At 46.5% G+C, this 288,358-nt stretch overlaps 2 protein-coding genes across 3 annotated transcripts; one reads left to right on the top strand and one right to left on the bottom strand.

Moving 5' to 3' along the window:
- Nucleotides 1–64,029: 64,029 nt before the first annotated feature.
- Nucleotides 64,030–161,623, bottom strand: LOC147125082 (lectin-like). 2 transcript variants are annotated; one of them, XM_085997137.1, is made up of 5 exons: nt 161,534–161,623; nt 90,794–90,930; nt 86,495–86,635; nt 86,271–86,376; nt 64,030–66,000 (listed from the first exon to the last, which is right to left on the bottom strand). In XM_085997137.1, exons 1-5 carry the CDS (start codon nt 161,595–161,597, stop codon nt 65,921–65,923), a joined length of 528 nt encoding a protein of 175 aa, XP_085853263.1. In that variant the 5' UTR covers nt 161,598–161,623; the 3' UTR covers nt 64,030–65,920. The 2 variants fall into 2 exon arrangements, with proteins under 2 accessions (XP_085853263.1, XP_085853255.1); XM_085997129.1 differs by lacking the exon at nt 64,030–66,000 and adding an exon at nt 66,019–69,653.
- Nucleotides 161,624–162,040: 417 nt separating this feature from the next.
- On the top strand, nt 162,041–213,694 carry LOC147125083 (uncharacterized). The gene is made up of 7 exons (XM_085997116.1): nt 162,041–162,172; nt 179,048–179,222; nt 183,531–183,674; nt 191,211–191,336; nt 194,031–194,276; nt 195,389–195,514; nt 209,994–213,694. Exons 1-7 carry the CDS (start codon nt 162,054–162,056, stop codon nt 210,246–210,248), a joined length of 1,191 nt encoding a protein of 396 aa, XP_085853242.1. The 5' UTR covers nt 162,041–162,053; the 3' UTR covers nt 210,249–213,694.
- Nucleotides 213,695–288,358: the final 74,664 nt, after the last annotated feature.

Here is a 288,358-nt window from a genome sequence, read left to right on the forward strand (position 1 = left end):
GCATGCTTTGGTTACAGCACAATGCTTTCAATTATGGATGTGGGCAGCATCAGCATAAGGCAACTGTACCTTTAAGAGAGAACTACTTTTACAGCTCCTGTATACTGTAGTACCGGCAGTGACCACACCTGTATATAAGCCTTGAGCAGGCATCTGTACTGTTAGTCTTTAGACTACCCTCATCCAGTAAACACCTGTTGATTGTTGATCTGCAGTCTCCGTCTATTTATTGAAAACACCATACCTTAAGATTCACGGATTCAACAGTGGCGACAAGGTCGATTCGAATCTACCTGCAACTCTGCATTTCCTCCCAAGGATTCGCTCCGGGAGGACAGTGGAAGAAAGTCGAGGCCAGAAGCACGGGCGTCGACCACGAGCAACCGCCCAGTCATCCGGCAGAGAGTGAACATCGCAGGGGAGGCTGTTGAGAGCTGGGGTTGGTTCTCCAGCCACGACGATCCAGCAACAGGCTGGCAACAGGTACAGTGCAGACCCTTCCCAGACAGCGGCGGCTGGAGCCGACTGACGGCACAGAAAAGGCCGAGCAGCGTCGACGGGGTAAGAGAGAGGGTAAAGCGCACAGGGCGCAGCCGGGGGTTGAAGACCGAGCGGCGTCGATGGAAAACAAAAAGAGAGAGAGGGTAAAGCACAGCCGGGGTTCAGGACCGAGCGGCGGCAATGACAGAGGCACACAGGAGAACGCGCAGAATGCAGCCAGGGCTCAAGGGCTGAGCAGCGTCCGCGGGGAAAGAAAGGAAGCGCGGGAGACACTATTTGAGCCGTGGAGAAGAAGGGAGAGCGTGGGAGACGCCATTTTTTAAGCCGCAGCGGAGAAGAAGGGCGAGTGCGGGAAGAAAGGAAAGCGCGGGAGACGCCATTTTAGCCAGTCTAACCACACCCAGGGATGCCGAAGAGTGGCAGTGTCACAGCGTTCGACAATGAAGTCGAAGATTGGGCGACATATGTGGAATGCATTGAGGTGTACTGCAAGGCGAATGAAGTGCCAGATGCCAGGAAAGCACTGGTTTTGTTGAATTCCATGGGTGCAAGAACGTATGGCTTAATGCAAAACCTAGAAACCCCAGAGAAGCCAGTGGATAAGGATTTCGAAAGCATAGTGGAAATCCTAGAGGAACACTTAAACCCCACACTGCTGCTGATAGCAGAAAGATTTAAGTTCCACAAAAGGAACCAGCATAAAGACAAAAGTAATGCTGAGTATTTAACTGAACTGCGCAAGCTATCGAAACACTGCCAGTTTGGAATGGGAATGCAGATACGTTAAGGGACAAGTTTGTGTGTGGGCCTCAAAGTGAAGGAACCCAGAAACGGCTTCTATCAGAAAAGGATCTTACACTGGACAAGGCTTTTAGCATGGCAGTATCACATGAAGCAGCCGCACGGGGCGCTGCAGAGATACAACGGAGACCGCAAGAATATGGCACAAATGAAATGTCATATGGAGCAGGGAAGTGTTATCGCTGCGGCAGAACAACACACGACCAGAAGGATTGTTCGTTCAAGGACCAAGTGTGCAGACAGTGTGGAATAGCAGGACACATAGCAAGAGTCTGCAGGTCAGGGAAGAAAACCAGCAGCAAGAAATCTCCACAGGAGAAGTACAAAAAGGTACATAAGGTGACGGACAGTAGTTCAGATGAACAGAAAAGTGATACAGACTCCGGAAGCAAGGAGCTGGGTTGTCTGAAACTACATAAGGTAATCAAAATGGAGGATCACCAGACTATCTGGGTCACGCTCAATATAGACGGAATCCAAGTGAAAATGGAATTGGACACAGGATCAGCCCTAACAGTCATAAACCGAAGGGACTACAAGCGGCTATTCTCACATATACCCTTGAAAGCTACAGAGATTGTCTTGAAGACGTACATGGGGCAAAAAGTCTACCCCAAAGGAAAAATAAGGGTGAACGTGATATACAACGGCTAGGAAATACCAAAAAGGGACCTATATGTATTGCCAGATGGAGGACCACCACGACTAGGACGTGAATGGATCTGGAAGATACAATTAGATTGGCATTCCATACAGGCACTGAAGGTTGAGGCCAAAAAGGATGACGACGTCACACCTGGACGACTGTCAAAAATGCTAACTGACACACAAGAAGTGTTCCAGGAGGGGCTCGGAACACTAAAAGGCATAACAGCGATGATTAAAATAGAGGAAAATGCAAGCCCAAAGTTTTTTAAGGCTAGACCGGTGCCTTATGCGATCCGCCCAACCGTCGAAGCAGAGCTGGAAGGTTTGGAACGCTCAGGAGGACTGTCCAAAGTGGACTGGAGTGAGTGGGCTACACCCATCGTTCCTGTAACGAAGAGGTCGTTGAGTAATACGCCTGGGGAACCAAAGAAGGTTCGCATCTGTGGGGACTTTAAGGTGACAGTGAACCCAATCCTTCACACGGTACAATATCCGCTTCCGCGGATTGAAGATATTTTCGCCTCGCTATCTGGAGGAAAACGCTTCACTAAGATTGATCTGGCCCAGGCGTACCTGCAAATGGAGGTAGAAGAAGCCTCGAAACAATACCTCACGATCAACACTCATAAAGGTCTCTACCAAAACAACCGGCTGGTGTTCGGGGTAGCATCGGCTCCGGCTGTTTGGCAAAGGGCAATGGATCGAGTTCTGCAAGGGATTCCAGGGACCCAGAGTTATTTGGACGACATCCTGGTCACGGGCGAAAATGACAGTGATCACCTCGCCAACCTGGAGAAGGTGCTCACTAGATTGAAGGAATATGGGCTACGAGCTAATCGCCACATGTGTGAGTTTTTCCAGAAGCAGATCTCGTATTGTGGCCACGTTATTGATAAAGAGGGGTTACATAAGTCCCCTGAAAAGATTGAGGCAGTAGCCAAGGCTCCAGCACCGGAAAATGTGTCACAACTGAGGTCGTTCCTCGGGCTGGTGAACTACTACCATAAGTTCTTACCAAATTTGTCTACAGTATTACACCCTCTGAACACCCTACTGCAAACGGGGGTACCATGGAAGTGGAATGACGAATGTAAACGAGCTTTCCAGAAGTGCAAAGAATTGATCACATCAAAAGAGGTGTTGGCCCATTTCAACCCAGCACTACCAATTCGGTTGGCGTGTGATGCATCACCCTATGGTATTGGAGCGGTGCTGTCGCACAAATTCCCAGACGGGATGGAGAGGCCAGTAGCCTTTGCGTCTCAGTCACTAACCTCAGCCAAGCGCAACTACGCCCAGATTGACAGGGAGGCCCTCAGCCTAGTATGGGGAGTAAAAAATTCAACCACTGTCTGCATGGGCAGAAGTTCACCTTGCTGATTGACCACCAACCACTTGTCTCCATCTTTCCAAAGAAAGGCGTTCCGGTGATGACTGCACAACGGCTACAAAGATGGTCCCTTTTTCTAGGGGCAAACCAATATGAAATAGAGTATAAGGGCACAAAACAGCATGGAAATGCTGATGGGCTATCACGCCTGCCACTGCCTACTGCGGAGGAAGCACCAGCAGTGGACCCTGTCGAAATATTTTATTCGTCGATAATTGAACGCTTGCCAGTAACTAACGCGGATATAGAGAAGGAGACCCGAAATGATCCGATGCTGTCTCAGGTATATGATTTGACGGTGAAGGGATGGCCAATACATGGCGACTCACTGTTGCCAGCATTCTCATCCAGAAGAGAACAGCTGTCAGTATGCCAGGGGACAGTGATGTGTGGATCCCGAGTGGTAATTCCACCTTAGTTAAGGGAGAGAGTGCTCAATGAGCTTCACGAAGGCTATCTGGGAGGGGTGAAAATGAAAAGCCTTGCTAGGGCTTATGTGTGGTGGCCGGGGATCGATCAACAAATTGAGGACCTAACAAAGAGCTGCTCAGGATGCCAGAAGGTCCAAAATGCACCACCACATGCCCCTCTACACCCATGGGAGTGGCCCTCCTCTCCATGGCAACGGGTGCATATTGATTTTGCTGGTCCATTCATGGACTCAATGTTCTTAATAGCAGTGGATGTGCACTCGAAATGGCCTGAGGTGATCAAAATATCCTCCACCACTACGGAGAAAACGATTGCAGTCCTACGGACCATATTTGCCAGGAACGGCTTGCTAGAGCAGATTTGCTCTGATAACGGACCACAGTTTGTGTCCAAAGAGTTTCTGAAATTTATGAGAAGGAATGGGGTAAGGCATTACACATCCACACTGTATCATCCAGCCACAAACGGATTGGCTGAGAGGTTCGTACAAACCTTTAAAAAGGCAGTAAGGGCCATGTGCGATGATGACATTCCACTACAGCATAAGGTGGACAATTTCCTGTTAGCCTACAGAAATGCGACACATGCAGTTACCAACCAGACCCCGGCCATGATGTTCTTTAACAGAAGGTTGAGATCTCGTCTGGCTTTGCTCAGACCAAATGTGCGAAGAAATGTTGAGAATAAGCAATTCCAGCACATCAATGAGAAGCCGACAAGGAGCTTCAATGTAGGACAACCAGTCTTGGCCCGCGACTACCGAACAGAGAAATGGCAACCCGGAACGATATGCACACGGCAGGGGCCACTAATGTACACAGTGGATTTCGGGCAGAACATTGTGAGATGCCATGTCGACCAGATCCTCGCGTCACAGGAACGAGTCAACCCCATGTCTCGCGTACCTGGGGATGAACCCGACATACCGGTAGCATCTACCCCAGAAACAGTAGCAGCGGAAACTGATGAACTAACCGACGACAGGGGGCCAGAATCGCCTCCGCACCAAGAACAAGACACTCAGGAAAGGCGCTATCCAGAAAGGATCAGGAAGCCGCCCCAAAGACTGAGGGCTAGATTTTCAGTATAGACAGTTTCGGGGCGCTAACCTTAGCGCCCGCCCGAAGTTAGCGCCCGCCCCAAAGTAGCGCCCCGTTGCCAAAAATTCAGTGGCTTCGCCCTAAGAGGTTGGTGGAGCGCTAAAAGAGGCGTTCCACTACTATCTTTAGGCGCTAAGCCGGCGGTGCAGAGCGCAACGCCCGAGCTCGGGCGCAGCGCACGGCAGACACTCTGGTGCCAGTGAGCTCTTAAAGGGGAAGGGTGCATGTGGAGGAGGAGGAGGAGGAGGAGGAGGAGGAGGAGGAGGAGTAGGAGGAGGAGGAGGAGGAGGAGGAGGAGGTGGTGGTGGTGCCCGGAAACATAAATACACCGTTCACAACAACACACTGGATCCTTCCACACAACACATGCAGACTGCCGTTTATAGTGCATGAGGAGTGCCCTTTAATTTGCGCTCCCCAGGGTGTGTTGCGTTCCATTTTACAAACGCTCTGGACGCCAGCCGCACAATGGGGCGGTCCGACTGAAGTTTGGATTCGGGGCGGCCAAAGGGCGTTGCACGAGGATGTGATGTCATTTTCTGCGCGCGCATCCGGGCGGCCGCTAAACTTTGCGCCGGCGCTAACGGGCAACTTAATTTGGGGCGGGGCGCAAACTGCGCTGCACCCGGGCGCTACACACATAGCGCCCGAAAATCACTTCTCTTAAGGCGCTAACTGCTGGCGCAAGCAACTGAAAATCTAGCCCTGAATCTATAAATGGACTATTTCAGTTAATGTGCATGTTAAAGTGTTAACTGTTATTTGAATGTTATGGTACTGTTAATCTAAAAGGGGAGGAATTGTAGTGTATGTACCTTTAAGAGAGAACTACTTTTACAGCTCCTGTATACTGTAGTACCGGCAGTGACCACACCTGTATATACGCCTTGAGCAGGCATCAGTACTGTTAGTCTTTAGACTACCCTCATCCAGTAAACACCTGTTGATTGTTGATCTGCAGTCTCCGTCTATTTATTGAAGAACACCATACCTTAAGATTCACGGATTCAACAGAAACCAACAACTCTTTGGTTGTGCTAAAGGGCTTAAGAAAAAAAGAACTTGCATTCATCGGTCTTTCACATTCGCAGGATACCCCAAAGTACTTCACTGCCATAAATTACTTTTCAAGTTTAGTCACTATTTTTGATGCAGATAAACATAAAGGCCTAGAAATTCGGTGGGCTGCACCACCAGTTAGCGCCTAAAGAGGGCACTCAGTGGCTTTAGCGCCACTGGCCGCGCCTCCCGCGATATTTAGCTGAGGCGCTAATGGCGGCGTTAACCTGTTGCGCTGCGCCACCTCCGATGACGTCATCGGTGTGCGCAGCATCCCGCTACCGCACCGATCTCGATATTTGGCAGCGACCACCTCTGTAGCGCCGTTTGCAAATGGCGCCCGGTTCACGGGGCCTTCCTGTGGCGGCAGTGGCGCAAATTAAGGTGGAGGTGCGGGGCGGCCGTTTTTTCCGGTGGCCGCCTGCCAGCACCTCCGTCCCCGGCCTCCTGATCGCCCCCCGCGGCATTGCCGGCTGTTTTCCGAGAGCCCGGCACTTCTCCTCGGTGCCGGGCTCTTTTGCCGGCACTCGCAATCTCCGATCACGCTGGTGCAGGCCCCTCTCCCTTAAGAATTGGAGGAAGGCCTGCAGTACCGCAGCATGCCGTGCCGCAGCGTGTGGCGATGCGGCATGTTGCGCTGCAATATTCAGTTTCAGCGCCCTAAGAGGGACGCGGAGCACCTCGAGCCTCGCCCCGTGTCCCTCTTGGGGCGCTCAAGCTGAATTTCCGGTGGTCGCTGTTACGTCCGTGAATAATTGAGACACGGACAGCAGGAGTGAACAAAATAAGTCTTTACTGGTGGAAGTCCATAGTGAAACTAAAAACACAGAGGCTCACTAGCGCCTTTTATACAGGGGTGGTCACTGCCGGTACTGCAGTCTGAGACCAGTTATTCTCTTAAAGGTACATACACAACAATTCCTCCCCTTTTAGATAAACAGTACATAACATTCATTTAACAACTAAATGATAACTAATTACAATCACAATTACTGTTGCTAGATACATTGGTTAAGTTTAAGCAATTATAAGTTCAGTCTTTGAGGAGGCTTCCTGATTCTGTCTGGATAACGCCTCTTTGGGGTATCAGGTTCTTCTGGCAATGTTGAGTCGGGATCAATGTCGTTGTTTGGTTCATCTGCTTCCAATATTACCGGTTCTGCGGTAGCTGCAATTGGAACGTCGATTTCATTACCAGGTGTATCAGATCGTGGTGTGGAGTTGACGTTTTCCAGTGACTCTAGAATCTGGTCAGCATGGCGTCTTACAATGCTCTCCCCAACGTCCACGGTATACATGAGAGGTCCTTGTCGTGTACAAATCGTTCCTGGCTGCCATTTCTCAGTGCGGTAGTCCCAGGCCAAAACTGGTTGACCTATCTTAAAACTCCTGGTCGGCCTTTCATTCATATTCTGAAACTGCCTGTTCTCCACATCTCTTCGGATGTTTGGCTTAACCAAATCCAAGCATCATCGTAGTCTTCGATTGAAGAACATCATGGCTGGAGTTTGGTTGGTAACCGCATGTGTCGCATTCCGGTAGGCAAACAAGAAGTTGTCCACCATGTGTTGTAGGGGTATATCTTCATTACACATTGCCTTGATAGCCTTCTTGAATGTTTGGACAAACCTCTCGGCCAATCCATTAGTGGCTGGATGATATGGGGCATGATGTGCCTTCAATAACCACAAAACTAGAAGTTATAGACTTTAACAAGTTGGCTTTTAATCACTAAGATCAGAGCTAACATCTCAACACACCGACTGGCTCACAGGAATGAGTCATACAGATCCTGAGATCTTTAAGTAAGAGAAGTCAGGGGCGGAGCCAAGAGCCAAGACTTGGAAACTTCCAGGTTAGTCAGGAAAGAGGAAGTGAAACTATACACCGTGTGGGGGAGGGTAATATACATGAGTGCAAAATGAATACAGGCAAGACAAACAGGTTTCATTACAGGGCAGATGTGTAATGCTTAACACCATTGTTCTTTAAGAACCTCCGGAACTTTTCAGACACAAACTGTGGTCCATTGTCAGAGCAAATCTGTTCAGGCAGCCCATTCCTGGAGAATATGGTTCGTAAAACTGTGATAGTTTTTTTCCGTGGTGGATGAGGACATTTTTATTACCTCTGGCCACTTTGAATGTGCATCCACCGCAATTAAAAACATCGAGTCCATGAAGGGACCAGCAAAATCAATGTGCACCCTTTGCCATGGAGATGAGGGCCACTCCCATGGATGCAGAGGAGCTTGTGGTGGGGCGTTTTGGACCTTCTGGCATCCTGCACAGCTCTTGGTCATCTCTTTGATTTCTCTATCGATTCCCGGCCACCACACAAACGCTCTGGCTAAGTTCTTCATTTTTACCCCACCCAGATGACCCTCATGAACTTCATTGAGCACTCTATCCATCAACTTAGATGGAATTACTACTCTGGATCCACACATCAAGGTTCCTCTGCACACTGACAGCTGTTCTCTTCTCGGCGAGAATGCTGGCAGCAGTGGTTCGCCATGTGCTGGCCATCCCTTCACCGTTAAATCATTGACCCGTGATAATGTCGGGTCATTCCGTGTTTCCTTTTCTATGTTTGCATTCGTCACAGGGAGACATTCGACTATGGTCGAGTGGAATAACTCCATTGGATCCACTGCAAGGTCTTCTTCCTCCACCGTCAGCAATGGTAGACGTGACAATCCATCAGCATTTCCATGCTGTTTAGTTCCTTTGTACTCGATGTCATATTGGTGTGCCCCTAGGAAAAGGGACCATCTCTGCAGCCGTTGTGCTGTCATTATTGGTACGCCCTTCTGAGGGTTGAAAATGGAGACAAGAGGTTGATGATCGGTTAGTAGAGTAAATTTTTGACCGTGCAGGTAGTGATTGAACTTCTTCACCCCCCACACCAGGCTGAGGGCCTCTCTGTCAATCTGGGCGTAGTTACGCTCGGCAGAAGTTAACGAGCGTGACGCAAAAGCTATCGGCCTCTCTAAACCATCAAGGAATCTATGTGACAGTACCGCCCCAATGCCGTAGGGAGACGCATCACACGCCAGCCTGATTGGCAGTGCTGGGTTGTAGTGAGCCAAAACTTCCCTTGAAGTGATTAAGTCCTTACTCTTCTGAAAAGCACGCTTACAATCATCGCTCCATTTCCATGCTACCCCCATTCGTAGCAGGGCGTTCAGTGGGTGCAGAATTGTCGACAAATTCGGCAAAAACTTATGATAGTAATTCACCAATCCGAGGAATGACCTCAGTTGCGACACATTTTCAGGCGCTGGGGCCTTAACAACCACTTCAATTTTGTCAGGGGACTTATGTAACCCCTCTTCATCAATCACGTGGCCACAATACGATATCTGTTTCTTAAAAAATTCGCACTTGGGGCGGTTGGCTCGCAGCCCATGTTCCCGTAGTCTAGTGAGCACCTGTTCTAGGTTGTTAAGGTGTTCACTGTCATCTTCACCTGTTACAAGGATGTCGTCCAAGTAACACTGAGTCCCCGGAATCCCTTGCAGGACTTGTTCCATCGCTCTTTGCCATATCGCCGGAGCCGATGCTACTCCGAATACCAATCGATGATACTGGTAAAGACCTTTGTGAGTGTTTATCGTGAGATACTTCCTAGAGGACTCTTCAACCTCCATCTGCAAATATGCTTGTGCTAGGTCAATTTTTGTAAAACGCTTCCCTCCAGACAGTGAGGCGAAGATGTCTTCTATCCTTGGAAGAGGATATTGTACTGTGTGAAGGACTGGGTTCACCGTCACCTTGAAATCCCCACAGATGCGAATCTTCCTTGGCTCCCCGGACTTATTGCTTAACGTTTTCTTCATGACAGGAAGGATGGGTGTCGCCCACTCGCTCCAGTCGACCTTAGACAACATGCTTGCCTTCTCCAGATTCTCCAGCTCTGCCTCGACGGCTGGGCGACTTGCATATGGTACCGGTCTTGCTTTGAAAAACTTGGGAACTGCATTCTCTTCTATTTTTATCGAGGCGGTTACGCCTTTAAGCGTGCCCAGTTCTTGTTGAAATACCTCTTTGGCGTTAGCTAAGATTGTTGACAATCGTCCAGGAGTGACGTCTTCATCTTTTTTACCGTCCACCGTCATTGCATGAATGGAATGCCAATCTAAGTTTATCTTCCTGATCCATTCCCGTCCCAATAACGGTGGTCCACCATTTGGCAGTATGTAGAGATACAATTTCCATATTTTCTTGCCATTGTATTCGACAGGCACCCTTATTTTTCCTCTGGGGTATACTTTTTGCCCCGTATACGTCGTCAAGACGATGGATGTCTCTCTCAAGGGTATGTGTGAAAATAGCCGCTCGTCGTCTCATCGATTCATGACGGTTAGCGCTGATCCTGTATCCAATTCCATTTTAACTTGGGACCCTGCTATCGTGAGGGTGACCCAAATGGTTCGGTGATCCTCTTTTGCGATTACATTGTGAAGTTTGAGACAGCTTAGTCTCCTGTTCCCGGATTCACTATCGCTCATCTGGTCTTCGGAACTACTGTCCGTCATCTTTTGTACTTTCTTGTACGGTTCCTTAGTAGCCTTTTTGTTGTTGCTGGTCTTCTTCCCAGACCTGCAAACTCGTGCAATGTGTCCCATCTTCCCGCATTGCCTGCATATTTTGTCTTTGGACCAGCAGTCCTTCTGGTCATGGTTAGTTCTGCCGCAGCGATAACATTTTGCAAATCCCCGTGTCATTTCGTGGGTGCCGTATTCCTGTGTTTTTTGTTGAATTTCTGCAGCTCCCCTGGCTGCTGCTTCATACGATACTGTCACGCTGAAAGCCTTATCTAGCGTCAGCTCTTTCTCTGAGAGTAACTTCTTCTGTGTTCCTTCACTCAGGAGTCCACAGACAAATTTGTCCCGTAGGGTATCTGCCAGTCCTGCTCCGAACTGGCAGTGCTTTGATAGCTTGCGTAGTTCCGTAAGATACTCAGCATTGCTCTCATCTTTGTGCTGAGTTCTCCTGTGGAATTTAAATCTTTCTGCTATCAACAGCGGTGCAGGGTTTAAGTGTTCCTGTAGGACAGCAACAATTTCGTTAAAACTCTTCGCCTTCGGTTTGGCTGGAGTAATCAGGTCCCGCAATAGGCCGTACGTTCTAGCGCCCATTAAGTTTAGCAATATCGATGCCTTTTTCCCCTCCGCTATTTCGTTTGCCTCGAAATATACCTCGACTCTTTCCACATACGTGGTCCAGTCCTCTATTGTATTATCAAAAGCAGTGATACAGCCAGTCTTTGGCATCTTGCAAATCTAAAATAGCACCTCCCGCGCTTTGCCTTCTTCCCCGATTTAACAAAATGGCGCCTCCCGCGCTTTGCCTTCTTCCCCGCTGTTGTTAGCGCTGCTTTCCACAGTTTCTTGCGTGTTTAATATTGATTTTTTTTCTTTTATTATTTTCCCGCTGTGGAGCGGACCCTCTGGGACACTTCCCTCCCTCTTCTTAGGTCCGAACGCTGCCCGGCTTCGAAGCCCCGGCCGCGCCCTGTGTGCTCCACCCTCTCTCTCTCTCTTTGCTTCCCGACTCGCTGCCCGGCCCCGTTGAAAAGCCACCCGATCGAGCTCTAGCCCGCCGCAGCCCAGGAAGGATCAGTGCACTACCTGCCACCAGCCCGATTAGCTGGGAAATCACAGACCGAGGAACCAAGCCTGGCTCTGGACAGTCTCTCCTGCAAGTTTTCAATCCGACGATTTGGAGGGCGGCTGCCCACGGTCGACGCCCGTTTCTCGAGTTTCTCTGGATTTTATTTATTTATTTATTTATTTATTTTTTCTTTCTTCTGGCTTCGACCTTCAATAACGTCGTCTGAGGTGCTGCCGAGTTGCAGGTAAGTTCGTTTCTTACTCGTCGCCAGTGTTGCGTCCGTGAATAATTGAGACACGGACAGCAGGAGTGAACAAAATAAGTTTTTACTGGTGGAAGTCCATAGTGAAACTAAAAACACAGAGGCTCACTAGCGCCTTTTATACAGGGGTGGTCACTGCCGGTACTGCAGTCTGAGACCAGTTATTCTCTTAAAGGTACATACACAACAGCCGCTACTGCTCCAAACGCTGCGCTAAATCCGGCGCCCAGGCGAGCTTGGCACCCCGTTTGTGGCTCCACCCAATTTCCCCCCCAAAACATTACAAAAGAAGCTAAGATATTTACTTTTCTCAATCCTTTGCAGATCCAATTATATGCTAATTGCAAAGCCTTAACATCTCTACTCACAAAAATAAGGAACAGCTTTCTGGAATGCATATAGCACAATTACCAGCTCAATTACAGGAATTGAATGTATGTATTGTCCCACCGGCAGGACAGACCCACCAGGGGTGGTGACACAATGGTATACAGTCAGGAGGGTGTGGCCCTGGGAGTCCTCAACATTGACTCCGGACCCCATGAAGTCTCATGGCATCAGGTCAAGCATGGACAAGGAAACCTCCTGCTGATTACCATCTACCGCCCTCCCTCAGCTGATAAATCAGTGCTCCTCCATGTTGAACACCACTTGGAAGAAGCACTGAGAGTAGCAAGGTCACAGAATATACTCTGGGTGGGGGACTTCAATGTTCACCACCAAGAGTGGCTAGGTAGCACCACTACTGACTGAGCTGGCTGAGTCCTGAAGGACATAGCTGCCTGCGACAAGTGATGAGAGAACCAACGTGAGGAAAAAACCTACTTGACCTTCTCCTCACCAATCTACCCCTCGCAGATGCATCTGTCCATGACAGTATTGGTAGCAGTGACCACTGCATAGTCATTGTGGAGACGAAGTCCCATCTTCACACTGAGGACACTCTCCATCGTGTTGTGTGGCACTACCACCATGCTAAATGGGATAGATTCAGAACAGACCTAGCAGTTCAAAACTGGGCATCCATGAGGTGCTGTGGGCCATCAGCAGCAGCCAAATTGTATTCCACCACAATCTGTAACCTCATGGCCTGGCATATCCCTCACTCTACCATTACCATCAAGCCAGAGGACCAACCCTGGTTCAATAAGGAGTGTAGAAGAGCATGTCAGGAGCAGCAACAGGCGTACCTAAAAATGAGGTGCCAACCTGGGGAAGCTGCAACACAGGACTACATGCATGATAAAGAGCGGAAGCAGCATGCTATAGACAGGGCTAAGCAACCCCACAATCAAGGGATCAGATGAAAGCTCTGCAGTCCTGCCACATCCAGTCGTGAATGGTGGTGGACCATTAAACAACTAACGGGAGAAGGAGGCTCCATGAATATCCCCATCGTCAATGATGGTGGAGCCCAGCACGTGAGTGCAAAAGACAAGGCTGAAGCATTTGTAACCATTTTCAGCCAGAAGTGTTGAGTGGATGATCCATATCGGCCTACTCCTGAGGTCCCCACCATCACAGAAGCCAGTCTTCAGCCAATTCAATTAACTCCACGTGATATCAAGAAATGGCTGAGTGCACTGGATACAGCAAAGGCTATGGGCCCGGCTATCGTGCTGAAGACTTATGCTCCAGAACTAGCCGCGCCTCTAGCCAAGCTGTTCCAGTACAGCTACAACATTGGCATCTATCCGACAATGTGGAAAACTGCCCAGGTATGTCCTGTCCACAAAAAGCAGGACAAATCCAATCCGGCCAATTACCACCCCATCAGTCTACTCTCAATCATCAGCAAAGTGATGGAAGGTGTCATCGACAGTGCTATCAAGCGGCACTTACTCACCAAGAACCTGCTCACTGATGCCCAGTTTGGGTTCTGCCAAGACCACTCGGCTCCCGACCTCATTACAGCCTTGGTCCAAAGGAGCTGAATTCCAGAGGTGAGGTGAGACTGACTACCCTTGACATCAAGGCAACGTTTGACCAAGTGTGGCATCAAGGATCCCTAGTAAAACTGAAGTCAATGGGAATTGGGGGTAAAACTCTCCACTGGCTGGGGTCATACCTAGCACAAAGGAAGATGGTTGTGGTGATTGAAGGTCAATCATCACAGCCCCAGGACATCGCTGCAGGAATTCCTCAGGGCAGTGTCCTAGGCCCAACCATCTTCAGCTGCTTCATCAATGACCTTCCCTCAAACATAAGGTCAGAAATGGAGATGTTCACTGATGGCTGCACAGTGCTCAGTGCCATTCACAGCTCTTCAGATAATGAAGCGGTCCATGCCTGCATGCAACAAGACCTGGAGAACCTTCAAGCTTGGGCTGATAAGTGGCAGGTAACATTCACGCCGCAGAAGTGCCAGGCAATGACTATCTCCAACAAGTGAGAGTCTAACCACCGCCACTTGACATTCAACGGCATTACCATTGCTGAATCCCCCACCATCAACATCCTAGGGGTCACCATTGACCAGAAACTTAACTGGACCAGCCACATAAATACTGTGGCAACAAGAGCAGGTCAGAGGCTAGGTATTCTGTGGTGAGTGTCTCACCTCCTGACTCCCCTAAGCCTTTCCACCATCTACAAGGCACAAGTAAGGAGTGTGATGGAATACTCTCCACTTGCCTGGATGAGTGCAGCTCCAACAACACTCAAGAAGCTCAACACCATCCAGGACAAAGCAGCCCGCTTGATTGGCACCCCATCCACCACCTTAAACATTCACTCCCTCCACCACCGGCGTACTGTGGCTGCAGTGTGTACCATCTACAAGATGCACTGCAGCAACTCGCCAAGGCTTCTTCGGCAGCACCTCCCAAACCCGCGACCTCTTCCACCTAGAAGGACAAGGGCAGCAGGCGCATGGGAACACCATCACCTCCAAGTTCCCCTCCAAGTCACACACCCTCCTGACTTAGAAGTATATCACCAATCCTTGATCATCGCTGGGTCAAAATCCTGGAACTCCCTACCTAACAACACTGTGGGAGTACCCTCACCACACGGATTCCAGCGGTTCAAGAAGGCGGCTCACTACCACCTTCTCAAGGTCAATTAGGGATGGGCAATAAATGCTAGCCTTGCCAGCAATGCCCAAATCCCATAAATGAACAAAAAAAACAATTGAATGACGATGTTAAGTATTAAACACGATCACAGAACATTGTTGTTGACTCTCCCCAAATGCCCTCTTCCATTTGTAGACAATATGCAACAGGATGTTGCATAGACGGTTGCTGTGATTGCTACTGATTTGGATGTCATTTCAAAGGAGGATTTTTAAGTTGCTTATGATCTTTGTCCTTTACTTACAAAATTGTGCTTACAGATGCTGAAGAAGTGGCCAGTTAGCCACAGGGGAAGGATTTAGAACAGTTGTTCATGATTAAGTTATAGTTCTGGCTGATAACATTTGGTACAGAAATGATCAGTCATTGGTGCCTATGATCAGAGACTATTGATCTTGCTCCTGAGAGTTACCAAGTCATTATAAAAGCAAAAGAAAAAGCATTACCTATACTAGTGGATTTGAATGCATTCTCTAGTAGGAGCTGTTATCAAAGACTACGGCCGGAATCTTTACCGGAGCGTCGGGGTGGGCTGCGTAGCGGGTTGCTATTCCGAACTTTTAAACAGCGCATTCTGCACTGCGCATTTAACTCAATTACACCAAATGAAACAGTCATGCGGGTTTCTCGGCCCAATTAAATGAGGTGGGTCTGCTGACGTCACTGATGACTAATTTTCAGCTTGGATATTTAAAGCAGCCTTGCACACATCCCAGTTGAAGGAATAAGGTGATTGGGAGAGGCAGAAGTCGGCAAGATGATGGCGGGTTCCCGACGGCTGTCAATTTCTGCACTTTTAACCGCCGACCTGCCCCCAAACCCGCATGCTCTCCAATGTGAAAATTACTTGTGGACAGAATGATAAAACTACTATTATTTATATGAAACTATTTCTGCCTGTTCCTCTGGTGGAAACTGTGTGGGACAATTAAGACAGTAGACTTGTCATTATACAATTATACTGATACTTTGATGGAGTAAATAACCCAAAGTTGTTTTTGTTTCACACGTGGACACAAGCAATTGTTAGCACTTTTTTTCTTAACAAACTGATTTTGGAGAATGGAACTCATTCACTTCCTAGGAGTTTGCTGAATTCATGTGACAGATTGGAAACAATAATTTACCCCCATCAGTATATTATCTTTGTGTAAGTGGGGAACTGGAACATTTCTATCATGTTTTGAAGGACTGTTCACTGTCCATTTCCTTTGAAGAATCACTGTAGAGCCTTCCGTTCCTAAATTGTTGATGGACTCTGTTATAAATCTCATCATTCAAGAAACTACTCGTGAAATAACGCTGGACGGCCAGCTGGTGGCGCCGTCCAAGGAGTATAAATACTCGGGCGTTGGCCCCAGCTTGCCACAGACATTTTGTAAGACAAGGAACTAGTGAAGTACAACTAGACCTCCATGTTCTGAAACAAGTTGATTAAAGCCTTGCTTTATGCTCAAACCAAGTGCGTAGTGAGTTTTATTACATCAGACTCTTCATACAGCAAGCCTTCCTCCATCATGGCTGCTCCCTCAAAGGCAAAAGCCATATTGAGTTAAACATTATTAAGCTGCCCAGTAGATATTAGAGTGACATGTAGGCGATAACAAAATGAAAGAGGAAAAGGCAAAGCAAACACCGAACAATGTAGTAATTTAAAATGGCACCCTTGGTTTCTTTTATAGAAGAGGAACCAAGAGTTCCTTTATATGAAAAACTAAAAAAAATTAAATGCAAGCAGTTAAAGCCTAGAATGTTCTCTTTTGCATGAAAAGGATGATGATAGAACAACCTGGATTGTTACACTTCTTTGCTTTGGTGGAGATAATGGGAAAGAATTCCCAATTGATAGAAATGTTAATACCAGAGCAAACAGGTATGTGGGGACCAGGAAGTGGCCCATTAGAGAAATTTGCCTGCTCCCTGCTGATCGAGCGAGATGTGCTATTTTCCAGTAACTGAATTAGAGTAGGTGACAGCTTAATTTAAATGCTCAATTCTATGTAAATTCTCTTGAGCATCCCTGATTTTAATTGCTCAACCACTGGTGACTATGCCTTCAGCTGCCTAAACTCTGGAATTCCCTCCTTAGACCTCTCCGCCTCTCTACTTCTTTTTCCTCCTTTAAGACTCTCCGTTAAACCTACCTCTTTGACCAAGATTTTCATTACCTGTCCTAATATCTCCTTATGGGGCTTGGTGTCAAATTTAGTGTTATGACACTCCTGTGAAGCACCTTGGGACGTTTTACTATGTTAAAGGCACTATATAAATATAAGTTGTTGTTGTAGATGGCATTATTTTGAATCCTCACACAAAATTCCATTTTTCACACGGTGGAGACTGGGCGGATAGGCAGTTAAAATGACCCGAGTCACTTACCCGCTCGGAAGCTGCCAGGATCCCACCCTCCATGATTCAACCTGCTCTCCTCAGCAGGCGGAAAGGACACCTGTCCAAAGATGGCAGGGTCCTTCTTTACATATGGATGTCAGGTCCCAATGATATAATTGGGATGCAACTGCAATTTTAACTCAGGCCTGCAGCTTCTGTTAGTGCGACTAAATCTATATCATCCTGTGAGATCATTCCTACTAATTCCCCCCCCCCCCAGTTACTTTCCTACACTCTGTGTATTTTATTATTCTTTCTTTGTATTTAAAGCTATACCTTTTTCCTTGATTTTTTTTGTCCAAGCTAACACGTAATTCCTTTATCTCAGTCTTTTTCCTACTTATAAATGGTTGATTTGATTTTCCTCCGCCAGTCTTTTTATTCCTTTATTCCTTCTGCATACTATCCTTTTTGCTGAATGCTTTTATTATTTGGATATTTCCCTCATCTATTTCTACCTTCTCTATTTGCGCTTTCAGCTTGATTTTGTTTTCCCTGCTCCCCTTCCTTCCTAGTTTAAATGATTCTTCATTTGTTTATTGATCCATAAAGATAAAATCAGTTAAAAAAATACTGTCAGCTCCTTAGGGAGCCTTTTGGTGTCAAAATAATATTAATCAATCCCCTCAGTATTCTATCTCAGCTTGCCAATCTGGTCATTTTTAGCTGTGATCGTAATTGACCTTCATACCTACACTAGTCACAGACGGTCTGACGGTACAATGACTACATGTTTAATTATGTTCAGTGAGCAGGTTCAGTGCATTTTTGCTCAACCATCTCTCTGCTCAGGTAGTATCAGCAGAATGGTATGTTCTAGAATTAACAATTCATAAACTGAATGATAGAAACAAAGAGAACATTTGTGGAAACCAGTAATGTGCAAACCTTTAGTGTCCTCTCTCCCAGCTCACTGAAGCTCATCCAAGTCAGAACATGGTGTTCTCACTCCCTTCCTTTTCACATATTAGTACTAGTTGATTGCAAAATAGTTTCCTTAATGGGTAGATCCCATTGGCATGCACTAAACATGACCTGTTTTTAAACTAGTAACATCTGTAATGAAGGCTAATATTCAGATGGGAAATATTTTACTGAGGCTTTCAGCTACATCGCTGATAAAATTTATTGCCTTTCTACCTTCCTCCTTGGCAGGTTTTACATTCAGATAATCACATTGTTTACTGGTGGGGTAATATTACAGAATATTAATAGGTTGCCATTTTAATTCTTCTGTAGTTTTCTCAGGAAAGTTTACAGATTAAGGGGTAGAAATTCGGTATCGCCCCGTTTGGGGCGCAATTATCGGCCGGGCGCAAAGTTTAGCGCCTGGCGCTAATTATCGCCTCCGACTGCAAACTTGGCTTCTATCGCTCCTGGAGGTGATTGGAGTGTGAAATCAGGTTGTAGTGGCGCTTCTTAGTTTCCAAACAGGCAGGCCACTGGGCTGTGGGGCTTTTAACATCGAGTAGACGCGTGTCGAAATAAAACGTTCCCAAACGTAGCTTTGTCTTTTAAATGGTTTACTATAACACTTAACAAACAGAATTACAAAGCAAACACGTATAAACGAACACGGTCAAAAACTGTACTGCTCCAAACCTCACAGCTTCTGCCTCTTTCACCACGTGCAGTTTAAAACTGTAAGATGGCTGCACCCATGTGTGGCTTAGGGACTGTTCCATTGTGGCAAGAATGAAGGGGGTGTCGGACTATACTACTGGAGCAAGAAAATAGGGGGTTTCTTAATACAATAAGTCGTTCAGGTAAATTAACTGTATTATGCCATTTAGCCACTATTTTAAAGTATTTTCTTAAGCTTTTATGGCTCTTACATTCCGGCCCCTAATTGACTAGGCACATGAAGCATATCAATTACTCAAACATTAAGAGTCATAAACTAATGAGTTCAACATATTTACAATACGAGTGTCCACTTTTTTCTTTCGTTCAGGAGCTTTTCACGCTGCTTCTTGTAGCAGGCAGAGCTTTGTGATCGGTCTCTCCAGGGTACTGGTCTTGGTTTGCAAACAGACGCGACGAACGACGCCTCTGGAGTCTGGCATGGTCTTAATTATTTTTCCCATCAACCAAGAATTTCTAGGGGCTGAATCATCCACAATTAAGACAATGTCTCCGACGATGAAGTTCCTCTTTATTTTGGACCATTTTTGACGCTCCTGTAGCAGAGGTAAGTATTCTCTTGTCCATCTGGTCCAGAAGAGGTCTGACATATACTGAACTTGCCTCCACTTCCGACGGGCATACAGATCTTCCTTTTTGAAGACTCCCGGGGGCATGGCTGGCTGTGTTTTCAACAACAACAGGTGGTTCGGAGTCAGGGCTTCGAGGTCATTGGGATCATCTGATGTCTTAGTTATCGGTCGGTCATTAATGATGGCTTCGACCTCGCACAGAACGGTTTGGAGTCCCTCGTCGTCCAGCGCTTGCTGCTTCAGTACAGAACTGAGTAGTTTTCTTACGGTGCGTATCTGTCTTTCCCAGACACCTCCGTGGTGGGATGCAGCCGGAGGATTGAAGATCCACTTAATTCCTGTTTGCATCATGGCTTCCTGTATTTTAAGCTGATTCCAACCTTCAATAGCTTCCCGTAGTTCTCTCTCCGCTCCGACGAAATTAGTGCCATTATCAGAACGCATAATGGACACCTGTCCTCTTCTACAGACAAAGCGCCGCAAGGCGTTAATACAGGAATCAGTGTCAAGCGTGTGTGCCACCTCAATATGAACTGCTCTGATGGTCAAACAAGTGAAAAGCACACCATATCTCTTGACAAGGCTCCGTCCTCGCTTTACCTCGAAAGGCCCGAAATAGTCCACCCCTACGTTTGTAAATGGGGGCTTGTCTGGTAACAAACGGTCTTCAGGCAGGTCTGCCATTTTCTGCTCCCCAGCTCTAGCGTGTAACCGTCTGCAAACAATACATTCAGAGAGTATTTTTCTTATTACGGAATTAGCTCCTAGAATCCAGTATCTTTGTCTTAGCTTCGCAAGCACGTGATTCCTCCCACTGTGTCCAATACTCTGGTGTATATGCTGAAGAATGAGAGTAGCAACCCGGAGGTCCTTAGAAAGGATAGCAGGATGCTTGGCCTCCTCTGGCATAGCAGATTTGTTTAGTCTCCCTCCCACCCTCAGTACTCCATCTTGCAGCGTAGGGTCCAGCTTGTAGATATGACTACCTTTCTTGATTGGAATATTTTGCTGTAGAGCTTCGGTTTCTTCTGGGTATCTTTGTCTTTGACTGAAGCAAACTATCTCCTTCTCAGCCTTGGCCAAATCCTCCACGGTCAATGAATTCTTGCTCAATGTGGTCTTGTGCTGATGCATATACTGCTGTAGAAGCATTCTCTGCTTATCAGGGTTACTTTCAGACTGACTGATAGTGGCTCGGTACTCTTTTCTCTTACCGCGCAGGTGTAGCAGCAACTCTTTCAACCTTAGAAACCATGCAACTGCTTTCCTCAACTGGTGCCATCCTGAGAAATGGTTAACAAGCTTGTTCACTGTGTCAAAGTTCTCTTTCGTAGTTATGAAATTTACTGTGACTGATCTCTTGACTTCGACGTCATCTTCAGTAATCTGACTTGGCATATCTGGTCTTTCTGGCCATGATCTCTCTGTTTCCAGCAGATAACTTGGGCCTTGTATCCAAGTTTCGCTCCTCATGAAGTTTTCAGCCTTCAATCCCCGTGAGGCTTGATCTGCTGGGTTTAATGAGGTGTTTACATACCTCCATTGAGATGGTTGTGTAGCTTCTCTAATGGATGAGATTCTGTTTGCTACGAAGGTCTTGAAGCGTATCTTCTCATTCTCTATATACTTCAGCACCGTCGTGCTATCCGTCCAGAAGACAGATTCTTCTAATGGGAGCTGTAACTCTTTACGCATCACCTGGTCAACTTTAACTGCAACAACCGCTGCCGTCAATTCCAGTCTCGGGATGGTGACCTGCTTCAGCGGAGCCACCCTGGATTTTCCCATGAGGAAGGCACAATGTTTCTGGCCCTGTTGATTTGTCAGCAAGAGGTAGGTAGCCGTGCCATAGCCGTCCTCACTGGCGTCCGAGAAATGATGTAGTTGAGCCGTCTTTGTAACTCCAAGACTCGCGGGCCTGATGCATCTACTGACGTTGAAGCTAGAAAGTTGTTGCAAATCTGTCAGCCATCTGTGCCATCTCTGAGCTTGACCTTCTGGGATATCTTCATCCCATCCTCTCTTGTCTCTACACAGCTCTCGTAGCATCAGCTTCACCGGCAGAATGAGTGGTGCCAGGAATCCGAGAGGGTCGTAGATGGAACTGACCACGGAGAGAATCCCTCGTCTTGTGGATGGTCTTTCGTTCACCATTATCCTGAAGTTGAACGTGTCTGACTCGATGCACCATTGTACACCAAGAGCTCTCTCGATAGGAGGGACATCGTGGTTCAGGTCCAGATCTTTGACTTCAGTGGCTCTTTCCTTTTCTGGGATAGAAGCTAGAACTGCTCTGCTGTTGCTTATCCACTTAGTCAGATGGAATCCTCCATTCGAACACAGAGTTCTAAGGTCTCTTGACAGTGCGATGGCATCGTCTTCTGTTGACACGGACTTCAGACAGTCATCGACATAAAAGTTTCTGAAGATTGTCTCCACAGCCTCTGATGGTGCTTTGCCCTTGCCATCTTCTGCAGTTTTTCTGAGAGCGTAGCTTGCACAGCTGGGAGATGATGTGGCTCCAAACAGGTGTACGGCCATTCTACATTCCACCATCGCTTCACTAACGTCGCCATCTGGCCACCAAAGGAAACGCAGAAGATCAGCATCTTCGTCAGGGATTCTGACTTGGTAGAACATTGATTCTATGTCTGCCATCATGGCAACGAGCTCTTGTCTAAACCTAGTCAAGACGCCAATGAGGGTATTAGTAAGATCAGGACCTTGAAGCAGCTGGTCATTCAATGAAGTTCCTCTGAATGAGGCGGCGCAGTCAAACACTACACGGATCTTTTTTTTCTTTGGGTGATACACCCCGTGATGAGGAATGTACCAGACCCTTCCATCGTCTCTGTTCAACTGTTCTTCGGGCACTTTTACAGCATAGCCTTTCGCTATGATGTTTCTCATGAAGTCTTTGTAGTCTTCGTGAAAGTCGGGGTTCTTGTTCAGCTTTCTCTTTAGACTGATGGCGCGTTGCTCTGCTATGCAGCGATTGTTCGGCATCTTCGCGGTCTGTCTTCTCAGTGGCAAACCAATGTGATAGTGGCCATCAATGAACTGTGTAGACCTTGTCACCAAACCCATGAACTGATGGTCTTCTTGTGACATCTCTGTCTTTTCCTCACAGCTGCGTTCTGAGAAGTCTGCGTTGAACTGCTGTATCAACAGCTCTTCAATGCTTGCGATAGAGATGCGATTAACTGTGACGTTTTGTCGTTCCTCCTTGTTCGACTTGTGGCCATCATCTCTCCTTACCGGTCCATTGATTACCCATCCAAGGGCTGTCCTGACGGCGTAGGGTCCGTCATCCTTGCTGTTTATCACCTGCCATGGCTCCATAGTTTTGTAGGCATTGGTTCCAATTAATAGGCCAATTTCTGCTTCAATGTATGAGAGACGCACCTTTTCTAGGTAGGGCCATCTATCCACATCCTTCTGCAGGGCTAGGTTCCCTATTCTAACAGGAATCTCCCTCTGTGTGAAAACATTAGGCAGGTCTATGAAGTCCTTCTCTTCAAGTCCACACACTTCTAGGTCTGACAGGATATAGCTTTGCATTGACTTCTCATGACCCATGGTGCGTAATAGGATTTCTGTTCTTCTGCCTCTAACGTTCAGCTGTCGCATGAGTGATTCTGTGCAGAACGTTGCTGAACTACCTGGATCCATGAAGGCGTAAGTCTCCACAACCTTCTCACTCCTCTTAGACTTGATCCTTACTGGTACGATGGCAAGAATACAGTCACTGTCACCGGCCCCAGTGAGTCCACAAGTCTCTGGTTCTAGCGACACCAGAGCACTTGAAACAACCTTCTCGTCGGTATTGTTTTCTTCACTCTTCTTAGAGACTTGTTCTTCTTTATGGATATGCAGCAGACTGGGATGTTTCCGAGTGCACTCTCTGCATGTTGTTCTTTGCTTACAGTTTCTACTCAGGTGCCCCTGAGAGAGACATCCAAAACATAGGCCGTTGTACTTCAGGAATTCGATTCTGTCCTTATGTGGCTGTGCTTTGATGTTGCTGCAGAAATCCAATGTATGATTCTTCTGGCAGAATAAGCATGGCTTCTGAAAGGCATTAGCAGGCGTCACTGTGCTGCTCTTTTTGGGAGATGAGTTCTGGGGCCTTTCTTCCTCGGCCTGAGTGACGATAGTTGCAAAGCTGCTTCCCCTGGAACCATCTTTCCTGAGAGTCTTTGATTCAGCAGGCTTGGCTTTCACTCTTCCATCGGTGGTCGGGCTGACATCCTGGATGTTTCCAAACAATGGGTCCCTAGCAATTTTAGCCTGTTTGTCTATGAAATTCACTAAGTCTGCAAACCTGGCTCTACTTTTCCGTCTCTCCATTATCTCAAAGGCTGTTCTTCTCCATTGTTCTCTCATCCTGTAAGGAAGCTTAGAGATGACGATTCTCATAGTCGTAGGATTGTCCATCTCTTCCATGAATTCAACATCCTCCATGGTGTTGCGACATCCTATGAGGAAGAGAACATATGCGTTCAATGCCTCTCCGTCTTCCGATCTGATCTGTGGCCACTTGGTAGCCTTTTCGATATATGCAGTGGCTATCTTCAGCTCGTTACCATAGTGCTCCTGCAGCAACTTCCTGGCTTCTATGTATCCCCGGTCCGGTCTCATGTGTTCACAGCTTCTGACCAGGTCTTGTGGTTTACCACTGGTGTACTGTCCCAGGTAGTACAACTTATCACTGCTGCTCTCTGTCTTGGAGTCAATGGCTTGTTCAAAGGATCTGATGAAGGGCTTATACTTGAGTGGGTCGCCTTGGAACACTGGTATGTCTCTTTGAGGGAGTCGAAACAGATTCTGTTGTTTTACAAGCATCTCTGTAATTTCGTTCTGACGTTGCATCACTCGGTATAGGCTTCTCCCTGTGTCTTCAGGCCTCTGGTGGTCATCAGCAGGGTCTAGTCTAGACCGTCTGACGTCTGGGGTAGCATCACGTGCTCCTGTTAGTGGAGAGGCCACTCTTCCATGCTGTAATGCCGGGGAATTGCTTTCGGGCTCTGTTGTAACTCTTGAAGGTGCCCTGGATCCAACTCTATGTGGCAACGTTGACTGGCAGTGGCTCCCGCCGTCCCGTGAGCCTTCATAATCTTCGTACGCACTCAACCTGGCATCTGAGACCTCGATAGCTGTTTTCATCTCCAGCCATTCTTTCTTTGCCTGCACCTGGGCCCGCTGGGCCTGCACTTGGGCCTGTTGGGCCTGCACTTGGGCCTGCAGTTGGGCCTGTTGGGCCTGCAGTTGAGCCTGCAGTTGGGCCTGTTGGGCCTGCAGTTGGGCCTCTTGGACCTGCAGTTGGACCTCTTCCCGTTCAAGAGCTTGCTTCTCATCTAAAGATGCTGCGCGCGCCATCAACGCCGCCCGTTCAGCCTCCGCTCTCATGCGTCGCGCCGAGCTTGTGGTAGAAGCGACTGACCTGCGTCCAGAAACAGAGCTACCTTCTTTTCGATTTTTGCTCGGTCTCGCGGAAGTCTCTGAAATGCTATCGTCTGGTCCGACTCCATCGTCAACCTTATCTTTCTCTGCTGTATCAGCACCTTGATGAATTTTTAACATCCACTGCTCCGTGGCCTTGATATAGTCCTTAATGCTGGTTGATTTAAGATCAAACCAGTCGTGCTGATCAGTGTTTCCCTCTTCTTCAGACAGAAGTGCTAATACATCTTCATTGAGTATATTAAATTCTTCATGCAGCTTGGAGAAATCGTAATACATCATGTCTTCAGCTTTCTTAATATTAGCATTATCTTCCATGAGACGATCAATTATCTTCATTTTTCCAGTTATCTGAACTAATTTAGCCTTCCTTGCACCTATGCTTCTATGTAACTTCTCTTCCCTTGCCTTTGGGGTGAGCTTTATTTCCCTCTTTTGGCCAGCAATCCTTCTGGCTGGGGGAAGCTCCTGGCTCCTTAAGGCCTCGGCCATTTTACCCGCAGCTCTTATTTAGCTTCTCAACAGAATGAACAAAGCAAGTAACAGTCACTGTACCTTCGCTTTCTTAAATTGTCGTCTGGCTCCGTGACCATTCATGTATACGTTCGCCGACGATTCCGTCCCTTCCTTCTTAGGGAGCTAGTTTTTGACTAATGTAGTGGCGCTTCTTAGTTTCCAAACAGGCAGGCCACTGGGCTGTGGGGCTTTTAACATCGAGTAGACGCGTGTCGAAATAAAACGTTCCCAAACGTAGCTTTGTCTTTTAAATGGTTTACTATAACACTTAACAAACAGAATTACAAAGCAAACACGTATAAACGAACACGGTCAAAAACTGTACTGCTCCAAACCTCACAGCTTCTGCCTCTTTCACCACGTGCAGTTTAAAACTGTAAGATGGCTGCACCCATGTGTGGCTTAGGGACTGTTCCATTGTGGCAAGAATGAAAGGGGTGTCGGACTATACTACTGGAGCAAGAAAATAGGGGGTTTCTTAATACAATAAGTCGTTCAGGTAAATTAACTGTATTATGCCATTTAGCCACTATTTTAAAGTATTTTCTTAAGCTTTTATGGCTCTTACACAGGTGCTACACATCTTTCTTAAGGTGCTAATGCTGAGGAGCGAGGCGCTACCTCAGAGCGCTGGCGAAGTCCATATGATGTCTGTCAACAATGGAACACAGACACATTGGCGCCGGCCAGTTCTTAAAGGGGAGGGTTGTTCTTGCTCCCCATCCACACCCTGCTCATTGCAGCCTTGAATCTTGACCTGGAGAGACCTGTACATCAAATCTGCTGGAAAGAACAATGGAGAGGCCCAGGGAAAGAGCTCAGAGTGCAGCCCCCATAGTCTCTTCCAAATCGATGCAAGGAAGATCAAATCAAAATGAACCTGCAAAGTGCTGCTCAGTACCCAAAACTCCTCAACACAGCATTGAATATCTCCAGAAGTCTCTCTCTCTCACTTAGAGTGCATAGTGCAAAACTGTCACCGACAAAAAAAGGCAGGAAGCGGTCACCTTTTAAACAGTGCTCCCGCAGTCCCTTCCCGACTGCAAAACGTTCCCCTCAATGGAATGAAACTGAAATGAATTCCAGTAGAATCTGCTGAAGAGATATATGGAGAAGATTTCCTCTGGTTACTGTGATAGTGCCATCTTCAATGGGCCAGAAATTCGTGACCAAAGGCGTGAGTACGGTCGGGGTACTCACGCATCTGGTCGTTGGAAATGCCGGCGTTCAGCATGAACAGCGCATGCGGGGAACGCCGGCACTTCCAGACCTCGGAACAAAGGGGTTCATAGGCACAGCGCGTGCGACTGCACAGGCAGCGCTTGCGCAGTGAACTTCGTAGATTTCATTCATGGATTCAGTGAGGGTAAGTCCTTACAAGTTACACTTGAAAAAAGCAGGTGTAAAGTTGTTCCAAGGCTGCGGAGGAAGATATATTTTATCGTGGAGCTTCTGAAAGGCAATATTTTTGTTTGGGAAAGGGAGGGAAGTTATTTTAAGAAATTTTAAGTAAGTTTTAAAGTTTAAATTTTTGTTTTTAAACGGGTTTTCAGAACGGTAGGTAGAAGGAGCAATTGTGGCTGTGTGAATGGAATGTGAGAATGAGTGTTCTAAAATGAGTAATGTAACATTTCCAGCACTTTTAAGAAAGAAACTTTTCATCAGTAATAAGTAATTATGTATGTATGTCCGCATATATTCCTTTACGTATATGTATGTATGTTTTATATTCCTTTACTAATGTGTATGAATGTATGTTTTTAATTATGATTTTCCAATAAGTTACTTTCGCTGAAAGTCATAATTAAATAATACATTCATACACATAAGTAAAGGAATATATACATAACACGCAAAGGAGTATATACAGACATACATACTTTCAGAAGCTCCACGATAAGAAATATCTTCCTCCGCAGCCTCTGGAGCAACTGTACCCATGCTTTTTTCATGTGTAAGTTGTAAGGACTTGACCTCACTGAAATCATGAATGAAAGCGGCGAATTTTACTGCGCACGCGTTTTGCCTCTGAACCCCTTCATTCAGAGGACAGGAAATGCCGGTTTTCCCCGCATGCGCTGTGCATGCTGAAAACCGGCATTTCCTCCGGCCAGACGCGTAAGTACCCCGACCGTACTCGCGCATTTGGAAGGGAATTACTGGGCCAACATTTTACATGTAAAAAAAATGAAAAATTTAACAATTGCACGATTTGCCCCCTCGCATCTGCGACTGAGGGTCCAAGGAGGTGCATTGCGCAAGAGGTCATCGTCGTACATATCCTCACACTGTTCCCTTTCGGGAACTGTATGAAGTGGTGGAAGGATTTATGGCCGTGATTAATGCTCATTCTGTGACCGTAACCATCTTTGAACCAGCCATTAGGGTGGTTAGTCCTATGGCGTGAGGGTTTTACGGGCTCCCACAACCCATCTGAGGGGGGGGGGAGGCCACCCACACCCACGCACGCAAGTATCCCGCTGGATGTCCACCCAGAATTTATAGTTGGAGCTCCGACTCCACTTGCCGGGACTGTCTGGAGTGGGGTTCGAAACCCTACTCCTTCTGGCCCAGCGGCGGGGATGCTTACTGCTACGCAAAAGGCCCACTCCGCACAAAAGGTGACATCCATACGTTTCCTGCGCCTTTTCCCTCCCCGTGACTGGAGCCCTATGCTGCCACTTGAAAGACCAAGCTATCATCTGCCCTTTTTGCGGCGCCTTTGACTTCTCATTACCAATGATGAGCAGGCGCTGCGCCTCCACCTCCTTGAGGAGATTGCTGAGGTCATCATCAGTTCAATTGTGAGTTCTTTTAATGCCGTGAATTGTGCTCATTCCAGCCATTTCACGTTGCTAATCGGATTGGGCCTTTGGCATAGCGGTAGGATCCCCGCCGCTGGGCCAGATCAGGGTAGGGTTTCGAACCCCGCTCCAGACAGTCCCGGCAAGTGGAGTCGGAGCTCCAGCTCTAAATTCTGGGTTGACATCCAGTGGGATATTTGCGTCCGTGGGTGTGGGTGGCCCCCCCTCCTTGTATAGCTTGTGGGAGCCCGTAAAACCCTCCCGCCATAGGACTAACTGCCCTAATGGCTGATTCAAAGATGGTTACGGTCACGGAATGAGCGTTAATCATGGCCATAAATCCTTCCACCACTTCATACAGTTCCCCAAAGGGAACAGTGTGAAGACACGTATGACGACGACATTGCTAAATAAATACATGGAATTAAAAAAATTCTTTTAGGGCTTTTAAAAGTCTTTAAATTGCTTTAATTCTGTATAAAACTACTTCAGATTCTTCAAAATAATGTAAACGTTTTTAAAATTTTATAAAAGTTCACAAAACATTCATAAAATAGCAGATAACTTACTTTCCCTGCAGCTGTGTAATTACAAAGTCCTCTGCAGCTGCTTGGAGAGATTGGGGGCGTGTCCTACTACAATGAGACCTTAAGGGGCGTGTCTCACTTGCACTGCACGCTCCAGGCTTTGCGCTGGCTGCACTCCTGCGCGGCGTGACGTCATACGCTGCCCGGGATTCTTCTTTTTGAAACACCAATTCCAGGCGTCCCTGGAGGTGATCGGCAGGAGCGTCGGGTAAGTGCATATACGGGGCTTGCACGCGCGGCAAGCCCCGTTCACGAATTTCTGGCCCATAATAGTGGGAAGATTTCCTCTGCTAGATTCTTTTAGAACACACTTATGATTTCTAGAAACAGATGGCATTGAAAATCTTCCCCACTATACTTACAATGTCATTAAAGCATACTGACCAGAGGAAATTTCCCTCACTACATTTAAGTTTGCAATGCTGAATCTTATGAGTAATTTGTAATATTTTTGATTTTTATCCTTCTTCAATTCTGTGATTGAAGAACACATGAAACAAAAAAATGAATACCTTACTGCAACCACAAGTGAATTTCAAATATAGATTCACAACAGTCACATGGGCGAGTGAAGTGCTTCACAGTAAGCGCTGTGTTATGACATTAAGGGCACTGCTTCTCACTGAGACCCAGGAGGGGACCACCCGGCTTCATTTTCAGTAATGGAAGGGAATGAAGGGGTATTAGACTAGTAATTATTATTGTGAATGTTAGGGGACAGATTTTTTTCTTTCCTGCTAGATTATTGCTGTTTCATGAACCCTACAGCATTAGATTGGCGTCCATCACTAAGGCTGCCTTACTTCCACCTCGCCTCTGACTTTACCTTACTCACACTGTCACTGATACCCTTATCTGTGCTTGTTACCTCCAGGCTCAACTGCTCCAAAGCTTTCATTGTTAACCTCCTAAGCTCCACTCTACATAAATTCTAATTTGTGCAAAACTCCATGCCCATATCCTATCCTGCACTAAGTCCTGCTCACCCATATCCCCTGTCCTTGCCTGTCTCCATTGGTTCCCCATCAATTAATTCAAAATCAGTGTACTCTTCCTTTAAGCACCAAGCAATCAAAATAATGAAAATGTACAGTGACTTTAAATATCTATATATAGATAACCTGAACAATATTTTGTGTTGCCTTTTTATTAAATTTAGCAAGTGCTGATTACATAAGAGAAATTAACTAAATTAATTACCATGTCCAGCTTGTTGGCCGCGATTTTGCCAGTGCTCAACCGACGGGATGGGTGGCGGGTCAGCTATGAAATTTAAAATGATTGACAGCAAATCTTTACACAAGTCTCCATCCAGTCTGACCTCATTACTTCTCCCACCATTGACAGATCGCTTCTGTCATTTCAAGTTCACCTGCCATTTATCCCATCAGCATGGGTACAGTTTATACACTCTTACCTTGGTCCTCAGAATTTGACCACAATCAGCCCCAACACCAGCAGCACCAACAACAACACCAACCTTCTCCACAATCACCTGATGCTACACAGGACACAAAGCATCAGCACCCGACCACATTGCTGCCCAGGACGTCAGGGATGGCCTCACCATGGCCAGATTTACTTCATTTGACACTGCACACCCTGGTTGCCACATGATGTGCCAGGTTGGCACCACCCCACACCAGCACCATAAAGCATCCCTACAATGCCCAAGCTATTCCTTTCACACTCGTCAATATTGCGGGGGGCGGGTACAGTTATATCTCACCATTCACTGCAATTCACTAAGCTACTTCCAAAGGTGCACACCAATCTGTCCAAGAAAGCAAAGTGTTGAAAATAAAGATTTCAATGTTTGACAGCACATTAAGAGAAACTTCACATGAACATTGGCTAAAACACACAAGTGCCTACCCTTGTGTGTTGTTAGTTGGTATGATTGGACTAGGATGAGGGTGAGTGTGAGGGGTGGCTAGTGAGATGGGGAAGTGATAATGTAGATAGGGAGGGATGGGTGGAGGTGCAAGGTAAGTTGGTGTGAGTAAGGATGTGCAGGAGTAGGGTAGGGAAGGCAGAGCGATGGGGATGTGAAGAGTGGCACAGCAGGTTGAGTGTGGCTTTGCAGTAATGTTTTGTGATCTACTGAGATCATTGAAAGGTTTGCGCCACTGCAGCCTGGTCCTTCTGACGAGATTCCTGCTTGTTTCCTCCTGTGCAATGTGGAAACAGGCTGCATTGGTCTCCTGGGGAGGTCTCTTCCGCCTATTGGAAGGGAGGAGAACCTCCCTGCATGCTGTGACTCCCTCCATAAGCATATCGAGGGAGTCATGGGAGAGCCTGGGTGCAGCTGTGCACCACTGTGCAGTGCTTGTCAGTGTTTGCAGCACCTCAATGCTGTAGAACACTGACAGCACAACTGTCAAAGTAAATTTGCACATGGTCCCTTTATGGAAACCAGCTGATGACGTGTCATCAAATGTTATCATCAGACCCGTTTCCTTCAATTGGCTGGGAAACTCGCTGGGTGGACTTAACAAGCCCAATCAGGGGAAAGTCATGTCGGAGGCTGGGATGGAGCCAGCAGCAAGGCCACCGACGTTGCCTGCCACAGATCCACCGAGGTAGGAAAAATCGTGGCTGTAGTGTCAAGAAGCTAAATAAACTTTAACAATTGAAGCTGAATCATCCTATATTAATGATTGCATCTCAACTGACATTCATTCAACTCCCTTGCGCTACCTGGCTCAACAACATCCCTAAGCTACAATCCCTAATAATGTCATTCACACTTATTGGGGCAGTAATTCCTCCCCAAACGCGTGAGTACGGAAGGGGTACTCACGCGTCTGGCTGGAGGAAATGCCGGTTTTCAGCATGCACAGCACATGCGCTGAAAACCGGCATTTCCTCTCCTCTAACCCAAGAGGTGAAGAGGCTAGCACGTGCGCTGTAGGGGGCAGTGCGTGCGTCTTGGATTTCCTCTGTTTTGGGGGATTTGCGCATGTGTAAAGGCCTCCGGTCTTTATGCTTGTAAAAAGCACACGTAAGTATTTATTTTTACAGGTAAGTGGTGTATTAGTGCAATTTAGAATTTTTTTTTCCACAGGTTTATTATTTTAAAGAATCTACAATAAGGTAAGTTTAGTTTTTATTAAAAATTTATTTTTTTCAAAAAAAAAAAATTATTGTTTAAATTATTTTTTTTAACTTATTTATACTTAATTTAATGATTGGGATGTTTTTTTTAAATTTTATTTAAAGTTTAAGTAGTGTTTTGGGGTGCAGTACTTTTCATGAGTTTGACAGTTCTTACTCTCAAATTTATTGGCTGAACAGTGCTCACCTGATCCCAGCCGGCACATCGCACTAACTACGCCGCTGGGTCAGGTTAGCACAGCGCGCCGACATCAGAACCGGGCCACTGACAGGAAATCCACTGCGGGCCAGGTTTCAGATGTCGGCGCACCGGGTAAGTGCACATCGGGGGCTTGCACGCGCGGCAAGCCCCCGACACCAAGTTCTGGGCCAATATGTAAAGTATTTTTTAAACACCACCAACACCCAAAGAAACAAGTTTTATGTTAATTCCTTGCAATTGCCTCATTTTCCTCTTCTCTCCTGAAAATGCTAACTCACAGTTTCAGGTGCATCTGTAGCCCCAGCAAGAGCTACTGGATAGCACTCATGGGACAGGAGCCATGGCTGATTTCACCCCCCACCCCCAGCCCACAGGCACTGAGGCCAACTGTAGTATCACAATTGGGAACAACTAACGTAGCACAGAGCAGGAATTGAACTTGTAGCATTCTGGTCTGTATAGCTTAGTACTTCAAATATTCCGATGTAACTTTGCAATAAAATGTTTCTCCCAGATCTCTAATTGCAAAAGTTATGTGAACACAAGTTAATTTCTCACTGACATTCTTTTACTTTAGCAAGTTCACTGCATATAGTTTGTTTATAACAGGCATATTCTGTTCTAGTTTGTGAACTTGTACATATTTGCCAATCCAGAACAGTAATTTTTAATTACTAGTACTTTAAGACAAAATAAGTTTATTTTTGGTCTGTTTCATATTTTATGTAAGAAATCACACAACACCAGGTTATAGTCCAACAGCTTTATTTGAAATCACAAGCTTTCGGAGCGCTGCTCCTTCGTCAGGTGAAGTGGAGAGATGCATAAAAACACAGCTTATATAGTCAGAGAATAATGTCAGATGTTTACAGGTAATCTTTCTAACTGCCATTTATCACACCTCGGCAGAGAGATAATCACAGCAATCAAAGGTGTAAATGGTGTCCAAACAGGTCAGTCAGGAAAACATTACATCAAAGAACAATGATGTGGGGTCACAAGGGGTCAAATGTTGCAGATGCTGGGGTCTGTATGAAAAACAAAAAAACAGACAAAAAACATTTTTTTTGCTGGAAATCACAGCAGGTCCGGCCGCATCTGTGTGGAGAGAACAAGCCAACGACGACTCGAGTCTGGATGACCCTACGTCAGGTGGGGTTACATGTAGCGTGACATGAATCCAAGATCCCGGTTCAGGCCGTCCTCATGGGTGTGGAACTTGGCTATCAGTTTCTGCTCGATGATTTTGCGTTGTCGTGTGTCTCGAAGGCCGCCTTGGAGAATGCTTACCCGAAGATCGGAGGCTGAATGTCCTTGACTGCTGAAGTGTTCCCCAACTGGGTGGGAACACACCTGCCTGGTGAATGTTGCGCAGTGTCCGTTCATCCGTTGTCGCAGTGTCTGCATGGTCTCGCTGATGTACCATGCTCCGGGGCATCCTTTCCTGCAACGTATGAGGTAGACAACGTTGGCCGAGTCACATGAGGATGTACCATGTACCTGGTGGGTGGTGTCCTCAGGTGTGATGATGGTATCTGTGTTGATGATCTGGCATGTCTTGCAGAGGTTGCCGTGGCAGGGTTGTGTGGTGTCGTGGTCGCTGTTCTCCTGAAAGCTGGGTAATTTGCTGTGAACGATGGTCTGTTTGAGGTTAGGCGGCTGTTTGAAGGCGAGTAGTGGAGGCGTGGGGATGGCCTTAGCGAGGTGTTCATCGTCATCGATGACATGTTGAAGGCTGCAAAGAACATGGCGTAGTTTCTCCGCTCCGGGGAAGTACTGGACGACGTACAGTTGTGTCCCGTGTTTGTCTTCTGAGGAGGTCTATGCGATTTTGCGCTGTGGCCCGTCGGAACTGTTGATCGACGAGTCGAGCGTCATATCCCGTTCTTACGAGGGCGTCTTTCAGCGTTTGTAGGTGTCCATCGCGTTCCTCCTCGTCTGAGCAGATCCTGTGTATTCGCAGGGCTTGTCCATAGGGGATGGCTTCTTTAACATGGTTAGGGTGGAATCTGGAGAAGTGGAGCATCATGAGGTTGTCCGTGGGCTTGCGGTAGAGTGAAGTGCTGAGGTGTCCGTCTTTGATGGAGATTCATGTGTCCAAGAATGAAACCAATTCTGAGGAATAGTCCATGGTGAGTTTGATGGTGAGATGGAACTTATTAATGTTATCGTGTAGTCTTTTCAGTGATTCTTCGCCGTGGGTCCATAGGAAGAAAATGTCGTCGATGTATCTGGTGTATAGTGTTGGCTGGAGGTCCTGTGCAGCGAAGAAGTCTGCTCGAACTTGTGCATGAAGTTGTTGGCGTACTGGGTGCGAATTTGGTCCCCATGGCTGTTCCGTGTGTTTGGGTAAAGAACTGGTTGTCGAAGGTGAAGAGATTGTGGTCAAGGATGAAGCGGATGAGTTGTAGGATGGCGTCTGGAGATTGGCTGTTGTTGGTGTTGAGTACTGAGGCTGTCGCAGCAATGCCGTCATCGTGGGGGATACTGGTGTAGAGTGCCGAGGCGTCCATCGTGGCGAGGAGTGTTCCTGGTTCGACTGGTCCGTGGGTGCTGAGTTTCTGTAAGAAGTCTGTAGTGTCACGACAGAAGCTGGGGGTTCCCTGTACAATGGGTTTCAGGATGCCCTCGACGTATCCAGAGAGGTTCTCACACAGGGTTCCGTTGCCTGATATGATAGGGCGTCTGGGTGTGTTGGCTTTGTGTATCTTTGGGAGGCAGTAGATGTCTCCCACGCGGGGAGTACGTTGGACGAGAGTGTGTAGGATGCTTTGAAGGTCTGGATCGAAGGTCTTGATCAGTCTGTTGAGTTGGTGGGTGTGTTCTTTGGTCGGATCTGCGGGTAACTGTCTGTAGTGTTCCTGGTTGTCCAGTTGTCGGTATGCTTCTTTGCAATAGCCCATTCTGTTCTGTATGATGATGGCTCCTCCTTTGTCTGCTGGTTTGATGACGATGTTGCGGTTGGTCTTGAGAGCATGGATGGCGTTGCGTTGTGCTCGGGTGACATTTTGGACTGTCTTGTGAGTGCAGCTGATGAATCTGGCATTGATGCATCTCCTGACAGCTTGAGCATACATGTCAAGCTGAGGGCAGCGACCCTCCGGAGGGGTCCAATTTGACTCTTTCTTCTTCGGTTGCTGCACTGCGGATCCCTCTGTCTGCTGGTCCGGATCATTGATTGTCTCATTGGGTTCGCTGCTGACATCTTGGGATTTGTGGAAGAATTCCCGGAGCCTCATTCTCCTGATGAATTCCTCTGTGTCTGCCGCGGACCGATGGGGTCCATTTTGGTGGTGGGGCAGAAATTGAGCCCTCGGCTGAGAACTTCAATTTCATCTGGTTGAAGGGTGTGGTCGGACAGGTTGACGATGGACTTCCCTGTGGTTGCTTAGTTGCTGCTGCTGGTGATGCCGAGTTTCTCAAGCTTCCTGTTCTTGGTGTGCATGTAGACAGCGTAGTTCCGTTGCCTCGTCTGTTTGGCGGTATCTCGTAGCTGGTCTGCTGTGTCCTGAGCACAAGCTGAGAACATGGACTCCATCTCGGTTTCGAGGTTGCGGCGTCTGCTGTAGAGCTGGTGTACGAGATGGTTGAGGAGTGTGCGAGAGGTACGACGGCAGAGTCTCTCAGCGTAGTCTGTGTTGTAGGTCGACTTGAGTGGGTTCGTGATCTGTAGTCCTTTCGGGATCTTGTCTGCTTTCTTGCATCTCTGTGGAAACTTGATGTCTGTGTCAATATGCGCGATCTTCTTGGAGACCCTCTCCACTTTGAGCCGGCAGTTTGTGGTGTCGATAGTAGACATGGTGTGGAGATGCCGGTGTTGGACTGGGGTGGACAAATGTAAGAAATCACACAACACCAGGTTATAGTCCAACAGCTTTATTTGAAATCACAAGCTTTCGGAGCGCTGCTCCTTCATCAGGTGAAGTGGAGAGATGCATAAAAACACAGCTTATATAGTCAGAGAATAATGTCAGATGTTTACAGGTAATCTTTCTAACTGCCATTTATCATACCTCGGCAGAGAGATAATCACAGCAATCAAAGGTGTAAATGGTGTCCAAACAGGTCAGTCAGGAAAACATTACATCAAAGAACAATGATGTGGGGTCACAAGGGGTCAAATGTTGCAGATGCTGGGGTCTGTATGAAAAACAAAAAAACAGTCAAAAAATTTTTTTTTGCTGGAAATCACAGCAGGTCCGGCCGCATCTGTGTGGAGAGAACAAGCCAACGACGACTCGAGCCTGGATGACCCTACGTCAGGTGGGGTTACATGTAGCGTGACATGAATCCAAGATCCCGGTTCAGGTCGTCCTCATGGGTGCGGAACTTGGCTATCAGTTTCTGCTCGATGATTTTGCGTTGTCGTGTGTCTTGAAGGCCGCCTTGGAGAATGCTTACCCGAAGATCGGAGGCTGAATGTCCTTGACTGCTGAAGTGTTCCCCGACTGGGAGGGAACACTCCTGCCTGGCGATTGTTGCATGGTGTCCGTTCATCCGTTGTCGCAGTGTCTGCATGGTCTCGCTGATGTACCATGCTCCGGGGCATCCTTTCCTGCAACGTATGAGGTAGACAACGTTGGCCGAGTCACATGAGTATATGTACTATATAAGCTGTGTTTTTATGCATCTCCCCACTTCACCTGACGAAGGAGCAGCGCTCCGAAAGCTTGTGATTTCAAATAAAGCTGTTGGACTATAACCTGGTATTGTGTGATTTCTTACATTTGTCCACCCCAGTCCAACACCGGCATCTCCACACCATGGCTCATATTTTATGTGAAAACAATCCTTTTATTTTGAGGAAAATCAGCTTTAACAGTCGGTCAAATATATCATGTTACCCTAATCTATTGTCTGTGCGACAATCTAAATAAGTTACTGCTTCAAACATGTGCTGTCTTGCTCGAATCACTGTGCTGAAGGATTTTCATGTAAACATGAGCAGACTCGAGAGAACCTGTTAGAATGATTAACCTCTGTTTTTGAAAGAAACCTGTTTGAAACATGTGAATAGAGATCTCATATTTTTAAACTTAGAAACCTAGGATAAAGGCCAAGGTCTATAGACACGACTACAATGGGAAAGAGCAGGAGAGAAAAGTTAAATAAAAAAGTAAAGTAGTAGTTAGGTAATGCCAAGTTTCTGTTTTAGAAGCTTGTAAGTTGTAAGAGGATCTCTGATGAGTTATTTTTTTCTGGTAACCCGCTGTCTAACATATTCCGGGGCTAGTTCACTGTAGCCAATAATCTGTGTAAATAAGAATAATGGTTCTAAAATACAACACAAAAGGAATTTACATAAACTCATCAAGCAGTGTGTTACCAAAGGTTATTAAACCTACTGGTTGGTAATTGATGACATTTGTTCAGTATTTGTAATTGTTTAACTTTGTCAGTGGAAGGAAAGAACACTGTCACTTTATAAAAGTTACATTTTATGAATTTTCTAAGTTAAAGAGTAATTGACATTGCTAGCACCCCTTAAAAAAGCTAAAATACCTGGAAGAATTATTAACTTTAATATTCTTCTGTTTATTTTGGCCATTCTGATTTTCTTTTGAATACATATGTTCAAGCAGTGAATGTCAATAGCACCATTGCAATAACTACTTGGAGGAGCTACTGAGCCTGTGTGAGAGACTTGGATTAATAAACACAATTAAAAGTGATGCATCATTGGATTAAAGAGAGACTATCTTCATGAAAAAGTGTTTAACAAAAAGTTATTTTGAGATGTCTGTCTTGTATTATAGTAGGAATACGCAAATCTGAAAAACCATAAAAAATGAACAATATGGACATGAATAAATGACATCACAGAACAGTAGAACTGCACAGATAACATTTTATTAATAATAATAATTTTATAACAGTGTTTCAAATTTTGTTTTAAATAATTTTACCAATATATCATAATGGTGCTAGCAAAGAATAATGGAGAATTCTTAAACGTGAGATAGGTTTTATAAAATAGAATTTTTTTGTAATATGAATTTTGTTAGAAAAGTACAATGGGACCCTGATTATCTGCCATAAGGGAGGGATTACCTGGTGGTTAATTGAAAGTGGCATTTAATCAAAAGCCCCAAAACTTTGTCATCACACATGGCATCGAATGAAGACAAATACAATACAAATAACACAAGAGACTTTATGCCCTTTATTAACCAATAAAAGGAGATAAAATGTAAATAACAAAAAAGCTATGCCATAGGGAGTTGTCTCCATCAAGACTTTCTCCTGGGAAGGATATGGCAGATATTTGGGATAACAGATAACAGAGATTCCACAGTCATAAAATACAGAAAGTCAAAATGATACAATTTGTAAAATCAGGCATGTGTTAATAACTTTTGTAAAATGAAATTCTTTAATTTGTTTTCTGGCTTAATGCATTTTTAATTGTTTTCTTATTTTACTTTGGTGACTGTTTTGCCTCACACTCTGAAATGTGGATATTACATTGTTTTATTCCACTGGCATTCCTTTGTATGTAGATGGTGGAAATAGTGTAATATTTTTATGTATTACACCTGCAGTAGGCTTAATACATGACCTAGAAATTCAGTCGTGCAGCGCCTGTTTTTTTGGGCACTAAAAGACTTCCTAAGCCTGCAATATGGCAGGTAGGAAGCGCACGCTCATTACGAACTGGAAGTGTGCCATATTGGTCAAGGTCAAAAAATTCATCTGCGGTTCCCACGCCTGAAACAGGCCTGAGGCCCTTTGCATATCCAAATAAGGAGCCTGTTAGAAGCTCCCAATGTAAGATTGGATTGCCCTGAGGCAGCTGGCGCCAGTTGCAATCAGAAAAATTAGGTCTACATGTGAGCTAACAGGTGGTCTGTTAGACCGCAAACAACAAGTTAAGTTTTTAAAATACATTTACCTGAATGTGGAGCCGGGTGGAGCAGGAGTGCTCCGATCGATGCTCCCCCTCCCTCGATCGCTGCTGTTCCCTCCCCCAATCGCCACTGCTCCCTCCCCACCGACTCGGTCGCACTCCTTCTTCTCTTACCTGAGGGCTGCTGCGGTGCCAGCAGCAGCTCACTCTTCAACCACACTTTGCCGGCACGCTGCCTGCTACTCTCCACAGCTCGCCGGCTCAATTGAAGTGAGGCCCGAGGCCTTATAGCGGGCCTCGTCATTCAGGTGCAGGAATCGTTCCCTGCGCTGCCCACGCACCCAAAAATGGCCGTGCCCGATTTTCTAGGCCAGTTAGTCTAATAATGTGAATTTCTAACTTATTTTAAAGTTTAACCATATGTGATAATTATAAGGTTAGAATCATAACGCTATGAAGTCAATGGAAAGTAAACTTGGGTAATGTGTAAAATAGGAAGCAAATCCGATCCCTTCAGTTAGGTTAAAATTATCCCCTTTCTGAAGGCTTTTAAAGTCCTCCTTTTGTGTCCTCGGCAAATTTCAAGATCATGTTCCCTATATCCAAGCCCAATCACCTATATATGCGGAGAACAAAATCAAAGCAAGCACTGAGCCCTGGACATCCAACCCTTCTCCAGCTCAAGTAATACCCATTTACCCTAATATTTTGGCTACGATTTTATGAACCTCGGCGGGTTTGTGACGGGCAACGTCGGTGGCGGGTCCCGACCCCGCAGCTGGCTCCATCCCAGCCTCTGAAATGAATTTCCCCTGATTAGGCTTGGTAAGCCCGCCCAGCGCGTTTGCCAGCCAATTAGAAGAAGCGAGTCTGGTGATGATGCGTCATCAGCCGGTTAAAGAGACCATAGCAAAATTTATTTTGACCTTTGTGCTGTCAGTGTTCTACAGCATTGAGGTGCTGCAAACACTGACAATCACTGCACAGAGGTGCAGGGCTGCACCCAGGCTCTCCCATGACTCCCTCCATATGGAGTATGGAGGGAGTCACTGCACACAGGGAGGTCCTCTTTCCTTCCCAAGGGTGGAAGAGACCTCCCCAGGAGATCAACACAGCCTGGTTGCATATTGCACAGGAGGGCACAAGCAGGGATGTGGCCAGGAGGACCTGTGTGCAATGCCGCAAATGTTTCAATGATCTCAGTAGATCACAAAACTTTAATACCAAGCCACACTCAACTTCATCCTGCTGTGCCTTTCATCACATCCCCACCCTACTCCAGCACATCCTTACATCAACTTACCTTGCACCTCCACCCATCCCTCTCTAGCTACATTATCACATCCCCATCTCACTAGCCACCCCTCACACTCACCCTCATCCTAGTCCAATCATACCAACTCACAACACACAAGGGTAGGCACATGAGTGTTTTATCCAATGTTCATGCAAAGTTCCTGTTAATGTGCTGTCAAACACTGAAATGTTTATTTTCAACACTTTGTGTTCTTAGACAGATTTGTGGGCACCTTTGGAAGTGGCTTAGTGAATTGCAGTGAATGGTGAGACATAACGGTACCCCCTGCAATGGTGATGAGTGTGAAAGGGGTGGCTTGGCCATTGTAGGGATGCTTTATGGTGTTGGTGTGGGTGGTGCCAACCTGGCGCATCATGTGACAGTCAGGGTGTACACCGTCAAGTGAAGCAAATCTGGCCATGGTGAGGCCATCCCTGGCTTCCCGGGCAGCAATGTGGTCAAGTGCTGATGCCCTGTGCAACATCAGTTGATTGTGGAGAAGGTTGGTGTTGTTGTTGGTGCTGCTGGTGTGCCTGGTGCTGCTGGTGTTGGGGCTGATCGTGGTGGGATTCTGAGGACAAAGGTGAGAGAGTTTCAAGGGCACCCATGCTGATGGAATAGATGGCAGGTGAAGTAGAGGTGACAGAAGCGATCTGTCAATGGTGGGAGAGGTAATGAGGTCAGACTGGATGGAGACACGTGTAAAGACTTGCAGCATCCTGAATCTGCAGTGGAAATGTAGTTTAGAGTGGCTAGTGGTTAAGGGAACATTTCTCAATCAGTTGAGAGCTTTGACTTGACATTTGAAGCTGTCAACTCATCAGCTGATTCAATGGCCACTGACCTTCTGCCTCAGCTTCACAGATGAGGTCTAGGCACAGCGAGAAATTGGTTGGCGACCTGTCAAATCCAAAAAGCTGGGGAAGAAAAACATTGTTAAGTGGATGTAAAAAAGCCACTAATTTTAATTGCCTCCCCCTGCCGCTGCCTGTCAGGGCTGCTCAGTGCTGACAGGCCCGACATTTGGTAAAGGTGCGTGGTGGTGGGTTCACAGCAGGGCCCGACCCGCTGGGGGAAAAACAATTTCCCACCCGACTTCTTTCAATAGCCTAAGTTGCACGGCAGCAGGACTTGATGACTCATCCACTTTGAGTTCTGCTAATGTTCTTAGAATTGGTTCCTTTCCCACAGTTATCTTTAATAATTGTTCCATATCCTTCACTGGTACACTACCACCTACATTAAATTTCCATCATCATTTGTAAAAATTGATGAAAAATATTTAACATCATCCTTCTCAATTAGACTCCCACCTTCATCCGAGTTTTCCTATCCTCTCTTTAACCATTTTTTTTTCTTTTTATATGCCAAAAAACCCCATACTACTTCCTCTTACATTATCTGCTGCAATTTTTTTCATATTCCCTTTTAGCCCTTATCATCTCCCTACTGGACTTTGTATATTTCTCATCATGTTCTTTAGTATTGTTAGCCCTAACATTTAAGTTTCAGTTTAGTTTTAATCTCTCTATTTATCCATGGATTTCTATATATTGATGCAGCCCCTTTTCACCTCATAGGAAGAAACGTTGAACATCTGTTGGCAACCTTTTTGGCTCAGTTAATTTAGGCCAGATTCCCTTTTATATCATGAATTTTCCAGTCCAGCATTCTTATCTTTGACTCTTCGCTATCTTTTTCTGTTCTTACATTAACCTAACTATGATGTGACCACTATTTCTCAATTATTCTCTTACTCCCACATTAGTTATTTTACTTCATTTTTGAGAATTAAATTTTCCCATGTTGAAACATACTAATTTAGGAAGCAATCCTGGATACATTCTAAAAAGTGTTTCCCACTTTGACCACATGTACTAACTTTATTACAGTCTATCTTGGGATACTTAAAATCACCAAGTATTATTGTCTCGTTTTTACATACAGTATCTCTGAACAGTTTGCAGATCATCCTTTCTATCTCGATGCCACTGTTTAGTGGCTTGTAACGCACACCGAGAATTGTATCATTTCTCTTCCTATTTTTTAACTATCCATTTAGATTCTGTCTTAACGCAACTCCGAGACATTTATGTTCTAGTGCTGTGATAGAATCCATCACTGTCATTGCCACTTATCTCCTGTTTCCCCTCCCTGTCTCTCCTGAAAATATTATAACAAGCAATATTAAGTTCCCAGTCTTATCCAAACTTAAGCCACGTCTCTGTTATAGCCATTATATCATATTCCTCCATATTTGTTAACGCTTACACCTCTCCAATTTTATGTTCCATGCTGTGGTCATTCACACACATACCACTCAATGCTGACTCCAATTCTTTGGTTGATGCTGCACAATGTGGCCAATTGCTGCTTGAGTACAGAGATTCTCTGCTCCAGAGACTGAATTTTCTGACACTTAGGGCTAATTTGCTGCCTCTGAACAAACTGAGGATCTATGATGGCCCACATATTGCACTACACACATCACGAGGGATCCCTGCACTGCTATACCTTTGTGTCTGACTTGGAAAAATGCAAATGGTGTTAGCCGTAACCCTCACTAGCACCAAACTCTCACAAGAACAAAACACCTCTTACTCACCTCACACAAATATTCATTTAGGAAAAAGAAAAAATAATCCTGTCAAACAGCACCTCAAGATTAAACTCCCTTGAAAGCTGAACACTTGCTGAGGCTCAACTGCACACTCTGGCCTCTTACAGTCCACTGGCTCTCTTGCAGCTTGAGATTGTCCAACCACTACTCAGATCAAATTGATACTGTTTCAATTTACACAGCAGTTCCACTGCCGCAGAAAAAACTGCCAATCAAAAGCCAACTAATCACACCTCTTTGGAAAGCACTTATTTACCTATTACCATCTCAAACCAGCTTACAGTTAAAGCATGAATTAAACAACTTTGAACTGCTCCTAGTACTGAACAGTTAAAATGAAGTACATAAAAATAAATTTAAATTTAAAATGCAGTAGAAGATAGAAATGAAAATTTCAGTACTTATGTCCCTGTCACTCCCGCTGAAGCTAAATTCCACAAACTTCTGGCCTCCCACACTCCTCCAGCTTCTTGCAATGCTAACCTCTTTTATTTCTCCCTTCCAGCTCCTGAATGTGCTGACTTATACTGGAGCCCTCCAGAATCTCACCCAAATTTTTCATGTGTGGGTTTGGATGACAACAACAACAACTTGCATTTATATAGCACAGTAAAAATGTTCAACGGTGCTTCATGTAGTGTATGTACCTTTAAGGGGAGAACTACTTTTTACAGCTCCTGTATATTGTAGTATCGGCAGTGACCACACCTGTATATAAACCCTGAGTAGGGATCTGTACACTTAGTTTTAGAGTAACCCTCATCCAGTAAACACCTGTTGATTGTTCCCTGCAGTCTCTTGTCTAGTTATTGAAGGACCCACAACATCAAGATACACGGATCTAACACTTCACAAGAGCGTTATCTGACAAAATTTGACACCAAGCCACATAAAGTAATATTAGGACAGATGACCAAAACTTGGTCAAAGAAGTAGCTTATACGGAGCGACTTAAAGGAGGAGAGAGAAGTGGAGAGTCGAAGAGGTTTAGGGAGGGAATTCCAAAACTTACGGCCTAGACAGCTGAAGGCCTAGACAACTGAAGGACAGTGACTGTCAGCAGACTATGCAACCATGGGGATAAATATCACAGCAGAGCTGGATCCTGTCCTCACCTGATACCCACATGTGCACACTTTCCAGTCGGAGTTACTCAATAGTAATCAGGAACAAATAAATGCTGATTTTTTTTTCTCCTCTGCTTATCCTAGATCTGCTGAGGCCAATTGTAGCAGCCCTACCACAACCCCAGCGGAGATCAACTCACTTAGCACAGGCTGGAAACCAAGCCCAGGTCTGGTTTGTATGGCTTGGGACTGCATCGTACAGTACATTTATCCATCGAGCCATCTAGGAGATCAACCACAGTTTTCATTAAAATTAAGATAAAAATAAATAACTTGTCGGACCACACCCAATCAGCAACGCACTTGTGTCACAGCATCTTTGCGGTCTCCTTTTTCTTGCAAGACATTTATCATGGTGTCACCACCCTGCTAAATTCCCTGAGGTTAAAATCGAAGGTGATTGCTCAGAATATAATGTCTAATTAAAACTTGCATTGTGCAGAGGAGTCTGAACTTTGTCATCACTTTGCTTGTTTTCAGTAATTATGTTTAAGATGTGTTTTAAGATGACATCTTTTCTTGCCCCACCCATATCTCATTTGCATAACGTCTTCACGAATTAGAAACATAGGCCTAGAAATTCAGTTGGCTGCGCCAGCCGTTAGCGCCTTAGGAGGAGTAGATCTCGAGCGCTAGGCGCTTAGCGCCTGGGCGCAGCGCGATCTGCGCCTCGCCCCAACTTCAGTAGACATTTAGCGCCGGCGCAAAGTCATTGCGCGCGCTCATCTGCGCGCGCAGATCATGACGTCATTTCGTCATGCAACGCCCTTTGTGCGCCCGGAACCGGAACTTCACTCGCACCACACCATTGTGCGCCTGGCGGCCCGAACGACTGTGAAGTGGAACGGTACACAGCCGAGGCGGGCCGTGGGGAGCACAAATTAAAGGGCACTCCTCCGTTTTGCAACACTCCTTCTTTGGGAGGAGGAGGAGGAGGAGAAGGAGGGAGGAGGAGGAGGAGGAGGGAGGAGGAGGAGGAGGAGGAGGAGGAGGAACAACAAAGTGATGGAGAGAAGCCCTCCCCAAAAACACAAATACACTAGTCTCGGCCTGTCAAAAAAACAAATCCACCCTCCCCCTTTAAGAGCTCACCGGAGCCAGAGTGTCTGCCGGCAATCAGCAGCTCGCCGCACCTGCCCTGCGCCCAACTTCCGCTGTTAGCGCCCCGGGCTGCCGGTTTAGCACCTAATGATAGTCGTGCATCGCCTGTTTTAGCGCAGCAGCAACCTCTTAGGGCGATGCAACTGAATATCGGCGAAGTGGCCTCGACTTTGCGCCGGGCGCAAACTTTAGCGGCCGCCCGACTTTACTGTCCCAAAAGTGGCTATAATGAATTTCTAGCCCATAGAAACATAGAAGATAGGAGCAGGAGTAGGCCATTCGGCCCCTTGAGCCTGCTCCGCCATTCAATGAGATCATGGCTGATCATCCAAATTCAGTACCCTGTCCCTGCCTTCTCCCCATATCCCTTGATCCCTTTAGCCTTAAGAAATATATCCAACTCTTTCTTGAATATACTTAATGAACTGACCTCCACCGCCCTCTGTGGCAGAGAATTCCACAGGTTCACCACTCTCTGGGTGAAGAAATTCCTCCTCATTTCAGTCCTAAATGGTTTACCCCTTATCCTTAGACTATGACCCCTGGTTCTGGACTCCCCGGCCATCAGAAACATCCTTCCTGCATCTAGTCTGTCCAGGCCTGACAGAATTTTATAGGTTTCGATGAGATCCCCTCTCAATCTTCTAAACTCCAGTGAGTATAAGCCCAATCGACACAATCTCTCCTCATACGTCATTCCTGCCATCCCAGGTATCAGCCTGGTGAATCTTCGCTGCACTCCTTCCATGGCAAGAACGTCCTTCCTCAGGTAAGGCGACCAAAACTGCACACAATACTCAAGGTGTGGTCTCACCAAGGCCCTGTACAACTGCAGCAAGACATCCTTGTTCTTGTACTCGAACCCTCTTGCTACGAAGGCCAACACACCATTTGCCTTCTTAACCGCCTGCTGCACCTGCATGCTTACCTTCAGCGACTGGTGCACAAGAACACCCAGGTCTCTTTGCACTTCCCCTTCTCCCAATCTATTGCCATTCAAATAATAATCTGCCTTCCTGTTTTTGCCACCAAAGTGGATAACCTCACATTTATCCACATTATACTGCATTTGCCATGTTTCTGCCCAATCACCCAACCTGTCCAAATCGTACTGGAGTTTCACGACATTCTCCTCACAGCATACCCTCCCACCCAGCTTTGTGTCGTCTGCAAATTTGGAGATATTACATCCAATTCCCTCGTCCAGATCATTAATATATATTGTGAACAGCTGGGGTCCTAGGACCGATCCTTGCGGTACCCCACTAGTCACTGCCTGCCACTCGGAAAATGACCCGTTTATTCCAACTCTTTGCTTTCTGTCCACCAACCAGTTCTCTATCCAAGTCAATACCTTGTCCCCAATCCCATGTGCCTTAATTTTGCACGCTAATCTCTTATGCGGGACCTTATCGAAAGCCTTCTGAAAGTCCAAATACACCACATCCACTGGTTCTCCCTTATCTATTTTACCAGTTACATCCTCAAAAAATTCCAGTAGATTAGTCAAGCATGATTTACCTTTTGTTAATCCATGTTGACTTTGTCCGATCCAGTCACTGCTTTCCAAGTGCTCTGCTATTACATCTTTTATAATGGACTCTAGCATTTTCCCCACTACCGATGTCAAGCTTACCGGTCTATAATTCCCCGCCTTTTCTCTACCACCTTTTTTGAATAGTGGGGTAACATTAGCTACCCGCCAATCCATGGGTACCGATCCAGAGTCTATCGAGTTCTGGAAGATGACCAGCAATGCATCTACTATTTCTAGGGCCACTTCCTTAAGTACCCTGGGATGTAGGTTATCAGGCCCTGGGGATTTATCGGCCTTCAGTCCTGTGGTGTATGTAACCTGTTCCACCTTAAGAGAACTACCTTAAGAGATGTACTACTTTCTCTTGGCTGCTGTATACTGTAATACCGGTGGTGACCACACCGGTATATAAGTGTTGTGTAGGGATTTGCTGGGCAGTTCAACCCTGACCTCCGAATAGTAAAGACCTGTTAAAAGTTATTCTTGTGGTCTGTGTCCAGTGATTTATAATAAGCATAACTTGGACACACAGACTTAACAGTGGCGACGAGTCCGATCTTACCCTGCGGCAGTTTTACATCCAAGGCAGCTTCGTCCTCAGAACGGGCGTCGAGAAGAGGCATCCGCCCTCATCATCCTGCTGAGCACCATCGCACGGGAGGCATCGAGAACCCGGGTTAAAAATAAAAAAAATTCTGACCACGAAGCCCTCCATCAGCGACAGGCAGTGATCATCCCTTCTACCATGGTGGTGGGTAAGCCAATCAGCGACACGAGCAGAAAGTCGGCCGCATTGACTGTGGAGTGGGGGAGGGAAAACGGAGGAAAAAGGGCGGAGAACTCGACCAGGGCCGGTGAAAAGGGCCGGGCTGCAATCGAGGCCGAGAGGCGCAGCGACTGGGGCAGCTTAAGGCACGAGAGCCGCGGAGAACTCAAACGTAGCCAGTGTAAAGGACCGGGCTGCATGCGGGGCTGAGAGGCGCAACAGCAGGGGAAGCGTGAATGCCCACGGGAACCGCGGGGGAGTAAAAGCAGCGTTGGGGAATTGAGAACCGCTGGGGAGGCGAGAACGGCAGCAGCACGGCAATCGCCATTGCAGCCAGCGGGGGAAGAAGGCAAATGTGGGAATCCGCCATTGTAGTCGGCGGGGGAAGAAGACGAGCGCGGGAAAGACCGCCAAGCGCGGGAAACCGCCATTTTAGTAGGCGGGGGAAGAAGACAAGCGCGGAAAGCTGCCATTTTGAGAAAAAGAAAAATTTAAAAAACTTGCAAGGATGCCTAAACATGGGAACATTAATACCTTTGATAGCGATATCGAAGATTGGACCACGTATGTAGAACGCATGGAAGTTTATTGTAAAGCAAATAAGGTACCAGATGATGAGAAAGCACTAACCTTATTAAGCTCAATGGGTGCGAAGACATACGAGCTATTGAAGCACCTTCTATCACCAGATAAACCGGCGGATCAGACTTTCGCGAATATTGTTACTGTCCTGAAAAATCATTTAAACCCCACGCCGCTGATGATAGCGGAACGATTTAAATTTTACAGAAGAACGCAGCTGAAAGACGAAAGCAACGCTGAATTTTTAATTGAACTGCGTAAGCTATCAAAGTACTGTCAGTTTGGAACAGGACTAGCAGATGCGCTGAGAGATAAATTTGTGTGTGGATTGTTAAAAGAAGGAACAAAAAAGCGACTGCTTGAGGAGAATGATCTTACGCTTGATAAAGCTGTCACTATTGCAGCATCGCACGAAGCCGCAGCGAGAGGCACTGCGGAAATGCAGCTACGGTCACCGGAACTCAGCACCAATCAAATGGTCTTGGGTACAGTAAAATGTTATCGTTGTGGAAAGACAACGCATGATCAGAACCAGTGCTGGTTCAAAAATCAGGAATGCAGAAAATGTGGCAGGCTTGGTCATATAGCTAAAGTATGCCGGTCAGGAAAGAAGACCAGCAACAAAAAGTCACCGCAGGAAAAGTACAGAAAGGTACACAAGGTGACAGAGAACAAGGGTCGAACCCATGGTTATGGCAGAGACAACCGTGGAAGAAGTTAGTGAACCTGAAGCATCTACCTCAGAAGTGAATGTACCTGATGATGATGTCCAATCCATAAGAGACCAACTAGATGAGTCACCCCAGCAACGAGAATCAGAGACCCCTGAAAGGCGTTATCCAACTCGAATCAGGAGGCCTCCTCAGAGACTGAATCTTTGAACTGTTTTGCATGAAGTTGTATATATATATGTTATTATGTTGTGTTAAATGGGGATATAACTGTTAAGCTAAAAAGGGAGGATTGTGGTGTATGTAACCTGTTCCACCTTAAGAGAACTACCTTAAGAGATGTACTACTTTCTCTTGGCTGCTGTATACTGTAATACCGGTGGTGACCACACCGGTATATAAGTGTTGTGTAGGGATTTGCTGGGCAGTTCAGCCCTGACCTCCGAATAGTAAAGACCTGTTAAAAGTTATTCTTGTGGTCTGTGTCCAGTGATTTATAATAAGCATAACTGGGACACACAGACTTAACAAGTCCCATCAATTTTCCTAACACCATTTCCCTACAAATACTGATTTCTTTCAGTTCCACACTTTCATCAGACCCTATGTTCCCCAGCATCTCTGGGAGGTTATTTGTGTCCTCCTTTGTGAAGACAGAATTGGAGCAGACAAAGCAAAATTGATACTAATAAAGTGTGATGGTTTGAGAGCGTTGTCAGTCACCACTGTGGTTTCATTCACTCCAACCCTTTGTGTGGTCCCTGAATTGTGGAGATAAAATAATTTCCCCACACAGAAGGTATTGAGATTACTGAATAATTAATTGCATGTTTTGTAGGCTAAAGTACCATCATGAATTGAAAAGAAAAGAAAGATTTGCATTGAGATCTGACGTTATCATGACTCAAACTTTGTCGAGCACTTCACCTAAAATGAATTGCTTCAAAATGGGAATATGGCAATCAGTTTGCACATAGCAAGAATCCACAAACCACAATCAGGTGAATGATCAGGCAATCCATTTTTGCTGGTGGTGGTTGAGGAAGGAATGTGGCCAGGACTTTGACAATTCCTCGCTGTTCTTCAAATATCTTCATATCATCTTTGATATTGGCCTGCACAGCCAGACAGGACCTCGGGGTGATTTTGCCAATGGGGACGTGACGGAGGCGGGACTGCTGCTCGTCAGGTTTTAGTCCCGCCTCCATTGACGTGCGGCCAACCCACGCTATTTTCCCTTGATTGACCTTGTTAAGCCTGCCCAGTGGGCTTAGCAGGCCAATTAAGGAAAGGCCGGTTACTGGTGACGTCAGCAAGTGATGTTTCTTCTGTCAAGAGCTTTTGACAGATGAATTGTCATCGTTTGAGAGCTGTGTGAAGCTGTCAAACACTGACAATCTGTCTTCTAAGTTGAGACCTGGGACACAGGCTCAGTTAGAGATTTCTCCTGAGCAGAAAGCAGGAGGCTGATGCATTTGAGAATGCTGCGGCCATTCTGCTTTCTCTGCCAGTGAGATGAGGGACTCCCGAGACCTGAAGGGTTGAAGCCTGGAGGAAGAAGCAAAGGTAAGTAAAGCTTTTAAAATACTTACCTCACACACTTACCTCTGCACACATGCTCCCATCACTCACCTGCACACTGGACATCCCGGCCCCTCCAACCCCCGCAGACACACGGCTCGCCTCGCTGACCCTGGTGAGGTTTGGCGCCATCGGGAAGCCCACACTTTAGGGTTCGAAATAGGGATTATCCAAAAAACTGCCTGTAACTACCTATTAACAGGCAGTTAATTAGCACTAATCCCCTTCCCGCCTTCGAGGAGGTGGCTCTCAGCACGGGTCGGGTACCTGCTTCCTGGGAAGATGGCACGGAGGTACCCGCCCCCAGAATTTGCCATTTTCCCGGCAGTCCCGCCTCCATACCTGCCTCCCCAGGGCTGGCAAAATCGCCCCCTTAGTTTCACAACATTTCCACAAATTGGAGCAGATAAAGCAAAATTGATACTAATAAAGTGTGATGGTTCTCAGCTTCTTCGTTTCACATCTCAGCTGAAGGATGCACCTCCAACATGTTGCACATGCTGAGTACTACACTGGAGTGTCAGCCAAAATCATAAACTCCAGTCCTGGCCTTGGGCTTGAACTCACACGTTTCTAACTCAGAGCCAAGAATGCTACCAAATGAGTCAAGATCACACTTAAGCTCATAATCCAAGTATTACAAACAGAATATCTTATGGAGCCAATTATGATTCAATCTTTATTTTCCACTTGTAAAGTTCACAAAAAATCACCCAGGCTTTCTCACAGGTCTCCAGCTAACTTGCTTGAATTATTGATCTGATGTCAAGAACCAACACCAATAACTTAATTTGATTTTGCATTCAGATATCTAAATAATAATTAATTTTCTTGTCATGAATTTCAAAAATATCAACAACTTCTGGCTTCTTTAACATACCAAAACATGTCAAGGTGCTTCATAGTGAGGGTTGGCGTGAGCTGGAGTAGGGAAAAGAATTAGGAGAAATGGCTGAGAGGTGTAGCAAGGTGAGAATTCCACAAGGTGGGGTGGGGGGAGACAAAAGGCTCTGCCATTGATGGCAGGGTGGGGGGGGGGCGTGGGGGGCTGGTTGTGGGGGAAGAAATACTGGATCGGAGTCAGATGAGCAAAGCGTGCTAGCTAAGGTTTAGGACTGCAGGAGGTTGAAGACATCGGGTGAAATGGACGGTAAATGTGGACACGACTTTTGAACTCAAAGTGCTGGGGCAAAGGGAGCAAGTGGAGGTCAGTGAAGACTGGAGCAGCAGAATGTGATGCAGGAGAGGACGTATCTGGCGGAGTCCTGCATGAGTTGGCATTTATGTAAAATGGAGTTTGTAAGTCTGGCGAGGAAGGCATTAGAAAAGTTGAGTTTGGAGGTGACCAAGGCATAAATGAAAGCTTCCATGGCAGTAAGAAAGTTTTATTTTGATCTTATCTGGTTCTTTACTTTGATTCATCAGGTTTCTGCGGCTGTAGAGTTTCTCTGTGCTTGTACCTTATTTGGGTGATAGATTTATTTGAAAAGCTGCCACATCACTGCTGGCTTTAACTGGAAACAGGCAGTTTGGAATGTGTATCTCTGCTAGGCAGTCACAGGTACCGTAATATTGTTTTTTATGTACTTATTTGCTCAACTTTGAACACATGCATAAACCACACTCTCCCTGGTTAAAAATGCCTTGAAATTTCTCTTGTTGTTACTGTGTACAAGTTGTCAGTGGATCAAAATTACAACAGCAATAAAGCAAAAGGAATGAGTTCACTCACATATAGTGTGACATGGACCGCGTTAATTTTTGTACTTTTATGTAAATGAAACAATCCAAGACTTTAAAAAGTTACTATTTTCTTCCCTCATATACCTTGCCCAGCTGGCTGCTCTTCATGCGTGAGATTGAACTGTTGAGTGTCTACAGGCTATTCACCCATAGCATTGCAGCCATGTCTGATTCGTTTCTCAATCAAAATTCACAACTGGACATATTCTGGCAGGAGTCACCAGATAGCATACAGGAATGGGTACCCTGGCTGATTTTCCTTCTCCCTAGTCTAGAGGTACCAAGGTCAGTGCAGCACCTTTATAATGCTGCTGCCCAGCTGAGATTACCTAACGCAGGACTGCCTGGAAGTCCAACATGCAAAATTACCACACCAAGCAACGCACCAAACAACTGGGTCAAAACTTTAAAATAAACCTGAGTTTATTTCAGTCCTTGTAAAGTGGTAACATGGCAACAACTTGTTAAGATTGTTAGTCATAGTATTGGCAGCTAAAATATTAGATTACACTCTTCATTGGGCCTATAGCTTTGAAATATGGGACAAAGTTAACAACTGTATCATCAAAAGTTATCCTTAACTGGTGAATCAGCCAGCTCTGTATTATTAACAGATATTTTTTGAACATATGCAATATAACATATATATCTATATCTTTTCTTATATACATAAATAAATCGGTACTTCTGTCCTTCTGTCCTTCTGTCTGTCTGTCATCGCCTGTGCGTCTGTCGGGCTATGCGCTCGAAAGTTACAGGGCGTACCTACGCGCGCGTTACCTCCAAAGAAAGCTTACGCTTCCGAGACGGTTTTAAGCGTATTTACTTTTCGGTTGGACGAAAATTGTTCGCGCCTTATGCAAAAAACCTTCAAAATTAAACTCATTATCTGCTAGCATTGATTGACTGATGTCAAGGTTCCACCAATCCTGTTCCGTCACGATTGACCAATCCTACAGTACGGTCCCCTGATGGTTGGCCAATCGGTGTGTGTGTGGGCGGGACTATTCGTTTTCATCTCGGGGATGTGGCAGCCATTGTTTCACTACCAGCTCTGTTCAGCTTCCAGCTCAAATGACTTCAGCTTCCAGCTAAAACTACTTTGAAAGTTAGTATCTCTTTTAAAAATAACATAAGATTTACCAAAAACGTTTTATAAGTACTTTCACTTTCATTTTTCAAGCTTTTAAAAGGTAGACAGACAGGGACACAGACAGGGCCCTAGACAGGGACACAGACAGGGCCCTAAAGCCTGCCACTCGATTTAAAATGTTGCCCAGCACCAGATTCACAAAGGGACACAGACAGGGCCCCAAAGCCTGGCACTCGATTTAAACCGCCTGCCCCAAAACAGCCCTGGCAACGCCGGGCTCTCCAGCTAGTATAAATATATATATATATACAGATATATATTCCACTTGAATCCCTGGCCCAAGACTGCACAAAGTGGAGGAGAAGCATCCGGGAAGGCGCCGAACACCTTGAGTCTCTTTGCCGGGAGCAAGCGGAAGCCAAGCGTAGGCAGCGCAAGGAGCGCACGTCAACCCAAGCACCCCACCCACCCGCCCCTTCAACCACTGTATGCCCCACCTGTGACAGAGACGGTAGGTCCTGCATTGGACTCATCAGTCACCTGCAAATTCATTTTTAAGTCATCCTCGGTTCCGAGGGACTGCCTAAGAAGAAGAGATACTCCATTAAATTTGTAACTACACTACCTAAAAGGAAGAGGAGGAGATGGTGTCTAAAGGAGTAGAGAAGGAAAACAGCAAACTTCTCTTAAGGTCACAAAACATGGTCATTTCTACTTTAAATGGACCTAATTAGTCAACAAGCAGCTCCACAGGCTTTTAGACCAGGAAAAGAATAAACGTTAAGCATTGTACAAGGGAACTGAAGAAGGGCAAACAGATCTGAAAGAGAAAATTATAGGCTACCAGAATAGCAAACAGGAGAGGGTGTCCTGGCTGATTTTTCCTTTCCCTAATCTAGGGTAACCAAGGTCAATCAAAGAACCATCCACAAACCACTACCTTGTCCTTTTGGTTGCTATGTAACTTTCAGAAACTCAACCTCAAACCTGTTAAATCCATGAATCTTGATGTATGGTGTCCTTCAAGAGACTGCAGAGGAACAATCAACAGGTGTTTACTGGATGAGGGTTACTCTAAAAACTAACAGTACAGATCCCTACTCAGGGTTTATATACAGGTGTGGTCACTGCCGGTACTACAGTATACAGGAGCTGTAAAAAGTAGTTCTCCCCTTAAAGGTACATACACAACAAAACAGAAGCTACTAACACCCCACTGCTGTAAGCAAAAGGTTTCAATTTATCAGATTGTCTTATTAAGGTATCTACAACTGGGCCTGATTGTCCTCAAACAGTAACCAAATGTCACTCAAGTATGTGCCAATAATTATCAAATGCCTTTTTTAAAATACTCGTTCATGCGATGTGGGTGTCACTAGCAAAGCCAGCATTTATTGCCCAACCCTAGTTGCCCTTGAGAAGGTAGTGGTGAGCCACCTTCTTGAACCGCTGCAGTCTGTGTGGTGAAGGTACTCCTACAGTGCTGTTAGAGAGGGAGTTCCAGGATTTTGACCCAACGACGATGAAGGAACGGCGATACACTTCCAAGTCAGGATGGTGTGTGACTTGGAGGGGAACTTGCAGGTGATGGTGTTCCCATGCGTCTGCTGCCCTTGTCCTTCTAGGTGGAAGAGGTCATGGGTATGGGAGATGCTGCCGAAGAAGCCTTGGCGAGTTGCTGCAGTGCATCTTGTAGATGGTACACACTGCAGCCACGGTACGCCGGTGGTGGAGGGAGTGAATGTTTAAGGTGGTGGATGGGGGGCAATCAAGTGGGTTGCTTTGTCTTGGATGATGTCGAGCTTCTTGAGTGTTGTTGGAGCTGCACTCATCCAGGCAAGCGGAGAGTATTCCATCACACTCCTGACTTGTGCCTTGTAGCTGGTGGAAAGGCTTTGGGGAGTTAGGAGGTAAGACACTCGCTGCAGAATACCCAGCCTCTGACCTGCTGTTGTTGCCACAGTATTTATGTGGCTAGTCCAGTTAAGTTTCTGGTCAATGGTGACCCCCAGGATGTTGATGGTGGGGGATTCAGCGATGGTAATGCCATTGAATGTCAAGGGGCGGTGGTTAGACGCTTGGTTGTTGGAGATAGTCATTGCCTGGCACTTGTGTGGCGCGAATGTTACTTGCCACTTATCAGCCCAAGCCTGAATGTCGTCCACGTCTTGTTGCATACAGGCATGGACTGCTTCATTATCTGAGGAGTTGTGAATGGCACTGGCCACTGTGCAGTCATCAGCGAACATCCCCACTTCTGACCTTATGATGGAGGGAAGGTCATTGATGAAGCAGCCAAAGATGATTGGGCCTAGGACACTGCCCTGAGGAACTCCTGTAGAGATGTCCTGGGGCTGTGATGATAGATCTCCAACACTACAACCATTTTCCTTTGTGCTAGGTATGACTCCAGCCAGTGGAGAGTTTCCCCCTCGATTCCCATTGACTTCAGTTTTACTCGGGCTCCTTGATGCCTTATTTGGTCAAATGCTGCCTTGGTGTCAAGGGCAGTCACTCTCACCTCACCTCTGGAATTCAGCTCCTTTGTCCATGTTTGGACCAAGGCTGTAATGAGGTCTGGAGCCGAGTGGTCCTGGCAGAATCCAAACTGGGCATCAGTGAGCAGGTTATTGGTGAGTAAGTGCTGCTTGATAGCGCTGTCGACGACACCTTCCATCACTTTGCTGATGATTGAGAGTAGACTGATGGGGCGGTAATTGGCTGGATTGGATTTGTCCTGCTTTTTGTAGACAGGGCATACCTGGGCAGTTTTCCACATTGTTGGATAGATGCCAGTGTTGTAGCTGTACTGGAACAGCTTGGCTAGAGTCGCAGCAGGATCTGGAGCTCAAGTCTTCAGCACGATAGCCGGCATGTTGTGGGGGCCCACAGCCTCTGCTGTATCCAGTGCGCTCAACCGTTTCTTGATATTACATGGAGTGAATCGAATTGGCTGAAGACTGGCTTCTGCGGTGGTGGTGACCTCAGGAGGAGGCCGATATAGATCATCCACTCAGCACTTCTGGCTGAAGATGGTTTCAAACGCTTCAGCTTTGTCTTTTGCACTCACACGCTGGGCTCTGCCATCATTGAGGATGGGGATATTCACGGAGCCTCCTCTTCCCGTTAGTTGTTTAATGGTCCACCACCATTCACGACTGGATGTGGCAGGACTGCAAAGCTTTGATCTGATGCATTGATTGTGGGATTGCTTAGCTCTGTCTAAAGCATGCTGCTTTCACTTTTTAGCATGCATGTAGTCATGTGTTGCAGCTTCCCCAGGTTGGCACCTCATTTTTAGGTACACCTGGTGCTGCTCCTGGCATGCTCTTGTACACTCCTTATTGAACCAGGGTTAGTCCTGCGGCTTGATGGTTTTGGTAGAGTGAGGGATAAGATGGGCCATGAGGTTACTGCTGCTGCTGTTGGCCCACAGCGCCTCATGGATGCCAAGTTTTTGAGCTGCTAGATCTGTTCTGACTAAAATAAAGCAGAGTAAGACTGGGACGGAAGTCATACCTAGCACCAGTGGGCCTTGACTCCAGATTCAAGCTGTATTTACATTATAACTGGCTGTAGCTGCTTCTCACCAACGATACAGTTGTGGTGCGAATTAACCTTTAAATTACAAGAAGGTTTTGATCTTTAATTCCTAATCAGTGATTTTGGAAAGGGTTTTGTGCTGAAACCAGTAGCAACACAGCAGATTCAACAGTAACTGATATCACAGTGACACCTACTGGAAAAAAGATGAAACAAGCCAATGCATCGTGAATTACATCAATTAGCACTTAAAAATAGCTGCTACTGCACTCTAATTAGGGCCACTCAATGCAGTACTAAATATCTAGCCCAAGTGGTCAAAATTCATGTATGAACCTGGACAGTAAAGGTTTGATTTTCCTCAATTGGTGGGCTAGCGGCAGAGCAGGAATACTGCCCACCCACCTGACTCCGCCAGTTTTCCTCTCAAGGCCCTCAATGTCAATGTAGGTAATAATGCTCCTCGTTGGTTTAACACCACCCACAGGGAGGAAAATAGAGTGCTTGTGCAGCCTTTGAAAATCTGCAATCAGTTAAAAGGAGACATCAGTGCTTGAGCAGTAGGAAGCACAAGGGCAAGTACGCAGCAGCATGGAGGGGAAGTCAACAGCCAGAAGAGTTCCCAGATTCTCAAATGTATCTTTGGAGGTATTATTGGCTGAACACAGGGCCAGAAGACGTCAACTGTTGTGCATTGAGTGTAGGAAACTCCATTGGAGGGTGGTTCCAGCTGTTTGGTGCAACATCCACCACAACAAGAAGCACACCATGCAGGAAGAGTTTCAATGACCTCACAAGGGTGGCCAAGGTAAAACAAGGCATTGTTGCCAATCCATACCCTCTATCACTTACTCCTTTACCTATTATACTCTTTTTCTGTAGGAGATGGCAAGGTTGGAGGTAAGATCACAAGAGAAGGTTGGTAAAAGCTCATCATAGGCAGTGACAGCATTATGTACTTTCTCAAAATATTGCAATGCACTTACATGTAGCTGCTATTTCTTCAAGAGAGAATATCACTAGGAATGTAGTTAAAGAAACTCTTCTGTCTTTCAGTTCATAGACGGTCTCTTGCAGGAAGAGAATGACCACTCCTATGACTATCCAGGTACTTCCAGATCAGAATCTACTAGCACATCCAATGGATCAACTTCTGCCAATTCATCACCAACACCATCATGGCATCTTAACTGCACAAGCACCAGCAGAGAGACAGCTACTCAGGAGGACATGATCACCCTCAGTTGAGGAGCTAAGGGACTCAGATCTCAGAGGCTGAGTCTTCAAATAAGCTACGATTAAGAAGCATAGATCTCATGTGGAGTCAATGGAGAAGGTTTCCATGCATATAGCTGAGATTATGGATAAGTGGAAGATGTCCACTACCCACATCTGCAGCATATTCTTCTTCTTAGGCAGTCCCTCGGAACTGAGGATGACTTGCTTCCACACTAAAAATGAGTTCTCAGGTGACTGATGAGTCCAATGCAGGACCTACAGTCTCTGTCACAGGTGGGGCAGATGGTGGTTGAAGGGGTGGGTCAGTGGGGTGCTTGGGTTGACGTGCACTCCTTCCGCTGTTTGTGCTTGGCTTCTGCTTGCTCCTGGCGAAGACTCGAGGTGTTTGGCACCTTCCTGGATGCTTCTCCTCCACTTTGTGCGGTCTTGGGCCAGGGATTCCCAGGTGTCAGTGGGGATGTTGCACTTTTTCAAAGAGGCTTTGAGGGTGTCCTTGAGGCATTTCCTCTACCCACCTGGGGCTCTCTTGCTGTGTCGGTGCTCCGAGTAAAGCGCTTGTTTTGGGATATTGCAGGGTGTCTCATACCCTGCAATATAGTCTGGAGACAGTGACAATCTGGAAGATTTCTGCCGCACCCAGACACCAGGAAGAGCTTCGAAGCAATGGAAGCTTCAACAGGACCGTTATGAATTTTGGTCTGCTACAGATACCTATTTCACTGGTGTCAGTTACTCCTTTGTGTGGTCTGGTTAGCTGCTTCTTACGAAAGTTGACTCCTAGGGCTGGATTTTAATTCAAGGGCGGGTTGGTGTCGTGAAATCCGCATTTCGTGTTATCCACACGAATATAAATCGATGTGGGAGGTTGATGCTATTTTAACTTAATTGTCCAATTGAGTTCCAGCGTGTGGGAACCCTTGGCAAATGAGTTTCTCCAGTCTGAAAGTCGCCTCCGATGATGTCATCATTGCTGCTGCATTTAAGGTCTGCAAGAAGCCTTGCTTCTTCTGCAGACTGCCAACCTTTTGGCATTTGCTGATACACTGAACTGGAAGCAGAATGGCCAGAGAAAGACCAAGGTCTGCACCCCGTTTTGACGATGTTGCCCTGCAGGCTTTAGTGGAGGGAGCAAGAGCTCACAAGGAGGTGCTCTTCCCTTCATCAGGGAGGAAGAAGCCTCCCCAGCAGACAAAGGCTGCGTGGCTGCAAGTGGCAGAGGAGGTCAACTCCTTATCAGCTACCCGCAGAACCTGGATACAGTGCAGGAAGAGATTTCATGACCTTCAACGCACTGGAAAAGTGAGTATGAATTTCGCATCACTCTCAATCTGATCCCCATTGCCTTTCCTCTTCAGCACTCAGCTTTAGCAATCTCTTCCTCCACATCCCACTTGACACTGACATCCATGCACCCTTACCCCTTCCCTCTCTCTCTATGGTCACATTCACCTAACTATTCAACTATGCAGCCCTCACACTCCCTATCACTCTGATGCTATGAAAACAACTGACAACACACAGGGAGGGCTCTTGGTCTTGCCACCTCACTCCATCTTTGTCTCCTTCTAAGCATCTATGCTATGGATTCTCTACGCTCACTCCTTCATTCTCACTCAACCTCCACTTGTCTCCCTCATTGCAGGAAAAGAGAGCTCACAATAAAAGAGAATGAGTGAGGACAGGAGGAGGGCCACCATCATAGCCCACCTCACCCCCTGGGAGGAGGCGGTCCTGGAGATTGTAGGAGTGGAGGACGACGCACATGTGGGAGATGGACAGACGGGTGCATCACACCAAGCTGGTGAGAGAATAGGTTTCCATCTCTCTCATTGACGCATGAGTCACTGATAATGTTTCAGAAGCTCTAACAGATGGACTAATGATCATCTGCAATATGCAACGTGCATGTAACCTTGGCATCATATCTCTGACTCTTTCCTTTACTCCCCCACAGGACCATCGCAAGCACCTGTCCCCACTAGCCAGGAGGAACAGGCTGGGCCTCCAGACTCCTCAGAGGAAGCTGCAACCTCTGAGGGCGCAGCGTCAGCAGAATTCAGCGCACCCAGCACCAGCGCAGACACTCACACCTCGGTGGGACCTTCGGGACATAGAGTAGTGTTGTCACCTGGTGTATCACAGCTCACAAGTGAGCATCAGCAGATTGTGGAGACAGGGATAGCAGTGGAGAGTCCTAGTCAGAGGGCGCAGGACTCTGCCAGCTCGGCTCAGCTGCCTGTCGACCCTCTGCCTCTGGGTCCACCCATGGTATCAGCAGTGATGGCACTCCAGGAAAAGATGCAGGAGTCTCTGGCAGGTTTTGTCTCGAGGGTCGCTGTGATTGTGCAGTGAATGGAGGAGTCCATAGTGAACATGAGCAGAGCCTTTGTGGAGTCATTGGCGCATGAACACATCACCACGGAAAGGATGGCAACCTCCGTGGAAATGATGGCTACAGTAGACAAGAGGATGGCTACGGCCATGGAGGAGCTAAATCGCCAGAGTGTTGAAAACATGGTGAGTGTCCAGAATAGACTGACATCTCTGGAGGAGCGATGGGCAGCTATTGAACAGAGAAACCAAACCTTCATGGCAGTCCCTCTGAGTAGGACTGCCAGTGCAGATACGGGTCCCCATTGCCCCCCTGATGTGCAGCAAGGTGCTCTCAAGCCACTTGCAAGCGCTGAGGGGGACCTGACCCATGAGAGGGAAGTTGGTGGCAGACATCAAGTGGGGGCTCCTCTCCAAGCGCTCACACTTCCATGCCACTGCAGAGCCCTCAGTCAGAGCCCCACCAGAGCCCACACCCAACTGAGATCAGCATCTCAACCCCTGCACAGCTGCAGGAGCAGCAGACTTTTGCCGAGCCCTCACAGGTTCGCCACCCCAGAGGACACCCACCAAAGGTGTTGAGACAGGAGCAGCAAGAAACTGAGCAAGGGGCCTCCACATCTGCTGAAGCCACAGGGGAAGCACCACGTAGGAGCACGCGTAAGAGAAAGATACTGCACAAATAGTCACAAGGGTAGTCACTTGGGTGAAATTTGATGTTTTATGTGTAAAAGCCATCATATGAATCATGTACATAAAAAATCTGATGGTTACTGCTGTAGTTGCGGCATGTGTCATTTCGCGAATGGGACTTCCACATTGAGGGCTTAGGATTACTTGCAATTGTCAGTATGGTGGTCAAATTGCTAGGAATCAGCTGGTTCGTGACCATTGTCGATGCTCAGGTAAGAAGATGCGAGGCAAAAGTGCTTGAGTGGCTAGGCTAAGCAAATCTGGCCAAGATGAGTGCGTTCCTTGCATCCCGGGCAGCTATATTCACGTGTACTGCTGCCGCTGGTTGATGGGCCTCTGTAGGATGTTCATTTTCGCCCTCCTCCTCCTCATCTGAGGAGGATATGTGAGGAGCCACTTGGTCCTCAGCAATCTGCAAGCCACGATGTTGTGCCATGTTGTGAATTGCACAGCAAACCACGACAATTCTGGAGACCCTGGCTGCTGAGTACTGCAGGGCTCTACCTGATCTATCCAGGCATCTGAAGCGCATCTTCAGCAAACCGATGGTTTGCTCGATTATGGCTCTGGTGGACGTGTGACTGGAGTTGTAGCTCTCCTCAGATTCGTTGGATGGTCTCCTCAATGGTGTCATTAGCCACGTCCTCAGGGGATAGCCCTTGTTTCCAAGTAACCATCCGTTAAGTTGGTCTGGCGGACTGAATAGCAGAGGCACACTAGACTGGCGCAGTATGAAGGAGTCATGGCAACTGCCAGGGTGCTTGGCACAAACATGCAAAATGTTCTTCTTGTGGTCACACACCAGCTGGACGTTAAGGGAGTGGAAGCCCTTGCGGTTGACAAAAATACCTGGATTGTGATGGGGTGCCTTACGGGCCACATGTGTGCAGTCAACGATGCCCTGCACTCTTGAAAAGCCTGCCAGATGAGCTAATCCAACTGCACGCACTGTGACACTTGCTCGATCCTTGGTGAAATGGATGTGATTGTGCGCGAGGGCAAAGAGGGCATTGGTTACCTGCGTGATGCAAGTGTGTGCGGCCGCCTGGGAGAAGCCATTGATGTCTGCTGCTGATCCCTGGAATGAGCCTGAGGCAAAAAAGTTGAGTGCGGTGGTGACTTTGACGGCCACTGGTAAGGGTTGTCCACCTGGTCCTCGCGGCCCAATGAAAATCCTGCCCCTACTGTCCTACATCTACTAGTGTGGTAGTGGGACCCAGTACTGTAGCAATGAAACATCCTTGTGTTCTGGATTAGATCTCCCTGTCCTATGCATGTGTGCTCCTTTAATATCTCCAAAGGTGGACGAGTTAAGATTAGGTGAGACGATATTCAGTTTGATTCATAAGCTACTTTATTCCATAGTAGAAAAAATTTACAGAAGACTGAGTATGATGAGAGACACTTAGTACAATTAGTATAACTCCTGTTCACATACTATTACAAAAATAATGAAAATCTGAGATAACCCACTTCAATGTGTTGTCTAAATCAACTTAAAGCAGTCTGTCTGCACTCTAGCCTTGAGCCCAAGGCAAAGATACTCTCCTCTTTACAGCATTTCTGCTGCATGAAACTCTTTCTGATGTTTGTGTGATGATTTTCAGAAGCCTCTCTCCTTGACCCACAGAGGTTAAAAGAGTTTGTTAACACCAAGATGCTAGGTGTCATCCTGATTCCAGAGTGACGGGAAATTGTTAATGAGTCGGCCATTGTTTGAGATCTGTGCAAAAGAACTGTCCATCCTCCATTTTAAATCCCTCTAATGTGCCGATACATTCACAGCTCCGCATGGAACCATCCATAAATGCAAACACCTTTCAGGCAGCTTTTGCTCAGAACATATTTCAAAATTCTTTGGGTAAAAAGTTGGTAGCGCCCCCTGTGGGCACTACCTTTGTCAGGGTGCTAATTTTAGCGCCCCGAAAAAGTTAGCGCTCCCATGGCCGATTTTCCCAGGTAGCGCCCCAAGAGGGAGGAGGGGCGCTACTGAAAGCACCCCGCGTCCCTCTTGGGGCGCTGCGCCGCGGTACTGCAGGCCTTCCTCCCCTTCTTAAAGGGGAGGGGGGCCTGGCGCAGGAGCGCAGCCGGCACCCTGCGGGGGAGCTTCACGGGGGCCGGGGACAGCAACGGGGGCAGGTGCTGGCAGGCAGCCAGCAACAAAAATGGCCGCCCATCACCTCCCTTTTAACTAGCGCCGCCTGGGCTGCAGGTAGGCCCCCCTGACCCCGTTGGACATAGCGAATGCCAGTAAGTCGGGAGGTGCCACCCAATATAACAGCCGGGGTGCGAGCGGGGTGCACGAGCGGGGCGCGAGCGGGGTGCTGCGCACGGCGATGATGTCGTCTTCGGCGGCCCAGCGCTAACGGTTAGCGCCGCCACTAACCTGCCACTGAATTTCGCGGGAGGCATTAGCGGCGCCACGCCCAGGCGCTAGTTGATTTGCACCCCGTTAGCGCCCTCTTAGGGTGTTTTCGACCGGTGCTGCTGCAGGGGGCAGAAGTCAATTTCGGGTCCGGGGCGCTACGCATGGCGATGACGTCACAATCTCAGGGCAAAGGAGATCGGGGCGCAACGCCAATGTGGCGGGAGTCGATGCCAGCACCATGCTCGGTTGCAAAGTCATTTACGCCCTGTTAATGTCCCTATACTTTTTACAGTGCTGACTAAAACTAGCAGCAGAAATCCTGGCAGCAGACTTGCATTTTTATAGCTCCTTTCACGACCAAAGCACTTTACAGTCAATGAAGTACTAAATAGTTTGATATGCGGGCAAAACAACACAAATCTTCAGCACCCAACAAATAAAATGGCCTCCTCCAAGCAGCAACTACCTCAGAATATGTTACTGGTTAAGGTAAAGACCTAGGAGCAGAGGAAGCTCCCAGCTCAGACTGTAGATGAAAACATCATGGGGGCAAAAGGCATAAAAGTAATAAATGCCTCAAAAATATAGGAGAAAAATAAAAAATCGGGTGTGATCCTGGTGCAGCCCTCGCTGCAGGCGCCTAATGATACAGGCGGCAGAACCATAACAAATCGGTCCGTCGACCTCATTAGAATAGTTCTGCGGGCATCATTTGCAGCACCAGAGGAAGTTCGCTAGTCATAGGGGGAGTGTCCGAGAGTGGGGGGGAAGGCAATCGAGAGGTGAGTGAGTGGTGGTCGGCAGCGGCTTGTGATTATAATGATATACTGTGATTATATAATGATATGATAGTGGCTCCATAACAAGGTAAGTAAAAACCGTTAAACTTGCCTTTTGAGTGGCAGCCTCCAGCAGTTCCTTTAATGACCATTGGTTTGGCTACTGAGCACCTGAAGAAACTGACCACAGCATGCATGGCGGAGACCAATTTGGGAAAGGGGTCTCGAACAGATGTTAGGCCCCTGATATGCCTATTCAGCAGCCCTAACCAATATGGTGGTGATGTGCCAAATAACTGCCCGAATCCGTGAAGTTAAAGCTTAAGACTGAAGCCTTTTATTAAGTAAGAATCATGGCAGAGTTAACAGAGTTCATCATCGACCGAGCCCTTGGTAGAACATACCAGAAGAGGGGCGGGGCCAGGGAGGAGCATTAGTGGTTCCCCCCGGTGGAACATTCCAGACATTACAAGTACAAGTACAAATATCAGAACACAGTTATTTCATCACAGGTGGGCAGCACACTTCTGGCGCAGAATTAGCGCATGCACATCACCTACCATATTAGACCCTTAGGCACCCATTTTACACCTGTAAAACGGACACATTTTACAGTCCGCCCGGTTTTCTTTTTAATTTGGTAAAGGAAATCGGGTGGAGTGTAAATCAGTCTGTCAATTCGCTATCGCCTGTTTTACGCTATCGCCCATGTCGAATTTCACCCCTCATTAAACTAATTTGTGAATGCAATGCTTGCATGGTTTGGGCTGACTGGTTAACAGTCATTTGTTCATTCAAAGTGCAGTTCTTTGCACTTTAAACACTAAAGAAAAGTTACATTCTTAGGGTAAACACCAAATCGCCAGGTAAGAGAAAGAAGTCGAACAAAGAATGATACTCTCTATAACTAAGGTCAATTAACATTGACTGGAAAGTAAATCAGAAAAAATGTTCACCTTAAATAGATATAAATGATTTATTTGAAATACACAGTATATTGACAACTGTAGGCAATAATGAAATAGGTTGATGCTAAAATTGGCTGCTGAGCATTTGGCTCTCAGGTCATTCTCTTCTATTCCAACACAAGGTTTATTAACACCTATTTTTTGATATTGGTCAGAGCAATACCCCACATTAAACATTTCTAGAACAAAAATTGACTGCAGTATACATCTGTAAAACTGATTAAACATAGCAAATTTTTACCTGAACGTACAGCAAGTGAAATTCTACCTTTTCCTTTTTTCTTCCATGACCACATAAGGAGAGCTACCAGATCCCAGCCCTGAGTCCAAAAAGTAATGCTCCTGGTTTATCACTGTCCTCAATAAACCAAGAGAGTGGAGCCTTTCATTTATCGATTATAGGTAACTTGTTCCAGCATTGTGCAAATCTCTCAGGCCACCATCTGCTGACAGGACTTGCATCTGAGCGCCATTTTGTTCTCAGTAACCTTGATCTGATGAAGCGCTCTGTGTCATGCTTGTGTATTCATCGATCTCCATTTCAACACATCACCTGCTGGACCGTACACTATAGCCTGATTAAAATAGATTGAATAACTGATTTTTTAAAAATTGAGAAAAAAAGATAAGGGAGAAGGAAGGGGGGCCATGGCTGAGGTAATCAGGCATGAACATTGGGAGAAGCAGGTTGGATGTGTTAAATGGCCTTTATTCATTCCAGGTTTTTAAACATGTTTTTATAAGCTAATATTAAATGAGAAGTGTTCTTCAATGAAGATCTTAGGAGGTTTTGACTACATTTTGGAAGTATCAGGATCAGCATGTTTCACTGAGCTGACTCATCTTGCATCTAATTATATTCTGAGAGGTACATGCAGATGAATGGATGTAGGCTAATGTCACAGCTGTCATCACTCCAAAAGCCAGAATCTGAAATATAAACATTAAATCAGAAAAAAATTAAAACATCTCCAATATATTCATTTTAGTCTTCCTGTGTTAAGTCTATATATTTACTTTAGTCTTAATCACACATATGTTAATACCACATTATATCAATGAACCATATTTTCATGCTTCTTAAGAGATTATCACAATGGAAACTAAGACTAAGACCTAGAAATTTAGTTGCGTAGTGCCCATTGTTTGGTTGCTGAGGGGGCCAAATTGGGTCCAAAATTGGGTCCGAGCAGCAAGCACACACTTCTGGTGCGGGCGGTAGGGAGGCCTTTAGGAGTGTGCACTGGAAGTATGGTAAAGAGGCAGACTGTGACGTCAATCAGTGTCCAACGCTGGTTTGACGCCGACAGTACCATTTTCGTCGTCATCGCTAGAACTAATTCTCTGTGTTAAGCTCACACAACTGAACATGCACTCAGCAGCAGGAAGGACCCCCCAACCAGTGCTATTTAAAGGGATCATCAACAATTTCTGGTATAACAACAGAAGACGCTGGAAGAACTCAGCAGGCCAGGCAACATCTGTGGAGAGAGAAACAGAGTCAACGTTTCAGGTTGAAACCCTTCTTCAGAACTGAGAAAAAAAGGCAGGAAATGAAACAGATTAAAAGGCAGTTTGTGGGCTGGGAAATGGGGGAGGGGATGAAAGAAGAGACATTAAGGGATGTTCAAGGTGAGACGTGATGGTAATAGGACAGGTAAAGAAACAAACAATGGCTCTAGATGAAGTGTGAAATGCGCTGGCAGAGTGAAAGACAACTGCCATGTGGGAGAGAGAAAAAAAGGAAAAGGCACAAACCAAAAGTGTGGATAACAAATATGAAAATATAATAGGGGCCGAGGTTATGATCTGAAATTGTTGAACCCGGAAGGCTGTAAAGTGTCTAATCGGAAGATGAGGTGCTGTTCCTCGAGCTTACGCTGAGCTTCCGTGGAACAATGCAAGAGGCCGCAGACGGTGAGGTCTGAGAGGGAATGGAATTGAAATGACAGGAGATCGGAAGCTCGGGGTCACCCTTACGGACTGAACAGAGGTGTTCCGCTTTTCCGGTATCTTGCTTTTTGATTTCTACTGGCTCTGTGTAAGGTTATGGAACTATTTGGAGCCTTCTAGAGTTATTTAAAGTTGGTGAGGTGACAGGGAGTGGTACTGCAAGTGGAGAATGCCTTGGTTCTGATTTCAAGGGTTCTGGTCAGACCACTTGTTCCCAGTCATGGATGCTCTAGTTGTCAGCCTCCTTTACCTGCAGCATGACAGGGAGATGGAGCAGAGGCAGAAAAGAAGAGGACAAGCTGCTCGCAGAGAGAGGAGGAGCAGGGGGAGAAGAGCTCTCAGCAGGAGGCCTTACCCACCTAGGGTCTTCCGAGAGCAATTCTTTTACCTCAACCTGCCCAGGAGCAGTGTTTGAGGCATCTGCGCTTTACAAATGAGGTGCTCACAAAACTCTGCCACCTCTTGCAACCAGACCTGCAGCCTCAGTCCAGGGCAAAGTCAGTGCTGCCAGTAGCTGTAAAGGTGACCGTGGACCTGAATTTCTTCGCGCGGGATCTTTCCAGGCTGGAGCAGGTTGATATCTGTAACATCTCACAGTTTGCTGTCAGTGCTGCATAAGAGATATGGCAGATGCTCTTTATGCCAGGAGAAGGGACTTTATTGTCTTCTCTCTGACCAGAGAGAAGCAGGAGGAGTGTGCATGTGGCTTTGCCAGGATAACGGGCTTCCCCATGGTGCAGGGCGCCATCGACTGCTGCACGTGGCTTTGCAGGCACCATATCTAAATGCTGAGTTGTACTGCAACCACAAATGTTACCACTCACTGAATGTGCAGTTGGTGTGCGACTATGCTCAGCACATCATGATGGTGAATGCCCAGTATCCTGGCAGCAGTCATGATGCTTTTATTCTGCGCCAGTCCGCTGTTCCCTCAGTCTTTGAGCCACCAAAACAAACCAGAGGGTGGCCACTGGGTGAGGAGGGCTATCCCTTTATCACCTGGCTCATGACTCCACTCCGCTACGCAACCACACGTGGCCAGCATGCATAAAACGAGAGCCATGCTGCCATACAAAACATCACAGAGCAGACCATCGGGGTGCTGAAGCAATGGTTCTGCTTCGTGATGGTCTGCTGTATCCTCCACAATCTGGCCATCATGAGGGCACAGCCCTTGCCAGGGCTGTGGCCACCAGCTCAGGAGCAGTAGCGGGAGCAGGAGGAAGAGGAGGAGGAGGAAGAGGAGGAGGAGTAAACAGAGGAGGATGAGGAGGAAGCAGAAGGAAGGACGCAACCCAGACAGACCCATTCTGGCCGGGATATCCAGGATCGAGACATCCGCCTATGGTACAAGTGAACGCAACCCCAATTCCCCATCCAACATTAGTCCCACACCTTCCCTTCCCTCGGTTAATGGCCATCACGTCATCCTCTTGGCCACAATGCTGAAATAAAAGCCACTACAAAGCAAACATTCCAGTTGAACTTTATACATCTATCCATCCAGTATTACATCAAAAAATCAACTAATCACCTTAGCGCATTCCTTTAGTGATTGTCTTTCATGTGCCTTTGCCTATCTTAGTGCTTCTACGCGGTGTTACCCCAGTGGCTGCAGCATGGCTGGTGGAAGGCTGCTGACTTTCAGTGGGGGAGACTACAGATGACCTAGCAGGACGACTTCGAGGAGCTCTGGGCCTAGTAGGCTTGGCTTCAGACAGAACCACCTCAGCATTCGCGGCAGCAATCTCGGCTGGCTGGTTGACAGGGAACAGCAAGGGTACTGGCGGAGTAGCAGTGGTGGGAGGACAAATGCTATCATTCTGAGAGAGGACAGCAGGGTCGGCCACCATGGATTCATTGCCACGCCCCCGGGGCACCGCCTCAGCAATTCTAGTAATCTGCTGGAGTACAGACTGCTGAACTGCTGTAACACCCTGCAAGCCTCTTTCAACACTGGTAAACCCAGCCATGATGGCAGCAGTCTGTGCTTGCGTGGCAGCAAGCTGCGCTTGCATAGCTTCAGTCTGAGCTTCCACTGCAGCACCCAGGCATTGAGTGGCTTCTGCTTCTGCTGCAATGGAAGCTGAGACATTGGCCATCAGATGCTGCATCATGGTTGAGTTCACAAGTGCATTAATGGATCTGCCCATCGCTTCCACACTGGAAAGGATGGGCTTCAAGCTCTGCGCAAAGCCCTGTGCAAGGCTGGAGCTGGACTCCTCTATGCTCCTTGACATTGCATTCAGGCTTTCTGGCAGGCCTGCCAATGCCAATGGGTATGCCAAGCATTTCATTGTGCATACCCATCAGCGTTCTTCTGTAGGCCGCCCATTGAAGTCTTCATCTGAGTCCTGTGCAGCAGAGAACTTTTGTGCGACCTCGCCCTCTGGGGAGCTGGAACCTGAGCTACCCTTTCCCCCTGCCCTGGCTGCAGGCCACTCATACCCAGTGTCTCACCATGTGCAGATCCCATATCTAACTTATCCTCTAAAGTACGCAGAGTGTCAGTATCGGAGCTGGTGGCTAGGAGTGTGAAATCGAGTAAGGGTGTTTCTTTTTCTTCTTCTTCACTCTCCCCTGCCTCATCATGTTGACCCACTGGCTGGGCAGACTTGGTTCTTGGGAGTCTGAAATGAGAAAGGCACAAGAGTAGGGTTGTGGTGAGGAGAGGGGGGGGGGAAAGCAAGAGTTGTATGCTTACACCATGTGCAGATGTAAATTAGTAGAGACTGTGGGATGAGGGAGAAGTGGGATGTGAGAAGGAGGATAAATTATGAGGATACCGGCATCCTATTCTTTCAGCCCCGCCAGTGGCCAAGGGCTCAGTCATGCCCCTCCCAAGAATGGCCAGCACCGTCTCCTCCAAGAGGGTGAGGTGATGCAGGCGAGCCACCTTTTCCTACAAGAGAATGGGAAGTGTGTCAGTGAGTGTGGTGCAATGTGTTTGGGTGATGTGCCTGTCAGTGTGCTCAAGCTGTCAGATGTGGGTGTGAGGCTTGCAGCAGTGGTAAGTGTGTGGGTGAGGTGAAGCTTTGAATATGAGGTGCGAGTCATGTTTAGTAGAGATTGTTGGTGGTGAGTGATGGGGGTCTGGTGCATTGAGCATTGTGTGAGGCTAGTGGTGCAGATGGTGGCATATGCCATTTGAAGATGAATTCACTGACCTTGACCACTCATGTAAGATCATTAAACTTCTTCCTGCACTGAGTCCAGGTCCTCCGGGCTAAACTGTTAACATTTACCACAGTGGCTATCTGCTCCCAATGCAGTCTAGTCTGTTGCCTGGACAGTCTCCTGGCCCCCCCGTGGAAAGAGAACTTCTCTCCTGGATTTGACCTCCTGGATCAAGGTCTCTAGTGCTGCATCTGAGAACCTTGGAGTCCTTTCTCTAGCCTGTTGAGCCATTATTCAGTCTTCTTCTTTCTAACCCTAGCCCCCACAACCAGTTCCAGCAGCTGCTGCAGGCAGAATGCACCTCCACTTTAAGAGGTGCAGACTGCCTTTAAGAAGTGGAGGTTTTAATTGGAGCTAGCCTCGCACGAACTTGGACCCACTGCTGAGCGTTCAGCCACTCGCCAGCACATTCAGCGCTGGACTGAAAGCTACAATGATGTAAATTAGCAGGCAGCACGATGTTTGTGTGCTGCCTGCAGTCCCCCGAACGGGTGCGGGTTGATCACGCATCGCAATCCCTGCGCCCATTTTCGGGCCTTATCCAATTTCTAGTCCTATAGGTTCAGTCTACACACAACTATAAAGCTCATGGTCTTATTCACTCCTATTCCATATTCAGCAGGTTAGGGAAGGCTGCTGTAACTAAAGTTGGGAATAACCCGTGAACCTCTGACCTTAATTTTAGTTGACTTGCTTGAAATAGTTACACTTCCAGTCTCAGAGCTGGCAAATTAAAGTAAGTTCCTCATAGCATTATGTATAAAATATAGGCATTTTGGGAGATTGACTTGTCCCTAGTTTACAATAAAGATTTGTAATGATTTCTTTCAAAATCACAATCAAGCACTTTAAGAAAAAGATGTGCCGGCAGCTCTCTGGACCAAATGGTATGTTTAATGGAACTCTGCCATTTTAATAGTCGTTATTTTAATTAGTGATTATTGATATGTGATATTAATAGAATATGTTATGGTGACTTAAGCCACAAGTCAACCTCACTTGTGGATTATAAATCAGATTTCATGCTTAGCCGTGATGATTTATGTTCGGGCTGCATTCATTTCTTTTCCCTCTCTTGCTAAATTAGGCACAAGTTTCATTGCCAAGCATAACCCCTTTAATCTTTTAGAAAGTATAGATGGAGTGGAAAACATGCGACCTGGAATGTCCTGGAAAATTTTGGCACAAGTGTGGTGATATGACATTTCTTTCTAAGGAAATTTGCATGTATCTGATTTATGTCAGCTTTGGATTGAAACATCGCTACGGATGGACTTTGTTGATTGTTTGCGTCGCTTCCAAGATACGTCAGTTGAAACCCTCTGCCACTCATTTACATAGTTCCACCCCCTGCAAAAGATCAACTTATGTGAGTTTCCTGGATTTACACGAATAATGCGTTAGCGTAGATTTACGCTGAAAAGGTTAGTCGCAAAAAGTTATCTGATATCGATATAACTGAGTTTTTTGAAATTGGTAGCAATTTTCTTCACGATTTTCTTCCAATCTTTTGTACTGACACCCACACTACTTAAACAAAGTGCTATCAGTCTCAGTGTACCCGAAATTTTTCAGAACCCCTGCGTAAGTGCACTACAGGAATTTCAGAGCCATCACTTTTAAAACAATTTCTTACTTAACATGGTTCAGCATCACAATTTGTTTTAAAAGGTATGTAAATTGTTGGAGGAAGGACAATCTGAGAGAGGTGAGCAGTTCCACAGATTTGAAATCCTGGAAATTAATCATTGTAGTAAGGAATGGTGCAATGTCTCTTGATTTCAAGACTGGAAGTATCTCGTATTTGGTGTATTTTGAGCTTAAGCGGTACAAAGGAAGAAAGTTAAAAGGGATAATAACCATAGGGGTGACATAGGGCTGAATTTTGCCGACACTCAGAGGACGGGATCGGAGGCGGGTCTGCTGTCAAAATAAAAAAGATTGACAGCGGGGTGGTACCCGCTATAAACCCGACTCCTTGTGCGTTTCACTCGTGCCGGCTCTGCCTGCGGTTTGCAGGCCTGGCACTAAGCGGCGGGTCAGGCAATTGAGATACTTAAGAAGCTGCTTAAACGTATTTAAGCAGCATTTTACCAGGTCCTAATGATTTTCCATGTTTTTTACGAGGTTCCCAGCGCTCAGGGATCACGTCAGGTGTGTCGGGTTCTCAATGACTCTGCATTGCTGTGAATAGTTGACAGCTGCAAAAATGGTATTAAAGCTACGATTTCACAGCTGTTCAATTTCCAATCTTAGAAACTGGAGCCTTCAGGATTTGGAATACACTTTTCAGCTTTATGGAGGTTTGAAGTATTTGAAGCAAACTCTCTATCCAGTGTCACCTCTTTGGAGCAACCTCTTACACCGTTGACAGATCGCGTCTGTCATCTCAACCTCACCTGCCATCTATTCCATCAGTATCGGTGCCCTTGAAAAAATTTCAACTTGGTCCTCAGAATCTGACCACGATCAGCCCCAACACCAGCATCACCAGGCACACCAGCAGCACCAAAAACAGCACCAACCTTCTTCACAATCACCTGATGCTGTACAGGACATACAGCATCAGCACCCGACCACATGGCCTCACCATGGCCAGATTTACTTCACTTAATGCTGTACACCCTGGCTGCCTCATGATGTGCCAGGTTGGCACCACCCCACACCAACGCCATAAAGCATCGCTACAATGCCCAAGCCATTCCTTTCACACTCATCAGCATTGCGGGGGGGTTACCGTTATGCCTCACCATTCACTGCAACTCACTAAGCCACTTCCAAAGGTGCACACAGATCTGTCCAAGTTTTCAAAGTGTTGAAAATAAAGATTTAAATGTTTGACAAAACATTAACAGAAACTTCATATGAACATTGGCAATAACACCCAACTGCCTACCCTTGTGTGTTGTTAGTTGGTATGATTGCACTAGGATGAGGGTGAGTGTGAGGAGTGGCTAGTGAGATGGGGAAGTGATAATGTAGATAGAGAGGGATGGGTGGAGGTGCAAGGTAAGTTGGTGTGAGTAAGGATGTGCAGAAGTCAGGTAGGGAAGGCAGAGTGATGGGGATGTGATGATTGGCACATCAGGATGAGGTTGAGTGTGGTTTTGCAGTAACATTTTGTGATCTACTGAGATCATTGAAAGCTTTGTGCCATTGCAGCCTGACGACATCCCTGCTTGTGTCCTCCTGTGCAGGCTGCGTTGGTCTCCTGGGGAAGTCTCTTCTGCCCATTGGAGCCTGGATGCAGCCTTGCACTTTTGTGCAGTGCTTGTCAGTGTTTGCAGCACCTCAAATGCTTCAGGACATTGACAACACAATTGTCAAAATGAATGTGGACATGGTCCCTTTAAGGAAACCGGCTGATGACATGTCATCAGATGATGTCATCAGATCGGCTTCCTTTTAATTGGCTGGGAACCTCGCAGGGCGGGCTTAACAAGCCCAATCATGGTAAAATCATGTCGGAGGCCCGGATCGACACAGCTGTGGGGTCGGGACTCGCCATGGACATCGCCTGTCCCGGACCCACCGAGGTTAGTAAAATCCAGCCCATAGAGTGAAGGAAGGAAGGTGGCAATGGAGTTAGAGTTTGGAGACTACTGGTGAGAAAAGAAATGTCTTTCAGGAGAAAAACATTTCCTTGTATGCTGTCAAAGTGTGTGAGAGAGATGTTGGCCAGATGTGGGGGCAGCATTCAAATTTTGGTTGATCTTTGCCTTTTAAGTATTTACCATTTGTAAAGGGAAAAGGAAGTGTATGGTGTGAAAGAGTATACCAAGGGGTGGATTCTCCTCTAGAGCAGGCAGTTGACCGGTACAACATGCTGGCCAACTGATCCGTAGTCCTGCCAGGAGGCCCGATCCACTCTGAGGACTGGACCTCGTTTGCACTGGGCAGCCCGGCCAGGCTACAGCCAGAGGAAGATATGTCCCATGGGGGGACCCCCAGTCTCTGGGGGAATTGGAGCTGGAGCAGAAGTAGCCCAGGTTTAGTTTGTGGGACGGCAATGGGGTGGTAAGTTCTCACACACCATTTACAGGTCACTACCACCCAGTTTCAGCTGGGCAGCCGGCCTGAAAATTTAACCCTAAGGTTCTTGGCAGCATATCAGAGTTCCGTTTGAGATCAAAAAAGATAGCAAGGCCAGTTGAGTCAACAGCTGAGCATACTGGATACAGCAAAGGCTGTGGGCCCCGACAACATCCCGGCTGTCGTGCTGAAGATTTGTGCTCCAGAACTAGTCGTGCCTCTAGCCAAGCTGTTCCAGTACAGCTACAACACTAGCATCTATCTGACAAAGTGGAAAATTGCTCAGGTATGTCCTGTCCACAAAAAGCAGGACAAATCCAATCCGGCCAATTACCACCCCAACATTCTACTCTCAATCATCAGCAAAGTGATGGAAGGTGTCGTCGACAGTGCTATCAAGTGGCATTTACTCACCAATAATCTGCTCACCGATGCCCAGTTTGGGTTCCGCCAAGACCACTTGGCTCCTGACCTCATTACAGCCTTGGTCCAAACATGGGCAAAAGAGCTGAATTCCAGAGGTGAAGTGAGAGTGACAGCCCTTGACGTCAAGGCAGCATCTGACTAAGTGTGGCATCAAGGAGCCCTAGTAAGATTGAAGTCAATGGGAATCGGGGGGAAAACTCTCCACTGGCTGGAATCATACCTAGCACAAAGTAAGATGGTTGTGATTGTTGGAAATCAAACATCTCAGCCTCAGGACAATGCTGCAGGAGTTCCTCAGGGCAGTGTCCTAGGCCCAACCATCTTCAACTGTTTTATCAATGACCTTCCTTCCATCATAAGGGCAGAAGTGGGGATGTTCGGTGATGATTGCACACTGTTCAGCACCATTCGCAATTCCTCAGATAATGAAGCAGTCCGTGCCCGCATGCAGCAAGACCTGGATAACATTCAGGCTTAAGCTGATAAGTTGCAAGTAACATTCGCGCCTCACAAGTGCCAGGCAATGACTATGTCCAACAAGAGAAAGTCTAACTACCTCCACTTCACATTTAATGGCATTACCATTTTCGAATCCCCCACCATCAATATCCTGGAGGTCACCATTGACCAGAAACTTAACTGGGCCAGCCACATAACTACTGTGGCAACAAGAGCAGGTCAGAGGCTGGGTATTCTGCGGTGAGTGACTCACCTCCTGACTCCCTAAAGCCCTTCCACCAGGAGTGTAATGAAATGCTTGTGGCGGAGGCCACAAAGGGACAATAACACAATGTGTACCCAATGCTGTTATATGTACCTAACACAATTCACTTTGTATAGCAATGCTGTGGTATGTACATGCTGGGTTGGGTTATTGGTGCAGGGCCCCTTTAAGAGTGTCGGGCCCTTTAAGAGTGTCGGGTTACGTGATGACTCATCAGCCCCTGCGTGTAACCCTGCACGGGGCTGAGGTTTTTTCAGTCCATGTGGAGATGTGATAAAAGCAGGACATGTTTTGTCCTTTACCTGAAGAAAGTCTCAGCCTGTTGATTTCTGTCGATCCCAACATTGGTGACCCCGCTGCTCCTTCGGACGATTCCAAAGGCCTCTTCTGAAATGGCGACGAACGCCGTTTCTATCAAACTTCCCGAGTTTTGGGAACAACAGGCTGCCGCTTGGTTCGCCCAGGCCGAAGCTCAATTTGCAATCCGGAACATCACCGCAGACGACACGAGGTACTACTATGTCGTCTCTGCTCTCGGCAGCTCCACCGCGGCCAGAGTCGTGAACCTGCTCGAAAACCCCCCGGAGCACAGCAAATACGACACGCTTAAGGCGCACCTTCTATGGACATTTGGCCTCACCGAAGCCGAACGCGCTCGCCGGCTCCTCTCCCTGCCCGGGCTTGGCAACTCCAAGCCCTCGGAGCTGATGGACCACATGCTGGCCCTCCTGGGCACACACACGCCGTGTTTCCTCTTCAAGGAACTGTTCCTCCAGCAGCTACCAGGTCAGGTACGGTCGGCGCTAGCCAACTCTTCTATTACCGATTTCCGCGACCTGGCCAAGGAGGCCGACCAATTTTTTTCCGCCAGGCAACAGTACTGCGCGGCCACGCGGTGCCCTACCCCCACTGATACAGCCCAATGGCGGCAACCCTCAGGCCTCTGCTTCTACCATGCGCAGTTCGGCCCCAAGGCCCGGAGGTGCCGGCCCCCATGCAGTTTTCCCGCGTCGAAGCAAACTAAAGACCGCTCGTCGGTTGCTATGGCTGTCGGCCGTTCAGGCAGCTTGTTGTTTGTTACTGACTCCGACTCCGGGCGCCGTTTCCTTTGCGACACGGGCGCTCAGGTGAGCATCCTGCTCGCGTCATCCATAGACATCCAAGGGGGGAACCACGGCCCCGTCCTCGAAGCCGCTGACGGCAGTTCCATCCGCACCTTTGGGACACGGAACGTGGTGCTTTGTTTGGGCGGGCAACGGTTCACTTGGGACTTTGTCACAGCAAAAGTGTCCACCCCCCTCCTCGGCGCTGACTTCCTCTGCGCCAATGGCCTTTTGGTGGACGTCAAGAACTGACGTCTCATCAACGCTGAAACCTTCAGCTCGCTCCCGTGTTCCCTCAGTAGGTCCAGCAGAATGCTGTTGTCCAACGCACTCGCGGCCTCCGACGAGTTTTCCCATCTCCTCACCCAGTTCCCGGACCTTACGAGACCCACGTTCTCGTCCGCTGCCACCAAACACGGGGTAGAACACCACATTTCTACCACCGGTCCGCCCGTCTATGCCCGCGCTCGGCGCCTCGACCCGGGGAAGGTCGCCATTGCCAAAGCCAAGTTCGACACCATGGAGCGCCTCGGCATCATCCGCCGGTCGAACAGTCCGTGGGCTTCGCCCCTCCACATCGCCCCGAAACCAGGCGGTGGGTGGCTCCCGTGTGGAGACTACCGGTGCCTCAACGACGCGACGACCCCCGACCGCTATCCTATCCCACACATCCAGGATTTCTCTGCCCGCCTGGCCGGGAAAGTGGTATTCTCGAAAGTGGACCTCGTCCAAGGTTATCACTGGGTCCCCGTCCGGCCGCAGGATGTTCCGAAAACCACGGTGATCACCCCGTTCGGGCTATTCGAATTGCTCCGCATGCCATTTGGCCTCAAAAACGCCGCACAGGCTTTTCAACGCCTCATGGACACCGTGTTACGGGACCTGACGTTTCTGTTCGTATACCTGGATGACATCCTCATCGCCAGCGCCTCCAGGATGGAACATGTGTCCCACCTCCGGACTCTTTTCGAACGACTCAGCCAACACGGCCTAATCGTCAACCCGGCCAAGTGCCAGTTCGGGCTGTCCTCGATCGACTTTCTCGGGCACCGCATCACGAAGGATGGGGCAGTGCCACTCCCATTGAAAGTGGAGGTCATGATGGACTTCCCGCGGCCCCTCACTGTTAAGGCCCTACAGGAGTTTTTGGGCATTGTGAACTTTTACCATCGTTTCATCCCCCGAGCAGCCCAGCTTCTGCGGCCCCTTTACGAGGCCCTCAAAGGCAAGCCCGACAAACTCACCGTCAACTGGTCTGATGAGATGGCCGCTGCTTTCACAGACACGAAGAGGGCCCTGGCCAACGCGACCATGCTGGCGCACCCGTTGCCCGATGCGCCGATCGCTCTCACCACCGACGCCTCGGATTACGCAGTCGGCGCCGTCCAAGAACAGTGGGTCAATGGCGCCTGGCAGCCACTCGCCTTCTTCAGCCGGCAGCTCCGCCCCAATGAGCGGAAGTACAGCACATTTGATTGCGAGCTCCTCGGCCTCTACCTCGCTGTCCGACACTTCCGTTTCCTGTTGGAGGCCCGCCCGTTCACGGCGTTCGTGGACCACAAACCATTGACCTTTGCCATGGCCAAAGCCTCCGAGCCGTGGTCGGCCCGGCAGCAATGCCACTTGGCCTTCATTTCGGAATTTACGACGGACATCCAGCATGTGGCTGGGAAAGACAACCCCGTCACCGACTGCCTCTCCCGAGCCGTCGCCAGCGCCGTACACCTTGGAGTCGACTACACCCGCATGGCGGCCGACCAGGCCTCCGACCTGGACGTCCAGGCCTACAGAATGGCGGTCACGGGCCTTCAACTCGCAGACGTCGCGTTCGACGCTGCCGGCACCACATTCCTGTGCGACGTCTCCATTGGGCAGCCACGTCCCGTCGTGCCCGAAGGGTGGAGACGGCAAGTATTCGACGCCATCCATAATCTTTCCCACCCAGGCAGGAAGCCGTCGCAGAAACTGGTGGTGGCCAAGTTCGTCTGGCACGGGCTCAGGAAAGACGTGCGCGACTGGGCCAGCACCTGCGTGGTATGCCAACGCTCCAAGGTACATCGCCATACCATGGCCCCGTTGGCGCCTTTCGCAGTACCCGAGAGGCGGTTTGACCACGTTAACGTGGACTTGGTAGGGCCCCTGCCACCCTCCTGCGGGTACACCCACCTCCTCACAATGGTCGACAGAACCACCCGATGGCCGGAAGCCATCCCGCTGTCTTCGACGACGGCCGCCGATGTAGCTCGGGCGTTCATCAGCACTTGGATCGCCCGATTCGGCGCCCCATCTGACATTTCCTCCGACCGGGGACCCAAGTTCATGTCAGAGCTCTGGAATGCCGTCGTCCAAGACCTCGGGTTGAAACTCCACCGCACCAGAGCTTACCACCCTCAGGCCAACGGGTTGTGTGAACGGTTCCATCGCTCCATGAAGGCCGCGCTCCGAGCCAGCCTCCGGGACGATGGCTGGATCGACAGACTTCTGTGGGTCATGCTGGGACTCAGGGCCGCTCCCAAGGAGGACCTTCAATCCTCGTCCGCCGAGCTCGTCTACGGACAGCCGCTGCGGGTTCCCGGGGATTTCGTCCCCAACGCAACGGAGCCTTGGTCCGCAGCCCATCAGCGGTCCGACCTTCTAGACAACGCCAAGGTTTTCGCTCCAGTGCCCACGTCGCAGCACGGCCTCCCGCAGTCCCACATTCCACTCGACCTTCGTGCGGCGGAGTACGTTTTCGTCCGCCACGACGCCCACTGGGGACCACTGCAGCCACCCTACGATGGGCCATTCCACATCTTGGAAACCGGGGACAAGACGTTCGTCGTAGATGTCGGCGGCAAGCCGGACTGCATTTCCGTCGACCGCCTCAAGCCGGCCCACCTGGATCTGGACCGACCCGTTGAGTTGGCACAGCCCCCGAGACGGGGCCGACCTCCGCTTTCCACGCCCTCCGTTCACCACCGAGCGCCCGAGGTCCCCCCGACGAACCCCCTGGTCTCCACCCCGGAATCGAGGAGCCGTTCCAACCGATTGATCCGGCCCCCCCGATGACTGACATTGCCAGTACTTGTGAATTCTGGGGTGACGTATGTGGCGGAGGCCACAAAGGGACAATAACACAATGTGTACCCAATGCTGTTATATGTACCTAACACAATTCACTTTGTATAGCAATGCTGAGGTATGTACATGCTGGGTTGGGTTATTGGTGCAGGGTCCCTTTAAGAGTGTTGGACCCTTTAAGAGTGTCGGGTTATGTGATGACTCATCAGCCCCTGCTTGTAACCCTGCACGGGGCTGAGGTTTTTTCAGTCCATGTGGAGATGTGATAAAAGCAGGACACATTTTGTCCTTTACCTAAAGAAAGTCTCAGCCTGTTGATTTCTGTCGATCCCAACATGCTCTTCACTTGCCTAGATGAGTGCAGCTCCAACAACACTCAAGAAGCTCGACACCATCCAGGACAAAGCAGCCTGCTTGATTGGCACCCCATCCACCACCTTAAGCATTCACTCCCTCCATCACCGGCGTACCGTGGCTGCAATGTGTTTCATCTACAAGATGCACAGCAGCAACTCGCCAAGGCTTCTTCGGCAGCACCTCCCAAACCCACGACCGCTTCCACCTAGAAGGACAAGGGCAGCAGCCGCATGGGAACACCACCACCTCCAAGTTCCCCTCCAAGTCACACACCATCCTTATTTGGAAATATATCACCATTCTTTCATCGTCACAGGGTCAAAATCCTGGAACTCCCTGTCTAACAGCACTGAGGGAGCACCTTCACCACACGGACTGCAGCAGTTCAAGAAGGCAGCTCACCGCCACCTTCTCAAGGGGCAATTAGAGATGGGCAATAAATGCTGGCCTTGCCAGTGATGCCCACATACATAACCTTAAAATTGAGCTAGGCTGTTCAGGGATCATATCAGGAAGCACTTGTTCACATAGAGGGCAGTGAAAATCTGGAACTCTCTCCCCCAAAAAGCTGTTGAGGCTAGGTCAATTGCAAATTTCAAAAACCTTGATAGGTTTATGTTAGGCAAGAGTATTAAGCGTTATGGAACCAAGGCGGGAAAATGGAGTTAAGATGCAGATCAGTCATGATCTCATTGAGTGGCGGAACAGGCTCGAGGGGCTGAATGACCTACTCCTGTTCCTATGTCCCCATGTACTGTTTCAAGCAGTTGTTAACCAGTCCACTAAAACTAGTACATGAACAAAATTAAATCCCCTATGTCTAGGCTCATAGATAGGAATTGGGCACGTGGGCAAGTTACACAAAGGTGAAAGTTAGTCGTGCGATCTTACCCCAGCATGAACCAATACCTTCAGAAGGAGAAGAGCAAAGAATGGTGTAGTGTATGTAACCTGTACCACCTTAAGAGGATACCTTAAGGTGATGGACTACTTTTTGATGGCTCCTGTACATTGTAGTACCGGTGGTGACCACACCGGTATATAAACCCTGCAGAGCAAAGTGTATCCCAGTTCAGCCCTGACCCTCAATCACTAAAGACCTGTTTACTTACTTCTGTAGTCTGTGTCCTGTTATTCAGTATAACTGCAATTGAAACCACAGACTCAACAGTGGCGACGAGTCTGATCTTACCTTGTGGCAGTTTTGCATCAAAGGAAGCTTCGTCCTCAGGAACGGGCGTCGAAAAAGGGCACCCGCCCTCAACATCCTGCATCGCACGGGAGGCCATCGGAAACCCGGGTTGGTTTGCTGACCACGAAGTCAAGCATCAGTGAGCATCCCTTCTACGACAGCGGCGGGTAAGCCCGATCGAGCGGCACGGGGGGGAAGTCGGCCGAGTTGTCAGGGGAGAAGGGGAGGGAAAACGATGAAAAGGGCGGAGAACACGGCTGCAGCCAGTGTCAGGGGCCGGACTGCAATCGGGCAGAGACGCGCAGCAGCCAGAAAAGCGTTTATGGCCACAGGGACCGCGGGAGCGGCGGGGGAACAAGAGCAGCAACGCAGGGGAAAATAAAGGACCGCTGGGAGGCGTGGACGGCAATAGCGTGGGAATCGCCATTTTGAGTCGGCGGGGGAAGAAGACAAGTGCGGGAAAAGCCGCCAAGCGCGGGAAAAGCCGCCATTTTGAAAAAAAAAATGAAAAAAAAAATAATAATAATATCCAAAGGGGAAGGAGAAACTCAGCAAGGATGCCAAAAACGGGTAACATCACTGCTTTTGATAACGATGTGGAAGATTGGGCCACTTATGTGGAACGCATCGAAGTTTACTGTACAACGAATGAGGTACCGGAGGATAAGAAAGCACTAACCCTATTAAACTCAATGGGTGCAAAGATGTACGGGTTATTAAGGAACCTTGTAACACCAGACAAACCGGTAGGGAAGAGTTTCGCGGATATTGTTACTATCCTGCAGGAGTGTTTAAACCCCACGCCGCTGCTGATAGCGGAACAATTTAAATTCTACAAAAGAATTCAACTTAAAGAAGAAAGCAATGCTGAATTCCTAACAGAACTGCGCAAGTTATCAAAGTACTGCCAGTTCGGAACAGAACTAGCAGACGCACTGAGAGATAAGTTTGTGTGTGGGCTCCTAAGGGAAGGAACCCAGAAGCGACTGCTGGAGGAAAAGGATCTTACGCTGGACAAAGCTTTCAGCATTGCAGCATCCCACGAGGTAGCAGCACGAGGCACTGCAGAGATACAGCAAAGGCCATTGGAATTCAGCACCAATGAAATGGCATTGGGCACAGTAAAGTGCTATCGTTGTGGAAGGACAACGCATGACCAGAACCAGTGCTGGTTCAAAGATAAAGAATGCCGGCAATGTGGCAAACTTGGTCACATAGCGAGAGTATGCCGGTCAGGAAAGAAGACCAGCAGCAAAAAGTCACCGCAGGAGAAGTACAAAAAAGTACACAAGGTGACAGAGAACAGTTCGGATGAACAGAAGACGGATTCAGACTCCAGCAGTAAGCAACTGGGTTGTCTGAAAATACATAATGTGGGTAACACAGCAGACCACCAAACTATCTGGGTCACGCTTCAGATAGCAGGAGTCCAAGTGAAGATGGAATTGGACACTGGGTCGGCATTAACGGTCATGAATAAGCAAGATTACAAAAGGTTATTCTCGCACATTCCCCTGAGGGATACGGAGATTGTATTGAAAACATACACGGGGCAAATAGTATACCCCAAAGGAATGATAAAAGTAAACGTGATCTACAATGGTAAAGAATTTCAGAAAATGGACTTGTATGTGTTACCTGATGGAAGTCCGCCACTACTGGGACGGGAATGGATCCGGAGAATAAATGTGGACTGGCATTCCATACAACCACTGACTGTAGATGCCTGTAAGGAGGATGACGTCAAACCTAAACAACTGTCCAAAATCTTAGACGATGCTAAGGAGGTGTTCCAACAGGGACTTGGAACACTGAAAGGAATTACGGCAACCATCAAGGTTGACGAACATGCAAACCCAAAATTTTTCAAAGCCAGACCGGTGCCTTATGCGATACGACCTGCTGTGGAAGCAGAGCTGGAAGGGCTAGAACGTTCAGGGGTACTGTCCAAGGTGGACTGGAGCGAATGGGCTACACCCATTATTCCTGTCATGAAGCGTTCGTTGAGCAACAAGCCGGGGGAACCTGGGAGTGTTCGCATCTGTGGCGATTTCAAGATCACTGTTAATCCGGTTCTTCACATGGTGCAATACCCACTTCCACGGATTGAAGATATCTTCACTTCGCTGTCTGGCGGGAAACACTTCACTAAGATAGACCTGGCGCAGGCGTACCTACAGATGGAAGTTGCTGAAGCGTCACGTCAGTATCTCACGATCAACACGCATAAGGGCTTATATCGGTATAACAGACTGGTTTTTGGAGTGGCATCGGCTCCAGCGATTTGGCAAAGGGCCATGGAGCAGGTATTGCAGGGAATTCCAGGCACACAATGCTACCTGGATGACATCCTGATTACAGGAGATAACGATAACGATCACCTCGCGAATTTGGAGCAGGTGCTCATCAGATTGAAAGAATATGGGCTCAGAGTTAATCGCCAGAAATGCGAGTTCTTTCAAAAGCGAATCTCGTACTGCGGCCACGTCATTGACCAGGAGGGGCTCCATAAGTCACCTGACAAGATCGAAGCTGTTGTAAAAGCTCCTGCACCGGAGAATGTATCCCAGTTGAGGTCGTTCCTCGGGTTGGTTAACTATTACCATAAGTTTCTTCCAAATTTATCCACGGTGTTACGCCCGCTAAACACTCTTTTGCAAATGGGAATACCATGGAAGTGGAGCGATGATTGTAAGCGGGTTTTTCAAAAGAGCAAAGCACTGATCACCTCTAAGGAAGTGTTGGCTCACTTTAACCCAACGCTGCCTATTCGCTTAGCTTGTGATGCTTCTCCATATGGTATCGGGGCAGTGCTCTCACATAAGTTTCCAGATGGCTCGGAAAGGCCAGTCGCTTTCGCATCCAGATCATTGACCTCCGCTGAGCGCAACTATGCTCAGGTAGATAGGGAGGCTCTCAGCCCCGTGTGGGGAGTTAAGAAATTTAACCATTACCTGCAAGGCCAAAAGTTTACGCTGCTGACAGATCACCAGCCGTTGGTTTCCATTTTCAACCCTAAGAAGGGTGTTCCGGTAATGACGGCGCAGAGGCTTCAGAGATGGTCCCTTTTCCTAGGGGCACATCAATATGATATTAAATTCAAAGGTACAAAGCAACATGGTAATGCTGATGGGCTGTCGCGCCTGCCACTACCTACAACGGAAGAGGCACCGGCAGTTGACCCTGTAGAGATATTTCACTCAACCATCATCGAATGCTTACCAGTCACCAATGCGGGTATTGAGAGAGAGACCCGAAATGACCCGACACTGTCTCGGGTCTAGGACTTGACAGTGAAGGGATGGCCAGCACATGGCGAACCACTGTTACCAGCATTCTCAGCCAGACGAGAACAGCTGTCCGTATGTCAAGGAACATTGATGTATGGAACAAGGGTGATTATTCCTCCAAAATTAAGAGAGTTCTGAAAGAATTGCACGAAGGTCATCTGGGGGGAGTCAAGATGAAAAGCCTTGCTAGGGCTTATGTGTGGTGGCCAGGTATCGACAAACAAATAGAGGATCTGACTAAAAGCTGCTCAGGGTGCCAAAAAGTTCAAAATGCACCTCCAATTGCACCGCTGCATCCGTGGGAATGGCCTTCAGCCCCATGGCAACGTGTGCATATCGACTTTGCAGGTCCATTCATGGATTCCATGTTTTTGATAGCAGTAGGCGCACAATCTAAATGGCCAGAAGTGATTAAGATGCCGACCACTACCTCTGAGAAGACGATCGCAGTTCTAAGAACCATATTTGCAAGGAATGGGTTGCCGGAGCAAATATGTTCAGACAACGGACCACAGTTCGTGTCAGAAGAATTCAAGAAATTCATGAAAAAGAATGGGGTGAAACACTATACATCTGCCCCATATCATCCGGCTACAAATGGGTTGGCCGAGAGATTTGTTCAAACGTTCAAAAAGGCGATAAAGGCCATGAGTGAAGACCATATTCCACTACAACACAAGGTGGACAATTTCCTGATGGCGTATCGAAACGCCACGCATTCAGTGACAAATCAAAGCCCTGCCATAATGTTCTATAACAGAAGGTTGCGGTCCCGGTTGGATTTGTTAAAACCCAATGTGCGAAGGGAAGTCGAAAACAAGCAATTCCAGCATGTAAATAACAAGGCCACTCGTAGTTTCGAAATAGGACAACCAGTGTTGGCCAGGGACTATAGGGATGATAAATGGCAACCTGGAACAATTCGTGCACGACAAGGACCCTTGATGTACATGGTAGACGTTGGAGAGAACGTAATACGACGTCATGCTGACCAACTTGTGGAATCGAGAACAAGGGTCGACCCCATGTCTACGGCAGAGACACCAGTTGAAGAACTTATTGAGCCTGTAGCATCTACCTCAGACTCGAACGTACCTGATGATGTTCAATCCATAAGAGATCAAGTGGATGAGTCACCCCAGCAACGAGAACCAGAGACCCCTGAAAGGCGTTATCCGGGCCGGATCAGGAGGCCTCCTCAGAGACTGAATCTTTGAACAGTTGTGTGTAAATTGTATATATGTTATCCATGTAATGTTTAATTTGGTGTGTACACTGTTAAGCTAAATGGGGAGGAATTGTAGTGTATGTAACCTGTACCACCTTAAGAGGATACCTTAAGGTGATGGACTACTTTTTGATGGCTCCTGTACATTGTAGTACCGGTGGTGACCACACCGGTATATAAACCCTGCAGAGCAAAGTGTATCCCAGTTCAGCCCTGACCCTCAATCACTAAAGACCTGTTTACTTACTTCTGTAGTCTGTGTCCTGTTATTCAGTATAACTGCAATTGAAACCACAGACTCAACAAATGGGTAAGCAAATAAAAATTTGCCAGTAATTTCCGCAAGGTTTTTCCGATTTTGTGTTGTAACTTCTGTGGAAGATCAGCAGAAACCCGGAGAAACTGAGTAAATGTCTGTTAATGCCATTTCTCAGAGGTTTCTGCGATCTTCTACTGAAGTTAGAGCAGGAGATTGGAGAAGCCGCATGGAAATTCTACCCCATTGTATTTATACATACCAACGAATGTAAATACAGGCAGACAAGCACAGAATGTCACAGAGACAGGCAAAGATACTCCATTTTAATAACAGTGTTGGAACTGTCCACGTGGAGTAGCAGAAAGTCACCATTTTACACTTTAATGAGAAACATCCTACCCGCAGGTACTATCATTGCGTTGCAGTGTGCGCCAGCAATGGGTTTTCCTGCAAGCCAGTTTTGATAATCCCATCTGGATCCATCAGTCCAAAACTGTATATTATCCTGAGTTAGAGAAGGGGAGCAAGAGAAATATTTTTCAGGGAAATTATCCCAGATTTATTGATAAAAATTAGAAAATATTAAAGGAAATTTGAAATTTGAATATATGAGTTATATTTACCTTGTAGAAATCAGAGCTACCGATCCAAATCTTAAGTGGTGGGTTAGTCATCTTTTGTACTAAATTTAAGACAAAGTCGTTATTCTTGTTGCTGTGTATTGATGCAAGGTGACAACCAGGTAAAAGGTTTTGACAGTATACCTAACAAAGAAAATATATTCAAACATTATATGAGATTTATTCATTCACTAAAATCTTACAAATTACACACATTGACAGCTTATTTGCAGGGATATTTATATTTGGTGCAGCTTTTTGAAGGGTTATGCATGACCAACTGCTCTCACTAGGTTCCTGACTTTGGAAGTGTCCCCATAGCTGGATGGGAATTGAAACAATGTGCTTCTCAATATTTCCGAGCGTAATAAAATGAAGGTTGCTGTTATCCTGCCACGTTTGCATTGTTGCTGCAAGAAGACAAGTTTGGCAGTGTAACTCTGGAGTCAGATGATCAGTGGTGTACATTTAAGGAGTTATTTTACAACTTCCAAAAAATATATATTCCACTAAGAAAAGGGTATAAAAGAAAAGGCAGCCATCCGTGGCTAAGTAAAGAAATTAAGGATAGTATTCGACTAAAAACAAGGGCATATAAGGTAGCCAAATCTAGTGGGAGGATAGAGGATTGGGAAAACTTTAAAAGACAGCAAAAAATAACAAAAAGATTGATTAAGAAAGGGAAGATAGATTATGAAAGTAAATTAGCAAAAAATATAAAAACAGATAGTAAGAGTTTTTATAGTTATATAAAAAGAAAAAGGGTGGCTAAAGTAAATGTTGGTCCCTTAGAGGATGAGACCAGGAAATTAATGGTGGGAAATATGGAGATGGCAAAAACACTGAATGAATATTTTGTATCAGTCTTTACAGTAGAAGACACTAAGAATATCCCAACACTGGACAAACAGGGGGCTATAGGGGGGGAGGAGCTAAACACGATCAAAATCACTAAGGAAGTGGTACTCGGTAAAATAATGGGACTCAAGGTGGATAAATCACCTGGACCTGATGGCTTACATCCTAGGGTCTTGAGGGAAGTGGCGGTAGGGATTGTGGATGCATTGGTAATAATTTTCCAAAACTCCCTGGACTCGGCAAAGGTCCCGGCAGACTGGAAAACTGCTAATGTAACACCCTTATTTAAAAAGGGCAGTAGACAGAAGGCTGGAAACTATAGACCGGTTAGCCTAACATCTGTGGTAGGTAAAATTTTGGAGTCCATTATTAAGGAGACAGTAACAGGACATTTGGATAATCATAATTTAATAGGACAAAGTCAGCATGGTTTTATGAAGGGGAAGTCATGTTTGACAAATTTGCTGGAGTTCTTTGAGGAAGTAACATATAGGGTGGATAAAGGGGAACCAGTGGACGTAGTGTATTTAGACTTCCAAAAGGCATTTGACAAGGTGCCACACAAAAGATTATTGCTTAAGATAAAAAATCACAGGATTGGAGGTAATATTCTGGCATGGATAGAGGATTGGCTATCTAACAGAAGGCAGAGAGTTGGGATAAATGGTTCATTCTCAGACTGGCAATCAGTAACTAGTGGTGTTCCGCAGGGGTCAGTGCTGGGTCCCCAACTCTTTACAATCTATATTAACGATTTGGAGGAGGGGACCGAGTGTAACATATCAAAGTTTGCAGATGATACTAAGATGGGAGGGAAAGTAGTGAGTGAGGAGGACATAAAAAACCTGCAAGGGGACATAGACAGGCTAAGTAAGTGGGCAGAGATTTGGCAGATGGAATACAATACTGGAAAGTGTGAGGTTATGCACTTTGGCAGGAAAAATCGTAGAGCAAGTTATTATCTTAATGGCAAGAAACTGGAAAGTACTGAAGTACAAAGGGATCTGGGGGTCCTGGTGCACGAAACTCAAAAGGTTAGTATGCAGGTGCAGCAAGTGATTAAGAAGGCCAATGGAATGTTGGCTTTCATTGCTAGGGGGATAGAATATAAAAATAGGGAGGTATTGCTTCAGTTGTACAAGGTATTGGTGAGACCGCACCTGGAATACTGCGTACAGTTTTGGTGTCCATACTTAAGAAAGGACATACTTGCTCTCGAGTCAGTACAAAGAAGGTTCACTTGGTTAATCCCGGGGATGAGGGGATGGACATATGAGGAGAGGTTGAGTAGGTTGGGACTCTACTCATTGGAGTTCAGAAGAATGAGAGGCGATCTTATTGAAACATATAAGATTGTGAAGGGGTTGGATCGGGTGGATGCAGGGAAGATGTTCCCGATGATGGGTGAAACTAGAGCTAGGGGGCATAGTCTTAGAATAAGGGGCTGCTCCTTCAAAACTGAGATGAGGAGGAACTACTTCACTCAGAGGGTGGTAGGTCCATGGAATATGCTGCCCAAAAAAGCTGTAGAAGCTACATCATTACATAAATTTAAAACAGAAATAGACAGTTTCCTAGAAGTAAAGAGAATTAAGGGTTATGGGGAGCAGGCAGGAATTTGGACATGAGTCTAGGTTCGGATCGGTCATGGCCCTGTGGGTAGCGGAGCGGGCCCAGGGGCCGTGTAGCCTGATCCTGCTCCTATTTCGTGTGTCTAATTCTGTTAGATTCAGGAGATGGTTCTGTGATAGTGGATTGGCGGTTAGGATCAGATCAGCCATGATCTTATTGAATGGCGGAGCAGGCTCGAGGGGCCAATTGGCCTACTCCTGCTCCTATTTCTTATGTTCTTATGTTCTTAGATCACAGAATACACCCAGTTGATCAGTTGATAAGGTTCAAAGCCAAATTCAGATTTTGCAGGCAGCAGTATAACTCCATTTTCCACTTTCACTTTACAGGTATATATTTGTATAATGTGCACATGCATGCACAAATGGGAATGCATTATCACATTAATGCCTATGGTATGCACACTTCCAGGGAATGGGAACTGGCTTTGGCATCACTATAAAAAATAAAATATGTGAGTGGCTGTATAATTTGGGCCCATACTATCATCGAGCGCTAAAAAACTAATCGGTATGCAGGCTCAGTGTACAATATAACTTGTAGTGGCAAAAACATTGGACATCCAACGTATGTTACTGTGACAGTGGGCAATTCAGGTTCCCTGTGTTGCCAAGTTGCTAATCTCAGCCACATCATTGTGGGGAAGTGTTGGGGAGAGGTCAGGTCTATCCTCATGAAGGGAGAAAAAAGCTGAGAGAGAATCATCCCTAGCTTATTGTCTCAGCTGGTTCAGAATAACACTAAAAGAGAGCCAGCCGTAGGCTGCCTATTTACCTCTCAGGTTTAAGTAGTGCACGAACATGGGAGATGAGGAAACTGTGTGAAAATAGAACACATATCTCCACGAGAAAGATTTAAAGGAAAAACACAATCCCACTCTCCTGTAAAATAGTCAATATTCGTACAGAAATACTCAGTGCAACTGTATGAAATTCCTTATTTTGATGGAGGTTTTAACCTATTTATTTTAACCAGGTTAATGTAACTATTAAAACTGCACACAGAGGAATTTGGTATGAACAACTAAGCACTGGTCCATTAATATTTGCATTTTTTAATTTCAAGGCCCATGGGAGTCAAATTCCTCCTTTCAATACATTTAGCAAAAAGGTTGATGTGAAAATGAAATAGGATTTTCTGAATTGTGCTCGCACTGATTTTTACCACTAATGTTAGACAGTTTCACCCCCAATGTATTTACACTGATTTTGCAGCGACCGTTTTTGTTTTGCTTTTTTCTCATCTTGCTGTTGTGTCCTTTACATTGCTTTCATTTATTTCCTGCTTCTGTTTATCTTTGTTTTCATCTTATTTTCAAAATTTCATACGTTTTTGTAACATGTTTTGTGATTGTCTTTTAAATGAAGCAGGTATAGAGATGTGACTAAAACAATCAGTGTCACAGAGGTACTTAGAAGGAGTTTTGAGGCTAGAGTTATTGTGATGGTGAACCAATAGATCCATAATACAGCAATTGTTCCTTTCTCAACAATCAGGAGTGCCAATTTTCTGCTCCATAACCCGAGTGTGCTGATCTCAGCCGTAGCTTGCCTACTATATTACAACATATATATATATATATATATCTTGTATTACTACACTTCAAAAGTACTTCATTGGCTGTGAAGTGCTTTGGGATGTTCTAAGGTGGTGAAAGGCGCTATATAAATGCAAGTTCTTTCTTTACTACTACCAAGGCTAAGATCAACTAAATCATTACAAGCAACTGTTCGTAAATATTTTCCATTTGAGGGCTTCCAGTTTCACATGGACAATGGTATTGTGTTCTGGCTTTGATGAATCTTTTCATACCTCTGCTTCAATCCAGCTCAATTTCTCATTGATGAACTGGAGACAGGTAAAGTTATAATCAGCCCAGCCAGAAAGGCAGGGTATGGTGCACAGGTCTTGGACGAGCTGAATCGTGTGAACTTCAATCTGCCTTTGAGCTGAAAACAAAAAAACATTCTAGTAATCCAGAATTCATTAAGCAAAGTTAAATCGGCCAAAATAATGAATGATTTTTAAAAATCTAAATTTTAATATGTTCAATATAATGTTTTGCAGAATATTTTTTATTAAACTATAGCCTAGAAATTGTTGCTTGTGATATTAATGCTCAATACTGCTATTTTAATGGAAGATGTAACCATATTTATTTGAGGCAGGTCAATCCCTCTATTGAAATAGTGGGGGGAAGAATAACATACAAATATGTGAAGTGTATGCTGATATGAACTATTTTAGGCTTATATCAATGTGCTATGGGATAAGTAGATATCTTTTGAAACTGTGAAAAGCTAGTTGCTTTTAGGATTCACTCAGCTGAGAGTTTGAGAGCTCTAACAAGATCATTAAAGATAAATTTAGGAACTGGAGACAGGTAAAGTTATAATCATGCCAGCCAGAAAGTGTCAGCCTTGGCTCATTTCTGAGTCAGAAGGTCATAGCTTCAAGCCCCACTCCAGCACTTGAGCACATATTCGCAACTGACACTCCAGCGCAGTACTGAGGGGGTGCTGCACTGTCAGAGATGCTATCCTTCAGAGGAGATGTTAAACTGAGGTCCCACTTCCCTCTCAGGTGAATGTAAAAGATCCCATGGTACTAGTTGAAGGAGCAGGGGAGGTGTCCTGGTCAATATTTATCCCCCCCAACCAACAGCAGCAAAATAGTTTAATTAGTCATTTATCTCTTTACATAAGAACGTAAGAATTACGAGCAGGAGTAGGCCATACAGCCCTTCAAGCCTGCTCCGCCATTCAATAAGATCATGTCTGATCTTCGACCTCAGCTCCACTTTCCCGCCCAATCCCCATATCCCTTGATTCCCCTAGAGTCCAAAAATCTATCTATCTCAGCCGTGAATATACACTAGTTTACTATTTGTTGGACATTGCTGTACACAAAGTGACTGCCACATTTGCCTATATTACAACAATGTCTACACTTCAACAGTAGCAGTTTGGGACTTCCTGAGGTTGTGAATGACACTATATAAATGAAAGTTCTTTCTCTTTCTCCTATATTTGTGTGTATTTTGAAGATAAAAATAATTCTCTGCAGTGGCAACCAAGAACAAACACATGATTTACTTCTTTTTAAAGATTCATTTATTGCTGTGGTAAATTCATCCATTCAACAGAATACTGGAAATGAATACTTTCTATAATAGGAAGTGCACTTGAACTTTGGCAATGAGACATACTTTATTTCTGATGAAAGTAGCAGAAGTCAAATGTGCAAAACGTCTCACTGAGCTAAAAGAGAAGGTTCATATCTCAGTGAAATAGTTTACTAAAAGGAAAAAGGCAATTATTGCCTCAAAAACCATAAGCCTACACTAAGGGGGCTTGGACAAAAAGGATATAACATTTTCAAAACCAGAAATAATGCAATCCAAGGAATCTTCCAATGTTAGGATTCCTTGGACAAATTAACTTGTCCAATCAGGTGCAATTGGGCTCTGTGCACCACCAACGAGTTTACTTATCAGTTGGGAGGCCTTCCAGTTTTGATGTTTTTATTTGTTAGATATTTACCTGGTTGCAGACAAGATAATTCATGTAATGCAGACAATCCAGTATGTGACACTTGAAAATCATTTAAATCATTAGAATTCTAAGCCTTGATTCTTGAAAAGTTTGGCAAATCTGTCTTTGGAGCCCCAGTTAGTGTTCATGTATGAACTTGATCAGTCGGCCAAGTCTGATCCTGCCTTCATGTGATATCCTCACATGTGCGCCTTATAGAAGGGGTTCACTAAACTGTAATCAAGAGTTGGAGTCCGGTAGACTTTTCCTCTTCCTAGTTCAAGGCCGGCCCAATTATAGTACGAGTGTCATTTTGGCTCAGTTGGTTGAACACTTACATCTGAGTTAGAAGCTTGTTAGTTGAAGTCCAATTCTACAACTTCAGCATAGCTATAAACTGATATTCTATTGCAGGCCAGAGGAAGTGTACCTTGTTGGAGGTGCCAAACCTCTTATGAGGCATTAAACCAAGACCCCATTTGCCTAGTGGATGTTCAAAATCCCACTGAACTGCTCAAAGATCAGGGAGTTCTCTTGATGTCTTGGCCAATGGTTCGTATGGGTCAGTGTCATTCCCATCAGTGCATTCACCTACTAATCTGATTAAAGTAGCTATTGGCCCAGAAATTTGGGTCGGGGGCTTCCCGCGGGTGCAAGCCCCCGACCTGCACTTACCTAGCGCGCCGGCCGTTGAGCTGTGGGCCCACGAGGGATTCCGATCCTGGGCCTCCTCCAACTGCCGGCACGCAGTGCTTGCATATCCCAGGGGTGCAGTTAGTTTGATGCGTCCCCTGGGATCACGTGGGCCATGGAGAGCCAATGGTAGCAGGGAATGCTTCATTCATAAGTTTGACAGGAAGAGCTGGCAAACCTATAAATACTATAAGCCCCAAAACATCACTAAAACTTCAAAGAATTTTTTTTTTTAAATCACAATTTTAAAATAACTATAAATTACATGAAATAACTATTTAAAACGATCATTTAAATTTTTGAAAAAATTAATTACATTTTCTAACGGGGCTAAAAATAAACGTACCTTTCTTTAAAGTATTTAAAAATAATAAACCTATGGGAAAAATGTTTTAATTTTAATTAATTCACCACTTACCTTGTTAAAAGCAGGCCTTGCGCCTGCTTTTTTAAAGTGTAACTGCTGGAGACTTATCCTCCCGGAAAAACCTGGAAAAAAACCGTAAGTTCAATGCGCACGCGCAGCCTCTCCGGCGCACGCGTTCCACCTCTCAACCCCTTCTTTCAGGGGAACGGAAGTGCCGGTTTCCTGCGCATGTGCAGTGCATGCACGAAACCGGCACTTCCATTGGGCCTATGGGTGAGTACCCCGTGCGTACTCACCCGTGGAGACCTGAATTTCTGGGCCATTATCTTATTTTTGTAGACCAATTGTTTTGGATGTTGCTACCGCCTCTAAAATTGATGGTAGAATCCAGGAAACAGAGGAAAACAGATAATTAAAATGCTTACAAATGAATGGTGTAGAATAGATAGATTTGAGTATGCCAAACAAAAATAAAGTAAATATAGAATTATGATATTAAAGATAGAAGCAACAATAGGGGAAAAGAGAAGATGGTTGAAGCAGAAGTGTTTAATATTTTTCATTTTGATTTTGATTAATAGGTTTATAACTAAACAATTTTCCATGCAGAAGGAAATAATGTAAACCTAGTGCCTATACACTTTAATTACACACCAGCTTTTCACTCATGAAACTGATGCAAAATCATTACAGTACTTCATTTAGTGAAATCTGACATTTAATTATTGGATTAATTGGTAATTTTCTGCTTGGCTGGTAATGTTTAACGCTTGTGATTAATTCACAGCGTGAAATTTAGTTTAGCAGTAATAACATGCACAAGTCTATTTAGGGCCCAAAAACATAGCCTTATGTTGAACTTTGACAGGATGTAAACGTTATTTGTGAGAGGACAACCCCACCCAGTCATTAACCTTGGATGCTTCATTTAGTTGTGGCTATTCAGTTCCCTCAAACTGTGGGCCTCAATAACACCTTCCAGTCAGCATTCTCCACTCAAACAATAATGTTAAAAACACATTAGATAGATAGACATTAGATAAGATGATACTAAGTTAATAATAATTCTCCTTTAGGTTGAAATTGTGCTGTGCAATATTAATAACAAATGCATTGATATGAATTCCTCTGCCCACTATATTAATTAAGACAGTAAAGTAGCACATTAATACATTTGTTACTGAATTGCACTGCACAGTTTCAACCCGTTTAATATTTTTTTCAAAGCAATACTGATAATATGTTTATCACAATGTAATTTTAATAGTGTAAAAATGTTTGAAACTATAGTTTCCAAAAATGCCTGAATATATATTCTATCCTGTAATAAGCATCTACAAAAATAAATTAGTACAGAACAGTTAATTGCTATTTTAACAGTAAATAAAATGCAACAAATGCTATTGTTCTTGTGAGTATCGAACATTCTCTGCATTTTTCAATACGTGGATACATTTCCATATTTTAGCATGAATATGTGCAGAACTTGGACTAATTATTTTTGTCTGAGTTCGCCATCCACTGGATGTCAAATTGGTTGGCATTTTTAATGGCTTAAAGCACACCAACTATAAACCATTTTGCAAAACTAGATCATAAGATCACTAGTCAAGTTCAGATGATAAAGGCACATCAACACATTTGATCTCATCCTTCCAGAATACCTGCCCTATAGTCTTCCCATCACAACATCCAGCTGTTTCTTAAATGAGACCAGTATCCTGGGATTAACCAGAATTCCAGGCAAATTGTTCCAATTGTTATGACCCTCTGTTGAAAGAAATACTTTATGGTATCTTTTCTAAATTTGCCCTACATACCACTGAAAATGCGCCCTCATGTCTTGTCATGTCATATCTGAAACTATTGTGCCTGGTTTACTTTCTCTATTTTCATTAAGTACAAGATACTCAATATAATTGTGTGATATTAATTAAAATGTAACTTTCCATGTGCCCTTTTAATTGGTGGATCTAATCTGTTTATGATAAAGCATGAGGAGCGATTTTAACCCTCTCCACCCGGTGGGCAGTTAAAATTGCTCAGGTTACTTACCTGCCGGAAAGCCAGGAACCTATCGAATTTTAACCTGCTCTCCTGAGCAGGCAGCAAGGACACTCGCCCAAACTGGTAGGGTCCTTCTTTACTTATGCATGTCGGATCCTGATGACACCATCGGGACCTGACTTCAATTTTAACTGGTGGTCTGCACAGCGAAAGCCGCCAGGTGAAGACAGCAGGAAGAGGAACTGGGACTAGAAGAGGCCCAAATAGGCAAGTATTTTTACTTTCCTTGTGGGGCCACAAGGGGCAGGAGTGCTCCTCCAAGCCCAACAAGGAAAATTTTGGCCTTCTCTACCTTCCCGAACATGACACACCCGTGAGATGGCCCCTGAAGCTCATCCTGCCACCTACCCGGTGACATTGGGCGGCCTCCAGGCCACACAATTTTCCGACACTTCCTGCTGACTTCCCGCCTGTTCCCGGCAGGAAGTCATCCAGTGGTATTTAATGAGACCTGGGAATTAAAATTGCTCGGACCTCATTTCTGCAGCAGATTTTCTAACTCACAGCACCACCCTTCTGCCCAAAACCCATCTGGAGTTAAAATTGGGGCCAATGTGTTAAACTGGCAAATGTTGTGCTAATTATCAGCAGTCGCTGCCCAGTTTGAATGCAATGGCTCCATTTTCTGCCCAATTTTGAAAAGGTGCTCATGCAAATGATAACATTATATTTGAATAAAACAATAACCAGGAAATAATGTGCCAACTCCAGTTATATTCTCCAACCAATTCCTTTGCTAATTCTGCTTTTTTAGTTTATATGAGCAGCATTTAGTCACTCAAGAAAAATTCAATCTTCTGACAAAAATATAATTGATTTGTGCAAATAAAGTTAATTCTTTTAAAGTTGCAGTTTGTCAAAATTAATTGCTACTAATGGGGAATTAGATTTGAAAGATATGAAAGACTCCTTACAATATTAACAAGGATAGAAACAATTAACCTGAATTGACTATTTTAGCCTGATTATAATTTGGTACCAGTATCAAGCAATCTTAAATACAATGCATTGGGCAGCAGATTTGCAGTATGCTTACAGTTCACACATCGTTCTCACCTAGCAACAACAGATCTTTAGCAAGTGCCATCTCTCTCCTAATGCTAAAATGATTGAAAATTAAGATTAAGCTTGTCTTTACACTGGATTGCAATTAGACTGCAGCCTGTGTAAAAACCAAGCAGTTTGTGACTACCCTTTTGGAGCTGGGCTCACTTTTCTGAGCTGTAGTGTGCTCAGATTGCCGAGCTATCGGTTTTTGTTGGCGCACATCTGAAACTGCTTTGCATCAATGCAGAAGCAGAAGTATGTCGAACCTACCAGGTAAGCAAGAAGAGAAGATAGTTCTGAGAAATTCACAAAATTGCAATCTAAGTACTGCACCAACCTTGAATATCACTGTAGAGTAATGCCCCAACTAATGAAAAAGCCTTCAATATGGAATACATCTTTGAAATGCAGGTTCTGTTAAACTGATAGAAATGTAAACCGTTGGGAGTAAAGGCAGAAAGCTGGAACTGTGCTCTTGCTCCCAGACTGACTTGTGCAATTTATAGCGTGATATTTCTGTGCATGCTCACAGCTGAGTAAACCTAATGTCCTGAAAAGGCTTTTTGTTAAACACAAAAATAAGTTTCCACTACAAAAGTTTTAATGAGAGTTCAATGACTAATATGAAATGCACTGCATTTTGCTTCACACCCTTGTGGCCATAGTGTTAAATTGTGGTCCCGCCCTTCTATGATATCTCAACAAATAAAACTTGTAAACAGTAATGATAAGCCTTCAATCATTCATTTCATTCATCTCAATCACCCGAAGTATTCTGCATGCATGACTACTTCTAATGAAATATCCAGCTGACTGCTCTATTTGAATTTTAAAAGAAATTAATAAAATAAATGCAGGCATATGAAGAGGACAATCAGCCAAGTATTATTACAACCGATTGTGATGATACCAAAGAACGAGATGCACACATGGGCATTATCTGTAGACAAAGAATGTCCTGTGTCAAGATATAAATGTCTTCCCTCTACAGGTCCCCACACTTATTAAGTATACCTGGGGGAAATCACAGGAGAGAATGAAAGATAACGTCTGCATGGCCTTTTCTTTTCCCACCTCCAAATGAGCTTTGGTCTCGGACCCAGGACTAAGCTAGATCGGGACCATATCAGAGGCACAGAGTTTTGATTCGTTTAATTTACTATACAAACAGGTTCAGGTGATTTTACATATGAATCCATTGGCCTTTCTTTATAATAAGCAAGGTGATTATAATAAGCAAATGATTTAGTAACTAAAGGGATTAGTTTCCGCGGTGGCTCTCTGACTTGTGTAAACCCCAGAAAAACAGCATTAATGGAGTTGACACCATTTTCCCGGGGTTTCCATGGCTCTCCGGTCCAAGTTATGGTGGATGATCGGGAAAACCACCACGGAAATTTATTTGCAGGTTGAAGGATAAACTTAAATGCTCTTGTATTAAACTGGGGAATGAAACTTCTTCTTCTTCTTAGGCAGTCTCTCGGATCCGAGGATGACTTGCTTCCACATTAAAAATGAGCTTGCAGGTGACTGATTAGTTCAATGTGGGACCTACAGTCTCTGTCACAGGTGGGGCAGATGGTGGTTGAAGGGGCGGGTGGGTGCGGTGCTTGGGTTGACGTGCGCTCCTTGCGCTGCTTGCGCTTGGCTTCCGCTTGTTCCCGGCGAAGAGACTCGAGGTGTTTGGCGCCTTCCCGGATGCTTCTCCTCCACTTTGTGCGGTCTTGGGCCAGGGATTCCCAGGTGTCGGTGGGGATGTTACACTTTTTCAAGGAGGCTTTGAGGGTGTCCTTGAAGCGCTTCCTCTGCCCACCTGGGGCTCTCTTGCCGTGCCGGAGCTCCAAGTAGAGAGCTTGTTTTGGGAGTCTCGTATCGGGCATGCTGACAATGTGACCCGTCCATCGGAGCTGATTGAGCATGGTCAGAGCTTCGATGCTGGGGATGTTGGCCTGAGCAAGAACACTGACGTTGGTGCGCCTATCCTGCCAATGGATTTGCAGGATCTTGCGGAGGCAGCATTGGTGGTACCTCTCCAGTGCTTTGAGGTGCCTGCTGTACATGGTCCATGTCTCTGAGGCATACAGCAGGGCAGGTATCACTGCTGCCCTGTAGACCATGAGCTTAGTGCCGGGTTTGAGGTCCTGGTCTTCAAACACTCTCTTCCTCAGGCGACCGAAGGCTGCACTGGGACACTGAAGGCGGTGTTGGACTTCGTCGTCGACGTCTGCCCTTGTTGACAGTAGGCTCCCGAGGTATGGAAAGCGGTCCACATTGTCCAAGGCCTTGTCGTGGATTTTGATAATCGGGGGGCAGCACTGTGTGGCGGGGGCAGGTTGATAGAGGACCTTTGTCTTACGGATGTTTAGTGTAAGGCCCATGCTCTCGTATGCTTCAGTGAAGGTGTTTATGATGGTTTGGAGTTCGACCTCCGAGTGAGCGCAGACGCAAGCATCGTCTGCATACTGTAATTCTACGACAGAGGATGGGACGACCTTCGATCTGGACTGGAGGCGACGGAGGTTGAACAGTTTCCCGTTTGTTCTGTAAATTAGCTCCACTCCAGTGGGGAGCTTACTGAGGGTGAGATGGAGCATTGCAGCAAGGAAGATTGAGACGCCGTAATTGTGACCATCTTCAAGAAAGGTGATAAGTCCGATTGCGGTAATTACAGAGGAGTTTCCCTGCTATCTGCCACAGGGAAAGTCATCGCAAGAATCCTCCTCAATCGCCTTCTCCCAGTGGCCGAAGGGCTCCTTCCAGAGTCGCAATGCGGATTCCGCCCACTAAGGGACACAATGGACATGATCTTCACTGCACGTCAATTACAAGAGAAATGCAGGGAACAGCACCAACCACTGTACATGGCCTTCTTTGATCTCACAAAGGCCTTCGACACTGTCAACCGTGAGGGATTATGGAGTGTCCTCCTCAAATTCGGCTGCCCTCAAAAGTTTGTCACTATCCTCCACCTGCTTCACGACGACATGCAAGCCATGATCCTGACCAACGGTTCCACCACAGACCCAATTCACATACGAACCGGGGTCAAGCAAGGCTGTGTCATCGCACCAACGCTCTTCTCAATCGTGGAATGAAACACTCCTATTTTAGGCACCCAGAATCAGCAAATGTCAGCTATAGCATAGTTAGCTGCAGAACAAAGCTCCCTCCACCCCATGCACCTTACTCCCGGAATGGTAGCATAATGGTAATGTTACTGGACTAATAATCCAGAGGTCCTGGACTAATGATCCAGAGACGTGAGTTCAAATCCCACCACGGCAGCTGGGGAATTTAAATTCAGTTAATTTAATAAATCTGGAATAAAAAGCTAATATCAATAATGGTGACCATGAAACTATCGGATTATCGTAAAAACCCATCTGGTTCACTAATGTCCTTTAAGGGAAGGAAATCTACCATCCTTACCTGGTCTGGCCTATATGTAACTCCAGACCCACAGCAATGTGGTTGACGCTTAACTGCCCTCTGAAATGGCCTAGCAAACCACTCAGTTGTAACAAACTGCTACAAGAAACAATAATAAGAATAAAACCGGACGGCCCATCTGACATTGACCTCGGCACCGGCTACGGACATGACAATGGCACACCCAGCCCAGTCGACCCTGCAAAGTCTTCCTCACCAACATCTGGGGACTTGTGACCTCTACCACCTAGAAGGATGAGGGCAGCAGGCACATGGGAACACCTTCCCCTCCAAGTCACACATCATCCTGACTTGGAAGTATATCGCTGGGTCAAAATCCTGGAACTCCCTCCCTAACAGCACTGTGGGAGTACCCTCACCACACGGACTGCAGCAGTTCAAGAAGGTAGCTCACCACCACCTTCTTAAGGGCAATTAGGGATGGGCAAGAAATGCTGGCCTTGCCAGCGGCGCCCACATCCCATGAATTAATTTTTAAAAACTCACGAGCAGTGAGTTCTTGTCCTCGTGACCTCTCTGAACAAGGTTGCTAACTGTGCAGTGTTGTGCCATGGGCCTATGCCCAATAGGATCTGGTTAAGACTACCCAAACCATAGCTCATGCGAAACCAAGCAAACTAAATCTATTTGTATTACACAAAAAGGTGCTTGGGGGTTGCAAATACGATTCAAGTTCTCAATTAATGCAAGACGTTGATGAAGTGGATGTTGTTTGTATAAAAACAAAAGAATGATAAGGTAAATCTAGCAAATGAAATAAATTCTTCATGTTTAGAGTAATTGGCTTATGGAATGGACCGCCATGCGGTAAATATTGACTCAGTTGAAGCATTCAGAGGGGGTTTGGATTCATGGCAGGTTTAGCCATATATGGCTTTGAGATAGAAAAACAATTTTAAAATGTTTGATTTGTTCCCGAACAGGTTTTGGTTGTTAGGATAAGTTCAATGGGGTGAATGATTTTTTTCTTTCATTCCTGCTTTCTTGTGTAGGTCATAGCCATATGTGAAATTCAATAAAAATTTCAATTAAAAAAATTATAGCATTTATTTCAGTAAATAATATTGTAATTAGTCTGATTTTCCTGGTGAGCAATGAACTTCTTAAATGTATTTGTGAGGGTTTTTCCTTGGGTCCTATTAAAGGAATCATATGGATTTAATTGGATGTGCAATGAATATGACATTCATGCATGTGATTACTGGAAGGTCCCTATTCCAGATTATATAAAATCCAGTATAATCAGCTAGGACAGAAAACATACTGTATATACTTCTTATAGGGTGTGTGTGTAGTGGCCAGAAGAGTGCGACAGTGAGCTACTCTCAAGTCTAAAAACTCTTTTATTTCAGTCATAGTTACGTAAGAGGGATCTGGGTGTCCTAGTGCATGAATCGCAAAAGGTTAGTATGCAGGTACAGCAAGTAATTAGGAAAGCTAATAGAATGTTATAATTTATTGCGAGGGGAATTGAATACAAAAATAAGGAAGTTATGCTTCAGTTATACAGGGCATTAGAGAGACCACATCTGGAGTACTGTGTACAGTATTGGTCTCCTTATTTAAGGAAGGATATAAATGTGTTGGAAGCATTTCAGAGAAGGTTTACTAGACTAATACCTGGAATGGGCGGGTTGTCTTATGAGGAAAGGTTGGACAGGCTAGGCTTGTATCCGCTGGAGTTTAGAAGATTAAGAGGTGACTTGAATGAAACATAAAAGATCCTGAGGGGTCTTGACAGGGTGGATGTGGAGAGGATGTTTCCTCTTGTGGGGGAATCTAGAACTAGGGCTCACTGTTTAAAAATAAGGGGTCGCCCATTTAAAACAGAGATGAGGAGAATTTTTTTCTCAGAGGGTCGTGAGTCTTTGGAACTCTCTTCCTCAGAGGGCGGTGGAAGCAGAGTCTTTGAATATTTTTAAGGCAGAGGTAGATAGATTCTTGGTGAGCAAGGGGGTGAAAGGTTATCGGGGGTAGGCGGGAATGTGGAGTAATCGGATCAGCCATGATCTTATTAAATGGCGGAGCAGGCTCGTGGGGCCGAGTGGCCTACTCCTGCTTCTAATTCATATGTACGTATGTTCGTAACACCAGAAATGGGTACATGAACCGCCACAGAACCAAAGAAGAGATTAGAAGAGGTAACCAAAAGCTTGTTAAAAGTGGTGGGTTTTAAGGAGGGTCTTAAATAAGGAGAGAGAAGTGGAGAGGTGCAGGGGATTGGGGAGGGAATTCCAGAGGATAAAGCCTAAGCGGCTGATGGCACAGCGCCAATGGTGGGTAGAGTAGGGAGAGCTGCACAATAGGCTGGAGTCAATGGAGAGTTTGGGGGCGGGGGTGTGTGGCATTCGTAGGGCTGGAGGAGCTAGATAGGGAGGAAGGAAGGCCATGGAAGAAGTTAAACACAAGAATGAGAATTTAAAATTTTGGCCATTGAGGAGCCAATGTAGGTCAGCAAGGACAGGGGTCATGAATGAGCGTGAAATGGTGTGGGATATTATACCAGTAGCAGAGCTTTAATGAGTTGAAATTTATGGTGGGTAAAAGATGGGAGGCTATCCAAGAGAGCATCTGAGTCATCGAGTCTACAAGTGACAAAGGCATAAATGAGGGTTTCAGTAGCAGATGGACTGAGGCAGGGGCAGAGGTGAGCATTGTTGTTTAGGTGGAAATAAGCAGTCTTTATGCTGGAGCGGTCATGGAGTCGGAAGCTCAGCTCAGGGTTGAACAGGACGCCAAGGTTGTAAAATTTACACAATATAAGAGGGCCTATTTTATGTATTGAGGAAGCTTGCTGAGCAGGAGCACATATTGGGAAATAGCAGGCATGATTTAATGGAAATTAGTGAAGAGCACAGCTGTGAGGGCTCAGAGGCTTTACCACAACTCACAGCTAGAATTATTCTTTTCTTAATTTTTTATTTTCCCCCAACTCACTCAATTACTCACTAATGCATTGCAAAACAGCTGCTTGGCTCACAATTTACTGACATGTCACTGCTGTTCGATTTCCATTTACCATTGTGACACATCTTTCTGTTCCATTTCTAGTTATTTACAGTCAAACGAAATATAGAGACAGAAAGAGGAATGAAGAGGGAAAGAAACAGAGTGGATTCAGAGAGAGTGAAAAGACACAGAAAGAAAAAGTAAGAAAAGTATTGAATAGAACAAGCAGAAGAAGAACGCAATCTTAATCGTAACTGCAAATTTTTGGGGCTAAAATATCCAAATTCAACTCTTATCTGTCAGAGTTTTGATTATGTGTGAGCACGACTGATGTGCTCTTGTAACCATACTTAGGTTCAACATTTTTCCCACTGAGCCTCTTTCTTTGTAAACGCTCTGCTGCAACATTCTGCTCACCTTGGTAGAGTTCATCGATGAGCTCTTATTCTGCCATTACCCTGAGGCTGAGTTGACCTAGTTAAGCTACAGCACTTTATTCCTTGTAGCTTAACTGAAAAGGATACAGAAATTGTTTTTAAAATATAGTCAGTAGACTCACTGAGGAAATATGATGGTTTCAAATGGGCTCATGTGGAACATAAAGGCTGGTATAGACCAGTTGGGCCAAATGGCCTGTTTCTGTGCTGTAAATTCAATGTAATTCTATGTAATATTTATGGTAAATTAATTGAAATGAACAAATTGAACTTAAAGGGTACAGTTATACAGACACTTTCACATCTTTGTGAAGCAGCTTGGGCATGCACTGATGTAAAAGTGCTAGAGTATCTCAAGTTGGATTGGCAACCTAACTATCAAGCACAGCAAAGCGAGATGACCTGTACAGTGTCAATCCAGTCTAATTGAAAGCCAGGCTGTCCATTGGATCTCTAAACTTTCCAGAGTATTGGCTGAGAGTAAATAGGTTTAATTAGAGCTAAAGGCCTGGAAATGGGATTGTGCCTGAATTGGTGTGCGATCCGGGTGCCACACACACTGCAAGCGCTTAATGAGGCCAATGGCAAGACCGCAGCAAATTGGGCCAGTGGCCTCATTAGTATGGTGGGGGAGTAACAATATTGGCTGGCTGGGGTGCCAGCTGAGGGCTAAGGTGGGTTCAGGAGGAGGAGAGGCAAACAAGAGGGAGGTGAGCACTAGCCGACAGTGGCCCGCAGTTTTCCACATTAAGGTATTTTTATAAAAAACATACCTTTTTGGTAGGGGCCTCCAATGGCTCCTTTAGAGACCACTGATTAGACTGCATGCAGACCAGACGTTGCAGGCCCACGCCTGCTGCATTCAGCGCAAACCAATTTCTGGTTTGGTCCTAAACCAGACATTAGGGTTTAGAAATTCGATAGAGCCCGAAAACGAGCAGTGCCACCACGGACAGCTCCATTATTTTGGTGCTGCCTGCTGATTTGCATAATTGGAACACACAGCCTAGCGAGGAAGGCACTGCCTCAGGCTGTGCCCACAGCAGGAGGTTCAATCTAGCGTGGCCGTAGCGTCCCTGGAGCAATGCTGCCTTTTCTTAAAGCAAGGCTGACATTTTAGAAAGCAGTCTCGAGCCCTTAAGGGGAACTGCCTTCTGAAAAAATATAAAAATCATTTAAAAATAGGCAGTCTCTAGCCCTTATAGCTCAACTGTCTTCTGGGGAAAAAAACATGAAACAATCATTCCAAACTAGGCAGTGTTCATCTTTTAAAGCTGAACTGACTTCTGCACGTAAAAATTGGTAAAAGCTTCAGCACTAACACAAATGGCTCAACAGACCACGGAAGGGGCACCCAGGGTCTCGCATGCAGCACTCCAGCTTTGTGCAGGGGGTCAACACTGCAAGAGAGGCCCTCTACCAGATGAGGCCAGGAGGCCCTCCAGAAAGAAGGATGTGGGACCAGATTACCGAGGCTATCACCGCCAGCAGTGTCGCCCCCACCACCTGGCTTCAGTGCCCAAAGAAGCTTCATGGCCTCAGACCACTGGTCAAGGTCAGTGAATGCATCTTCAAAAGCCATCTCCTACTGACTGCACCACTAGCTTCACACACTGCTCAATGCACGACTCGCACTGACCTCCATCACTCACCTACCAACAGTCTCTACCAAACACGAGGCACTCCTCACATTCCTATCTTCACCTCAGTCCCTTGGAAGAGACGGTGCTGGCCATTCATGGCAAGGGTATGGCTGAGCACTTGGCCAGCGGCGGGGCTGTAAGAATACAAGATGCTGGTATCCTCATACATTATCCTCCTTCTAGCATGCACCTCTTGCTTTCCTACCCTCCCCTCACTACAACTCTACCCTTGTGCCTTCCTCATTTCAGACACCCAAGAAATCCAGCCTGTCCAGCCAGTGGTTGGCTAAGAAGAGGGAGAGGAAAGTGAAGAAGAAAAAGAAGAAGAAGCAGAAACACTGTCACTCGATTTGACACTCCCAGCCACCAACTCTTCGAGGTTGTCCTGCAAAGCCATTTGCCGTGTCTCCCACTGAAAATCCGCAGCCTTCCACCAGCCATGCTGCAGCCACTGGGGTAGCACTGCGTGACATCACTAGGATAGGCAAAGACACACACAAGACAGTCACTAAGGGAGTGCACAAGGGTGATGAATTGATTTCTTGATGTCATACTGGATGTATACATGGATAATGTTGGATTGAAAAGTTTGCTTTGTGGTGGCTTTTATTTCAGCATTGTGGCCAAGAGGATGCAGTGATGGTCAGTAACAGAGGGAAGGTAAGGTGTGGGGCAAATGTTGAAAGGGGAATTAGGATTGTGGTCACTGGTACTGCAGGCGGATGATTCCATCCCGGATATCCTAACCAGAAAGGGGCTTTCTGGGTTGCATCCTTCCTTCCGCTTCCTCCTCTTCAGCTTCTTCTGCTTCTTCCTCTTCCTTCTGCGAGCAGATTGTCCCCTTTGCTGCCTCTGCTTCATCTGCATGTGCCCCCCAGGACTGTCAGCAAGTGGTCTTCTCAGAGGCAAAATACTGCGGATGCTGGAAATCTGAAATAAAAACAGAAAATGCTAGAAATATTTAGCAGGTCAGACAGCATCCCGACCTGAAATGTTAAATCTGTTCCTCTCTCCACAGATGCTGCCTGACTTGCTGAGTATTTTCAGCTTTTTCTGTCTTCTCAGAGGCCTTCCTTTGCCATCCAAAGCCATGCCAGCGTCCAGCAGCACTCGCTGCACACTTTAACTACTTTTTAAATGTATTGCACCAAGCCACTACTTCAATAAAATATTAAAAATCCAGTCCAAAAGCTGAAATCGAAACTTACCTGAAAAATGTGTGTGTCCCTTTAAGAAGCGCTGACAGCATCTCTGCAGTACTGAAACAGACATGTTTTTCCGTGTGTGGTTTGGAGAGGCCGCTATGGCATGTGGCGACGTCCAAAATCGCAGTCGTGCGTCAAATCAGGCATTGCATGCCAACTGATGTCATGATCTGCACATTTAAATTTGAGAGGTGAGCGCTGGCAGCGGCAGCGCTATGGACCTCACCAAAATGGCGGCTGCCATGTCCCGCACCGGAAATGGGTGGAAGCGAGGCGGCCACTATTTTTTGCAGAAATACGGCACTAATGGTCGGCAGTAAGGCAGGGAATTAATGGTACATTTAAGGTGCCTGACACTTGTTTTAGTCGGCCACTGGCGATGTCTCTACAGTGCCCGAACCAATAAGTGTTTCCAATGCTGTTCAGGCGTGGGAGGTTGACCCCCTATATTGGGCCTCTTTGCGCCATTTTCCTGGAAAACGGGCACAGAAAAGCTCAATTTCACCCCCAGTATGTCTTATTAAAAATAATGAGTTGTAATATGGCTTCTAGCCACTTGATGGCGATGATTCACAATGAAAATAAGAATTAAGATCAATCTTTCCATAGGTTTGATGGTGAAAGAAAAAAGTGCAAAACCTCTGAGTAATGCTGAATAAAGAAGTGTTAAAGCCATAGGGACAGGAGGGTTGGAGAATTGATTCCCAGTCTGAGTTGAGTTAGCTGATCACAGCCAGGATAGCAGTTGGGCCACATCTGATCACTGTCTTGTGAACCCTGTTCGAAAGCTCGCATCTATGGTAACAATGTGAGAACAGGATCAGAATTGGCAATGATGCCTCTGGAGACAAATAGCTTGGTGACACTCACTGACTACTCACACAAGAATGGGCAAGATACTGGAGGGAAACTTGTACCTTTGGAACTGTACCCCAGCAGTAGTCAGCACTTTGCAAGAACAATGACAGACACTGAAAATATTCATCTCAGTTGAAGCTATAAAATTGCTATTTAATCCCCAAAAAATGCACTCAAAGAGTTGGTAACTACTGCCAAGGTTATTTATTTGTTTTCTACTGCCATTCTTCCAGTTCAGTTCCAAGCTTTTCCTGTATACTAACCAATGTTTCCCTGGATTTTTACTGAGTACTTGTTCATTTGCATAACCCACGCAAAAAATAGGTGGGTGCTTCCACCGGCTACCTGGAATAACATCGGGAATGGAAGAGGTGTTAAAATGGACGGGGATCTGGGGTTACAAATCTCCATCGCTTTTACCACTGCCACCCACCTGATTTGCACCATAACGACCAGTGGAAAATCTGGGCTGGAGACTTAAAAAGTCACCTGGGCCTCGATTGTGTAGTGAGTAATTAAGAAAAATAAACAAAATATTGGGATATATAGCCAGAACAGCAGAGGACACCTCAACAGATTGTGCTATGGCTTTACAGAGCACTAGTCAGATCTCATCTGATGTGCATTATGTACTCACCACATGACCAAGTCGTGGTTATGGTACTGTACCAGCAACTTCAACAGGGCAACTTGTATAACTGAATTCAATTAAATTGGTAATTTATGGGCTACTACCAGAAAAATGACTATGAAAGCTGCTGGGCTGTCACAAAAATCTAACTGGTTCACTAATGTCCTTCAGAGAAAGAAGTTGCACCTCAACCCAGTCTGGCCTACATGTGACTCCAGTCCCACAATATATAGTTGTTTTTTAATGCCCTCTCAAGAAGCACAGAAAGTCACTCAATAAACAATTGCTAGAAAACAGAATAATAAGAGAATTATTAGATGGACCTGGGCACCGTATCAGGACAAGACACAGGCAATCCCAGCCCAACTGACTCTGTAAATTCCTCCTCACTAACATCTGGGGATAGTTTCCCAAACTGGGAGAGCTGACACACAGAATGTTCAAGTAACAGCCTGATATAGTCGTACCTATCAGCCAACACCTCAGGCTCCTCCATCACTATCCCTGGTTATGTCCAATCCCATCAGCAGGATAGGCCCACAAGAGGTGAGGGCACAGATAGGGGTGACATTGAAACCTCTCCCCAACTGACAAATCTATATTGTTTCATAGAAACATAGAAGATAGGAGCAGGAGTAGGCCATTCGGCGCCTCGAGCCTGCTCCGCCATTCAATGAGATCATGGCTGAGAATCCAAATTCAGTACCTGTCCCTGCTTTCTCCCCATACCCCTTGATCCCTTTAGCCTTAAGAAATATATCCAACTCCTTCTTGAATATATTTAATGAATTGGCCTCTACTGCCTTCTGTGGTAGAGAATTCCACAGGTTCACCACTCTCTGGGTGAAGAAATTCCTCCTCATCTCTGTCCTAAGTGGCTTACCCCTTATCCTTAGACTGTGACCCCTGGTTCTGGACTCCCCGACCATCGGGAACATCCTTCCTGCATCTAGTCTGTCCAGTCCTGTCAGAATTTTATAAGTTTCAATGAGATCCCCTCTCATTCTTCTAAACTCCAACGAGTATAAGCCCAATCGACCCAATCTCTCCTCATACGTCATTCCTGCCATCCCAGATATCAGCCTGGTGAATCTTCGCTGCACTCCTTCCATGGCAAGAACATCCTTCCTCAGATAAGGCAACCAAAACTGCACACAATACTCAAGATGTGGTCTTAACGAAGCCCTGTACAACAGCAGCAAGACATCCTTGTTCCTGTACTCAAACCCACTCGCTACGAAGGCCAACATACTATTTGTCTTCTTAACCGTTTGCTGCACCTGCATGCTTACCTTCAGCGACTGGTGCACAAGGACACCCAGGTCTCACACAGAATCACAGAAACCCCACAGTGCAGATAGAGGCCATTTCGGCCCATCGAGCTTGCACCGACACATATCCCACCCGATCCCCGTAACCCCTACACCAACACGTAACCCCACGTATTTAATCCCCCTAACACTAAGGGTCAATTTATCATAGCCAATCAACCTAACCCGCACATCTTTGGACTGTGGGAGGAAACCGGAGCACTCGTTGCACTTCCCCTTCTCCCAATCTATTGCCATTCAGTTAATAATCTGCCTTCCTGTTTTTGCCACCAAAGTGGATAACCTCGCATTTATCCACGTTATATTGCATCTGCCATGCTTCTGCCCAATCACTCAACCTGTCCAAATCATACTGGAGTTTCTCGGCATCCTCCTCACAGCACACACGCCCACCCAGCTTTGTGTCATCTGCAAACTTGGAGATATTACATCTAGTTCCCTCGTCTAGATCATTAATATATATTGTGAATAGCTGGGGTCCAAGGACCGATCCCTGCGGTACCCCACTAGTCACTGCCTGCCACTCGGAAAAAGACCCATTTATTCCAACTCTTTGCTTTCTGTCTGCCAACCAGTTCTCTATCCAAGTCAATACCTTGCCCCCAATCCCATGTGCCTTAACTTTACACGCTAATCTCTTATGCGGGACCTTATTGAAAGCCTTTTGAAAGTCCAAATACACCACATCCACTGGTTCTCCCTTATCTATTTTACCAGTTACATCCTCAAAAATTTCCAGTAGATTAGTCAAGCACGATTTACCTTTTGTAAATCCATGTTGACTTTGTCCGATCCTGTCACTGTTTTCCAAGTGCTCTGCTATTACATCTTTTATAATGGACTCTAGCATTTCCCCCACTACCGATGTCAAGCTTACTGGCCTGTAATTCCCTGTTTTCTCTCTACCACCTTTTTTGAATGGTGGGGTAACATTAGCTACCCTCTGTAAAGTCTGTGGGTTGTTTAGTTAATTAATACACAGACTCCAAGAGTAACTTAAAACAGGACTTTACTATTCGAAGGTCAGGGCGAATCTGCCCAATAACTCCTGGCACAACACTTATATACTGGTGTGGTCACCGTCGGTATTACAGTATACAGAAGCCAAACAAAGTAGTGCCACACCTAAAATAGTTCTCTTAAAGGTGAACGGTTACATACAATAGTTCTCTTAAAGGTAGACGGGTACATACACTACACCCTCCAATCCATGGGTACTGTTCCAGAGTCTATAGAATTTTGGAAGATGATCAGCAATGCATCTACTATTTCTAGGGCCACTTCCTTAAGTACCCTAGGATGTAGATTATCAGGCCCTGGGGATTTATCGGCCTTCAATCCCGTCAATTTCCCTAACACCATTTCCCTACAAATACTGATTTCTTTCAGTTCCTCCCTTTCATCAGACTCTATGTTCCCCGACATCTCTGGGAGGTTATTTGTGTCCTCCTTTGTGAAGACAGAACCAAAAATTTCATCTTGAACACCACTTGAATGAAGCACCAAAGGAAGCAAAGGCACATAATATACTCTGGGTGGGAGACTTCAACTCTAACCACTGACTTCACTGAAGATTATGAGGTCAAGGGAAGGTTATCTGTAGGACAGAGCCTTTGGTAGTTTTGGAGGCACACCTGCAATGCCCTACCACCTAAGACCCCAGAAATGCTAGCACTAGATGACCATCCGGGGGGAATGGGGTGTCGTGTCCCACCTTTGGAAGAGGAATATTGGTGCCCCAAGCAACCCATTTACATAGAAAGCTATTCAAAGTGTCCCCCAAAATGTTTTGCAACCTCATCTTCAGTGGTTCAGACTCTGGAATGCCACGTCCCGGCTGAGGGCCTAGGAGCAGAGACTCCCGAGTTAGTGAGCCCCTACCCCTGGCCTCGTGGCCCGTTATGCTGATAACCTTGTTTGGGGTGGACTGAGCTCTCCCCTCCCCCCACAAGACCCACAGGAAACTCTGGCTTAGGGTCGGAACCCGGCCTATCCGGGTCTCGGTATATAACCATTCTGGCAGACTCCTGCTGGACTGACAGCATTGCAATTTTAGTGCCAAAGACATTAGGGGGTTCAAAATGGAGTTAGGTGCAAGGTCAGGAGAGTTATGGTATGGGAGCCATGAGCAAAGGACCTTGACCTGATTGTATGACCAGAACTGTGGTTTATTTGCAGAAGTGATATCTGAAAATAAACCCACAGTTTCTAGTCTCCATTCCAGCCAGTGTTTTTCACAAAATGATTGTACACATTCCAGTTAAATCGGTTGCTATAGTGACAAATTCAGTCTACTATTATTGAAGGAGTTTTCCATCATGTAAGAGAGAAACCTAAATTTCCATTTTCTAATCTTTGAACGTCAAACTTTATAGATTTTCATACTAGTCCTGTAAAAGAGGATGAGAATAAAGAAAATGCTTTGTTTTAACAGCATCTTCTGGCCTCTCCTAACTTTGACAAGGTACTGACGATCCACTAGTACCTTAGGAGCCATCCATGAGAAGGGGAGCAGAGTGGGAATATATTATCTGGGAAAGGGGAGTAGAGAGTGGGAATATATTATCTGGGAAAGGGGAGTAGAGAGTGGGAATATATTATCTGGGAAAGGGGAGTAGAAAGTGGGAATATATTATCTGGGAAAGGGGAGTAGAAAGTGGGAATATATTATCTGGGAAAGGGGAGTAGAGAGTGGGAATATATTATCTGGGAAAGGAGAGTAGAAAGTGGGAATATATTATCTGGGAAAGGGGAGTAGAAAGTGGGAATATATTATCTGGGAAAGGGGAGTAGAAAGTGGGAATATATTATCTGGGAAAGGGGAGTAGAGAGTGGGAATATATTATCTGGGAAAGGGGAGTAGAGAGTGGGAATATATTATCTGGGAAAGGGGAGTAGAGAGTGGGAATACATTATCTGGGAAAGGGGAGTAGAGAGTGGGAATATATTATCTGGGAAAGGGGAGTAGAGAGTGGGAATATATTATCTGGGAAAGGGGAGTAGAGAGTGGGAATACATTATCTGGGAAAGGGGAGTAGAGAGTGGGAATATATTATCTGGGAAAGGGGAGTAGAGAGTGGGAATATATTATCTGGGAAAGGGGAGTAGAGAGTGGGAATATATTATCTGGGAAAGGGGAGTAGAGAGTGGGAATACATTATCTGGGAAAGGGGAGTAGAGAGTGGGAATATATTATCTGGGAAAGGGGAGTAGAGAGTGGGAATACATTATCTGGGAAAGGGGAGTAGAGAGTGGGAATATATTATCTGGGAAAGGGGAGTAGAGAGTGGGAATATATTATCTGGGAAAGGGGAGTAGAGAGTGGGAATACATTATCTGGGAAAGGGGAGTAGAGAGTGGGAATATATTATCTGGGAAAGGGGAGTAGAGAGTGGGAATATATTATCTGGGAAAGGGGAGTAGAGAGTGGGAATATATTATCTGGGAAAGGGGAGTAGAGAGTGGGAATACATTATCTGGGAAAGGGGAGTAGAGAGTGGGAATATATTATCTGGGAAAGGGGAGTAGAGAGTGGGAATATATTATCTGGGAAAGGGGAGTAGAGAGTGGGAATATATTATCTGGGAAAGGGGAGTAGAGAGTGGGAATACATTATCAGGCTGACACCTGAGGGCCAAGAAACCCTCCGAGAGTCTACGTTCCTCCAACTCTGGCCTCTTATGTATCCCCCGCTTCCTTTGCCCCACCCTTGGCGGCCATACCTTCTGCCATCTAGGCCCTAATCTCTGGAATTCCCTCCCTAAATCTCTCCGTCTCTCCACCTCTCTCTTCTCCTTTAAGATGTTCCTTAAAACCTAGCTCTTTGACCAAGCTTTTGGTTACTTGTCCTAATCACTTTTTTTTTGGCTCAGAGTCAATTTTTGTCTGATTACGCTCCTGTGAAGTGTCTTGGGACAATTTACTGCGTTAAAGGAGTTATATAAATGCAAGTTGTTTTTGTTGTTCAAAACTACCATACACTGCCAATGTTTTATACCACCTAATCACTTTCTCTGCCAAACTTGCAAATTATCTTCCTCCACTTGCCAATTTTCTCCCCATCTCTCCTAAAGGCATTGACTCTTTGCTGGTGTATAATTTCCTGTAATCTTGCAGTGCCTTGTTCAAATAGCCATTCTTCTTGTATGAGCTTTGATAATGGGTGTCAGCAGCTGTTCAACCATGGGGGCATCATGGTTCAGCCTGATGTTCTTCTCACCCAACGACCACGTTTGCACTTCCAACAGGGATCGTTGGATAAGGATCAGCAGGAAGTCTGGCCAATTTTACAGTCCCTAATTCAGGGCACTGAGGCTATTTGCAATACTCCGATTGCATCCCCAGCTGAAATCAGCCAACTTAGCACAGACCAGGGATCGAACCTGGGGCCTTTCTAGTCGGTATGGCTCAGTTATTCACGGAGTCATCAGGGAAATTAGAAATCATTTTTATCCCACCCTTATCTGGAGAAGACTTAACTTTCTTTTATGATTTCCATTTCAATACAGAATCTAGAAGTTTTTTGGGGGGGCAGTAGGCAAGGGATGTTAGTGCTGGAGAACAAAATAGTTTTTAACTTTTGCACCCAGCACCAAAAGCAAGCACTCACAGGTCAGGTATAGGGTACTGCTAGATGTAGGGTAAAGTTCAGAGGGCCAATAATTCCTCAGGAATTTGCATCTGAGGAGCTCAGCATGCCCCTGTAAAGGCAGTGAATACAAAGCGGGCGTGGAGCCAAGTTGTACTCTAGGCCCCTGAGTTCTATTTAAATGAGGCTCTGTCCATAATGAGGATGGAGCAGCCATGCAATGTGTGAAGCGCATGACTAAAAAGATTTGAGCATCCCTACTCTTTGCCATCCCCCTCCTCCGACATTCTTTATCCTAATACCCCCTCATGCCCAGTGCCTCCCCAACACCACCCCCCTCGCCCGGTGCTCCTCACCACCCCTTCCTCGCCCCGCCCCGCCCAGGAAAATGCAACTGGCAGCCAGCAGATCTTCACTGGCCGCTGGCACTTGGCAATACAGCTCTAGAACCCAGGTATATCATGAGACACATGGCCAGAGCATCAGACCATTTGTACACAGTGCACATAACGGCTTTGGAGCGTCAGGGTCGCAGCACTCGAGCTACATTGTTCACCCCTACACGTCCATGGTTTAGAGCTTGAGAGTAGTGGTCAAAGTTTCAGGCCTGGAGGGCAGTCAAAAAAAGTGGGGCCTGACTGGCTGGTGGGTGTAAAAACTGAAAAAAAAAACATTGGACACTGCTTTAATTGCTTTGCAACTGAATCAAAAACAAACTCCAGCAGGCTGGTTTGTATCAATAAGGGACCTCCGCTTGTGTCACAATTCAAGGCTGTGCGAATGGCTTGAAGATCTGTTATCAAGCTTCTCCCTATGTAGCTCCACAACTAGCCCAGATAGTCACACCTTTCACTCCTCCCTCTGTATAGAGAAGCACCCAAACCCCACTCTGTCCTTTGGTGACAGATGTTCTAAAGCTATCTCGCCATCAGATTTGGAAATTGCAGTGTACAGTCTCTCACAATCTCATTCCACAGACACAGAAGATGACAGAGCAGTTACTGATATCAGATAATGGTTTAGTCTCCTGTTATTGAGATATACACACTTCCTGTAATGGGCAGATGTTTAAATACAACATTGCATGGTGCTGAATTGATAAAACAAATACTGGAGAAATGGTACTTAAGGCTTCTCTTTAAACCTTGAACATCAAAACTGACCTCTTACAGTAAGCACAGTGCTTACATCATTGGAGCTTTCATTATATTTCTAACTATCTATTCCCTGCAGTGGATGGTCGAGTCAATTCATAAACTGCAGGGTGATCGGTTTCCACTCCAACACCATTATTACCATTCATTCTGAGAAACAGCCCATAAGAATCTTTTTTTTATTCGTTCATGGGATGTGGGCGTCGCTGGTAAGGCCAGCATTCATGGCCCATCCCTAGTTGCCCTTGAGAAGGTTGTGGTGAGCTGCCTTCTTGACCTGCTGCAGTCCGTGTGGTGAAGGTACGGTCACAGTGCTGTTAGGGAGGGAGTTCCAGGATTTTGACCCAGCGACGATGAAGGATTGGTGATATACTTCCAAGTCACGATGATGTGTGACTTGGAGGGGAATTTGGAGGTGGTGGTGTTCCCATGCGCCTGCTGCCCTTGTGGAAGAGGTCGCGGGTTTGGGAGGTAGTGCCAAAAAAGCCTTGGTGAGTTGCTGGAGTGCATCTTGTAGATGGTACACACTGCAGCCACGGTACGCTGGTGGTGGAGGGAGTGAATGTTTAAGGTGGTGGATGGGGTGCCAATCAAATGGGCTGCTTTGTCTTGGATGGTGTCGAGCTCCTTGAGTGTTGTTGGAGCTGCACTCATCCAGGCAAGTGGAGAGTATTCCATCACACTCCTGACTTGTGCCTTGTAGATGGTGGAAAGGCTTTGGGGAGTCAGGAGGTGAGACACTCACCGCAGAATACCTAGCCTCTGACCTGCCCTTGCTGCCACAGTATTTATGTGGCTGGTCCAGTTAAGTTTCTGGTCAATAGTGACCCCCAGGATGTTGATGGTGTGGGATTCGGCGATGGTAATGCCGTTGAATCTCAAGGGGCGGTGGTTAGATTCTCGCTTGTTGGAGATAGTCATTGCCTGGTGCTTGTGTGGCGTGAATGTTACCTGCCACTTATCAGCCCAAGCCTGAACATCGTCCAAGTCTTGCTGCTTTCGGGCATGGACTGTTTCATTATCTGAGTAGTTGCGAATGGAACTGAACACTGTGCAATCATCAGTGAACATCCCCATTTCTGACCTTATGATGGAGGGAAGGTCATTGATGAGCAGCTGAAGATGGTTGGACCTTATATCTTATATGAAAATTATTTATTCTCTCTGACAAAATAAATATATGTTCTGATGAAGGGTCCCAGGCCTGAAACGTTAACTCTGTTTCTCTCTCCATGGATGCTGCCTGGCCTGCTGAGTATTTCCAGCATTTTCTGTTGTTATTTCAGATTTCCAGCATCCGCAGTATTTTGCTATTGTTGGGTATACTGATAATTTTGTTGAATTTACAAAGCTTGTGTTTTTATTTTATCCTCTCCAGTTTTCTCCTCTCTTCTTCTGAAGGCGTTATGCTGGAATGGGTAGGCCCGAGGACCATAAAATATTGGGCATGGGCCTCATTTACATCAAACCAGTGAGCTACGGACACCTGATGGGCATCCCCAGGCAACTCACCGATGAAGAACATTTGAATTTGAGGCCGCTGCATCCCCGATGGGTCTGGTAGATCTTGGGTGGGGGTGACCAGGAGAGGGAGGCTGAGGGGGGGAACAACTAGAGAGGAGGCAATCGAGAGAGGGGGCCAATCAGGAGGAGGGGTCAAGGAAGCTACTGATTTCCACAATGAAGAAACAATTTGAAGAAGTTGATATCCATTAGTCAGAACTGTTTTTAAGTCAAGAATGAGGTTAAGCTATTCAAAGAGAATATTTCATTTTACACTTTTGTTTTTCAGAAGATCATGGAGAGTGGCATCCATGTTCCAGATTCCTGCTAAAAGCAGCTCCCTTGCCATGACTTTTTCATGGGTCTATGATTCTCCCATCAGGATAAGAGAGACAATTTTAGCGACGTGAAAGTGGGAAGCTGATGCACAACCGCACTCTCCGACGTCTCTGAACTACAGAAGCATTAAATGTAAAAGCAGCTCGAGTCTCAGTGCCTTCCGTTAGTTTCAGAACAGCTGTTCGTCACAGTCCTTGCCTGAATCCCAACCCCCGCAAACAGTCTACACCTGCTCACTATAAGAAATCTTCCCCCACGACTGCTACATATATCTTCGCTGCTAAAGCAGCCCTCAACAATTCAACCCTGTCAGTAATTCTTGGCCATGGTAATTATCTACAGGAAAATTGCTAAACGTCCCAAGAAAAACAAAAGGCATGTACGAAAATTCCTAGCAGCACTGGCTGGTTCCTTATTTTTGGGTGTATGTAGACGTTGGTTTTATAAATTTCAAGTAGTTAAGCAGCTCATTATACAGTACAGCGTCTATAGCCTAGAATTGTTATGGGCTAATGTGGCAGCGAAGATATATGTAGCAGAAAAGGAGCTGTTGTCCTGAAACTAACGGAAGGCATGGAGACTCGAGCTGCTTTTACATTTAATGCTTCTGTAGTTCAGAGACGTCGGAGAGTGCGGTTGTGCATCAGCTTCCCACTTTATACAATACAGGTAGATGCGGATTGGCTAGTTTCTGCCAGATGGGAACATCAATTTCGTAACGAATGAAGCCAGCAGGAGGACAACAGGATGCAGCATCTATTTTCCTTCACAGTTGGGCCTAGAAATTCAGTGCCCTTAGCACCGATTTTGCGGTGCTAGAGGGCCTAGCGCTGCAATTGGCGCCGGTTCCTAAATTGCATGGGGCCCTTCCGCGGCGGTAGACCGGTAGCGCTGCGCCGGCACCGATGACGTCATCGGTGTGCGCAGCGTCCCGGTTGCCGTGGTAACCCGGCCCCAAGCCGAAATTCAGTTGCGGCCGCCTCGCCAGTGGCAGCCGCAACTAAGACTCCGGCAAACGAGTGCTGCCGGAGTCTGCGCCGGCGCTTTAAGGAGGCGCGGCGGCCGGCCGCTTTCCCGCCGGCCGCCTGCCCGCAGCTCCCTCCCCGGACTTCTCCCCCCCCCCCCCCCCCCCGGAACAGATGCAAGCCCGGCACTTGTCCGAGGTGCCGGGCTCATTTTTGAGGAGATTTGCGCGGGCCGCGGCCGGGTGCAGGCAGCTCCTCCTTAACGGAAGGAGGAGGCCTGCACTTCCCGAGCCTGCCGCACCGCAGCGGGCGCTGCAGCGCCGGAATAGCGCCGCATGCGGCGCGTTGCGCCAGTTTTCAGGCGCTAAAACCCTTCAGTAGCGCCGACAGCCGTTTGGGCGCGGCGCTACTGAATTTTTGGCGCGCGCAAAGGGACTTAGCGCCGGCGCTAACTTCCGGCGCTAAAGCCCTGGCGCGGCGCAAACTCAATTTCTAGGCCTTAATATTTGTGAACAAAAGTGGGTTCATTTTAATAATTATTTTTAAAGGAGAAAATCTGGGCCCAGATATCTTCACTGAAGCAATGATAGCACCTTATTGCCAGGTGCATCACTCCCTCCTCCTCTGTGTACAAGCATTGTCAAATGTGTTGCACAAAGCTTTTCCATGACAACAACACCTCTTTAAATCAGGCAATGCACAGTAATCTCAAATGCAATCATTTGATGGTGCTTGCCTAGCTACCACTGAAACCACCATTCGGATTAACCAAACTCCTTCACTTAATTACATAGGGTGCTGTGGTTTAGTATCAAGTATTTAGTAAGGTTTTAAAATAGAACACACATTTCCATTATTAACACTTCTCTCTCGCTCACTTTTTCCATTGCTGCCTCCATCCACGAGTGTGCAGTGTTAACTGTATTGCTGTAAAAATAACGGCGTGTTAACAGTGCATGCTATTATTAATGTGCTAATCAGCTAGCAAGTTCAGGGGATTAAGAGATACGCTGTGAGTTGTAAATCTCCAGAACTTGCTGGTCGATTTACACCGCTTCGCTGTTTGCTTCGCACAAATGGCATCTCATCCTTAGCCTCTTCGTTATTTTTAAGAACATGCTGGATTTTCACATTAATTACCCATTAAACTCACTACAGAAAGTTAAATCTGATAATTAATAGTGTAAGTACCCTTTTAACAATGTGATAATTGTTAATGGCTGCCAATCAATCTCTCTGGCCCAGAAAGGGAACAATTTAAACTGTTGAGTCTCATGCCTTCAAGTAGTGAATTGTTGTTGGAGATGTCAAATTTTAAATAATTTTTTTTCCTTACTTTACCTTTTTTTTTCTCTCTCTTAATCCAACCTTTCTTTCCCTCTCTTTATTTCTCTTTCTGTACCTGATTTGACTCTAATTCACCCATTCTCAGTCCTTCCTCTGATTCTATCTGAATTCTTAAATCTCATTGCTTAAGGAGCTAGACTTGTGGGCCCGCCGTGAACTAAGGTCCCAGATGCCCCGTTGCCCTCGCCACGCACTTCCAGCAAGTTATGGCGCAAAATAATTTAGAGCTGAAGGGTGCAGGAAAAAGCGTAACACCATATGGCGTGAGATGCTCTGCTCTGGCAAGATCCAGCCCATTGTTTTTGGATGTTTAAGCCTCCAATTATATATAAATAATACTTATAGCAATGTTTATTCTTGTGGGTGGCTTTACATACATTCAATAAATAATCTTTTTCTATATTGATTTTCTAGTTGGTGTTGCTAATTTCAGCACCCATAAATAAAATACTTTGCATGTGTAAAAATCTCAAATGAGATTGAGATTGACATGAGTGAACCGCACATTCTTCAATCTGTTTATGATGTATGCCTCTAGAATAAGCAAAATTTCTACAACCGGTGTGGCAATATATCTATATATATATTTTCCCCCTCACCAATTTCTCTCATCTCTTCCTCCTCTTCTGATATTGACTCATTGCTGGAGAACAGTTCTATGCACATTGATCTCTCTCTCTCTCTCTGGTACCTTGCTCAAATGATCCAAGTGTGCAAGCCTTAATGGTGAGTGTTGATTGGCTATTTGACTGTGAGAGCTTCACAGTCTAGCCCAACCCTGTCCTCAGTCAACATACATTTCTAGCAGAAGTTGTTGAACGGCAATCAGGAGCAGAGCCCTGGACAATTTTCTGATAATATGTTACTGTTGCCACTCATATTTATTCAAAATTAAACTGCAAATTTTATTTTTAAATGTACATCAGCCTAGCAGGTAAAGGCACCATGTGCTATAGCATGAAGCAATATAATCCAGAACGTCCATGTTCAATCCCTTCCCTTTGCTGAATTAGCTGATCTCAGCCAGGGCAGTGCTACGATTGGCCGCGGTGCTGAGCTAGGGAAGGTAAAACAAGTCTGGCTTCCTGCTTCTGATTGTCAAGCCCATTTTCCACTTCTGAACCATCAGTCGTCACTCTGCAGCCAAAACCTCGTCTATTCCTTCATCCACTTCCTCTGCTGGAAAATGGGCTCAACTGTGAAGTTTGCATAAAGAATGGCCATTTTTGGACAAAGTAGGGCTGCTGGCATTTGTGGACTCTTACTTCAGCCAGAGCCAGCACCTTGTGGAGAAGGGGAAGACTGGCAAGAATAATGTGCACCACAAAAATGAAACAGTTAAACGTGCCAAAAAAATATTTCAGTAAAACACTCAAAAATATATATATTTTTTAATGGTTGGGTTCTCCATTTCTCTAATTCTTCTTTATTTTGATTCTGAGCTGAGTTTTCTATTCTTATGCTACAACCACATTCTTCCATCTCTGGAACTTAGTCCACTTACACTCCTACCTCGTTTCTCCTCAGCCAAAACCCTCATCCACCATCTCAAGGGTCGACTTCTGCAAAATGTTAGCTGGTAGCACCCTAGCCTCTGAATCAGAAAGTTGTGGGCTCAAACTCCACTCTATGAATGGAACACTTAATCTAGCTTGGCACATCCAGTAGGTACCCTTTGGATGAGATGTTAAACCGACAGGCCTGTCTGCCTGTTCTTCTGGTTCAGGCGGACATAAAAATTTGCATGACACTGCTTGAGAAAGAAGCCAGTGTCGTAGTCAATATTCCTACTTCAGTCCACACCAGCACAAACAAATTAACTGACCATTCATCCCATTGGTGTTTGTGGGATCTTACTGTGTGAAAAGTGGCTGCTATGTTACATAACAACATGTATTGCACACTTCAAAGTAATTCCTGGAATGCAAAACACTTTGGACTTTTCTGAGAGACATGATAAGGTGCTGAATAAATGCAAGCCTTTTCTTTCCAATACTCATCCCACCAGCCACCCACCTGAATGTCAGAGACCGGGGTGGAAAGGGGTAATCAGGGATATTGCAGCCATCTGATTGATTCTCTGAAGAGACGTGTTAGTTTAATATTGCTTTGCTTCACATTTTATTATTGTAACTGTGTAACTGTGTGAAAGCTTAAAAAACATAAGGATGTAGTTTTAGGCCATAATATTTTGAAATAGCTAATCAATGTTTGGAACGTCTGAACAGATGGTGCTGATTGCAAGGCCACCAGCAGCAGACAAGTGTAATAAAGTTCATGTGAAAGCTGAGAAACTAAAGGAAGCTGCAGCAGAGCATAGCAGTGATACGAAAGGGTATAAAGGGAGAGGGGTAGAAATTGGATCTCGCTGCACCCGTTTTACATTAAGCTTGGTTAAATTACACCAAAACAAGAGGTGAGGATGGGTATTCCACTTTGGGTGCAAAAGTGATGGAGGAGTTCACAAGGGGCTAACAAATGCATGGGCAATGAATCCTGAAGCATTTTGGCCATTGTGAACAATGAGTCCACTTTTCTGCCGCCACTCCTACGATTTCCCCTTTTATGGAGATCTACAACCCTACAAGAACTGCTGCCTGGCCAGATTTTGCAGTTCCTGGTTACAGGCCAAACTTTCAAGGCAAGCTTTTCGGGTGCCTGTTGCCTTTTCAAATTAGGGGGTGGGCCTTAAGAGCACAAATTTCCACATGGCTCAACTCCACACTATGGGCACAGGTGTGCCTGGGCAATGGGCGCACACAGTCCCAATTTAACTGGGATTGCACAATCGGGGCTTATATACTTACTACATTGAAAGAGAAAAGGAAAACATCCTAATCTTTAGTTTCCCTCAGCGCATACTTCAGAGGCACTAAAAGAAGTCTATGTAGAATTAAATGGGAAGTATTACCAGAAAGTTAAACAGAAGAAGGAAATTTAATTTTTTCAAGCTGCTTTAAGGGGCATGGAAATTAATTCTATCCATATGAGAAAAATAACAAGGCCAAAACTACAGTGGTTGAAATGAAAGGTCAAAAATAATAGAGTATGAAGAACTATTTTAAAACATACAAGAATAGTGAGGAAGAAGATACATGGAAGTGTCAGTGCAAAATAGCAGAAGTGACTGGCTATTACTTTACTTCTCAGAAACCAACATTTTCACCACCTGTGGGACTTTTCATGCAAATTAGTGGTGTTTGAAAAGCAGATCATACGACATACAAGTGTAGAAATTCACTTGATGTCACAGTATGACTTGTCCTTAATATAAATCAAATGAGCATTGTTACAGTTTAGGCTTCTGCCAGCACCTTTTCTCATGTGAGGTCAGTTTCTGTACGCAGTCTGGATCCTTTGTGTAAACTACCAATATTTTTTTATATATTTGCAACTTTTTTTCTTATAAAAAGGGCAAGAATGGGAAAAGACCATTCAGGCCATCACGTTTACACTTCTAGTATTCCAGCTCAGTCAGCCAAGCACCCAATTGCATTTTGAACTCGCTTAAGATGTTTGATTCCAGTACCTTAGCTGGTGGAATATCCCAATAGGTTTGCATGTATGTAATGGTTATTTCTCTTCTTTCTAATTGTTATCTCACTAATTGAGTTTGACAAAATTAACCACTCATATTCTGCCAAAACAAGCTTTCCTTTTTTTGAATTTTCTGATGAACCAATCATATTCTACAGAAACAACTACTTACATTCTACAAAAATGTAAAGCCAGCATGACAGCTCCCTGTCAGACTGAACACCCATCCCCTGGATCCTGCTTTAACAAGAGATGCAGCCTTCGTTGGCAGAGCCGAGGATTGATTCATACAAGTCCACGAGCAAAGCCACACGCGATGCAGTTATATTTTTGGTTTCAGCCTCAAGCCAGTCCTAGGATAAAAGCTGCTCTTGTAACCTGTTATACTGCTGCCAACATTTGTACTAACCATTATTCTTCCTGCACATTCTTACTGTTACCACACAAAACAATTCCCACTGAACTTGCAACAAATACCTCCAAACATTTTAAAACGTCATCAAAAAAAAATACTGGAGCTCTTCTGTGGCTTTGATCGTAAAGAAAGCACTCAGTGTGGCAGAGAACAGGAGGTCTTTGGTTTCAATTCAAAGCTGTGGTGAGTTTCCTGATTGCATCTCAACTGAGATGGTGGGAGCGATACTACTGATGGACTCAGAGGCTGGAATTTTCTATAGCTGGGCGGGTTGGGTGCGGGTGGTCGCCGTGACTGGTTGTGACCCCGCGGCTCATTTCATTCCGCTCCTGAGATCGACTTTCCATTAATGGCACCTATTAAGGCAGCCCTGCGTGTTACCCGGCCCTATTAAATGGTGCGGGTCTGATGACATCAACAATGAGGCGTTTTCAGCCGGGATGTTTAAAGGAGCCAAGGCCACATTGCATTTGAAGGTTCATCTAGGATTGGGCAGGCACTGTACTGCAGCATTGGAGTGCTCCAAACACTTGCAAACATGACTGCACAGAGGCAGAGGGCTGCACCCAGGTTCTCAGATGACTCCCTCCATATGCTTGTGGAGGGAGTCAGAGCCCGCAGGGAGGTCCTCTTCTCTTCGGATGGGCGGAAGAGACCTCCCCAGCAGACCAAAGGAGCCTGGCTCCAAATACGAGAGGAGGTCAACAGCAGGGGTGTGGTCAGGAGGATCTGGGTGCAGGGCTGGAAACGCTTCAATTATCTCATTAAATCAGGAAAGGTGAGTGCAAAGCCACACTTAACTTCATCCTGCTGTGCCTCTCATCACATCCCCATCACTCTGGTTTCACATGTCTGCTTATGCACATCATTCCTCATACTAACATACCTTACATGTCCACCCATCCCTCTCCCTCTATCTACATGATCACTTCCCCATCTCACTAGCCACCCCTCACACTCACCCTCATCCTAATGCAATCATACCAACTAACAACACACAAGGACGCCATTTATCATTGACACGACACTACCTCACAGTCACCCTCTAAAGATGTTACCCATCCATTCCTTACACTCATTCCCTCACTCTCACTCAAACTTCTCTTCTTTCCCTCGTTGCAGGAGAAGAGAGCCCACAATAAGAGGGAGAGGAAGAGAACTGGAGGTGGCCCTCCATCATTGGCCACCTTAACTGCAGCAGAGGAGGTCGCCCTGGAAGTCTCAGAAGTTGCAGAGCAGCTGGAGGTGAGACACTGAGAGAGGGGGACATCTCAGCAACCTGGTGACAGAATTACATCTCATACAGCCACATGGCATACAGCAGCCACTGAATGTTCATCATGTGCATAATGGTATTGTTACCCATTCTTGATATGACATTTTAAAATCATCTCTTTACTCTCCCACAGGTCCATCAAGAGCCCCCCCATTGTCCAGCCGGAAGAGGAAGATGACTCCTCAGAGGAGCCTCCAGCATCTGAGGGTGCAGCGTCACCAGACATAAGCGCACCCAGCACCAGCGCAGATACGCACACCTCGGTGGGTCCCACGCAAGATAGAGTAGTGTTGTCACCTGGTGTTTCACAAGTCACAAGTGAGCAAGAGCAGATGGTGGAGACAAGGACAGCAGTGGAGACTCCTCACCGGAGGGCACAGAATGCTCCCAGCTCTGCTCAGCTGCATGCAGATGCTGAGCCTCAGGGGCCATCCAGAAAGAGGGTGATCCTTGAGGTGCAGCAAGAAGTGCAGGAGGCTTTGACAGGTTTTGCGACCGCAATGTCTGCAAATGTGCAGAGAATGGAGGAGTCCATCTCCATCATGAGCACCACCGTGTCGCAGGCAATAGTGACTGTAGGCTCTTCCGTGGATAGGATGGCCACCTGCATGGAGCAGCTAATGCGTCACTCACAGGAGCACATGGAATCTGTGGAGAATAAATTGCTATCTATGGAGAATAGATGGCAGAGGCTCAACTTTAGAAGTGGCTTAGTAAGTTGGACTGAATGGTGAGACATAACGTTACCTCCAGCAATGGTGGTCAGTGTGAAAGGAATGGCCTGGTCATTGTAGGAATGCTTTATGGTCTTGCTGTGGGTTGTTGGGAGCCTGGTGCAGCATCTCTAGGAGGGTTGTCTACATAGAAGTGGGTCCTCATGGTCCCACTGCTGTGCAGCAAGGTGTTCTCCAGCCCCTTGCTAGCAGGGACGTGCGGGTGGCCCATCAGAGAGATAATGGTGAGAGGGGACATGGAAGTGGGGGCTCCTCTCAAAGTGCTCACACTTCTCCCCCATTGCCTCCCCCTCAGTCAGAGCCCCACGTGCTGTCTGGGATTGCAATGGCCGTGTCTGCCCCTGCACAGTCGCAGGAGGAGCAGATTTTTGGCGGGGCCATCACAGGCTCCAAGACCCAGAGGACATCCGCCAAAAGTGTCCATGCAGTCGCAGCAGGGAAATGAGCAGTCTGTCTCTACCTCTGCTGAAGTCACAGGGGTAGCACCTCGTAGAAGCATACGTAAGAGAAAGATGACACACAAGTAGGTACACAAGGTTAATCACTTAGGTGTTTTAATAGAAACATAGAAGATAGGAGCAGGAGTAGGCCATTTGGCCCCTCGAGCCTGCTCCACCATTCAATGAGATCATGGCTGATCATCCAAGTTCAGTACCCGGTCCCTGCTTTCTCCCCATACCCCTTGATCCCTTTAGCCTTGAGAAATATGTTCCACTCCTTCTTGAATATATTTAATGAATTGGCCTCTACTGCCTTCTGTGGTAGAGAATTCCACAGGTTCACCACTCTCTGGGTGAAGAAATTCCTCCTCATTTCTGTCCTAAAAGGACTACCCCTTATCCTTAGACTGTGACCCCTGGTTCTGGATTCCCCGACCATCGGGAACATCCTCCCTGCATCTAGTCTGTCCAGTCCTGCCAAAATTTTATAAGTTTCAATGAGAACCCCTCTCATTCTTCTAAACTCCAGCGAGTACAAGCCCAATCGACCCAATCTCTCCTCATACATCATTCCTGCCATCCCAGGTATCAGCCTGGTGAATCTTCGCTGAACTCCTTCCATGGCAAGAATACCCTTCCTCAGATAAGGCGACCAAAACTGCACACAATACTCAAGATGTGGTCTCACCAAGGCCCTGTACAACTGCAGCAATGTAAGAAGTCACACAACACCAGGTTATAGTCCAACAGTTTTATTTGAAATCACAAGCTATCGGAGCGCTGCTCCTTCGTCAGGTGAAGTGGAGAGATGCCTATAGACACAGATTATATAGTCAGAGAATAATGCCAGATGATTACAGGTAATCTTTCTAACTGCCATTTATCACACCTCGGCAGAGAGATAATCACAGCGATCAAAGGTGTGAATGGTGTCCAAACAGGTTAGTCAGGAAAACATTACATCAAAGAACAATGAGGTGGGGTCACAAGGGGTCAAATGTTGCAGATGGTGGGGTCTGTATGAAAAACAAAAAACAGACAAAAAAAACATTTTTTTTTTGCTGGAAATCACAGTAGGTCCGGCCGCATCTGTGTAGAGAGAACAAGCCAATGACGACTCGAGTCTGGGTGACCCTACGTCAGATGGGGTTACATGTAGCGTGACATGAACCCAAGATCGCGGTTGAGGCCATCCTCATGAGTGCGGAACTTGGCTATCAGTTTCTGCTCAACGATTTTTCGTTGTCATGTGTCTCGAAGGCTGCCTTGGAGAATGCTTACCCGAAGATCGGAGGCTGAATGTCCTTGACTGCTGAAGTGTTCCCCGACTGGAAGGGAACACTCCTGCCTGGCGATTGTTGCGCGGTGTCCGTTCATCCGTTGTTGCAGTGTCTGCATGGTCTCGCCGATGTACCATGCTCCGGGGCATCCTTTCCTACAACGTATGAGGTAGACAACGTTGGCCGAGTCACATGAGTATGTACCATGTACCTGGTGGGTGGTGTCCTCATGTGTGATGATGGTATCTGTGTTGATGATCTGGCATGTCTTGCAGAGGTTGCCGTGGCAGGGTTGTGTGGTGTCGTGGTCGCTGTTCTCCTGAAAGCTGGGTAATTTGCTGCGAACGATGGTCTGTTTGAGGTTAGGCGGCTGTTTGAAGGCGAGTAGTGGAGGCGTGGGGATGGCCTTAGTGAGGTGTTCATCGTCATCGACGACATGTTGAAGGCTGCGAAGAACATGGCGTAGTTTCTCCGCCCCGGGGAAGTACTGGACAACGAAGGGTACTCTGTTGGTTGTGTCCCGTGTTTGTCTTCTGAGGAGGTCTATGCGATTTTTTGCTGTGGCCCGTCGGAACTGTCAATCGACGAGTCGAGCGTCATATCCCGTTCTTACGAGGGCGTCTTTCAGCATCTGTAGGTGTCCATCGTGTTCCTCCTCGTCTGAGCAGATCCTGTGTATTCGCAGGGCTTGTCCATAGGGGATGGCTTCTTTAATGTGATTAGGGTGGAAGCTGGAGAAGTGGAACATCCTGAGGTTGTCCGTGGGCTTGCGGTAGAGTGAAGTGCTGAGGTGTCCGTCTTTGACAGATAATCTCCATGGTGGCACTTCCCCTTCTCCCAATCTATTGCCATTCAGATAATAATCTGCCTTCCTGTTTTTGACACCAAAGTGGATAACCTCACATTTATCCACGTTATATTGCATCTGCCATGCTTCTGCCCAATCATCCAAATTGTCCAAATCATCTTGTAGTTTCTCAGCATCCTCCTCACAGCACACACGCCCACCCAGCTTTGTGTCGTATGCAAATTTGGAGATATTACATCTCGTTCCCTTGTCTAGGTCATTAATATATATTGTGAATAGCTGGGGTCCAAGGACCGATCCCTGCGGTACCCCACTAGTCACTGCCTGCCACTCGGAAAAAGACCCGTTTATTCCAGCTCTTTGCTTTCTATCTGCCAACCAGTTCGCTATCCAAGTCAATACCTTGCCCCCAATCCCATGTGCCTTAACTTTACACGCTAATCTCTTATGTGGGGCCTTATCGAAAGCCTTCTGAAAGTCCAAATACACCACATCCACTGGTTCTCCCTTATCTATTTTACTAGTTACATCCTCAAAAAATTCCAGTAGATTAGTCAAGCATGATTTACCTTTTGTAAATCCATGTTGAATTTGTCCGATTCTATCACTGTTTTCCAAGTGCTCTGCTATTACATCTTTTATAATGGACTCCAGCATTTTCCCCACTACCGATGTTTTAATAACTTTGTGTGAAGTTTCCGTTAATGTGATGTCACAGATAAAAGTTCTTATTTTCACCATGGCCAATTGTGTCTGCAACTTTGGAAGTGGCCTAGTGAGTTGGAGTGAATGGTCAGACATAACTTTACCTCCAGCAATGGTGGTCAGTGTGAAAGGAATGGCTTGGTCATTGTAGGGATGCTTTCTGGTGTTTCTGTGGGGTGGTGCCTGTGGTAAACCACTGTTATTGTTGTTCACCGTTGTTGTTGTTGTTGCACACTGTTGTATCTAGGCATGCCTCAGCATGCCTCTGCTGGCTCCGCCCCTGGCTCCACCCACAGGCCCAGGTATAAAGGTGACTGCTCTGCAGCCCCCTGCCTTCTTGGAAACCAGTCAACCACAAGAGGCATGCTCTGTTCTTTGTTAATAAAAGCCTTTTAGTTACTCTCCTAACTCTCCGTCTTTATGAGTAATTGATAGCGCATCAGTGCCAACCTGGTGCGGCATGTGGCAACCATATGGGTATAATGCCTGAAGTTAAGTACATCTGGCCATGATGAGTCCATCACTGGCCTCCCAGGCAGGAATGTGCTCGGGTGCTGGTGGGATCTGGACCGCAGATTCTTCTTGCTCCTCCTCCTCCTCTGAAGAGGCAGTACGCTCAGAGCCTTGCTCCTCATGTAGCGTTAATCTTCGCTGCTGCGCTATGTTGTGCATGGCGCAGCAGACCATTATGAAATCTGGAGACCCTGGCTGGTGCATAATGAAGGGCTCCTTCAGATTTGTCAAGGCATCTGAAGTGCATTTTCAGCATGCCTATTGTCTGCTCTATGACACACCTGGTGGAAATGTAGCTTTCATTATATCTCTCCTCGACCTTAATACTTGACCTTCTCAAGGGTGTCATGAGCCACGCCTTCAGTGGATAGCCCTTGTTTCCAAGCAGTCAGCCGGTAAGTCTGTTTTGGAAGAGTGAAGAGCTGAGGGAGGGTGGACTGGTGCAGGATGAAAGCATCATGGCAGCTGCCAGGGAATTTGGTGTGCACATGCATGATGATCTTCCTATGGTTGGAGATGAGCTGCACGTTGAGGGAGTGGAGCCTTTGCGGTTGACAAAGGCTTCTGGGTTATGATGGGATGCCCTAATGGCCACATGTGTGCAGTCGATGATGACCTGCACCTGTGGGAAGCCAGCCAGAGCCACAAAGCCAAACGCCTGCTCAGTAACATTGGTTTCATCACTGGCAAAGTTGATATAATTGGCTGACTTGTCAAACGTAGCATCGGTGACCTGTGTGATGCATCTGTGGGTGGCCGACTGCAAGATGCCACAAAATGTTTGCTGCAGATCCCTGGGAGCACCTGAAGCAAAGAAGTACCACCTCCTCCACTGGGCTGAAGGTCCTGCTCCAGCAATGTGCAAATGTCTGTGACGACCTGGTGCAATAGCCCGAGCCTCCTTTGGCACTGCTGCTCAGTCATATTGAGGAAGCTCTTCCTCTGCCTGTGATGGAGGTATCACTTCCGGCACGGTGCAGCCCTGCGCTGATGCCCTCTGTCCTGTGCAGCATCAGGTTGGTGAAGAGAAGGTTGGTGGTGTTGTTGGTGCTGCTGGTGTTGGGGCTCATCATGGTCAGATTCTGAGGACCAAGGTGAGCGAGTATAAATGGCACCCATGCTTATGTAATAGATGGCAGGTTAAGTAGAGATGACAGAAGTCAGTGGTGTGATAGGTTCTACCAACGAGGTGACAGTGGATCCCAACTTTGCTGAAAAGACTTGCAACCTCTGGAAAGCTAAATATGTGCTGACAATGCACTCAGCAACAGCATCCGCCTTAGGAAAGTGACAGGTGTCAGGTGGGAGTATTTATAAGAACATAAGAAATAGGAGCAGGAGTAGGCCATTTGGCCCTTCGAGCCTGCTCTGCCATTCAATAAGATCATGGCTGATTTTCTACCTCAACTCCATTTTCTTGGACTATCCCCATATCCCTTAATATCCAAAAATCTATCAATCTCTGTCTTGAATATACTCAATGACTGAGCCTCCACAGACCTTTGGGGTAGATAATTCCAAAGATTCACCACCCTCTGTGTGAAGAAATTTCTCCTCATCTCAGGCCTAAATGGTCAACCCCTTATTCTGAGACTGTGACCCCTGGTTCTAGACTCCCCAGCCAGGGGAAACATTCTTCCTGCATCTACCCTGCCAAGCCCTCTAAGAATTTTGTATGTTTCAATGAGATCCTCTCATTTTTCTAAACTCTAGAGAATATAGGCCTAGTCTACTCAATCTCTCCTCATAGGACAATCCCCCCTTCCCAGGAATCAGTCTGGTGAACCTTGGTTGCACTCCCTCTATGGCAAGTATATCCTTCCTTAGGTAAGGAGACCAAAACTGTACACAATACTCCAGGAGTGGTCTCACCAGGGCCCTGTATAATTGCAGTAAGACATCTTTTACTCTTATACTCAAATCCTCTTGTAATAAAGGCCAACATACCATTTGCTTTCCTAATTGCTTGCTGTACCTGCAGGTTAACTTACAATGATTTGTGTACAAGGACACCCAGGTCCCTCTGAACACCAACATTTCCCAATCTCTCGCCATTTAAAAAATACTCTGCTTTTCTATTTTTCCTACCAAAGTGGATAACTTCACATTTCTCCACATTATATTCCATTTGCCATGTTCTTGCCCACTCACTTAGCTTGTGTATATCCCCTTGACGCTTCTTTGCATCGTCCTCACAACTTTCATTCCCACCCAGCTTTGTATCATCAGCAAACTTGGATATATTACATTTGGTCCTCTCATCCAAATCATTGATGTAGATTGTTAATAGCGGAGGCCCAAGCTCTGATCCTTGCAGTACCCCACTAGTTACAGCCTGCCAACCTGAAAATGACCCGTTTATTCCTACTCTCTGTTTTCTGTCCGTTAACCAATCGTCAGTCCATGCGAATATATTACCCCCAATCCTATGAGCCCTAACTTTGTTTAATTTTGCCCAATCCTATTATTATTTTCTAAGTGCCCTGTTACCGCGTCCTTAATAATAGATTCTAGCATTTTCCTTACTTATTGTGCTTTCCATGCTGTGCACTAATGAGCTGGATCAATGGCCACTGAACTTCTGCCTCAGGTTCATAGGTGTGGTTCCCAAGCTGCGTGATTCCCGTGCTTATCCAGGGAAATTTGAAAGGTAGGGTTATAATGGTGCTTAAGGGAATGACAAGTACTTAATAATCATCTGAATTAGTTCGGTTGCCTCTGCCGTTCGGGCTGCTGCCACGCTGGCAAACACACCCGAGGGAAAGGCACGTGGATGTCCCTCCCGACCCACCTCCAATCCCGGCCAGAATATTCCGGCCAGAGTCCCTGGATTAGAGAAGAGCAAAACACAGTCAGGGTTGCTGCCACCAGTAGCTATGGAAACATCAGGCTGGATTTTGCAGGGGTCAGCGGGTGCGATTGGTGGCGGGTCAGGTGGGAAAGTGTTTTTTTCCCCAGCGGGTTGGGACCCAGCTGTGAACCCGCCTTTACCAAATGTTGAGTCGGTCAGGGCTGAGCAGATTGGACAGGCAGCGGCGGGGGAGGCAATTAAAATCATTAGTGGCTTGTTTACAGCCACTTAACAATTGTTTATTCCCAGCTTTTTGGATTTGACAGGTCACCCACCAGTTTCCCACTGTGCCTAGACTTTGTCCGTGAAGCTGAGGTGGGAGGTCAGTGGCCAATGAATCAGCTGATGAGTTGACAACTTCAAATGTCAAATCAAAGCTCCCAGCTGATTGAGAAATGTTCCCTTAACCACTAGCTTCTCTACGCGGCATTTCTACTACAGATTCAGGATGCTGCAAGTCTTTACTCAAGTCTCGATCCAGTCTGACCTCATTACCTCTCCCACCATTGACAGATTGCTTCTGTCATCTCTACTTCACCTGCCATTTATTCTATCAGCACAGGTGCCCTTGAAACTCTCTCACCTTGGTCCTCAGAATCCCACCACGATCAGCCCCAACACCAGCAGCACCAGGCACACCAGCAGCACCAACAACAACACCAACCTTCTCTGCAATCAACTGATGCTGCACAGGACACAGGGCATCAGCACCCAATGGCATTGCTGCCCAGGAGGCCAGGGATGGCCTCACCATGGCCAGATTTATTTCACTTGAAATGCCATGACACATGATGCGCCAGATTGGCACCACCCCACACCAACACCATAAACATCTCTACAATGACCAAGGCATTCCTTTCACACTCATCAGCATTGCGGGCGGGGGGGGTGGTGGGGAAGGGGGTAACGTTATGTCTCACCATTTACTGCAACTCACTAAGCCACATCCAAAGGTGCACACAGATCTGTCCAGGAATGCAAAGTGTTGAAAATAAAGGTTTCAGTGGTTGACATCACATTAACAGAAACTTTACATGAACATTGGATAAAACACTCATGTGCCTACCCTTGTGTGTTGTGAGTTGGTATGATTGCACTAGGATGCGGGTGAGTGTGAGGGGTGACTAGTGAGATGGGGAAGTGATAATGTAGATTGAGAGGGATGGGTGGAGGTGCAAGGTAAGTTGGTGTGAGTATAGATGTGCAGGAGCAGGGTAGGGAAGGCAGAGTGATGGGGATGTGATGAGAGGCACAGCAGGATGAGGCTAAGTGTGGCTTTGTACTTATGTTTTGTGATCTACTGAGATCATTGAAACGTTTGCGGCACTGCACCCAGGTCCTGACGACATCCCTGCATGTGTCTTCCTGTGCAATGTGTGACCAGGCTGTGTTGATCTCCTGGGGAGGTCTCTCCCACCCATGGGAAAGGAAGAGGACCTCCCTGTGTGCTGTGACTCCCTCCATAAGCATATGGAAGGAGTCATGGGAGAGCCTGGGTGCAGCCCTGCACCTCTGTGCAGTGTTTATCAGTGTTCGCAGCACCTCAATGCTGTAGAACACGGACAGCACAAATTTCAAAAGAAAGTTGGCTATGGTCCCTTTAAGGAAACCGGCAGATGATGCCTCATCGTATGACGCCACCAGACCCGCTTCCTCTAATTGGCTGGGAAACGCGCTGGGTGGGCTTAACAAGCCCAAACTCGGGAAATTAAATTCAGAGGCCGTGATGGAGACAGCAGTGGGGCTGGGACCCACCACTGACGTCACCCGCCATGGACCCGCCGAGGTTCATAATATCCAGCCCAGCATGTTTGGACATCCAGTGAGGACAGGGCTTGGCTGTGATGCCAATCTGATTCAGAATAACTAATTTGCTGTTGCACATGAATAATGCCCACTTGGGTGAGATACTGCATGTAACCAGCCTGCGCAACTTGCTCGTGTAATAATGCTAACTGTCAAAATTAACCCTTAGGAAATGTAGTTTAAGAAATTACCAAAACCATTTTTGACATTCAATTTTAATTTACTCTGAAGTAATCAAAATAACTGATTACAGTAATCATTGTAACTTATTTCAATATATATTTGTCAAAGCACTTCATAAATTAAATACAAATGTAATCATAGTTCAGTGTAAAAGCTGTTCAAAAAATGGTTTATATCTTGCTTTTTTTCCCCTCAACTGTGCAAACAGATTTGTATTAGGCAGCAGATGGTACAACAAAATGGTGTCTCAACAAGTTGGACCAGAAAGCAATCGGTTGCCAATTTATACTTGTGCTTCTCCACATGGTGAGCTTGCAATTTCAGTTATGCTATCTGTGATGGTGCCAAATGGAGGCCAGGTGTTTCCTCTATGGGAGGGAAAATGAGAAAGGAGGAACTTTACTCCTCAGCACTGATAGTAACAAATGATTGGCACTGACAGGTGCCTGCAACAGGCTGTCTGCTTCACCTTACCGACTCGACATGGTGACAACATGGTGGTTGTCCTAACTGAAGAGTGATTCAGTCTTTAATTTCCATTCCTTCCCTGTGAAGTCGTGTCTGGCCTACATTTGTAACCTTCCTCAACAGAACTGTCCAGAATGAGATCCCAATTATGGCTGCAAACCCGCTGTTAACTAAATGGTACTGTCTTGGTTAGTGCAGAACAGAGACTAGGTGCTTTCCTCCAAGTGTCAGGGAAATTTTGGAATGTAGGTTTTTCTAACATCAACAAGACCGTCACATATGATGACTACCACACTGTTGCATCTTGACATGTTTGGTGCAGTTCTTTTTATATTTTATATAAAGGCAGCATTTGACCGAGTGTGGCATCCAGGAGCTATAGTAAAATTGAAGTCAATGAGAATCAGGGTCATACTTAATCATACCTAACACAAAGGAAGATGGTTGTGGTTGTTGGAGACCAATCATCTCAGCCCCAGGAGTTCCTCAGGGCAGTGTCCTAGGCCCAACCATCTTCAGCTGCTTCATCAATTACCTTCCCTCCATCATAAGGTCAGAAGTGGAGATGTTCGCTGATGATTGCACTGTGTTCAGTTTCATTCGCAACTCCTCAGATAGCGAAGCACTCCGTGCCTGCATATAGCAAGGCCTGGACAACATTCAGGCTTGGACTGATAAGTGGCAAGTAACATTTGCACCTCACAAGTGCCAGGTAATGACTATCTCCAAGAGAGAGTCTAATCACATCGCCTTGACATTCAAAGGATTTACCATCACCAAATCCCCTACCATCAACATCCTGGGGTCACCATTGATCAGAATCTTAATTGGACCAGCCACATAAATACTGTGGCTACAAGAGCAGGTCAGAGGTTAGGTATTCTGTGGCGAGTGTCTCACCTCCTAGCTCCCTTAATCCTTTCCACCATCTACAAGGCACAAATCAGGAGTGTGATGGAATACTCTCCACTTGCCTGGATGAGTGCAGCTCCAACAATACTCAAGAAGCTCGACACCATCCAGGACAAAGCAATCCATTTGAGTGGCGCTCCATCCACCACTTTAAAAATTCACTCCCTCCACCACTGGCACACCATGGCTGCAGTGTGTACCATCCACAAAATGTACTGCAGCAACTGACCAAGGCCTCTTCAGCAGCACCTCCCAAACCTGTGATCTCTTCCACCTAGAAGGACAAGGGCAGCAGGCGCATGAGAACATATATATCGCCGTTTCTTCATTGTCGCTGGGTCAAAATCCTGGAACTCCCTCCCTAACAGCACTGTGGGAGTACCTTCACCACACAGACTGCAGCTGTTCAAGAAGGTGGCTCACCACCACCTTCTCGAGGGCAATTAGAGATGGGCAATAAATGCTGGCCTTGCCAGAGATGCCCGCATCCCGTGAATGAATAAAAATATATGTAAAGAGGCTCCCCTTTCTGGATCAAGTCTGGGTGCTAGTTGCTTAACTTGCTTTTTGTATGGAGAATGCTGCACAAGTGTGTTGTGAGAGAGAAATATCTAAATAAAACATTACCTTTTTATTTTTTTTAACCTACAGGCTGATCCTGTAGGTCTGGAAGTTTTGTCATGACTGGAGAGTGTCTAATGCCAAATTCCTGAGACAGAGAGGAGGGAAAAGAGAGAGATGTGCTCTGCACAGTCTGATTGTATTAGGTGAGTTACACAATGCGTCATATTTCTAATTTAAAGCTCTGTCCATAGCCTGAGATCTTATTAGAATAATATTTAAATGATGTTCCCATGGTGGAAGATTCAGAATCCCATTATCTAAATGCAATTATGAGTGAAAATAAGCAAGGAATTTTTAAGTTTGCAGGGGATACAGCAGGATTTATGTATTACAGAGTCATCGGGGTAAAAATTCGATAGCGTCCTGAAAAAGTTAGCACCCCCCTGGCCGCTTTTCCCAGGTAGCGCCCCGAGAGGGAGGAGGGGCGCTACTGGAAGCACCCCGCGTCCCTCTTGGGGCGCTGCGAGCCGTGCTACATGCCGCAGCACCACACGCTGCAGCACGTTGTGCCGCGGTATTGTAGGCCTTCCTCCCCTTCTTAAAGGGGAGAGGCCTGGCGCAGCATGTCCTGGCGCCCAGCTGGGCCACCAGGGATCGGTATGCCGGCAAACAAGCCTGGCACTCAAGAGAAGTGCCGGGCTCACAGAGAGCAGCCGGCAACCCGGGGACAGCAACGGGGGCAGGTGCTGGCAGGTGGCCAGCAACAAAAATGACTGCACGCCACCTCCCCTTTAACTAGCGCCGCCTGGGCCTCAGGTAGCCCTCCCTGACCCCGTCGGACTTGGCGTCCGGCGGTAAGTCAGGGGGGGGCGCCACCCAATATTACAGCCGGGGGGTGAGCGGGACGCTGCGCACAGCAATGATGTCATCGCCAGCGGCGCAGCGCCGCGCAGCGCTAACGGTTAGCGCCACCGCTAACCTCCCGCTGAATTTCGCGGGAGGCATTAGCGGCACCGCACCCAGGCGCTAGTTGATTTGCACCCCGTTAGCACCCTCTTAGGGCACTAATGGGAGGCGCAAATCAACCGAATTTAGCCCCCCTAGAGCCATAGGCCGAGAAATTCAGTTGGCTGCGCCAGCCGTTAGCGCCTTAGGAGGAGTAAATGTCGGGCGCTAGGCGGGTAGCGCCCGGGCGCAGCGCGAACTGCGCCTCGCCCCAACTTCACTAGAGATTTAGCGCCGGCGCAAAGTCTTTGCGCGCGCTCAGCTGCGCGCGCAGATCATGACGTCATTTCCTCATGCAACGCCCTTTGTGCGCCCCCAACCGGAACTTCAGTCACGCCGCCCCATTGTGCGCCTGGCGCCCCTAGCGACTGTTAAGTGGAACGGTGCTCAGCCGATGCGGGGCACGCAAATTAAAGGGCACTCATCCTGCAATATAAAAGGCTGCCATTTTGCAGCACACCTTCTTGCGAAACGGATCTTTGGAGAGAGACCAAGGTAGATAGCTTTCTGCTTTGGCCCAACACTCGGACAGGTACTTCTGGCTTCAGGCCACAGCTTTCAAAAAGTTTTTGCCTTCATTGACATCTCACTGTTTGCCAGCATATTATGGGGGCTGCAATGGGTGTCAACACTGGCTTTCTCAATTACATCCAAAGGGCTCACAGACGCCGTGAGAGAGTGGCAGCCCTGGTTAGACGGAGAGGGGGCAACAGGCGTCGGCAAAGGAGGCCTTACCCACCCAGGGTATACCGCCAGCAGTTCTCCTATCTCAACATGTCTGAGGAGCAGTGTGTTCGGAGGCTGCGATTCAGAAGGGAGGTGGTCACAGAGATCTGCCAGCTGCTTGCCGTTGATCTGCAGCCACAGCTGAGGAGCAGGACGTCTCTGTCGGTGGCAGTGAAGGTGACGGTGGCTCTCAACTTTTATGCCACCAGCTCCTTCCAATCCGCTACTGGGGACATTGCCAACATCTCCCAGTTCGCCGTGCATTGCTGCATCCGCCAGGTGACCAATGCCCTTTTCAAAAGGAGACGTCAGCTCATCTCCTTCTCCATGGCCCTTGACAAGCAGCAACAGCGTGCAATGGGCTTTGCAGCATTTGCGGGCTTCCCCATGGTGCAGGGCGCCATTGACTGCACGCATGTGGCTTTGCGGGCACCTTTGGAGAATGCCGAGGATTACCGCAACCGGAAGGGCTACCATTTGCTGAACGTACAGCTGGTGTGTGACCACAGGCAGCTCAACCTAGCTGTCAATGCCCGATTTCCAGGCAGCAGCCACGATGCCTTCATCCTGCGACAGACTTCTGTGACAGACATGTTCCAGGCACAGCCTCGCCCACGAGGATGGCTTATCGGGGATAAAGGCTATCCTTTGTGTACCTGGCTGATGACCCCGCTCCGTGCGCCCAGCACCCCTGCTGAAGAGCAATACAACGAGAGCCATCAAGCGACCAGGAACATCATCGAACAAACAATCGGCGTCCTGAAGCAACGGTTCCGCTGTCTCGATCGTTCCGGTGGAGCCCTGCAGTATTCTCCGGAGCGAGTCTCCCATTTCGTGGTCGTTTGCTGCATGCTGCACAACCTGGCTATCCGCAGGACTCAGCCACTGCCACCACAGATTGGAGGACCACCTCAGGAGGAGGAGGACCAGCACAGGAAGGAGGCACAAAATGCAATGGCCGCCCGTCGCCGGCTTACTGAACGTCAGTTCTAGGCCCCCTCTCAGGGACTGGCTTGTGCCAATGTCAGCAGATGAATGTAGCCGCTCCACAAGCCCTCAGCCGAGCAGGGCAACCAGGACTTAACCAAAAAACCATGCACACTGCAATTTAACAACAAAATTTTATTGAAAACCTCTGCCCTTCCCACATTACATGCTCATGTGGAGAAGCCCCCTCCAAAAACACAAAACTACCAGTCTCGGCCTTACAAAAAGAAAGAAAGACACCAGTCTCGGCTTTACACAAATAAAGATAGACACCAGTCTCGGCCTTACACAAATAAAGATAGACACCAGTCTCGGCCTTACACAAAAACAACTGCACCAGTGTCGGCCTTCCAACAAGCACCAGGCATTTGTGCATACCTCTACTTTTTGCCCTGCGAGGGCGATGCCTTGCGTATCCTTGGCTGGTCCCTGCCTGCCCTGCTGCTCCTCCTCAATGGGAGCCCAGTGGCTGCAGCAAGGCTGGGGGAAGGCTGCTGAGGGGCAGATGGCGAGACGGCAGATGCCCTTGGGGGTCGGCCTGCACCAGCTCTGGCCTTGGAGTGGCCGGCTGCTGACTGCTCCAACTCTGGCTGGGCGGCAGCAGTGTGTCCAGCAGCTCCTGGCAGCTGCAGTGGCGGAGTGGCAGTGTCGGCTGCAGGAATGGTGGCAACCTGGCAGATCGCAGGTGCTCGCTGGCCGCCTGACACATTGGCACTCGCACGGGCCAGCACTGCAGCATGCGCAGCAAACAGCTGAAGGACAGACTGCTGGGCTGCTGCTGCACGGCGAGTGCCCTGGCGATGCCTGGCTGATCCAGCGAGGGTGGCAGCAGTTAGTGCCTGTGTGGCCCTGGTCTGTGTCCACATCACACCAGCCAGTGAATGGACGGCACGACTGAGCACTTGGCTAGAAGCCGACTGTGCTGCCGCGAAGTCCTGCAGACTCCTGGCCTGTGCTGCCGCGATGTCCTGCAGACTCCTGGCCTGTGCTGCATTGAACTGTTCCAGACTCCTGGCCTGTGCTGCACTGAATTGTTGCAGACTCCTGGCCTGTGCTGCCCCGAATTCCTGCACACTCCTTGCCAGTGACTCTATGGAGTCAGGCATCCTTCCCACTGCAGCCATGAGCTCAGTGTGCCTGCGCTCAGCCTGGACGGCCATTTCCTCTAGGAGGCGCACCTCCTCTGCGCTGACCGTCGCAGGACTGGAGGCCGCACTCACCCTCTGGGGAGAAGTCCGCCGAGCTTCCCCACCCCTCCCGCGTTGCTGCAGGCCACTGGGCCCCGGAGCTTCACTCTCCTCCGACCCTTCCCCCCGGCTCCCCTCCAGGGAAGACGTGTCCCCTACATCGCCATGGGCTGGCACGGCTGAGGGTGGCACTGATGGGCCGGCTTCCTCTTCCTCCTCGTCTTCCGAAGGGCTGACAGTGGCAGCTTGAGGGCCCGCCTCCTCACCTGGCGATTTACCATCTGAAAGCAGGAAGGCACAAGAGTAGCTTTAGTGTGAGGACAGGGCGGCAGCGAGGGAGGCATGAGTGGTGCCATTCACCGCATTGGTCGGACAGTGGCAAAGGATGCTGATCTGATGCGCAAGTGGAACGAGAGAGGTCCAAAAGGTGATGCCCTTACCATTGGTGCCCAGAACAGGGTCGGCATCTCCAGCGGCGACGGGGCCAATCAGCCGGCCTCCCATAATGCGCTCCACACGCCGGTCGAGGTCGGAGAGCTCTTTGAGGTCAGGACGGCCTCCCCCAGTCTCAGTTTGGTTGTGCGCAACCTTGGCCTGCAAGAGAAAGGACGGCCTCTAAGTACAGTGTGTAGCCCTGATCTTGTCTGCACTGCCTCCCATGGTCGAATAGCTTGGACAGTTTGTAGCCCTGATCTTGTCTGCACTGCCTCCCATGGTCGAATAGCTTGGACAGTGTGTAGCCCTGATCTTGTCTGCACTGCCTCCCATGGTCGAATAGCTTGGACAGTGTGTAGCCCTGATCTTGTCTGCAATGCCTCCCATGGTCGAATAGCTTGGACAGTGTGTAAAGTGCTGAATGTGCAATTGATTTTCATGCCAGGCCCATAGCTGCTGGATGAGGGCTGGCCATTAGGGCTTTCAGGTCCCTTTGCCCATAATGTGAGGTGCACATGCAAGGATGAGGAGGACACTGGAAAGGGTACTCACCCTGACAACCCGAGTGAGGTCGTTGAACTTCTTCCGGCATTGTACAGGAGTCCTGGCAACCACGCTGTTGGAAGACACCCTGTTGGACACCTCCCTCCAGGCTCTCCGGTAGGCGCTGGGCAGCGGCCTCTTGCCACCTTCTGGGAACAGAACATGGCGCCTGCGCTCCACTCCGCCAACCAGCACCCTCAGGTCACCGTCACTGAAGCGCTGCGCTCTCTCCCTGGCCTTCTCCATAGTCCTGGGCGTTGTACAGGTGAAGCTGAAGTGGTCAGGCCTAGGTTGAGGGCTTCAGTGTGCAGGGCGTGGCAGGCAAACAAATACACCCTCCCCCTTTAAGAGATGACCGGCGCCAGAGTGTCTGCCGTCAATCAAGAACTCGCCGCACCTGCGCTGCGCCCGGCCTCGGGGCTATCGCTCAGCACCGCCGGCTTAGCGCCTAAAGATAGTCGTGCATCGCCTGTTTTTGCGCAGCAGGAACCTCTTGGGGCGATGCGACTGAATATCGGCGAAGGGGGCGCGACTTTGCGCCGGGCGCAAACTTTAGCGGCCGCCCGACTTTACCACCCCAAAAGTGGCTATACTGAATTTCTAGGCCATAGTGTCATAACGGCACAGGAGGAGGCCATTCGGCCCATCGAGTCCGTGTCAGTTCTCTGTAGAGCAATCCAGTCAGTCCCAATGCCCCGCTCTATCCCCGTAACCCTGCAAGTTTATTTCCCTCAAGTGCCGATCCAGTCTCCCCTTGAAAACATTGAGTGTCTCCGCTTCCACCACTTCCGTCGGCAGCGAATTCCAGGTCCTCACCACTCACTGCGTGAAAAAGTTTTTCCTCACATCCCCCCTGTATCTCTTGCCCAAAACCTTAAATCTGTGTCCCCTAGTCCTTGTACCATCAACTAGTGGGAACAGCCTTTCCCCGTCTAGCCTATCCAAACCCGTCATAATCTTGTACACCTCTATCAAATCACCCCTCAACCTCCTTTGCTCTAATGAAAACAAATCCAACTTCTCCAACCTGTCCTTGTAGCTAAGAGCCCCATCCCCAGAACCATTCTGGTAAATCTCCTCTGCACCCTCTCAAGGGCCTTCACATCCTTCCTAAAGTTTAGTGAGCAGAACTGGATGCAATACTCCAGTTGTAGCCTAACCAGTGCTTTATAAATGTTCAGCATAACTTCAGTACTTTTGTACTCAATACCTCTATTTATGAAGCCCAAGATCCCATATGCTTTGTTAACCACTCTTTCAATATGTCCTGCCACCTTCAGGGACCTATGCACATTAACTCCCAGGTCCCTCTGTCCCTGCACACTCTTTAAAACTGTGCCATTAAGTGTATATTGCCTCTCCCTGTTCCTTCTACCAAAATGCATCACCTCACACTTCTCTGTATTAAATTCCATCTGCCACTTGTCTGCCCATTCTGATAGCCTTTCTATGTCCTGTTGTAGTCAATTGGTATCATCCTCACTGTTTGCCACACCCCCAAGTCTGGTGTCATCGGCAAATTTAGAAATTCTACTTTTTATTCCAATATCCAGGTCATTTATATATATATCAAAAAAAGCAGTGGCCCCAGCACTGACCCTTGGGGAACACCACTGTCTACCTTCCTCCAGTCTGAAAAACAGCCATTTACCACAACTCACTGTTTTTTGTCCTTAATCTAATTCCTTATCCAAGCTGCCACTGACCCACCTATTCCATGAGCCTCAATTTTGTTAACCAGCCTTCTATGTGGTACTTTGTCAAACGCCTTCCTAAAATCCATGTAGACAACATCCATTGCATTCCCTGCATCAATCCTCCCTGTTACTTCATCAAAAAATTCAATTAGATTAGTGAAACACGATCTGCCTTTTACAAATCCATGTTGGTTCTCCTTAATTAGCTTAAACCTCTCCAATTGCCTGTTAAATTTTTCCTTGATTATTGTTTCTAAAACTTTACCCACCACTGATGTTAAACTGATTGGCCTGTAGTTACTAGGATTGTCCTTACACCTTTCTTGAACAAAGATGTCACATTTGCCACTTTCTAATTTTCAAGCACCTCCCTCGCATCTAGGGAAGATTGGAAAATTATGGCAAGCCCTTCTGCTATCTCCTCCCCCAATTCCCTTAGCAACCTGGGATGCAAGCCATCTGCACCAGGCAACTTATCCACTCTAAGCAGACCCAGTCTTTCTAGTACACCCTGTCTATCAAGTTTCACCCCTTCCATTGCTTCTACCTTTTCCACTTCTACCGATATTTTGTCAGTATCCATCTCCTTAGTAAACACCGATACAAAGTACTCATTGACTATTCTAGCCTTGCCCTGCGCCTCTGAGCATATATCACCTTCTTTGTCCCTAACAGGCCCCACCCCACCTCTTACTACCCGCTTACTGTTTACATGCCAGTAGAAGATTTTTGGGTTCCCTTTTATGTTAATCGCCATTCTACTCTCATATTCTCTCTTTGCCAATCTTACTTTCATCTTCACTTCCCCTCTCAACTTATTGTATTTGGTTTGGATCTCCCTTGAAGAATTCACCTGACATTCATCATACACCCTCTTTTTTTGTTTCATCATCTTCTCAATCTCCCTCGTCATCCAAGGAGCCCTTTCTTTGGTTCTCTTACCCTTCCCTCTTGTTGGAATGTACCTAGCCTGTACTTGGAACATCTCCTCCTTAAAGATCACCCATTGTTCCGTTACAGTTTTTGGTTCCATTTTACCCTGGCTAAATCCTCTCGCATCCCATTGAAGTTAGCCCTATTCCAGTTTAGAAGTTCCACTCTAGATTGTTCCTTGCTCCTCTCCATTGCTAATCTAAATCTTTTGATACGATGATCACTCGTACCCAAGTGTTCTCCCACAGACACTTGGTCGACCTGGCCCACCTCATTCCACAGTACCAGATCCAGCAATGCCTCCTTCCTAATTGGGCCAAGAACATACTGGTCAAGGAAATTCTCCTGAACACATTTCAGAAATTCCTCCCCCTCCTTTCCCTTTACCCTAGCATTATCCCAATCGATATTTGGGTAATTAAAGTCCCCCAATATCACCACTCTATGGGGGCTAAATTTTGTTGATCTGCGCCTCCCATTAGCACCCTAAGAAAGCGCTAATGGGGTGCAAATCAACTAGCGCCTGGGCGCAGAGCCGCTAACGCCTCGCACGAAATTTAGCGGGAGGTTAGCGGCGGCACTGCGCCGCCGGCGATGACGTCATCGCCGTGCGCAGCGCCCCCCTCGCGCCCCGGCTGTAATATTGGGTGGCGCCCCCCTGACTTACCGCCAGACGTTATGTCCGATGGGGTCATGGGGGCCTACCTGCGGCTGGGGTGGTGCTAGTTAAAGTGGAGGTGGTGGGCGGCTATTTTTGTTGCTGGCTGCCTGCCAGCACCTGTCCCCGTTGCTGTCCCTGGCCCCCGTGAAGCCCCCCTGTGGGGTGCCAGCTGCTCTCCGTGAGCCCGGCACTCCTCTTGAGTGCCGGGCTCGTTTGCCGGCACTCTTGATCCCTGGTGGCCCAGCTGGGCGCCGGAACGCACTGTGCTAGGCCCTTCCCCTTTAAGAAGGGGAGGAAGGCCTGCAGTACTGTGGCATGCAGCATCGCGGTTTTGACTCGTAGCGCCCCAAGAGGGACGCGGGGCACTTCCAGTACCGCCCCTCCTCCCTCTCGGGGCGCTACCTGGGAAAATTGGCCGCAGGGGCACTAACTTTCTCGGGGCGGTAAAATTAGCGTCCCGGCGAAGGTAGCCCCAAAGGGGGCGCTACCGAATTTTTAACCCTATAGCTCTTGCATATCTCTGCGATTTCCCTGCCGATTTGCTCCTCTACCTCCCTCTCACTATTTGGAGGCCTGCAGAATACCCCCATTAGCATGATCATACCCTTTTTGCTCCTCAACTCTAACCAAATGGATTTTTTCCTTGTCCCCTCAAGAACATCCTCCCTTTCCAACACTACAATGTTTTCCTTAATCAGCACTGCCACCCCACCTCCCTTTCTCCTTCTCTATCTTTTCTGAACACCTTGTACCCTTGAATATTAAGTGCCCAGTCCTCACCGTTTTTAAGCCACGTTTCGGTTATTGCCACAATGTCATATTGCCACACGGCTAATTGTGCTTGTAGCTCACCAACCCTATTCACCACACTTTGTGCATTTACGTACATGCATTCTAAACCCTTTCTTAGTCAAATATAAATATAAAAATATGTTGTCCTTATTTGAATACACATTTCATTTAGCAATGTAATCCTAATCTGCGACCAGAGCCCAAACTAAACCAATATCATTCACACTGGCAACACAAAAAAAATGTCTGATTTTAGAAATATATAGCAGGGCATAACATAGTGTTGAGCTCAGTCAGACAGACCCAGACGCAGCTCACACCTCATAGCACAGTGCAACAATGGGAGCATGAATCACAAAACTTAAAATCTGCACCCCTTTGACCTGGAGTAGGATTACATGATATGTGAGCTATGTTCTTTTAACTTTAGGAATTAGGCAACTTCAAATATTCTACATTTATATGCTTATAATGGAGGAGAACCTGTCTCCTAATTAGAGAGCACAATTAAGCTAATTGTTAAGAGGCAAGCCTGACTAAAACTGCCAACCTTCACAATTCTTAGTGCCCTATTCACAATTCTTAGTGCCCTAATATGTATTTTACAAAACTTTTTGAAGTAAGGTTTAATGTCTCCACTCTATAATAGAAATCAGAATGTCAAAGTTTCCCACAGACAGTTCTTCATGGGCCTGGGGTGAGGATTATACAACTCCTGTCCAGTGTTGTTACTGACTCGCTACAGGCGTGGCTATGCCAATGCTGTTTTAGTTGCACGCACTATTTTTAGTAGAAAACACCTTACACACAATATAGGCAAATGTACTTCACATGTGAATTTATTTAAACATCTACCACATGCGAAACTTTGCAGTCTTCCTCGTTCATTAAAGTTTGGAATTCTGGCATGAATTTACCAGACACACCACATCTTAGTGCAGCGTCTAGATTTTTGCCCAGCAGTTGCAAGTGGTACTTTGATTTCATCAGAGTGACTGCTGAGAACATTGACTCGTACAACGAGACCCGCTAGACCCACCCCTGCTCTCCATCGAGAATGTGGTTGAATTTAGCAGCTTCAGAGACTGAAGCCCTCTTAAGGCAGGTACCTTGCTTAAAGATATTACTTATGTAGGCAGTAAGGGGATTGAATCGAGAAGACCCCTTCAAATGCCCAACACCTAACCACTGGATCACATGAGCTCACTGTACAGAAAATGCTAGGTCACAAATCTGTCAGATTTGTTCTGCTACATATGAAAATTCTGTAGTTTAAAGAACAAATGAAATTTACTATAATTGACCGTGACAAAATTACTGAGGTGATTTCCGATTTATATAAATATATTATTAATATGCACCAGCTACAATGATTACATTATTCAAGATTTTCAAAAGTTTGTGAATGTTACAAATTTCAGGTCTGCATTAGATAAGTCTCTGTGTTCAGCATTGCCAGTCACTCACGTAAATGGACAATGTATCCCCTAATATCTGGAGAATAATTTTACCACCCAGTATCTAGTCACCCAGAGGTTGTAACAATAAGGCCCCTCATTGTGTGCACTGGATTCTGTGGTCTTATATGTGCCCTGTATATGTTTTCCCTACCTACCAACAAGCCAAATGAGAGACACTGTAGTGAGACAAGGTCAATTGTAAACCAACAAACTGGTTTATTTTGCACAAAATGGGCACTGTACAGTTTACAGTCGTGTTAAATCTATTTCCTAAGAACATAAGAAGAGCAGGAGTCGGCCATTCGGCCCCTCGAGCCTGATCAACAAGGTCAGGGCTGATCATTGACCTCAACCCCACTTTCCCACCCGATCTCCATAACCCTTGATTCCCCTAGAGTCCAAAAATCTATCTATCTCAGCATTGAATATACTCAAAGACTCAGCATTCACAGCCCTCTGGGGCAGAGAATTCCAAGGATTCACAACCCTCTGAGTGAAGAAATTCCTCCTCATCTCAGTCTTAAATGGCCGACCCCTTATCCTGAGACTATGCCCTCTAGTTCTAGATACTCCAGCCAGGGGAAACAACCTCTCAGCATCTACCCTGTCAATCCCCTTCAGAATCTTGTATGTTTCAATGAGATCACCTCTCATTCTTCTAAACTCCAGAGAGCATAGGCCCATTCTACACAATCTCTCCTCATAGGCCAGCCCTCTCATCCCAGGAATCAATCTAGTGAACCTTCGTTGCACCGCCTCCAAGGCAAGTATATCCTTCCTTAGATAAGGAGACCAGAACTGTGCACAGTGCTCCAGGTGTGGTCTCACCAAGGCCCTGTACAATTGTAGCAAGACTTCCTTACTCTTATACTCCAACCCCCTTGCAATAAAGGCCAACATGCCATTTGCCTTCCTTATTGCTTGCTGTACCTGCATGCCAGCTTTCTGTGTTTCTTGCACGAGGACACCCAAATCTCTCTGAACACCAACATTTGAAAGTTTCTCACCATTTAAAAAATATTTTGTTTTTCTATTCTTCCTACCAAAGTGAATAACCTCACATTTCCCCACATTATACTCCATCTGCCACCTTACTGCCCACTCACTTAGTCTATCTAGATCCCTTTGCAGACTCTTTGGGCTGGATTTTCTCAGCCCCGAGGAGGCGGGTAGGGAGGCGGGACTGCCGGGGAAGTTGCAGAATTTGGGGGCGGGTGGCAAACCTGCCTCCGTGCCCTCTTGCCAGGAGGCGGGAAGCCGTCCGGCCCCGGGTCCTGTCTCCTTGGAGGCGGGAAGGGATTAAATCCTATTAACTGCCTGTTATCAGGTAGTTAACAGGCAGAAAATAGGATTATCCCAATTTTCATGCTGAAGTGCGGGCTTCCCAACCTGGGGGAACCCTGCCGGGTTGTAGGAGGTGAGTAGGAGGTCTGCGAGGGTCGGAGGGGTCTGAAAGTGTGATGTAGAGGTGAATGATGGGTGTAAGTGTGGAGTAGTAAGTATGTGAGGTGAGTGTCAAAGTGTTAGAAAATGTTAACTTACCTTTGTTTCTACCTACAGCCTTCAGCCGCTGTGGAGCCGGAGTTCCTGACATCTCCATTGTAGAGATCACAGACTGGCTGTTGCATCCTCCGATCCAACAGCCAGCTGATTTCTGCAAAGTAGAAAGGTTTGATGAGTCCTGAACACAAGGGCTCATCAAACTTCACAGAGCTGTCAAACAATGACATTTCTTCTTTCAAAAGCTCTTGACAGATGACACATCATACGATGACATGCTCTGTCACTGACTTCCCACTAATTGGCCTGCTGAGCCCACCGGGCGGGCTTAACAAGGTCAATCAGGGGAAATTCCCGCTGGTTGGCCAGAAGCTGACGGAGGCGGATTTGAAACCTGGCAAGCAGCAGTCCCGCCTCCAAAAGCTTCCCATTCAGAAAATCCAGCCTTTTGTGTTCTCCTCACAGCTTACTGTCCCACCTAGCTTTGTATCATCAGCAAACTTGGATACATTACACTCGGTCCCTTCATCTAGGTCATTAATATAGATTGTAAATAGCTGAGGCACCAACACTGATCCTTGTGGAACCCTACTATTTACAGCCTGCCAACCTGAAAAAGATCCGTTTATCCCTACTCTCTGTTTTCTGTCCATTAACCAATCCTCTATCCATGCTACCATATTACCCCCAACCTCATGAGCACTAATCTTGTGTAATAATCTTTTATGTGGCACCTTATCGAATGCCTTTTGGAAATCCAAATATACTACATCCACTGGTACCCCTTTGTCTACCCTGCTAGTTACAGCCTCAAAAAGCTTTAATACATTTGTCAAACATGATTTCCCTTTCATAAAACCATGTTGACTCTGCCTAATCACGTTATAATTTTCTATCACTGCTTGTAACATCAGCAATAAAAAATTATGCAAACTTGATGTGGACCTAGCTTCATTTTACAAGTCAGTATATGCTAAACTGACTGGTGCTAATTTGAGAAAAAGAGAGTTCTTTGCCTCCCCGACTGCTTCAAATTCAAACTTACTGCAGACTCTGTTTTCCAGAGAGACTTGGGAAGAGAAATCTAATTTCTGACCTTTCCCGAACTCTCTGTGTCAAGGATTCATTCATCGCGCTGCCAAACAAAACTGATAGCTTGAATCAGAAACTTTCCCACTCACATTGGCATCTGTTCAGCTAAGACTCCTGTGCTCAGTGAAAGGAAGCCATTCTAACATAACAGGTGTGAATGGATTAGTAAACACCATTGTCTCAAACATTGTATACGTGAAACATAATTCTGTTAGCACTTCAGCTGGTCCTAATCAACATTCCCAAATAGCTTGCATGCTGTGGGCTGATTTCAGTTCCATAGCTGTACTATATATATCCCCCGAATCCCTCCCAGGTTAAATAGGCAAACGTCTTGAAATGTGACACTGATAAACATTAAATAATTGCAAATGGCACTCTGTGCCAATATTTAAATAATAATTAAATGTGAGTCAGAGTATAAAACCTCCTGCATGTACAGATTTAAAAATGTAAGATCCAAAGATAAAGGCAGGACATATGTGCCTCCCTTAGCGCAATGTGAAAGTTTTGGATGCAGAGCTACCTTACAGGACTATCAATAGTTTAAAAAAATAATTTGGAGATAGTAACTTGTTCAACATCAAGGGAAAAGGACCTGGATGCAGACATACTGGTATTTCCTACATCTTCTGTTTTTAATTTTCAGCATTGTTTTTCTCTAAGCAAACATTGTTTGCATTTTAATTATCTCCCAAAAATGGAAAACTTATCTTTACTGGTAATTATTTTTGTAAAATATAAATACTTGCAGTAAAAACTCGGTAGGTGGATCAGGCTGTGGGAAGACTGTCACAGTCAAGGCTTCACTAAGAATCTACTCAGATTAGCTATTAGGGAACTTCAAGGTGAACTGACTGGTGACATCCTAGGACTGTGCAAAGTAGGGCAGCAACTGGTGGATCAGTTTACTGAGCAGATGAATAGGAGAGAAAACTCACTCTGTTAATTGTAAGCAGCCAATTTTAAAGTGCCAAGGATGTAATGGCCTTGTGGAGCTTGTCAAAGCCAATCTGCACTACAACAGCTTTATTTTTGGTACGTTGCAACCTCAAGACACTCCTTGCCTCTTGTCTCTTTGGGAGTGATAGGACTGTTCCTGTTTTCTAGACCAGGTAAGGATGACTTCATCATTTGCAAGAGGACTCTGTGAAGGACCCTACAAGCGTCAGTTCAGCTTGTGGCTATCCATGTTATCATGCCCCATGAATGTTGAATGGTATTTTGTATTGTCAGTGCTGTCCACTCCCTCTTCCTCTCCTTCATTTTCCTTTACCAGCATGGCAAGTTTTTTTTTATTACTAAGGGATAAATTATAAAAGATATAAAACGAGGATTTTAAGTCATCCAGGAATTATCAAGCTCTGGTGACCACTGATTAGTTCACTTGTCTGGGAGCAACCCTTTCAAGTCTGGATTATTTATGTGCATCAAAGATTGACTGTTGTGTCTGTGATCAGATAAATCATTATACTTTGTGTTTTTTAATGGTTAAAAAATAGCTTATTCTTCCGTTTTCAGACAAGCAAAGAGCAATGTTATGAAAGTTACTCTCATTTACACTGATTTCATTATTTTTATAAACTTGATTTTATTTACAATTAAAATTTTAGAAATAGTAATAGCATAACCATATGCCCCCAATCTTAGTCACATAACTGAAGGCCAAGATCTTTCTGGTGGGAATGTAGGTTGGTGGGGGGGTGGTGAGGAAATCAGAGGGGAAGTCTGGGTCACTGTCATGTGATTGAGGGGACCATTGCTGATGGCCTGGCAACCAGATGCCCTTCCTAGCCACAAAAGATGTAGGGGGTGATTTTCTCAATGGGAAGCTTTTGGAGGCGGGACTCCCACTTGTCGGGTTTCAGTCCCCCTCAGCAGCTTCTGGCCAACCAGCGGGATGTTCCCCTGATTGACCTTGTTAAGCCTGCCCGGCGGACTTAGCAGGCCAATTAGGGCGAAGCCGGTTGCAGAGCATATCAACGTATGACGTTTCATCTGTCAAGAATTTTTGAAAGAAGAAATGTCATCGTTTGACAGCTCTGTGAAGCTGTCAAACACTGACATTCTGTGTAGTTTGCTATGTCTTGCATACAAGATCACATCAACCTTCTTTCTTTTACAGAGATGATGGCCCCGATTTTCTGGCAGCCGTCGGGCGGCTTTTCATGCGGCCGGGGGCCAAAAATCGCCGAAAAAGCGGGTCGCAACACCCCCCCGCCTGATTCCCCGCCCCGTCCGACTTTTGGACCGCCGTTTCTCCGCGACCCGATTCAGTCCCGCCCGCCACTGGCGGGACTGGCCGTCGGAACACTAATTACCACTTATTTCCATGTTTAAGCCGATTTTCAGGGGCCGTTGCGATTTTGTGGGGTTCCCCACGCTAAACATGCCTGCGGGGAACCCCGCTGATGAAACCTGGTGTGAAGCTTGCCGGCTTGCTTGCTCTCAGCTGCAGGTCATTCAGGAAAGCTGCGATTTAAAGGGACAGCATTTGTTTGGTGAAGGACCTTGTTGCTGCAGGCTTGGGGCTACTTCTTCAAGGCTTAGGCACAGCTGTGGAAGGTTGGAGCCTCACACACTTCTCCAATGCGATCTCCTGGGAAGCCCCTCTCGCCACCCTCACTCAGCGCTTCCTCAGCGGAGGCATCTACGAGAAGCATGGGACGCCTTTTTTTCCTTCCCTTCTTGCCATTAGAGGATCTCCAGCAGCAGAGGCGGCAGCAGCAGAACCAGGAACAGCAGGATGAGCACCAGGAGCACCAGGCTGCTGCTCACTCACCTGAAACTGCACAGGCCAGAAGGGGCCAGTGCTTGGAAGTGGCTTGAGAGCACCTTGCTGCGCTTTAGGGGCCATGGGGACCCGTTTCTGCACTGGCAGTCCTACTCAGAAGGACTTCCATGAAGATCTGGTTTCTCTGTTCAATAGCTGGCCAGCGCTGCTCAAGAAATGTCATTCTCTTATGAGCACTCATCATGTTTTCCGTACCCTGGCGAGTTATCTCCTCCATGGAGATTGCCAACCTTTCCATGGTGATGCGTTCATGCGCCAATGACTCTACAAAGGCTCTGCTCATGGTCGCTATGGACTACTCCATTCGCTCCACACTCGCAGCGACCCTGGAGACAAAACCTGCCAGAGACTCCTGCATCTGTGCATGGAGATCCATCACCTCTTCTCTTGCGGATGGACCCAGAGGCAGAGGGTCGACTTTCAGCGCAGCTGAGCTGAGCTGGCAGAGCCCTGCGCCCTCCGACGAGGACGCTCCACTGCTGTCCCTGTCTCCAGAATCTGCTGAGGCTCACTTGGGAGCTGTGAAGCACCAGGTGACAACACTACTCTATGTCCCGAAGGTCCCCCCGAGGTGTGAGTGTCTGCGCTGGTGCTGGGTGCGCTTACTTCTGCTGATGCTGCGCCCTCAGAGGTTGGAGCTTCCTCTGAGGAGTCTGGCTGCACAGCCTCTTCCTCCTCTACAGTGGGGACAGGGGCTCTGGATGGTCCTGTGGGGGAGTAGAGGAAGGAGTTAGAGATGTGATGCCAAGGTTACATGCACATTCAAGTTGACATCTGCTGACACCTGCATCCATGCAGCCATGGTCTCAGTGGGAGGCCTCTTCCTGCCTGACCTAGGGAAGAGGACCTCCCTGTGGGCCCTAACCCCATCCAATAATGCCTGCAGTGAAGCTTCGTCGAATTTGGAGGCAGCTCGGGGTCTGGCACTGGCCACAGCTGCTGCAGGCTCCTCTGCCATCCTGTATGGTTTGTTTGGAAGCCTTCAGAGGATGCAGTGCTTGCTGTGGACCTTGAAAGCACCACGAATGATGACATCATACTGTGGGGCTTTCTGACTAGAAATGGACAATTAGCAAGGCTGCCCACACGGTGGAAATTAATTGGCCACTTGAGGGAAAATTGTGTGGAGCTGGCTGACACATTTTTTTGTGTGTCAGAACCCCACATTCGGGGGAATCCGACCATTTCCCACACAAGCCACAAAATCGGGCCCGAGATGTTTGTTACATATCAGAATGCAATGGACATCTCTGATCTGCAACACGGAGGTGCGAGACTCTCCTTATAGAAACCGACTGAAGCCTGCAGGAAGAAACAAAAGGTAAGTACACTTTTAAAAACACTTTGCACTTACCTCAGATACTCACCTCTACACTCTTGCACCCATCCCTTACCTTCACACCACACTTTTGCACTACTTGCCTCGGTGACCCTGGCGGGTTTTGGAGCCTTCGGGAAGCCTGCACTTGAGGGCAAAAACGAGATAATCCTATTTTCTGCCTGTTAACATGCAGTTAATAGGCTTTAATTCCTTCTCGCCTCCAAGGAGATGGGACCCGGCGTGGGACAGCAACCCGCTCCTGGGAAGATGGCATGAAGGCGGGTTGGCCACCCGCCCCCAAATTCTGCCATTCTCCTGGCAGTCCCGCCTCCATATCCACCTCCCCAGGGCTGAGTAAATCGCCCCCATAGGGTCTGCAACAGAAGAGAATCAGAAGAAAAGCAAGAAAAGGGTAACATATGTTCACGAGAGAGTTATAACACCCTTAAAAAAAAAGCACCAGAAAACTGTCACCCACACCTTCTATATATAAACAAGAAAAATGATTGTTAAATTTTGAGATGGGTTACACCTGAAACTTTAAACTATCTTTCTTCTGTGCATTTCCAGCATTTTTTTTAAAATTCAGATTTCCATTATGTCCTTCTTTACTTATGAGAGCCTGCCCCTTTAATGTCCAAAATTTGTATTATTGTAAACACCCAAGGTCAGACTTACAGCACCCGTTACAGGGAGCCTCCAACTGGACGGTGCTCAGATGCTACGCAGCATAAGTCTTATATGGCACTCGTGTCTTTCCAGTCTTGCTGAATGTGTATTGATGAGCTACTCTGGGGTCAGCGAGCAGAAGAAGACTAGTGTAATCCATTGATTAGCTGGGTAGAGGCTTGAGGAGTCTACCACACACAGCAGATATCCACAGGAGTGTGGTGGTGGGAGGTCACTGGAAAAAAGGCACAATTGGAATAGATCACTGGAATAATACAGAAAGCACCAGAGACGTTCATAAAGTAATGGAGAGTAGAGACACAGACACACACACAGAAATAGGGAAACCAAAATAGAAACTCAGAAAGGGGGAGAATAACAGATATTCAGAGAGAACACCAAAGAGGTGAAAGGAAGAGTAGAAAGGAAGAGAAACATACAGGAAAAGGTAGACTGAAGAGCAGATAGAGGGAGACACAGACAAGAAAAAGCGAAGTTGACAGAGGGTGTCAAAGAAGGGTAAAGGGAGAGAAACAGGAACACAGTGAGAGAGAGGGCGATAGTAAAACAAGGGGAGAGAGGTACAGGGACCTATATGGTGAAAGAGAGTAAATGTTACAGGCAGAGAACGACAGAGACCCTGGAAGTGGTGAGAGCTAAAATTTCCAGTCATGGCAGAAGGAAAAAAACTGCTTTTTTATTAACATTACCAGCTTTTTAGTTAAATTTAATTTAAAGTGGAATATCAGCCCAAGGAAAAGAATAACAGAGAGAAAAGGAGGTAGTAAAAAAGACACAAGAATAAAGCCAATCTAGAGAACTAGCAAAAGATCACCAACAGTTTCAAAAAGCCTGACAACTCAAACAGCCTTGAAAATTGGCCTACGATAGGTAGTTGAACTGAAATGCAGCAAGACACGTGAATGTTATAACTTCAGCTACATGTAAATGCAATATGCTACTGCCTGCATAGTAGGTGGTTTGGCTCACTTCTGCTCTCTCCCACCCTCCCCCCCTCCATAGAGACACTCTTTCTCCCATCCAGTTCATGCTGGCACTCTTTTCTCCTCACCTCTCCCCCCCCGCCCCACATAAAATGATGCTGACACCCTTCTTTCCCCCACCCCAGGTTCACAGATGCGCTCTTCTCTGATTCTCCCTATTCCCTTCTTCCAACAATTCATGTTGACATTATTCCGCCCTGACCGTTACCCATTTCTGCACCATAACAATGGCGTATGTTGTAGATGGCGCAAGTTTTCAGCAAATTCAGGCCCAATTTCTTAATCTTCAGGTGGGCCATATTCTGGACACACTGCCATAATATCTCGTTTCTTGTCTGGAAGAGGGACACATGGAACAGCTCTTGCAGGAGTTCCAAAATCTTTTGAGTGAGCTCTGCAAGTGTTACGTCAGTGTATAATAAGAAATGGACTGCAGAGAATGGTACAACAGGTGTTTACTCAACGTGGTTCAAACTGCAACTGAACTGTACAGATTACTACTCAGTGCTATATACAGGTGTGGTCACTGCCGGTACTACAGTATACATGAACTGTACAAAGTAGATCCCCCCTTAAAAGGTACACACATTACAATTCCTCCCCTTTTAGATTAACAGTACCATAACACTCATTTAACAATTAAATATCAAACTAATTACAATCAACACTTTTAACATGCAACATTAGCTGAAAATAGTCTATTTATAAATTCAGTCTTTGGGGAGGCTTCCTGATCCTTTCTGGATAGCGCCTTTCCCGAGTGTCTTGCTCTTGGTGCGGAGGCGATTCTGGCCCCCTGTCGTCGGTTGGTTCATCAGCTTCCGATGCTACTGTTTCTAGGGTAGATGCGACCTGTACGTCAGGTTCATCACCAGGTACGTATGGGCAAGGCATGAGGTTGACTTGTTCCTGTGACTCTAGGATCTGGTCAGCACGGTGTCTCACGATGCTCTCCCCAACGTCCACTGTGTACATTAGTGGGCCCTGCCGTGTGCATATCGTTCCTGGCTGCCATTTTTCTGTTCGGTAGTCGCGGGCCAAGACTGGTTGCCCTACATTGAAGCTCCTTGTTGGCTTCTCATGGATGTGCTGGAATTGCTTACTCTCAACATCTCTTCGTACGTTTGGTCTGAGCAAATCCAGGCGAGATCTTAACCTTCGGTTAAGGAACATCATGGCTGGGGCCTGGTTGGTGACTGCATGTGTTGCATTCCGGTAGGCGAACAGGAAATTGTCCACCTTGTGCTGCAGTGGAATGTTGTTATTGTACATAGCCTTTATTGCCTTCTTAAAGGTTTGTACAAACCTCTCAGCCAATCCATTTGTGGCTGGATGATACGGGGCGGATGTGTAATGCCTTACCCCATTCTTTTTCAAGAACCTCCGGAACTCTTCGGACACAAACTGTGGTCCGTTGTCGGAGCAAATCTGTTCTGGCAAGCCATTCCTGGCAAAAATGGTCCGTAGGACTGCAATAGTTTTCTCCGTGGTGGTGGAGGACATTTTGATGACCTCAGGCCATTTCGAGTGCGCATCCACGGCTATTAAAAACATTGAGTCCATGAATGGACCAGCAAAATCAATATGCACCCATTGCCATGAAGATGAGGGCCACTCCCATGGGTGTAGAGGGGCCTGTGGTGGTGCATTTTGGACTTTCTGGCATCCTGAGCAGCTCTTGGTCAGGTCCTCGATTTGTTTATCGATTCCCGGCCACCACACATAAGCCCTGGCTAGGCTTTTCATTTTTACCCCTCCCAGATGACCCTCATGAAGCTCATTGAGCACTCTATCCCTTAACTTGGGTGAAATTACCACTCGGGATCCACACATCAAGGTCCCCCGGCACACTGACAGCTGTTCTCTCCTTGTCGAGAATGCTGGCAACAGTGAGTCGCCATGTGCTGGCCATCCCTTCACCGTCAAATCATATACCCGAGACAGTGTCGGGTCATTTCGGGTTTCCTTTTCGATACAAGCGTTAGTTACCGGTAGGTATTCAACTATAGTCGAATGGAATATTTTGACAGGATCCACTGCTGGTGCTTCCTCCGCAGTAGGCAGTGGCAGGCGTGATAGCCCATCAGCATTTCCATGCTGTTTCGTGCCCTTATATTCAATCTCATAGTGGTGCGCCCCTAGAAAAAGTGACCATCTTTGTAGTCGTTGCGCAGTCATCACCGGAACGCCCTTCTTCAGATTAAAAATGGAGACAAGAGGCTGGTGATCAGTCAGCAAGGTGAATTTCTGCCCGTGCAGATAGTGATTGAACTTTTTCACTCCCCACACTAGGCTGAGGGCCTCCCTGTCAATCTGGGCGTAGTTACGCCCGGCTGAGGTTAGTGATCGTGACGCAAAGGCTATTGGCCTCTCTGAGCCGTCCGAGAATTTGTGCGACAGCACCGCTCCAATGCCGGAGGGTGACGCATCACATGCCAACCGAATTGGTAATGCTGGGTTGTAATGGGCCAATACCTCTTTCGATGTGATTAGTGTTTTGCTCTTCTGGAAAGCTCATCTACATTCGTCACTCCACTTCCATGGCACCCCAGTTTGCAGTAGGGTGTTCAGTGGGTGTTGTATTGTAGACAAATTTGGCAAGAACTTATGGTAGTAGTTTACCAGCCCGAGGAACGACCTCAGTTGTGACACATTTTCCAGTGCTGGAGCCTTGACTACTGCCTCAATCTTCTCTGGGGACTTATGTAACCCCTCTTTATCGATAACATGGCCACAATACGAGATTTGTTTTCTAAAAAACTCGCATTTGGAGTGGTTAGCTCGGAGCCCATATTCCTGCAATCTAGTGAGCACCTGCTCCAGGTTGGCAAGGTGATCACTGTCATTTTCACCCGTGACCAGGATGTCGTCCAAATAACACTGGGTCCCTGAGATCCCTTGCAGGACTTGTTCCATTGCCCTCTGCCAAATAGCTGATGCTACCCCGAATACCAGCCGGTTGTATTGGTAGAGAGACCTTTATGGGTGTTGATTGTGAGTTTTATTTTTTATGCTTCTTCTACCTCCATTTGCAGATACGCCTGGGCCAGATCAATCTTAGTGAAGCGTTTCCCTCCAGATAGCGAGGCAAAAATATCTTCAATCCGCGGAAGTGGATATTGTACGGTCTGAAGGACCGGGTTCACTGTTACCTTAAAGTCCCCACAGATGCGAACCTTCCTTGGTTCCCCAGGCGTGCTGCTCAATGACTTTTTCATCACAGGGACGATGGGTGTAGCCCACTCGCTCCAGTCTACCTTGGACAGTACACCTGAACGTTCCAGACTCTCCAGCTCTGCTTCGACGGCTGGGCGGATCGCCTAAAAAATTTTGGGCTTGCGTTTTCTTCAATTTTAATCATCGCTGTCATGCCTTTTAGTGTTCCGAGTCCTTGCTGGAACACTTCTTTCGCGTCAGTTAGGATCTTTGACAGTCACCCAGGTGTGACGTCGTCATCCTTTTTGTCAGCCACAGTCAGTGCCTGTATGGAATGCCAACCAGTTGTATTTTCCGGATCCATTCACGTCCCTGTAATGGTGGTCCTCCATCTTGCAATACATACAGGTCTAGTTTTGGCGTTTCCTTACCGTTATATATAACGGTCACCCTTATTTTTCCTTTGGGGTAGACTTTTTGCCCCGTGTACGTCTTCAAAATAATTTTTGTGTCTCTCAAGGGTATATGTGAGAACAGCCACTCGTAGTCCCGTCGGTTTATGACTGGTAGAGCTGATCCTGTGTCCAATTCCATCTTTACCTGGACTCCTGCTATCTTGAGAGTGACCCAAATGGTTTGGTGATCCTCCGTTGTGATCACATTATGTAGTTTCAGACAACTCAGTTCCCTGCTTTCAGAGTCGTTATCACTCTTTTGTTCGTCTGAACTATTCTCCGTTATCTTATGTACCTTCTTGTACTTCCCTTTGGTCGGTTTCTTATTGCTGGTTTTCTTTCCCAACCTGCAGACTCGTGCTATGTGTCCTACTTTTCCACACTGTCTGCACACTTTGTCTTTGAACCAGCAACCATTCTGGTTGTGTGTTGTTCTGCCGCAGCGATAGCACTTCTCTGTTCCATATGACATTTCGTTTGTGCCATATTCTTGCGGTCTCTGTTGTATCTCTGCAGCGCCCCGTGCTGCTGCTTCATATGATACCGCAATGCTGAAAGCCTTTTCCAGCGTAAGGTCCTTTTCAGATAAAAGCCGTTTCTGGGTTCCTTCACTTTGAAGCCCACACACAAACTTGTCCCTTAAGGTATCTGCCAGTCCCGCTCCAAACTGGTAGTGTTTCGATAGTTTGCGCACTTCTGTTAAATAATCAGCATTGCTTTCATCCTTATGCTGGTTCCGTTTGTGAAACTTGAATCGTTCTGCTATCAGCAGCGGTGTGGGGTTTAAATGTTCCTTTAGTATCGTTACTATGTCTTCAAAACTCTTTTCCATTGGCTTCGTTGGGGTTACTAGATTTCGTAATGAACCATACGTCTTTGCACCCATTAAATTTAACAATACCGACGCTTTCTTGTCATCTAACACCTCATTTGCCTTGCAGTACACCTCTATTCGTTCAACATATGTAGTCCAATCTTCGACTTCATTGTCAAATGCGGTGATACTGCCACTCTTCGGCATTTTGGGTGTGGTTTAAAATGGCGTCTCCCAATGGCTTAAAATGGCATCTCCCGCGCTTTCCTTCCTCCCCCGCTGCTGCCGACGCCGCTCCCGGCAGTTCTCGTGGCAATGGCGGCGCCCTGTAGGTTTCGCGCGCTTCTCTCTCTCCCTCTCTCCGACGCTGCTCGGCCCCTGAACACCGGCTGCGCCCTGTGCGCTCTGCCCTCTCTCTCTCTCCTCCATCGACGCTGCTCGGCCCTTTTGCTGTGCTGCTCGTTCGGGCTCTAGCCGCCGCTGTCCGGGAAGGGTCTGCGCACTACCTGTTGCCAGCCCGTTTCGCTGGACCACCTCGACTGGAAAGCCAAGCCTGGCTCTCGACAGCCTCCCCCGCAATTCTCGAGTCTCTGCTGGATGACTGGGCGGTTGCCCGTGGTCGACGCCCGAGTCTCTGGCCTTGACCTCCAATCCCCTGATCTCCAGGAACGAATCCCCGGGAGGTGATGCAGAGTTGCAGGTAGGTTCGAACCTGCCTCGTCGCCAATGTTACGTCCGTGTATAATAAGAAACGGACTGCAGAGAACGGTACAACAGGTGTTTACTCAACGTGGTTCAAACTGCAACTGAACTGTACAGATTACTACTCAGTGTTATATACAGGTGTGGTCACTGCCGGTACTGCAGTATACATGAGCTGTACAAAGTAGTTCCCCCCCTTAAAGGTACATTCATTACAGCAAGTACCACCACCGCACCCCTCCCTACCTCCCACAACGCCATCCCCTCCTCCCCCACCCTGCACACACACTAATTTATATGATGGAAATATTTGAAGATGCTACATTTAAAAATGGAGATAGAACAAGTCCAGGGAACTATAGACCAGTTAGCTTAACATCGGTGGTAGGAAAGAGAATGGAATCTTTACTCTAAATTTTGTTGAAAAAAATCTAGAAACTGAAAATATAATAGAGTAGTCAGCATGGATTTCAAAAGGGAACCTTATTACATTCTTTGAAGAAGTAACTGAAAAGGTAGACAAGGCTAATGCAGTAGATGTAATAGATTGGGATTTTCAACAGGCCTTCGATAAGGTACCGCATCGTAGATTCATGACTAAGGTCAGAGCATATGGAGTCAGAGGACAGGTAGTAGAATGGATAGCAAGCTGGCTACGAAACAGAAAACAGAGAGTAGGGGCTAATAGTAGCTACTCAGACTGGAAAGCGTTGGGAAGTGGTGTTCCAAAGGGATCATTGCTGGGACCACTGTTGTTCATAATTTACATAAACGATTTGGACTCATAATTTGAAGTACAATTTCAAAATTTGTGGATGACACCAAATTGGGGGGTGTATTTAACACAAAGAAGGAATGTGACAAAATACAAGAAGACATTAATAAACTTGCAGAAGAGGTGTGGAATTGGCAAATTAACTTCAATATAGGTAAGTGTGAGGTGGTGCATTTTGGTAGGACTAATGAAGAGCCACATTCTGCTGGGATAATAAGAGTAGAGGAGCAAAGGGATCTATGGGTACACATTCACAAATCACTAAAAGTAGTGGCGCAGGTTAAGAATTCTTTAAAAAAAGGCAAGAACCGGGGTTAATTTCTAGGGGGGTGGGATTGAAAAGCAGAGAAGTTACGCTAAACCTATATTTGAACCTTGGTTAGACCGCACTTGGAGTACTGTGTACAGTTCTGGTCACCATATTATAAAAAGGATATAGAGGCATTGGATAAGGTGCAAAAGTGATTCACAAGGATGATACCAGAACAGAGAGGAAAGGCTGAACAGGCTGGAGCTCTTTTCTCTAGGAATGGGAATTCTGAAAAGTAGACATGGAGAAAATGTTTCCACTTGTGGGGAAGTCCAAAACTAGAGGCCATAAATATAAGATAGTCACTAATAAATCCAACAGGGAATTCAGGAGAAACGTCTTTACTCAAAGTGGTCAGAATGTGGAACATGCTACCACATGGAGTAGTTGAGTGGAATAGCATAGATGCATTTAAGGGAGAAAAGAGTAGGTTATGCTGACAGGGTTGGATGAAGAGGGCTGGGAGGAGGTTCGTGTGGAGTATAAACGCCTACATGGACCAGTTGGGCCGAATGGGCTGTTTCTGTGCTGTAGTGTCGCGGTAACTGGATTCACTGTATCACACCAAACCTGACTCACAGCTGTCACTGAAGACTGCACCGCTTGAACTGGTTGGCTTGTAAGTGGAAAGTACATCTTTGAAATAATAGTCAGATGCCTTGGAAAGTACAGATTTTTTTCCCGGGGTAGTGGAGGGGACACAACAGTCATCGTCACACAGTGAACTGACCAAAAAGACAGGGTCGGCGGCGTGGGCGGTTCGCCAAGTAAATGACATTCTCTCAGTTGCTACATTGTACAGATCAGCCGTTACCCCAAGTCCGGGGTCCACACGGGAAGGGGCAGAGCTGTGACCTGCAGCAAAACGGGACAGTTTGTTAATACAATAAAAAACACAAAAGCAAAAGCCAGGATCAGCTCAGTGCGGAGCTCACCCGCGGATCGGACACTCGCTTCCCTCTTCCGCTTTCTTTCGTGTTCTGGAAAGTCCCGGGGCATTTTCTGAAACCGCAGCGATCACATCCGCCCGTCTTTGTAGTCTCGGAGTATGTCTTCACGTGATGAAAAGTTTCTTTTGAAATAACATGGAAGTTTGGCATCCACATTACAAAACGCAGAGCTTTGGAAAGGCGCGAGCTGAGAGTGCTGTGAATAATTCCTGGCAGATTTACTCACACTTCAGCATTATTACAGGAGCGTGAAACGTGCGGCTTGTTAGTCATTTTTAATGATCGGATTTACTGTCGCTTGTTTTAATATAAAAGTGGAAGGGCTGTAACTCCGGGTTGTCTGCTGATCTGCACCTGATGCTGAGTACATTTCCTTCTGAAACTGAATCAAAGCCACTTCCTCTTTTCGAACAAGTAGGCTGAAAGCCCGGCGACAGGGGGCTGTTATAGTGAATGGGAAGATCTGCGGGGACGGTGCAGTCTGCGGCCAGAGTCTGATTGAGGAATGGAAGCCAAAACTATTCTGATGCCCCACTCCACTGACAGCCTTGAGCTGCAGCCGACGCTCGACAAAGCTTCCAAGGACGAAAGCAAAGACCTCACCACACCTGAAGTTGCTTTTGGGTAAGTTATTAGAGAGATTGTTCACTTTATTTCGAGAACGGCTTCCATCCCCTCTCCTGCCCGCGTCGCTCAGCAAGTCTGTGAAGTGAGTACGTGAGCAGGAGGACTCGATTGCTGAGTCAACTGGGGTCTTGACAGGGTCATTATGATTGACCTCGGCCTCTTTGGGCTGCAAAGGGAAAATCGGGCAGTGTTCCCACTACTGATTACTATTCAGTGGCTCTTAACTGGGTCTGGGTAAAATGTGTATGGCTTTTGAGTGAGGACAGGGTCAGATTTGGCTGTGATGCCTCCTGTAGTCAAATAGACACGGTTTAGGTCACTGGAGTGAGATATGAGAAAATACCCAGCAGCCATGAGATCATACTCCAGCAAGGGGTGAATACGTGTGGGAGAAGAGGAACCTAGCAGACAAAAATTGGAAAGAGTAAAAAACGATTTCTAAATGGAAAATATTCTTAATGTTATTATGTATAGAGTTTAATTATTTCAGGTGTTTAATTATGATTAAGCCTCTTCATTAGATATTAAAACCAGATATCCTGACTTTTACAACCCCATTTCAGAGTCTCTGCCAAATTTATTTTCAGAAATGCTGCATGCCAGTGCACATTAAGGTCATTTGTTTTGTGCTTCTATTGAGGCACATTTAAAATAGGGGATTTTATTTACTTACCTGCAGGATGACACTTCTGTCAGGGACAAGGCTGCAAGTTTTGCAGGTAGTCTATTTTTGCCATTTTGTGAAGTCTCTAGAATATTTTGTATTCAGGGATTCCACAGACAAAAGTGTTTTCCTTACAAAACATACAGCCCTAACTATGAACAAAAGTGGACCAGTGAGAGGGTCTGAAAAACCAGGATACAGGGATAGTCCTTAAATTACAAAGCAGTTGGGACACCAGTTAAAAACATTAGTGAAAAGATAGGCTGCCATTTCACAGAGTTTGTGAAGATTCATATGCCTGTATTTCAGGCATTTCTGGATTTACATACCTGTCACTGAGTTAGTTTCACATAGCATATCATTTATGCTTCCGACAATTTATTTAAAAAATGTAAAGAATGTAATCTAGTATCTTCATGATTCTCTATTCTATATTTAATTTTAATGTTACTTGTTTTCTACAAAAACTAACCTGTCCTATCTTTTCAAATCCTTTTCTCCTTTGAAAATTAACTGTAAAGTCTTTTATATATCTTGTTTCATCTTTCTTGGCTCCCATGATCCATTTTTGGAGATGAGTTGAAAAAGCCTTTTTCATAGACAGAGAACTAGCATTAAATGTCCTTTGTTTTCAACCAATTGAATGCTCAGATATTCAAGACTGATATAGTTGTATCATGGGTTTATTTTTATGTGTGAAAACATAAATGAGGCTGAAAAGTAGGAATGCTCTTTAAGGAACATTAATCCTATTTTTTTCTAAAAATCAATATAATAGGTGTCAAGTAAGACCTTTTACCATGTCAACACTGGTCCTTAAAGAAGACCAAAGCCTCTATTTCAAAACAAATTATTGTGAAACAGCAGATATTACTTTTACTTACTTGGATAAAAGCAGGGATGAGCCAATAGCTGTTGCTGAGGAAACTGTTCAGTATTAACTTTGAGCTTATTCAAACAATTCAGGCTTTCATTGCACATTAACACCTCCTGTAGCTGTTTGTTAATGATTTATATTGGAGTGGAAGTAAGATGTGTATGTTACTGCTTTTTGTACCTCAATAAACTCTGGTAGTAAGTGACATGAGTTAGTTGAAATGTATGGGTTGAAACTAGCCAATGTTTTGAAGTTAAGGGCTTGAAATCACACTGTACAATATTAGTAACAAAGTTTTAATCTATTCACAAGATATTTATCTCTGCTATTTTAATGTAAGAACATAAGAATTAAGAGCAGGAGTAGGCCATACAGTCCCTCGAGCCTGCTCCACCATTTAATGGCTGATCTTCAACCTCAACATCCACTTTCCTGCCCTATCTCCATATCCCTTGATTCCTTTAGACTCCAAAAATCTATCTGTCTCCACCTTGAATATACTCAACCCTTTGGGGAAGAGAATGCCAAAGATTCACAACCCTCTTGAGTGAAGAAATTCCTCCTCATCTCAGTCTTACAAGGCCGACCCCTTATCCTGAGACTATGCCCCTAAATTCTAGACTCTCCAGCCAGGGGAAACAATCTCTCAGCATTTATCCTGTCAGCCCCCCCTCAGAATTTTATATGTTTCAATGAAATCACCTATGAGAGTATAGGCTCACTCTCTCCTCATAGGACAACCCTCTCATCCCAGGAATCAATCTAGTGAACTATTAAATATTTGTTTAAAGTCTCTGCCATTTCCTTGTTCCCCAATATAATTTCTCCTGTCTCAGCCTCTAAGGGACTAATGCTTGCATTTGCTACCCTCTTCCTTTTTACATACTTGTAGAAGCTCTTACAATCTGTTTTTATATTTCTTGCTAATTTACTCTCTATTTTCTCCCTTTATCAATTTTTTGGTCATCCTTTGCTGGATTCTAAAGTTCTCCAATCCTCAGACTTACTACTATTCTTTGCAACATTATAAGCCTCTTCTTTTAATCTAATACTATCCTTAACTTCTTTAGTTAGCCACGGATGAATCACTTTTCCCATGGAGTTTTTATTTCTCAATAGAATGTATATTTGTTGAGAATTTTGGAATATTTCTTTTAACAAAAGAATGAACCCATTTAAAACGATTGGGTTCACCTCTTTATTAAAATATTGGGTGGAGTTGTCAACTTCGGCAATAACATAAAAAGAGGACGCTCATTGTATGCCCCGCTCGAGTTTGAAGTCAACGGAAATGAAAATTGTGACTCGAGCTGCCATATACAGCTTTGTGTGTAGAGGTGTTTCCTAACTTCACTCCTGAAAGGCCTGGCTTTAATTTTTAGGCTATGTCCCCTAGTTCTCGAGTCCCCTAGTTCTCGAGTCCCCTAGTTCTCGAGTCCCCTAGTTCTCGAGTCCCCTAGTTCTCGAGTCCCCTAGTTCTCGAGTCCCCTAGTTCTGGACTCCCCAAACAGCAGAAATAGTTTCTCTCTATCTACCCTTAATATCTTGAAAACTTCAATTAAATCACCCCCTTAACCATCTAAATTCCAGGGAATACAACCCTAGTTTGTGTAATCTCGCCTCGTAATTTAACCCTTGGAGTCAGGGTATCATTCTGGTAAACCTACGCTGCACTCCCTCCAAGGCCAATATATCCTTCCTAAGATGTGGTGCCCAGAATAGAATACAGTACTCCAGGTGTGGTCTAACCAGGGCTTTGTATAGCTGGAGCATAAAATCTACCCCTAGGCAGCTGAAGGCACGGCCGGCAATTGTGGAGTGATAAAAATCAGGGATGCGCAAAAGGCCAAAATTGGAGGAGCGCAGAAATCTTTGAGGGCTATAGGGCCGGAGGAGGTTACAGAGCTAGGGAAGGGCGAGATCAGCGGCCTCTCATGTTCAACATGTTTCTCTCCTCCCCTCCCTTTCTAACTGTTTGCCTGAGAGGCTTTGTTTGCTTTCAAAATCCCTGCCTGCCCTTTTCTGTCTCTGTCTTTTTCTCTCTTTGTCTCACTAGTGTTATCAATTAGAATCTCCATCTCCCAGATTTAAGCATTAATTAGCAAATAACTTTTAAAAAAGCACTGAAGAAATAATCAATTGGCTTTAAACTTCAACTGGGGTTCCTTTCCGAAAAGACAGAACTAATATTAGCATGAACAAAGAATCTGAATCTTTTGCTCTCTCACTATCTCTGATCCCAGTCTCTCTCCCCCTCAGCTTAATACACTTTCTAAAGTTTATAGAACACTAAACAAAAGCCACAACAGGTGTGTAATCATGTTGTACACAGAGAGACATATGTAGCCTCTCTTTAAAAAAAAACTCATTGTAAATTTTACCTCAATAAAGCTTTTGAAATCATGCTCTTATTTTTTTAAATTATTCTATGAAGTGCTACAGGGCAGAAAGTACTAGAAATTAAAGAAAATATTCCATCAATACAGCTGATTGAATGGTACTGATAGATCCTGAGAAATTAGATAGGCTGTATATGCTCAGGTTGCACAATCAAAATTTAGCTCTGAGACACAACTCTGGGCAAAACTATCAAATCAAGCCCTGGGTATTGGGAGAGGTTGAAGTTCTCTAGTAAAAGCCTTAATGAAGGCATTACCAGGCACACAAGACAATTTAATGGATACATTCAAACTATTGGAAATTAATATTTTTTGATTTTTTTATATTTAAGTCTTATTTTAGACTTTAAGATTTAAAGATTGCATGGATGAGCTACATGATTTGTTCATCCCTGTTTGGCATAAAAATAAAACAAAAAAGGTGACTCAACCGTGGCTAACAAGGGAAATTAGGGATAGCATAAGATCCAAGGAGACGACATATAAATTGGCCAGAAAAAGCAGCAAACCTGAGGATTGGGAGCAGTTTAGGATTCAGCAAAAGAGGACAAAGGGATTAATTAAGAGGGGGAAAATAGAGTATGAGGGTAAGCTTGCACGGAACATAAAAACTGACTGTAAAAGCTTCTATAGATATGTGAAGAGAAAAAGATTGGTGAAGTCAAGTGTAGGTCCCTTGCAGTCAGAATCAGGGAATTTATAATGGGGAACAAATAAATGGCAGACCAATTAAATACATACTTTGTTTCTGTCTTCACAAAGGAGGACACAAATAACCTCCCAGAGATGTCGGGGAACATAGGGTCTAATGAGAGGGAGGAACTGAATGAAATCAGTATTTGTAGGGAAATTGATGGGATTGAAGGCCGATAAATCCCCAGGGCCTGATAATCTACATCGTAGGGTACTTAAGGAAGTGGCCCTAGAAATAGTAGATGCATTGTTGGTCAACTTACACAATTCTATAGACTCTGGAACAGTTCCCATGGATTGGAGGGTAGCTAATGTAACCCTACTATTCAAAAAAGGTGGTAGAGAGAAAACAGGGAATTATAGACCGGTAAGCCTGACATCGGTAGTGGGGAAAATGCTAGAGCCCATTATAAAAGATGCAATAGCAGAGCACTTGGAAAACAGTGACATGATTGGACAAAGTCAACATGGATTTACAAAAGGTAAATCGTGCTTGACTAATCTACTGGAATTTTTTGAGGATGTAACTGGTAGAATAGATAAGGGAGAACCAGTGGATGTAGTGTATTTGGACTTTCAAAAGGCTTTCGATAAGGTCCCGCATAAGAGATTAGCATGTAAAGTTAAAGCACATGGGATTGTGGGTAAGGCACTGACTTGGATAGAGAACTGGTTGGCAGTCAGGAAGCAAAGAGTTGGAATAAACGGGTCTTTTTCCGAGTGGCAGGCAGTGACTAGTGGGGTACCGCACGGATCGGTGCTAGGACCCCAGCTATTCACAATATGTATTAATGATCTAGACGAGGGAACTAGATGTAATATCTCCAAGTTTGCAGATGGCACAAAGTTGGGTGGGTGGGTGTGCTGTGAGGAGGATGCCGAGAAACTCCAGTATGATTTGGACAGGTTGGGTGATTGGGCAGATGCATGGCAGATGCAGTTTAATGTGGATAAATGCGAGGTTATCCACTTTGGTGGCAAAAACAGGAAGGCAGATTATTACCTGAACGGCAATAGATTGGGAGAAGGGGAAGTGCAACGCGACCTGGATGTCCTTGTGCACCAGTCGCTGAAGGTAAGCATGCAGGTGCAGCAGGCGGTTAAGAAGGCAAATGGTATGTTGGCCTTCATAGCGAGAGGATTTGAGTACAGGAACAAGGATGTCTTGCTGCAGTTGTACTGGGCCTTGGTGAGACCACACCTTGAGTATTGTGTGCAGTTTTGGTCGCCTTATCTGAGGAAGGATGTTCTTGCCATGGAGGGAGTGCAGTGAAGATTCACCAGACTGATACCTAGGATGGCAGGAATGATGTATGAGGAGAGAATGGGTCGATTGGGCTTATATTCGCTGAAGTTTAGAAGAATGAGAGGGGATCTCATTGAAACTTATAAAATTCTAACTGGACTAGACAGACTAGATGCAGGAAGGATGTTTCCGATGGCGGGGGAGTCCAGAACCTGGGGTCACAGTCTAAGGGGTAAGCCATTTAGGACAGAGATGAGGAGGAATTTCTTCACCCAAAGAGTGGTAAACCTGTGGAATTCTCTACTGCAAAAGGCAGTTGAAGCCAATTCATTAAATATATTCAAGAAGGAGTTAGATATATTTCTTAAGGCTAAAGGGATCAAGGGATATGGGGAGAAAGCAGGGACAGGATACTGAATTTGGATGATCAGCCATGATCTCATTAAATGGCGGATCAGGCTCGAGGAGCCGAATACTTCCATTGTATTGACAAGTTTTTTTCTCAATAAAAATATATTATTTGAATTGAAATTAGTGTGCTCGCTTTCCCAAAGATAAAGTGGTAAAATGGCCCAACTGTGATCTGACTAATGCAACCTTTCAGCAATGTGTTGCGAAAATTCTTGGTGACCAGTGAAGTATGGCATTGCATTTATTAAGTGACTTCCTTCAAAAAGAAGGAAACATTTGTGATCTGTTCTAGATTTAGCGCTCAAATCAAAATTGTTGGCTGATTCACTACTTAATCTATTTTGCAAAGTAGAAAAACTATTTTATGAGAATGGATATGGGGAAAAATTACAAATTGAAGGTTTTTTTTTAACTAATCAGTAGTTTCTATTGGAGGACTATTGTTAAAAACTTTTTCATGCAGTGCATGACCTAGATTAAACAGCTTAGCACTATCTGAGAGGGCAGACAGGGGCTCAGATTAATGTCTGATCTGAAACACAACAGGCTGGATTTTGTCAATGGGGGCGTGTTGGGTGCGGGACTGCTGGTTGTCGGGATTCAGTCCTGCCCCAATGACGTCCGGCCAACCCATGCTATTTTCCCATAATTGACCTTGTTAAGCCCGCCCCGCGGGCTTAGCTGTCCAATTAAAGGAAAGCCAATGACAGAGGACAACAGCGTATGACGTTTCATCTGTCAAAAATTTTTAACAGATGAATTGTCAGCTTAGAGAAGCTGTCAAACACTGACAATCTCTGTTCTATGGTGAGCCCTTGTACTGAAGGCTCACCAAACCTCTTTCCTCAGCAGAAATCAGATGGATGCTGCATCTGAGAATGCAGCAGCCATTCTGTCATCTCTGCCGTTGAGATGAGGCACCTCCGGATCCCCAAGGGTTGAAGTCTGCAGGAAGAAGCAAAGGTAAGTAACCTTTTTCTAACACTTTACACTCACCTCTCATACTTACCTCTCCACACTTGCACCCATCACTCACCTGCACAACGGACTTTTCGATCCCTCTCACCCCCGCAGACCCACTGCTCGCTGTAGTGTATGTACCTTTAAGAGAAACTATGTTTTTGAAGCCCCTGTATACTGTAGTACCAGTAGTGACCACTCGGGTATATAAGCCTGTGTAGCATCTTGTGTTGTTAGTTCACCTCCAGACTTTGTTCAGTAAATACTTGTTAAATCAACTCCTGCATTCCGTGTCTCCATTAACACACGGCTCTAACAGTGGCGACGAGTTAGAAACGAACTTACCTGCAATTCGGCAGCACCTCAAGGGGATCGATTCCTCAGATGAAGGTCGAAGCCAGAAGCAAGAAAAAAAAAAATAACTCGAAGAAACTCGAAAACGAGGGCCAGGCTTGGTCTCCAGTCTGTGGTTTCCCCAGCTAAACGGGCTGGTGGCAGGTAGTGCACTGATCCTTCCTGGGCTGCGGCGGGCTAGAGCTCGATCGGGTGACTCTGCAATGGGGCCGGGCAGCGAGTCGGGAAGCAGAAGCAAAGAGAGAGAGAGGGTGGAGCACTCAGGGCGCGGTTGGCGTTCGGACCGAGCAGAGGGAGGGGAAAGTCCCAGAGGGTCCGCTCCACGACGGGAACGGTTCTCCAAGTAACGGAGAAACTATTGAAGCGCTATAATAAAAAAAGTCGCAGAGGGTCCGCTCCACGACGGGAACGGTTCTTCAATTACGGAGAGAATATTGAAGCGATATATTAAAAAAAAAAGAAATACCGCGAAAAGCTGCAGGTCGCAACGGGAACCGCGGAGAACAGCGTTGGCAGCAGCGGCAGTGGCGGGAAAGCGCGGGAGGCGCCATCTTAACTCGGCGGGGAAGAAAGAAAAGCGCGGGAGGCGCTATTTTGATCCATCGGGGACGGAGGAAAAGCGCGGGAAGCGCCATTTTAGATTTTCAAGATGCCGAAGACTGGCAATATTACTGCTTTCGATAGTGATATAGAAGATTGGACCACATGTGGAAAGAGTGGAGGTATATTGCAAGGCGAATGAAGTAGCGGATGATAAAAAGGCATCGGTACTTCTAAACCTGATGGGCGCAAGGACATACGGGCTGTTACGAAACTTGATCACTCCAGCCAAACCGATGGACAAGAATTTTAATGAGATTGTTGATACCTTACAGGAGCACTTAAACCCAACACCGCTGCTGATAGCGGAACGATTTAAATTCTTCAGGAGGAATCAGTAAAGAATGAAAGTAACACTGATTAACTCACCGAATTACGAAAGCTGTCAAAGCACTGCCAATTTGGGGCAGGACTGGCAGATTCTCTACGAGACAAATTCGTCTGCGGTCTCCTAAGCGAAGGAACACAGAAAAGACTACTTTCTGAGAAAGATTTGACACTAGACAAGGCTTTCAGTGTGGCTGTATCATACGAAGCAGCAGCAAGAGGAGCTGCAGAGATACAGCAAAAGCCACAGGACTTCGGCACCCATGAAATGACACGGGGTTTCGAGAGATGTTATCGCTGCGGCAGATCCACCCATGACCAGAAGGACTGCTGGTTCAAGGACAAAGCATGCAGGCAATGCGGAAAGATGGGACACATTGCACGTGTATGCAGATCTGGAAAGAAATCCGCTGACAGTAAAAAGGTCAATAAGGAAAAGTACAGAAAGGTACAAATGATGACGGACAGTAGCTCCAAAGACCAGAAGAGCGATAGTGACTCCGGAAACAAGAGACTAAGCTGTCTCAAATTACATAATGTAATTGCCAAAGAAGATTACCAGACCATTTGGGTTACCCTCACGATAGCGGGGCCCCCAGTCAAAATGGAGCTAGATACAGGATCAGCTCTGACTGTCATGAGTCGACGGGATTACGAGCGGCTATTTCCGCATATACCTTTGAAAGACACATCCATTATCTTGAAGACATATACGGGGCAGAAAGTATACCCCAGAGGGAAAATAAAGGTGCCTGTTGTATACAACGGCAAGGAAACACGGAAGTTGTATTTATACGTTCTGCAAGATGGTGGTCCACCGTTGTTGGGACGTGAATGGATCAGAAAGATACGTTTAGACTGGCACTCCATTCAGACACTGACGGTGACCAGTAAGAAAAAAAACGATGATGACGTCATACCTGGACGATTAAAAGAAATCTTGGCTAACGCCAAAAGTGTTTCAACAGGAATTAGGAACCCTGAAAGGCGCCACCGCTTCAATAAAAGTGGAAGATGCAGCACTTCCCAAGTTTTTAAAGGCAAGGCCGGTGCCATACGCAATTCGTCTAGCAGTCGAGGCAGAGCTGGAGAATTTGGAAAAAGCAGGCGTGTTATCCAAGGTAGATTGGAGCGAATGGGCAACACCCATTGTCCCGGTCATGAAGAAAATGTTGAATAATGATAAATCTGAAGAACAGAGAAAAGTTCGCATCTGTGGGGACTTCAAGGTGACTGTAAACCCGGTTCTTCACACGGTACAGTATCCTCTTCCAAGGATAGAAGATATTTTCGCCTCACTATCCGGAGGGAAACGTTTCACCAAAATTGACTTGGCACAGGCATATCTACAGATGGTGTTGAGGAGGCCTCTAAAAAGTATCTCACGATAAACACACACAAAGGCCTGTACCAGTACAATTGACTGGTTTTCGGAGTGGCATCAGCTCCGGCTATCTGGCAAAGAGCTATGGAGCAAGTCCTGCAAGGGATTCCGGGGACTCAATGCTACCTAGACGACATCCTTGTAACAGGAGAAAACGACAACGAGCACCTTGCCAACTTGGAGCAGGTGCTCACGAGGCTGAGAGAACGGGGCCTATGAGCAAATCGCCCCAAGTGCGAATTTTTCCAGAAACAAATATCATATTGTGGCCATGTCATTAACGAAGAAGGGTTGCTTAAGTCACCTGAAAAAATTGAAGCGGTCGTAAAGGCCCCAGCGCCTGAAAATGTCTCACAATTAAGGTCGTTCCTGGGATTGGTAAATTACTATCATAAATTTTTACCAAACTTGTCGACGGTTCTGCACCCGCTTAACGCACTGCTACAAACGGGAGTAGTTTGGAAATGGAGCGAAGACTGTAAACGTGCCTCCCATAAATGCAAAGGCTTGATCACGTCCAGGGAAGTGTTGGCTCATTACAACCCATCACTGCCAATCAGACTGGCGTGTGATGCATCCCCTTACGGCGTGGGAGCGGTATTATCGCATAGATTCCCTGACGGCTCGGAGCGGCCGATAGCTTTTGCGTCACGCTCATTGAACTCAGCTGAGCATAACTATGCCCAGATCGACAGGGAGGCACTCAGCCTGGTGTGGGGGGTGAAGAAATTCAACCATTACCTACACGGACAAAAATTTACCTTGTTGACTGACCATCAACCCCTCGTCTCCATATTCAACCCTAAAAAGGGCGTTCCCATTATGACAGCGCAAAGGCTACCGAGGTGGTCCCTTTTCCTAGGGGCACACCAATATGACATAGAATACAAAGGATCAAAACAGCATGGGAATGCTGACGGTTTATCGCGCCTACCGTTGCCAACGGTGGAAGAGGCGCCTACAGTGGACCCAGTGGAGATATTCCACTCGACCATAGTGGAATGTCTACCGGTGACAAATTCTACCATTTGAAAAGGAAACGCGAAATGAACCAACTCTCTCACGAGTCTACGATTTAATGGTGAAGGGATGGCCAGCACATGGCGAACCACTGTTGCCAGCATTCTCGCAAAGAAGAGAACAGCTGTCAGTGTGCCGAGGAACCTTGATGTGTGGATCCAGAGTGGTGATTCCACCCAAACTCCAGGATAAAGTGCTAAAGGAGCTTCACGAGGGGCATCTGGGTGGAGTGAAAATGAAGAACTTAGCCAGAGCGTTTGTGTGGTCGCCAGGTATCGATGGAGACATCGAAGAAATGACCAAGAGCTGTCTAGGATGCCAGAAGGTCCAAAACGCCCCACCACAAGCCCCTCTACATCCATGGGAGTGGCCCTCATCTCCATGGCAAAGGGTACATATCGACTTTGCTGGTCCATTTATGGACTCAATGTTCTTAATCACGGTGGATGCACACTCCAAGTGGCTGGAGGTAATAAAGATGTCCTCCACCACCACGGAAAAAGCCATCACAGTATTAAGGACCATATTCGCCAGGAATGGGCTGCCTGAACAGACCTGTTCTGATAATGGACCGCAATTTGTGTCCGAAGAATTCAGGAAGTTCTTAAAAAAACAATGGGGTTAAGCACTACACGTCCGCCCCATACCATCCCGCCACCAATGGATTGGCTGAAAGGTTTGTCCAGACCTTCAAGAAGGCCATAAAGGCCATGGGTAATGAAGACATAAATCTACAACATAAGGTAGATAACTTCTTGTTTGCGTACAGGAATGCAACACATGTGGTTACAAACCAAACCCCCGCCATGATGTTTTTCAATAGAAGACTAAGATGCCGGCTGGATTTGGTCAAGCCAAACGTCAGAAGGGACGTAGAGAACCGGCAATTTCAAAGCATGAATGAAAGGCCAACTAGAACCTTCCAGATAGGTCAACCAGTTTTGGCCCGGGACTACCGCACCGAGAAATGGCAGCCTGGAACTATTTGCACACGACTAGGACCGCTGATGTATACCGTGGACATTGGAGAAAGCATAATAAGGCGCCATGCTGACCAGATCATAGTCATCCGAAAAGGGACAACCTACACCAGAACTCTATACGCCTAGTGATGAAGCAGAGATACCCATAGTATCTACCTCCGATCCGGTGATACTGGAACCAGATGAACCCGACACTGGCATTGAAGCCGAATCGACCTTGCCAAAAGAACCTACTACACCACCGAGGCGTTATCCAGACCGAGTCAGGAAGCCTCCAGAGAGACTGAATTTGTAATTGATTAACTTCAGCAAATGTGTATATTATTGTTCTTGTAAAAATGTTATTTAATGATTACTTAAAATGTTATGTACTATTTATCTAAAAGGGGAGGAATTGTAGTGTATGTACCTTTTAAGAGGAACTATGTTTTTGAAGCCCCTGTATACTGTAGTACCAGTAGTGACCACTCGGGTATATAAGCCTGTGTAGCATCTTGTGGTGTTAGTTCACCTCCAGACTTTGTTCAGTAAACACTTGTTAAATCAACTCCTGCATTCCGTGTCTCCATTAACACACGGATCTAACACTCGCCTCGCTGACCCTGGCAAGGTTCGCAGCCGTCGGGAAGCCCGCACTTGCAGGGGTAAAATGGGGATAAGCCTCTTGACATGAACCAGTCATTCATGAAAGAAAGACTTATGAAATAATACTGAGTGGCCTGCGGGTGGCGCTGTCCAGGCAGAGTATAAATGCACGGGCCTATCTTGCTCAGGACATTCTTAACAGGAACTAGTGAAGGACACAACTAGACCTCCATGTTGTAAAACAGTTGATTAAAGCTTTAACGCTTAGACCAACACCTAGTAGTTTTCTTATGTCACCTCTTAACTGCCTGTTAACTACCTGTTAACAGGCAGTTATTTGGCTGTAATCACCTTCCCGCCTTGAGGAGATGGGGACCTGCCTCCCGGGAAGATGGCACTGAGGCAGGTTGGGAGCGGGTTCGGTACCTGCTCCCAGTTTCTGCCATTTTCCCGGCAGTCCCGCCTCCATAACCGCCTCCCCAGGGCTGGCAAAATTCCCCCCAACACCTCTGACAGTGCAGCACTCACTCAGTACTGCATTGGAGTGTCAGCCTAGATTTTAATGCTCAAGTTCCTGGAGTGGGACCTGACCCCACAACCTTTTGACTCAGAGGTGAGAGTGCTACCAACTGAGCCACAGCTGACACACTCTGCTCTTTCCCTATAGCACACTAATGCTACACTGCTGAAGTAAGGCAACATTGTTGGGGAAGAGCAGAGTTAGTCTGCAATTCAACACTGGGAGCAGATTCTGACTAATGAAAATCTACAAAAAAAACTTTTGCCTTGCCACTTATATATTACAGTTAAATAATATATACCTTCCACCCAGGTACTGGACAAATGCTTTCAAAAGTTACTCTTGTCCTTTGTAAGATTTTTTGTTTGTTTTTAATTCCATTGAATTATTTTTTTTCCTCACCAATAATCATTTAATCAGAAAGAAATGGAATCAAATATAAATTTTCTGTAACATTGATCTAATTACGTTGGACAGAGCTGCAACAGGCCTCAAGTGCAACAAGAAGTAGAGAAATAAAAGATAGAGATGAAGTGATTAGCACGCTGATGCCGCTTAGAAGCTGACACGTTACCTTGTTTCTCAGCCAGGTAGAGAGAGGGAGGGAAGTATCTTGCACCTGAGTGTTAATGTGTGTGAACATCCAGTCCTGTCTATTTTATAACACAATCCTTGGTAATGAGGTAAATTATGTAGTGAATTGAATCTCTGATAATGCAGCATAACATGGCATTAAAACATGGAAAGCCAGTGTTCAGTAATTCTATAAGTTTTCTGTGACCTCTGTGCTTTTGGCATGCCAATGTATCTTTATAGATACACTGGTCTTGATTTATTGATGGCAGCACTCCAAGTTATGAAGTGAAAAAAAAGAAATGAGACATGAAGGAACTGGAAAAGATCACCTGATCGTAGTCATACCAGACTGTCGTATTTTTCAACACCTAAAGTACTATCCACATTTACACAGGAGCAACCACTAATTACAGCAGGATTTTCATTGTGCCGTGGAGTCGGGATTGGAGGCGTTCGGGGAGTTAAAATCCCGAAATCGGGGGTCCTGACCCCTTCCCGCACCCAAACCCGCCTCCATGCCAGTTTCAAAGGAGGCGGATACCCGCCCCGCACTGGGACCCGCCTACCCGAGGCGGGAAGGGATTAGTGCCAATTAACTGCCTGTTAACAGGTAGTTAACAGGCAGTTTTTAGCCTAATCCCGAAGTGTGGGATTCCCGACGGCTCCAAACCACGCCAAGTTAGAGGAGGCGGGCCATCGGGTTGAAAGACTTGGAGGGGTCGAGATGTCGGTGTTCAGGTGAGTGATGTGTGCATGAGTGCAAAGGTAAGTGTGTTTGGTGTGTCTAAAGTGATTAAATAAGTTTTACATACCTTTTCAGCCTTTCCTTTAGGTTCCGGGAGTCCCTCATCTCACTGGCACAGAAAGCAGAATGGCTGTGAACTGTCAAAAGTGACAGCCTTCAGCTTTCTGTGCAGGAGAGATTTCTAACTGAGTCTGTGGAGAAGGACTCAGGTTAGAAGTAAGGCTGTCATTTGACAGCTTCAAACAACTGAAACACTGATATTTCATCTGTCAAAATCTCTTGACAGATGAAATTTCAGTCTGTGACGTCACCTGTTGCCGGGTGGCCCTTAATTGGCCTGCTGAGCCCGCTGGGCGGGCTCAATAATGTCAATCAAGTTAAAATCACGCGGATTGGCCGCATCTCGATGGAGGCGGGACTACAACCCCGAAAGTTGTAGTCCCGCCTCCAACCCGACTCCTGAGTTAAATTCCTGCCCCATAAATCTCTTGTGTTTCTCTAGCCTAACAACCACGATGCTTAATGCTTATTTCATGGCATTGTACCATATTTCTCTGGTAACAATTCTATCAACATATTCACTTCTTTTCATTATGTTCTAATCGTCCTCTGTTGTTCGTGGCATTTGGTGCCTCCAGTGCAGTTCAGAAGATGATAAATTGTGAAATCAAATATTTAAGTATCACCTACATGTGCTTCACCCAAGAATTTGTTAAAGGGCCATCTTTAAAATTCAGGGAACTTTAGGCACTGCCAGTTCATGAAACAATTTCTTCATAAAAATTCAGTGCCATCATTTTGTCTGGCACAGCATGAGTGTGCCACATCCCATGTTACAATAGCTGCAGTACTAACTACTTTGTTGTGGTTTTTGCACGGGGACGTTTCTTTAATGTTCAATAAAGCAGAAATAATTTAGTGGTTGACATGATAAGTTATGCAGTTACACCAGCGATCACCTGATTGCGCACTCCTACTTACACCCCTAATACAATAATGGCAGTAACTTTTGCAGAATATTAATGTTCCTTTAGTGTAGTATTGTCAGTAGCACATCATTGTCAATTAACAGAAAGTTACCCAAGCAAAATAAATAGCAAACTTCCAGTCATCTTTACAACACAAATAGGCATCTCTCATGCAAAGATTACAACTGAGATTCACTTTAGTGCGATGCATATCAAATTCCAGTAAAGGTACCTAAGAGTTCATTTTGCACAGAGCAAGCACATATCTTTAGATTTGAACATGAAAATAACTAGTAGTGCAGAGTGGCTTTAAACATCATTGCGTTTAGGAGGGATAACACTGCAAGGAAAATGACCTTTCTCTAAAACAGACTGGTTGCCTAGCATATAGACCTCAATGGACCTCCCATTGCTGCACTCGATCTGTCATTGCACAATGTACCTGTTTCTACAAGTCACTGTGTTCGAGTTTACGCCACATGTTGTATTCCCCCCACCGCTGTAGCAAAGTCACCCTCTGCAGCACAAACCTCTGGGACATACATCAATCAGAGCAGGTGATGCGCAATCTCTGTCTAAGACTGGAATTATTTAACTCCTGACTCACTGGCTACATCAGACAATGACTGTTTATGGCATTTGGTCTCTGCCACATGTCCTCTGCAAAATAAATAGCAAACTTCCAGTCACCTTTACAACACAGATAAGCATCTCTCATGCAAAGATTACAACTGAGATTCACTTTAGTGCGATGCATATCAAATTCCAGTAAAGATACCTAAGAGTTCATTTGCACAGAGCAAGCACATATCTTTAGATTTGAACATGAAAATAACTAGTAGTGCAGAGTGGCTTTAAACATCATTGCGTTTAGGAGGGATAACACTGCATGATGTGATAATGAGTTTATTAAAATATTATTGGTTTAAAGACATACATTATTAAACAAGAGCTATTCGCCGCTTCAGGTTAACCTGATAACGACAGCAATCTACCTATGAGTGAACAGATGTTAACATTGGATATTCGATCAGTCACCTGGTTCCTGACTATCAAGTTAACCTCTTTATTGAGGAGAATGGTGTTTGAATGATTTGATGGCTCAGTTTGGACAGAAGCTGAGCCTGTTATTCATGCATCATTCACATTATTATGTTTCAAGATTGTGTGAAACAATTTGTGAAGAACTGTAGCTTAGAAATAATATAAAAATTGGAAGTGTTAATAATGGCAGTATGATTGGATGAAATCCAAGTTGAAATGAAAATACCTCAATTGGGGATTTTGAAATATTATTGGACAGTCGAGAACATCATAGTTCACAGGAGAACAAAATGTTTTTCTCATTGATGGGAAAGCTCGGCACTTACCCTCTACTGCTTGTGACAATGGTTTGAATTTCCCTGTACTGGAGATGAACTTTGGCATCTGAACCGTAATTACCCACCAGCTATTCTAAGAATTGCAGTGATACTGGTCTAGTTTATTGTGTTATATGATTGCCTGACCGTAGTGCCCCAGGTTGCTGAGCACTGATATGAAACAATATCTTCTTTTTAGAGAAAGTATCTCAAGGGCACCAAATGAACCATTCCAACTGATCCAAGCTGTGAATGAGTTTGGAGACGAGGAGAATGTGACCTTTATCACAGAAAGCATGAGTGTCACTACTGCAGATGAGGAGAAACTACTGCTGCTGAACAGGAACACTGAACTGAGACGCATGAACAAAGAGGTATTTGGTCCTCTTGCACTTCTCTATTTTGTTAAGCAACTTACATACACACTTGATCATTTGCATAGGCAAAATCTATTGAGCAACACCCCACTGGAGTTTCCCTCCTGAGCAAAGAGCAACACTGACAGCGGTTTATAATTAGAACAGTCCTCTTCTCTACAAAATAAAAATCAGTCAAGCACATAGTTATTAAAATGCCTTGAGGATATTTATGTTTTAATGTGCGCTGCTGGAAGCTTGCCTCTGAGATGTCAGTGATGTTGCCAGCATCACATCAAGGCAGCACATATAATTAGCTGGGAAGTCAAGTCCATTATTACAAATGCCATTATGGAAGAGGTTGCTTACGTTGATCATCATATCAAGGCATTTAGACCACGTTGTGGGTTCATTCCATTCCATTGTGTAATTAAATGACGTTCTGTGTACATGTCAGATTGACTAAAAAACCAATCAATATGAATGAATGTAAGTGACTCTGAAACATATGTCATAGGTACAAGTGCTCAGCTCAAGTCAAAAACTGAAGTGACCCAAAGTGAGCCATCTCAAGTTAGTTAGAAAGAAATAAGAAAGAAAAAACTTGCATATATATATATATAGCACCTTTCACAACCATAAGACATCCCAAAGTGCATTATAGTCACTGTTGTAATGTGGGAAATACGGCAGCCAATTCGCACACTGCAAAGTCCCACAAACAGCAATGAAATAAGCGACCAGATCACCTTTTTAATTGTTGGTTGATGGCTAAATGTTGGCCAGGACAATGGGAGAACACCCCTGTTCTTCTTTGAACATTTAACATTTTGTCAAGTTTGAATTATTCAGAATTCTGCCCCTTAAAATCTTATGTACAGAGGGATAATATATACCCAACATTATTTTATAATGTTACTTGATTTCCTTTGGCATTACTCATAGTGAGTTGGAAATAAAGTAGATTATATCTGGGGTGCTGTCGTCAGCTGGCATTGAACTCCCAAAGTCTGTGACCCACTGGAAAAGCTTGTGACAGAACATTTTTTTGGGGTCGCTGGATGTGTTCTACTTGTTTTTGTGTATCTTTTTTTTTCTCCCTGTGGATACACATGAAACAAAAGATACTGCATATTGTCAAGAAAGGGAATGGGAAACAACAGGGAGACAATGCAGTGGATCGCAGAGTGAGAGAGTGAGTGTGCTGCAGCAAAACTCTGAGTTGGATGACACAGCAACAGGGAGCGAGGTTGTAGACTAGGGATGAGACCTCTGAGTGCGTGGCCGTGGAACTTGGCATAGTACATTCGTATGGATTAGTTGAAAGCACTGTTTAACATAAGTGTCAGTTGTGGCAGTGGATGATGCAGTGGCTAATGTGGCTATAGCATGAGATCAGGGGATAGAGTCTGTCTGTGCGTGTTGTATCCATGGATTAGGAGCAGGTACTGGTGCAAGCATTGGCGACGGACAGTGAATGGAGAGTGGCCAAGGGAGATGTGGGCCCATTCAAGACAGATGCATGGGATACTGTAATAGACAACAAGGTAATTAAGATTTATTACTTTGTATTCATTTGCAAAGTGGAGGAAGAGGATAAAATATCAGTGATAGAAGGGAAACTAAAAATAAATCAAGGGGAGGAACTTATTGGATTCAATATAAGTAACAAATTGGTAATGGAGAAAATAATGGGACTTAAAATAGATAATTCTCCAGGACCTGATGGGTTCCAACCCAAGGTATTAAAGTAAGTAGGTGAGAGAATTGCAGAAGTGTTAGTCATAATCTTTCTTAGCTTTCTTGATACAGGAATTGTGCAGTTAGATTGGAAATTTTCTGCTGTCACTCCATTATTTAAGAAGGGTAGGAGAGAGAAACCAGATAACTACTAAAGGGAAAATTACTAGTCTTAGCCCATTTAGGGCTATCCCAGATCAGGCGTATTCCTCAGACATTCACTTTCAACTAAAGTTTGAGGTAGCCGAATCCTAAAGACGCTTAATTGGGCCTAAAGGTCCGGACTATCTCTCCCTAAAGGAAAGGAACAACCTGAAAATGTTACCGTCCTCCAGATAGTACTTTTAATAAGTTTAGCTAGACTGTAACGTTCCGGATATTATGAGGGTCCGGAAATTCCCCCAGAATTCTGCAACTCCTCACCAAAGAGTGTACAGAGATTGAGTTTGCGAGTTTGATACAGAAGTATAATGTGAGACAATTCTAAAAATATATAGATTTATTAAAGAACCGACATATAATTTACAGTTGGTGAGTCAATCGCAACATTAACAGTTCCAAAAAGAGAAAGCTTTACAATTTTATTATCAGAGAACCTACTCTCAAATCTTAACTTCGCTACAGTTTTACAGTTCTTAATTTTATTCAGGATATCCACCAAAATCAAATACCGTACCTTTGATCCCCGAGGTACAAAGAGTTGGAGACTTACAGAGCTGGCTCTGAAGCTGAGAATCGCTTTGCCCCTTTAAGCGTGTCTATTATCCCATTTGAGAGTTCACTATTTATACCCTTTTCCAGTGGTATTTCCTTTAAGGTTTTCTGCTGATGTAAGCTAATTATCTCTAGTCAATTTTCTGCTGACCCCTGCAATTCTTAGTCACCTCAGCTGGTAGCACTACAGAACCATGTCTCTCCTCTAGGTGTTCTAAATTTATCATAAAAAATGATGTAACAGCAGGTGCGCTTTCCTTGGTATCATTTTTATGAAGGCAGATGTTTGTTACTTTTATGTGTTCCTTTACGAGGTGTAAATTAGAACACCTTATACAGGGTGAACTATTGTCTTGTTCCCAAAGTTTCAGACTGTCAGGGGCCTTTAACCTTCTGTTTCAATAAGGTTATTGATTCAGTGTCAACAACTTATCTTATCTCAATAGCCAGAATGCTATCACAGCTTTTTCACAGTTAGGTTTCTAGATTTCCAGACCCAGTTTGTCATGTTTTAATAAGGCCAGAATTATTTCATAGAATGGTGTATTTTTCTGAATAGGTTATATGGCTTATTCCTTCACACTACAGGCCTGTCAGTTTAACGTCAGTTGTGGGAAAGCTACTAGAATCTGTCATTAAGGATAGAATGACTTAGCACTTAAACAAATAGGAGCTGATCGGAGCTGATCAGAGAGAGTCAACATTGCTTTGTTGAGGGTAAGTCATGTAAGACTAATCTAGTTGAATTTTTTGAGGTCACTAATAAGGTAGATAAAGAAGTGTCTATGGATGTTATCTATATGGCCTTCCAGAAGGTATTCAATAAGAGATTATTATGAAAAATGAGAGCACATGGAATTGGAGGTAGCCTTTTGACTTGAGTTGGAAGTTGATTTGGAGGTAGGGGACAGAGAGTGGAGATAAAAGGTAGGCACCCTAATTGGTGGGATGTGACAAGTGGTGTTCCCCAGGGATCTGTTCAGGAGCCTCAACCTTTCACATTTATTAATGACTTGGATGAAGGAATAGAGAGTTGTATATCCAAGTTTGCAGAATACACAGCGTTAGGAGGCACAGTAAGTAGTGCAGATGGGAGCAGGAAGTCGCAAAGGAACATAGACAGATTAAGTGAGTGGGCAAAACTGTGGCAAATGGAGTTCAATGTGAGCAAGTGTGAGGTCCACTTTGGACCCAAGAAAGATAAAGATGAATCAGCATTTTCTAAATGGTGAGAAACTAGGAACTGTAGAAGGGCAAAACAATTTGGGAATCCAAGTACACAAATCATTAAAAGATAGTAGACGGGTACAAAAAGTAAACAAAAAGGCTAATGGAATGTTGGCTTTTATCTCAAAGCAGCTAGAATACAAAGGAGAGGAAGTTATGCTTTAGTTGTATAGAGCCTTGGTCAGACCCCATCTGGAATATTGTGTTCAGTTTTGGACACTGTGCCTCAGGAAATATATATTGGCCTTGGAGGGGCTACCAGGGCATAGAGGGTTAAATTATGAGGACAGGTTGCATAAACTTATTCCCTTGAGTACAGAAGATTGAGGGGTGATCTAATCAAGGTGTTTAAAATGTTAAAAGCATTTGATAGGGTAGTTTCAGAGAGACTATTTTCTGAACAGAGTGGACACAATCCGTCAATCAGTGCAATTTATTCCCATAACAGGTGATAATGAAGTATCATTTGTTTGGGTCAATTCTGCTAGTTGACTAAGACATAATGCCCAATTGATCAGGAAATTTTCTCTCCAGTAATTGATGTAAATGGAAACTGAAGATTGGGGTGGTAGGTAGTCACTGAACACCAGCTAATATGGATTACCTGTACCTGCTTCCATTCTTATCATATGAATCTTCTTTCAGCTGATGAAACTCAACCAAGACTGGGACCAGATGTTTCGAGCAACCACAACAGGACTTCAGCAAAGAGTGGCAGTGCTGCAGATGGAGCTTTCAGATACCAATCAGCACGCAAGCACCCTTTCCAAGAAACTGGATAATGAGCAGGTATAGACAGCACCACCAACCAGAATTACTGATCAATGACTTTTACTCAGGAGCATATTGTTTCCTAGTAAAATCCCCTTTTTCATATATGTTAACCATTAATGCTTTGCCCTGACAGTCAGCATTTTAGGGGGCTGATCAATATTTCAGTGTTTGATGGTATAAGTCAATGTCATTGGATCTATTTCTGACCCACTAGCTGGCTCTTCCTGAGTCTAATGGCTTATACACCAGACAGGCCTGCTCCTCCCAGCGTTAATATCCCAGATTGCCATCTGTATACACTGTAAGCAGGAACTTTCTCAAGAACAGGAACTCCTGCACAGCTGTCAATCCCCAGCCATTAGATCTGCGAGCACAGTGACAGGAGGAATGAGGTCTATCTGGTGTGTAAGCCACTGGGCCAGGTTGGGGGAATGGTTACCAAGGGAAAAGAAGAAATATTTGGCAAGGGAAAAGGGCAGAATGCACGACACGAAGGGAAATGGATGGGGAGGGAAAGGAAAGAATGGACGGCAGTGAGAGGGGAGTGGACACCAGTAAAAGAAGGGGAGTGGCAGGAAATGGGTGGAAATGAAAGGGAGATGGAAGGGGAAATTGAAGAGGACTGGGAAGAGGAAGTCGCAGGCAATGAAGAGGGAGGTAAATGGACAAGGATAAAGGGAGAGGTGAAATGAATGGTAATGAAAGGGCGAGGGAAAGAGCAGAGGTTTCGAGCAGTACTGGGGGAAAGAAAGGAGAAGCTGGGAGTGGCACTTTGGGGTGATGGAGAAGGAGAGTACCAGCAGTAGCTGTGAGGGCGTGGGAAGAAAGTGTGCCAGCATGAACAAGTGGGGGTGGGGGGGGGGTTAGAGGGTGAGCATACGGGACGTGGAAGAAAAGTACCAGCTTAATTAGGTCAGAGAAGGCGAAGAATGACAGTTTGAAGGAAAGGGAGAATTGTGCCAGTAAGAATTGGGAGGGTTGAAGAAGAGAGTAGGGCGTTGAATGAGGTCTTGTGTCTCTGTGAATTGGATCTGGAGGGGGTCGTGTGAATTTTTGAACTGGATGGTGGAGGTTGATGTGAGACAGTGACGGCTGGGGGCGGCATGTTTATTAGTGACAGTTGACGTAACTTTTGGGTAAGTAATGGTCTGTTCAAAATCTGTATGTTCCATTGTTTTTCACTTTTTAGCTTAAAAATCCATTAATTTGTGAAATATAAAGGTGTTGGGGACAAAATTCCTCAGGGGTTCCGCTGGTTTCCTAACAGAGATGCACCTGTAGTGGTGATTACACCCGCCTGCCTCATGTAAAAGAGGTGTCATCCCACTAACCCCACTAACTCTGGTAAGATCAGTGCTGGAGGGTACTAGTGGGCACAATCCAGGTGTAAACAAGGAATTTTGGCCCCCTTAACATTAACCATAAATCACATAAAGGCTGTTCTGGAGTTGTCAATATTTTGTGAGTTGTGTCAGCTTTTCTGAAGCTGTTGATCAGCTTTTGCTACTTTTCTAGGTTGGCCTGGATGGATGTTTTCTTGCAGTGTGATCAAGAGTGCCTTTGTTACCAAGGTGTAAAATATACTCTCTTCCCGTTATGTGACGTGTGGAGAATTTTCTTGTAAATATTTAATGGTGGCCTAAAATATAATGGCACCCAATAGACTGAAGGAGTAGCAAGAAGGCTGCCAGGTATAGTGCATAGATGGATATACTAGTAAAAGTATAAAATAAATAATCCGTGGCCAAGACAGAGGTATGAGTTGTAACATCCTCAAGGACCTTAGGAGCCTCTCCAAAGTGACTCCACTGGTCTGGATGCTGTCAGGAGCCCTAAATGATATTGCAACCTTAAACTATTGTCCCAGCTCTTCTTAGATAGAAATGCATTTTCTCTTTCATTTATTATAGAATGTTTTGAAAGCCTACATGGGTGAATATGTTTCTTTGCAGTAACAGTGGTCTCTACTGATGACCCCATTTTAGAAGTCTGCATTTATAACTAGAATTCAAGTACAGTGCTGCTTTTAAAAGAGTTAAGGTTCGTAAGATGCAAAATCATAAGCATAATCATGACCAGTTCTCCGTTTGTGGGGTGAATGTGCAATTCTCTTGGTAACCTCATACAGTAATGGGCCTACTCATTTAGAAGAGAGCTGTTTTCCTCAGAACACAATCATCTTAACATGTTGAGTTATATTTTCTGAAGGAAAGTATATTTTAAAGGTATACATTTGAATAAAATAATCTTTAGACCTGCTAATTGGTTAAAGCCCACGTCATTTATTTTACTTCTTGCTAGATGACAGTAAACTGCTGCACAGAAGCTTCTTGCTCTTGCAACACAAGCTCAAATCACAGTAAAGATAGTAATAGTTGACGTGTGGAATCTACAAATTTTAAAGTATCATTTTGAATAAAGTCAATGGTGGATTCTTTATCTCAAGTGCATTGTTATGAAGGTCACATTGCTGAATCTCTGGAGAATACCAACTGTAATTGTATCATTGTGGCGGGTTGGATTTATCTCAGTATTATTTTTGCTGTCACCAGACATGCTGTTGTAACAGCAGCAAAGGCCATATGTTTTGCAGTAATTAACCTCAATTCCTTATTTCAAGCAGGGCACTTATGATTACAGTACCTTGAAAAAGAATATAATTGACCAAACATTAAACATTCCAGTTCTGCCTGGGTGGATCTCATCAGGAATTTGAAGTATTATAATAGTGAGATCCGCACTGTAACTTCTTGGAACTTGCATTTCAGGTAGTTACCGCGTCGCACTCTCACCTCTGAGTCAGAAGCTCGTGGGTTCAAGCTCCATTCCAGAGACTTGAGCACATAATCTACGCTGATACTTCAGTGCAGTACTGAAAGAGTGCTGCACTGACGGAGGTGTCATCTTTCAATGAGTTTGTAAGCTCAGGCCCCATCTGTCTGCTAAGATGAATGTAAATGACATGATGATCCCACTCAAAGAAGAGCAGGGAAGACCTCCTGGAGTCCAGGCCGACATTTATCCCTCAACCAACCCCACCAAAACAGTTCTTCTGGTGATTTATCTCATCGCTGTTTGTGGAATCTTGCTGTACTCATCATCTGCCGTGTGTCCCTGCATTACAACAGTGACTACACTTCAAAAAGTACTTCATTGACTGTAAAGCGCTTTAGGACATCTTGTGGACATGAAACACTCTATATAAATGCAACTTATTTTTTGTAAGACATGTTAAACTGGCTGGACAGCTCAACCAGGACTGTCTTAATCAACGATGGACAGTTAGGGACAAATTCATTCAATGAACTATTAAAAGATTGAAAATCCAAGCACAAAGTCAGATAAACATCATGCAAAACAATTCAAGTAGTCATTGTTTAACTAGAGTTGTGCTTACATTTGTGACCAATTCATTACAAGTATTGAGCACTGGTTTAATCCAGTTGTCTAGCCACAGTTAACAATTTATAAAAAAACAAGGTTTTAAATTGGTTCATTTGTTCAGAAGTATTCAAGAAGGCTGGCAAAATAACTAAGTTTATAGCACAGGAGAGAAACTGCTTTCCCTCAAAACATTGTCATTGGAGTGTGGGTGAGGCTGGTAATGAAGACCCTTAGACACTGGTATCATCCAGTTACAGTTGGACAGCATGACTCCTCAGAAAGCCTTTCTGAACAGTATTTAAATTATTCAAATATACTCTAGTTGAATACTAAACTGAATCCAAACTCTGAATTACTTAAGAGATATGACCTGCTTTTTCTGTGGCTTGTGCCCTGTACAACACTTATTTCACAGATGTAAAGCCCAGTAAAAAAAGGGGTGAGATCCATGATGGCAGCTCCCCACCCCTTAATGTTGCCTCGGGATTTTTGGACTTTCCCCTGGGATGGGATGCGGTCAGAATGCTTGTACCGACGATAGCTGCAGGCATGTCAATGAGGTGGGTGGGACCATTCCTGCTACTACTTCCTCAATTTCTGTGTATAGCATGAAGAAGGCCCCACAGCTGAAAGCCAAACCCACTGCCTCTCAGGACTGCAGCAGTGCCTGGCTTTCCACCCCTAACTCTGAGTGCAGGCCCCTGCCATGGGGAACAGTGGGGCAAAGCAAATGACCAGAACCCACAAGTGCGGGTGGGTGGGGGGGGTGGGTACGTTCGAGTTGGGTTAGACCCAGTGTTCTTTGGGTGTGCTATGCCGGACCAGCGCTCAGGCACAGGAGGGATCGAAAAATCAGCCACGGGAATAGATTTGTAAACCACGTCCATGATTGCGTCCAGTTTAGATTCAAATATGGTTGTTCCTATGAAATAAAGCTCTCACTGTAGACTTCACTAAAGTCTTAGCCCCTGTTCACTGAAGCTGAGTAAAATATAGAAGCCCTTTGGTATCACTTTCTCTGATGTACTGTAGCCTCTGCTATAATCGTCACTCTTTCTGGCTTGAACTATACATCGGGGGTGGCGGAAGAGAAAACAGGTAATACAGAGCTGTAGATCTCACAAACCTCACACACGAGAGAGTTAAGCCACCTTTATTACTATCCCCAATATCACAGACATGGCTGAAAAGTTTACTGATGGAGGGTGAGAGCTGAGTGGGGATTTCACTGGACTCTGAATTTGCCACAAGCTTTTGTAAAGTCAACTTTTAATTAAATTAATCAAATTATATATCCAGCAATATTTCAGTTTTAGCAGTTCGAATGCTTTACTTCACAAACATTCCAGATGTGCACTCCCCCGACACTGGCAGCTGCAGCCAGACCCCCTACACTGCCTCCGTCTCACTCAGACCCCTCCCCCCCACCCTTACACTGCCTCTCCCCCCCCCCCCACCCCTACACTGCCTCATCACACTCACACCACCCCCCACCCCTACACTGCCCCATCAAACTCACTCCTACACTGCCTCATCACACTCACACCACCCCCCACCCCTACACTGCCTCATCACACTCACACCACCCCCCACCCCTACACTGCCCCATCAAACTCACCCCTACACTGCCCCATCACACTCACCCCCCCACCCCTACACTGCCCCATCACACTCACACCCCCCACCCCTACACTGCCTCATCACCCCCCCACCCCTACACTGCCTCATCACACTCACACCCGCCCCACCCCTACACTGCCCCATCACACCTCCCACCCCTACACTGCCCCATCACACTCACCTCTCCCACCCCTACACTGCCTCATCACACTCACCCCCCCACCCCTACACTGCCTCATCACACTCACACCCCCCACCCCTACACTGCCTCATCACACTCACACCCACCCCACCCCTACACTGCCCCATCACACCTCCCACCCCTACACTGCCCCATCACACTCACCCCCCCCCCACCCCTACACTGCCTCATCACACTCACACCCCCCACCCCTACACTGCCCCATCACACTCACACCCCCCCACCCCTACACTGCCTCATCACACTCACCCCCCCCACCCCTACACTGCCTCATCACACTCACCCCCCCCACCCCTACAACGCCCCATCACACTCACACACCCCACCCCTACACTGCCCCATCACACTCACCACCCCCCCCACCCCTACACTGCCTCATCACACTCACACCCCCACCCCTACACTGCCTCATCACACACAGACGCCCCCCCACCCCTACACTGCCTCATCACACTCACACACCCCCACCCCTACACTGCCTCATCACACTCCCACACCCCCACCCCTACACTGCCTCATCACACTCACCCCCCCCCACCCCTACACTGCCTCATCACACCCACACCCCCCCCACCCCTACACTGCCCCATCACACTCACACCCCCCACCCCTACACTGCCTCATCACACTCACACACCCGCACCCCTACACTGCCTCATCACACCCAGACCCCCCCCACCCCTACACTGCCCCATCACACTCACACCCCCCCCACCCCTACACTGCCCCATCACACTCACACCCCCCCCACCCCTACACTGCCCCATCACACTCACACCCCCCCACCCCTGCACTGCCTCATCACACTCATACCCCCTCCACCCCTACACTACCCCATACACCCGCAACCCCTACACTGCCTCATCACACCCCCCACCCCTACACTGCCTCATCACACTCAGAACCCCCCAACCCCTACACTGCCTCATCATCCCCCCCCACCCCTACACTGCCTCATCCCACTCAGACCCCCCCAACCCCTACACTGCCTCATCACACCCCCCCACCCCTACACTGCCTCATCACACTCAGACCCCCCCCCGCACCCCTACACTGACTCAGTCACTCCCAGAATCCCACATCCCTACCCCTACACTGCCTTGTGCCCCCACCTTTCATGTTGTAATCAGAGGAGCCAACAGACTCCTTACAAAGCAGAAAGCTTATTTTCTGTTCTGTTAGCAATGGTGCTTCAGTCTGGAATGCTTATTATTCAGATTGCAGGCATTATCAAACAGTTACCCTGTAGCAGCGTTTATATGACAGCCAGCATATTTGTGTTTTACTATTTAAAAATATTCCAGCACGTTAAAATGACTGAACCATAGTGATTTAGAATATGCAGAATAACTGGCACCTGACTGCTGCATTAATGTAAAAATATATTCCGCTTACTTGCTGGGAGCCTTAAATCAGCACCTCACCAGAACCACAATTGCAGCAGCACCCAGTCTGGCCATAGCAGAAGAGCTCTGCTGAGCTGCACTATGGAAAGACCTTAGCATGATGTGGGAAGTTTAAATCTTTTTTTGTCCGCAAATGTTGACAAGCAGACAGCAGAGTGAAAACGCTGACGCCTCGATTGTACGTCTACTTCCTAATTTACTACTTAGTTTTAGTTGAAATTAGTCCCTAATTTGACCATTAATGCATCAACAGTACAGTTAACCTTTGGGGAGTTTTCGTGGTTGCTATGGGTCAGTAGATTGACAGTGTCAAACATACGAAAAATGACGGACAGGTAAAGACCCTCTGGTCCATCGAGCTTGTCACACACAATTCCTTATGTATCACAATATATACTGTCCACCCCACCCAAAACCATGTGATCTCCTAGGAGAGGCGATAAACCAGGTACAAAACCCAGGCCAATTTGGGGGATAAAATCTGGGAAATTCCTCTCCAACCCATCTAGGCAATCAAAACTAGCCCAGCAGCTCACTCTGACCTTGAGTTCCCTGTAGTACCTACCTTCTGTAAGAGGTGATCTCCGCCTCAGCCAGAAACCGTTGAGAAGTTTAGAATTCTGTATTTTAATAGGACATGCATTCTCTCATCTCCCAGAGACTTTAGATGTTTAGCTAGGTCTTAACTATGAAAGCTAAGAATTTCAGAATCTTTCACTTAAGTCTCTTTTTGTAACGGTTTCCCTTGCCATTCATTTGTCAATATTTGTATTGGTGCAGTAACTCCAGCCACATTATTTGAATGGATATAGGGCCAAAAATGTTGTTTGCTAATTAAGGCTAAGCAGGTTCATTTGACCAGGTTCACAACATTAGAACCAGATATTCATGTCATCTTTAATCAGTGCATAAAACATTTTTTGTTCATTTTGAAATTAGCGCAAAAGGGAGTATTATGAGCAGTCCTTAATCCAAGAGATGAAGAGGAATCAACAGCTCCAGGAATATGTGAGACAACTGGAAAGTAAATTACACAGCATGAGAGAAAGAGTCCGACCACCCTTGGTAAGTCTTAAACTCTATTCCAGCTCTTTAAGGGTTAAGCATAATGTGCTGGTCTAGATTTATCGCCCCTTCATAGCGAATGGCCAGTAAATCTTGCTTCAATTCAAGGATAAAGACCTTTCTGTCCATCAAAGCTCATTCTCTCCAGCACTGTAAGCTCATCAAGCATTGTATCCAAATGCATTGTAAACACCCCATAATATGTCTAACTCTAAATAAATTATTTCTGGCACAAAAGATTTGGTGCAATGTGGCATCCTGTGAATTTCTACACTTACCATGTGTAACAGAATTTGCTGCCCCAATCACTGCAGAAAAATCCCAGAAGCAATGAAAAATGCCAGTTTTTGAGCAGTTATTCACAATAATATCACCCTTTGAGTAAAGATTTATTTTTCTAATAGCCATTGTAAAGCTACATTGCACTAATTTAAATTTATCTTCTGTGTTTCAACTGACCTGGCTCAACGTGAAGTAATATTCTGGGTTTATCTTGCCTATAAAATTTAATATTCTATATCCCTCAATAAGGCCCCTCCTTAACTTTTTCTGTAGACTGCAGGGCTTAAATCTGTACTAACTTTTCCCCCTGGCTCATCCCCTTTACACAGATCATTCTTGATAATCATTTCTGAACTTTTCCTAATGCATGTATGTTCTTGTTGATGCTCGCCGATGAGCATTACTCCAATTCTGCTCTGACCAGTGTATTTTAAAGTCTTAGAGTATGATAGCAATGTGCAACGCCCCCACGCACACCCACACACTTTTAACAAAGCAGTGGAAGACTTGCAACTAGAATGTAAACATATGCCAATGATTATGGGATGTCTGTCCCATAAAAGTATATAACCCATTGTTACAGCCTTGCAGTGATCTTGTATTTAGATAGATCTAGGATTAGGTCCTGAGCCAGCATGTGAAACAGTTTGGTAGAGGGGAAAAAAATGATGTTCTCCATTTTACCTTGCAACAATGCAAGTTAAATGATGTGCTGAATAATATTTTAACATAAGAAGAAATAGCGATGTATAGATTGCAATATGGGGAATTCCTCATTTGACACTTCATTCAGGCTAATCTACTTATAGTGAGCAATTCCAAATTATACTTCCTACTCTATGGTATGCGACTGAGTCAGATTCCTGGTACTTTAGTTAAATAAGTTTAATAACTATGGTATTTTAGTTAAAATAATAGGTTTAGTAACAACTACAAGCAGCGCAAATTAAGATCTCCCTACAGTACTTGCCGTACTGTGCATGTAAATAAGTCCTGACCTTCCCCCCATTACGCAAATAATTATACCTCCCAAATTCATGGAGTCATGCATTTTCTTAAAATGGCTGATACTATAGAACTCTCTGTTCATTCCAGTATTCCTTCTTGTGTAAGTAAGTAAATTTATCACTGCACCAGTGCAAGTGCCAGTGTTACTGGTCTGGTGAACTAGGAAGCAAATTTCAACACCAACACATTCTCACTGTACTATACTCCCAGCTACAGAAATTTCCAAGTGCAGGCTGTTTTCAGATTATCCCCAACAACTATGTGTGTGCGTAAGATGGACGAAGCACTATGTCTAGCTTCTGTTATGTTGGGTGTGTGTGCATACATATATAACAGTGCAAGCTAATAACTGAGTAAGTTATTCAACGTTTAAGTCTTCAAGTAATTTTCAAATATTCTACCATTTCCTATTCCACTGAATTACCACATAATATTAACATTGGGCCTGAATTTGCTAAAAACTTGGTATGGTATGAAAAGTAGGGTAGGGTGTGTATTACCTGAAGATTAAGAAAGTTATGGGCCTGAATTTTCTGAAAACTGCGCCATAGATCTATGATATACGACATTTTAATGGTGCAGAAATTCCAGGAAATGATGGCGTCAGATGCCATTCCCTCGTCGAAAAAGTCAAACAGCGAATTATCATAGCTCCGCCCCTCATTAAAACCAATGACACGATTGAGTTTGCTGAATTACCGTCACTGTGATCATAACAGCCACTTAGACCATTACAGAAAGGTGCTTGAGGGCTCAGAATCATTATTCAATCACTGTACAGGTTGCCTGAGGATAGAGCTTGTTCTAGGAACTTAATTCAAATCTTGAATTTCAATTAAGTAACAGAATAAGTGTTTTAAATGCCAGGCATATTCTGATTTTACCCCGACTGATATTATTTGTATATTAATATTTATTGAGCTTGTGCGCTAAGCATTGACTACAACTGGTACTTAATACGGCTGGGGAATCACACACAGTTTGGGAGACAACCCTTTGCACAGAGGTCTCTTAATGGCTATTTGTTTCAGTACAACCTCATCAATCAGATTAAACCCGACTGGGACAGACTATTCTATCCGTACAGACCGTGACCCATCCCCAAGTTATCAGACCAGTGCCATTGCTCCTAAACGCGACCCTGTTAAACAATGTGTTGTTCTGTTCTGTGTCGGTGTCCGGTACCTTGAATGTGTATCAGACATTTGCTGCTCTGTTCCCGATCTACCACTACGCTTGTTGCGGCCTTTCTAATTATTTTCCAGCAAATTGCAGCATTAAAAATTTGCCACTGGAGGATCAGGGAGCACAACGGTCAATATCGCCAGCGCAGCGAATTCCGAGCCATTATATTACACCTACTAATGCCCCTCAGGGCATGTTTGTGCTTTATACTTTGTTTAGAAAGATGAGCTGTGGACACCAATTCTAAACAATGAAAAAACAGGCGATGTCTATCGCCAATCACAAACAGATTATAAAGATGCAACGCTCTCATCAACAAAAGATGTGCGGGTCTCGGAGAAGACAAAGGACCACAGTCAGTGCAGATTGCCAAAACCAGAAGCAGCCCGACATGTAACCAGCAACGGAATCTCACAAAAGGAGTGTAAGGAGCTTCAGGACAAAGTGGTCGCTCTCGTGTGTCAGGTAGGGTATAATCTTTCTCCTCCGGGTCTGTTTTCTTCCCTAAGGTCAATCTGTGATAGAATTTTACTTACCGTGGAGGTGAAGGAGGATTTAAAAGGTTAGCATTCTCTAGGACAAGGAGGGGAGAATATTGGTTTTGAGAGCAAGCCTGTCTTTTTATCATATGACTTTTGATTGTTTCTTTTTTCTTTAATTTATCTCAAAGCTTCAACAATGGCATTCATTATATCCTGCAATAGAAGAGATTTAATATTCAATTGTTTCTGTCTGCCAGCATAAGTTTGACAGTTCATTTTTTGAGGTGATTATGTTGTGGCAAATAACCGTTGAAGAAAGGAGCTCAGCAGGACTAGGTTGTACCTGTGCTACTGTATATGTTAGACTAAACAAATTAACAATAGCAGTTTGAGCTGATTAATGCTTTCTGGACTAAAGATAGTTCAAATCCAAAAGTAGGGCTGTGTCTGTGAAAGGATAAAACTGTTTGGGGTAGAAATTTCGGCATACAGGGGGCACAGGCTAATATACTTGCACCTGAATGGGGAAGCCTGAGGTGTCCCTGATATTGGGCCTCAGGCCTCATTTCCATCAAGCTGGCAAGGTGCAAAGAGCCTGCCGAGGAAGAGTCAATGAAGATCGGCCCACTGTTAGCATTGTGGGCTTCGGGCAAGTGAGGGGAGGGGAATCGGAGGTCCAGGTTCATTTAGTTATGGATATTTAAAAACTTACCTTCTTGGTAACATGCAGTCCCAAGATTTGGTTTTACTGAGTGAAACTGGTGCTGGGGCCGACTTCCTCAGGGCAAACCAATCTTATAACGGAGCCTCAAACAGGTGTCAAGCCCTTTATCTGTATATGCAAAGGCCTAATGCCTGTTTCAGGCCAGGACGATGATTTTCTGTCTTTTCCCAATATGGCAGGTGGCGCAGTTCCAGCCGAAAATGTGCCCGCTTCACGTCCACCAAATTGGGACTTTAGTAGGCCGATTAGTGCCTGGAAAGCATTCGCGGCATGGCCAAAATTGTACATCTCTGATTCAGTCGATGCCAGAAATGAATAAAGTTTAATCTAGAATGAGTCCAATGTTTGATTCATAATTCTCTTAAATATAGACAAAGCTCTATGAATCTGATTATAAGACAGAACACAGAGACCGACAGCGCACTCAAGCTGAAAATGAAAAGCTAAGGAAAAAAACAGAAGAAATGTATTTGCAAATGAACCTTCTTCGGGAACAGGTTAGTTATACTTTTCTTCTTCCAATTTCTCCCCATGGTATAAACCATGGGTAACTCCAGTACCTGCTCAACTTTCTATGCTTCATGAGAAAGCCTAGACACTAGAGGTAGGTAGGCAGCTTGACTGGAGTGGACCCAATCCTGTTCGTTCAATTTCTATCAGGCTGTGGTCAGATGTCAACCAATTTCGCAAAAGGGCCTGCAATAGGCGTTGGGTCCATTACTATGTAAAGCAGGGGCCTAACGTTACTTTCGAGCAGGCATCCTGGACAACTACTTAGCGCCCTAACCAATATGGCATGTAGCGCACTTCCGGCACAATAAGCGGCACACACAGCACCTTAGCTCCCTCAGCACCTGTCTTCAGCCTGAAAAGCAGGCCCTGCCTGATACAATTTCTAGGTCCTTGTGTTTATATAAATGTCCCTCAAGTAGGAGAATGGGTAAGAGTGCTTTACAAAGTGAAAGAGAATATTGAACACGAGTTAGGAAGGCATGCACAAAGAGATAGATTTTTAAGAGGCTTTGAAGGGATTATTACTAGTCCTAGCCCCTTTAGGGCTACCCCAGATCAGGCGTATTCCCCAGACATTCACTTTCAACTAAAGTTTGAGGTAGCTGAATCCTAAAGATGCTTAACTGGGTCCAAAGGTCTGGACCATCTCTCCCTAAAGGAAAGGAACAACCTGAAGATGTTACCATCCTCCAGATAGCACTTTTAATAAGTTTAGCTAGACTGTAACCTTTCGGATATTATGAGGGTCCGGAAAACTCCCTCAGAACTCTGCAACTCCTCACCAAAGAGTGTACAGAGATTGAGTTCACGAGTTTGATACAGAAGTATTATGTGAGACAATTCTAAAGATATATAGATTTATTAAAGAACCGACATGTAATTACAATAGGTGTTTCAATCGCAACATTAACAGTTCCAAAAACAGAAACCTTACAATTCTATTATCAGAGATCCTTATTCTCAAATCTTAACTTCACTACATTTTTACAGTTCTTAGTCTTTATTCCAGGATATCCACCAAAATCAAATACCTTTGATACCTGAGGTACAAAGAGGTGTAGACTTACAGGGCTGGATTTTCATTGAGGAGGCGTGTAGGAGGCGGGACTACAACTTCCGGGGTTGTAGTCCCGCCTCCATCGAGTTGTGGCCAACCCACCTGATTTTCACTTGATTGACCTTGTTGAGCCCGCCCAGTGGTCTCAGCAGGCCAATTAAGGGCCACCCGGCAACAGGTGACATCACAGATTAACATTTCATCTGTCAAGAGCTTTTGACAGATGAAATATCAGCGTTTGACAGCTGTTTGAAGCTGTCAAGCACTGACAACCTGTACTCCAAGTTAATTCCTTCCTCTCAGGCTGATCTGGAGATCTCTCCGGAACAGAAAGCTGAATGCTGCAACTTTTGACAGCTCGCGGCCATTCTGCTTTCTGTGCCGATGAGATGAGGGACTCCCGAGATCTGAAGGAAGGAAGGCTGTAAAGGTAAGTAAAGGTAATTAAATTTCTTTAAACACACCAAACGCACTTACCTCTGCATTCATGCACCCATCACTCACCTGAACACCGGACATCTCGAACCCTCCAAGCCCTTCAGCCCAACGATCCGCCTCGCTAACTTGGCATGGTTTGGAGTCATCGGAAATCCCACACTTCAAGAATAAAAATAGGGATTAGGCTAAAAACTGCCTGTTAACTACCTGTTAACAGGCAGTTAATTGGCACTAATCCCCTCCACCTCGGGGAGGCGGGTCCCAGCACAGGTCGGGTATCCGCCTCCTTTGAAACTGACATGGAGGCGGGATGGGTTTGTGCCCCTCGATTTCGAGATTTTAAACCCCCACACGCTTCCAATCCTGCCTCCACGGCCCAATGAAAATCCTGCCCACAGAGTCTGCCTCTGAAGCTGAGAATCGCTCTGTCCCTTCAAGCGAGTCTATCATCCCATTTGAAAGTTCAATTTTTATACCCTTTTGCAGTCATATTTCCTTTGAAGTTTTCTGCTGATGTAAGCTAATTATCTCTAGTCATTTTTCTGCTGACCCCTGCTATTCTTACAGTTAGATCAGCTGGTAGCATTAAGAATTATGTCTCTACCCTAGGTGTTCAAAGCTTATCATAAAAAACGGTGTAACCAGCGGGTGCATCTATTTGATGTCATTTTTACCAAGGTCTTTTTGTGTCTTTTTACGACGTGTAAATTAAAACTCCTCAACCAGGGTGATCTATGCAATTCTTATTTACCTCAGCTGGTTGCAACACAGAATCGTGTCTCCTGTGTTTCATTTGATGTCATTTTTACGAAGGCATATGTTTCTTAATTTTCTGTGTTTCTTTCCGAAGTGTAATTTAGGACACCTTAACAGGGTGTACCATTATGTTCTTTCTAAGGCTCCAGACTTCAGGAACCTTTAACCTTCTGTTTCAATAAGGTTATTAATTCAGTGTCAACAAGTTATCTTATCTCAATAGCCTGTATGCTGTTTACAGGCTTCCAGATTTCCAGACCCAGTTTGTCATGTTTTAATAAGGCCAGAATTATTTCATAGAATGGTGTATTTTTCTGAATAGGTTATATGGCTCATTCCTTCACAGCTTTTCAAGAATGAAAGAGGTGGCCCGGCCACAAAACACCGTTCCCTAGCCAGCGACTCCATCCCACTCCCTGGCAGCTGTCTGAGGCTGAACTAGGCTGTTTGCAACCTTGGTGTCGAATTTGACCCCGAGATGAGTTTCCGACCACATATCCGCGCCATCACCAAGACCATCTGCTTCCGCCTCTGTAACATTGCCCGACTCCGCCCCTGCCTCAGCTCATCTGCTGCTGAAATCTTCATCCGTGCCTTTGTTACCTCTGGACCTGACTATTCCAATGCTCTCCTGGCTGCCTCCCATCTTCCACCCTCCATAAACTTGTATTTATCCAAAACTTGCCTGCCTGTATCCTAACTCGCACCAAGTCCCGTTCACCATTCACCCCTGTGCTTGTTGACCTACATTGGTTCTCAGTCCGGCAATGCCTCGTTTTTAAAATTCTCATCCTTGTTTTCAAAGCTCTTCATTGCCTCGCACCTCCCTATCTCTGTAACCTCCTCCAGCCCTACAACCCTCCGAGATCTCTGTGTTCCTCCAATTCTGGCCTCTTGCGCATCCCCTATTTTAATCGCTCCACCATTGGCGGCCATGCTTTGAGCTACCTAGGCCCTAAACTCCACAATTCCCTCCCTAACCCTCTCTGCCTCCTCACCGCTCTCTCCTTCTTTAAGATGCTCCTTAAAACCTACCTCTTTCATCTGTCCTAATATCTCCTTCTGTGGATCAGTGTCAAATTTTGTTGATGGCGCTTCTGTGAATTCAAATGGGCCAGAGGTCATCTGATCTACTATAATAGTAGAGTGGAGAGAAAGTGGAATGATCAGTAATCTGAAGTCAAAGTACTAGAGGGCGCTAGCTGCAACATATACCTGGAGATGTTATTACAGTCACCAAAACATTAGGGTCGCGAAATTCAGTATGTTAATGCCTCCTGTTAGCGCCTGGCGGGGGCGCTAAGCGGTTAGCGCCCGGGTGCGGCGAATGCAGCGACGCCCGCGAACTTCAATGCCGGTAACTCTTAGCGCCTGGGCCTCTAGCGCCTTGCAGATCGTGACATCATAAAGTGCGCAGCACCCCGTTATTGCCCTGGATGGAAAATTGACTCTCGCCCCCTGCTTTATCGCTTCGCGCTGGCAATGCCAGCAAGAGGAGGCATTGTGAATTCGGTTGGCTGCTTCGGGAGCGGTAATTAAAGGGAATGCTTTTCAGCTAGCGCAACCTTTATTATTTGCACCAGTCTGGTGCCTGTGCAAATTTTTAAATGATTCATTGGTGCAAGATGTCCAAGCCCTCCACTTTGTGAGAGTGTTTGGGGCTGTAATGGCAGTCGCCCAGGTCGCCTTGCAAAAAAGAACTGATGACAACTCGCTTGTACAGCATCGTTGGCCCTTCCCTTTAAGCGACGGAAGCAGCCTCTGTGATGAAAGACTGCCATTTACAATGCGATCGAAATTGTTCAGCGCTCTGCCGCTACTGCCCCACTCTTGGACTTTAGTGCCCTAAGAGACGTGGTTAGCGCTTGATTTCGTGCTCCACTTCCCTCTTGGAGCGCTAAAGCTGAATTTCGCAGGAGGCGAGAATGGTTAGGGCCTGGCACTAATTTTTCAACTTTTAGGGGGAGAAATTACGTATCGCCCCGTTTGGGGGCGGTAACATCCGGGAGGCGAGACATTTTGCGCCAGGCTGGAAGTTCTGTCCCGCCCGCTAAATTCGGGTTACCACCCCCGGAAGAAAGTGGAGCACTAAATCAAGCGCTCCAATTCCTTCCTGGGACGGGTGCGGGGCGCACGGCTCAGCAGCGTTACACACTGGGCCGCGTAGCGCTGCCGCGTACGAGGGGCTCTTCCCTCAATTAAAGGGAAGGGCTCAAGCTGCATACTCTGCCAGGAAGAAGCCATCCACCTGACCCAGCAGGGAGCGGGGGTGCTGTGCGATCAGCCCGCTCCTTAATCAGAGCTGAGCGATCGCGGCACGTAACCCGCTAACAAACCGCGACCAGAGCGGCAATGAAAACGGCACTCTTTTTCACAGCAGCCGGCCACCTCCCCTTTAATATTTGCCCCGGTAGTGGCCGGCCACCCGGTACGCGTCCCCTGAAGCTGTCGCTGTCATTGCTCAGCGCAGCTTCAGGGGGCGATACCCAATTTAGGGTCTAGGGTGCTAACGGGGCAATGCGCCCGGAGATGACGTCACAATCTCCGGGCGCAGGAGATCGGCGTGCAATGCCGTAGTGCTGCCTCTAAACTCCCGCTGAATATGGCGGGAGTCGTTAGCGGCACTGTGCCCGGTCACAGTCATTTGCGCCTCATTAGCACCCCCCGGAGGTGCTAACTGGAGGCGAAAAAACCCGAATTTCTCCCCCTTAAGGTTTTAGTGCCCCAAATGGGGCTGTACCGAATTTCTCCCCCTAGTAAAACAATAGAGCATATCAGCTGCTGTTTTGCTAAAATTTATGAATGAATGTGTTGAATGATTAATGTGCTGTGGAGCATCCATCGTGACTATCCCATTCACACAGATAATCAAATCGCTTCTGCAAAGCAGAAATGTTTGTTGTAGTGTTTGTTGCTGCACTCCTATGTTGATTAGCTTCTCACTTTTCATTTTTTGATAGTCGTAAGCCAGAGCCTGATTGACGACTTGGTTCTTCCTGTAGTTTAATTAAACTTTCCACATATGCGCAGACCACCAGAAAGAATTAGACCACACACAAAACACAACATTTTGTAATATCTGCAGGTTGTTATTGCAATGAGAATGCTGAGAGAGAACCACCATTAGAATCTGAACACATATCCGTGAGACTTGATGAGAGCTTGCACTCAGCATCTCCAGCTTACTGGCCGCTTCCCCTGCAGTTTTAGCGCGCTTCTTCCTATAACTCTCGACAGATTCTCACTCAGTTCATGGTAGTGTTATCTCTTTCTAAGAACATAAGAAATAGGAGCAGGAGTAGGCCAATCGGCCCCTCGAGCCTGCTCCACCATTCAATAAGATCATGGCTGATCTGATCCTAACCTCAAATCTTCTATCACTCTCCATCCACCCGAACCCATGTGATCTCCCGGGAGAGGCGAAAAACCAGATAAAAAACCCAATGGCCAATTTGGGAGAAAAAATCTGGGAAATTCCTCCCCGACCCATCTAGGCGATTGAAACTCGTCCAGGAGATCACTCTGTCCCTATATTTTCTACAGTACTTACCTTCTGTAAAGGCGATCTCCACCCCAGCCAGGAACAGGAATAAAACCATCTCCTGAAATCTAACACAGAATTAGAACACAAGAAGTAGGAGCAGAACCAGGCTACACGGCCCCTGGGCCCACTCCACTACCCACAGGGCCATGACCATTCCGAACCTAGACTCATGTCCAATTTCCTGCCCGCTCCCCGTAACCCTTAATTCCCTTTACTTCTAGGAAACTATCTATTTCTGTTTTAAATTTATTTAATGATGTAGCTTCCACAGCTTTCTGGGGCAGCAAATTCCACAAACCTACCACCCTCTGAGTGAAGAAGTTTCTCCTCATCTCAGTTTTGAAAGAGCAGCCCCTTATTCTAAGATTATGCCCTCTAGTTCTAGTTTCACCCATCACTGGGAACATCCTCACCGCATCCACCCCAACAAGCCCCTTCACAATGTTATATGTTTCAATAAGATCGCCTCTCATTCTTCTGAACTCCAATGAGTGGAGTCCCAATCTACTCAACCTCTCCTTATATGACCACCCCCTCATCCCCGGGATTAACCGAGTGAACCTTTTTTGTACTGACTCGAGAGCAAGTATGTCTTTTCTTATGTATGGACACCAAAACTGTATGCAGTATTCCAGGTGCGGTCTCACCAATACCTTGTACAACTGCAGCAATACCGCCCTGTTTTTATATTCTATCCCCCTGGCAATAAAAGCCAACATTCCATTGGCCTTCTTGATCACTTGCTGCACCTGCATACTAACTTTTTGAGTTTCGTGCACCAGGACCCACAGATCCCTTTGTACTTCAGTACTTTCCAGTTTCTTGCCATTAAGATAATAAGTTGCTCTATGATTTTCCTGCCAAAGTGCATAACCTCACACTTTCCAGTATTGTATTCCATCTGCCAAATCTCTGCCCACTTACTTAGCCTGTCTATGTCCCCTTGCAGGTTTTTTTATGTCCTCCTCACTCACCACTTTCCCTCCCATCTTTGTATCATCTGCAAACTTTGTTATATTACACTCGGTCCCCTCCTCCAAATCGTTAATATAGATTGTAAAGAGTTGGGGACCCAGCACTGACCCCTGCGGAACACCACAAGTTACTGATTGCCAATCTGAGAATGAACCATTTATCCCAACTCTCTGCTTTCTGTTAGAGAGCCAATCCTCCACCCACGCCAGAATATTACCCCCAATCCCGTGATTTTTTATCTTGAGCAATAATCTTTTGTGTGGCACCTTGTCAAATGCCTTTTGGAAGTCTAAATACACTACGTCCACTGGTTCCCCTTTATCCACCCTGTATGTTACTTCCTCAAAGAACTCCAGCAAATTTGTCAAACATGACTTCCCCTTCATGAAACCATGCTGAGTTTGTCCTATTAAATTATGTTTATCCAAATGTCCCGTTACTGTCTCCTTAATAATGGACTCTAACATTTTACCAACCACAGATGTTAGGCTAACAGGTCTATAGTTTCCAGCCTTCTGCCTACTACCCTTTTTAAATAAGGGTGTTACATTAGCAGTTTTCCAATCTGCCGGGACCTTTGCTGAGTCCAGGGAGTTTTGGAAAATTACTAGCAATGCATCCACAATCCCTAACGCCACTTCCCTCAAGACCCTATGATGTAAGCCATCAGGTCCAGGGGATTTATCCGCCTTGAGTCCCATTATTTTACCAAGTACCACTTCCTTAGTGATTTTAATCGTATTTAGCTCCTCCCCCCCCCCCCCCCCCCCCGGAGCCCCCTGTTTGTCCAGTGTTGGGATATTCTTAGTGTCCTCTACCGTAAAGACTGATACAAAATATTTGTTCAGCGTTTTTGCCATCTCCATGTTTCCCACCATTAATTTCCCGGTCTCATCCTCTAAGGGACCAACATTTACTTTAGCCACCCTTTTTCTTTTTATATAACTATAGAAACTTTTGCTATCTGTTTTTATATTTTTTGCTAATTTACTTTCATAATCTATCTTCCCTTTCTTAATCAATCTTTTAGTTATTTTTTGCTGTCTTTTAAAGACTTCCCAATCTTCTATCCTCCCACTAGATTTGGCTTCCTTATATGCCCTTGTTTTTAGTCGGATACTATCCTTAATTACTTTACTTAGCCACGGATGGCTATCTTTCCTTTTACACCCTTTTTTCCTCAGTGGAATATATATTTTTTGGAAGTTGTAAAATAACTCCTTAAATGTACACCACTGATCATGTACCGTCTTACCCTTTAATCTATTTTCCCAGTCCACTCTAATCAATTCCGCTCTCATACCTTCATAGTCTCCTTTATTCAAGCTCAGCACGCTTATTTGCGATCCAACCTTCTCACCCTCTAATTGAATATGGAATTCAACCATGTTATGGTCACTCATTCCAAGGGGATCCTTTACTAGGACATTTTTAATTAATCCTGTCTCATTACACAGGACCAAACCTAAGGTTGCTTACCCCCTGGTCGGTTCAGTTACATACTGCTCAAGGAACCCATCCCTAATACACTCAATGAACTCATCCTCAAGGTTGCTCTGCCCAATTTGATTTGTCCAGTTAATATGATAGTTAAAATCCCCCATAATTATAGCTGTTCCCTTATGACAAGCCTCAACTATTTCCTGATTAATACTCCGTCCAACAGAGTTGCAACTGTTCGGAGGCCTATAGACTATGCCCACTAGTGTTTTTTTCCCCTTATTATTCCTTATCTCCACCCAAACTGTTTCACTATCCTGCTCCTTTGACCCAATATCATTTCTCTGTATTATAATGATTCCTTCCTTTATTAACATAGCCACCCCACCTCCCCTCCCTTCCTGCCTGTCCTTCCTGATTGTTAAATAACCTGGTATGTTTAATTCCCAGTCATGGTCACCCTGTAGCCATGTTTCTGTAATGGCCACAAGATCATACCCATATGTAGTTATTTGTGCCGTTAACTCATTCATTTTGTTACGAATGCTACGTTCATTCAGATAAAGAACTTTCCAATATGTTTTGTGACACTTAGTTCCTGTTTTTTCCCCTTTTAGTACTTTACCTTTTACTCCATACCTTCTGTCCCTTCCTGACACGTTCTGTTTTTTAATTCCCCCACTGCTACCTAAGTCTATGACCTTCTCCATTGTCATTTCTATTATTTGCTCTCTAGAAACCTCCCCCCCCACTAATTAGTTTAAAGCCCTCTCTACAACCCTAGTTATATGATCCGCCAGGACTCTAGTCCCAGCACTTGCCAAGCGGAGTCCGTCCCAACGGAACAGCTCCCTCCTGTCCCAGTACTGCTGCCAGTGTCCCAAGAAGCAAAACCCATTTTTCCCACACCAGTCTTTGAGCCACGCATTTAACTCTTTAATTTTATTTATCCTAGCCAAATTCGCTCGTGGCTCAGGTAATAACCCAGAGATTTTTACCCTTGAGGTTCTGTTTTTTAATTTGACCCCTAGCTGCTCATACTCCTTTAACAGAACCGTCTTCCTTGACCTATCTACGTCGTTTGTACCAACATGGACCACGACAACTGGATCCTCCCCCTCCCACTCCAAGTTTCTTTCCAGCCCAGAAGAGATGTCCTTAACCCTGGCACCGGGCAGGCAACACAGCCTTCGGGACTCCCGCTCTTGACTGCAGAGAACCCTATCTATCCCCCTAATACTATCCCCTACCACTACAACATTTCTTTTTACTCCCTCCACTTGAATGGCCCCCTGTACCACGGTGCTGTGGCCAGGTTGCTCATCCTCCCTGCAGTCCCCGCTCCCGCCTTCACAGGGAGTAAGAACCTCGATCCTGCTTGACAAGAGCAAGGGCTGCGGCTCCTTCAACACTACCTCCTGGATCCCTGTACCTGCCTCACTCATAGTCACACCGTCCTGTCCCTGACCACGGACTGCATCTGCATTAATTAATTTCATAGGTGTGACCACCTCCTGAAACATAGAGTCCAGGAACTTCTCCCCCTCCCTGATGTGTCGCAGTGTCTGAAGCTCAGTCTCAAGCTCTTTAACATGGAGCTTGAGTTCCTCTAGCAGCAAAAACTTATCGCAAATGTAATCACCGTGAGCCTCAATGGGATCCACCAGCTCCCACATTTCGCAACAGTGACACATCACCTGTTCACCCATATGTATGTAATTAATTACATTTCTTATTATTAGTTATGAAGACCCTCTGCCCCGATATGGATGAAATATTACACCACTATTCAATAGGACTTACCAACTTAAAGGTATAAAAGAGAAGGAAGAAAACCAACCAACCAGCTGATCACCAACCTCCTCCTTGAATACTGTCTGTGGGGCCTGTTTGGTTGACTCGTCTCGCTGCTCCGCTTCCGCAGTGCTGTCTAAGCCTGGGAGTGGGGAACAAAACAGAGCAAAAAACACACCCTCACCTCCCACTTGCCCGAAGTCTCCCACTTACCAAACTCTAGCAGCACTCAATGCCACAGCACTCTGTGCAACAGCACTAGTCCTGCCCCTTTTATACCCGGATTCTACTTCCGGTTTAAACTCCCCAGCAGTTTAATATACACTTAAAAAATTAAACTCACTTCAAATAATTAACTTTTTAACACATTAAAATTCACAAAATACACTTAAATGACTTTTCTCCCACTTACCAAACTCTAGCAGCACTCAATGCCACAGCAACATCCTTACTGGTTTATCCCAGAATTTTAATGTCGGGAGTTTTTTAAGCTTGTACCAATGGGAGTGTAAGAACACAAGAAAGCACGGAACAGTTTTTAGGGGGAAAAAATAACTTGTTGCAAAAGAACATAAAATCAAAAATAAAGCTTTCCTTATCTAGGCCATGATTGTAAAAGCAGTGCAGAGCATTTTCTTACAGCCACTGTCTGTCCTTTGAAGTGTGTTCCTGTGCCAGTGAGCAGAACATGTGCTGATTGCAAGAACAATTGGCAGAACAATCAGCTGACCTTACATTCAGCACACACACTGCTGATCGGCAAGGGAGCCCGTTTCCACAGGCAGGTCACGGCTGCTTCAAGAGACTCTAAAATGCAGTTCAGGTAGACTTTTAAAATAAATTACTGCTGCGCTTCTGGACTGTTGAGAGCAATTTTAAAGTTCGCTGAAACAGAAAGATTTAATGTTTCATCTGTAGCACTGTATTGGAGATTGAGGATTTGTTTTCTTGCCAAATTTTGGGTTAAATGGAGCTTACTGTTTATTGGAAATGCTGAGAGTGAGTTAGTGGATTTTGTTTCTTCTTATGCCTCTGAAGTGCTTTGGGATGTTTTATCGTATTAAAGGCACTATATAAGTGGAAGTTGTTGTTGAATTGATCCAGTTATATTGGGTGTCTTCAAACTACACTAAAATCAAAGTGAAACCAGTCGCTGGGTTGTGTCTGCATTACTTCAGTACTGATCCTGATGAGGTACACTGCAAATTGACAGTCAAAGTACAGCCAGTTTGTGAATGTTAATCAGGTCTTGCCATTAAATTCGGCAGGGCCTGAGGGAAACCCATTCTTTCAGGTTTCCCAACCTCAATCCAGCAACCCCCCAACCCCCTGCTCCCTCCCCGCCTCCGAGTGAAAATCCAGCCCTTTCTGAGAAACGGTGGCCCAGAAATTCGGGTCGGGGGCTTCCCGCGGGTGCAAGCCCCCGACCTGCACTTACCTTGTGTGCTGGCCGTTGAGCTGTAGGGCCCCGTGGAATTCCACTCCGGGGCCAGGCCCAGCTGCCGGTGCGCTGTGCTTGCGTGTCCCAGGGGCGTAGTTAGTTCGATGCGTCCCCTGGGATCACGTGGGCCATGGGCAGCCAATCGGCGCAGGGAAAAGCCCATTCATAAGGAGTGACAGGAAGACCTGTCAAAACTTATAAATACAGGTAGACTATCCTTTATCCGAAAACCTCGGGACCAGCCGTGTTTCGGTTTTCGGAAAATTTCGGATTTCGGAAGGTATTTTATAAGACTGGGAAATTTGTCGGGGGTGGGTCGGTGGGGGGGTCGGCGGTGGGGGTCGGCGGTGGGGTCGGGGTCGGCGGGGGGGTCGGCGGGAGTCGGCGTCCGCGGGGGGGTCGGCGGGAGTCGGGGTCGGCGGGGGGGTCAGCTGGGGTCCGCGGGGGGGTCGGCGGGAGTCGGGGTCGGCGGGGGGGGTCGGCGGGGGGTCGTCGGCGGGGGTCGGGGTCGTGCGCACGACTTACGCTGACCCTCTGCTCAGCGTAAGTCGTGCGCCACTCTGGTCATGTCGTGCGCACGACTTACACTGAACGAAAAAACCTTCGGTTTTTAGAGGGTTTCGGTTTTCGGAAGTTCGGATAAAAGGTAGTCTACCTGTACTACAGCCCCAAAATAGTAGTAAACCTTCAAATAAATTTTAAAAAATCATCACACTTTTTAAATAAACTATAAATTACATTAAATAACTATTTTAAACAATAATTTAAATTTTTGAAAAAAATAATTTTATATTCTAACGGGGCTAAAAATAAACTTACCTTGCTTTAATGTATTTAAAAATAATAAACCTGTGGAAAAAATGTTTTAATTTTAATTAATTGACCACTTACCTTTTAAAATGCAGGCCTTATGCCTGGTTTTTACATTTCTAAAATCTAAAGACTTACCCTCACGGAAAAACCTGTAAAAAAAAAAAAAAACGTAAGTTCAAAGCGCACGCGCAGCCTCCCCCGCGCACGCGTTCGACCTCTGAACCCCTTCGTTCAGAGGGCCGGAAGTGCCGGTTTTCCGCGCATGCGCAGTGCATGCAAGAAACTGGCACTTCCATCAGGCCCACGCGTGAGTACCCCGTGCGTACTCACCCGTGGAGACCCGAATTTCTGGGCCAGTGTATATGTAATGACTTTAACGTCATAGCTGGGCTGTGAGATATGGTGTTGCACAAGGCATGCGTTGGAGGGGGCAGTGCAGTTGACACTTAGCTTGTTTTGCTATGCAGTAGGCGTGCTCCCACAGCACAGCCAGACATTATGACATTTGCCATGATGCGACTATACGCCCACGGAATCATATGTCCATCAAGTGGGTGGAAGGCTGGGACGGGGGTTTCACTAGAAACCTGTCACTATTGAATCATAAAAACTGTAGGAAGATGAAATGTCACTTTGCCTTGTGATTTAAAAAAAACTGCAATTCTTTTACCAGTTCCTCTGTTCCTTCAGAAGTTACAAGAAGCAGGACAAGGGATTGTGTTATTGGTGACCTATTGAAATGTGCAATTCCCCTTTTTTAAAGTATATATTGCACACAAAAATGTTTGAAAAAACCTTTGGTTATGACTTGTGGTTCCTATTTCTCAGTTTTCAGACCTCAAGAGGTAGACTTATCCCCTTATTCAGGACACACAAGAGAAATTGAACTGAACTTCTGACCTTGAGTCATGTAACCTGTGTTGAAACCAGTGTCCCTTCTTCTCTCCTCCCATTCTTGACCAGGAGGCTGATAATTAGCATTTCTTTAATTAGAAAGCATTGACACACACCCATCAGAATTAATGAGCTATTAATTATTATTTCCCTTAATTTCTTTAAATGTTATTCCACTTTTCCCCCTTAGGCTAGGCAGCTGACCCTCTCACAGGCCCACATCAATGCTACTGAGTAACCAGACATGAAAAGATGTATAAAAGCATCTCCAAAAAACTTGTTCTCTTTATTTCTGTATGAGCCTCATTCCCCCTGAGGAAGTACCTGACACCACTCAGTATTGTTCCCAGATGGCCTGACTGCAATCAAGAACCCATCATGAGGGAAGACGTCAACTGTGTCAACTATTATATAGGCGTATTCACAGTTGTGCTACACACAGTGCTTAGGCAATACCTTCTTCCTATGGGACAAATAATAGATGTACACTCGTATACAGCTTCTTCATCAAACAACCCTTCAGTACACCAACACACCTCAACACCAGCACAGCAGTCTTATTCATTTTATGGTTCGAGGGGATGTTCCTACAGGCTGCCTTTTTAATTCTTTATTTTTCCATGGTTTTATACCTGATGGCATTAGTGCCCAGTCAAGTAAAATATTTTCCAAGGGTGTCTGTATGGGCATTAATGACTTACCGGTGTGGATGGAGCACTGTATTTGGGGAGGTATCATTGCGACTACATACCCGTTTCCAATTTTCAACTTTATTTTTAACCATTGCTGCAAAATATTTATTTGTTAAGAACTACCTTCTCCACATGGCTGGAGTCACGTCATCAATGAGGAGGGACTACAATCTGGTCTTACCAACATTTTACGGTCAAACAGGTCGGGCAGGAGTGCGGGAAAGGCGGAGCGAGGCGAGAGCGGACCCTATTGTGATGGCGCCAATGAAGATGGCTGCCGTCCTTGCGGGCTCCGTGCGTACCAGGCAGCTAAGTGTCCTTTGCTGCTTGGCGCGCTCGGCTCGTTAAGAAAAAAGCATTTCACTGACTGGATTTCACTTGTTGTATTTGGTTATGTGACATAAAATTGAAATTGAAAACAGCTTGTAAATGTTTGGTTCTTATGTGAAGAATAGCCCCTTGTATCAGGTACTGGAAGGCTGCCAGCACCGTACAATCGACCTCGGCAAGAGCCGAATCCTTCAGAAGAAGAGGGGATAAATTGGAGCAGAGACTAAAATAAAAAAGCAGAATATACCGTGCATTGAAATGCTAACTCTGTGCTTTACTACTTTCTTAGCTCAAGATTTACGAGGATGACTTTAAAAGGGAAAGATCCGATAAGCAAATTCTACAGCGTCTTCTAAAGAGTAAATCGGAAAGTAAGGAACCGGTTCTTGTCCATCGGTGCAATAATACTCACCAGAAATCTCCAGAGATCAGGAGAGTACAGTGTGGCAAGCACTGCGCTGAACGACATACTGACTGTTCAACTCACCACAGGTGCAGAGGTACAGAAATTCAGGCAGAGCCCTACTCCATAGACTATCATTAAAGCAAATGTTTGGACGAAGACAGGTACTGACAAGAGCACTGCCAATACTTTGGAAGACCTGCCAGATTCGTCAGTCTTTATTCACAAATGGAGCAAGAAAAACCACGACCATAAAATCTAGTGTATAAGTTACACCTCTGTGTGAGTTTCATGCCCTCTAAATGTAGGAGAGCAGCTTCTACACATGAACGCATTAACACGTTTGTATAAAATTTCATCGTTTGTCATTTTATAAATGGGTTCACTTAATGCTGTAGTTAAAATAGCAGACTAAAGTATGTTACATGAACACATTAATGTGGTTGTTACTAATATCCCACCGCGCAATTTCAAACCAAAAGCGTGACTTCAAAACAACGTATTTTTAAACAAAGTAGTTATCACAAAAATATTGGATAATTTTTACACGTGTAATCTAAATCTAGATTTTGTTATTCTGTCTTTTATTGGATAAGAGGGGTCAACAGACACCACTCCTGAATGTTTAGGTCACAGTCAGCTGCCCTCAATTGGTCAAAAGACAAAATCACTTCCTACTTGCTCGAATGGGTGTCTAATGTTGAATATACATAAATATTACAGGTGTCAGCATCTGTCTATCATTTTGAACCAGTTTAAAAAAAAGATTTTTGATTTCTCTTTGTGGTTTATTTTGAACCACAACAAAATGGTGACATCACAGTGCTGCTGATATTATTCATTCTTGGAGTGAAAACATTGATATTAGATTTTTCCAATGAATTGCTGCCATAAACATAATAATTTAGTGGGAACAGACCCATATGACTTATTCAGCAAAAGTGAGACAGATCTAAGCTGAGTCCAGCAGTCTTCCAGACTCTGATGAAGTTGACAATCTCATCCACAATATCCATCATTCCTGACACAGTGCACTTTCATGCTATTTTTTAATTTAGTGTTTTATACTTTTTCACAGAATACTGAGAGTATAGTACATTTGTCAAACGGTGACCTGGCGACTACAGCACTGCAATCTTGGACCCAAGTGTAGAATTTGAGTTTCAAGCTCAGACTTGACTGGTCTTCACACTCAGACTTTGCATGGAGTTGAATTCACCAGCTTTGCCAGGTTGCTAAAAATTGTGCATAGGGCTACTGTTAGAGCTGAATTGGCTAAATCTGCAGAACTGACTAGCACAGTGCATTGGAAGCTTCCCTTGGCCTGTCCAGAAAGGACCACCCTAACCATTTGGGTGATGATTTTCAGTGTTAACTGGAGCTAAGTGAAAGGATCTCAGCCCCCACTGACACATCTACCCTGACAAACCCCACTGATGAATCAGGCTGACAGATGAATCAGCAACAGCATCCTGGGTTACTACAGACCTGCCTGGCTCACTTATCTGATTTCAGAGTCTGCCACAGAGGATCACTCCGTTCCATCTCCCATCACCAGGCTTGACCCCAAAGTGTCAAGGAGGATAATCATTTTTAGTCATTAGGCAACTGACGAGTATGATTTTGAGCCCTTGCTAAGCAAACAGTAGATACTAGGATATCATGATAACACAACTCACCATAAGATGTTTGAGTTCGTTGCCATCATCTTCTTGTCCACAACATGGATCACAGCATCCTCCATCAAATAGGGGTTCCACCAGTTGGAGGTGAGGTTCAATAGCAACTGTAGCCTAATCAAGGGAGGCACCAAACTCTGGATATATGAGCACATTTGCATACCCATCTTCCAGGTAATGATTCCTGCAGTTGTCACCTGACATTTCCTCACCACCTATATGCCTTCAAAGTGGTGCAACAAACTATACAGGATAGTTTATGACATGCCAGCCACTTTGATATTTTAGATGCCCAAATCCAGTGCCATATTCCAGGCTTACTTGTCACCAACTAATTAATTAAGGTTCAAATTGAAGTGTTTTGGCAAAGAGATGTGCTTGCCATGAAGCTGATTCATCCTACTGGTGCTAAGTGACAGGGTTCAGTCCTGGCCAATGCTTATCCCTAAACATCACTAAAAAATAAACAGATTATCTGGTCATTATCACATTGCTGCTTGTGGGACCTTGCTGCTTGTGGGACCTTGCTGTGAGCAGATTGGCTGCCGCGTTTCCTACGTTGCAACAGTGACAACATTTCAAAAGTACTTCATTGGTTGCAACGTGCTTTGAGACGTCCTGAGATCGTGAAAGGCGCTATATAAATGCAAGGCTTTCTTTCCAATATAAATGAGGTTATGTATCTTATGTTGCTACTATTGTAGTGTACTTTTAACTTTCATTCATATATTTACACATATATAAACTATTTTATATTATCTAGATTTTTAACTATTTTGGGGGAAAGGATTAAAAAAAGAAATTATTTTGAGCGCTATTTGTAACAACGTTGTTAACTTGGTAGTCTTTTGTGCATCATTTTAGAATAAACAGGTTAATGACTGTTAAAATAGAGCATAAGCGTGTTAAGAATTGTGCTGAGAAATTTCTATCCCATATTTCTTAACAGTCATGTAGAACAAAATAATGCAGAACATAATTTTTGGGTTACTGGGTTATAAGGTTTGTAACTTATAGCTAATATGACTCTATTAGGTGTAAATACAGTTTTGGTTTCTTCTAGAAATTCATAATTTAAGTGATTGCTAACTTATTACGGGAATTATTATATATATAGAACAAAGGAACTTGATATGTTTAGTACACTTTAGGCATGTCACCTTTGGTTCATTTGAATTGTGCCATGGAAGCAACTTATTATTATCTATTCTTGGTCAATGATATCACTGTTTAATATAAAGGCAAACTTGATGTTATTTTCACTTTGACAACATAAATAAAAAATGTTAAATGTCATGATCACTATTAGATTCTGAGCTCGTACAAAACTAAGAACAAGGTGAAAGATGGTATTTTATTTTAAAGATCGTAAAATTTAAATATTTTAAGAAGTATGGTACATGGGCTTTCAACAAGTTTTATGCTACTTGTTTATTGAGTGGCAGGGGCTGGTTGATTTCCCCCTTTCCTACTCTCCTGCCCTCGTATCGTGCAAAGGTTAAAGACACCTGGATTGTTATCCTATTGAGGGGAGAGTTCTTTCATGACCACTTTCTAACTGGAGAAATTGAAGTGGTGTACCTTCAATGTGTTGCCACCAACCTAATCTTCTCAGGACTATGCAGTCCGTGTAGTGCTGGTCTGCACCAGAAATAGTACTAGTGGCACAGGCTAGTTACCACCACCATTGAGGCACACCTCACAGTTGAGGTGTATTGAATCCAACACCAGTAGGGGTGGAGGGGGGAGAACTGCAAGGTAGTTACATTTAATTTTTGCTCCATGTATTACTGTAAAATAATTGTGCCTTTAATGTTTATGTACCTTATGAATAGAGGCATTGCAATGTAAATGGCCATTCTTCTGATTTTACAGTTTTGGTACAATAAAAAGCTATTGTTTAATGACCACCTGATTTGGAAACACTCATTAGACACAAAGTGGAAAGCAAATAACATTTTGCTGGTGTTTGTCAGATTTTCCAACTTTTTTGGTGTTTTTTCTGCAATTCCATTCTTTTATTTATACCAAAGGTGCTTATCCACGCTGGGGTATGGTTACATGAGGGCTAACAGATATTTAATCTGAGTGTCGGTAATGAGTGTTAGCAAGCTATTTGCCTGTGGGGTATTACAGCTGACCCTGGATCCTTCCTTACCAAAAGATCACACACATTCTACTAGAAGCCATTGGATAGTGATGAGAAGCTGGAGCTCATTTCCGCTCCTTAGCTTAGGCATACTGAGGTCATTCTTATTGCCACTCCAGCTGTGATCAGTTAACTCAACACATAGTTTTGCATGGTTCGGCACTACACCAGATAACAGATTCAGAGTGGAAGCAGAATTTCACTCTGCACCAGTCTGGTTTCACAAAATGCCAGTAACAATTTTTTTGTATTCCCCTCTGTGGTGTATGTGCCTTTAAGAGCCCCTTGTGTACTGTAATGCCGGTAATGGCCACTCGGGCTATATAAGCCGGTATATTGTCTTGTATCTGTTAGTTCACCTCCAGACTTTGTTCAGTAAACACCTGTGAAACCAACTCCTGCCTTCCGTGTCTCCATTAACACACGGATACAACAGTGGCGACGAATTGGAAACGGACTTACCTGCAATTCGGCAGCACCTCAAGGAGATCGATTCCTCGGACGAAAGTCGAAGAAAAGCAAGAAAGGAAAAAAAAAGAAAAACTGTGGTTTCACCAGCTTGCCGAGCTGGTGGCAGGTACTGCAATAATCCTTCCTGGGCGGCGGGCTGGGGCTCCATCGGCTGGCTCTGCAGCAGGGCCGAGCAGCGAAGGCGGAGGCAAACAGAGACAGAGGGGGGGAGCACTCTGGAGACGGCCGGCGCTGCAAAGCAGGTCGGCGTTCGGACCAAGCAGAGGGAGGGAAAAGTTCCAGAGAGTCCGGCGGGAACGAGTCTCCACCTGTAAATAAAAACCGCGGAAAACAGCGTTGTCAGCAGCAGCAGCGGTGGGAAAGCGCGGGAAGCGCCATTTTTTTTCTGCAGGGAAGAAAGGAAAGCGCGGGAGGCCCCATTTTTTTTTCAGGATGCCTAAGGCTGGCAATATTAATGCTTTCGATAACGATATAGAGGATTGGACCACATATGTGGAAAGAGTGGAGGTATATTGCACAGCAAATGAAATAGAAAATGATAAAAAGGCATCAGTACTTCTAAATCTAATGGGCGCAAGGACATACGGGCTGTTACGAAACTTAATCACTCCAGCCAAACCAAAGGACAAGAATTTTAAGGAGATTGTTGATACCCTACAGGAGCACTTAAACCCAACACCGCTGCTGATAGCGGAACGATTCAAATTCTTCAAGAGGAATCAACACAAGAATGAAAGTAACGCTGATTACTTCACCGAATTAAGGAAGCTATCAAAGCACTGCCAATTCGGGGCATGACTGGCAGATTCTCTTCGAGACAAATTCGCCTGCGGTCTCCTAAGTGAAGGAACACAGAAAAGGCTACTTTCTGAGAAAGATTTGACACTAGACAAGGCTTTCAGTATGGCTGTATCATACGAAGCAGCCGCAAGAGGAGCTGCAGAGATACAGCAAAAGCCACAGGACTTCGGCACCCATGAAATGACACAGGGTTTCGAGAGATGTTATCGCTGCGGCAGATCCACCCATGACCAGAGGGACTGCTGGTTCAAGGACAAAGCATGCAGGCAATGCGGAAAGATTGGACACATTGCACGTGTATGCCGATCTGGACACAAAAAATCCACGGACAGGAAAAAAATCAATAAGGAAAAGTACAGAAAGGTACAAATGATGAAGGACAGTAGCTCCGAAGACCAGAAGAGCGATAGCAACTCTGGAAACAAGAGACTAAGCTGTCTCAAATTACATAATGTAATTGCCAAAGAAGATTACCAGACCATTTGGGTTACCCTCACGATAGCGGGGTCCCCAGTTAAAATGGAGCTAGATACAGGATCAGCTCTGACCGTCATAAGTCGATGGGATTACGAGCGGCTATTTCCGCATATACCTTTGAAAGACACATCCATTTTCTTGAAAACATATACGGGGCTGAAAGTATACCCCAAAGGGAAAATAAGGGTGCCTGTTGTATACAACGGCAAGGAAATACAGAAGTTGTATTTATACGTTCTGCAAGATGGTGGTCCACCGCTGTTGGGACGTGAATGGATCAGGAAGATACGTTTAGACTGGCACTCCATTCAGGCATTGACGGTTACCAGTAAGAAAAAAAATGATGATGACGTCATACCTGAACGATTAAAAGACATCTTGGCCAACGCCAAGGAAGTGTTTCAACAGAAACTAGGAACCTTGAAAGGCATCACCGCCTCAATAAAAGTGGAAGATGCAGCAATTCCCAAGTTTTTTAAGGCAAGGCCGGTGCCGTACGCAATTCGTCCAGCAGTCGAGGCAGAGCTGGAGAATTTGGAAAAGGCAGGCGTATTATGCAAGATAGATTGGAGCGAGTGGGCAACACCCATCGTCCCAGTCATGAAGAAAACATTGAATAATGATAAATCTGAAGAACAGAGAAAAATTCGCATCTGTGGGGACTTCAAGGTGACTGTAAACCCGGTCCTTCACACGGTATAGTATCCTCTTCCGAGGATAGAAGATATTTTCGCCTCACTATCCGGAGGGAAACGTTTCACCAAAATTGACTTGGCACAGGCATACCTACAGATGGAAGTTGAAGAGGCCTCTAAAAAGTATCTCACGATAAATACACACAAAGGCCTGTACCAGTACAATCGACTGGTTTTCGGAGTAGCATCATCTCCAGCTATCTGGCAAAGATCTATGGAGCATGTCCTCCAAGGGATTCCGGGGACTCGATGCTACCTAAACGACATCCTTGTAACAGGAGAAAACAACAACGAGCACCTTGCCAATTTGGAGCAGGTGCTCACTAGGCTGAGAGAACAGGGCCTACGAGCAAATCGCCCCAAGTGCGAATTTTTCCAGAAACAAATATCATATTGTGGCCACATAATTAACGAGGAAGGGTTGCATAAGTCACCTGAAAAAATTGAAGCGGTCATAAAAGCCCCAGCACCTGAAAATGTCTCACAATTAAGGTCGTTCCTGGGATTGATAAATTACTATCATAAATTTTTACCAAACTTGTCAACTCTTCTGCACCCTCTTAATGAACTGCTACAAACGGGAGTGATTTGGAAATGAAGCGAAGACTGTAAACGTGCCTTCCATAAATGCAAAGGCTTGATCACATCCAAGGAAGTTTTGGCTCATTACAACTCTTCACTGCCAATCAGACTGGCGTGCGATGCATCCCCTTACGGCGTAGGAGCGGTATTATCGCATAGATTCCCTGATGGCTCGGAGCGGCCGATAGCTTTTGCGTCACGCTCATTGAACTCAGCTGAGCGTAACTATGCCCAGATCGACAGGGAAGCACTCAGCCTGGTATGGGGAGTGAAGAAATTCAACCATTACCTACACGGACAAAAATTTACCTTGTTGACTGACCATCAACCCCTCGTCTCCATATTCAACCCTAAAAAGGGTGTTCCCATTATGACAGCGGAAAGGCTACAGAGGTGGTCCCTTTTCTTAGCTGCACACCAATATGACATAGAATACAAAGGATCAAAACAGCATGGGAATGCTGACGGTTTATCGCGCCTACCGTTGCTAACGGTAGAGGAGGCACCTACAGTAGACCCAGTGGAGATGTTCCACTCAACCATAGTGGAATGTCTACCAGTAACAAATTCTGCCATTGAAAAGGAAACGAGAAATGACCCGACTCTCTCACGAGTCTACGATTTAACAGTGAAGGGATGGCCAGCACATGGCGAACCACTGTTGCCAGCATTCTCGCAAAGAAGAGAACAGCTGTCAGTGTGCCGAGGAACCTTGATGTGTGGATCCAGAGTGGTGATTCCACCCAAACTCCAGGATAAAGTGCTAAAGGAGCTTCACGAGGGGCATCTGGGTGGAGTGAAAATGAAGAACCTAGCCAGAGCGTTTGTCTGGTGGCCAGGTATCGATGGAGACATCGAAGAAATGACCACAAGCCCCTTTACATCCATGGGAGTGGCCCTCATCCCCATGGCAAAGGGTACACATCGACTTTGCTGGTCCATTTATGGACTCAATGTTCTTAATCGTGGTTGATGCACACTCCAAGTGGCCGGAGGTAATAAAGATGTCCTCCACCACCACGGAAAAAACCATCACAGTATTAAGGACCATATTTGCCAGGAATGGGCTGCCTGAACAGATCTGTTCTGATAATGGACCGCAATTTGTGTCCGAAGAATTCAGGAAGTTCTTAAAAAACAATGGGGTTAAGCACTACACGTCCGCCCCATACCATCCCGCCACCAATGGATTGGCTGAAAGGTTTGTCCAAACCTTCAAGAAGGCCATAAAGGCCATGGGTAATGAAGACATAAAACTTCAGCATAAGGTAGATAACTTCTTGTTTGCATACAGGAATGCAACACGTGGTTACAAACCAAACTCCCGCCATGATGTTCTTCAATAGAAGCCTAAGATGCCGGCTGGATTTGATCAAGCCAAACATCAGAAGGGACGTGGAGAACCGGCAATTTCAAGGCATGAATGAAAGGCCAACTAGAACCTTCCAGATAGGTCAACAAGTTTTGGCCCGGGACTACCGTACCGAGAAATGGCATCCTGGAACTATTTGCACATGACTTGGACCGCTGATGTATACCGTGGACATTGGAGAAAGCATAATAAGGCGCCATGCTGACCAGATCATAGAGTCATCCGAAAAGGGACAACCTACACCACAACTCTATACGCCTAATGATGAAGTAGAGCTACCCATAGTATCTACCTCCGATCCGGTGATACTGGAACCAGATGAACCCGACACTGGCATTCAAGCCGAATCAGCCTTGCCAAAAGAACCTGCTACACCACCAGAAACTACTACACCACCGAGGCGTTATCCGGACCGAGTCAGGAAGCCTCCAGAGAGACTGACTTATAATTGATTAACTGCAGCAAATGTGTAGATTATTGTTCTTGTAACATGTTAATTAATGATTACTTAAAATATTATGTACTGGTTGTCTAAAAGGGGAGGAATTGTGGTGTATGTGCCTTTAAGAGCCCCCTGTGTACTGTAATGCCGGTAATGGCCACTCGGGCTATATAAGCCTGTATATTGTCTTGTATCTGTTAGTTCACCTCCAGACTTTGTTCAGTAAACACCTGTGAAACCAACTCCTGCCTTCCGTGTCTCCATTAACACACGGATACAACACCCTCCTTCCATCCTGTTCGATTGTCATGGCTGCCAAGCATTAACTTGGCTCAGTGGTAGTACTCTCACTCCTGAAACAGAAGGAAGATTGTGGGTTCAAGTCCCAGCCCAGGACCTGACTGCAGAATCTAGGCTGAAACATCAGTCCTGAGGGAGTGCTGCATTGTTGTAGGTGCCATCTTTGAATGAGATGTTAAACTGTTCAGATAGACGTAAAAGAACTCATGGCACAATTTGGAGAAGAGCAGGGGAGTTCTGCTGTCCTGGAAAACATTTATTCCTCAAGCAAGATCACTAAAACTGACCATTTACCTTAATTTCTGTTTTGTGGGACCTTGTGTGCAAATTGGCTTATGTGTTTGCCAGCAGGGATTACACTTCAAAGTACAGTAATTTATTAGTTGTCAGGCACTTTGGGACATCCTGAGGGATGGAAGCTGCTATATAAATACAAATTCTTTTTCTTTGTCTTTCTTAACTGCTGGCAGACTTCCCCAGTAGCTGGTAGAATGATCCAACCATCTGACATGAGTGGTGATACAGACAAACTGACAAGATAGATAGTTCTACAATAGCAAAATACTGTGGATGCTGGAAATCTGAAATAACAACAGAAAATGCTGGAAACACTCAGCAGGCCAGGCAGCATCCATGGAGAGAGAAAAACAGAGTTAACATTTCAGGTCTGTGACCCTTCGTCAGAACTGGAAAAAGTTAGATATGTAACCGGTTTTAAGCAGGTGCAGAGGCAGGGAAAGGGGGGGAGGGGAAGAACAAAAGGGACGGTCTGTGATAGGGTGGAAGGGAGGAGTGGTTAAATGTTGCAAATGGGGACGGCAGGATCATCAACAGCTGCCATGTGGAAAAAAATAGGGGCAGTGGTTATGATCTGAAATTGTTGAACTCAATGTTGAGTCCAGAAGGCTGTAAAGTGCCTAATCGAAAGATGAGGTGCTGTGCCTCGAGCTTACATTGAGCTTCATTGGAACAGTGTAAGAGGCCAAGGACAGAGAGGTCAGAGTGGGAGTGGAGCGGGGAATTAAAGTCACAAGCGACCGGAAACTCGGGGTCACCCTCACGGACTGAATGGAGGTGTTGTGTTAGATAGATAGATAGTTCTGTTCAGTGCAACTGGTTCTCTCTGCTTTATCAACTCCCAAAAGAAAGAGGCTCTGCTAAGCCCGCCTGGCGGGTTTAGCAGGCCAATTAGGGGAAAGCCGGTTGCAGAGCATGTCAACGTATGACGTGTCATCTGTCAAGAATTTTTGAAAGAAGAAATGTCATCATTTGACAGCTCTGTGAAGCTGTCGAACACTGACATTCTGTGTAGTTTAATGAGGTCTTTCATACAGAAATAAGATATTTGTTGCATATGAGAATGCAACGGCGATCTCTCATCTGCAACACAGAGGTCTGAGACTCTCCGCATACACACCGACTGAAGCCTGCAGGAAGAAACAAAGGTAAGTACACTTTTAAAAACACTTTGCACTTACCTCAGATACTCACCTCTACACTCTTGCAGCCATCACTTACCTTCACACCACACTTTTGCAAGCCCCCCGCCCCCACCCCGCAGACCCAGTACTCGCTGAGCTGAGCTGGCGGGTTTTGGAACCTTGAGAAGCCCGCACTTGAGGGCAAAAACGGGATAATCCTATTTCTGCCTGTTAACTATCTGTTAACAGGCAGTTAATAGGTTTTAATCCCTTCCCTCCTCCAAGGCGACGGGACCCGGCGTGGGAGGCCAACCCGCCTCCTGGGAAGATGGCATGGAGGCGGGTTGGGGGCGGGTTTGCTACCCGCCCCCAAATTCTGCCATTTTCCCGGCAGTTCCCCCGCCATACCCGCCTCCTCGGGGCTGAGAAAATCGCCCCCATATTGTTTTAAGAACAAATGATTCAGTGTAAGGCCAATGTCCAGGGGTATTCCTTTAAATAAAGAATGTTGATAACAACATCAGGTGAATTGGCTTTCAGAAAGTGATGGATAATGTAACGGGTTTTGCTAGTATTTGCTAATTCTTTCCAAATACCAGTCAGGCATAAACCTGCTAAAATCAAACTACTTCTTCTTAGGCAGTCCCTCGGAACCGAGGATGACTTGCTTCCACATTAAAAATGAGTTCTCAGGTGACTGCCGAGTCCAATGCGGGACCTACAGTCTCTGTCACAGGTGGGGCAGACGGTGGTTGAAGGGGCGGGTAGGTGGGGTGCTTGGGTTGACGTGTGCTCCTTGCGCTGCTTGCGCTTGGCTTCCGCTTGCTCCCGACGAAGAGACTCGAGGTGTTCAGCGCCTTCCTAGATGCTTCTTCTCCACTTTGTGTGGTCTTGGGCCAGGGATTCCCAGGTGTCAGTGGGGATGTTGCACTTTTTCAAGGAGGCTTTGAGGGTGTCCTTGAAGCATTTCCTCTGCCCACCTAGGGCTCTCTTGCTGTGCTGGAGCTCCGAGTAGAGTGCTTCTTTTGGGAGTCCCGTATCAGGCATGCGGACGATGTGACCTGTCCATCGGAGCTGATCGAGCGTGGTCAAAGCTTCGATGCTGGGGATGTTGGCCTGAGCGAGAACACTGACATTGGTGCGCCTATCCTGCCAATGAATTTGCAGGATCTTGCGGAGGCAGTGTTGGTGGTACCTCTTGAGTGCTTTGAGGTGCCTGCTGTACATGGTCCATGTCTCTGAGGCATACAGGAGGGCGGGTATTACTACTGCTCTGTAGACCATGAGCTTAGTGCCGGGTTTGAGGTCCTGGTCTTCAAACACTCTCTTCCTCAGGTGACCGAAGGCTGCACTGGCACACTGAAGGCGGTGTTGGACTTCATCATCGACGTCTGCCCTTGTTGACAGTGGGCTCCCGAAGTATGGAAAGTGGTCCATGTTGTCCAAGGCCTTTTCGTGGATTTTGATAATCGTGGGGGGGCAGTACTGTGTGGGGGTGGGGGCAGGTTGGTAGAGGACCTTTGTCTTACGGATGTTTAGTGTAAGGCCCATGCTCTCGTACGCTTCGGTGAAGGTGTTGACGATGGTTTGGAGTTCAACCTCCGAGTGAGCGCAGGCGCAAGCATTGTCTGCATACTGTAATTCGACAACAGAGGATGGGACGACCTTGGATCTGGACTGGAGGTGATGGAGGTTGAACAGTTTCCCGTTTGTTCTGTAAATTAGCTCCACTCCAGCGGGGAGCTTACTGAGGGTGAGATGGAGCATTGCAGCAAGGGAGATCGAAAAGAGCGTTGGTAGGATGACACAGCCTTGCTTGACCCCGGTTCGTACATGAATTGGGTCTGTGGTGGAACCGTTGGTCAGGATCACGGCTTGCATGTCGTCATGAAGCAGGCGGAGGATGGTGACAAACTTTTGAGGGCAGCCGAATTTGAAGAGGACACTCCATGATTCCTCATGGTTGACAGTGTCGAAGGCCTTTGTGAGATCAAAGAAGGCCATGTACAGCGGTTGGTGCTGTTCCTTGCATTTCTCTTGTAATTGACGTGCAGTGAAGATCATGTCCATTGTGCCCCTTAGTGGGCGGAATTCGCATTGCGACTCTAGGAGGAGCTCTTCGGTCACTGGGAGAAGGCAATTGAGGAGGATTCTTGCGATGACTTTCCCTGTGGCAGACAGCAGGGAAACTCCCCGGTAATTACCGCAATTGGACTTGTCACCTTTCTTGAAGATGGTCACAATTACGGTGTCTCTGAGATCCCCTGGCATGCTCTCCTTCTTCCAGATAAGAGAAATGAGTTCATGAATTCGCACCAGTCGTGCTTCTCCACCATGCTTTAGTGCTTCGGCGGGAATTCCATCTGCTCTTGAGGCCTTGTTGTTCAGTTGTCGGATGGCCTTTTAAACCTCATGCCGGGCTGGGGTTGTGCTGAGGTGGTGGCGGGTAGCATGCTGCGGGATGGAGTTGAGGACACTCGCGTTGAAGACAGAGTCTCGGTTAAGGAGATGTTCGAAGTGCTCCTTCCAGCGGGCACTGACTGCCTCTCTGTCCTTGATGAGTACCTCTCCGTTCTTACTCAAAGTGTGGTAGGACCCTGGGTGCTTGGGCCATAGATGGTCTTGACTGCACTAAAGAATCCACGCATGTCGTGGTTGTCGGCTAGCTGCTGGATCTCCTGCGCTTTCCTCACCCACCATCTGTTCTTTAGGTCGCGAGTTTGTTGTTGGATCTCGGCCTTCAGGCGTCTGTAGAGTTGCTTTCTTGCTAAAATCAAACACCTCAACAGTGAAGATGGTTCCTTTTGACTACATTACAATCTCCCTTTAAAGATCTCCTCAAAAGATTTATTTTTGTTTATACAGGGAAAGACCTCTTATTGATGCAACAAATGATAAAATGCTTAAAGGCGTTCTGTAATTGCAAGCCATTTGTTCATGCTGTCTGTACCTCATTCAGTTACACAATGCCTGCAGAACAGATAAAAACACATCCACAGCAATAAGTGAGAAATTCCACTTACTATGGAAGTTGACTCTTGCCTCTCAATTCTTGCACACTTTTACCTTTTTCTTACTTAGTGGATATTTTGGGATCATCAATGTGAGGAATATTGGAAATAAAAAATACATAGGGGGGAATTTTAGCGTGGGTGAGAATGTAGGATTGGGTGTGGATGGGTGGTTAAATCGGGAAAAATTCCGAGCATGTCAGGAAGCCAACTTCCAGGTTTTACGGAGGCGGGACAAAGGGTGGGCTGCCAACCTGCTTCCAGGAGGCGGGCCAGCATTTTAAATATGTGACTGAGGATGGAAACCTCTGATTTAACCTGCTTTTCAGGTTTAACAGTAGCCCACCGGGTTTCCAAGGGCTCATGAAACGCAGCAGCTGAAGGAAGGTGATGACAGCTTTGGGGAGAAGGTAAATGCCTTTACAGCACTGCTTGCGGGCCAGGAGGAGCAGGAGTGCTTCCCCCCGGCTCCCTAAGCTCCCTCGCCATCAGACCCCCACCTCCATACAAAGACCCCCGGGGTCAGGGATCAGACCCCACCCCATCCGGGAATGGAACATCCCACCACCAGGGTCTGGGATTGGAACCCACTCCCCTGGGATCAAGGATCGGACCCACCCACCCCGGGATCGGACCACTCCCCTGGGTCGGGGATTGGACCTACCTGCTCCTGCAGTCTGCTCCGGAGTGCTGTCAATCAGGCTGACTTCTGGGCAGGGAACCTGCCAGGGCCAAAAGGTGCACGCTGTGGTGTTAAAGCTCCTCAGCATGCAGGGAAACCCAGGCCTCTGGGTTTCCCATATGAAACTCCACCCCCACCCCCTGCCTACATAGCCCACCCCAGTAAATATCCAGGCCATAATATTTTAAGCTAGCGCCCTTACTTAGAACTGAAAAACAAGAGCTGAAGCAGCAAATTAATAGAATCAGAAAAAGAGGAAAAAGGAAAGCGGCAAAGACAAACAGACACAGAGAGGAAATGATTATTGGATGTAACAGGTCATCTCAGTCAAGTAAAGGAAAGAAGCATTAACAACATTATATAGCACCATTTACATGGAGGAACATCCCAAGGTGCTTCACAGAGGCATAATCAGACAAAAATGGACGTCAAGTTAAAGAAGGAAATATTAGGATTGGTGACTGAAAGCTTGGTCAACTGGCTGGAGTCATACTTGGCACAAAGGAAAATGATTGTGGTTGTTGGAGGTCAATCACCTCAGCCCCAGGACATTGCTGCAGGAGTTCCTCAGGGCAGTGTCCTGGGCCCAACCATCTTCAGCTGCTTCATCAATGACCTTCCCTCCATCGTAAGGTCAGAAGTGTGGATGTTCGCTGATGATTGCACAGTATTCAGTTCCATTTGCAACTCCTCAGATAATGAAGCAGTCCATGCCCGCATGGAGCAAGACCTGGACAACATTCAGGCTGGGACTGATAAGTAGCAAGTAACATTCACGCCACACAAGTACCAGGTAATTACTATATCCAACAAGTGAGAGTCTAACTACAGCCCCTTGACATTCAACGGCATTAGCATCGCCGAATCCCCCACCATCAGTATCCTGGGGGTCACCATTGACCCGAAACTTAACTGGACCAGCCACATAAATACCGTGGCTACAAGAGCAGGTCAGAGACTGGGGGTCTCACGTCCTTACTCCCTAAAGCCTTTCCACCATCTGCAAGGCACAAGTCAGGAGTGTGATGGAATACTCTCCACTTACCTGGATGAGTGCAGCTCCAACAACACTCAAGAAGCTCAACACCATCCAGGACAAAGCAGCCTGCTTGATTGGCACCCCATCCACCACCTTAAACATTCACTCTCTCCACCACTGGCACACCGTGGGTGCAGTGTGTACCATCTACAAGATGCACAGCAGCAACTCACCAAGGCTTCTTCGACAGCACCTCCCAAACCCGCGACCTCTTCCACCTAGAAGGATATGGGCAGCAGACGCAAGGGAACACCACCACCTCCAAGTTCCCCTCCAAGTCACACACCATCCTGATTTGGAAATAATTACTGTTCTTTCATCGTTGCCAAAATCCTGGAACTCCCTCCCTAACAGCACTGCAGGAGTACCTTCACCACACGGACTGCAGCGGTTCAAGAAGGCAGCTCACCACCACCTTCTCGAGTGCAATTTGGGATGGGCAATAAATGCTGGCCTTGCCAGCGACGCCCACATCCCAGGAACAAATAAAAAAAAGGTGGGTTTTAAGGAGGGTCTTAAAGGAAGAGAGGGAGGTGGAGCGGTTTAAAGAGGGAAATCCAGAACATGGGGCCTAGGTGGCAGAAGGTATGGTCAGCAGTGGTGATGTGAAGGGTGGGGAGGGGAATGGGGTGGAGAGGGCTAGAGGATAAGAAATTAAAGGAACAAAGGGCTGGATATTAACAGGGGCAGTTTGCGTAGGCAGGGGGTGGGGGGATGCGGGGTTGGAGTTTCAAATGGATCCGGGTATTCACACATGTTGTGGAGTTGACAGGCTTGGCTTTCAGTCGAGAGGGGAGGACTCTGTAGCAGACCACAGGAGCAGTTAGGTCTGATCCCCGAACCCGGGGTGGTGGGTGTGTCCGTTCCCGGAGGCATCCAATCCCCGAACCTAAGGATGGGCCCAATCCCGGAGGAGGAGTTGGGTCCCTAACCCCAGGGGGTCTTTGTATGGGGTGAGTCCGATCCCAGTGGGTTGGGGGTGGGGTAATTTGGGCAGCCGGGGTAGGCACTTCTGCTCCTCCTGGCCCCTAGTAGTTCTGTAAAGGCACTAACCTTCTCCCCGAAGCTGTCCTCGCCTCCCTTCAGCTGCCGGGTTTCCCGAGGCCTGGGAAACTCGGCCGGCCACTGTTAATTCTGCAAAGCAGATTAAAGCAGAGGTTTCCAACCTCAGTAACCTATTTAAAATGAAAAATCCGCCGCCTGTTGGCTGCCCACCCTTTTTCCCACCTCCGTTAAATCCGGAAGGGGGTGGGCTAGAGGCGGGTTGTGGTCGGGTTTGAGAATTTAAAAAATTTTAACATCTGACCCGACCCCAACCCATACATTTTTGTTGTTAAAATTCACCCCAAAGGATGTGTGAACTGGAACTGATGGATCCACTGTACTTTACCAGCATTTTAATCTCCAGGTTTTTTTAAATGTTTTTCATCTTTCCCATTTTCCAGCCTTTTCCTTAGGCCTCCCACTGGCTTAGCTGTACACATCTCTGCGAAAAGCACAGTGGGCTGATTCTTGTCATATACAGCAGTACAATGACAACATATCTCAGCTGGCTGTTTAAGTATATTCTTCTGATGTTACTTTGCGAAAGTTGCCCTACCACAGTTTTTTTTATCTTCCTTTTTCCATCAATTTCCTCTCCTCCCTTCTCCTCTCTTTAGGGGTTGCTGCACACTTTCTGGTTCCTTGCTCAAGTGAGCCTTTGCAGACTTTGTGACCATGATGGCATCACAGTCAATATCACCCAACAGCCAGGGGTCGGCAGATAGATACCAGGAGCAGCAATTGAGATTGATTTACCCCCTTCTAACCCAGGGAGAAAAGTGATGGAAGGTGTCATTGAGAGTGCTATCAAGCAGCACTTACTCACCTTCCTTCAATAACCTGCTCACTGATGCCCAGTTTGAGTTCTGCCAAGACTACTTGGCTCCAGACCACATTACAGCCTTGGTTCAAACATGGACAAAGGAACTGAATTCCAGAGGTGAGGTGAGAGTGACTGCCCTTGACATCAAGGCAGCATTTGACTGAGTGTGGCATGAAGGAGCCCCAGTAAAACTGAAGTCAATGGATATCAGGGGAAAACTCTCCACTGGCTGGAGTCATATACCTAGCACAAAGGAAGATGGTTGTGGTTGTTGGAGGTCAATCATCACAGCCCCAGGACATGGCTGGAGGAGTTCCTCAGGGCAGTGTCCTAGGCCCAACCATCTTCAGCTGCTTCATCAATGACCTTCCCTCCAACATAAGGTCAGAAATGGGGATGTTCGCTGATGACTGCACAGTGTTCAGTGCCATTCACAACTCCACAGATAATGAAGCAATCCATGCCCGCATGCAACAAGACCTGGACGACGTTCAGGCTTGGGCTGATAAGTGGCAGGTAATATTCGCGCCACAGAAGTGCCAGGAAATGACTATCTCCAACAAGAGAGAGTCTTACCACCGCCCCTTGATATTCAATGGCATTACCATCGCCGAATCCCCCCAACATCAACATCCTGGGGGTCATCATTGACCAGAAACTTAACTGGACCAGCCACATAAATACTGTGGCAACAAGAGCAGGTCAGAGGCTAGGTATTCTGCAGCGAGTGTCTCACCTCCTGACTCCCCAAAGGCTTTCTACCATCTACAAGGCATAGTAAAGAGTGTGATGGAATACTCTCCACTTGCCTGGATGAGTGCAGCTCCAACAACACTCAAGAAGCTCAACACCATCCAGGACAAAGTAGCCCGCTTGATTGGCACCCCATCCACCACCTTAAACATTCACTCCCTCCACCACCGGCGTACCATGGCTGCAGTGTGTACCATCTACAAGATGCACTGCAGCAACTCGCCAAGGCTTCTTCGGCATCACCTCCCAAACCTGCGACCTCTTCCACCTAGAAGGACAAGGGCAGCAGGTGCATGGGAACACCACCACCTCCAAGTTCCCCTCCAAGTTACACATCATCCAGGCTTAGAATTATATCGCTGAACCTTCATCGTTGCTGGGTCAAAATCATGGAACTCCCGACCTAACAGCAATGTGGGAGAACCTTCACCACATGGACTGCTGTCATTCAAGAAGGTGGCTCACCACCACCTTCTCAAGGGCAATTAGGGATGGGCAATAAATGCTGGCCTTGCCAGCGACACCCCCATCCCACAAACGAATTAAAAAAAACAGGGAGGAGGACTGAGACCATTTGTAGCACCTACTGCTGCTCCAACTGACACCTGCTAACACATCACAGACCAGGGATCATACCTGGGATTGATTTGGTCTATAATGCTCAGCTACTCACTGCCTTAACCTGTTGGGTAATCAGAGGGGACCCTTAACACAGAGCTAATGTCATTGGGCCTAACATGCTAAGCATAAATGAGAATGTCACATTATCAGAAGAGACTTGAATTTCGCCTTTTTTGAACCCTCAGGTTGTGTTTCGTTGCACCACAGGATGGAGCTGTAGTGCATAATGTTTATAGAGAAAATGGCTTTAGCCAACGGTATAACCAGATACATTGCATAACACATAGCGTGCAGAGTGCTACATCAAGGATAACGGTATACATACTAATACATAGACCGCAGTGTATAAATAACACATGACCTAGCTTTTATTATAAGGCAGAAAAAATTGAGAGACAGATAACATAAGAAAGTTTGAGAGTGGAGTGACAGTGATTTAACATACCATGGCATCTGATATCCCTGAATACAGGCAAATGGAGTCTGTAGACAATAAATTTATGCCAGTTTTGGCAAGTTTTTCTCGGTGGTGGATGTCATCACAACTGTGATAGAAAGCAGGTGTTACTATTTCTATGACTGGAATGCAGTGAGATCAGATTTTACAGAGGAACAACACACCCTTGTATATGTTTCAGTTATCTCCTTGGTTTAATTACCAATATTTTCCAAACATGAGGCCAAATCTTCCCAGGTCAAGGCATCTCGCCACGCACGCCGTCAGTTATGCTTTTTCCTGCACCCTGCAGCTCTAAATTCTTTTGCAGCTTAACTTGCTGGAAATGCGAGCTGATAACCACGCAGCAAGGCCAACGGGGCAGCTGGGACCTCAGTGAGCGACAAGATCAACAGCAATGAGATTTAAGGATTGAGAAAGAAACAGAGGAACGATGGCGAAGGAGGGCGAATTAGAGTGGGTGAATTAGAGTCAAATCAGCTACAAAAAGAGAAATAAAGAGAGGGAACGAAAGACTGGATTAAGAGTAAGGAAAATTAAGAAAAACATTTTTAAAAATTGCAATTTTTAAAATATCTGAGAAGAATTTACTATATGCAGGAATGAGACTCAACAGTTTACATTTTTCCCTTTCTGGAAGAGTGATTGGCATTGCATTAACAATTATCACGTCATTAAGAAGGTACTTATGCTGTTAATTATGAGCCCTAACTTTCTGCAGCGAGTTTAATGGGCAAGTAATGTACAAATCAAGCAAGTTCTTAAGTCTAATGGGGAGGCTAAGGGTGAGATGCTGTTTCTGCGAGGCAAACAGCAAGTTTTGGAGATTCGCAACTCACGGCATATCGCTTCCTCCCCTAAACTTGCTGGCCGACTTGCACATTAATAAGGTGTGCATCGAGAACGCGGCATTATTTTTCCAGGAAGATTTGACGCATTGTCTACTGTTGAAATTTAGGCTCTTTATTCTTGAAAAAAGTGAGTATGAGACGATGTTGTAGAGGTATGTAAGATTGTAGTAAACAATATAGGAAAGGTAAATCTGGAACACAATTAGTATGGGCTCCGAATTAATGTCTGTTGAGAGGGAAAGAGACTTGTGTGTTATAGTGCATGAGCCAATTATAATACAATAATTGCAAAATGTACACAAGACAACCTGCTTTTTCTTAACATCATGTTTCCCCTAGGTGCCTACACATGCATTTATTTCACCTAGTCTAGTGCTTTATCTTGGTGAAATGTGAGGGCCAGGATTGTGGGAAGTGGTTGGCTCCTCATGGCCCATGTCTCATGGCAGCTTGCTCCTGGCAGGGAGCCGCTGCTGGCTGCATCTCTGGACCTTGATCTTGGGCAACCTGATATGGCCCCCCATGTTCCACTGGTGTGGTGATCTGAGGGGAAAGGTTGAAGGTTTAGCACGTGCTACTGTTCAGAGAGATGATGGTAGCAGGCAAGTCAACTCCAGTCATCGCCATTCCACTGAGTCCAGGATCTATGGCCCCATGTATCAGTGGGATGGCTCATCTAATAACAGCTAACAGATTCTGAAGACCCCAAGAGACAGCAGCATGCATCGTGGTCACCGTGGCCTGGAAGCGGCTATGCAGGCTGCTCTCTATTCTCTCCTCTATTACTTCTTAGCAGGTGATCTGCTGCAGATTCAAGTGAAGCTACCACTTTCTCCATTGGTTCTTGCAACAAAAACAAAGCCATACCCGTATGTCGCACATCATTAAAGCTGGACCTTAGATCCTGCAGATAGGTACAATATTCCTCAAACATCCTTCTTTTCAGGCAAGTGCCAAGCAGTTCAGTGTCTCACGACTCCAAAGCCTGCTCATCATCCTCTGCTGGGCAGGTGGCACATCCTCACTCACTTCCTAGTCCTCCAGTTCCCTCAAGCTCTGTGAAGCACCCAGTGCCATCTACTCACTAACACTATCCAATTACCCCTAGATGAAAGTATCTGAGCTGATGCCTTGGAGTGAGGAAGTAAGTGCCACAGGAGGTCACATTGAAAGCATTGGGGCAGAGAAATATGCGGCAGGGACTCCTGTGTGGCCTAATTCTCATCATCTTCATTCTCATCAGCACCGTCATTATACTTAACAAGATAGCACTGTCTTTCCTGCTGCTCCTCCCTCCTCTTCTGCCTCATCTTCCTTCCCTTCATCATCCTCTGTCCCTCCATTACTGAGATGGATCTGCAGGAGAGGAGGGCAGAAGCTTAGAATAGATGAGCATCAACCCCTTGGTATTAAGGGGACAGAGCAAAGGAGTGGAAGGTACTGTCTGTGTTGTGCTTCACAGAGATGCTGGGGTGACAGTGCAGGTGTTCAGTCACAAACTTGGCTCCAGCAATATGGCAGCGACCTCACCAGCTGCTGTGGCAAGAACAGATTGCTGGAAATTGCGGTCGGAGGGTTCCCGCAGGCGAATGCCTCCGAACCTCAAGAAAAGTATGCACCTACCTGGTACCCCCGTACCTTCGGACCCTTGAGGTCTTGGGCCTGCAAGCATACGCCTGTGTAAAGGCCCGTGTATCCCGGGGCGCATGCAGTTCGCAAGTGTCCCTGGGATCATGTGGGCCGGTCCAACCAATCACAAACGGAGATTCCTATTATGCTTATGGGGAATTCATTCATGTACAGAATCCCCATAAGCATAATAGGAATCACCCAAAAAACACACTTTCACCCCACTTAAATAAAAATAAATCATCACATGTTCAAATTAATTAAAATACAATTTAATTAAACATTTAAAACAAAAATTTAAATTTTTGAAAAATAAATGTAAACATTTTTAAAGGGGCCAAAAAATAACATAAACTAATTTTAAAGGTTTTTGAATGTTTAAATCATTTTAAAAAAATTATTTTAATATTTATTTAAATCATTACACTGGTAAAAGAAGGCCCTACTCCTGCTTTTGCCAGGCATAATTGTTTCGTGGGCATTCGTTGGGCAGTAGCCAACTCTCTGCCAGCGAATGTCCATTTCCTGCGCATTCGTACGATCTGTCAAGCTGAAACTTGACAGATCACAAGTTCCGGGTTTTCGTGCATGCACAGCGTATGGGTAAACCTGGAACTTGCGGGCACTTAAGAGCGTATGCGGTCATAGGCCCTGGAAAATCCGGGCCAATGTCTCCCAAAGTGCTCCATTGCTTTCTCCTCTTTGGGCATGAAAGGTTTAAGGGTGAAAAAGCCCCCTCTGGTGTCAACCTCTGTTGAGCATTATGCACTATTTTCTCCGCAAGAAATAAGGGTGAGGATGGCAGTTAAGGAGTGTGTGCCAAGTGACATGGGAGAGATGAATTAAGAGATGTATGAGTATCAGCCTGTTGAAGTGGAGGAAGCAGTTTTAGTGTTGTGCATATAAGTAATTTCTGTTAGGGGAGCTGGTTAGCTATAGAGCAAAATACCAAGTTAAAGCTCACATTAACCAGGATACATTGTGAATGATCGGTTGTTTAAATAGTGCTTTAAGAGAATGAAGAGTGTGTTCATGTCCAGAGTGGTCAAAGAAGGAAAGAAAGAGTATCAAGCCAGCCCTGATGAGGTGGTTGAACATCTTTCAGCACTGCTTTGCATTCTGTTGATGAAGGAGTTGGCAGTCAGTGCCAGTGCCACCTCCCACTAGACATCACAAGTGATATTCCAGCTAGCTTGCTGGCACACACCCAAGAGTCTGTTTCCTCCAGGAGGGCCTGGAAGACGATTGGTAAAGTTCTGTTTTCTCCTCCTGCTTTGTGCTCTGCCCTGCTGCCTTCTCTGGCTGCTTGGTAAATGTTCTGCTGTAGACAGAATTCTCAAAAAGTGTGTTGAAAAGATCGATGAGACATGCACTGAAGTCATCGGAGAGTCAAGTGAGCGAGCCCAGCACTGTTCCTCCCCCAGCCTGATGTGTACAGGCTAAACTGCCTTTTTATAAACTGCACTCCAAATACTTCAGCTCAGCTCATTACACCTGCTTTACATGAGATTTACACCAATGACTACTGTAATGGGTATGCCAATCAGTTTACCCAGGAATCCCCCATGTAACTACCTCTCCAGGGATTGGCCGGTGAAAATCTTTTTTCATTGGCATAACAGCAGCTCAACTCACCTCGAGGAAATTCTCCCACCCCCATAGGATTCAGTGGGAATAGTGATTTATTATTGACTGAGGGCAGAATTTACCAGAATTTCATGATGCTCTGTGCTACATATTTTCATTAAATGTCTTTTCATCCTACATCTGCTAGTACACCAATCTTCTGCAGTTCTCCATCCATGAAATGACAACAACTTGTATTTATATTGCACCCTTAATGTAGAAAAATGTTCCAAGGTACTTCACAGGAGTGCAATTGGACAAAAATTGACACTGAGCCAAAGAAGGAGACATTTGTAAGGGTGACTGAAAGCTTGATCCAAGAGGTGAGTTTGAAGGATATGTAAAATGAATTCCTCAGAAAATTGTAGACCTACAGAGCCTGAAACTGTAGACTTACAGAGCCTCAAAATAATCACCCTATCGGGTTTTCCTGCAATAAAGTTTCTATAGCAGTCCAAGGGTAACTGTAGCAGACTTCAACAATAACCAAAAGAGATCCTTTGCTGATAAAACTACATTCTCAATTTGTTTTGTATAGTCAGTTCCAATAGATTTGTGAAAATATTTAATTTGTTGACTTGAGGTCATGTTGCGCAGAATTCAAAGTTGTTCTATATAACCAAGGTCACTGGAGCATAATGCAGGTTCACAACACAATAGTTGCTAGAAAATGAATTTGTCAATTCTGGCAGATGTGCGAATACTTCATTCAGTGATGTGTTCAAAAATAAAAGAGATCCAAAAAAACTTAACCCTTTTTCAACCCTTTTTCACTATCCTATGGTACAAACTAAATCAGTATTCAAATGTTTCCAAAATACTAATTCTGCTGGTTTATTGATAATTCCTGCGATGTCCACATGTCCACATTACCAACATGTCAGTAGGAGTTGCTGTGGATGCTCTACTTGTGCACTATGACACAGAGTGTGAGCTTAAGTTAGCGTGTGATGCTTCCAGTTATGGTGTGGGAGCTGTCATAAGCCACTTAATGGATGATGGCCAAGAGAAACCAATTGCATTCGCATCGCGAACCCTCACAAAGAGCGAAAAAAACTACGCGCAAATTGAAAAGGAAGCACTCACCATATTGTTTGGAATCAAGAAATTCCAACAGTTCCTGATCGGCAGAAAGTTTACCCTGATAACCGATCACAAACCGCTCCTAACAATATTGTGACCCAAATCTGCCATCCCTGCAATGGCTGCATCAAGAATGCAATGTTGGGCAGTGTTGTTGTCACAATATGATTACATGATTGAATATCGCACTTCAAAGCAAAACGCAATCGCAGATGCCTTGTCCAGGTTGCCACATGAGGACTCGTGTGTTGGGAGTGAAGGTGAGATTTTCACGCTAGGTGCAGTTGACAACTGAGATTGCAGATGAGACTCAAAAGACTCAGGCCTAGAAATTCAGTTGGCTGCGCCAGGCGTTAGCGCCTTAGGAGGAGCAGATCTCGAGCGCTAGGTGCTTAGCGCCCGGGCGCAGCGCGATCTGCGCCTCGCCCCAACTTCAGTAGACATTTAGCGCCGGCGCAAAGTCTTTGCGTGCGCTCAGCTGCGCGCGCAGATCATGACGTCATTTCGTCGTGCAACGCCCTTTGTGCGCCCGGAACCGGAACTTCACTCGCGCCGCCCCATTGTGCGCCGGGCGGCCCTAACGACTGTGAAGTGGAACGGTACATAGCCGAGGCGGGCCGCGGGGAGCGCAAATTAAAGGGCACTTACCCTGCACTATAAAGGGCAGCCATTTTGCAGCATTCACTCTTGTGCAACGGATTTTTGGAGAGAGACCAAGGAAGAGAGCTTACTGCTTTGGCCCAACACTAGGACAGGTCTTTTTGGCTTCAGGCCAGAGCTTTGCAATTCTCTTTGCCTTCATTGAGATCTCAGTGTTTGCCAGCATATTATGGGGGCTGCATTGGGTGCCAACGCTGAGTTTCAGCCTTATGTCGGAAGGGCTTACAGACGCCGTGAGAGAGTGGCAGCCCTGGCTAGACGCAGAGGGGGCAACAGGCATCGCCAAGTGAGGCCTTACCCACCCAGGGTATACCGCCAGCAGTTCTCCTATCTCAACATGTCTGCCGCGCAGTGTGTTAGGAGGCTGCGATTCAGAAGGGAGGTGGTTGCAGACATCTGCCAGCTGCTTCACAGAGATCTGCGTCCACAGCTGATGCACAGGACGTCTCTGTCGGTGGCAGTGAAGGTGACGGTGGCTCTCAACTTCTATGCCTCCGGCTCCTTCCAATCCGCTGCTGGGGACATCGCTAACATCTCCCAGTTCGCCGTGCATTGCTGCATCCGCCAGGTGACCAATGCCCTTTTCAGAAGGAGACGTCAATTCATCTCCTTCCCCATGACCCTGGACAAGCAGCAGCAGCGTGCAGTGGGATTTGCAAGAATAGCGGGCTACCCCATGGTGCAGGGCGCCATTGACTGCACGCATGTGGCTTTGCGGGCACCTCTGGAGTATGCCGAGGATTACCGCAACTGGAAGGGCTACCATTCCCTCAACGTACAGCTGGTGTGTGACCACAGGCAGCGCATCCTAGCTGTCAATGCCCGCTTTCCAGGCAGCAGCCACGATGCCTTTATCCTGCGACAGACAACTGTGGCTGACATGTTCCAGGCACAGCCTCACCCAAGAGGATGGCTTATCGGGGACAAAGGCTATTCTTTGTGTACCTGGCTCATGACCCCGCTCCGCGCGCCCACGACCCCTGCTGAAGAGGCATACAACGAGAGCCATCAAGCGACCAGGAACCTCATCGAACAAACAATCGGCGTCCTGAAGCAACGGTTCCGCTGTCTGGATCGCTCCGGGGGAGCCCTCCAATATTCGCAGGAGCGAGTCTCCCAATTCGTCGTCGTTTGCTGCATGCTGCACAACCTGGCTATCCGCAGGACTCAGGCACTGCCACCTCACGTTGGACCACCACCTCAGGAGGAGGAGCAGGAGGAGCATGAGGAGGAGGAGGAGTACCAGCCCAGGAGGGAGGCAGAAGGTCCAAGGGCCGCCCGTCGGCGGCTTATTGAACGTCACTTCTAGGCCCCCTGTCAGGGAATGGCTTGTGCCAATGAAAGAACATGATTGCAGCCGCTGCGCAAGCCCTCAGCCGGTTAAGGCAACAAACACTTCAAAGATCAAACATGGACAATGTGAATAAATAAAATGGTTTATTGTACAAACTCAGGGCCCTTCCCACATGAAAACCAAGAACACACGAAACCCCCAAAAAACACTCACACACATGAGTCACTCCCACAACCTGGGGAGGATTAACCAAAGATGTAAATAAAAATGGCCTCATCCTTGGCCTTCAAAAAACAACCATTCCACAAAACACAACATTTGGACACACCCTCTACTTTGTGTCCCGCGAGGGCGATGCCCTGTGCAAACTTTGCCGGCCCCTGGACGCCCTGCTGCTCCTCCTCAAAGTGAGGCCAGTGGCTGCTGCAAGGCTGGGGGAAGGCTCCTGAGGGGCACATGTCGTGACGGCAGATGCCCTTGGGGGTCGGCCTAGACGAGGTCTGGCCCTCGAGGGGCTGGCTGGTGAATGCTGCAGCTGTCGCTGGCCAGCATCAGTCGCTGCAGCAGCTCGTGGCAGCTCCACTGGGGGAGTGGCAGTAGCGGCTGGAGGAATGGGGGCAAGCTGGCGGATGGCAGGCGCTCGCTGGTCGCCTGAGACACTGGCACTCGCCCGGGCCAGCACTGCAGCATGCGCAGCAATCTGCCGAGGGACAGACCGCTGTGCTGCTGCAGCGCGCCGGGTGCCCTGGCGATGCCGGGCTGACACAGCGAGTGTGGCAGCAGTGAGTGCCCATGTTGCCCTGTTCTGAGACCGCATCAGAGCAGCCAGTGACTGCACGGCACCACTGATCACCTGGCCAGTCGCTGCGAGAGAGGCCCCGAATTCGGTGACCCTCCGAGACAGGGACTGGATGGCCTCAGGCATCCGTCCCACTACCCCCATGAGCTCCATGTGCCGGCGCTCCGAGTCCGCGGACATGTCCTCGAGGCGGCGCATCTCCTCGGCGTTGACCGTCTCCGGACTGGAGGCCGGACTCTCCCTCTGGGGAGAAGGCCGCCGAACTGGCCGACCCTTCCTGCGTTGCTGGGCGCCGCTGGGCCCAGCAATTGGACTCCCCTCCGACCCTTCCCCCCTCTGGGGAGAAGGCCGCTGAGCTTCCACCCCCTTCCCGCGTTTCTGCAGGCCGCTAGTCCCAGGAGCTACATTCCCCTCCGACACTTCCGCCACGCTCCCCTCCAGGGAAGACGTCTCCCCTACAGTGACATGGCTTGCCGCGGCTGAGGGTTCCCCTGATGGGCTGCCTTCCTCTTGCTCCTCCTCCTCCTCCTCTTCTGAGGGGCTGTCACTGGCAACTTCAGGGACCTCCTCCTCACCATCTGAAAGCAGGAAGGCACAAGAATAGCTTTAGAGTGATGAGAGGGCGTCAGCGAGGGATGCATGAGTGGTGGCATTCAGCGCATTGGTCGGACAGTGGCAAAGGATGTAGATCTGATGCGCAAGTGGGACGAGAGAGGTCCAAAAAATGATGTCCTTACCATTGGTGCCCAGAACAGGGTTGGCATCTCCAGATGCAACGGGGCCAATCACCCGGGCACCCAAGATGCGCTCCATGCGCTGTTGCAGCTCGGTGAGCGGCTGGATCTGGGGTCCGCCTCCCCCGGTCACAGTCCGGCTCCTCTTATTATTGGCCAGCTTGGCCTGCAAGAGAAAGGACGGCCTCTAAGTACAGTGTGTAGCCATGATCTTGTGTGCACTGCCTCCCATGGTCGAATAGCCTGGCCAGTGTGTAGCCCTGATCTTGTGTGCACTGCCTCCCATGGTCAAATAGCCTGGCCAGTGTGTTAAGTGTGCAATGTGCAATTGATGTTCATGACTGACCCATAGCTGCTGCATGAGGGCTGGCCATTAGGGCTTTCAGGTCCCTTTGCCCATAATGTGAGGTGCACATGCAAGGATGAGGAGGACACTGGAAAGGGTACTCACCCTGACAATCCTGGCGAGGTCATTTAGTTTCTTGCGGCATTGTACCGCGCTCCTGGGGACCTCACTGCTCGATGTCACCCTGGTGGCTACATGCCTCCAGGCTCTCCGGTAGACGCGGGCCGGCGGCTTCCTCCCATTGTCTGGGAACAAAATATGGCGTCTCTTCTCCACAGCGCTAACCAGCACCCTCAGATCAAGCTCTGAGAAGCGCTGCGCTCGTTCACGGGCCTTCTCCATACTTTGAGGCGCTATATGGGTCCAGCAGCAGTGTTCAGGCCTAGCTGGAGGGCTCCAGTGTGCAGGGCGTGGCAGCAGACCAAGTCGACCCTTCCCCCTTAAGAGCTGGCTGTCTGCCAGGGTGTCTGCTGTCAATCAAGAAATGGCCGCACCTGCGCTGCGCCCGGCCTCGGCGGTATCGCTCAGCACCTCCGGCTTAGCGCCTAAAGAGAGCCGTGCATCGCCAGTTTTAGCGCTCGAGCAAACTCTTAAGGCGAAGCGGCCTCGAATTTGCGCCGGGCGCAAACTTTAGCGGCCGCCCGACTTTACCGCCCCAAAAGTGGCTATAATGAATTTCTAGGCCTCAGTACTGAAAAGAGTGTATGAAAACACCTTGAATGGATGGACTGATCAGTGTATGGACACGGAGTTGAAACCATTCCATAACCGTCGTACTAAATTGTCTTGTGATCAAGGTTGTATCAAGTGGGGAAACAGAGTGGTGTTTACTTGACAGATAGAATTCTGGACGAATTTCATACTGAACATCCAGGGATCGTCAGTATGAAATCAATTGCAAGAAGCATTGTTTACTGGCCTGGATTGGACAGTGACCTTGAATCACTTGTCAGCAAGTGGATTGAAGTGAAACATATAGGGGGAAAAATTCAGTTGGTTGCGCCACCCATTAGCGCCTAAAGAGGTCTAGAAGTGGGGCGCTAACCAACTAGCGCCCGGGCGCAGCGAACCCTGCGCCTCTTCCCAAATTGAGCGGACATTTAGCGCCCGCTCACCGGCGCACGCAGATCATGACGTCATTTCAGTGTGCAACGCCCTTGGGGCGCCCCGGACCGGAAATTCAGTGGCGCCCCCCTCCGTTCCGCCTGTCGCTACCAACGACAGGTTACCTTGAACGTTTCCCAGTTGCTGTCGGGCTGGGGGGGCACTATTTAAAGGGGACTCTTCCTGGATTATAAGTGGTAGCCATTTTTGGACCACACCTTCTGTGAGAGAGAGAGAGAGTTGCTCAGGGACAAACGGAGAGCCATTTCTGCAGTGAGCCAGCGCTGGCTGAGGAACTTTAGCCTTCTGATCATAACTTTGCAGTTGGTAAGCTTCTCAACCAGCATAACTTTCAGTGCGCGCTTACTATGGGGGCTGCATTGGATGTCCTTCTCAATCATAGGGCATAGGGATAGAGTGGCAGGCATGGCCAGACGGAGGAGGGCCAACAGACGTCGGCACACCAGACTTACGCTGCCAGGGTTTTTTTTTTATTCATTGATGGGATGTGGGCGTCGCTGGCTAGGCCTGCATTTAGTGCCCATCCCTAATTGCCCTTGAGAAGATGGTGGTGAGCCACCTTCTTGAACCGCTGCAGTCCATATGGTGTAGGTACACCCACAATGCTGTTAGGAAGGGAGTTCCAGGATTTTGGCCCAGCGACAGTGAAGGAACGGCGATCCAGATCCAAGTCAGGATGGTGTGTGGCTTGGAGGGGAACTTGTAGGTGGTGATGTTCCCATGCGTCTGCTGCCCTTGTCCTTCTAAGTGGTAGAGGTCGCGGGTTTGGAAGGTGCTGTTGAAGGAGCTTTGGCGAGTTGCTGCAGTGCATCTTGTAGATGGTACACACTGCAGCCACAGTGCGCTGGTGGTGGAGGGAGTGAATGTTGAAGGTGGTGGATGGAGTGCCAATCAAGCGGGCTGCTTTATCCTGAATGGCGTCGAGCTTCTTGAGTGTTGTTGGAGCTGCACTCATCCAGGCAAGTGGAGAGTATTCCATCACACTCCTGACTTGTGCCTTGTAGATGGTGGAAAGGCTTTGGGGAGTCAGGAGGTGAGACACTCGCCGCAGAATTCCCAGCCTCTGGCCTGCTCTTGTAGCCACAGTATTTATATGGCTGGTCCAGTTCAGTTTCTGATCAATGGTAACCCCCAGGATGTTGATAGTGGGGGATTCAGCGATGGTAATGCCATTGAATGTCAAGGGAAGATGGTTAGAGTCTCGCTTGTTGGAGATGGTCATTGCCTGGCACTTGTGTGGTGCAAATGTTACTTGCCACTTGTCAGCCCAAGTTTGAGTGTTGTCCAGGTCTTGCTGCATATGGACATGGACAGCAGTTTTCGTATATCAACATGTCGGAGGAGCAGTGTTTCCGAAGGCTGCGCTTCAGTAAGGAGGTGGTCACTGAGCTCTGCCACCTGCTTCAGCCAGATCTGCAGCCTCAACTAAGGTGCAGGACATCTCTGTCGGTGGCTGTGAAGATCACTGTGGCTCTAATCTTCTATGCCAGCGGCTCCTTTGAGGCCACTGCTGGGGACATTGCCAACATCTCACAGTTCGCGGTGCATTGCTGCATCCATCAAGTGACTAATGCCCTCTTTAAAAGGAGACGGCAGTACATCTCCTTCCCAATGACCCCGGACAAGCAGCGAGAGCGCGCAGAGGGCTTCGCAAGGATAGTGGGCTTCCCCATGGTGCAGGGCGCCATTGACTGCATGCATGTGGCTTTGCGGGCGCCTCTAGAGAATGCGGAGGATATCCGCAACCAAAAGGGGTTCCATTCTTTGAATGTGCAGCTTGTCTGTGACCACCGACAGCTGATACTCGCTGTCAATGCCCACTTTCCAGGCAGCAACCACGACGCCTTCATTCTGCACCAAACTTCTGTGGCAGACCTTTTCGAAGTCCCAGCTCAACCAGGAGGCTGGCTTTTCGGGGACAAGGGCTATCCTCTGTGCCCCTGGCTGTTGACCCCACTCCGTTCGCCCAGTACCCCTGCTGAAGAACGATACAATGAGAGCCATCAAGCGACCAGGAACATCGTGGAGCACACAATCGGTGTGCTGAAGCAATGGTTCCGCTGTCTGGACCATTCCGGAGGAGCCCTTCAGTACTCACCTGAGCGAGTCTCCCACTTCGTGGTTGTGCGTTGCATGCTGCATAACCTGGCAATCCTCAGGACCCAGCCAATGCCACCAGACATTGAAGCACCAGCAGAGGAGGAGGAGGAGGAGGAGGAGGAGCAGCACCAAGACGGGAGGGTGGCACAAACTGCAAGGGCCATCCATCAGAGGGTTATAGCAAGTCGCTTCTAGGCCCCTCTGAGGGAAGCTTTCTGCCATTCCAAGAACATGAATGGAACCGTTCTGCTACCCCTAAGCCGGTCAAGGCAACAATTTGTGCAAAGAACAGACATGGACATTGTGAATAAATAAACTTCTTTATTTAACAAACCATGCATCCTTCCCGCATGACAAAGCAATGGAAACAAACACCAAAACAAACAGACTGCCACATAACTGGCTCTCACACCCTGAAGACAATGTCCAAAACATAACTGGCTCTCACACCCTGGAGACAATGTCCAAAACATAACCAACATTCATACCAGCATCCTCGGCCTTGAATGAAAGAAATAACATAATTTAGCAGCACCTCCTACTTTTTGCCCCTCGATGGTGATCTGCTTGCCTTGCAGAATTGCCCCCTTCCTGCCCTGCAGCTCCTCTGTAATGGGACCCCAGTGGTTGCAGCAAGGCTGGGGGAGGCCTGCTGACTGTCCAAAACTGAGACCACAGATGCCCTTGAGGTACAGCCTGGACAAGCTCTGGGCCTGGAGGGCCCGGCTGCTGACTGCTCCAACTCCGCATGGGTGGCAGCAGTCTGTCCTACAGGTGGTGGCAGCTGCAGTGGAGAAGTGCCAGTGGTGGCATCAGGAATGCTGTCATCCTGAGAGCGGACAGCAGCTCCCTGGTCGGCCGACACACTGGCACTCTGACGGGGCAGCACCGCAGCATGCGCAGCAATCGGCTGCTGCACAGATTGCTGGCCTGCTGTGGCGCGGTGAGGGCCCCGGGGAGTCCTACCAGATCCAGCGAGGGTGGCAGCAGTCAGTGCTCGCGTGGCCTCAATCTGCGTCTGCATGAGACCAGCCACTGACTGCGTGACAGCACTCAGCACTTGCGTGGCAGGTGCCAGTGCTTCGCCGAAGTCCTGGACAATCCTTGCCAGTGCTGCGCCGAAGTCCTGCACATGGCCCCCGAGTTCCCTACCCCCCTCGCGTTGCTGCAGGCCGCTGGTTCCTGGAGCTGCATCCTCCTCAGACCATTCCCCCCCGCTCCCCTCCAGGGAAGGCGTCTCCCCAGTCTGGACATGGGCTGGCTCGCCTGAGGGTGGCACGGATGATCCGGCTTCCTTCTCCTCGTCGCCTCCAGAGTCACTCGCACTGGCAGCTTGAGGGCCCGCCTCCTGAGCTGGTGATGCAGCATCTAAAAGCAGGGAGGTTCAAGAGTGGCTTTAGCAAAAGGACAGGGTGGCAGCAAGGGATGCATGAGTGCTGCAATGCTCTGAGTTGGCTCGAGAGTGAAAAAGCATGCTGGTGTGGGGAACAAGTGGAAGGAGAGAGGTCAAAAAGGTGATGACCTTACCATTGCTGTCCACAATGGGGTCGGCATCTCCAGAGGTGACAGGGCCAATCATCCTGCTTGCCACAATCCGTTGGACTCGCTCCTCCAGATCTGTGAGGGTCTGCAGGTGAGGCCGGCCTCCTCCGGTCCGATGCTGTTGCCTTCTATTATGGGCCAGCTTGGCCTGCAAGAGAAAGGACGGGGTGTGAGGAAACCTGCAGCCCTGATCTGGGATGACATGCCTTCCATGGTCGATTAGCCCTTACATTATGCTGCCCTGATCTGGGATGACATGCCTCCCATGGTCCAGGAGCCCTTACATTATGCACAGAGCTGAATGTGCGTGTGTGTTTCCAGAAAGGGCCATGGGTGCTGGATGACAGCTGGCCATTGGGGCTTTGCACACCCTCTGGCCATAAAGTGAGGTCCAGATGGAGGGATGAAGATGATTCTGAAAAAGGCGCTCACCCTGACGACCCAAGTGAGGTCGTTGAACTTCTTCCTGCATTGCACAGGAGTCCTGGGAACCATGCTGCTGGAGGTGACTCTGTTGGAAACCTCCCTCCAAGCTCTGTGATAGTTGCTGTGCTGAGGCCTCCTGCCATTCTTTGGGTAGAGTACAGATCGCCTGCGCTCCACCGCGCCAACCAGAGCATCCAATGCCCCCTCGCTGAAGCGCTGCGCTCTCTACCTGGCCCTCTCCATGTTCAGGCAGTTGTCGACGCCACAGGTAGGTTACCGCCGAGTTTGAGGCCTACGATGTGCAGTGTGCGGCTGGAGATGATGATCGAACCGCCCCTTTAAAAGCTGTCCGGCGCCAGCGTGTCTGGCTGAACTCGATAATTGACAGCACCCACGCAGCGCCCGCCCGCGGAGATATTGCGTCGCGCCGCCAGGTTAGTGCCTTAAGACTGTCGCGCAGTGCCTGATTTAGCGCCGCAATCACCTTCAGGGGCGCAGCTACCCAATATCGCTGGAGGTGGCGATAATTTGCGCCTGGTGCTAAACTTTGCGCACTGCCAATACTAGCGCCCCAAACAGGGCGATACCGAATTTCTCCCCCCAGGAATCATTCCAACTTTATAACATATGTGATTTAACTTCCGATGTCACAGCATGCCACACACGGGGCTTGGTTTTAACTCTCGGACGGGAATGCGTCTGGGAGTGGCAGCAGGCAGGCTCAGCTGATTTTATCATGTTTGCGTTCATTATCCTTACATTTATCCACTTCAACAATATGTGCTTATTATTCCAGTCTCTTGTGTACTGGGACCTGATCACGTCACTTATCTTCATCTACAAGTTTTATTATATTATAAGTAACACCCTCCTCCACATCACTTATGAATTGTGTGAACAACAGGGAACATAGAACTAACTTCTGTAAAACCCCACAAGTCACTTCGCTAGGACAGCGCTCTTTGACATTATCTTCTATCACTAAGCAAGTTCTCAATCCAGCTACTGATTTAAGTCGATGCACCTTAGCCTTTAAAAAACTTTACGAGCAGAACTTTCTCAATTACCATAGCTACTAATTTAACTACTTCTTTGAAGTTACCATAGATTAGAGCAATATTTTATGAATTCCATTGCTAATCTGATTGTATCTCACATTTTTCTGCAGTTTTTGAAGGCTGGTATATTGTATGCATTAAACACATTTGCCATTTTTTCATCTTCCAAGTTTCTACATGACTTACCTCTGAATGAAAGTGTCTGTGAACTCCATTCGCTCCCACAGCTAACATTTGGATCCCTTTTGCTGCCTCCTACAAACTACCTTGCTATTATTCTCTGACTCTCATTTTAGTTATCCTCAACTGACATCTGTACAACTCTCAGTCCTCACAACTCCTTTTATATTTTAAAATATTTCTGCTTTGCCTTTAAGTTAGTTGTGACCTCTTAATTAGTAGGTACGGTAGCATATCTGAGGAAGGATGTTCTTGCCATGGAGAGAGTGCAGCGAAGATTCACCAGACTGATACCTGGGATGGCAGGAATGACATATGAGGAGAGATTGGGTCGATTAGGCTTATATTCACTAGAGTTTAGAAGAATGAGAAGGGATCTCATTGAAACTTATAAAATTCTAACAGGACTAGACAGACTAGATGCAGGAAGGATGTTCCCGATGGCGGGGGAGTCCAGAACCAGGGGTCACAGTCTAAGGATAAGGGGTAAGCCATTTAGGGCAGAGATGAGGAGGAATTTCTTCACCCAGAGAGTGGTGAACCTGTGGAATTCTCTACCACACAAGGCAGTTGAGGCCAATTCATTAAATATATTCAAGAAGGAGTTAGATATATTTCTTAAGGCTAAAGGGTTCAAGGGGTTTGGGGAGAAAGCAGGGACAGGATACTGAATTTGAATGATCAGCCATGATCTCATTAAATGGCAGAACAGGCTCGAGGGGCTGAATATCCTACTCCTGCTCCTATCTTCCATGTATCTATATATCTACATAGTGGTTATGTTACTGAACTAGTAATCCAGAATGATCCGGAGACGTGAGTTCTAAATCCCACCACAGGCAGCTGGAGATTTTAAATTCAATTAATTAAAATAAAAATCTGGAATTAAAAACTAGTATCAATAATGGTGACCATGAAGTTACCAGATTGTAGTAAAAACAAAACCCATCTGGTTCACTAATGTCCTTTAGGGAAGGAAATCTGCCGTCCTTACCCAGTCTGGCCTATATGTGACTCCAGATCCACAACAATGTGGTTGACTCTTAACTGCCTACTGTGGTTCAAGAAGACGGCTCACCACCACCTTCTCAAGGGAAATTAGGGATGGGCAATAAATACCAGCCTTGGCCAGTGACGCCCACATCTTGTGAACAAATTTAAAAAAAAATTCAGCCACCTGATTTTAATCATCATTTTTCTTGTGTTGAAAGCTCACTTCTGTACAGGTCCCCATCCTCTGTGACTGAGCTGAGAACTACCCTAACTGTGGAAGGAGGTTTTGATGTTCAGACAGAAACCTGAACAGCCTCACAGCCAAGCAACCAAGACACTTGAAGGACACTACTAGGATGTCATAAAGATATGGACACAAATTTTTATTATTAAAGAGGCACTATTTTGGCTCATGCAGAGAGATAGCTGGAATAGAGGACCCCACAGTACAACCTGAAGGATCAAACCTTCCTCGCAAACTGAGGACAACCATCAACTGCCTCAGAACAGGGCATGGTAGATGCTGCCACCTTCTCCATAGATGGAAGATTAAAGCATCCCCATCATGCGACTGTGGAGCTCCTGATCAGACCCTGGAGCACATCATTGAGCACTGCCCTCAGAGGAAATTCGCAGGCAGCCTACAAGATACCCACGCTGTTACACCAGAAGCTTTGGCCTGGATATCTGACTTAGATATTGACATCTGATTTGCTTTGCTACTACCATACGACAGAAGAAGAAGTTGGAATAGTCAAGTGTTATATTCATTGCATTCAGAAAGACAGCAATGTTTAGCAAGATAGAGAAATGTGTTTCAACCCTATTTGTTCCAACATTTAGCAAACACAGAAAGAATCTTTGTCAACTAACAAAGATGGTGTTTGTTTACTGAACCATGTTAGTAGGGTGCTACCTATTGCATCTTGACCAAACAGTAATGAATAGAGGAGACGGAATGTACCTTTTACTATTTACTGAGTAAATGGGTGGACATTACAGCACATTGTCTGCATGGCAGAACCCAAAACTGAAAGTGAAAGTCAAAGTAAAACCGAGCCCCCCAGCACCCCCTTCAGGTAACACCCGGGAACTGGGACAAACTTAATTGAAGCAAAACTCAAAACACAACACTACTTTCCCCCAGATAAAACCCCTTAGTCCTCCAGGCGTCTGGGACGGAATCTAACCCGACTTGAGCGCCGCTGGACAGGCATAATCGGGGTGCCACTGCTAGCCACAGGAAAACCTTCCTCCATGGCTGATGACTCCGTGACACCTTCTGTCGATGTGGCTTCCATTGTTGTTGCAGGAAGCAGGCCGTCACTGCCTGGCAGAGGTGGCGGAGACAATGGCCCAGCCTGTGACGTCTCTGTTACTCTCACCGGAGTACGACCCCGTAGCTGGTCTACATGGTGTCTGTGCAGCTGGCCATCAGGTGTAAGGACACTGTACAACAGGGGACTCGTGGCCTGCTCCACCACGGCAGGGAACCATTTGTCTCCTCCTGCATAGCAACGGGCAAACACAGTCTCTGACGGCTCGAACTGCCTGGCGGTGCCCTGGTACTTCTTAGCCAGCTCCTCTTGCTTTGTGTGCATCTCATCCCTGTAGTCCGGGTGTAGCCGGTCCAGTGCAGTCGCCAGCCGGCGACCCATCAGCATCTCGGCAGGACTCTTCCCCGTTGCTGAGTTTGGTGTGGTATGCTGTGATAACAGGAACCTGGCCAATCTGGTTTGCCAGTCCCCCACCGATATCCTCACCAGTGCCTCTTTTGTGGTTTGCACCATCCTCTCTGCCTGCCCGTTAGAGGAGGGGTGATAGGGCGCTGTGGTTACGTGGCGGATCCTGTTTCTGCCTGCAAAAGCCTTGAACTCCGCTGACGTGAAGGCCGCTCCATTGTCCGAAACCAGCACGTCGGGGACCCCATGTGTGGCAAACAGCAAACGCAACGCGTTGATCACTGCACTGGATGTCATGGAGCTCATGATAGCCACCTCCAGCTATTTCGAATGAGAATCCACCACTATCAAAAAGACCTTCCCCTGAAATGGCCCTGCAAAGTCAATGTGGAGTCTTGACCATTTACGAGTGGTCCACTCCCAGGGGTGAAGGGGAGCCTTGGATGGGCTATGGCGAGTCAGCTGACATGTCTCACAGCTCTTTACCACCTCCTCCACGTCTCGGTCCAACCCCGGCCACCAGACGTAGCTTCTTGCCAACGCCTTCATGTGCACAATCCCAGGGTGTGAGTCATGCAGCATTTTCAGCACCTCCTCCCTTGCGGCGGCAGGAACCACCACACGGCTTCCCCAGAGCATGCAGTTCTTGTGTGCAGACATTTCATGGCGCCTCTGAACGAAGGACTTGAAATGCTCCTCCTGGACCTCGGAGGGCCAGCCATGCAGCAGCCAGCGTAGCACCCGTGATAAGACTGGATCTTTCTGTGTGAGGCTGCCAATCCGCTGGGCATGGAGTGGGGCCTCCGGAACCTCCTCCAGTAGCAGCACCTCCAGGGGTGGTGGCGTCTCAGCCATCGGCCGGTTCAAAGGCAAGCGGCTCAGAGCATCAGCATTAGCCAGCATCTTCCCAGGCCTGTAGCAAAGTTCATAACTGTAGGCCCCCAACATCAGACTCCACCAAAGTATATGCGGTGATATGATCTGGGGCATGGGCTTGGAGTGATGCAGGAGCCCCAAGAGTGGCTTGTGGTCTGTGTAGATGACGAACGGTCTCCCTAACAGGTACTGGCTGAACTTCTTTACCCCAAATATGATGGCTAGGGCCTCCTTGTCAATCTGGGCGTAATTACGTTCTGTTGTTGAGAGTGTTCTTGAGGCAAAACTGATAGGCGCTTCCCGGCCATCTGGCTCTATGTGACCCAACAGAGCTCCCAGCCCGTATGGTGAGGCATCACACACCAACACCATTGGCTTGTTTTCATGATAGTGTGCCAGAACCTTATCTGCTTGTAGCAGTTCCTTTGCCTGTCTGTAGGCTGTTTCATGAGCTGAGGTCCAGTTCCACACTGTTGCTTGGTCTAACAGCCTGTGCAGTGGCTCTAAGATTGTGGCTTTTCCCTTGAGAAAACAACTGTAGAAGTTTAACAGTCCGAGGAATGCCTGCAGTTCGGTCTTGTTCTTGGGGGTGGGAGCGCTCCTGATAGCCTCCACCTTCTCCGTAGTCGGATGCACACCGTCTTTGTCCACTCGGAATCCCAAGAACTCCGCCCCATTGGCAGCGAACACACATTTCTCCTTCTGAAGGCGTAGTCCTATCTCAGCCAGCCGGCGTAGTACTTCCTGCAGCCGCTCATCATGGGCTTCCTGTGTCTTGCCTGTAATCAGTATGTCATCCAAGTAAGGCTGAACTCCCGGAACACCAGCCAACAGGGTGTCCATGAACCTCTAAAAGATTGCCACAGCCGTAGACACCCCAAACTGCAGCCTTGTGGCTCGGAAAAGTCCTCTGTGGGTGTTGATTGTCAACAGCTCGGCTGACTCTTCATCCAGGACCAGTTGCTAGTATGCTTGCTTGAGATCCCGCTTGGTGAACAGAGTGCCTCCAGCCAGTGTTGAAAACAGCTCTGTAACTGTTGGTAAGGGATACACATCTGGTAACACAGCAGTATTAACCGTACATCTGTAATCTCCACAGATTCGCAGGCCCCCATCCTTCTTTGCAATGGGCACGATAGGGGTGGCCCAACGGGAGTTCTTCACTGTCAAGAGAACCCTTTGGTTCACCAGCTTATCCAGGGCCTCATCCACCTTCTTGCACAACGCAAAAGGAACTGGTCGCGCCTTGAAGAACTTAGGCGCTATCCCTGGGTCCACTTCGATTGAGACTGGCGGTCCCCGACAGGCCCCGAACTCACCAAAAACCTCTTCATAGTTCTCCAACATAGGCATTATGGGCTGTCGCTGTACCGTGTGTACTCCTGTCACTTCAATACCGAGGGGCTCAAACCAATCTCTGCCCAGCAGGCTTGTGCCCTGCCCCGCCACCACATAAAGTGGAAGTGTGTCCTTGACTGCCTGATACTTAACTTCCACATGGATCATACCCAGCACCTGGAGTTGAGCTTGGGACCACTGCCGTAGCACGCCACTGACCTGAGCCATTGTCGGGGGTTCACTTGGCCACAGCCTATTGTAAGTCTCTTCACTTATCAACGAACACGCTGAGCCTGAATCCACCTCCATGCAGAGTGGTGCCCCATTCATGATCACATTTGCCGTGTATCCCCACCGTCTGTGGGGTAGCTGCTCAGCTTCCGTGGTATACACTGTGTACTCATCGTTGTCCTCCAGTGTCAGGGTGTGTGTCTGCGATGCTTGTGTTGGCTCTGCTGCAGCAGCCTGAGCTTTCTTCATGCAGACACGAGCTATGTGTCCTCTTTTCTTACAGAAATGACATACCGCTGACACAAATTTGCATGTAGTGGAACCATGGAGAGCCCCACAGCGGAAACATTTTCTTCCTGTCTCTTTAGTTGCCTCCATGTCTCTCGCAGCAGCAGCTGCGTGTGTGGTGTTGTGCACCTCCTCGGCGGCCTGAGATGGTGCTGCCTCTGTACGGAGCATACGTGTGTAGGGGGTTTTTTCCTGCTCTCTTGCCCATTCTGGCCCCCTGCCAGGCTTCGTGCAAGAATTACCCTTGAGTGGTTCGACCCACCCCCCCTACGGTTCTAGACCTTGGACTTAGATGCAGAGAACAGTAGTGCAGAGAAGGGCGACTGTCTGTGTGGAGTTTGCACATTCTCCCCGTGTTTGCGTGGGTTTCCTCCGGGTGCTCCGGTTTCCTCCCACAGTCCAAAGATGTGCGGGTTAGGTTGATTGGCTATGATAAATTGACCCTTAGTGTTAGGGGGATTAAATACATGGGGTTACGGGGATCGGGTGGGATATGTGTCGGTGCAGGCTCGATGGGCCGAAATGGCCTCTATCTGCACTGTGGGGTTTCTGTGATTCTGTGATTCTGTGAAGAGGACTCAATAGACCAGGCTGAATAGCACGAAATGGATGCTTTTATTTTTGAACAGTTTGAAGCATTACAAAATACATGTCATAGGCACAGATTAAAGTAACTACAATCACGCACAAATTTATGAACTTGACTCTATGCAAATGGGGAACACACGGCACATCGTAAAAGGGGAAACACATTACGATTTCCCTTAACTCCCTCCCCTATACCTAAACTAAGTTTCGACCTGGGGAACTTGGGATCATGCTCACCACTCTCAAAATCGCGAAAAGGGGTTCGCAGCCTTTTTGACACCGCTTCCCGTCGTCACATGGATTGGAAGCTTCTGGCGCAGTCGATATTCTCTCCTCCCTCGAGGCGGTGGGGTAGACCCAGCCTCGATGAGCGCTCGTCAGGGTTGAGATCCACTCGGCCTGTCGTGGATTTTTGTTCGTGGAGTAGACCTAGATGCAGGTTATGCACATGGGAGAATCTTGTGGCATCGATCGCCGGTTCTCCAGAGAGTTTCTTCTCCGTCGGCCTGGGTCGTCGATGATCTCCCGACCCCAGTACCCGGGCCACCCTTGTCGTCTTCTCGTCGTGGCCGAGCCTTGTTTGGCTGAACACCGGCCACGTTGTCCTTTTTCCGAAACCGTCCGTCTTTAAAAAGACGAAAACGTTTTCATCGATCTGCTGAAGTGGAAGAGGCGCCGATCCGGGCACCGTCCGCCCTTCGTTCGTTCCTCGTAGAAGAAAGTTCTTGAAGAAGTGGAAGCCTGAAGTCGCCCAACAAGAAGCCGTAGCAGTGAAGAAGTAACTTAGATGGACTTTCAATCCATAGTTATACTCTTTTGGGACAGTCTTATCTCCCGCCAAATCATAGTCCTGTCTTTGTATTAATTTTGGCGGGCAGAGATCTCTGCAGGGGCGCTTTGTCTTGTAACGGAGCCGGTGATAACTTGAACTGGCCTTCCTGGCCGATAATGTCTGTTAATGTCCTTTGCATTGTCACCGCGGCTCGGTTCGCATATTGATCGGTCCGGACATTTTCCTTGATGGCTGCTAAACGGTTTTTCCTTTGTACAATAAATGGGTATAAGTGTTTTTACATTGTCCGCCCATATCTTGATGGGCCCCATCCTGTACTTATAATCCATTGAATATGTATGCTGTTGCTCTGAGTTTCGGTTCCCAGATACTGGCTTTCGCGGGTTTACTGTCTTCAATCCACAAGCCTGTCTAGCTTGCAGTAACAGAAATAAACTGGTTCAGAAACTGATCACGGGGCCTGGCGGCCATTTTGTATGCCCTTTTATCAAAGGTTTTTCTGTGCAAGCTTACTTTGGTCAATAAACAGTCTTATTTTATCCAGTTTTCTTGCGTGATTTTTGCTGAAAATTTTCGAATCTTACACGTGTGTTCATCGATGCAGCCTCTGCTGCTAAAGCCTTCTCCTCGGCCAGTCGGAATGTCAGGGCCTTCTCCGCTAACAGCTGTCTCTGCAATGCCGAGTCCAGCACTCCACACACAATCCGATCACGGAGCATATTGTCTAAATGGTCACCAAAATTACAATGTAATGAGAATTTCCTCAACTCAGCAATGTAACTTGAAATAGATTGTCCAGGCTGTTGTTTACAATTGTGAAAATGGAAACGCTGCACAATCTCTGAGGGTTTTGGGTTAAAATGTTTCTGCAGCTTCTCAATCAAATCAGCATAATCCACCTCACTAGGTTTACGAAGAGCCACCAATGAATGCAGGACGGAGTAAGTAGCAGCTCCGCATACACTTAGCAACACTGAGCGCTTCTTCTCTTCTTTGTCAATATTATTGGCCTCAAAGAAACACCCCAGTCTTTCTGCGTATTCCTCCCATGAACTGTCCTTATCCCCAGAGAACTCTTCAATACGTCCCAAGGTCGTCATAGTTTTAATGTGCACTGTCCCTTTAAGATCCACGGACTTTTTTATTTTAAAAAAAATTATTTTTCTCCTCCGGCCAGAGTTATGGTAGCTACACTCACGGTAGTTGCCTGGCCCACACAATACTCTGTCCGCCGTCTATGTCGCAGCTAGCCAACTATCAAAATGCCGTTGATGTTGCTAGCTGAGTGGCCCGCTCGTCGCAATTTCCAATATCACGGCTGTAGGTTCGCATGTCTATCTCCGTCCTTCTGGAGAGTTCAACAGACACCTCGTTGCCAGTATTGCATCTTGACCGAACAGAAATGAATAGAGGAGATGGAATGTACCTTTCACTATTTACTGAGTAAATGGGTGGACATTACAGCACATTGTCTGCATGGCAGAACCCGTGTAATGAAATCTGTTTGTCTTGATCCTGTATTTCCTGTATTTGTTTTGCACTCATGTATATTACCCTCCCCCACACTGTGTATAGTTTCACTTCCTCTTTCCTGACTAACCTGGAAGGTTCCAGGTCTTGGCTCTTGGCTCCGCCCCTGACTTCTCTTACATAAAGATCCCAGGATCTGTATGACTCATTCCTGTGAACCAGTCGGCATGTTGAGATGTTAGCTCTGATCTTAGTGATTAAAAGCCAACTTGTTTAAGTCTATAACTTCTAGTTTTATGGTTATTGAAGGCACATCAATTTTAATCACTAAAGAATACTAGGATGGATCGACTCCTAAAACCAGAGCGTCTGGACTTGGATCCACATTCTGCCGAAGCATCAAATCAATTTGGACACTGGCTCAAATGCTTCGAACTCTTCGCGGGGGCCTCATCTGCTAGCGAGGTAGATAAACTGAGTCTACTGACTACTCGCATTAGTCATCGGATTTATTCATTCTTCCGGGATGCCACCTCTTACACGGAGGCCATCACTATCCTGAAGGCCCAATACCAGAGGCTGGTAAACGAAGTGTATGCCAGACATCTGCTGGCTACACGCAGGCAGCGACCTGAGGAATCAATGGACAATTTCTTACAGGGCCTAAAGGACTTGGTCCGGGACTGTAAATGCAAGGCCGTGATGGCCAACGTGTACTCTGACAAATTAGTCCGGGATTCCTTCATCACGGGCCTCAAATTGAATTATATCTGGCAGAGACTGCTGGAGAAGGAGGTCCTGGACTTAAAAAAGGCAGTGGCCACTGCGCGATAGCTGGACGTGGCCCAGAAAAACTCTGACTCTTATTCTTCCGGCCATGCGGCCCTCACCGCCTCGTGCGCGCTGAGCGGGCCGCCATCTTGGAATCAGCCATCTTCCCCATCCAGGTCTCAGACCAGCTCTACACCGCCGGAGTCCCCACACAGAAGTTCACCCAGGAGTCCTACTACAGCGGCAATGTCTCGAGGCCCGAAGTGCTACTTCTGCGGCCAGGCCAAGCACCCCAGACAACGATGCCCAGCGAAGGACGCTACATGCTTCAAATGTAAGAAAAAGGGACATTTTAGCAAAGTCTGCAGGGGGAATCCAATTTCCAACTCCGTCACCGCCTCGTGCGTGCCGTGCGGGCCGCCATCTTGGGATCCGCCATCTTTTCCCGACTCAACGGCCGCCCAGGGCCCAACAGTGGCTTCGATCACGGTGGATCAATCCAGGCCACACCCGTTGACAAAATCCATGATGGACATACAGGTAAACGGGAATTTAATGAAATGTTTAATTGACTGTGGGAGTACCAAGAGTTTTATCCACCCTAGCCTGGTACGGCGGCACTCATTAACGGTAACCCCTACACGGAGCAGAATTGCTATGGCTGCTAAGTCCCACACTTCGGACATTTTGGGCTACTGTGTGGTAACACTGACTGTAAAAGGCACGGACTACAAGGATTTTAAACTCACCGTGATGCCAGAACTCTGTGTTAATGTAATCTTGGGCCTGGACTTCCAGTGCCACCACGAAAGTGTCACGCTAGCATATGGCGGGTCCCAGCCGCCACTCACAGTCTGTGGCCTATCAACCTTAAAAATCAGCCCGCCCTCTTTATTCGCTAATCTCGCTCCGAACTGTAGGCCCATAGCGACCAAAAGTAGACGGTACAGTCTGGAAGACAGACACTTTATCAAGGCGGAAGTGGACAGACTCCTGCGGGAAGGCATTATTGAATGCAGTACCAGTCCGTGGCGTGCCCAAGTAGTCATAGTTAAAAATAGCGAAAAGAAACGGATGGTAATTGACTACAGCCAGACTGTTAATATTTATACCCAGCTGGACGCCTACCCTTTACCCCGCATATCAGAAATGGTCAACCAGATTGCGCAATACCGAGTCTTCTCGACTATCGACCTCAAATCCGCGTATCACCAGCTCCCCATTAGAACGGAGGACCGCCCATACACCGCCTTTGAGGCAAACGGATGCCTCTACCATTTTCTCAGAGTGCCCTTCGGGGTAACAAATGGGGTCTCGGTCTTCCAACGTGAGATGGACCGCATGGTTGATGAGAATAAACTACAAGCTACCTACCCCTATCTGGACAATGTCACTATCTGCGGGCACAACCAGCAAGACCACGATCTAAATCTTGTGAGATTTTTAAAAACTGCCCTAAAGCTGAATCTAACCTACAACGAAGACAAATGTGTCTTCAACACAACCCATCTCTGTATCCTCGGCTGTGTGGTGGAAGATGGGGTAATTGGACCGGACCCTGACCGATTACGCCCCCTAAAGGAACTGCCCCTGCCACACAATCCCAAAGCTTTAAAAAGGTGCCTGGGATTTTTTTCGTATTATGCCCAATGGGTGCCCAATTACTCTGATAAGGCCCGACCCCTCATTAAATCGACGTCCTTCCCACTATCAGCTGAAGCTCGGGAGGCTTTCACCAGTATCAAACAGGACATTGAAAGGGCTGCACTGTGTGCAGTGGACGAAAGCATTCCCTTTCAGGTCGAAAGCGATGCGTCAGACTTTGCCTTAGCTGCGACTCTCAATCAGGCTGGGAGACCTGTGGCCTTCTTCTCCCGAACCCTTCAGGGACTGAAATCAGGCACTCTTCTGTCGAGAAGGAGGCACAGGCTATAGTGGAGGCAGTGCGGCACTGGAGACACTACCTAGCCGGCAAACGTTTCACCCTGCTCACCGACCAGCGGTCGGTGGCTTTCATGTTTAATAACAAACAAAGGGGGAAAATCAAGAATGACAAAATACTCAGGTGGAGGATCGAACTATCCACGCTCGACTATGATATTATGTACAGGCCGGGAGCCCTTAATGAACCCCCAGATGCCCTATCGCGGGGAATGTGTGCCAGCATTCATACGGACAAATTACAGGGTCTCCACAATGACCTCTGTCACCCAGGGGTCACCCGACTATACCATTTTATAAAGTCCCGCAATCTGCCCCACTCCATCGAGGAGGTCAGGGCAATGACCAGAGCCTGCCGCATCTGTGCGGAATGCAAGCCTCGTTTCTACAGGCCTGACCGTGCACACCTTATCAAAGCCACACAGCCATTCGAGCGCCTAAGTCTGGACTTCAAGGGTCCCCTTCCCTCTGCAGACCGTAACGTATACTTCCTCAATATCATCGATGAATATTCCCGCTTCCCCTTCGCCATTCCCTGCCCAGACATGACCAGTGCCACGGTCATCAAGTGTCTCTGTAATCTATTCTGCATGTTTGGCATGCCGAACTACATACACAGCGATAGGGGGACGTCATTCATGAGTGACGAACTGTGCCAGTTCTTGCTCTCAAAGGGGATAGCCACTAGCAGAACCACTAGCTACAACCCCCGGGGTAATGGGCAAGTGGAAAGGGAAAATGCTACTGTTTGGAAGGCTGTCACGTTAGCCTTAAAGTCAAAAGGCCTTCCGACCTCCCGCTGGCAGGAAGTCCTCCCAGACGTGCTCCACTCCATAAGGTCTCTGTTATGTACTGCCACTAACGCTACCCCTCACGAAAAGATGTTCGTTTTCCCCCAGAAATCCACCTCGGGCATATCTCTACCTGCGTGGCTGACGTCTCTGGGGACAATACTATTGCGGAAGCACGTGAGAGGCCATAAAACGGACCCCCTTGTGGAAAAGGTACAGCTCCTCCATGCAAACCCTCAGTACGCCTATATCGAATACTCTGATGGGCGAGAGGACACTGTTTCCATAAAAGACCTCGCTCCCTCGGGGAGCGGAGAGAACGATGGGAGACTACCCGATGAAGACCTACACTACAAAGAGACAGGACGCCCAGAGGTATCAATACCCAACTTTAACCTGGAGGACACTGCAGATAATCTGGAAGACACTGCGGAGGCCTGGACAGCGGAGGAACCAGAATCCACTCCCCTAGAGGCACCCCAACCGGCTTTGCGCCGATCACTGAGAACTGCAAAACCTCCTGACAGACTCACTTATACCAACTTTTAAGAAATATCACCCCGATGGACTAAATCTAAAGAAGGGGTGAATGTAATGAAATCTGTTTGTCTTGATCCTGTATTTCCTGTATTCGTTTTGCACTCATGTATATTACCCTCCCCCACACTGTGTATAGTTTCACTTCCTCTTTCCTGACTAACCTGGAAGGTCCCAGGTCTTGGCTCTTGGCTCCGCCCCTGACTTCTCTTACATAAAGATCCCAGGATCTGTATGACTCATTCCTGTGAACCAGTCGGCGTGTTGAGATGTTAGCTCTGATCTTAGTGATTAAAAGCCAACTTGTTTAAGTCTATAACTTCTAGTTTTGTGGTTATTGAAGGCACATCAACCCGAAACTGAAAGTGAAAGTCAAAGTAAAACCGAGCCCCCCAGCACCCCCTTCAGGTAACACCCGGGAACTGGGACAAACTTAATTGAAGCAAATCTCAAAACACAACACTACCAATAATAAAATATATATCTTATGAAGAGGAGGATTACATTCATATATATAGTTGCATCACCTGCAAGTTCCCCTCCAAGTCACATACCATCCTGACTTGGAAATATATCGGCCGTTCCTTCATCGTTGCTGAGTCAAAATCCTGGAACTCCCTCCCTAACAGCACTGTAGGAGCACCTTCACCACACGGACTGCAGGGGTTCAAGAAGGCGGTTCACCACCACCTTCTCGAGGGCTACTAGTGATGGGCAATAAATGCTGGCCTTGCCAATGACGCCCACATCCCAGGAATGAATAAAAAAATAGTTCCTTGTGTTAAAGCAATCTTTGCTGTATTATGGAGCTAGAAATGAGGACAAAGGAAGAAATAATTTCCCATTTGGAAATTTCTGGAATTTCAATCTTTCAGCCTTGGTCATTTGGTTGTTGACTATGTTAGTGAATAAGAAGACATTTTCTCCTGCAATATATTCAGCTTTAGGCCTTCATCCTTACCAGCAGACAACAGTGTAACTTGTCATTGTTGTTCTGTACTCACATTTTGAAAATCAACACCAGCACCAAACTCCACCATGAGTTTAGCCAGTTCCATATCTTTTTTTCTGCAGCAGACATGCAAGACTGTGTCACCATTATCCTGAAAAGTAAGTCGGGAGATTAGGTGCAGGTTATTTTCATTTAAAAGGTTCCAACATATACATGATATATGTTTAAAATTCATTTCCCTGTAACTTCCACTGAAGTAAACACCCATGTAAGCCCAGTAGGAGTTGCATGGTACAGCAGTGCTGAAGAACGTGGTGCCGATGTCTGATATTTGAGTCACTTGATAATACACCGGTTGCCAATAGTCCTACAACTCTGTAACATGCAACATTTTATTAGAATATTATTGAAGTCAATGGAAATAATTATCGTGAGAGATGTAAAATGGGCTGCCAATTCGCAGTAACCCATTTTACACTGTTGCACAAAGTCAAAATCTACCCCATATTGTGTACAAGCCCAGCTCAGATCTGGTAGAAGTGGGACAAATCATCTTCGAACCTAACAAAAGGACAGCAATATGAATTTTTCTGCTTTTGTGGTTGTCATCAGGTGAAGAGTAGGACAAGTCACTGAATATATTTAAGAAGGCGATAGATAGATTTCTAGACACAAAAGGCATCAAGGTGTTTGGGGAGAGAGCGGGAATATGGTATTGAGATAAAGGATCAGCCATGATTATATTGAATGGCGGAGCAGGCTCGAAGGGCCGAATGGCCTACTCCTGCTCCTATTTTTCTATGTTTCTATGTTTCTAAGTGGCGCAGGACTCCCAGGGGATGACCACCTAAAAGGGATGGGCAATAAATTCTGGCCTTGCCAGCGATGCCCACATTCCATGAACGAATTAAAAAAAAGACAGAGTGTTTACTGATTATCATACTAGAATTGAAGGATGAACAGTAGCCAACAAAGCTGAGGGTCTTTGGGGTCACAATTACTGAACAGCATTACATGTTAGAAGATGCACAGAAGGTGTCTTTTGTGACAAGAACTGCTTTCCCTGTGACTGGAAATCTTTTTGCCACTGTTTTAAAATCTCCTTAGTGGGTATTTAATACAAATTATCAGAGACGATGTACACCTGCATTCAGAACTAACGTAGCTTTCCAGAAATGCCACATTAGTCCACAGAGGTGTAGGGCAACGTTTGAGGAGACAGCAACCATTCTATACCGGACTCCCCAGGGTGCCATCAACTGTGCACAGATGGAGAGAGGGCACCTCCAGTAAATCACACCATCTATGTCAACTGCAACTGGTCTACACACAATGAAGGAATCCTTCATTCTTAGCCAGACAAATCTGTCTCCACTGTTCCAGCGAAGTGGTCAACTGCAAGGCAGGTTATTGGGGGGTTTGAAACACATTGCTCAGAAAATGGTGGAAACACTCAGCAGGTAGCATAGTGTATATGTTATTGGACTAGTAATCCAGAGGCCTGGACTAATGATCTAGAGACATGAGTACAAATCCCACCAAAGCAGTTGGGGAATTTAAATTCAGTGAATAAAAAATAAATCTGGAATAAAAAGCTAGTATCAGTAATGGTGAACCATGAAACTATCAGGAAGTCGCAAAAACCCCATCAGGTTCACTAATGTCCTTTAGGGAAGGAAATCTGCTGTCCTTACCCGGTCTGGCCTATATGTGACTCCAGACCCACGGCAATGTGGTTGACTCTTAACTGCTCTCTGAAATGGCCTAGCAAGCCACTCAGTTAAGGGAAATTAGGGATGGGCAATAAATGCTGGCCTTGCCAGCGATGCCCACATCCTGTGAATGACTAAAGGAAAAAAGAAACATCTATGGAGTGAAAAAGGGAAAAAGTGGGGGTGGGAAGGAAATAACAAAAGGGAAGGTCTGTGATAGGATGGAGGGCAGGAGTGATGTTGAAAGGCTGTTTCCCTAGCTGGAGAGCCTAGACCTAGGGTTCATAGACTCAGAATAAGGGGTCGGCCATTTAGGATTGAGATGAGGAGAAATTTCTTCACTCAAGAGGGTTGTGAACCTCTGGAATTCTCTTCCTCAGAGGGCTGTGGAGACTCAGTCATTGAGTATAATCAAGACTGAGATAGATAGATTTTTGGACACTAAGGGAATCGAGGGATATGGGGATAGGGCGGGAAAGTGGAGTTGAGGTAGAAGATCAGCCATGATCTCTGAATGGAGGAGCAGGCTCGAGGGGCTGTATGGCCCACTCCTGCTCCTATTTCTTATGTTCTTAAGATTAAATGACAAAAGAGACCTCCCCTTTTGTTCTTTTCTCTTGCCCTTTTCCCCTGGCTCTGTACTTGCTTATAAACTTCTTTCAGTTCTGATGAAAGGTCACCGACCTGAAACCTTAACTCTGTTTCTCTCTCCTCGATGCTGCCTGACCTGCTGAGTGTTTCCAGCATTTTCTGTTTTTATTTCAGATTTCCGGCAGCCACGGTATTTTGCTTTAGTCAATCAAACAAACCATCAGTCTCCTCAATCAGCAACTTCAGTACCTTGACAGCTTGAGAGGAGAATTTATAACACAATCCAGCCAAAGTGTGAAAAATGATTGTGGTCTGCTGTGTGTTGCATAATCTCACCACTGAGAAGGGGCTAAATGTTGGATTCAATAAAGAATGCACCCAATCCATGACCATAGAGGATGGAGGATTCCAACTCACTGCACCGACAGAAGACGAGTTTGCATGAGCAGGGGAGATTAGGGTCAATTTATTTCAGTAAGGGTAATCTGGTGGGGTGGAACATCGCAGGGTACGTTTTTATCTTCAGCAGTCCCAGCACAGAACTTTGTGCACGAAGAACACACATTGAGAAGTCGGATGTGCTCGCCCCCTGATTTTCTTTCCCTTGTTGACAAGCCTTACTGTACAGAGCTCCAATAGTACTTAAACCGGGCCTTTGTTCACTTGTACCTTCCTTTGTGTCCTGAGCTGGAGATCGGCATTAACACTAAGCAGCTCCTTGCAGACTGCGATGTTACCGATTTCAACACTTAGAAACAATGGGATGCAGCTGTCCTGTGGAAAGAAAGAAAGAAATTGAGACTTAGGAAAGAAAGAATGTAGAAAGAAAAGACTTGCATTTATATAGCGTCTTCCACAACGTCAAGTTATCCCAAAGCGTTTTATAGCCAATGAAGTACTTTTGAACTGTAGTCACTGTTGTAATGTAGGAAACACAGCAATCAATTGATAATGACCAGATAATGGCCCAGAAATTTGGGTCGGGGGCTTCCCGCGGGTGCAAGCCCCCGACCTGCACTTACCTAGCACGCCGGCCGTTGAGCTGTAGGCCCCCGTGGAATTCCAATCCTGGGCCTGCTCCAACTGCCGGTGCGCAGTGCTTGCGTATCCCAGGGGTGCAGTTAGTTCGATGCATCCCCTGGGATCACATGGGCCATGGGGAGCCAATCGGAGCAGGGAATGCCCATTCATAAGTTTGACAGGAAGGGCTGTCAAAACTTATAAATACTACAGGCCCCAAAACATCACCAAATCTTCAAATAATTTTTTTTTTAATCACATTTTTTAAATAAACTATAAATTACATGAAATAACTATTTTAAACGATAATTTAAATTTTTGAAAAAAATAATTTTATTTTCTAACGGGGCTAAAAATAAACTTACCTTTCTTTAAAGTATTTAAAAATAATAAACCTGTGGAAAAAATGTCTAATTTTAGGCCTTGCGACTGCTTTTTAAATGTGTAACTTCTGGAGACTTACCTTCCCGGGAAAACCTGCAAAAAAAACCCTAAGTTCGATGCGCACGTGCAGCCTCTCCTGCGCATGCGTTCGAACTCTGAATCCCTTCGTTCAGGGTAACGGAAGTGCCGGTTTCCTGCGCATGCGCAGTGCATGCAGGAAACCGGCACTTCCATTGGGCCTACGGGTGAGAACCCCATGCGTACTCACCCGTGGAGACCCGAAGTTCTGGGCCAATCTGTTTTTTTTTAGTGATGTTGATTGAGGGATAAATATTAGCCAGGACAGTGGGGAGTACATCAGATCATAACCTCGGCCCCTATCACATATATATTATATAATTTATTTATTTATTTTTTAATCCACACTTTCGTCTGGCATTTTTTCTTCCCTCCCACATGGCAGCTGTCCATCATTCTGCCAGCGCCATTCACACTATCACTGACCTTCCCTTTTGTTCTTTCATCCCCTCCCGCTTTTCCCAGCCCCCAACCTGCTTTAAAATCTATTCCCTTTCCTGCTTTTTTCTAGTTCTGACGAAGGGTCATCGACCTGAAACGTTAACTCTGTTTCTCTCTCCACGGATGCTGCCCTGGCCTGCTGAGTTTTTCCAGTGTTTTCTGTTGTTATTTCAGTGGGGAGTACACCCTTGCTCTTTTTCGAATAGTGCCATGGGATCTTTTACGTCCACCTGAGAGAGCAGATGGGGCCTCAGTTTAACGTCACATCCAAAAGATGACACCTCCGACAGTGCAGCACTCCCTCAGCACTGCACTGGAGTGTCAGCCTTGAGTTTGTGCTCGAGTCCCTGGGGTGAGCCTTGAACCCACAACCTCTGAGGTGAGAGTTCAACCAACTGAGCCACGGCTGACAGATAGATGTATGTAAGAAAGAAAGCATGAAAGGAAGAAAGAAAGTTAAATACCACAGACTGTCTAATTAGTGTTTAAAAAGGTGACATTTAGGTAGTATTTAGCAGTGACAATTAGGGTGAAATACTTGTTGTTTATTAGAAATAAATTAATGTCTGTGTTGAAATATCACCCCAAATGTGGATACTGTGGCTCAGTGGGTAGCACACTCACCTCTGAGTCAGAAGGTTGTGGGTTCAAGTCCCACTCCAGGGACTTGCATACATAAATCTAGGCTGACACTTCAGTGCAGTGCTGAGGGAGTGCTGCACTGTCGGAGGTGCCGTCTTTCAGATGAGATGTTAAACCGAGGCCCCGTCTGCTCTCTCAGGTGGACGTAAAAGATCCCACGGCACTATTTCGAAGAAGAGCAGAGGAGTTATCCCCGGTGTCCTGGCCAATATTTCTCCCTCAACCAACATAACAAAAACAGATTATCTGGTCATTTTCACATTGCTGTTTGTGGGAGCTTGTTGTGTGCAAATTGGCTGCTGCTTTTCCCACAAGTACTTCATTGGCTGTAAAGTGCTTTGAGACGTCCGGTGGTTGTGAAAGGCGCTATAGAACTGCAAGTCTTTCTTTTTTACTGCTACTGTATAACCCGACCAAGTGTTGCAATCTTGTAAAACACCCGGCCTGTGGCGGTGATTACCAGGGACTGGTAACTTTATAACCGAAAAAAGGTCAAAACATGTACATGAGAATTCGTGTCGCCACTGCCTGGTTTTGGACTGGACAGTCTGTCTTTAAGCGAGATGTCTGGAGATTTTTTAACGTGGAAATTGGAGTTGATCTTCCGATCAGGGTTACAACTGGGCATTAGTTGGACGATGCACGACTCCTTTGTTCTGTTAATTGGCTGACTCCCCCCACCTGATTTTGAAGAGTCAGCTTCATTTACAAAGTTTGAGGCAAGCTGCTGGTCTACTTTGGGCCGAGCTTTGGGAGTTCGATCAGGGCAGGCTGAAGGAAAACTCTGAAAATGTTGGCAGCAATTGCACAGGATGCTACTATTTTTAATGATAAATTCCAGTCTTTGCAAAGGCCCAGTGGATGGCCCAATAAACATAGAGGCAGAAAACTGAGTGTGACAATGTACCTGTTTGTCTGTTAGATTGCTTATTACTAGCAACTGTATGCACAGGGTGAATTACGATTTCTGTCAGCTGCCTCTGCAAAGTACAGAAATAAACATCTTTCTAGTAAGTGAAAATCAATTAATAGGCATCTGAGTCTTGGTTTTTGCCAAACAAAGGGGAGATTAATATCTTAATGTCCATTGAATTATTACAGCAGCCATTCAATCTAAATGGCAGCATCTTGTGTATCTTTTGAAAGCATTGCTTGAATGTTAACAAGGATACAGTGTGCTAATTTTTTGTTTTAACTCTGACGTATCTTTACAAGATCTTAAAACAAGTCAGTTAAGGTATGTGGCACAGATCAAAGAGCCAGGCCAACTCAGTTAGTGACTCTTTAATTGCCGACAATGTCTGAAGTGAAGAAATGGGTCAAAGCCTGCGCGTGGGGAACAGGACCAATGAGTCTTTTGGTGGATAACTCTGTGACCGAGAGTTCCAATGATAGGTTTGTACCAGATTACCTGCGCTTAGATCATCAGTCTGCAGCCCGTGGCCAACAGAGAAACTGGGCTCATAGTTCAGATGTATGTTCAAAGATGGCTCAGAGAAGCATCTATTACATTGATATATCGAGGAGGATAGTAAAGTTTATAATTACGAACATACGGAAAGGAAAAGGACAAGAAAAGACCAGCTGGTCCATCCAGCCTATTTCATTCAGACAAGAGCCTTAAGCCAATTAGGATAAAAGTTCTGGGAAACTCATTTCTAACCTCTGAAGGAAATCTCCAGCATACTTCAGTAACTGATAACTGTGGTGTATGTAACCTGTTCCACCTTAAGAGAACTTAAGCCTGTTCCACCTTAAGAGATGTACTACTTTCTCTGGCTGCTGTATACGTAATACCGGTGGTGACCACCGGTATATAAGTACTGTGTAGTGATATTGTATTTAGTATAGTCCTGACCTCCAACTAGTAAAGACCTGTTGAACTTTATTCTTGTAGTCTGTGTCAGTAATTAATCTTAATACAACTGGAACACACAGACTTAACAGTGGCGACGAGTCCGATTCTTACCCTGCGGCAGTTTATATCCACGGCGGCTTCGTCCACAGAACGGGCGTCGAAGAGAGGCATCCACCCTCATCACCCTGCTGGAAGACACGTTGCGCGGCAGGCATCGAGAACCCGGAGTGCAGAAGACATCCTGAACTCGAAGCCTCCATCAGCGGCAGTCAGCTATCTTCTTTCTACCTCGGTGGTGGGTGAGCCGGTCAGCGACGCGAGCAGAAAGTCGGCTGCGTTGGCTGTACAGACGGGGGGAGGAAGACGGAGGAATAAGGGCGGTGAGATCGATCGCGACCGGAGATAAGGGCCAGGCCGCATTGGGGCCGAAAGGCGCAGCGCGGGGACATCGATCGCGGCTGGTGATAAGGGCCGGGCCGCTTTCGGGCCAAAAAGGCGCAGCGTCTGGGGCGACTGAAGGCGCGAGAGCCACGGTGAAGGCGATCACAGCCGGTGCTAATAACCGGGCTGCAAGAAGGGCTGCGAGGCGTGACATCGGGGAAGCGTGAATGCCCGAGGGAGCCGCGGTGAAGCGGAGACAGCGTCGGGGGAGTTACTAACCGCTGGGAAAGGGGAGCAGCAGCGGCACGCCAAATGCCATTGCAGCCAGTGGGTGAAGACCGCCAAGCGCGGGAAAACCGCCATTTTGTAGGCGGAGGACGAAGACAAGAGCGGGAAGCCGCCATCTTGGGATAAAATAAATTGCAACGATGCCTAAACATGGGAACATTAATACCTTTGATAGCGACATCGAAGATTGGGCCATGTATGCAGAAAGCATACAAAATTATTGTAAAGCAAATAAAATCCCAGATGCAGAGAAAGCACTAACTTTATTAAACTTAATGGGTGCGAAGACATACGGGCAATTGAAACACCTTTTATCACCAGATGAACCGGTGGATAAGACGTTCGAGGAGATTGTTACTGTCCTGAAAAATCATCTAAACCCCACGCCGCTGATGCTAGCGGAACGATTTAAATTTTACAGCAGAAGGCAGCTGAAGGATGAAAGCAATGCTGAATATTTACTGGAATTGTGTAAGCTAGCAAAGTACTGTCAGTTTGGAACGGGACTAACAGACGCGCTAAGAGATAAATTTGTGTGTGGATTATTAAAAGAAGATACACAAAAGCGACTGCTCGAGGAGAATGAGCTGATGCTTGAGAAAGCGGTCACTATGGCAGCAGCACACGAAGCCGCAGCGAGAGGCACGGCAGTAATGCAGCTACGGTCACTGGAACTCAGTACAAATAAATTGGGTTTGAGTACTGTAAAATGTTATCGTTGTGGAAAGACAACACACGATCAGAACCAGTGTTGGTTTAAAAACCAAGAATGCAGAACGTGTGGCAGGCTTGGCCACATAGCTAAAGTATGCCGGTCAGGAAAGAAGACCAGCAACAAAAAGTCACCGCAAGGAAAATACATAAAGGTGCACAAGGTGACAAAGACCAGTTCGAACGAACAGAAGTCAGATTCAGACGCTAGCAGTAATGAACTGGGTAGCTTAAGAGTACACAACGTTGGTAAGGATGCAGATCTCCAGACAATTTGGGTCACTCTTCAGATAGCAGGAGTCCAAGTAAAGATGGAATTGGACACTGGATCGGCATTGACGGTCATGAATAAGAAAGATTACAAAAGGTTATTCCAACATATTCCCCTACGGGATACGGAGATTATATTGAAAACATACACGGGGCAAAGAGTGTACCCCATCGGAAAGATAGAGGTAAAAGTGGTCCACAAGGGCGAAGAAAGCCAAGTAATGGACTTATATGTGCTACCTGAAGGAGGTCCACCACTACTGGGACGGGAGTGGATTAGGAAAATGAATATGGACTGGCACTCCTTAAAAGCACTAATGGTAGATTCCGGGGAAACAGATGTCAAACCTAAACGATTGTCCAAAATATTGGATGATGCTAAAGAGGTGTTCCAGCAAGGACTGGGAACACTGAAAGGAATTACGGCAAACATCAAGATTGATGAACATGCACAACCAAAATTTTTCAAAGCCAGACCGGTACCCTATGCAATACGACCTACTGTAGAAGCGGAACTGGAAGCGCTAGAACGTTCAGGTGTACTGTCTAAGGTAGATTGGAGTGAGTGGGCTACGCCCATTGTTCCCGTTATGAAACATCCTTCGAGCAACAAGCCAGGAGAACCAGGAAAGGTTCGCATCTGTGGAAATTTCAAGATCAGCGTTAATCCGGTGCTTCACACGGTGCAGTATCCGCTTCCGCGGATTGAGGATATTTTTGCTTCGTTGTCTGGCGGGAAACACTTCACCAAGATAGACCTGGCGCAGGCGTACTTGCAGATGGAGGTTGAAGAAGAGTCACGCCAGTACCTCACGATCAACACGCATAGAGGTTTGTACCGGTATAATAGGCTGGTTTTTGGAGTGGCATCGGCTCCGGCAATTTGGCAGAGGGCCATGGAGCTGGTATTACAGGGAATTCCAGGCACACAATGTTACCTGGATGATATTCTGATTACAGGTGATGGTGATGAAGAACACCTCGCAAACTTGGAACTGGTGCTCAACAGACTGAAAGAGTATGGACTTAGAGTTAATCGGCAGAAATGTGAGCTCTTTCAGAAGCGGATCTCGTACTGTGGTCATGTCATTGACCGGGAGGGGCTTCATAAGTCTCCTGACAAGATAGAGGCAGTTGTAAAGGCTCCCGCTCCGGATAATGTCTCTCAGTTGAGGTCGTATCTGGGATTGATTAACTATTACCATAAGTTTCTACCGAATCTATCCACGGTACTGCACCCGCTGAACGCTCTCTTACAGAAGGGGGTACCATGGGAATGGAGCGAAAACTGTAAGAAGGCATTTCGCAAAAGCAAAGAATTGATCACCTCAGAGGAAGTGTTGGCTCACTTCAACCCGACACTGCCTATTCGGTTGGCTTGTGATGCTTCTCCATATGGTATTGGGGCAGTACTCTCACACAAGTTGCCAAATGGCACGGAAAGGCCAGTCGCGTTTGCATCCAGATCATTGACCTCCGCTGAGCGCAACTATGCGCAGATCGATAGGGAGGCTCTCAGCCTTGTATGGGGAGTGAAGAAGTTTAATCATTACCTGCAGGGCCAAAAATTCACACTCCTGACAGACCATCAGCCGTTGGTATCCATTTTTAACCCTAAGAAGGGTGTTTCGGTGATGACAGCACAGCGACTCCAGAGATGGTCCCTTTTCCTAGGGACACATCAATATCAAATAGAATTCAAAGGTACAAAGCAGCATGGCAATGCTGATGGGCTGTCGCGCCTGCCACTACCTGAAGCAGAAGAGACGACGAAAGTTGACCCTGTTGAGTTATTTCATTCGACCATCACCGAGTGTTTACCAGTCACCAATGCAAGTATTGAAAGAGAAACCAGGAACGACCCGACACTGTCCCGAGTTTACGAGGTGACAGTGAAGGGATGGCCAACACATGGTGATCCTCTGTTACCGGCATTCTCGGCAAGGCGAGACCAGCTGTCCGTCTGCCATGGTACTTTGATGTACGGGACAAGAGTGATTATTCCTCCCAAGTTACGGGAAAGAGTTCTAAAGGAACTGCATGAAGGTCATCTGGGGGGAGTTAAGATGAAAAGTCTTGCTAGGGCTTATGTATGGTGGCCGGGCATTGACCAACAGATAGAGGAGTTGACAAAAAGCTGCGCTGGGTGCCAAAAAGTGCAAAATGCACCTCCGATCGCACCGCTACACCCATGGGAATGGCCTTCAGCCCCATGGCAACGCGTACATATTGACTTTGCTGGTCCATTCATGGACTCCATGTTCCTAATTGCGGTGGACGCACATTCCAAATGGCCAGAAGTGATCAAGATGAATACCACTACTTCAGAAAAGACAATTGTGGTGTTAAGAACAATATTCGCAAGGAACGGATTGCCAGAACAGATATGTTCGGACAACGGACCACAGTTCGTGTCAGAAGAATTCCAAAAATTCTTAAAGAAGAATGGGGTGAAACATTATACCTCTGCCCCATATCATCCGGCGACAAACGGGTTGGCCGAGAGATTTGTCCAAACATTCAAAAAGGCAATAAAGGCCATGAACGATGATCAGATTCCGTTACAACACAAGGTGGACAATTTCCTAATGGCATATCGAAATGCTGCTCATGCAGTGACTAACCAAAGTCCTGCCATGATGTTTTATAACAGGAGGTTGCGGTCCAGGTTGGACTTGTTAAAACCAAATGTGCGGAGGGAAGTGGAAAACAAACAGTTCCGGCATATTAATAACAAGTCCACGCGAAGTTTCGACGTAGGACAACCAGTGTTGGCAAGGGGCTATGGAAACGAAAAATGGCAGTCCGGAACAATTCGGGCCAGACAAGGACCTCTGATGTACACAGTAGATATTGGTAACAATGTGATAAGGTGTCATGCGGATCAACTGGTAGAATCAAGAGCAAGGGTCGAACCCATGGTTGCGACAGAGACAACTGTGGAAGACGTTAATGAACCTGAAGCATCTACCTCGGCAGGGACTGTACCTGATGATGACGTACAATACATAGAAAACCAACAAGAAGAGTCACCTCAGCAACAAGAATCAGAGACCACTGAAAGGCGTTATCCAAACCAAATCAGAAGGCCTCCTGAGAGACTGAACCTTTGAACTGTTTATACCTGAAGTTATATATGTAAATATGTTATTATGTTATGTTAAATGGGGATATGACTGTTAAGCTAAAAAGGGAGGATTGTGGTGTATGTAACCTGTTCCACCTTAAGAGAACTTAAGCCTGTTCCACCTTAAGAGATGTACTACTTTCTCTGGCTGCTGTATACATAATACCGGTGGTGACCACCGGTATATAAGTACTGTGTAGTGATATTGTATTTAGTATAGTCCTGACCTCCAACTAGTAAAGACCTGTTGAACTTTATTCTTGTAGTCTGTGTCAGTAATTAATCTTAATACAACTGGAACACACAGACTTAACAATAACACTGATCACTGCTGGCTTCCCCTACCTTCTATAACTCAACCACTCCCAGGAACATATGCTATTCTGTACTTAGTTCTGATTATTTACTTGTTTTATGTTAAGTAAATTGTCGATTGGTTTATAGCCTGATTCTTGATATGATACCCGATTGCCGACTAAAGATGAGAATTACATGGCTGCAGGGTTATCTGTTCAAACTTTGGTTCTCAATATTACTAACCAAGGTAGTGGACGCACGAAGGAACATTTTGGATCACAGAGGCTGGAACATCCGCTTATGTGTCAGCCTCGGCTCAGTTGTAGCTCTGTCTCCTCTGAGTCAGAAGGTTGTGGGTTCAAGTTGCACTCCAGGGACTTGAGCACATAATCTAGGCTGACACTCCAGTGCAGTGCTGAGGGAGTGCTGCACTGCCGGAGGTGCCGTCTTTTGGATGAGATGTTAAACCGAGGCCCCGTCTGCCCTCTCAGGTGGATGTAAAAGATCCCGTGGCACTATTTGAAGAAGATCAGGGAAGTTCTCCAGGTGTTCTGGCCAATACTTATCCCTCAACCAACATCAATTCGGCTGCTGCGTTTCCGATATTACAACAGTGACTGCATTTCAAAAGTACTCCATTGGCTGTAAAGTGCTTTGGGACATCCTGAGGTTGTCAAAGGTGCAATATAAATGCAAGTCTTTCTTTTCTTCTTTCTTATAGGCGTTTTGGGTAATGCATAATCTGAGTAGAAAATCTAGCATAAAATACTGAAATATAAACAGAAAATGCTGGAAATACTCAGCAGGTCAAGCAGCATCTATGGAGAGAGGAACAGAGTTAACGTTTCAGGTCAGTGACCTTTCCTCAGAACTAGAAAAACACTGATGGGTTGCCAAGTGATGGAGCAATGCTCTGATCTTCTGTCTGATGGCCAGTGAAGTGGAAGTGGTGCAGAACGAGGGAGTTGCGAGGGAGTGGCCCTGCCTTCCACTCCAGAAGACCCATATCATAGGACAGCTTTGCAGCATGCCTGGAGAGAGGCTGAGAAAGAAAGCTTTGAGGTCTTAGCTGGCTATTACTGCCACTGGCAATGCCAGCCTTACAGTGCAGACAAGCTGCCGGTGCCCTTACAGCAGAAGGCACACCGCCTCTTCATCCAGCTGGCTACTGATGCACAATCTTTGTAGCCAGTTCTGCGAGGTCATTGCCAGGCAACTGCATCTCTGTTTGTAAATGCGGCTGGTAGGTACTGGCAGATGAGCAAAGTCTGTCTCTGGTACAGTCTGATTAGCCTGGCATTGCTACTCTTCTTCTTTCAAAACAAAACATGACCAACTAAATGAAAACAGGAAAGAAGCAACGAAAGTGGTTGCAGAAATAGCCTCCAGATTCTACCACTCATCTTACTATATAGGACATGTTCTAGGCACTTTGTAAACAGCACACCCCAGAACTTTTGGGCAGTCATTTTATAAAGTGAGTCGATGACTCAGCAGTATCTTCTTCTTCTTCTTCTTAGGCAGTCCCTCGGAACCGAGGATGTCTTGCTTCCACACTAAAATGAGTTCTCAGGTCTACAGAGCAGTAGTCTACAGATGGTCTACAGAGCAGTAGTGATACCCGCCCTCCTGTATGCTTCAGAGACATGGACCATGTATAGCAGGCACCTCAAAGCACTGGAGAGGTACCACCAATGCTGCCTCCGCAAGATCCTGCAAATCCATTGGCAGGATAGGCACACCAATGTCAGTATTCTCGCTCAGGCCAACATCCCCAGCATCGAAACTTTGACCACGCTCGATCAGCTCCGAGGGATCGGCCACATCGTCCGCATGCCCGATACGAGACTCAGCAGTATATCACTGCAAACAGTGGACAACCATCAACCGCCTCAGAACCGGTCATGGTCGATGCCGCCACCTTCTCCAGAGATGGGAGATTAAAGCATCCCCATCATGTGACTGTGGAGCTCCTGATCAGACCCTGGAGCACCGGAGGTATCCTTGGTGTCCTGGCTGATATTTATCTCTCAACCAACATAACAAAAACAGATTATCTGGTCAGTATCACATCGTTGTTTGTGGAGCTTGCTGTGCGCAATTTGGCTGCCGTGTTTCCCACATTACAACAGTGACTCCACTTCAAAAATACTTCATTGGCTGTAAAGCACTTTGAGACGTCCGGTTGTCGTGAAAGGCGCCATATAAATGCAAGTCTTTCTTTCTTTCTCATTGAGCACTGCCCTCAGAGGAAATTCGCAGGCAGCCTACAAGATATCCACGCTGTTACACCGGAACCATTGGCCTGGATATCTGAGTTAGATATTGGCCCAATAATTCTGGGCCCAATGCGTGAGTACGGACGGGGTACTCACGCGTGGGCCCGATGGAAGTGCCGGTTTTCAGCATGCACAGCGCATGCGCGGAAAACCGACATTTCCTGTCCTCTGAACCAAGGGGTTCAGAGGACGAATGCGTGCGTGCAGGAGTCTGCGCGTGCACGCTGAAATTCCTTTTTTTCCACAGGTTTGCGCGTGTGTAAGGGCCTCTCCTTTTTACGTAAGGACTTCATTCTTTAAGTTAAGTGGTCTATTACTTAAAATTATAACATTTTTTCCACAGCTTTATTGTTTTTAAGGACTTTACAGTAAGGTAAGTGTAGTTTTAGACCCGATTTTTAAAAAAATTACTTTTTTCAAAAATTTGATTAATTGTTTAAAATAATTTTTTAAAGTTATTTATAGTTTATTTAATTATTGGGATGTTTTTTAAAATTTTATTTAAAATTAAACTAGTCTTTTGGGCGCCTGTACTTTTCATGAGTTTGACAGTTCTTACTATCAAACTCATGAATGAAGTTTCCCCTCCCCTGATTGGCTGCACAGTGCTCACCTGATCCCAGCTGGCACACCGAACTAAGTACGCCACTGGATCAGGTAAGCACAGTGCGCCGACATCTGAACCGGGCCAGTGACAGGAATTCCAAGCAGGCCCAAGCTTCAGATGTCGGCGCGCCGGGTGAGTGCACATCGGGGGCTTGCACGCGCGGCAAGCCCCCGAACCTAATTTCTGGGCCATTGACGTCTGATTTGCTTTGCTACTACCATATGACAGAAGAAGATCACTGTAAGCACGGGAATGTTGCATGGTTATCTGAGCCTGATTCTATGCTCTCTCAGTATCCAATTTCAACAGGAGTCACTAGATGCCAACCTGGCAAAAATAAGTTTGCATTGTGAATAAATTTGCAACCTTTCTACTGGCTTGATGACACATCACATTCAACCACCAATGCACTTGAAGTCACACCACATTCAGCCACTGATCTGCTTGTTACCTCTAGACTTGACTATTCCAATGCACTCTTGGCTGGCCTCCCATGTAAACTTGAGGTCACCCAAAACTCGGCTGTCCGTGTCCTAACTCGCACCAAGTCTCGTTCACCCATCACCCCTGTGCTCGCTGACCTACGCTGGCTCCCGGTTAAGCAACGTCTCAATTTCAAAATTTTCATCCTTGTTTTCAAATTCCTCCATGGCCTCGCCCCTCCCCATTTCTGTAATCTCCTCCAGCCCCACAACCCCACCCCACACCCCGAGATATCTGCCCTCCTCCAATTCTGGCCTCTTGAGCATCCCAGATTATAATCGCTTCACCACTGGTGGCCGTGCCTTCTGTTGCCTAGGCCCTAAGCTCTGCAATTCACTCCCTAAACCTCCCTGCCTCTCTACCTCTCTTTCCTCCTTTCAGATGCTTCTTAAAACCTCCCTCTTTGACCAAGCTTTTTGCCATCTGCTCTAATTTCTCCTTATGTGGCTCGGTGTCAAATTTGTATCTTATAACATTTCTGTGAAGCGCCTTGGGACGTTTTACTATGTTAAAGGCGCTATATAAATGCAAGTTGTTGTTGTTGTTGGCTAACCAATTGAGCCAAAGGGTAGAGGGATTGTCACCAGCCTGGGACAATGTTACCAGTGGGGATCCACAGGGGTCTGATTTGGGACCCCTTTTGTTTAATATTTTTATAAATGATCTAGAGCTAGGAGTCATAAGCACAGTGGTTAAGTGTGCAGATGATACAAAGATAATGAAGGTGGCAGACTCCAAAGCTGAACAGGATAAGCTACAGAAGGATTTGAATATACTTGGGAACTGGGCAGACAGGTGTAATGTGCTCAACACACGGACACGGGATGTATATCTTCAGCCATCAACACGAGGCTTCTTTATTCATTTCCTTTCTCTCTTTACTCTCCGTCGCCCCCTACCGGGGCGGAGGGTAACTATCACCACATCTCCCTTTCTAAACAGACTTTGAATACTATTCCTTTACTATTAACATTTCAAATGACCTTCTTTCAAATCATTACTTTTTTACTGTGCTTAAGAAAGAACAAACTCTAACAAACATAACGTTGGGGGAAAAATTGGGTGAGTAGCGCCACCTGTTAGCGCCTGAAGAGGCAGTCAGTGGCTGTAGCGCCACTGGCTGCGCCTCCCGCGATATTCAGCAGGGGCGCTAATGGTGGCGTTAGCCATTTGCGCTGCGCCGCCACCGATGATGTCATCGGTGTGCACAGCGCCCCATTCGCGCCCCGTTCGTGATATTTGGTAGTGAACGGCGCAGTTGCGCCGTTTGCTACCCGTGTCCGGATCACGGGGCCTTACTGTGCCGGCAGCGGCGCAAGTTAAGGTGGAGGTGCGGGGCAGCTGCCTATTTCGGCGGCCGCCCGCCAGCACCTCCGTCCCCGGCCTCCTGACGCTCCCCCCGCGGCATTGCCGACTGTTTCCCGAGAGCCCGGCACTTCTCCTTGGTGCCGGGCTCGTTTGCCGGCACTCGCGAGCGGGGATCGCGCTGTTGCAGGCCCCTCCCCCTTAACAATGGGAGGAAGGCCTGCAGTACCGCAGCGTGTGGCGCTGCGGCACGTTGCGCTGCGATATTCAGTTTCAGCGCCCTAAGAGGGACGCGGAGCGCCTCGAGCCTCGCCCCGTCTCCCTCTAAGGGCAATGGAACTGAATATCTGATGATCGCAAAAGCCTCGAATGCTGCGCTAAATCCTGCACTCAGGCGACTTTTGCGCCACTTTTGCGCCCCAACCCAATTTCTAGGCCAACATCTCTAATGCACAATGTATCTCTTCTTTTTTTTTTGTTTTTAGAGAAACACGAATAATGCAAGCAGAGTAAGCTTGGAGGGACAAGGTGATTGCCTGAACCCTCCACCAAGTACCTCGGGTATTATTCTGACCCAATGAGGTGTCTTGGTTCTTAAGCTATTCATGTTGCAAAGTCCTGGAGGTATGAAGGAGGATTGCGGACCCTTTCAGGGTATCGTCTGGAACCCGATGGAGGTGGGGTATCCCCTGTGGGTGGAGGAGACGGAGGTGGGGTATCCCCTGTGGGTGGAGGAGTTCCAGGACCCGCATCCCCATTGTAGTCATCGGGAATGGAAGGCTCATCAGCAGCACCTGGGGGCTGCTGGGTAAGTGCGAGGTGTCTGCGGTTCCTGCGAACAATCTGGCCCTGGATATCAACCAGATATGATCTTGGGGTGCAGGCCTGTCCTTGCACAATGCCTCTTTTGCGGGAGTCACGTATCCACACATAGTCACCTGGAAGGAGTGGACACAAGGGCTTAGCTCTGTGGCGACTGTTAAAGTTGGCCTGTTGTCTTAGTTTAGATTGTTTGTCCTTGTCTGTAAAATTCTGGAGGTCGGGCCAGCCTGGGGTCAGGAGTGATGGCATAGTTGGCACGGTTGTACGAAGTTTTCTACCTTGTAGCAACTCAGCAGGGCTGAATCCGCTAGAAAGAGGTGTGGAGCGGTATGCAAGGAGTGCCCGGTATGGGTCAGGTGACTTTTTAAAAAGTTGTTTGGCTGTCTGGACAGCGCGCTCGGCAGCCCCATTGCTTTGAGGATACAGAGGACTGGATGTGACATGGGTGAAGTCCCAGCTGTCGGCAAATGAGCGAAAGGTGTCCGAGGCAAATTGGGGGCCATTATCTGTTCGGACCAGCAGGGGGACCCCTAGGCGGGCAAAGCAGGATTTCATGCATTCAACGACTGCATGTGAGGTGGTGGAGAGGAGCTTGATAACTTCAATGAACTTAGAGAAGTAGTCAAACATTACCAGGTAAGTTGAGTTATCCAAATGAAATAGATCTGCCATGGGCCCTCAGGGGTGTCATCTGGAATCAATGGCTCTGGTGGTTGTTGCCTCATTTGGGCGCAGCTTGGGCATTGTTGTACTTTACGTTGTAGTTGACCGCTTAATCCAGGCCACCAGACAGAACGATAGCAAAATACTGCAGATGTTGGAAATCCGAAATAACAACAGAAAATGCTGGAAAAACTCAGCAGGTCAGGCAACATCCGTGGAGAGAAATTTGAGTTGACGTTTCGGGTTTGACCCTCGTGCTCTGAATTTTGTGATCCCTTGATGGCCATCATGCAGTTTGTCCAGAATGTCTTTCTGCATTGATGCTGGAATGACCAACCGGCACCTTTGTAGCAGCAATCCTTGTGCAATAGTGAGGTCACCTGAAACGGCTGCGTAAGGTCTAAAAGCGTTGTCAAGTTTCGCATGATCTGGCCAGCCCTCATGGCAGTATGTGAAGACCTGACGAAGTAGTTCATCCGTTTCCTGTTCTTGACTAAGTGCAGCCAGGCGTTTCTCGGTAATGGGCAGTGCAGTGAGTATTGAGTGTACATAATTCTCTATGCACTGCACCTCAGGGGAATCACCCACCGGCGGCTGGTAGGGAGCCCTGGAGAGGACGTCGGCAGTTGCTAGGCTCTTCCCTGGCACATGTGATATAGTGAAGTGAAAGTGCATGAGTCGCATCCGAAAGCGCTGAATGCGGGGGGACAACTCGTCCAGGTTTTTAGATCCCAATAGTGTAAGGAGGGGCTTGTGATCTGTTTCGACCTGGAATGTCATGCCTATTAGGATGTCTCTATAGCGCTCACACGCCCATGTAATGGCCAGGGCCTCTTTTTCAATCTGCGCATAGCGCTGCTCTGTTTTTGAAAGGGCTCGTGAAGCATAGGCTACAGGGTGCCAGTCAGTGTCAGATCTCTTTTGTAAAAGGACTGCACCCAAGCCAAACGATGAGGCATCAGCTGACACTTTAGTGAGTGCATTGGGGTCATACAGTGCAAGGCCTGGCAGGGTGGTTAGCTCCGTCTTTATCTCAGTGAAAGCTTGGGACTGCTGGGGTCCCCAATACCATGAGGTCTGCCTGTTGAGGAGATCCCGGAGTGGCTTGGTTTTATTGGCTAGATGGGGTATGTATTTGCCCAAGTGATTGACCAGGCCCATGAAACAGCGTATTTCAGATACATTCCTTGGCGCGGCCATGTGTGTGAGGGCCTTGACTTTGTCAGGATCTGCTCTGACACCGGTCCCATCAATGACCTGGCCGAGAAATTTCACCTGCGTTTTGGCGAATTCACATTTGGAGTTAAGAGTAAGTCCAGCTTGCTGTAGTTTACTGAGAATTGCAAAAAGTCGCTGATCGTGCTGTTCTTGGGTTGCGCCAAACACCAACACATCATCCATTTGGCATAAAACACCATCAAGTCCCTCAAGGAGGCGGGACATGCGGCGCTGGAAATGCTCAGGGGCAGAGGATATTCCAAAGGGCAGTCTGTGGAAACAGTAACGTCCGAATGGCGTGATGAACGTGGTGAGACGTTTTGACTCCTCTGACAAGGGTATTTGCCAGAAACCAGATTGAGCGTCAAGCTTTGTAAAAACCTTTGCATCTTTCAGCTGCCCCAGAGTGTGCTCTACGCAGGGTAAGAGATGCGGCTCTCTACGGACACTTTCATTGAGTTTTGTTAGGTCTACGCAGATTCTGATTTTTTCGTTGGGTTTTGGGACTACAACCATTCCGGAGCACCAGGCTGTGGGTTCCTCAACTCTTGCAATTATCCCCAGTTGCTCCATGTGGGTGAGTTCCTCCTTAACTTTGGACATAAGGGGGAGCGAGACACGTCGGGGTGTAGAGAGAGCAAAAGGTTTAGCATCCAGCTTGAGGCGAATGTGATACTCCTCTTGCAGTCACCCAATGCCTTGAAACAGTCTGGGGAACCGCTGTCTGACCTCCCATTCGAGGTCCGTAGATACTGTCTCTGCTACTTGTGGGCCTAACCTGGACACCAGACGCAGGGAAATGATGGTGGGGCGACCAAGGAGTGCTGTTCGTAGACCGCATACCACATACATGTCCTGTTTTGTAGACCATGGACCACGGGTCAGGGTAGCTGAAAATTTTCCTCTGACATTCAATGGGACTTGACCAGGCCCCTGAAGAATCTTAAATAACAACAGAAAATGCTGGAAAAACTCAGCAGGTCAGGCAACATCCGTGGAGAGAAATTTGAGTTGAGTTCACTAAGAATCTTAGTGGTGCTCTGAAGAGCCTCTTGACCTAGGTCGTTGTAGAGGCACTCTGGGATGACAGTGACATCAGCCCCTGTATCGATTTTGAATTCAGTCATGTGACCACACAGGCTTAGGGTGATGGTCCACGGATGGTCCTGCCCACCTCCAATTGACCCCAGGAATGCTATCTCATTGTCATCGTCCTCTGATATTTCAGCAACCGCAGGTGTGGATCGGCAAACTGCAGCAAAATATCCCTTTTTCTGGCAATTCCTGCAGCTAACATCTTTGGCTGGACAGATTTGTCTATTGTGTGTACTCCGGCCACACCATCTGCAACTCCACTTTTGTGGTTGGAAATGTGTTCCAGTTTGAGTTCCAGTGCGAGGCCTCTGTACATATTCATGTGAGTCAGTTTGTCTTGATTTGGTAGAAAAATGTTTTTGGGGGGCTGATTGTCGGGGGGCACTTATGGTTTCAATGGACTCCTCCTCCTCATTACTATCTTTCTGAAGCATTGATTGCTGTTTCTTTATTGCTTCAGTTTGGAAAACCTGTGTTTTTGCTTTGTCAACTGTGAGGTCTAGATCCATCTGTAATTTTTCAGAGAGTTTAAGATCCCTTAGTCCAACAACCAATCTGTCACAAATTAGTTTGTCCCGCATAGCTCCATATTCACTGTAGTGTATGTGCCTTTAAGACAGAACTATTTTTACGGCTCCTGTATACTGTAGTACCGGCAGTGGCCACACCTGTATATAAGCTTTGCGCATGCCTCTGTACCCCCAGTCTTGAGACTACCCTCCTCTAGTAAATACCTGTTTATTGTTAAGTTACAGCATCAGTGTGGTTATTGAATAACAGCATACCCTCAGAATCACGGATCTAACAGTGGCGACGAGTGTCGATTCGAATCTACCTGCAACTAAAAAAAAAGTCGAGGCCAGGAACACGGGCGTCGACCACGAGCAACCGCCCAGTTGTCAGGCAGAGAGTGAATATCGCAGGGGAGGCTGTGGAGAGCCGGGCTTGGTTCCCCAGCCACGACGATCAGCAAGAGACTGATGACAGGTCCAGCGCAGACCCTTCCCGGGCAGCGGCGGCTGGAGCCGACCGACAGCGGAGAGAAAGCCGAGCAGCATCGACGGGGTAAGACAGAGGGTGAAGCGCACAGGGCGCAGCCGGGGGTTCAAGACCGAGCGGCGTCGAGAGAAAAAATAAATAAATAAACAGAGAGAGAGAGGGTAAAGCAACAGCCGGGTTCAAGACCGAGTGGCGTCGAGAAAAAATAAATAAAAGAAGAACGTGCAGAGCACAGCCAGGGCTCACGGGCTGAACAGGGTCCGCGGGGAGAAGAAGGGAGAGCACGGGAGATGCCATTGAGCCGCGGAGAAGAAGGAAGAGTGCGGGAGACACCATTTTTAGAAGCCGCAGCGGAGAAGAAGGGCGAGCGCGGGAAGGAAGGAAAGTGCAGGAGACGCCATTTTGTGCCAGCGGAGAAGAAGGGGAAGTGCGGGAGATGCCATTTTTGACAGTTAAATTTCACCCAGGGATGCCGAAGCGTGGCAGTATCTCTACGTTTGACAATGAAGTCGAAGATTGGGTGGCATATGTGGAACGTATTGAGGTGCACTGCAGGGCGAATGAAGTGCCAGATGCTAGTAAAGCACTGGTTTTGTTAAATTCCATGGGTGCAAAAACTTATGGGTTACTGCGAAATTTAATAACCCCAGAGAAGCCGGTGAACAAGAATTTCGAAATCATAGTAGAAATCCTACAGGACCACTTAAATTCCACACCGCTGCTGATAGCAGAACGATTTAAGTTCCATAAAAGGAACCAACACAAAGACGAAAACAATGCTGAGTACTTAACGGAACTGCGCAAGCTATCGAAACACTGCCAGTTTGGAGCGGGACTAGCAGATACGTTAAGGGACAAGTTTGTGTGTGGGCTACAAAGTGAAGGAACCCAGAAACGGCTTCTATCAGAAAAGGATCTTACGCTGGACAAGGCTTTCAGTATGGCAGTATCACACGAAGCAGCCGCAAGGGGTGCTGCAGAGATACAACGGAGACCGCAAGAATATGGCACCAATGAAATGTCCTATGGAACAGGGAAGTACTATCGCTGCGGCAGAACAACACATGACCAGAAGAATTGTTGGTTCAAGGACCAAGTGTGCAGACAGTGTGGAAAAGCAGGACACATAGCAAGAGTCTGCAGGTCTGGGAAGAAAACCAACAGTAAGAAATCTCCACAGGAGAAGTACAAAAAGGTACACCAGGTGATGGACAGTGGTTCAGATGAACAGAAAAGTGACACGGACTCCGGAAGCAAGGAGCTGGGTTGTTTGAAACTACATAAGGTAACCGACATGGAGGATCACCAGGCTATCTGGGTTACACTCAAGATAGACGGAGTCCAAGTGAAAATGGAATTGGACACAGGATCAGCCCTAACAGTCATAAACCAAAGGGACTACAAGCGGCTATTTTCACATAAACCCTTGAAAGCTACAGAGATTGCCTTGAAGACGTATACGGGGCAAAAAGTCTACCCCAAAGGAAAAATAAGGGTGAAAGTGATATATAAAGGTCAGGAAATACCTAAAATGGATATATATGTATTGCCAGATGGAGGACCACCACTGCTAGGACGTGAATGGATCCGGAATATACAATTAGATTGGCATTCCATACAGGCACTGAAGGTTGAGGCCAAAAAGGATGACGACGTCACACCTGGACGACTGTCAAAAATGCTAACTGACACAAAAGAAGTGTTCCAGGAGGGACTAGGAACACTAAAAGGCATAACAGCAACGATTAAAATAGAGGAAAATGCAAGCCCGAAGTTTCTTAAGGCCAGACCAGTGCCTTATGTGATCAGACCAGCTGTTGAAGCAGAGCTGGAAGGGTTGGAACGGTCAGGAGTACTGTCCAAAGTGGACTGGAGCGAGTGGGCTACACCCATCGTTCCTGTAATGAAGAGGTCGTTGAGTAATACACCTGGGGAATCAAAGAAGGTCCGCATCTGTGGGGATTTTAAGGTGACAGTGAACCCAGTCCTTCACACGGTACAATATCCGCTTCCACGAATTGAGGATATTTTCGCCTCGCTATCTGGAGGTAAACGCTTCACCAAAATTGATCTAGCCCAGGCGTACTTGCAAATGGAGGTAGAAGAAGCTTCGAAACAATACCTTACGATTAACACTCATAAAGGATGTCTATCAATACAACCGGCTGGTGTTGGGAGTAGCCTCAGCTCCGGCTACCTGGCAAAGGGCAATGGATCAGGTCCTGCAAGGGATTCCAGGGACCCAGTGTTATTTGGACGACATCTTGGTCACGGGTGAAAATGACAGTGACCACCTCGCCAACTTGGAGATGGTGCTCACCAGATTAAAGGAGTATGGGCTACGAGCTAATCGCCACAAGTGCGAGTTTTTCCAGAAACAGATCTTGTATTGTGGCCACGTCATCGATGAAGAGGGGTTACATAAGTCCCCTGAAAAGATTGAGGCAGTAGTCAAGGCTCCAGCACCAGAAAATGTGTCACAACTGAGGTCGTTCCTCGGGCTGGTAAACTACTACCACAAGTTCTTACCAAATTTGTCCACGGTATTACACCCACTGAACACACTACTGCAAACAGGGGTACCATGGAAGTGGGATGACGAACGTAGACGAGCTTTCCAGAAGTGTAAAGAATTGATCACATCAAAAGAGGTGTTGACCCATTTCAACCCAGCACTATCAATTCGTTTGGCATGTGATGCATCACCCTATGGTATTGGAGCGGTGCTGTCGCACAAATTCCCAGACGGGTTGGAGAGGCCAGTAGCCTTTGCGTCTCGGTCACTAACCTCAGCCGAGCGCAACTACGCCCAGATTGACAGGGAGGCCCTCAGCCTAGTATGGGGAGTAAAAAAATTCAACCACTATCTGCATGGGCAGAAGTTCACCTTGCTGACTGACCACCAACCACTTGTCTCCATCTTTAATCCTAAGAAGGGCGTTCCAGTGATGACTGCACAACGGTTACAAAGATGGTCCCTGTTTCTAGGGGTGAATCAGTATGAAATAGAATATAAAGGCATGAAACAGCATGGGAATCCTGATGGGCTATCGCGCCTGCCACTGCCTACTGTGGAGGAAGCACCAGCAGTGGACCCTATCGAGATATTTTATTCGTCAATAATTGAACGATTGCCAGTAACAAACGCGGATATAGAGAAGGAGACCCGCAATGATCCGACGCTGTCTCGGGTATATGATTTGACGGTGAGGGGATGGCCAACACATGGCGACTCACTGTTGCCAGCATTCTCATCCAGAAGAGAACAGCTGTCAGTATGCCAGGGGACAGTGATGTGTGGATCCCGAGTGGTGATTCCACCCAAGTTAAGGGAGAGAGTGCTAAATGAACTACATGAAGGTCATCTGGGGGGAGTGAAAATGAAAAGCCTTGCTAGGGCTTATGTGTGGTGGCCGGGAATCGATCAACAAATCGAACACCTAACTAAGAGCTGCTTAGGATGCCAGAAGGTCCAAAATGCACCACCACATGCCCCTCTACACCCATGGGAGTGGCCCTCCTCTCCATGGCAATGGGTGCATATTGATTTTGCTGCTCCATTCATGGACTCAATGTTCTTAAAAACAGTGGATGCTCATTCAAAGTGGCCTGAGGTGATAAAAATATCTTCAACCACTACAGAGAAAATGATTGCAGTCCTATGGACCATATTTGCCAGAAACGGTTTGCCAGAGCAGATTTGCTCTGATAATGGACCACAGTTTGTGTCCGAAGAGTTTCAAAAATTTATGAGAAGGAATGGGGTAAGGCATTACACATCCGCCCCGTATCATCCAGCCACAAATGGATTGGCTGAGAGGTTCATACAAATCTTTAAGAAGGCGATAAAGGCCATGTGCGACGATGAAATTCCACTACAGCATAAGCTGGACAATTTCTTATTAGCCTACCGAAACGTGACACATGCAGTCACCAAGCAGACCCCGGCCATGATATTCTTTAACCGAATGTTGAGATCTCGTCTGGACTTGCTCAGACCAAATGTGCGAAGAAATGTTGAGGACAAACAATTCCAGCACATCAATGAGAAGCCGACAAGGAGCTTCAATGTAGGACAACCAGTCTTGGCCCGTGACTATCGAGCAGAGAAATGGCAACCCGGAACGATATGCACAAGGCAGGGGCCATTAATGCACACAGTGGATGTCGGGGAGAACATTGTGAGACGCCACGTCGATCAGATCTTAGCGTCACAGGAACGAGTCAACCCCATGTCTCGAGTACCTGGGGATGAACCCGACATACCGGTAGCATCTACCTCAGAACCAGTAGCAGTGGAACCCGATGAACTACCCGATGAAAAGGGGTCAGAATCGCCTCTGCACCAAGAACAAGAACCTCAGGAAAGGCGCTATCCCGAAAGGGTCAGGAAGCCGCCCCAAAGACTGAATCTATAAATGGACTATTGTTGTTTAATGCACATGTTAAAGTGTTCATTGTTATTTGAATATTAGGGGTACTACTAATCTAAAAGGGGAGGAATTGTAGTGTATGTGCCTTTAAGACAGAACTACTTTTACAGCTCCTGTATACTGTAGTACCGGCAGTGACCACACCTGTATATAAGCTTTGCGCATGCCTCTGTACCCCCAGTCTTGAGACTACCCTCCTCCAGTAAATACCTGTTTATTGTTAAGTTACAGCATCCATGTGGTTATTGAATAACAGCATACCCTCAGAATCACGGATCTAACTTTCACAGTGTTCTATGAGCTCATATAACGCTTTGATGAAGCTATCACCCGATTCCCCTCTCTCCTGCACGCGCCTATGGAATCTTGCGCGTTCGAATATCAAATTCGTCCGCGGGGTGAAATGATTAGACAACTCCGTTTTAACTGTGTCATAGCTTTTCAGTTGATCAGCCGTAATATTCCTGCACTGGACGATCGCTTCAGCCTCCGCTCCCATGGAATATAATAGCGTGTTGACCTGTTTTTCCTGTGACTGTTTATCAAGGCCTGAAGCCTGTCTGAAGCGTTCAAATCTGCTGAGCCACAACGGCCACTCTTCCGGCCGTGTAAAATCAAATTCGGAGGGGGGAGAAATCTGAAAGAATGCAGGACTTTGAGTGGCCATGATAGTATGCAACGTGGGGTAAGTACACTTTTTTTTTCAGTCTCTCTTGTTTATCTCTGTCCTGGCTTAACTAGCTGCTATGCTACACCCGTATCGTAAACTTTCACTCACCGGGAGCTGACTGGTTTCACTGGGAAAGTTAGTTCCATTGGCGTGGACAGTCTTTAACATGGGTATTTTGGGTACTTGCCACTTCTGTCGCCATGTAATGTGCTCAACACACGGACACGGGATGTATATCTTCAGCCATCAACACGAGGCTTCTTTATTCATTTCCTTTGACTCGTTACTCTCTGTCGCCCCCTACCGGGGCGGAGGGTAACTATCACCACAACAGGTGACAGATGAAATTTCAGTGTAGAGAAATAAAAAGTGCTTCACACGGGGACAAAATATTCAGGAAGGGACTATTACTTAAATGAAAAGAAAATAAAGTGCATGGGAAATGAAAGAGATCTGGGGTCTTGATTGACAATAAATTGACGCTATTGCAACAATGCTCATTGGCAGTGATTATCCAAATCAGATGTTGAGAGGTATTAAAAGGTCAATATTGATCCAAAATAGTGAGTTCATCCTGCCACTTTATAATTCATTAGTGTGACTGCATTTAGAATACTGTGCACAGTTTTGGCCGCCAAAGTTCAAATAGGATATTGCAGGTATTGGAAGGATCCAGAAGAGAACAAACTGGGTCTGTTGTAGACTAATTGATAGAGATTGATTGATATAATTAGTCAACAACTCCATTATCGTTGTATCGTGCAACTATCAGGTTGGTAGATGGCGAACTAAGTTGGTCTTTCTTTGTTTTTGCAATTCCTATGTTCCTATGCGACACATCACATTCAACCTCTAACCTGTTAGAGGAATGAAGAGGAGTAAAAGAGGAGTAAATATTTTTGCTGGTTGTCAGTTGTTGATCAGCTGGAATTAATGGGCCAACATTTGCGATCGGAGGCTTCCCGCAGGCGGACGCCTCCAACCTGCAAAATGTCTACGAATGTGCCTGGTGGCTCGGGAGGTACGGAGGCCTGCGATCCTGGGCCTCTCCGGGTCCGCGCGGGCAGAGCCCCCTGTATCCCAGGGGTGCAATTGGTTCTCCTGGGATCACGTGGGCTGGCCCAACCAATAAATGAAGGGAATCCCCATTCATACTTTTGACAATTCTGTACGTACGGAAGTCATTCAGCGGACGGAAGTTATGCAAATAGCGCAACTCTCCACCTGCAGAGGCCCATCAGAGGATGCATGCAATCTGTGAAGAGAATTCTTGACAGATCGCAAGTGCCGGGTTTCAGCGCACGCCCTTCGCACCCACCCTTGGGGATCGCAAAATACGGCCCAATGTGTTAGGTTATTCTCTCTGTCCCACTATTATACCCATCTAACATCAAATAAATTAAACACTGCCATTACACGAGACTGGATGAGAACCAGAAAATCTCATTCATTAGCTGCTACTAAAAAATAATTTCAAGCCACAATTGCCCATCGAACGAGCAGGCCTTTCTTTGAGAAGGTCGACATCAACAGTTGTTCCCAGAGTGAGATTGGACTGATCATATAAAAACATGGCTAGGGCCAGTGTATTCAGCTATAGTTATTAATGATGAAGATTCTCTATTACCTACCTTATCTTGTATGAATCGAGCATCTTTGTTTGAGGACTTCAGCAGCATCTGTACTATGTTGAGAGCACTGCTTGCTCAACTAGCTGCACAGTGTAGAGGCAACTGATCCTTATGCTGAAAAGTAAAGAAAAGTGCAGTGAGATAGGTGCTGTGCACCCTGAGGAGGCTATCAATGCAGCAACATTTTTCCTATTTATTTCCCCATTTCTCACTCCTGCTCATCACCTGTGATACTGTTCAGCGGGCAATGGCTGTATTCCTACCAAGTAATCACTCTTCATAAAAAGGTGGGGAAATCTATGTATGTAGGATTAGCATGGTGGGCTTGGCTGTTTGAACAAACTTCCTTCCCTTGTTTGTTGGTTCTCTTCAATAAATCATCGTTAACTAATTTAAATTTCTGGCAGGGGAGAGGCGGGCCTAGAAGTTGGGCTGCTTGGTGAACATTTTTCAAGGCGCTACCCGGCCTGCTAAGGCTCCAAAATGGCGCCCGGAAGTGCGCCTTCTGCCATATAGGTAGAGGAGGTGGCGCTCGCGTCAGGAGCGCACGCAGACAGCGTTTAAAGTCCAAAATAATTTTAGTAGTTGAGGGTCCTGCGGTTTGTTTTTGGATGTTCCCAGTGCTTCACCTGCCACGTGTTGACCTCGCTCAGCACAACGTGATGCTAATGAGCATGAAGGTCCTCTCGCCAGCGCTATTTAAAGGGATCATCCAGTACTTGCAGGTTAGTTGCTGGTTCACTACTTCTGGCTACTCTTTGACTTCTAGGCATTTATTTGCTGATTTCTAAGTTCACTTTGTCTGCACAGGGAGAGATTTTGCTGTTTTTGCTCTTTGACTCGCAACGTGTCTGGCTGCAGATATGGGTGGTCTGGTAAGGCTGGGAATAGAACACGATTGGGAGACACCACAAAGCAGGCGAAGCTGCCAGAGGAGGTAGGAGGAGGAGGAGGGCACTCAACAGGAGGCCATATCCACCGAGGGTCTTCAGGGAACACTTCTTCTATCCTTAACATGACTGAGAAGTAATGTATGAGTTGCCTTCGCTTTACCAAGGCTACGCCACCTGCTCCAGGCTCAACTACAGCCTCAACCCAGGGCAAGAACAGCACAGCCTGTAGCTGTCAAGGTCACCGTCGCCCTCAACTTTTATGCAACGGCCTCCTTTCACGCTGCAACAGGTGACATTAGCAACATCTCTGTAGGGGGTTTCTCTTGCTCGTTCTGGTCTCCTACCAGGCTTCGTGCAATAATTACCCTTGAGTGGTTCGACCCACTCTCACCTACGGTTCTAGACCTTGGACTTAGGTGCAGGGAACTGTAGTGCAGAGAAAAACTCAATAGATCAGGTTGAATAGCACGAAATGGATGCTTTTATTATTAAACAGTTTGCAGCATTGTAAAATACATGTCATAAGCACAGATTAATGTAACTACAAGCATACACATATCTATAAACTTAACTCTATGGAAATGGGGAACACACGGCACATCGTTAAAGGGGAAACACATTACGATTACCCTTACCCCCTCCCCTAGACCTAGACTAAGTTTCGACTTGAGGAACTCGGAATCATGCTCACCACTTTCAGATTCGCAAAAGAGGGGGTTCGCAGCCCCTTTGGCACAGCTTTCCGTCGTCACGTGGATTTGGAAACTTCTGGCGCAGCTTGTTTTTCTCTCTCTCAGGCGATGAGGCAGCGGACACAGCCTCGATGAGCGCTCGTCATGACTGAATCCGTTAAAAGTTGTTGAAGAACCGGATGTCCATGGGAGACTCAGTCATCGATCCCTGGTCGAATGGTATGTTGAGGCCCTGGAGGGCTAGGCCCGGAATTTCCTTTTTCTCCGGCCTGGATTGTCGGTTTTCCTGAGGGTGTCTTCTTCTTCGGCCTGGGTCGTCGATGATCTCCCGACAAAAGTACCCGGGCCACCCTCGTCGTCTTCTCGTCGTGGCCGAGCCTTGCCTGGCCGAACATCGACCACGTCCCGAAACCGAAGTGCTGTCTTAACCGGAGAGTCTGTCCCGGTGCGTTGAAGAAATGAAAACCCGAGGTGAAGCTTGAATTCCAGAAGAAGCGTACAGTAGAAGAACCGTTTGAGTTCCGAAGCTCCTGACGAAGTTCTGAAGCGTTAAGCGTACTGATGGACTTTTCACTCCATAGTTATACCTTTTTGGGACAGTCTTATCTCCCGCCAAATCATAGTCCAGTCTTTGTAATATTTTTGGCGGGCAGAAATCTCTGCAGGGGCGCTTTGTCTTGTAACGGGAGCCGGTGATAGCTTAACTGGCCTTCCTGGCCGATAATGTCTTTTACTTTGTCACCGTAACTCGGTTCGCATATTGATCGGTCTGGAGATTGCCCTTGATGGCTGTTAAACGGTCTTTCCTTTGTACAGTAAATGGGTTTAAGTGTTCATTCAATTGTCCGCCCATTTCTTGATGGGCCCCATCCTGTTACCTGAAACTGTCTTGTACTTAGAATCCAATTAATATGTATGCTCAGTTCCCTGAGTTTCGGTTTCCCGATACTGGCTTTCGCGGGCTTACTGTCCTCAATCCACAAGCCTGTCTGGCTTGCAGTAACAGAAATCAAATGGTCCCAGAAACTGATCACGAGGTCCGGCGGCCATTTTGTATGCCCCTTTTTATCAAAGGTTTTTCTGTACAAGCTTTCTCTTGGTCAATAAACTGTCTTATCAACCCTGTTTTGTTGCGTGA

This window comes from Somniosus microcephalus, chromosome 1 (assembly GCF_052327205.1).
Source record: "Somniosus microcephalus isolate GS21.2 chromosome 1, FLI_Smic_1.0, whole genome shotgun sequence".
Classification (NCBI taxonomy): Eukaryota; Metazoa; Chordata; class Chondrichthyes; order Squaliformes; family Somniosidae; genus Somniosus; species Somniosus microcephalus.

Bases quoted from the DNA above. Each gene is read 5' to 3' on its own strand.
- LOC147125082 (XM_085997129.1), bottom strand. From the start codon at position 161,597: ATGCCCCGGGACTTTCCAGAACACGAAAGAAAGCGGAAGAGGGAAGCG. The intron at 90,931-161,533 runs GTGAGCTCCGCA...TTTTGTTTTCAG, and splicing joins AGCGAGTGTCCGATCCGCGG to CTCAAAGGCAGATTGAAGTT. The intron at 86,377-86,494 runs GTAAATATAACT...TCTCTAACTCAG, and splicing joins GTAGCTCTGATTTCTACAAG to GATAATATACAGTTTTGGAC.
- LOC147125083 (XM_085997116.1), top strand. From the start codon at position 162,054: ATGGAAGCCAAAACTATTCTGATGCCCCACTCCACTGACAGCCTTGAG. The intron at 162,173-179,047 runs GTAAGTTATTAG...TCTTCTTTTTAG, and splicing joins ACACCTGAAGTTGCTTTTGG to AGAAAGTATCTCAAGGGCAC. The intron at 179,223-183,530 runs GTATTTGGTCCT...ATCTTCTTTCAG, and splicing joins TGAGACGCATGAACAAAGAG to CTGATGAAACTCAACCAAGA.